The sequence below is a fragment of the Ambystoma mexicanum genome, chromosome 4p (assembly GCF_040938575.1).
Source record: "Ambystoma mexicanum isolate Mex_15411 chromosome 4p, UKY_AmexF1_1, whole genome shotgun sequence".
NCBI classification, from domain to species: domain Eukaryota; kingdom Metazoa; phylum Chordata; class Amphibia; order Caudata; family Ambystomatidae; genus Ambystoma; species Ambystoma mexicanum.
In genome coordinates this window covers 1,205,021,880-1,205,310,237 of record NC_090927.1, presented here as the reverse complement: position 1 = coordinate 1,205,310,237, position 288,358 = coordinate 1,205,021,880, and the positions used below count along the sequence as shown (strand labels likewise).

The 288,358-nt window shown below is 47.1% G+C and overlaps 1 protein-coding gene across 2 annotated transcripts; it reads right to left on the bottom strand.

Annotated features, from left to right (window-relative positions):
• Positions 1-50,629: 50,629 nt before the first annotated feature.
• On the bottom strand, positions 50,630-176,689 carry LOC138453733 (geranylgeranyl pyrophosphate synthase-like). Of its 2 annotated transcripts, none has more exons than XM_069606854.1 (3): positions 176,611-176,689; positions 81,800-81,870; positions 50,630-52,134 (listed from the first exon to the last, which is right to left on the bottom strand). In XM_069606854.1, exons 1-3 carry the CDS (start codon positions 176,678-176,680, stop codon positions 51,349-51,351), a joined length of 927 nt encoding a protein of 308 aa, XP_069462955.1. In that variant the 5' UTR covers positions 176,681-176,689; the 3' UTR covers positions 50,630-51,348. The 2 variants fall into 2 exon arrangements, with proteins under 2 accessions (XP_069462955.1, XP_069462956.1); XM_069606855.1 differs by lacking the exon at positions 176,611-176,689 and adding an exon at positions 90,151-90,207.
• Positions 176,690-288,358: the final 111,669 nt, after the last annotated feature.

Here is a 288,358-nt window from a genome sequence, read left to right as displayed (position 1 = left end):
ACCATGGGGGTCCCCGATGGTGGTGACCCGGAAACCCAAACAACCGGGGAAGGTCTGCATTTGTATAGATATGCGCCTCCCGAATACCGCCAACAAGAGGGAGCGCCATATTACACCAACCCTTGACGAGATCGTGGCTGATCTCACGGGATCCAGAGTCTTCTCAAAAGTTGACCTGAAGGCAGGATACCACCAGCTGTAGCTACACAAAGACTCTCTGTACATAACAACTTTTTCCACACACTTGGGTCTGCGAAGATACAAGCGCCTAGGTTTCGGCATATCGTCAGCAGCTGAAGTCTTCCAACAGACCATACAGGAAGTCATCCGGGACATCCCAGGTGTCCTCAATGTCAGTGATGACATCCTGATCCACGCCCAGGACAAAGAAGAACACTCGAGGAGGTTGGAGATGCTGTTGGACCGGTTGGAGGCGGCGGGCCTAACCATCCACAAGGAAAAATGCGAGTTCTCCAAAACAGACATATCCTTTTTCGGCTACAAGTTCAGCAGTTCTGGCATCTTGCCGGACCCCCAGAAGGTCGCTGACATACAGGCCGCAAGTCCACCCAAGACGGCCACTGACATCCGCAGTTTTTTGGGGATGACCACGTACTGTGGAAGATTCATTCGAAACTTGGCCACACTGTCGGAACCCCTCCGTGAACACACGAAGCTCAACGCGAAGTGGGAGTGGGGAAAAGCTTGCCAAGATGCTTTCGAGAGCATAAAAGAGTCGCTGTCCGCAGAGACGAGAATAGCGTACTACAACACTGCCCTTCCAACGGAACTCTACGTGGACGCCAGCCCTGTCCGTCTGGGGGCCATGCTCATGCAGGTTACCAACGAAGGCGAGAAGAGGCCCATCGCCTATGCGTCGCGTGCCCTCACAGCGACGGAGCAGAGGTACTCGACATCGAGAAAGAGGCAATCGCCGTATTATGGGGGTGCCGCCATTTCCACCTGTACCTGTATGGCCGCAAGTTCACAGCCATTACGGACCACAAGCCCCTCCTCCCCATCTTCATGGGCACTTCTTCACACCCACCGGCCAGAATAGCCAAATGGCTGCTACACCTTCAGCAGTACAACTTTGAGCTCCTATATCAACCGGGATGTGGCAACCCGGCAGACTTCCTCTCCAGGCACCCGAGAGAGGCAACGCCACAGGAAGTCCAGGTGGCCGAAGAGACCGAAGAGCACATCTGCCAGGTGGTGCGGGCAATGAGGTCGAAGGCGGTCAGCATTGAGGACATCGCGGAGGAGACGTGCAACAAACCCTGCTGCGATCTGGTGAAAGATGCCATCATTTCGGGCGACTGGAGGTCATTTATGAGCAACCCGCACAACAGGACGGAGGAGGCAAAAGCGTTCCTCTAAGGAATGTTCAGCGTCCGCCAAGATTTGTCGATAACAGACCAGGGGCTATTGCTCCGCGGAGATCGCATCGTCATTCCGCCAGGCCTGCACGACCGGATAGTGGCACTCACCCATGAAGGCCACCATGGGATGGCTCGAACGAAGGCGCGCATTCGACACCGAGTGTGGTTCCCTCGCATTGACGAAAAAGTGGAAACTCTGGTCAACACCTGCCTGCCGTGCCTCATAACCGGAGCCCCACCAGATCCGGAACCCATCTTATCGGCGGAAAGGGGCTCTGGCAGGTGGGACGCAATAAGCATTGAGGTGGCAATCGGGAGGGCCTGTACCTCCTGGTGGCAATCGATGACCACTCCCGATACCCCGAGGTTGAGGTGGTCGAGACCACAGCAGCGAAAGTGGTCATCCCGGCCATTGAGAAGATGTTCGCGACACATGGACTACCAATAACGATCATAAGTGACAATGAAGCCCCATTCCAAGGGGTGGAGTTCAAACAGTACTTGCAAGATCTAAACATCCGGTACCACCACATCATGCCCAGATGGCCACATGCCAACGGCGACGTGGAACGCTTCATGAGAACACTCAATAAAGTGCTGAGGCTGTCCAAGGCAAATGCCAGCCCGTGGAAGGTTGACCTCTATCGATTCCTGAGGAACTACCGGGTCACCCCGCACTGCACAACAGGCGTCCCCCCAGCGGATCTCATGTTCGGCACCGTCATCAGGTCGTCCATCCCACACCACCCCAGCAGGGGACTGGACGAGCTGGACGGGGTGCGCACTGACCGAAAATGCAGGGACACCAACGCCAACATGAGCACCAAGAGGAGGTCGCGACCATCCGACCACCAGGTGGGCGATCAGGTGGTCATGTTACGGAACCCGACGAAGTCCAAAATGGATTCCCGTTACGAGACTCTCCCATGGACTGTTCGTGAGACACGAGGGACCATGATTACTGCACAAAGGGGACATCGCCAGGTGACGCGCAATGCGTCATGGTTCAAGGCGGTGCCGCGCAACCTGTGGACTGATGGGGATTGTCCCCAAGAAGATGAGGAGTCACCGAGGGTCGAGGACGAACCCGAAGATCCCCAAGGCAAAGGACACTCAGATGACAGAACGTGGGAGCAGGGGAGCGAACCGGACCTGGGTGAGCCTGAGGGGGAAGGTGAGAGATCCCATGAGACTGTGGCAACCACCCCACGGGGTGGACGGTATGGCCTGAGGGCTGCCATCCAGCCACCACCTCGGCTCAAGGACTATGTGTGGTAGGGTGGACTCTGAACGTTTAAAAATGGGAGTGTGAATTTGCAGTTCTGTTATGATTAGGAGTAGAAGCGTTTGCATTGGTGTGTTGTATTGGTGTGTTTTATTTATAATAAAGGAGGAATGTTATATCCGCCCTTCGCCCCGCTATGCGGTCACGTAGGGCGTCTGAATAAAAGCCCCGCCCCCGCGCGAGGGAGGCAGTTCCGGGCACAGACCCTAACAGCGTGTGTCGTGTCTTTCTTCTCGCTCCGGCTGGAGCTGCGTCATTGAGGCCTACATCTGCGGCCTACCCCGCTCTGCCACCACGCGGGGTTTGGAACATAACAATTGCCTCCCCTGATGCCTTGTTCCTTAAGTGTCACCCTTCGTTCCTTCCCAGGGTTGCTTCTAAGTGGTACGTCTTGCAGGAGATTGTTCTTCCTTCCTTTTGCCCCTCACCCTCCTCCCCAGAGGAGGTCCGCTGGTCTGCATTAGATGTCTGGAGGGCTGTCCTAGATTCTTTGAAATGCAGTAAGGTCTTTGGTTCCACTGGGGGGGGGGGGGGGAGCGTCTGTTCTCACCATCAGTCGGTGTCTACAGAATGCTATCTCCCTGGCTTATTCTTCTGTGGGTTCTCCCCTCCCATCAGGGGTGCAGGGTAGGTGCACACGGGGGATGGGCTCCTCTTGGGCAGAGGCACGTGGGGTTCCTATCCAGGACATTTTCTGCGCCGCCACCTGCTCTATACCCAACACATTTATTTGTCACTACCTGTTAAACCTCCACAGTAAGGAGGCTGGCACTTTTGGCACTGGGGTCTTGTGTGTGGCACTTCTGTGTTGTTTTTTTGTTGCTGCTGTCTTGGACTGTGTTCTTCAATAAAATGCTGTTGGTCGAGTTGCATACCCAGTCTGTTCTGTGGTGTTTTGTGCTCGTCCTAGGCAGGGGGCTGTCTAAAGAAAATAAAAATGGAGAAGGGGTTCTTTTGGGAGGTGGGTCACCTCATGACTTAGTACTGGGACGAGGAAGAGTAGGACCCGGAGTAATAAAGATTACCCATAAGTAATCCAGGCATTGGACAGTCACTAGGAGCTACCATTAAAGAACAAGGAGATATTTCACAGGATTCCACAAATCTAGCTTCCACACAGCATGCAAACATATTGTCAATTTTTATGACTAGATTGTCCCAAACGCAGAGTTAAAATACAGATTTTCAATACATTCATAATAGAAAGTCATAATTCTATTAAATACACGGAGGTCGAAGGATTATGCTCATCTCAATGCTTTACATCTTGAGCAGCCAAACACCAATTAACATAATTTTCAAAATAAACTGTTAACCCCTTAAGTGTCAGGCTATTATGCAGGTCTATGCAAAAAGGACGAGCATACTCGTCCTTGGCACTTAATTAAAGAACTAACTTCCATGAAAAACAAGTGTTTTTTAAGTTTGCATATAATTGGTTCAACTTTACACCTGATCCTAAACTGTCCAATCACTTCTCATAGTCCAGTATAACAGCCTCTGTCCTCTTTCCTTCTTCCTCTTTCTTTAGCTGATCGATAACCGAAACTTGCGCCCAACCGGTAAACGCTTGAACTCTCCATTGCACATTTGACTATTCTTCATGTTGCCAATGCCTTGGGTTCTGCACCTGTCAAGACATAGACTGCACTAGTTAACAAATCACTCTAAATTGGATGGGTAATCACAAATAGAAACCTATCAGATATGAAATAAAACTTTTACATAATCATATCCCTTTCAGACATATTCTATTTTCGCCATTGAAAGGGTGGGATAATCCTTGCCTCCATGTCTTTAATAGAGTCATGACTTTCTATTACATGTATTGCAAATGTGTATTCTATGTCAAAACAGGAAAGCTCGGATTATGCTCGTTTTAAAGCTCGCTCACCACCAACATAGACACCTGTTCAACTGGTCAAAAAAGTCTTAAGTCAACCAGTCTACCGCCTTCAAAATGTCCTCTAGGTGTGCCCCCATCTGGAATGCTGTGGATGCCATGGCACCCCTAATCGTATGTGCTCCAAAATATCCTACATCAATGCCTGCTTGGCTCATGCACCATTTCACCCATCTTGCCACAGTAGCTGACGGTACTGCCCTAAAAGGCTTCCTTACCGCAATTTAATAAATGAGATTCTCCTACAGGCCTAAATTGTGGTGTGATACTTTCATAAACCTTCAGACATCTGACCGGACATAATATGGGTTGGTTGGGGAAGGCTGCATACTCCACTGTTGTGATCCATGTCTTAGTTCTTTTCGCTTTATGAAACGGCACACCATTGGGCGAAAAAGACTTCCTTTCCACTGCTAAAGCCTTGACTTCTGAGACCCTCTTGCATGAAATTAAGCATAGCAAGGTAGCCAGTTCTACCCATAGGGCCTTCCTGGATAGCTCCTTGTTATCAGGCCATGACTCAAACATTCTCAGCACTATGTTCACGTCTGAAAGACGCGAATATCTCAGAGCCGGTTTTCTCATGCTCCTTATTTCTCTCAATAACCTGCATATCAGTGGATGTTCGCCAACTGGTCCACCTTCGACATATTTGTGACCAGCTGAAATAGCTGATTGATAACTGTTGATGGTTTGGTATGCTTTGCCCTGGCCCACCTGGTTAGCCTGAAAGTTCACAACATGGACTACATCCGTTCAAGTTGGATGTACCTCCCTCTCAATGCACCATTTATGCCATGCATATGGAACCTCCTGGAGCCCAGGATTCTGTGATCAATTCCTTAGCCTCTCCCAAAAGTCCTGGCTTGGTCCAGACCCTGATTCCCTGTCTGAACAAGTGGGTGGAACTCCCCTGCTGGTCCTAACATGATAGCATCTCATTGAGGCAGCAAAATTGAAATGTCTTTCGACATCTTCAGAAGGTCCGAAAACCAAGCCTGGCCTCTCCCGGGAGTCAGGGGTATCACTCTTGCTCCCTGTCTCCTGACCTGAGCCAATGTTTGCAAAATCATGGCGAATGGACGGAACGCGTATTCTGTAGCTTGTCCCCCAGACCTGGAGAAAGGCATCTATCTCGACTCTTTCGGAAACGGTCTCCAACTGAAAAATAGTGACAGCTTCCTGTTCAATCTCGAGGTGAACGGATCCATCTGACTCATGATTTCCTGGAAGACTGACTCTTCCAGCTGCCAATCGCTGGAGTCCCTCAGGGATATCTTGAATTCCTTTCTGCGGCCTGGTCCTGGTCACCTGGCAGATGTTCTGCTATCTCACTGACTCCCCTGTGCAGGCATAAATGCCAAAAGTTCTTCGCTAGATCTTCTGGCATCTTGGATCTTGTCCCACCCAGGTGGTTGATGTACCTGACCGTGGACACATTGTCCATTTTGAAGAATGGAACACCTTGCCCCTTCCTGTGTCCAGCATTTCAATGCGAAAGATCCTGCTAGCAATTGGAGGCAGTTGATGTGGTGGGCTAGCTCCTCTGACTACCTCTCACTGGTCGTCAAATCGCCACATCGGGCTCCCCAGCGGCTGGTGTCTGACTCTATAATCAGGTCCGGGTAGGAACCAAATATCGCCCTGCCATTCCAGGCCTCTGTGTGGTGGTACCACCGGGTCCATGTGTTTATAATGAATACATTAGTACCCCCAAACCCTGTGTCCCTAGCTTTATTAGCCCACCTCAACTTCCCTACCTATTTTTATCCCTTATCCCACTCCCCGCATACACTTTTAAACCAAAATTCAAAATGTTTTAATTATTTGTTTTTGTTATTTCTTATTTGTCATCACGGTATACTGGTAACACCACTCTAGAGTGGCCTTACCTCCTGTGAAATAGGGAATCTCTGCTCGTACGGCAAGCCCTGTCTGATATGACTTATCTTTAGTCGCTTTTAAGCCCTATAATGAAGAGGGTCTGAAAAAATGGCCTGAATCAAAGATGACAGATCGCCTACTAGTCTGGCCAGTCCCTTCAAAGATATCGCCTCTTTCAACATCATGGTCTTTATCTCCTTCTTAATATAATTTAACTTCTCCAGGGATAGCTTTAGGGTTCCCTGTATTATGTCTAGAACGAAACCTGGAAATGTCATTGACTGGGTTGGGGTCAGAAGGGATTTCTGTAATGCTTACCTCTGGTGCCCTGCAGGAGTGCCTGGTCCGGACTGTTCCGAAAAAACATTGCCCCCACTGCATAACTCTGCTATGGTGAATGCCCAAGCCACTCCTCCCCCCCCACCCGTGGTCCGCTGAAGAACCAAAGCCCAGGGAACAGTGAGGTTGGGAGGGACCCGGTAGAACTCAGAACCTCTGGTAAAATGTGCGAGGGGGGGTCTGGGTGAAGACCTATGGAGAAGTGCAGATATTCAATATGTGTCTCCCAGCTTTCTCCCCACCTCCCTCTTGTGTCCCCCTTAGGCTGGCTGGCGTGCTTGGATGAAGAAGGCAGGCTGGAGATGTCAGTTAAGCATCCGACTCTAGTTGCTTCACTGTGTGTAGTGGTCCAGACCAGCTGTGACACATTGGATGCTGAAGGTATGGAGGCAAGTCTTTGTACAACGCTGCCTTGTCTTCCTGGAGGCTTTAGCAGCTTGTGGAGCACAACTTGTTTTGTCCCGTTCGTTCTTGTTGGGTGGCACAGTGCCCTTTTAACAAGTCTTGTTCTCTTCCTTTCCAGAGGTGTGGGCTCGCTGCACGAAGAATGAGAAGCATCTGATTGCTTGTTCAGGTAAGTTTGTTCTAAATGGGGAAACCCGGGTGGGGATTGACAGTTAACTGCAGTCTCTTACTATAGTTTTCTCGTTTTCAGGATCTGCGATTGCTGCTGACCTCGATCGGCTATGGTTCCAAGTGAGTATCAGGACGGAGGCTGAAGCGGAACTCTTACGATGAAGTCTTTCAGTAAGTATGGCTGCAGGTGAGCCCGGGCGTGCACCGGTAAGCTACAGTCTCTGTGCACGTAGAAACATGAGCGGTAAGCATTACACTGCTCTGGTAGGTAGCAAAAGAAATGCTAAGCAAAGGGTGTGGCACAGGGCGGAATGTTTTATAGCCTCAGGCTGCACCCTATTAACACTAGACCACCAGGGATGTTAGATCTTCGGATTTGCCGGGGCCATCTTGAGTTTCATAATAGGTTCTGTCTTGGCGGCCATGTTGGTGTGGATCAAGGCAGCTCCCACTAAACTCCTGTGCCAGCAAGCCACACAGCCTGTCCAGCTTCTCCCTACACTGTCATAGGAGGGTGTGCCTTGTGTCCTAGTGCATATGCTTTGTGTCTTTACTGGGATCGTGAGAATTTCTCCCAGTTGATCAGAAACCCCAGTTGCTGCAACAAGTTGGTTGTGACCTTCACCTGCTCCGAGAGCAGATCCCTTTCCTGGCATATTATGCATGTATCATTCAGGTATATAATTAATCTGAAACCCTGCTTCTCTTTGAGGTGACCGACTACGGGCTTCATCAACTTGGTAAAGCACCACCGCGCTGATGCGAGCCCAAACGGGAGACTAATAAACTCCCATCTCTGACCTCTATGGAGAAAATGCAGCAGCTGCCGTTGACTCTGGTGTATGGGGTACCGCCAGATAAGCATCCCTGAGGTCTATTTGTGCCAGCCAGTCTCCTCTGAAGAATGGCCCTCAGCAGATGGATTCCCTCCATCTTGAAGTGCCTGTATACTAGAAAAGTAGTTGGTGCTCTGAGGTTGATCACTGGCCTGACCTTGTGTCTGCCCTTTACCAAGAACGTGCTGCTTAAGAAGGTTCCTTGTTCTCTGACCGTTGGTCTGATGGCCTTCTTTAGCTGTAACTTCTCTGTCTAGCAAAATGTTGTCTTCTCTGCTGACCCTGCTCGGTCTCGATGGGTACACCTGCACCGGGTCTTGAAGAAATTCTAAGAGGAACCCCTCTACCATCTGCAAAACCCAGGCGTCTGACAATTTCTCTCTCCACCTGTGTATATGCTGCACCACTCTTCCCCTCCCCCGCAACCCCTCCTAGCGGGATGTCTGCATTCAGCATACAAACTTGTGGTATGGATTTTCTTACCTGAGTTGCTTTGCTGTTGCTTGTCACTGCCCCTTCCTCTGGATGGAAAGAAGGGGTTGGCTTGCCAGTCATCCTGCTCCCTCCAATGTGTTCTGTTCCCAGAGGGCCTATAATATGTATACCGGCTGGCCAAGCGGCCCCTGCCTCTGCCAGCCCTGTTGAAAATCTTCCTCCCCAAGATCTTCAGGGAGGCCTGAGCTTTATTCCGCATAGCATGGGTGTTAGCAAACTTTGCCATGTCTTTGCTGAACAGATCACCAAACAATTTTGCCTTGGCAGCCGATGCCACTGCTTCTGATTAGGCTAGCTCCCCCAACTTAGAGTACATTTTCATTAGGATGGAGTACCTTCTTTCTGTTGCAATGGAACTATTGGCACTGCCCAATAAAAATATTGCCCTCTGTGCCCAGCCTGAAAGCACCTCCAGGGTCAATAGCTTCCTTTTTTCTGCTTGGCCTCCTCCACCAGTTGCCACATCTTTGTGATTGGCCCAACCGCATCAGGAAGCTTGTCCTGGCAAGTCATCCAGGACTGGTCTATGCCTTTTTTAATGTCTTTGCCGTACCTTTCCATGAAGGTCAGCATGCGTTAATCCATCTCAGGGGTCTCAGCTAACCCCTCTGGCACTCTGGGCCTGGTGCACTCTGCCCTCATCTTATTCCTGGCCTCTTTACTCAAAGGTTCCATCAGCATTTTCTTCAAATAAACTGTGTTGTTCTCGGTGGATCCCACTCTGATGACCTGGGGGGAATTAATGCATTTGGGTTGAATTCACCATGTTGAGCCCTGTCGCCCTAAAGGCTTACTCTTTTTTTGACTCCGTGCCTTCAGCACCACTAGATGACAAGTCCTCAGACTCCTGAGAGCTCCTGTCTTCTGAGTCCTCGCTGCTTGGGCAGCTTACCCCCTTGGAGTTATCCTGGCCATATTTGGCCCATGACCTTGCCTTCCTCTTGCCACCATGTTTTATGGCGTACCCATGGGGGGGGTCTCGGTGCTATGTGCCATGCAGGTCTTTTGTCCTTCCCCATTTGCCTCTGCCTGCCTCTCTCTGGAACTCTGCCATACTCTTGGAGAAGGCTACGAAGTCTTCCATAATGCCCCTGCTCTCATGCAGTGGGCCCTCACCGATTCTCATTGCCCCTTGTACAGCCTGGCCCATCCAGATGCCATTGACATGGGAGCCACCAGAGTCCTCATCTGAGTACTCTACTCATGTTGTATGGCAGTGCCACACTTACTATTTAGCAGTTTACTTTGGATGCCCCGTCAACCATACTTTACTTTGTAGCTAGGCAGGTCAGATAGCCTGTTAGTTATAGCTTGCCTTGGGACTGTGCCTGTCAAAAATGCACCGCTTTGTGCAGAGTCTTGTCGAACAAGCCTGCGGTGTGCTTCTGTCATGAGCAGGTGGCGTTCGATGATCAGGGTCTCGGAGTTCTGAGAATCTGATTCAGTGCCCCTCGTAGTGTCTTACTCTGCCATTTTATGTGTATATATTGCTTAGAAGTCTATTGCTGAGCCGACTTTGCTGTACAGCCCCTCACGGAGGTATGCTCCAGCGCTGGAATCTCTCAGGGTCCCATTGCGCTGGGCGCGACTTTCTGTGCCGCACTGTCTCCTACTGAACGCCAGAGCTCGCAGAGCCCTGTTGTGTTCCTTTCACTAATTTCGTGGATGTGCTCCGCAATGCTGCTGCGTGTGTTCCGCTCGCCGTCTAAGCAATGCGTTCACCCCGCTTTTCAATCTCGCTTAACACCAAAATAAAAGTCAAGATTTTCTTATCTGAACTGCATGAGCAGCAAAGAAAGAGGAAGAAGGAAAAAGGACAGAGGCTGTTATACTGAACTATGAGTAGTGATTGAACAGTTTTGGATCACGTGGAAAGTTGAACCAATTATATGTAAACTTCAAAAGCCCTTGTTTTTCATGGAAGTTGTAGTTCTTTAACAGTTTATTTTGAAAGTTATGTTAATTGGTTTTGGCTGCTGGAGGTAAAGAGTTGAGAGAAGAGTGTTGAGGAAAATAACACCTACCCCTAATAATTGTGTAAATATACTTTAACTTTATCGCCCCCCCCCCCCAAAACATACCCCTTCTTTTTATGAAGAGATGTCAAATTGTCTGGCAGAGATGGATAAGCCTTTTAGTTCCATTATTGTATTGGGAGATTTTAATAGATGTTTGGGAAATCTCTTGGGCCATGAAGCTACTAGTCTAGAACAATTGTGGAAAGACTTTGGTTAACAGTCAATGGTAAATGGCCCTACACACTGCAAGGGGAACACCTTGGATTGGGTGATGACGAGGAATATACCAGTCATACTGTCTGAAGTTACACCATGCTTATAGTCAGATCATTTTTTGGTTAAACTTGAATGTTCGCTACCATTGGTATTTACACAGAAGCAAAACATACAAAAGAATGTTACGACCAGGAATCTCAAGAAAATTAGGATAATGATTTGGAATCTTGTATGGAGACACTTGTGTTATCTACATTTAATGATGAGACACCTGAATCCCTAGCATTCAAATATAATATAGTCCTGACTGAGCTACTAGATCGCACCGCTCCATTAAAGCTGGAACCGGTTAGGGAATATACGAGTAACCAAAAATGGTTCTCACCAACTCTCTTGGCAAATAAACAAGAAAAGCGAAAAGCAGAGAGAAATTGGAAGAAAAAAAACTACTATAGAAAACAGAAAATCTTGGATAAGTTGTACGGAAAAGAAATCAGTGAGGCTAAACGAAATTACTGACACCCAGATAGTACATTCAAATAACAGCACAAAAAACCTGGACTGGAAAAGCAAAAGGTCCAACTTAATCCATTTGTTCCTACCAAAGAAGACTGCACTGCAGTCCAAAAAGCCTTTGCTGCTAAAATACACCTGGCACAAGCAAACATTGCAGATAGTTGTTTAAAAACCTGAAGCGACACAAAAGTACTTAGGAAGAAGAAAAAGGAAATTTTCATTGGATCTGATTTTGGTTTTCGAGAAGTGGATATACCTGGTATGATTCGCACCTTGAAGACCATGAGACCTACAACGTGTTCAGGGGACGCTTTTCCAGGAAAGATCATATTGGAAAAAGCTGCGATTTTCTTTTTTTCTTATTTTCTTTAGCCCTTTTTGGTACGCTTCACAAATGCAACTTTTAAACACAGCGAAGTTCCTGACTGACCAAAAAGGTGGTGGTTACTCCATTGTTAAAGAAATTAGGGCAAGAACTATAATAAATTGAGACCCATTACTAATGTGCCATTTTTGTTAAAAATTGACCAAACGGCAGCCATGCAGTTTCAGGAATACCTGGAGACCAATAATGTTGTTTCACCAAAAACATTTGGATTTCAGAGCCTACCACTGCACTGAAAGTGCCCTGATAGACCTCCAGACAGGGATGCTAATTATAGTGGATGACAGCAGATAGGGGCTGCTGATGCTTTTGGAATTATCAGCAGCCTTTGATTTGGTGACCCATGACCTTTTAATAAAAAGGCTTAGAGAGGTAAGGCACTGTTCAGAAACAGTAATGGGTGGACTCATTTCTTAGTTTATTCAGATGTCTAAAATCTACTGGGGAATGGAAAGTTCAGAACTAGAACACATCGACTGGGCAGTTCCACAGGGGGCCTGTTTTGGCTCCATCACTATTTAATATGCTATGTCGGCCCTTGTGTGACCTACTAGACGAGCTGGGTATCCACTTTACCAACTATGCGGATGATGCCCAGCTCATCATGGAATTGAGTGGGGACTATAGCAAGGACTCAGAGGAGGTTTCATATGTTTATGAATCTATCAAGCTCACAACACACTCCTGGGAGACCAGAGGTAATGTTTAACTCGACCTCTTGTGAACAGCCCTCTACAAAAACACTTAACAATATAATATGTTCACAGGGTCACTTGCTTCCCCAAGACCATTCGGGTTTTCCCTTATGTATATGATTAGTGCTCATTAAATTCTCACATACCACTCAAATTTATATAAAAAAATAGTTATTTATTTTGTATATCAAATCTTTAGTAAAACATTTTTTTTTTGCATCTACAATATTAGAGTTTTTAAACAATTTCTAAAAAACAGACATTTCACAATAGTATTCAATTCGACTGTGCACATTCAATATTATGTAGTACTCCAATCAATTAACAATTTATAAAAGTAGTTTCTCAATAAGGATCTGTTATTTGCTATCTGCTCTCATAGAGAAGAACAACCCCCAGTCCATACAACGTTTGACTCTGTGTTCATATCACCCATTCTTTCTTTCATACCACATTCATACCATACCCGACATGTTTCATTCCTTACACCTTTTCACACTTATAGCTAGGAAATGCTTCAGGGGTTTATTGTACCACATTCATTTGAAATGTACATTTGTGTTTGTCTTCTATCGGATTATTTCGGGAGATTGGCTTCAAATGGCCTCCCGTTAATCCCTTCTTTCCGGTCAAACCACCAAACGGATATCTGTAGGAAGCAAGTGTAGGATATTTCAATTTTAGTACTCGAGTAACATCCCGGTTGTAATTATTATTATTATATACAACCTGCTGTAGTGAATATTAAAGCAGAAGGGAATCATTAACTTAACTAGCTCCTTCTATTCATCTGTTTAGACATCATTACTCTTTCGAGCTTGGTACAGGTTTAACATGGTAGGTTCATTTGTGATTGGTTTTGTATCACTCTTAATTGTGTTTGTCATAATCTTGTAGTGCCCGCTATAGTTTCATCATGCATTAGTAAATCTCTAGGCTTTATCCTATCATTTCACTTTTGTAACAATCACCTCGTTCCTTTTAGTCCTGGCTTCGGCCCAATTTATGTTATGCCCACACCTCCTGATTCATGTATTAGGGTAATGAGCTTTGCAACATCTATTAAACCACTGAGGCACACCCCTGTGTGAGAGACATAGAATGTACATAATGAGTTTTTTTTCTTTTTATCTTTCACTATTACAGAATGGATTGCTTTGTACACGACATATTGACCTGATGATCTTAATTGTCTCAGGTGTCAGGATATCTTTTCAGCCGATTAATTAAATAATTCTGCTGTATCCCTCCATTATGCCACCACTTCCTTGATTTCTCCTCTGTGTGGTTTATCTTGGGTCTCTGTGTTCCTAGCTGTAGAATACACAACATGGTGTCAGTCTTTCAAAGTATCTACCACATTACTAATCTTCCACAGGTCTCTAACTCCATATTTTCTGCCTAGCTTCTAATTGGATATATATTTAAATTAAGAAGGCATGCACTTTTGTACTTATTAGTCTTACCCCATAGGTCGAATTTTAGCTGGGGTAGTCCTGGGTTTTTGTTAGAGTAAGTTGGCTTCAATTGGCAATTCTCAGCGGATCATTCTGTATGTCTTGGGTTGGTAGTGCGGGGTCCTGTATGGCTGTGTTATTGGATAAAATCAACGTTGTCTCTAGGCAAGGCAACACGGTGGGAAAAGAAGGCTGGATCATTCTTTTACTGTTACACTGCCCTGTCAATTGTTATGTCATATTGCTAGGGCTTTCTGCTTTAACTCTGTCAAGCCAGTCTCACCTGGGGTTTCTTTTGTTGTCCTGCCCCTTCTGGAGTTCAGATTGTTCCTCGCCCCGCTCCTGTCTGGGTAATTTACCGTCTTCTCCATCCGCTTGGTCCTCCTCTGCTGCTGCCGTTTGCCTGCTTTCCATTTTTATGTCAAGACAAGCTTTTTATTTGTTAAGCTAACTCATGTGACTGCCTTGTCACGTGATCGGTGTGGTGTATCTAGGTGTTGCTTACATTGCTATTTTAGCATGTCTTGCTGTCTCCTGCCTTCAGCCCCCCATTCGCACAGCCCCAAGGCTCCCGCGTTCGCCGGATCACAACATGGATGTCAGAACAGATTATGTATAAACCGATCCAAGACAGAGTTCCTTATATTTGGATCCTCTCAATCAAGAGCTAAACTGAATGTTGAATACGTAGGTTTCTTTATTGAACATCATATGATTCACACCTCTACCGAAGTCAAATCTCTGGGCATAATAATTGAATCTTCACTGGGTGCAGAAGCCCATACCAGTAATATTGTTAATAAAGCACAATACCATCTTAGGCTATCAAGCCTTACCTTTCTCAAGCTAACTGCACCACGTCAACAAGGGCAGTACTTATGCCAAGATTGGACTACTGTAATGCCATCTTGGCCGGGGAAAGCAAAAGGTGTATTCACAGGATGCAGGTGCTGCAAAATGATGCCGTCCATATTGTTAAAAGTATCTCAAGAGGGGCTCCTGTTAATAATCAAACACACATCTTAATACAAATCTACCAACTCAAGCCACGTTGTTCACCCCAGATGATAACACCCTCTATAGAGTGGATCGCACACATGGCAGGGGAGGAGGGGTTGCACTTATGTGCAAATCAAGCCTCACCTGCCATGTCTTGCCTCTTACTTCACCCGATGGATACGAATCTCGATGGGTCACTATTAAAACCACCCCTCAGACATCCTTAAACGTGCTCGCCACCTAAGGATATGCCTCTTTTCGAGGAACAACTACTCGACTTGATAACATATATTTCCAAATCAAGAAGCCCTCTTATCATAATGGGTGATTTCAATCTTTGGGCAGACAATCAGTCTGAAAAAATTGGTACCAGGTTATTAGACACCATCGGTTCTATAGGTTTAAAACAATAGGTCAACCCACCCACACAGAAAAGCGGTCACATACTTGACTGGGTAATTTCACAAAATGCAGACATCTTCCAACTGACAGCGTTCCCATGTATTTGGTCTGACCATTCTTTGATCCAGACTAATCCCCCTCTAAAACTCTATTCTTGCCCACGTATTCATCAACTGACAAGGAATTTAAAAAACGTTACCGTCTCCAAATTCTATAGTATGTTATCATCCAACCTACAGCCTTTGGCTACTTTTACCAACTACTCTACACTAATTGACCACCTCACTCGCGCATTAAGCAAGTAATTAATGATTTAGCACCACTGAGAATGAAGGATATCAAACCTGAAGCCATCAAAAACGCATGGTTCTCAGAAGAAATTATTTTAGCTAGACAATCTAAAAGGGCCCTGGAAAGAGCCTGGTGGAAAAACCCCAATGCAGATACTCTTTCTGCCTACAAAAAATCTATACAAGAGTTTAAAGCACTCATTATCTCCGCTAAAGCAACTTACTTCAACAAAAGAATTATAAATGTCCAGTCCAATGTAGGTGAACTGTTTAAAATCCTGGCAGAATTCCAAGATCGGCCTACGCCTTCTAACAATCTCATCAAGGACTCAGCATGGTGCCAAGATAGCCATAATGGGTTTCTAACAAAAATCTCAGTTCACAAGGAAAACATCAATAGTTCCCTCAAAAAACTTGGCCCTTTGCTCTTGCCTCATATCGCAAAGTCTCCCATCAATCATCCAGATAATATCCCACAATTCTCATTCTCCCACTACTCAGAGAAACAGGTGCTCAAAGTCATTCAGGATCTTAAAACCACATCCTGCCCTGGGGACGACTGTCCCACCAGCATATTCAAAGAATCAACCGATCTTCTCATTCCATGGCTTACCAAGCTGATCAATCTATCTTTTGATGAGGGCATGGTTCCAGATGTCTTGAAATCATCATGGATAACTCCCTTGCTGAAAAAAGAAAACCTTGACCCCAATAATAAAGACAGTTATCGACCCATCACTAATGTTCAGTTTATTCTGAAAATCTTAGATAAGCTAGTTTACAATCAACTTCAAGATCATGTTGAAAAGCACAACATCTTGGGCACTCGTCAATCTGGCTATAGGGCCCATCATGGCACTGAAACTGCCATGCTTGACCTGAAGTCCACATTAGCTGGCATAGCAGACAAAAAACAAGCCGCTTTGTTGATGCTAGTAGACCTCTCTGCAGCCTTTGATCTTGTTGATCAAACCCTATTAGTGACGAGGCTCGGAGAGGTCGCAAACTGTTCCACACTGGCATCCAAATGGATTGCATCCTTCGTGGGACCATGTGTGGGCAACAACCACTACACTCCTATCTCTCAGACTTGCAGCATTCCACCATTACTCTTCAATCTGTATGTCCGACCACTACTAGATCTTCTGAACAGCATGGGTGTCCAGTACACAAACAACGTAGACATCATTCAGCTCAGTGGCCAATACAAGAAGGACATTAATACCCTCAACAACATCTACATTGTTTTCCAGAACTGGATGGCCTGTAACTCCTTGGCCCTCAACAATAATAAAACCGAATTGATGATTGTCACTACCAAGAACACTCAGAGTAAGCTGACCTCAGATTACTCCAACTTCCTGATTGCAGACAACGTCATAACTGTCCTAAAGAAAGAAAAAACTCTGGGTGTCATTCTGGATGACAAACTCTCCATGAAGCCTTATGTTTCCAATATCCGGTCATGCTGCGGACTTATCAACAAACAAATACAATATATTCGACCTTTCTTCACAACTGACAACTGTGCTCTCCTGTCTACAGCATTGATAAACTCCAGACTAGACTATTGTTGACAGGCACCATCTCTAGACCATCTCTACAAATAGACAGGCTCTTCAGGTCACACAAAATAATGGTGTACATACTATTTTCAAACAATCACGTCACACCCATATTTCCTCTTTCAGGAAAAAGCTACACTGGCTTCCAGTAAAATGGAGAATAAAGCACAAAATGCTCACACTAGCGCATAAATGCGTAGCTCTTACAAGTCCCACACATCTATCAGAGCGCATTAAAATCAAGCCTAAGAATAGAAATCTCTTCTCTACTGCAGCTACTGTGCTCCACAAGCCAAGATCCAAATTTACCAGGTTTAGAGGCTCTAGTTTTGACTCTCAGGCCCCTATGCTCTGGACCTTACTACGAGCAGCCATTAGTCAAATCCAAATCTACCCTCTCTCTTCAAAAAGGCTGTAAAAACCCATCTTTTCAACCTTGACTAAGCTCCTTTAATTCTCACCCTCTCTGCTGTTCCATGTCTAGTGTGTCCTGCCTCTTGTTCGGTGTGCGCTTTGAGGCATGCAGGCAAGTTGGCACGTTATAAAAAATAAAATAAATATAAATAGATCATAGAAGAGAGCTTCATTGGCTGGCCGTTGACGAGAGGATTGAGTTTAAAATGAATACCATCATTCATAAATGTTTATAGGGTCCAGCCCCTATATATCTTTGGGACAGTATTCAACTGAAACAATCTAAGAGGACCACTAGGTCAAGTGATACTATGCTTCTCTATTGCCCCTGTACTAAAAGAGCCAGAGGTAGTGGCCACTCTTTCCCAGCACTGGCAGCTGCTGCTGCGTGGAATACGCTGCCTGAGAAATTGAGGAAGACTCCAGACCTTCATACGTTCAGTAAAACGACTATTTAAATACGATTGTCTTTAAAGTAAATTCTACCTATCCTTTGGTCTGTTTGCCTTGGCAAATCTTTTGGCACCCTGATGTCTGCAGGCTCCGGCGCACTATAAAAAGATTAAATAAATAATCTGAGCCTGAGTATTGACAGAATCACATGAGCATGTTTGTGTGACATCAATTTGCTTGTGGAGCCAAAAGTAGCTCTTAGAAGATGTTGGTATCAAGCTCACCAGGCTCTTCTAGGGGAAAAAAGCAAGAGGTAAATGGCTTCCAGCTCCTCCATTTCGAACCCTGCGGATAGGGATATAATACTGAAATGATGCACCATATGTATAGGGCATTTGCGTATACCGACATGAAATGCAATGTCCTCCCACCATGATAAACATAGGATTTCTCAAGTCCAAATGCATTCACGAATACAGCAACAGGCACTCCTACGTACCAACAAATACAATATCAGACTAGCACAAATGTACGCAAACACAATTACTTTTACAAAAACATATACTCACACAGAGGAACACATGCAATGAATCAGCTCTTATGCCGCCCTCCTCCAATTGAATGATTTAGCAGTGCAGAGTCTTGTCCCGATAGTGACGTATTAAGCCCTGAGAAATTCTTACTGTGGTCTCTAGAGCAAATGAAGGCATAGAAAGGAGGATAGGTAAAACAGAAGCAGGATAGATTTGCAATTAATCCTAAACGCCCATGCAGGACTGCAGTGTCCCAAGACATTAGCTGCACATGCCTGACGGCTGTACAGTTGGTGAGGGACTGGTGCAGATGAATAACTATTCAGCATCTGGGTCATCCCCTGCCTTGCATGTGAGGAAAGGCGCAGAAAACATGTTCTATTCCATTTGTATTTACAATTCAGGTAAATATCTTGCACGTTTCATTTTTTGAAAAAAGATCTTGCTAATTTTGTTAATGCACTAAATTAGCTATGCAAAAGTGAACAACAGTGCCGAAAAAATATAGCCAAAATCGGAGTCCGATATTATAACCTGCCTCTTCCACAGGAATACATAGGTTTGTCCTATCATGCCCCCACTTGAGTTACGCACAAGGGGATATTGGCTGAAATATCAAAGCTAGCTCGGCAGGTCTAAGCACGCGGGTTTCGATAACTCTCCAGAGCTGCAAGAGGCAACTGGCCTAACATCGATGACCCAGAGCAAGATGAAACCAGGGGACGGTTTGTCCCAACAAGGTGGACCTTTGAGCAGATGACCAACAATCTCACAGCATGTGATTGTAGTCGGTACAGAACAAATGTAAATTGTAATCTTAAAATAAAACAAATGGTTTGTGTGTAAACTTGTGCTTGCAGCGAGAACTGTGTGGTAGCACTGGACGCTTCTAGGGCAAGGAGGGTCAGATGGGACTGTTTGGGCGCAGGAAGGGGCTTCATGTCACAAGTCCACTGGAACGAGGTGGGCATGGGCTTCATGTCACAATGTCCACTGGCATGCAGGGTGGGTGCTGATGATGCCAAACGCCCATGTACTGTCAACACTAGACTAGGTACAACATGGATCGAAATATAATTGTTGAGCAGTAACTAAAAGCAACTGTAGCATTAGAATGGAGAATAAGCAGATATTACAGTGTTCCACCAGTCTAACTTCCACATCAGATACAAACAACGTTTTGTCCACCAGATATGACCCATTATGGTTTGCATGCCTTCTAAACATCTCCTAATGCACATTCTTAGACAGCCCCAAAATCACAGTTAACATCACATAGGTATGAGTGTATGGCACCAGGTTCCAGTGGGGAGTTAAATGTAATTCCTGGTAGCAGTTGAGAAACAGCTGACCAGACTTCCAGACTTGCCTATGCTGCAAACAGGGGAGGGGCTACATAGTTCCAGCATTTTCAAATACCAGAGTACCATTAATATATATCAGATGTTGACATCAAATGATTAGGTAGTTCCATGACATGTATGGATACTTAGGGTACGGCCATGATGTCCCTAAGAACGCCAATTATTGACCTTAGGGGCAGGGTGGTACTGTAGCCCCCCCCCCGCCCCCCATTGGTACATGTAAATATACTGGTTCTTCCACATTACTTTATTGATACCTCAGGGCAGGCTTGGCGGATTTGTTCAACAAAGGGGCACCCTGACTTATATGGAATACCAGTTCTTTGCAGGTGGTAATTGATTACGACATGGACCACTACATGAAAGAAAAAAAGTTATTCCTAATACAATGTAGGATTCTGAGTAGGCAGCATAAAGATGCATAAACCTGAATCTGTGCAAAATTTAAGCCGGACGTAAGGCACTAATCACAGCGATTTTTTAAATAAGGAAAAATCAATATTTCACAGCACAACTATTAGATCTTTTGGCATTAACAACACGTTCCAAGGGCTGGAACGGGTGGTAGGGGCCCGGCATCCCGAGTTGCAGGCCCGAGCGAAGCAAGGACATTTAATGAGGGCACCGGGATGTTACCAACTGTTCGAGCCCTTGGAACGGGTTGTTAACGCCGTTACCATCCGTACCAAGGGCTGGGACATGGCTAATACACAGTATTTTCTTTCCATGAATGGGTTGCTTCGCGGCGTCCCTTTCACAGAAGGAATATACTGTTCAAAGATAGCCACCATGGAATGGTGAGGGGTGCCGTATGGAGCCCCTTTTCCCTTTCCATGGTGGCCAGCTGGAGCAGAGCTGAAGAAGTGGCAGCAGCTGTGGCGGCGGACAGTGCGTCTGCCACAATGAGGTAAGTGGGGAGGGGGGAAAGTTTAAAAACAAAAAAAAAAGGGAATGGATGGGGAGAGATGGCAGGTGAACCAGCAATCAGGCGGCTTGGAACGTGGGCTGAGATCATACATGCCAACATTCCAAAGCACCTGGGAGGGAGATTCGCATAGGTTTGAATTGGGGCTAGAATTATTTTAGGCGGGAGAACATGAAAAATAGCTATATTTATCATGCAAAAATCAGGAGTCTCCCGCCTAAATCGGGAGGTTTAGCATGTATGTGAGATTACCAGTTTCAGCCGGTGTTCCTTGCCTCCTGATTGACCGGTTCCCCCCGCAAACGGTGCTAAACTAAGAATAGAATGATCTGCAATTATGTAGTAGAACAATATTGTTATTAACAAACCTCTGCCCCAATCTAACCTTGTAGGACATCCGAGGTGTACAAATGGCTACATTTGCATATTGAACTATTGTTAATGCAGTACAAGAAAATTCATGCAATTTTTAAAAATAGTTAAAAGGGATTATGAAAGTAGCAGTGGCATGAAACTATTAACAAAGCAAGTGTTAGACGACTAACGTCTCATGAAACCTACAGTGATGGCAATTTAGTTATGCCGTCCTAGAGGCATCGAAGAGAGTTAGTCAAACCTGACTACCTGACTTACAATAAAATTAAAACTGATGTGAAGATATGTCACTGGTTTCTTGTATATTATTCCCAAGAAGCCTTACACAGATCTTTATACACAGATCTTTATGAAGTAAGGGCATTGAGCCAAGAGAGGTGGATTACTTTCCAAAATGTTAGTGGATCTACATGCTCGACAGGGTCTTAGGTCTTCAGGCAATCCTTGCCAAGAGAGTGTAATGGGGGTGGAGGGGAGGCTAGGACGTTAAACCAAAATAACATCCGGAATCTACGTATGTTGGCGTGCATACATTCTTATATATTTCTGTGGGACAGCCACTGAAATAGACTGCTTTGTTTAATCCGTTTGTTTTTCGCCAGACTAAAAATCAAGATTGGAACACCAGTCTCAGTCCCAGACCTTTTCTTTTAGTTGAGAGCAAAGTAAATGCAAGTCTGAGTTGAAGCTGGGGTCCCAATCAATTGTTGCATGAAAATCGGTACATGAATTAATGAACTCTTTTATAACCTGGTTTGTACCACTTCTTAGAAGCTCCCCTAACATACCCTGTAGAGAGTTTCCATAGGATTTGAATAAAGCTATATATATATATATCACACTCCTTTTAAATGGAGCCAAAGCTGTCAAGGATAAACGTTCCAGCTTAAGAAGATCCGCCTCTATAGGGACAGATTGTGGAAGCCCTAAAATAGGGTGCCAGAACCATCCCTCCAATCTATGGAGCCAGTCTAGCTTGCAGGCCTTGTGAGTTTCTTGAGCATATAGGCTGCTAGACACAATAGCAGTTTCACGTATGTTTAAACAGCCTTCCAAAGAGAAGCTGCTTCTGTGATGGGTGAAAGATTTAATGCAGGAAAATGAAGTAATAATGTTAGTGTTTATGCTCTCCCACATATAGCATCATTTTCTGTATTATGCAAACCAAGACCTAGATATTTAAACATCGGACACCTGTTGGCTCCTAGCACTACTGATATTCCAGCAGATTTAGGGAGTTGTTGTCCTTTTGTCACATGAAAGTATTTTAGCCTTTTTATAATTTATTCCAAGAAAGTCAGTCAGTCCTTGGATAGATCTTTTTATGTATGATCAAATAAGACTACACCATCCAGCATACCCCATCTATATGCAACGAGCCAATCTTAGGTGGGAAATTATTTATTCTGGTAAATATTTCCAGCACTTCAGCGATATAAACTAAAACAAGGGTGCAAGAACGCACCCTTGTTTGAGTCCATCAGTGGCACAGTAAGATTGTGCCTAGTTCCCTGTGTTTGCCAGTCTAACCTTGAGGCTGGTGCCACAGTACAATTGTTTGATATTCAACAGGTCAAATGGTATCACCCATCATATCAAATTAGACCAGAGAAGACCATAGTCTACGCTACTGCACGCAGCAGTGAAATCTACAAATACTGTGTACAAAGGTGGGGATTCGGCTATTTGAGCCCTTGGTATTATTAGATATTGTAATAGCAAAATATTGTAAGTGATGCTATTGCCAGGTCAAAAACCAGTTTGCTGAGAATGGAACCAGTGTCTTTCTTCAACCCAATAGGCTAAATCTCTTAAAAGAATAGTCGCATAGATTTTACTCATGGAGTTCAACATAGCTAGTCTGCCGGATTGGTTCTGGCTCCTTTTTTTTAAATACAGGAATTCGGGGGGAAACACCTTTTCTGGAAAGGTCAATGAAGATAGCTTGTAAAAATCAAGTCCAAGTTATAGGGTCTTTCTTGAAGACAATGTTGGGGATGATGTCGGGGCCTGGTGTGTGAGATGGTTTCATTTTTTTTGATAATATCAATAATTTCCTCTTCAGTTTTTTTAACTTGTATGGTAGAATTCCAACATCTGGGACATTGTGCCCCACTTTATTTATTGTACACATTTTTAATATGATGAGCCCATTTGGCCTCAGTGATAGGGATCTCATTGCCCATATAGCCATCCCTATGCCTTTTAACAATCTCTCAAAATGATAATGTGTTATTTATATAGCAACTTTATCCAAAGCGCTTTACAGAGCACATATTTACATACAATATCACCCAACCAAAATTGGTACTCATTCAACTCGGAAGGATGAAAGGCTGAGTTGGCCTTGTCAGGACTTGAACCTGTGACCTGCAGATCACGTTCAGATCGCAGCAACGAGCGCTCAACCTGCTGAGCTATCTTAGTGGCTAAATGCCTTCTTGTCTCTTTGGGCCAAGAGATTGAGCATAAACTGCCAGGATCTTTTCCAATTTTGTACGCAGTTTTGGCTTTGCCAATTAGTGGTCTGGTGTTCACTTTATATGTATGTCGCAGACCACTAAAGTGAGAGATCAAACGTTGAAAGATTCTCTTACATATAACATAACTATTTTATTGTGATGCAGTGTTTTATACTTCGATTGTTTCAAATTCTCTCACCATGTCAATAGTTTTTTCCTCTGCCAAAATAGTTAGACTTTGCATCCAGGCAATCAGTTTAATGGCGTTTGTGTGCCATTGCTCCATGGAGAAGAAGGACTTTCTTGGCAAGAGCTAAAGTAATTGCACCATGTTACGTTTATGTCAAATAATGCATGTACCTGTGTAATGAGTTTCAATGTGGCCCTGGTTTAATGACGGCATCGGATCATAGGAATAATCAAACATTAATGTCCAGTAGGCATGGTCACTAAGAGTTGAAGGTTCATGAAATCATGTTCATTACCAAATCTACAATGCAATATACTGGTCTTGTTTCCTTGTGCTATGTGTTGGATATATTTTGGGGTTATACCTATTACTTCATGGTATTTTTGTATTTTGGTGGCATTTTTAGAATTCTTGGTAATATATTGTGGTAACTCGGGGTATTTTAATAGTGGTGAGACTAATTCCAGAATATTGCCTAATAGTTTTTTTTACCAGGGTCACTAACAACAAACAAAATACTGGACTTGATACACTCTGGATGAATGGTTCATGCCCCCTCAGGGTATCTTATGTACAATACCACACTACGCCCTTTTGGCTGAGTTTCAACAATTGTAAAGCATGCAAATAAAATACTGCACATTCATTCAATCTCTCTAGCTAAACTGCTCACGGCAGTTGCTTTATTTTTAGATATCTCTTACCACACCTGTATTTTTATACATGTCAAATAAAAGGTACTAAATGCAGAATAAATGTAATGAGACTAAAAGCTGCTTTGAAATCTTTTTTTTTTACTCGCATATTTGTAACAGTTATGCCCATGTTGTATTTCACAGAGCAAATACATTCTAATAGCTTTTAGTATTTTATCTGAGTCAAGTCTTTGCAACTGTCCTTGGCAATGTGGAACTTGGCAAGAGAAATACACTTTTGGAAAAAAGAAAACAAAATATACATGCAAGGTTACATGCACGTTTAAAAATAGACAGTACCTAATATAAAGTGACCTGCTTAACCTTGACTAACTGACTTCATTCAAAACAGCAGCCCCTCACTTAAACTCATATTTACCTCGATATGTTGGCGATATTTCTGACTCCGTTTGGCATGGAGATCTTCCCCAATCTTTCTGCTTGCCTTGCCCAGGGTCACTCAGATAAGGACCGCTTCAGCATCAGACAGTCTGCCAGCACAGGATTCCGTTTCTAGCCAGCTCTCTGTTACTTCGTCTCCAAGTGCCCGAAGATGAATGAATTGCTCCCTCTTAAATCTCTTTTTATTAAATTCCCCCTGTCACTCAAGGGGAAACACCTCCCCTTGAGTAGATCACTCCACTGCAATGGCATGTATCTTTTGCTCTCCAGCAATGAAATCACATCTCTCCTTGAGCTTCCTGCCCTAATACAATGCCCTATTTTCAGTGGAACGGATCTTCACATTTTCTATCACCCAGCGCAAATTCAGCCTGCACGTTTAATTTCTCATATAAAAAGCATCATGCATTTTCCCAATCTGCCTTGAGCCTATTTCACCATGGCCTAATTTGCACTAAATGTTATTAAGGGATTCAGTTACATGTTAACTGGGGTTGGGTTAGATTAATATGTTAATTTATATTAGTATTATGTTTAATGCAGCTCAGTCCATTGAAATAGCATCCTGAAGCAGCGTGCAATTTCAAGCATGTACTCTGTGTATTGGCATCTATTTAATTCTGCCTGAGACTCACACTCTTGAGTCCAGAAATGAATTTCATCCCCTGGGCCCCTATTGCAGTTTAAACCCACGCTAACATATGCATGCTAAAATGATGAACCTAACCATGGGCATGTAGAGTCTTCGACGCTAAAATTCAGAGCCCCCATGCCTCCATATCTATGGCCAGGAATATCGACAAATGTTCTGCCGTTTAACAATACTAGATCAAGGCTGCCTGGAAAGTGGACTATCAGTGTCCTTGCATGTTCATTCTATCATCGAACATGATCATGGGTTTTATTCCCATTTTCCTATTAGGACTAGGCTATTGTGAAGTTGTCTATATTACCACAATGAGCATTAAGATCAACACTCAATCACTGAAGAGCCCCTATTCATGCCAGAATTGTAGTGCATTGAGAATATACATTGTAATTCCCTCAGTGTGAACACCGCCACGAGGGTCACAAACATTAATAATCCGCAAAGCAAAATTTAGTTAATGTCTCCTAATGGATATTCCACCAATAAGAACATGTTCTAGTAATCTTTAATTTTCTCAGCCCAAGCACATTATTTACACTATTTTAACTCAAAATAATGAGAACTCCAAAAGACCTTTTTAAATTACCGGTCTGCAAAGCGCTATATTACGTGATATCCACCCAAGTGTAACGGTTTTTGTGGTCAAGTCTCTTGTAGGATGAGTAAATCATGCTCCAATATGTTCTTATAGCCTTGCTGAATATATATCCACACTTTGATTCTGCTGTGATGAACACCAAGGCCATTCAGCCTCCCTGCGTAGCTCCAGAGTGTGAGCTCCCATCTAACATGGCCGCTGCCATCGAGGTCTGCTCATTTGATCGAGAGCCTGGAGCCTCCCTGCAGGACAATCCATCCCACAACATAGGAAAGTCTATGCCCCTGACCCTGCATTGGCCCATGGCTGTCTCAAATCACAGCCAGGAAGCGTGCCTGCAGGCGAAACCGGTCATAGCCCACCCACAAGGCCCACAAGTAAGACCCCTTTCTTACAGGTCCTGTTGGGACTTGGGGGAGGGCGTTCGCCCAGAATTCCCACAGACTTGCACATCACTACAGAAGTTCCCATTGATGGGCCGTCGGCTACCATCCCACCACTACCTCTGCCAGCTATAGGTAAGGACCACCTCTGTGTACCTCAACAAAGTACTTTGAAACAAAACAACTTGTTTTATTATTTGCCTTGTGAAAGCGCCTTCTGAAATGCGTATATGACTCCTGCTAATATGGCACCCACTGCCCCCCGCACTGCCACTGCTGCACCAATGTACTCCAATGTCTTAATGCTGCCAATTTGAATGCTGCATTACCCATACCCCTTGCCTGCTCAGCTCACACCTCCTCCAACACCTTTCCTACCCCCTCATACAGGAGATACCGACCACCATTCTAAACCACATCAGGCTGGGCCCCCAAGTGCAAGTGCAATGTTGCCTCAGTCCTCATGCACCTGCAGGTCCAACCAACACCACTCAGAGCACGTGCTGCGGCTGCTCTCACAGAACCTACCACTGAACCGCATACCAGGCTTCATTCCCTGCCCTTCAACACTTCAGCCTTCGAACCTAAAACAGACTCCTCTTTACACACCACCAAATCGATCTCCCAACCTACCACGATCTACCTTTCCACCGGTAGGCACCCTCGGCACCCACACAGCACCAGTACACCCCACTCTCGCACAATATCCATCTTTAATAATGCTGCACATACCATGGACCTCACACCTAGGCCCATCCCTTTCCTTTCAGCACTCTATAGATCAGCATGGCAACATGCAAAGGCCACTGGTCTGAAGCAGCCAAAACAGGCCTTCAACCCAGTATAACTCCTGCATCCTATCCCTGATGCCACCCTTGGGGCTTCTTACAACGCCCCCTACCTAGCGTGCCAAAAAGCACAGTCAGGCCTAGTTACGCCACTACCCAGGCGAACACGAACGTACACCATGTGTTCAGTACCCTCACAATCTCCCCAGCCACAGCGAGCCTACAGCTGTGCCTCACTCAATCGCTACCCGCAATTACCATATCAGAGCCAGAACATTAGGACCTTTTCACCCTAAGACACCTACTCAAAATGACTACCTGTGTCACAATACACAGATCCACAACACACACCAAAAGAGGTCACAGGCACCCAAAGCCATCCCTCCCAAGGCACTCACAAGAAATGCATCCTTGCATATTCACACTCAGACCATCCTCACACAACAAAGGTTGTTGCCAACAACCAAACCCACCCCAGAGCAAAGGGCTCCGACACCACCCCTGCTTCTGAACTGCACCCAGATTAATGCAAGGCTAGTTGTCACCAACGCACTTAGACATCCATGATCTCATCATCACCAATAAAACTGACATCCTCTCCCAACACAGAAACCCGGCAGAACCATTCCACAGGACCAGCACTATCCATTGCAGTTCCACCTGGCTACAACATTCTCAGGGAAGATAGGACCTCTAGCAAAGGAGGCAGTGTTGCCTTCATCTACAAGGACACCCTCCCACTTTACAGATGTAACACCCTGCCCATCCCACAGTGTGAAGACTTATCCATACAATTAGCATCTCTCCACACACCTCCATAACACTACTCATGCTATATCACCCCTAGGACTTCCCAACAAGATAATTTGACCCAGAATACCACTGCCATCCTCAAACCCACCATTCAGCTCTTAGTCCTAGGCTTCAATGACACCTTAGACACTGACATGTTAGCCGCTGGCAATGCCACCACAGCCCGCGGCTGCACCCAACGTATACTCAATCCTACCCACTCACACCCGTATAGTAGACTGGCTACTAGATCACAAATGCAACATATCAGTTGCCATCAACACTCCTTGCCCATGGACTGACCACCACAGTGTCTCCTTCACCATCTCCCACCCAAGAAATATCAGAGGATTCCTTTGCTCGTGCCACCAACACTAGCACACAGAACCTGCAACTTAACAAGTGACCACCTACTCCGAATGCGCAACACAAACATCCCAACTAACCATAAAATCCACACCCTAGTAGATCACTGCAATCCCCTACTAGCCACTGTTGTCAACTCCCTAGCAACTGTTAAACTCCGCAAAGCTAAGAACTCCAACCACGACATGTGGTTTACAACCCACCCCACTTCCATACCCTGAGAGCAGAGAAACAAGCTGCAGAAGCCAACTGGCTGAAGGAACCCAATACCACTAACAAGGCTCTTTTAACTGTCCAAGCCACCAAATACAAATATGCCATCCTGAAGATTAAAGCAGGCTCTTACAACAGTAGAATCTCAGAAGCATCCTCTAGTTTGAGAGCTATTCAGTATCCTCCGAGAATTGGCATCGCCTATGCCCCCTCACCCCCATCGACCAGCACCAAAGACAACACCTGATGTAGCGGAATCCACTGCACCCACTGGAAAAATCAACCAACTAAGTTGTAAAATCAAAGCCAAATCAGACAGCATTGCTAACACTGCTTCACAACACTATCCCATGACACCACCCACTCATTCCTAACTCTTTCATTTCAACCCCATATCAAAACATGAACTGGCCTCCACAGTTAATGGGCCCAAACCGTCATATGATGCAAAGAGGTTGTCTGCCCCACCACATTGATCAAACAATGCATAGCTCCTCTTGCTCCACTCATCACTGCCATAGTCAATTCCTCCTTCGCAGCCAACACTCTCCCTCAAAGAATCACTCCCTGAAAGACTCTTCTCCCCTCTGACATTGTTTTTGGTCTTCTTTTCAGGAAGGGGTTAACTAACTTTGCATTGGTGGGTGGAGGGGGTGTTGAAACGTACTTACCTTCTTCAGAATATTTGTGTGATCTCTTGTTATGTTCCGATAACCTTTTTCTTTGACATACTCTTAAGTCTGGTTCTAAATGCAAAGAGTGGTATATTAATGTCCACAGTGTCCTAGTGACTAAAGGCCTGATGGTGTAAGAACTGTCTGTGTGCCATCCCAAAAGGGTACTTACTGATTTAGAAATATTAAGTGTATTTTGGAGTGTATTTTTGTGTTACTGTTATATTGCCCCCTTCTGAAGAAGGCTTACTCAAACTGACTGTTAAATAAATTAATAATTGTTTAATCAAGAAACCTTGTGTGTAATTGAGTACTTGTCACTGTGAATCTCTGTGTAACTCCCATACAGCTTACATTCGCCTCTCTTGAGATAAGCCTGGCTGCTCAACACGCTAACAACCTGTGTAGTGCAGATTTATACCAAAGGTTGGGTTCCTATTGCCAGTAGTTCATGGTTGTTGTAGAGCACCCAAAGGGTACTGCATACAATCTTGCCTTACATTGGTGGCAGGCGTTGAGGATCTATTGTAGAGTTGTTACACTAAGAATTTGCTTTGCTTTTGTTCAACAATAAACCTTCACAAGGCTAAGCTCCACTAGAAAAGCAATTGTAACATGCCAAATATGGATAACCTCAGTCAGGAAACCCTGATCATTTTGACAGCAGAGCAACTGAAAGAAATGTGTAAAGTCAGGAATCTCCCTGTAAAAGGAAAGAAAAATTAACTAATTTCAAGATTGTTGTATCATCAAAGTCTGGGAAGTAGGCCTGTCACACCTACTAACCCAGGAAGTGTGGAAAATGAGGATGATAACTCAGAGTAACTCAAAGACTGATGGTACCCCTTGGGCTACCTGGGTGTGTGAATGTTTGAAAAACTTAGATGTTTGGTTTAAGGGTTAAAGAGTGAACTTCTTTGAAGGAATGAGAAATCTATTTGTGATGCCTGCTCTCCTGAGCTGTGACAGCACTTGGCTGACTCAAAAGAGATTGATGCCAAGAAGCTAGCAAAAGCTGCTGACTTGTGGGTTGCCAACAGGGCCACTCAAAAGGATTCTGGGGCCACTCTCAAAAAGGATGAGGGGAAGCAGCACAAGAAAGATGACAGAGAAATCCTCTCATCCAAAAGAGGGCTACAAACATAAGAAGGGTAAGCCATATGGGAAACCTCTGGTGTCAAACCAGAGGGAGGTCAGCAGAAGCCCCCATTTGTCAAAACAATGTAACAATGGTAAATGTTATGCTTGTGGGTCAACTGACCACGTGAAAGGGTATCCCAGATGCAAGGGTAAACCTTGAGGGGTCCACACTGCCTACTTAGACTTCATCCCTGAGGAGAAGTTCATATGGCAAGTGCAAACTTTCATCTATTGGCTGAAGACCCCATTGGAGTCTTAGCCAGTGTTTGTTTAGTGTCCCTGGGTCTGTGGGAACAGCAGAATTTAGATGTGTATAACTCTATACCAGATCACACAAAAGAATATTACAAGGACAGTGTACTTGTGAATGGTCTGGAGACCCCTGCCATTAGAGACACTGGGGCCAGCATTACAGTGGTGGATGAATCCTTTTTCAAACCTGAGGATGTTGCTAAGGGACCCAAAGGCCCCACTAAGCTTGCAGGGAGGCCCTCTTCAGATGGTTCCAATACTACTAGCTCTCATCCAGTGCAACACTATGACTCTAAGAATACCTGTCAGTGTACAAAGTGAGGTGCCTGGGAGACTTCTGTTAAGGAATGACTTAAAAACTCTTGGAGTTGTATCACACACTCCCAGACCTCCCAGTAAAAGGACTAGGAAGGCCAGAGAGCTCACTTTAGATTACTCAGTGGGTTGTTACAGAAGAACCTATCACACCCAGTCCACAGGAAGAGCAAACTTCTACTTCCAGGAAGAAAGAGACAAAGGGGAAACCGGAGGTCTCAGGAAACAATAAAAGTAGCACCCCTGTGCAAAGAACAAGGGCATCCACGAGAGGACAGTCCAAGGTACCATCTGTGACCCCTCCACCAGCTGAGGCTGAGTTTGAGAACCAACCAGATGATGGTGAAACAGCGACTGATGAAACACAGCTGGAGGAAGACCTTCCCCCTGTTGTAGATTTGGATCCGAAAGACCATCCTGAGCTGCAGACTTTACTTGCAGAAGGTGGCCCCTGTAAGGCAGACTTCAGCACAGGTCGAAGAGTGTCCTACTCTTGAAGGACTCCAACAGGCAGCTTCCAAGCAAGTAGGGCAAGAGCCAGGGAAGCGCAGGCTGGACTGTGAGGATGCCCTGTCTACAGTGAGCCTAGTGAGTCTACCCCAGGGGACTACAGAAGACTTGTAGTGCCTCAGGAGGCGAGACCCCAGTTTCTACAGTTAGCCCATAAAATTCCTTTAGCTGGTCACTTAAGTTTTAAGAAGACCAAGGAAAGGATTTCTCTTTATTTTTACTGACCCAAGATGGGGTCTGATGTAGATAAATGCTGTAGAAGCTGTCACACTTGTCAGACTTCTGGCAAGAGTGGAGCCAAGAATGTGGCACCTTTGATGCCTCTGCCAGTGGTGGGAATCCCTTTTGGAGGGTAGTAATTGACATTGTTGGTCCCTTAGATTCTCCCACATCTTCAGGCAACCAATTTTATATTGGTTGTGGTAGACCATGCTACCAGATATCCTGAAGCAATACCTATGAGGACTGTTACTGCTCAGGTAGTGGCTAAGGCTCGCCTTGGTCTTTTTTTAACAGGGTAGGTTTTCCTAAGGAGGTTATCTCAGACAGGGAGACCAATTGTATGTCTCATTACATGCAAGCCATGTGGAAGAATTGTGGAGTGACCTACAAGTTCTCCACAGCCTACCATCCCCTGACCAATGGATTGGTGGAGAGGTTTAATAGAACTATGAAGAGCATTATGGGTGCTTTAGCAGAACCCCTTAGCAGAAAGTGGGACCTTCTACTGCCATGCCTTCTCTTTGCTTAGAGAAGTCCCTCAAGAAGGGGTTGGCTTCAGCCCCTTTGAGCTCCTTTATGGTCCTCCGGTTAGAGGTCCATTGGCCCTAATCAAGGAGGGATTGCAGAGTGCTCCTTCACACAAGCCAGTGGGAGTCACTGACTATGTGTTAGGTCTCCAAAGGAGAATGACACACATGATGACAGAAGCTTCTGATAACTTGAAAGCAGGTCAGGCTCTGGTTAAATATTGGCATGACCAGAAGGCCAACATGGTGGTTTTCTCAAGACCAGCTAGTTCTAGTTATGATACTTACAAGGCAGAGGGCCTTACAGGACAAATGGATTGGACCCTTCCAGGTTGTGGGCAAACTTGGAGAGGTTAATTATTTGGCGGACTTAGGCAACCCTAAGGAGGCCCCCAGGGTCTTTCACACCAACCGCCTTAAAGCCTATGTCTCTAGACCAGAAATGGGAGCTTTGCTTCTAGCCTCTGCTCAGGAGGAGGTGGAGAGTGAGCCTCTACCTGACCTCCTCAGGGGGACAACCTTTAGATGGGAGTTAATCTTTCTTCTGTTCTGGCACTGGAACAACAGGAGGAGTGCAAAACTCTGTTGAATCAGTTAAAACGGAGGGGCAAACTATCACCAGGATTGATCCCTTGGGGCCAGCATGAGATTCTCACTGGTTACTGTCTAGCTGTCAAAGAAGGGGTTACAGAATGCCAGACCATGTAAGAACCCACATAAAGGAAGGGGTCAAGAATATGCTTGATCTTGGGGTAACAGAGCCATCTAAAAGTCCATGGGCTAGTCCAGTTGTACTAGTGCCAAAGGCAGGATCCAAGGAGTTGACATTCTGTGTAGACTATAGAGCTCTTAATGCAGTCACCACGACTGATGCCCATCCTTTACCTAGGACAGATGAGCTGGTGGACAAACATGGTTCAGCCAAGTACCTCAGTACATTTGACCTAACATCAGGCTATTGGCAAATAGCTCTGACAGACCATGCCAAGGAGAACACTGCATTTTCAACCCCAGGAGGCCTCTACCAGTTTAAGTGTATACCATTTGGGCTAAAGAATGCACCTGCTACATTACAAAGGATGGTAAATCATGTTCTGAATGGGATGGAGGACTTCTGCATGGCATACTTGGATGGCATTACAGTGTTCATCCCTACTTGGATCATATTGACCACATAGGAAATGTATTGCAGGCTCTGGAGCAGGCCAATCTGACCATAAAGGCAAGTAAATGTCAAATTGGTCAGAGTAAAGTGGTCTACCTTGGACGTGAGGTATGAGGTGAAATAAGGCCATTGCCTAGCAAAGTACAAGCTGTACAAAACTGGGACACCCCTACTACTCAAACCCAAGTGAGAGCCTTTCTAGGTCTCACAGGTTACTATAGGAACTTCATTGAGAACTATGGACCATAGCTTCTCCCTTGAATGTGATCTCCTCGCCCAAATTACCCAAGAAGGTCGGGTGGAATGAGGAGTGCACTAAGGCATTTGAAGGACTTAAGAAAGCCCTTTGTCAAGCTCCAGTCTTAAGAGCTCCTGACTACAACCAATCCTTTATTGTACAACCTGATTCTTCCAATACAGGTATAGGTGCAGTTCTGATTCAGCTGGATGAGAAAGGTAGGGAATACCCAATCTGCTTCATCAGTGGAAATCTGAAGGACACTGAAGGAAAACAAGGTGGATAACCATAGAACGTGAATGTTTTGCCATTGTTCGTTCTTTGAAGAAGTTTAGACCATACTTGTATGGATCTACATTTGTAATTTTCAAACAGACCACCAACCCTTGAGATGGTTAATGCAGATGAAGGGGGAAAATCCTAAATTGTTAATACGTTTTATTTTACCATAGAACACAGGTCCGGTTGTAATCATCAAAATGCTGATGGTCTCTCCAGAAAGTATGACCGACTGGAGTAAGTAGATTCATCCAGGGGTGGATTAAATCCTCCTGTCCCTTAGTCTGGCGGGGTGGGGGTAGAGGGGAGACAAGTGTTAGAGAGAATTCTCATAAATGTGCAAATTCCTCTCTACCTTAGAGATCCCCAGCAACTTTGCTGGATTTTGAGGACTTGAATTTTGAACCTGGAGAGAGTGAGACCCTTTTTTCCACTCTCTCATGTATTTTTAATGTGATTTGAACACTGTTTCTTTTGGTTGTGGAGTCTGACAAACTCCATAGGCATCATATTTTAAATTGTGTCACACAGCACTTTCAGTGCAGTGACACAGGGAAATCTTTTTAGATTTCCCAAGGCTTAAATACGTTCTCTTGGATAAACTACTGTTTCCAAAAGCAGTGAAATGAAATTATCTTTACTTACACTTTTAACTTTCTAGACCCAGCACACACTATCTTACAATATGGTGCTGTCGGTTACTTAGTATCCCCTTTGTCTAGCTTCTCATGTAACAATTTTATGTTATAATTTCCTCGATGAATGGCTGGTGGCAGTTGTTTACTTTTAACTACTATGGTGTGCTTTTAGCACGGGCTGCGTTTGCAGCTGCAGTAAAGCACCCAAGGGTGCCATTTATGTCAAAATGGCCCAGTCTTCTTTTTTCACTATTTCTTTATGGAAAGGTCCTTCTTCAGATTTACTCTGCCCGCCAAACCAGGTTTGGTCCCTTTGTTTATTTTGTCTTTGGCGGGATTCACAAGTGAAGCCCACCTCTGGCTGCAGGATCTCTAGTCTCCTAGGAGACAGGAATGCACTCCTAGGTGATTGGCTGGCTGGCTGTCTGGCTGTCCTGCAAGGACATCCACCCTGCTGGGTGATTGACAGTGAGGCTGGAATGAATGGAAAAAACCTGCATAAAAGGCAAGGCTTTTTGGTTTGGAAGGCAGAGTCAACCGCTGGACGAAGGAATCCAAAGAAGAAAGAAGAACTTGGAAGAGACGCCTGCTGCAACTCCTGGACCGTTGGTTTGCCCGGTGAAGCCCTGCTGCTGTGCTGAAGCTCCGAATTCACCTCAACTAGAGAAGCCCTGCAAGGACGACTTCCCCCCTTGAGTTGGTGGGACCACTCAACTCCAAAGTAAGCCAACTGGACATCCTCTCGAAGCTGGTTGAAATTCCACTGCAGTTGCTGCTGGAACCGAATAGCCAGGGAGAGGAACACCAGATTGTGTGCGTTGCTTTTAAGTTGGCCAAGAGCTCCAGAAAGATCCTCCGGACTCCCAGGAAGCAGGACTGACCGAGCCTGAGCCACCCAACAGAATGCTGGACCCCAGATGCAAGTAAAGCCCATCTCGACAGCCAAGAGTCTGCAGTGTTGCTATTTGCTTAGATGCGAGGAGCTGAAACTGCAAAGTGCCACTGAATAGAAGTTGGTCCTTTTCTTTTGCCGAGAGTCCCATGGCAGTGCAGGAGTCCTCCAGACGTCCTCTCTTATCCCCACGACTGTGGCCCAGGAACACAGGATCTGCAGAGCTGCCCAGGAAGAGAAGCCAGCCAAAGCCCTTTTCTTCTAACCAAAGGTACTGTAAAATCTAAGAACCTACCGCTTGTTGTGTAACCTCACTTGTTCTCAGTTGAGACTTGTTGTGGTTGCTTCTGTAGAGTTGCTAACAGCCTCATTACCTCACACGCCTAATCAGCTTGTGGCCCTGCTTTGATTTCTTCTTTTCTACAAAGACTTCTAAAACATTATGCAAAACTTTTACCTACCTGCATGAAGTGCTTCAGCTCACCTAGACTTTTGCCCAATTGCCTTTGGCCTAGCCTGGCTCCCTGAATGACTCTTCTTCCCTCTGACATTGTGTTTGGCCTTCCTTTCAGGAAGGGGTTAACTAACTTTGCATTGGTGGTGGGGGGGTTCAAAAGTATTTTCCTGCTTCAGAATATTTGTGTGAGCTCTTGCTTTGTTCTAATAACCTTTTTCTTTGACTTACTCTAAAGTCTGGTTCTAATGCTAACAGTGGTATATTTAATGTCCACAGTATCCTAGTTACTAAAGTCACCTGAGGGTATAGGAAGTGTCTGTGTGCCATCCCAAAAGGGTACTTACTGATTTTGAAATATTAAGATTGTGTATTTTGGAGTGTATTTGTATTTGTGTGTTACTATTATATTTCCACCTTCTGAAGAAGTCTTACTCAAACTGACGGTTAAATAAATTAATAATTGTTTAATCAAGAAACCTTGTGTGTAAGAGTTTATTTGAATACTTGTCACTGTGAATCTCTGTGTAACTCCCCTACAGCTCACATTGACCCCTCTTGAGATAAGCCTGGCTGCTCAACACACTACCAACCTGTGTAGTACAGACTTATACCAAAGGTTGGGTTCCTATTGCCAGGTCAGGTTGTTGTAGAGCACCCAATCTTGGCTAACAGTAAGCATGTAAAAACTGATGGGGTGCATCAATTGCAGGTGGACTTGGGGTATCCTATAGCGGGGTAGCGCCCACCCACCTATATCCTCTATGTATGCCCTCAAAAACACGTGGCCACGCGGGAAAATAACCCCTCCAGTCTCCAGGATTGCAACATCTCTTGCCACATTGTGGGCAAATATTCATGATTCACTTGCTCTCTTATTCTTTCCCCTCTTACCCCCATGTTTGGCTTTGAACAGTTCTCTGTTTTACAAAGATGACTTGGAAAAGTACACAAACCATAATAAAGTACTCACACAAATCTATAAATCCTTATAGAAGTATACCATGCAAAAAGTGTACATTTTTGGCATTATTCCCACCACCTTGAACGGAGGACTACAAATACCAGAATGCATTTCAGCAGAGCAGATGGCAAAAAATGGCCTGTGGATTTTGAAAATGTACTCTCAAGACTTTGGTGCTCATTACAAGTCAGCTGGAAAATTCTGGTAGTACTGTTACCGGCACCCTGATTGCCGGAATTACCAGCATATTCCAGGTGTTCGGGTTCCATTGGATGCCTCTTTGGATAATCATAGATTGAGCTCGCACAAGAACAAACTGTCTAGAAGCCCCAGTGGAGCAAACAGTCTTCGTTCCAAATCGAGGTTGTCTGTAAAGCCTCGAAGCCGTGGTGTGTCATTTCTTGCGCGTCCTTTCACAGAACGCAATGGGTTGCCATGGAAACACTGCGGCCGTTGTATTCGCGTAGGTACTCAGGGCTACGGTGCCATCATGTGCGTGCGGTCAGCTGACCTGTAAATAAGCCTCACCCCCGCGCACGGCGGTGCTTCTGAATTTGTCATTTTTCATAGCTACGAACCTCGTACCTTGTCTTATTGGCTCATTGAACCCCCGGCCTGCCTTGTGACTTTCCTTGCTTCCTTCTTGTCATTGCCTTAGACTTTACATTACCTGACCCGGAACGTCCACGGCCTGCTTTCGTCTCATCCCTCAAAGTCTTACCTGCTCATACCAGACCCGGAACGCCCTCGGACTGCATTCGCCTAATCCCTTAAGTCTTACCTGCTCATATCAGACCCGGAACGGCCACGGACTGCATTCGTCTTATCCCTCAAGTCTTACCTGCTCATTGTCGAACTTGGAACGTCCACGGACTGCATCCTTCTCATTCCTCAAGTCTTAGCCGTTGGGTCATTGTCCAATCCGGAACTCCCACGGACTGCATGCACCTCATTCCTCAAGTCTTACCTGTGTCATATCTTCACTCTGGAACTTTTCAAGGACACTACTGCACATAGGACGCTCGCGCATCAGCGCAAGGATCAAAAGACATTGGCGCATCAGCACAAGGATCAAAGGACATCAGCACAACGGCACCTGGATCAATAACTCCTTAGGCGTCCTCGTGCCGGCGGGTATAGGAAAACAAGACATTGGGCCTCATTACACGGACGGCGGTAACTATGGCGCTATTAGCGCCATGGTTGCCGCCGGTATTTTACCGAGTCCGCCATGGTGAATGGCGGAATTACCGCCCTATTCCAAGGTGTGTGGGGGCGGTAATTCCCCATTCACCATGGCCCTTCCCCATTCCCATTTTTGCCCCCATAGGGCTCAATGGGAATGGGGTAGGCAGTAATTACAGTACCGCAAATTGCGGTACCGTAATTACCTCCAAGGTCCCTTTGCGGGTCCCGTCCTTAACGGCTGGTAAAACCAGCCGTTAAGGTAGGGTCCCACAAAGGGACCTCGTAGTAAGACGGTAAGGGTTAACCGGCACTGGTACCCTTACTGGTACCGGTAAACCCCTACAGCCACCCGTGTAATGAGGCCCATTGTGTTTCCAGGACTGCCACTCCATTCTCACCTCTTCTGCAGCATCCATCCAGGTCACTCATTTGGTAAGCACAAAACTATTTGGTTCTTACTTTCTTCTTGCTGTTTCGTACTCCTGGTAAATGTTACTTTTCTTGTTTTCAGGGTATGGTACTCACCAATCTAACTTGGAACTATTCAGTCCCAGTCTGATTTTCTTGCTTGTGAGTATCAGTTCAGCATTTTGCTTTGGGGAATCCATTGCCTTAAACCACCTGTTAATATCTGGTTTAATTTTTCTTGCAGCCAGCTGTTGGAGTACCAGGGTGTACCATATTTTCGGGCAGTACTCACCTCAATCTGTCCTTTTGAACTCTTGAGGGGTATATTGTCAGAAAGACTAAATTGCATCACGACGTGTCAAGCCACCACTACTGGAGTTAGCCCTTGTGTCCTAACACCAAGGCCGGGGGCAGGCGCCTACCCCTTTGCCAGAAACAGTACTACCGCCAGGCCAGAATTACTGGAAAATACCAAAAATTGCTTATTTGTCCAGCAGAAATGTGCTGGAAACCTGTACCGGAAATGTCACCGGGATACAGACTGCCAGAATCACCATTGCTGGTAATTCCAAAGGTGGCATTTCCAGCGACTGAATTACTGGCACTGGAAATTGTGTCATCACAGGAACGGGAAGCTCTCTGGCGGCCATCTTGAAAAACACAATCACCTAAAATCGACCACTTCCTGCTGCCATCTACCACTGCAGACATGTCTGGGAGGTCAACATCCAGGGTGCCAGAGGTTCGGGTAGCAAGCCGAGTTTTAATGAGCCAGAACTAACAGTACTCACTGACAATGTGTTGACAAAAGCTGATGCTTTTTTTGGGGCATGAAACTATACAGCAGGAGGTGGCGGTCAAGGTAAATGCAGTGGGGCCTGTCCCACGCACCCCCCATGACTGCCACAGGCAGTGGGACGACTTGCGGCTGCGGGTCCGCAACATTCTGGACTCCCATCAGCAGGAATCATCAGCCACAGTAGGTGGGACGTTCGAACCCCTGACCCTGATCCTAGGAGAAGATGTGCAGCTCCATCTTGAACATGGAGGTCATCAAGTGAGTCGGGGCAGCAGAGGCCGGCGCTGGGACCCTAGGCGATGGTGGTAAATACAACAAACCCCATGTAAATTGCAATTTTGAGCCGAAATAAATGCATCCCCAGGCAGGGAAACAGAGAAAAGGTCCAACACACGTCAGTCTAAGCAAAAGGGCCAATCACACACATGCCAGGGCTTGCAACCAGACGTAGACCTACACAAGCACTGTAATCAAGATGCATTGCCCCACACATGGACACATGATGAGCACCTACGTGCGCCAAGGGAGACCAGACATAATACATATGCCCATGGCCAGGGGTCTGACGTGCCCTCAACTGTGACCACCCCAGGGAGCTTGAAGCAGGGCAGCCCAAGTCGCCGATCCCAGTGGCTAAGAGCCACACCTGGACCACTAAAGGGCCCCATGGCCAAGAAGCCTAAAAAGTGACACTTTTGTGTTTGACACTGGGACACTTGAGTGTTTGGGGAATGTGGGAGGGGTAGGGTGTGTGTGGGGAGGGGGGTTTGGGGTCACAGTGTGTGGGGAGTGGGAGTGGGTGTGTAGGGACAGGGCATGTGATAAGTGGGATGTGGGAAAGAGGGGCACATGGTGTTGTAGTTTGAATTTTTTGATCAGTACATACTAAATTTCACTTGAAGCAATGAGTGAACATTCCTTATTTTTGTGCAAGTATTAATTGTGTGTGTGCATCATATGCAAGGGAAGTGCAGAGTAAAAGGGGTACTGGGAAAAAGTTACCAGTTAGTTCTTTGCGGGCTATGCACCCATCCCTGGCTTCCATGCGCACACGCGCCTGGGCCTGGCTGGGGCTGCATCGTCATCATCCTCTGGCAGAGAAATGTCCAAATCTGGGACAGAGGTATGTTGCGTCTGATGCAGATGTTATGCAACATTGCACAGGCCAGGACTATCTACCCCACCTTCTCATGCCTGTACATGAGTGAACCCCCAGACTGGTGTAGGCATCTGAACTGTGCCTTCAAACCGTGAAGGTCCATTCAATGGTCTCCTTGGTCCTTTCCTGCGTACTGTTGTATGCCATTCACTCCTGTGTCCGGTGGTCATCAGCCACGGAAGCAGCAGGTGTCCCAAGTCACCTGCAAGGGGTAAGGACACAAGGTTAGCCTTATCTTGCATGTGGCGAAACTGTGTAAATTTGCATTTCCTACACTTAGCCTGTCTGTGTCGGTTTGCCACATCATGCATCTTGTCTAATGCTATAGCTGAGCCTAATTCTACCTGCTGTTCCTGTGTCATGCTGGGTTCTGCTCCCTGAGACCGATTACTGGGGGTAGGAAATGTATTGTCACTAACTGACCATACTGATGATTCACCAGTCTGCATACGCACCCTCATAGTCTAAACTGAACACAGCCATGCCTCTACCACACCACTGACAACATGCACTTCACAATACCGGCAAATAAGGACAAACCATTTGAACGTTTCCATTTTAAGGAATGCAAAGGGGCATTTTTATTTTGAAAGCACACACAAAGCACCAGTTAGCTGTCTAAATCTACTGATAGACTTGCTTTCGAGGGGTGGCAGTTTTGCATTTTGGTACCTGCATTGCATTGGATTTGGATGTCCTTTTGGGTTTGTAATGGCCTGGTCAGTGACTGCTACTTTGCCAGTCATATGCCACTCCTGTGTGGTGTGGCTTGTAAATTGAGGCATGCACTGGTTGGTCTTGCATGTGCAGGGTGCTTTCCGGACATGCATTTGTGGAATCCCCCCACCTTTGCCTGTGACCGATGCTGCAATGTTGGTGTGAATGTACATGCACCTGCCCAACATCCAGGTCCATTGTCCTCTGTGAAGTGCCATGTAAGCCGGCAGCGTGCTGTTCGGCAGGACTATGACGTTGTGGATTGACCCTGGGAACCGGGCATAGCAGTGCTTGATGGTCAGGTTGATTTCACAGGTCACCTGGATATTGAGGGAATGATACTGCTTCCGATTCCTGTAGATCTCCTCTGAGTGAGGCGTGGGGGGGACTCTAGCTCTACGTGCGTGCAGTTCAATTCTACCAACACATTGGGCATGCCTGCAATTGCATAAACGTGGGCCTTGGTGGTGTTTACCTGTGGTGGTTGGGAGGGCAATGTACTGGCCCACATGGTGCAAGAGGGCCTCAAGTACCTGCACCAGCATTCCGGAGAAGGCAGGCTGTGAAATGCCATGCAGCTTGCTCACCAAGTGCTGGAACGTGCCAGTTCTCAGGAAGTGTAGGACTGATACCAGTTTCAACAGTGGTGGTATCGCTGTCCTGATGCCTATCCTGCTCCCAGTGTCATTGTGAATAAGGGTCAGTAGGACAGTATTGGTCTCCCTGTCTAGGCGGTACAGGGTGTGTATCTGTCAGTCTGTAAGGGCCAAGTGTGTGGCCCTTGTGTAAGGGATCAGGGCATGATTCCGCCTCGCCACCTGTATCCCTATCCACCTCCTCCTCTATCCCTGGCCTCCTGTCACCAACACTGCTGCTGCTCCAGCACCATCAGCTGCACATCCGCATGCAGCGCCTCCAGGTCCATATCAGTGACAATGAGTGGCAGGATGTCTGTGGTGTTGCATGGTGCTTTTGGGGTGGGTGTGGGCCTTTAGTACTGTTTCTCTGTGGATTGGGTGCACCTGTGGCATTGTTTCCTCCACTTCGGTCCATTTACCGGCAGCTCTGAGGTGGTGGTGTATCCGGCATGGATTTGCTGGTAATACTGGCAAATATCTGCCTGTATTAACAGCAAGTCCATGCTCATAATGTGCTAGTGATACCCTTTTGCTGGGATTACCGGCGCATGGTTACGGCATTACTTGTGTTACCAGCGCCAGTAATTCCATGAGTGGTGTTACTGGCTCCGGTAATTCGGGCAAATGGGTTCTGTGTTACACATACTATGCCGGTCCTGTGAAAGTGCTGGTACATGGTATTACCAGCACTTTTAAAGGATACCGGTATACTTGTAATGAGTCCCTTAGACTCATGAAAAAAGTTAATGTTTGTGTTTCAATGTTTGACAAAGGCATGCTTCATAAATGATGTGAGGACGATCTACCTAAAATAAACGGATTTTGGTGTGTTAAATATTATCATGTGAAAATAAGGCAGATAGTTTAAAACTGTTTCGTGCGATAGATGTAATTGTCCTGGAGGAGGGTGTAGATTTAGACAGCTAGCTGGTGCTTTGTGTGTGCCTTCAAGCACTTGTCAAATCTTAAAATAAAGGTTTAAAAAAAATGTCCCTTTGCATTTCTTAAAAGAGAAACGTTAAGAACGCCTTGTCCAAAGTCTCTTAAATGGGCCATCACTTGTAAATCGCCCGGCTTTGAATGCTCTGCTTGAAGAAAGAATGTGATGAGCAGTACTTGCGGTGCCGCTGTGTCTGATGGTCCTCTGGGGGGGAGGGGGGCCTTTGTCTCTAGAGCATCGTAGGAGGTTGAGAGGCGATACGCTGCCTCACTAGGGCAAACAAAAAAGAGCCTTGTACATGGCAATAGCACAGCCCCTCCTGAAAACAATATTACTTTATATGCTGGAGGCAAGCAACTGGTGCCTGCAGGGCCCCTATGATCGCAAGGACCTGGCCAGCTGCACAGACTGCCCATGCCAGCCCTGATAAGAACTGATGACCACATTTGCTTCTAAATGCCCATATAATGCTCTAGGTAGTTACCCAAATCTGTATTTTCTTTAGAGAAAATTAAAGTACTGAGTTGTTGGGGGAGGCGTTCCATGGGCAGAGGGGAAGTCCCCATCAGTGCTGGGGGCACCCAGCACGCGTTTCAGTAACTCTTGTTGTGGGCTGGCTCACGAGCACACGGGCCAGTCCGATGGGTGCTGGGAGCACCCAGCAGACACTTACCGTTTCCGTGATCACACGGCTGACTGCAGTTGCCCGGGCTTCCAGACTCGCAACTGGGCTGTGATCACACAGCATGACAGTGGCCTGCGGGCTCCCAGGTTACATGTACTGATCTGGGGGCACCAAGATCAGTGGTGGCTGCAGTACCGTCGTCATACTGCGTCAGCCTGCAGGCCAGGTAGCAGGGCGGTGATCAAATGGTGTCAGCCTGCAGCCCCAATAAATGAGACCAAGGCAGAAGTGCCATTCACGGAGTCTGCGCCGTTCTGGCGCACGTGCCGGCTGAGGCTCCTTTTATTGACGGGCAGTCATGACACATATTTTTAAAGGGGCAACACCACATGAGGGGCATTTTGTCTCGCGTGATCTATTTGTTGCTTGTGGCACTTGTGCATTGGCTTCACATCATATATAATAACTTGCAATCCATTCTTTTATTTTTTTATGCTGAGTATCTATATGCTTTAACATCTATTAATCCTCTAAAGAAGCATTCTCCCATATTTCATCCATGTTAGTCGAGAGATAGCAGGAGCACCAATCCCACCCCTTTCACCTTTCTGATCTCACGGCTCCTAGAGTCAGAGGCTGCTGAAGGCATGTGCCTCATCACTATTATTATGCTAACCCTCTGTGCAAATTGCCATTAAGCCTTTATTTTCACAGCTTTGCATTTCCAATTATCACCTAATTTATACTTCACTTAACACTTCATTGTCTGTCTAGCAAAACCACCCTATCGCACTTGGGATGTAATCCCTATGAAGCGAGGAGTGGCATGCACCAGAGGGAGCAGAACTCTCACTTTCTGGTATGCCCCATCCTGGTGGTGCAAAAGCTCCTGTTGGGAAGATGCACCTGGATGAAGCCAGCAGTGTAAACTAGAGGTTTAGTTTACTATCAGAATGGATGGGGATTTACTTGACCACAATTCTCCTGACTAAAACGAATGCTGGTTGTCTCAGGACACTTTTTAAATGAAAAGGGTGCAATGCCCTGGCTATTAATCTGGTGCACATTCTTAGGGTGTGTCTTCTTTCAGTGTGGCTCATTAGCCGCAGTTGACCTTTTGGAGCGCTCTGTTGGTCGCACTCAGCAGGGCGCAGGGACCTATCGGCGCCGTATGGTTCCTTAAATATAGTGTCATCTGAAACACCAATAAATGTTGTGGGTAGGAAAACAGTGTATTTAAGGAATAAACGCAGGGACGTTATTAAGTGGGTCGCCAGAGGTCGCAACTGCGACCTCTGTGGTCTCCCATGCGACCTCTAAAAATACTTTTTTCTTTTTTTTTCTTTTGGTAATGCAAGCTCCTGGGCTTTGACCAGCAGCATCTGGCTCGTGGCTGGCTTTCTTGTTTAGGCCCCTTAAAAAAAGAAGACAAATAAGAACAGGAGTGCCACAAGTTTAACACTTTCAGCACTGACCCTAAATAAGAAAGAATAGGAATACCAAATAATGTGTCTTTCTGGAATTCTATACAATAATTGCTAGACTCATTAAAGGTTTATTTCAGGCACACTTCAGGGGGTGAGTCACTGATTTAGTCTGTTCTTAAATGCCTCAACTCAACCTTTCATCCTTCTGAAGTCGATAAATAAGTACCAGCAAAGGTTGGGTTATATTGGGTGTATATTTTTTCTATATAAAGTGCTTAAGCGTAAGTGCTTTATAATAACACATCATTATCATTTGGTCATGGACGTCTGCTTGCAGTCACAGTAATTTGGTAATATGGGCCTATACACACTGATCTTAATGATACATATGGTGATCCATTCTTGTATGAAATGTACATCACATTATGGTGATATCATAACCATATTTTTCATAGTGTACAATGCTCTGTGATGCCACTTCCTGTTTTGTCAACGGGTGAAAGGTCGTGTTCCATCGCTTCCCGCGATATCACTTCAGGGTGGGGTCAAATGACATCCGTTCCTGTGATGTCATCAGGGGGTCAAGGGTCGTGTGATGTCACTTCGCTACCCCTGGCATTTTGGTGAAATGACATCCCTGAATACATGGTGCTCACTGAAAAAAGAAAATTCTCTAACATGTAGATTGCTGTGTACCGCATGTCATGTATGTTGCATACATACAATCTGTGACACAAACACCTATGTGTTAAAGTAGACACTTTAATGAGACTTGGCATTGATCTGATTAATTTATGCTAGTAAAGCCTGTGCAACAGTGTGAAACAAAAACATATGGAGAACCCTATGTTACTTCCTGTTACTGTATGGTCACAAAACTGGAGGGATCAAGCCTGCTGGTACCTGAGATGGAAGGCAAGGCTGTCCTATTAAAAACAAAAATGTATGCTTTCAGATGCAGATTCAGTGCCCTGAAAGAGAAGGAAAGTGGACATAGATAGGCGTAGAATAGGTATAGAATTGCCACATGCATCAGTGTTCTTTTTGTCAACCAGTGGCCTACTTTACTACTTATAATGCGCCAACCAACATACCCAAATGCTTCAGGTTGCACTGTGAAGGCATCATGAAGCAAGATACAGATGGTAGATTTAAAGTTAAAAATAAAATGGTTTATAAATCAAATGTCAGGATGGTAGGAGTCCTAACTTTCCCTATGCTAAGGTGGGATGGCCCTACCTGAGCGAAAGTAAGGAAAGTCTGAGTCAAAGAGTTCAACTTAAAAGTCTGTCTGTGTCCAAAACCTATCATTGCCCTCACAGCAAAAGCTAAACAATGTGTAGGGACGTCAATAATTAAATAAATGGTGATGAACACTGTTCTGAGCTTCTTCCAGGCTTTTAGCTTCCTCTTCAGCTCCCCTTCCCCAAATTCAAGAAAGTTCAACGAAAGTCTCTCGATTACCTTTCCCAAGTACAGGGAAATACAGTTCCACACAATCCTCAGGGTTCTTCCCCATGTTCAAAATAACACTGTTCAAAAAGAAAAGGGGGCTTGAGGCTCCATCCTCAAGACAGCATTTGCAGTTCATCAAGTCTCAGGGTTCCCTTCCCCAAGACTTCAACATAGCAACTGATACTTGTCACAGTCTTTCAATGTTTAACACATCTCCAGGCCAACTTGACCCTCCTTCTGGTTTGCATTACCAGATCCCTTACAGGGCTCCTTCTTGGTTTATTTCACAATGTTTTGGCTTTCAAAATTCAGGGCTCCCTGGTCTCAGCGCAGCTGTCAGACCACACAGGCCACCCATTACAAGTCACACAACAACCAGGAACTCTGGGCTTTTCAGCCCACACAGGTTCTTCTGTATTTGCCACTGTGTCCAAATTCACATTCACTTGGCTTCTCTTTGTTGGCCTTGTGGCTTTATATGCAGGTTCTGGAGTGTTTCCCGTGTGGAGGCTCTTTTCCCTCTCTGAACTTGTGCCTGCTTTCCCTGTTTGCTAGAAGGAGGAGCTTACTTGTGAAGATCTACACTCTGGGCACGAAGCATTGCAGAGTGTCTGTAGTGTTTTCGATGTTCCCTGGGAGCCCAGGGGAAACCAAAGAGCCTGATACCTGTGACAACCCCAAGAGCCCATTAAGTGTGCCCTCTTTGTTGTGTGCTGTTGGAATACTAGCAAGTGGGCTGACTGCTGTCTGACACATTTTCTGCTTCTCCACTACGGTGGTCTGCAAAAAGAATATGCCACATGAAATAACATCATCATCACTGAGAACACAGTGACAATTTTGCTCCCTCGAGAAAGGGAGGCACATTTTTAATAAAAGGACTGCTGAGCCGGCAACAGTGCAATGTATGGTGGCATCGGAACAGCTTATGCTCCCAGTAGAGCTAATGCTGCAGGTTGTCGAGGTAACTGGTTTGAAAGATGCAAAATCTTGGACCGGGGACTTAACAATGGGCCTGGAGTGCGCAGGGGATTAAATGGGGGTGGAGGGAAATGTGCGAGCGTGGTTGCTGCTCTGCTCTTGTGTAAAATCATTGTGGGTCCCCTGTCCAAATGAACTCTGGGCCCCTGAAAACACACATAAAATTGGACTATAAGATGAAACACTATGATATCACAGAGGCAGATATTTTGGAGATTAATCCATCATCCGTGCAGTACCAGTCTTTTCAAAGGAGCTGCAACAAACCTGCTGCCCACAACCCAAAACCTATTAGCGGTCTGATTTTGAAATCACCAACAACGTTTAGTTGGGCTGCATCTCCGGCTATTCAAGCCCCTTCTGTCAAAAGGCTGCTTTTGACCAGTAAGGGTGGGTTTGCCCCCACTACCTGCATCTCAGACAGGTGCTGTGCCTGGGGAGGATGTGTGGGAGAGGGGATCACCCTGGATGCTTGCGGCATGATTAGCAAAGGATATTGCGTTGATTAAAAAAAGGGCTGGATGAGAAGGCCAAGGCTCACAACACAGATTTGATTAAAGAAGCAACCCATGAGATATATTTACATTTTGAGGATACTGCTCTGTGAAATTGTGAATTTGGTCCTCAAAATGTTGTAGAGACATCTCCTAAGAAATCAATTGGCGGCTTGGAGGGGATCCTACAAAATCAAGTACCGTTGATCTCTTTTAGTGCTGACGTCCCTCTCCACTGTGTGACTAAAAATCAAGGATCTGCAGTTCTGAATCTTCATTAGAGGATGACTTATTTTCACCTAGAACACTTGGTGGACCAGCACATTCCACAAGCTTTATGATTTAAAATAATAAAGCAAATGTTATGTCAGCAGTAGCGACTGTCTTCATTCAATACATACAACTGTACGAAACAATGAATGAATCATTCAAGGATCAACCCACCTTACTGGCCATGATATACTCGAAACTGATATATTTGTAATCATTCATATCTTCATTACAATCTAGGGTAGATAATGAAGTGGCAACCTGATCTTATCGTCAAAGAAATCTCTGAGAGGCATTGGTCAATGAGGGTGCTGACAAGCAAAACCTATTGGGATCCCTTTTTGAAATCCTCAAGCACAAACTCCCGCCTAGAAATAGTGCTCCCTCGCGTAATGGGCTGACTTAATGATGTCGAATGTAATCCGCTCTTGATGATGGTTTATGGGAAGCTGGATCTCTTTAGTCTGCAGGCTTATGGGCCCTGAAGAGAGGGGTCTTCCGTTAATTGCTTCCACCGGCTGCATGGTGTTTCGTGTCCCGTACGGAATAGGATGACTAACAACCCAGTCTTGATCAATGAAAATTCCCATAGCTCTGCAGTCCACCAAGGCCAGAATGGGATAGGTCTTGTCTTTGGAGGGCGACAGGAAGGCCTGTAGTATCACCAAACTGTTTTGTCCAGGAGAGTTCAAGGATGGAATTGATGTGGAGCAAACATCTCGCTCACGAATCTCTGCTCCATTTAAGATCGGGAGCCGGCGTTTCCCGAACGCCAAGGAGGTGCCAGAGGACATTCCCTGACCAAATGTTTGTCTGAAGCACAATACATACACAAACCCGTATGGATCCTTCTCAATCTTTCTTGAGGTGACATGGGTCCACGAAAGGCTCCAATTTTCATGGGTTCAGTTTCTGGGGCTCAACTTGGGTTTGCGTCCGTCTGGCTGTGCTCTCAAAAGACGTCTTGGGTGGGTTTCCCTTGGATTTCTTCCTTTCAGCCTTCCTTTCCTGTATGCGAAAGTCTATTTGCAAGGCCAGGTCCATTAGTGCTTGGAATGAATTTGGTCTGGCCACCCTGGCCAGTTCATCCTTGATCTCATCGTTCAGGCCTCTCCTGAACAGGGTAAAACTAGCCTCAGAGGACCAGTCTGCTTCCTTAGCCAATTGTTTAAATCTGGTCACATAAGTGAGCATATCTTGGGAGCCTTGTTGAAAGTCCAGCAAGCGTTCTTGGGCAGTATAGACCTGCTCTGGACGGTCAAACATGCCTTTAAGGGCCTGTATGAACCCATCATAGTCGTCTAGGAGGGCATCGCCGGAGTTAACAAGGGGTGTTGCCCAAGTTAAGGCGTTGCCGGAAAGGTGGGATATGATGAAACCCACCTTAGCCCTAGGAGTTGAGAAATAATAGGGCTTAAAGGTAAAGTGGACCAGGCATGAATCCAGGAATCCGCGAAGTGTTTTTGCCAAACCATCATACTTGTCAACAATACCGCCCAAAAGGGCACCCTCCTTTGTAGCAGAATCCCGGGATAAGACCAATTGTTTGAGCGCAGCGTTTTCCGCCTTAAGATTTTGAACCTCGGTTGATAATTCTTGCATGCGTCGCATTAAGTCCTGCACGGCGGCTTCCATCTTGTTTATACGTTCGATCGGGTGGCGTCTCAAACTGTCAAGGAGCTCCCCCCTTCTCACATGGGTCCGGAGTTTGCCGGTGTCTTCGATCACTGCCTTCTTGCGAACGCTCCTGGTCTTGAACAGCGCTGCTCGAGTCTCGTCTGGTTCCAGGTTGCATTTAGTTCCGGGAGCGCAGAGTCCACGAATCCGGGAGTCTGGGAAAGGCTAGAAATGCTCGGAACCAGGAAGGGGGAAAGGGTCAGGAGCGGGTAATAGCACTGGGACAAAGGAAACAATACCTCAAGCTATGAACACACGTCTGGGGCTACTCTGCAATAGCATTGAGACGCGCAGAGCCGCGGAAGGCGTGGTCTATAAATAGATCACGCCGCGTTCAGCGCATGGAGCGAGCAAGGGCTTCAGCTCTGGACGGCCATGTTGGAAGTAGTACGGAATGTAAGCCCCGCTGAGACAAGGACCAGGAGGTCCAAAAGGGGCGTGATCTGAAGTTCATGACAGCAACATGTTGAATGCCAATGACGGGCTAAATACCAGCCAGGGTGCAACAAATCCCAACTATTAAGGTAAGAGTCTACCAATAAAACTTTCTTTAGTTAGTCTATTAACATTAATATTTTCCTTAGATATGCACATTTTTTAAATCTAGTTTCAGAAGTCGTTTTTAAGGTACCCATACAGAAAATGTCTCTATGTATTCCCGTGGAACACATGAATGTCTTCAGTCAACCCAACCAGATTTTATACTAATTCATTCAGTAGACACAGGAGGAACATTATGTAAGAATGCAAGGTTTAGATTCTGCAGAGTTTAATAGACAAAATAAGTGGACAATGCTAAGTGCATAAATGCAGTTTAATTTTTTCTCTGTATACATTTGTAGAGAATAAAACAATGCTGTAACATTACGATGGAAACTCACCAACATGAGAATATAAACATACATGTAAAATAGTTCACAATGTCAAAGATGTTGGATTGACAGAAGCACCTATTTGGACATAATATTGTATTCCAAATAAATGTTGGTTAACTTTGATCATTTTGGATATTGTATGTGCATTCCTCATTGTTGTTGCATCAAATAAAGCTTAGAATCAGGTGTCATTTCCTTCTTCATCTAATCATCAAAACATTTGTGTTGCATAGATTTTATAAGTCTTATTGTCTTCTTGTAATCATCAGCAAAGTGTGTAAGCTCCATTCATAAACCGCTACACTTGCTTCACCACTTATCACAAGTAGCTCATCAGGAGGGTTTGTTTAAGATGGGCTGGGCTGTTAGAAAGAACATTATTTTTACAAATAGCTCCCAATAGGTTCAACTGTATTTTAACTACATAAAGGAATAGTCATAGAAAATACTAGTGTGTATGCTTACCAAACTTGTTCTGTACCAAACAGAACTGATTGTTTATTTTTTACCGGTGAGGCGATGTAGATGCATAAAATCAAAATAACCCAATTCAGTTTCATGTTTCACACAGCTGCAAAATTGGAATAGTTTGATGTTGAACATCATATTAAGGCCTATTCCATCAGTTGAAATATTTACATCAAATGCTGGCAATTGTTTGTAGACTAGTGTTGCTATCTTTGTATGTTTTACTTAGCTTTTGGACTAATCGTACAAGTTCAGGGTTTCCCTCAAGTTTTTCAATTTCTCTGTATAGTTCAGATTCAAGCTCTTGCAAGGTTTGTCTGGTGTATTCAAAGGAACCCACGTTTTCTAGATATTGCACGCAATATTTTTTTACAGCTATATTTTCTGACCGCTGGCGCAAGATGTTTTGCACCTCTGTGCTTTCTGGTCTTGATCGTATTGCATGTATAGCAAGAAACGAAAATTTTCCCTCTGTTAAATCTTCACAAAAGATGTTGTTGTCACTACATTTTTTAGAATTTAAATTTGCATAATCATTTATTATTTGGAAAAACAGAGAAAGTTTATTAAGAAGTGGCTTTAAATCATGCTTACAACCTGAGAATAATTGCATGAGGCCTACAATTAATTCCAAAAGTCCTCCTGTCTTCTTCATAACCATTTCCTTATATTGAGCTTCTGTTGGACAGGTGTAGGTGTCTCTCCAGTAGATGTCCAAGCCTTGTCCTAGGTGGAGATCTAATAGCTTCTCTGTAAATATCTTGACAGCATCTGGGTGACATAGCATTTGAACCTTTCCAAGAATCAGGAAATATACATAATTTACTGAATTTATTACAGCTGGAGTGCCATATATGATGTGCGCTGCTGGAAAACCGTGTCTTATCTTTGAGTTATCTTCAACGTCATCTATCAACAGGCTGGCACCGTGCAGCATTTCTGTCACTTCGATTATTATCTGAAAAAGAAATAATATATACGTTATAGTCATCAACATTGTCATAAAGCAATAAACAATGACTAAGAACTGTTTTATAAGCATGAAACTGTACATACATATACCAAATATTTAATTTTCATTATGTTATGATCCGTTTTGAAGAACAGAGAAACAGATGATGAAAAAAGTTTTAAAAATATTCAGTTATTTCACTAGTCAACCAAAAAATTGTTCAATTAAAACATTATAGTTATAATATTTTTCTGTGGGGTAGTACAGACATACTAATGTTTGTAATGCTAAGAGGCGTAATCTGGTTTAATAGACAAACCCCTTCTACCATGCATTATTGTTCCTAATCTCTCTCTCACCACTATACAAGGCAACCCCAGTGGTCCTCTATATCCCAGGTTGTGTAGTCTACCTTATCTGATAATCAAAAGCAATGTTCCCCAATACCTAAATATATTTAGACACCTTCCACTAATTCAGACTATGGGCCTCATTACGACCCTGGCGCTAATGGGTTAACAGCACCGTAAAAGGCTGCGGCGCCGTTAACCCATTAGCGCCTGATTACGAGGTCGCTTTGCGGGACCCGACCTTAACAGCTGGTCTACACCAGCCGTTAAATTAGGGACCCGCAAAGGGACCTTGGTGCTAGGTACGGTACCGCAATTTGCGGTACCGTACTTAGCGCCTTCCCCCTTCCCGTAGAGCCCTATGGGGCGAAAATGGGAATGGGGAAGGGCCATGGTTCAATGGGGAATTATCGCCCCGCCAACCTTGGAATGGGGTGGTAATTCCCCATTGACCCATGGCGGACCTGTTACAACACCGGCACCAACCATGGTGCTAATAGCGCCATGGTTTAGCGCCAGTGTTGTAATGAGGGCATATGTCCTTTTTCACAGTAACAATATAATAATTCAAAACAACAGTGAAAGTGCCCAATCCTGCATGGACAAACTAGCCTTCTATTAGAAGATACTGTGGTAGGCCCAGCTTTGGTATACAAGGCACAGGTATGGCCTTTTCAAATCTGAATGACCTTTATTAATTATATTTCTTAGGTAGGGGTTTGATAAATGTATACAGGTTCTATGACAAAAGCTTTCTTATAGTTAATAAGGATTACTCAATGGCAAATAGTGTGTAGTTTAGCTCAACCAAGTGTGGTTTCCTTCAGATATCTGGCATTTTAGGTGCTTCTATTTTCAAATTATAGAGTTTGTGCCCTATAATTATAAGTCTCAGTGTCCTGCTGAGAGACACTGCTCTACAAAAAATGCTTTCAGAAATAAATGGCCAACTTAAAGTTCCCAATACATATTCTTAATAAGTCCTTTGACGACAGGCTACCCTAGACCTAACCAACAGAAACATCTCAAGGATTGGCACAGCGCAAACGTTCACAAACTGATGCTTTATACGTCCAGCCCTTCTCTAATGCAACCAAAACAGTGGTCTTCTGGCTCGGATCTTGAAGCAGTCTGGCATTGGCTTTCTTCTTTCACTTTGCTCTTCAAAAATGGTCCTGACCTCACAGTTTTCTCTTTTCCCCACTTTTCCTCGATTGTATCTGTACCGCTGGTGAACCTCTTATGCCATTGAGATCTCTATTTTATCTGAGGCACCTCAAACCCCCTGGGCGTTTGACAGGTATTCTTATTCAGTCTCCCATTAACCTTGCTTTAATTTAGGATTCTTACTAGATCTCTTTGTCTTCTGTTAAGTCCCTTCTTGACCTTGGTTCAGTTCATGTTTTTCTAAATTCTCCTTCTGCTCCTTTGTTCACTTCAGGTCATCACTGGGTCTCTCCCGGACTTTGGTTCCATTCAGGATTCTCAACATGCCCCACACGGACCGTGCATCTGCTCAGGAGTCTTGGCAAGTCCCTTCTGGAACTTGGTTCTGTTCAGGAGTCTCAACAGGTCTGTCCTGGACCTTGGTTCTGCTCATCGTCTCAGGAACCTCAACACGTCCCTTATGGACTCCAAGTTGTTCACCTTCATATTCACTTGAATGGCTTTGTTTCTCATCCTAATTAGGGTCCTTGTCAGGAAGTCAATCTAACTGTTGCTTTGTTATTAGCATAAAGTATAGTTAGAGCATTAAACAAAACTATCGGTATATTGAGATCACTCAAAATGTCCCAAAGCTTCACACGGGTAATTGCATCAAAAGCAGTTTTCAAATCAATAAATGCGACATGTACATTTAATTTCTTTGATAGAAAATACTTCTGTATTCAGAGGGAAAAGCCTGAAACTTTGAACATTTGTACTTAATCCAGGATGGAATCCAGCCTGCAAGTGGCACATGTTGTTATTCTCCTCTATCCAGGTTTTCAGGTGGCCTAACAATACCCTTGCATAAATCTTGCCAGCTGTGCCCAAAAAGCGAAATCGGATGATAATTCGATAGCACTTCACGCCAGTTGTTTTTATAATTAGAGGCTATTTCAGTCTTAGTCCAAGACTTTGGTCATAGTGATATGGCTGTAATTGCTTTGAAAAGAATGGGTTCCAAATTGTTGTTTTTTCTTTAAAAATGTCTACTGGATTCTAATCAGGACAAGGCGCTTTATTACTTTGTTGTGTCTTAACTTCTACAGAGACCTCCTCTGAGTTGCAACAGTATTATAGTAACACCCTCATTATTAGTTTGTGGGTATCCTGGTGGTAATGCCGCCAGGATACCGGCAAATGGGAATACTGTTACCCGCCGCCTGATCTACCAGAATTACCGGAAGATTACAGTTGTTGGCAGTGGTAGGTTAATCCCCATTCCATTGGAGGATTGCCGGTATTACCAGCACTGGTAATAATGGTGCCGGTAATACCAGCTGTTTTTTGCCCAACGGGTGTTTCAATTACCTCCAGCTCTTGGTTGGACCCAAATCAGGCCACCCCACCAGCAAACTTCTAGTCTGCCAATCCAGAAGCGTGCCGGTGAATGGAATTACTGGTACGTTAAAGGCATGGTCTAGTAAAAATTTTTATTGTCCCTACGGGTTGGCCATGTTTTTTAAGCCTAAGTGGCTCGATTTTAGAAAACTTTCCTATGGCCCTTACCCGAGTTTTCGTCCATTACACGCACGCGAAAACAGGCACCAGGGAGCTTCCATTTTGTGATAATCCTATCATTTCCTCCATCGCCCTGGCTGACCTGCTTTTGCGGCACTAAATCATATCCCCCGCCCCTGAGCCTGTCATCGGCAGACTCGTACCGCCCATTTCCCAACGCCAAAGCACGTCTTGTGTCAACATTCGCTGCGCTTCAGCTAATGACGTGTCGCCATGGAAATGGCAGGACGCCTCTTTCCTCAATAAGTATAAACAGACCGTTTCACAACACACAGCAGCAGATTTTCGATTCCATTCCTCTCTCTGTGTTACTTAGAGTATTTTGTGACTCGTTTCTGTGCTCTGGTCAGCTACCTTCGCCGCTTGTAGCCCGTGTGAACACCTATACCATCTCGGTAAATTATTTTACTTTGTTTACCACACAATGGCTACAATAATGCCCTACATGTACGACCCCGAGTATACCGAGGAGGAACTACTGGAAAGGGAAGCACGCGAAAACGATGGGGATTCGGACGGCAGTTGGCAGGACGAATCAACAGATGAAGAGCCTGGGCCTAGTCGCATGGATGGCGTCTCCACCTGGTGCACATGCAATCGGTGCAAGCTAATGCCAACCGAGGAGGAGAACTGCTGCTGCCGAGAAAACTCGGGATGCCTGGCCTACATTTCGGAAGGCGAGCCACGACCGCAATGCATCACCGAACTGCCAGACTTCAGGGCAGCCTGCCTCACACGGGCCGTGTTGAGGATAATGATGGTGCTTATGCACGAACTTCGCGCAACTGTTCGTCCTCGTAATCCGAGTAACAAGTAAGAATACTCTGCTTGTCATGCCACTCCTATTTCATGTTCTTCTACTATATCCAAAATTACATCTACATATCATTGTAACGCATGTAAGTCGTTCAATAGTGTGCATTGTCTAGATAGCATTTGTCCGTGCAGAATGCCATTAGTTGCAAGAATTGTCATTGACAACAAACGTTTATTAAACTTATATTGGTCATTTAAAAACAGTTTGTTTCATTCCTTTTCACAGGTGGTACAGGCTGGTGGCCTATCGTTCCTTTACATGGTGGCTCCACGGGAGGCTTGGACACCGCGTTCGAAGAGTTATACCCGCCTGTGCCGTTCGTGCCATTAGAGAAACGTTCCCGAGTGACAGCGGTCAGTACAGGGGATTTTCTCTCGCTGTGCTGCAACCTGACCTGTATAATCTTTAAAGTCTTGTATTTTTGTGTCATGAAAATAAGATACAAAATAAAACACCACATATATTTTAACAACGGTTGTTTCGATTTTTTAAATGAATCAAGTGTGTCTCCATTCAAGGATGGACGTCAGACATCTGTGCTCCGAATGGGTGAAGGTCTGGTCGCTGTGAAGCAGGGTGGTCACTATCTATCTAAGCTAACATAACATATTCTCGATAATGCATGCACTAAATAACACTTGTTCAAAGTCTTTCAGTAGGTTATGTCTCTATAAAAGTCACAAATATATCTATACTAACAATTACCATTGGATTATACAGGCCTTAGGGTCTTGACCACTATAATACACCAGTTGAAGTGTAGGTCTGTGCTCACAAGAATCTCCGGTATGTGGCATTTGTTATTGATAAGCAACGATATACTATCAAAGGCGGTTCGCGCCAGTGGATGAGCGCTGGCATGGGAGCTGTCAGGGGCGCGAAAGGCCAAGGTGCCAAACTGCATGTACACTTCAAAAGGTATCCCACGCCAAGGGGCCATCGGTCACATGGCCTCCTCAGACCCCGTGTCTCCAGCCAGGCCTCCCCTTGAAGCAGGCCGCCCCCCTGCAATCCACATAAGTGTGTCTCCATTCAGCAGTCTTCCTGTGCCTTATATGCACGCCCCAGGCCCATCCATCCCACCCCCTCTATCAAAGGCGGTTCGCACCCGGGGATGCGCGCTGTCAGGGGCGCGAAAGGCCAAGGTGCCAAACTGCATGTACACTTCAAAAGGTATCCCATGCCAAGGGGCCATCGGTCACATGGCCTCCTCAGACCCCGTGTCTCCAGCCAGGCCTCCCCTTGAAGCAGGCCGCCCCCCTGCAATCCACATAAGTGTGTCTCCATTCAGCAGTCTTCCTGTGCCTTATCTGCACGCGCCAGGCCCATCCATCCCACCCCCTCTATCAAAGGCGGTTCGCCCCCGGGGATGCGCGCTGTCAGGGGCGCGAAAGGCCAAGGTGCCAAACTGCATGTACACTTCAAAAGGTATCCCATGCCAAGGGGCCATTTCTCACATGGCCTCCTCAGACCCCGTGTCTCCAGCCAGGCCTCCCCTTGAAGCAGGCCGCCCCCCTGCAATCCACATAAGTGTGTCTGCATTCAGCAGTCTTCCTGTGCCTTATCTGCATGCCCCAGGCCCATCCATCCCACCCCCTCTATCAAAGGCGGTTCGCACCCGGGGATGCGCGCTGTCAGGGGCGCGAAAGGCCAAGGTGCCAAACTGCATGTACACTTCAAAAGGTATCCCATGCCAAGGGGCCATCGGTCACATGGCCTCCTCAGACCCCGTGTCTCCAGCCAGGCCTCCCCTTGAAGCAGGCCGCCCCCCTGCAATCCACATAAGTGTGTCTCCATTCAGCAGTCTTCCTGTGCCTTATCTGCACGCGCCAGGCCCATCCATCCCACCCCCTCTATCAAAGGCGGTTCGCCCCCGGGGATGCGCGCTGTCAGGGGCGCGAAAGGCCAAGGTGCCAAACTGCATGTACACTTCAAAAGGTATCCCATGCCAAGGGGCCATTTCTCACATGGCCTCCTCAGACCCCGTGTCTCCAGCCAGGCCTCCCCTTGAAGCAGGCCGCCCCCCTGCAATCCACATAAGTGTGTCTGCATTCAGCAGTCTTCCTGTGCCTTATCTGCATGCCCCAGGCCCATCCATCCCACCCCCTCTATCAAAGGCGGTTCGCACCCGGGGATGCGCGCTGTCATGGGCGCGAAAGGCCCAGGTGCCAAACTACATGTACACTTCAAAAGGTATCCCACACCAAGGGGCCATCGGTCACATGGCCTCCTCAGACCCTGTGTCTCCAGCCAGGCCCCCCCTTCAAACAGGCTGCCCCCCTAAAACCACAACATACATACGTCATTCATTCACAAACGCACCTCTGTTTCTAATACTTTATAAACCACTTGATATGTCTCATGAGAACATCTTTGTGCTTTGCAAGTCAACTCCTGAACGTGCTACCTGGCAACCACTGAGATCTACGCTAATCTGCTCATTGTCGTGCTATCTGTGAACTTCTGTGACCGCTTAGAGCAGACCCATCAGGGTGCTACCTGCGGCCACCCACCTATTCTCCTGCAACATACTGCTCTGCTTGCTGAATCCAACTGTTTGTTAGTCAAGGTAAGGCCATGTATCCTAGTCATATTTCGCAGATTTTTAAATTTCTATCTATTTGCGAGTAGAGTACACAATAGTGCTATGTTCATTGGTCTCATTGCTATTGACTTGAGTTTCCATTGCTATGCTATCAATAGATCTATTTATTTTCATCTGTGTCTATTGTCATCGAATTGCATCCTTCGGGGGTCCAGTCTATAATGTAAGCATGTTTCCTTCTCGTGCAAGACAGAACATCCAAGGGACGAGTCACATGTTCAGATTTTAGTCACATCATTTATACATTTCTGCAACTTATGCAAATACTAAGCTGCACATAATGAACTGGTATAGTTCCTGCGACCAAAACAAACCTTGCATTGATCATTGTATGATTCATTTACTTTTGTATCAAATCTTTATTCTTGAAGATTGTATAATAATGTCTATATTTACTTTTCAGATTTATCAACAATGCCTGCCTGTTCGATTAGCGGTTGCCCTTCGAAAACCCATGCGAAATCTGAAGGCACTACAATGCATGTATTCCCGAAAACTGTTGATCGAATAAGAGAATGGGTCAGACATTGTGGATATCCACTGGATGAGCTGGAAAGTAGAGTCCAACAAGTCTTACAGGACAAGAGGGGTGATCGATATCGCATCTGCAGCCGGAACTTTTCCTTGGACATGTACACAACATCTTGGGTAACAAAGAAGAATAAACGGCGAATGACACGGAAATTGCTCGAAAACGCTATTCCCACTGTATTCGTCCACATTCCGCCACCGGTGAGTCAAGTGTCCGGATTTAGCTTTATGCCTTGCGGTAGTGTGTAGGTAGCCGAATGGATTAATTGATATTGTAGGTGGTCTATCCCTTGTAATAATTTCGATATTGATATGAGTGTATAGTTTTTTGAATAATGACATTTATCAATATATTCTTTTTCGATTTCATAACCCACAAACGCAATGTATATATATATGGTGACAGGGAACTGTGCTGTATTGAGCATTTTTCAAGTATTCTGTCGCCTTACATGGCTATTTTTAATATTGGCATTTCATTATCAATCATTAATTTACCTTTACAACTTCTTGACTATCCCTTGAATCTGAAGCAAGAACATTCTACATCCTTGACGTGGTCGCAGTTATCAACCACTTCTAGCGCGTATCAGGTAATCTTACTAGGCTAATCCGCTACATACTTGTTTTATGCATGTCAAGTAATAGTTTTATTCTATCGTGTAATTATTTTACCGAATGTTTGGTTAGTGCTTTCCAATTGATATACACCTTAGTTTTCGTCCACTGGTGTTTGTTTTCAGTTATAATTAGTGTTATCCATACTAATGCAAGTACTGTTTTTCAGGGAGATGCTGAAGCGTCTGCCACATCTACAACATTTCTAGATGTTCTTCACCAGCAGGAGGTATGGATACTGACAGCTCCATCGAGCGTCATCATCAGAGCTGGAATTCTTATCGTTTGATTGTTCTACACAATGTTTCATTCGTGGTTAGCCATTGATATGTACCTGTGCTGTCGACCCCAGGTGTGTTTTATGTTTTCACTATTGTAATCCTCACTAATGCAAGTACTATGTTTCAGGCAGTTGATGGAGCGTCAACCCCTGCACTTGAAGCAGAGCCTGACATTTAAGTAATTCAAGGGGAAGTCGAAGCGGGACCATTCGTATACGAATCGGCGCAACAGCTTTCGGAAGTGCGCACTACATTTGCAACATCCATAGATATTCTTCAGCAGCACGAGGTATGGATACTGTCAGCTCCATCATGCGTGATCATATAACGTGATTCCATTTGCTATACTTTCTTCCCTATTAACGCAAGTGCTGTGTTTCAGGGAGACGACGAAGCTTCCACTACAATCACAACATCCAATTTAGATATTTACATTTTCCTTGATTCTTTTAGACAATGCATAATTTGTGGTTATCTCTTTATATGTACCTGTGCGTTCGACCCCAAGTGTGTGTTATGTTTCCTATATTGAAAACCATAATAATGCAAGTACTGTGTTTCAGGGAGACGACGGAGCTTCCACTACAATCACAACATCCCATTTTGATGATGCAGATGTAAAGGAATCGGAGAAATAAGTCGATGAAATCTGCATACTTATATTTTCCTTGATTGTTTTAGACAATGCATCATTTGTGGTTATCTCTTTATATGTACCTGTGCCGTCGACCCCAAGTGTGCGTTATGTTTCCAATATTGAAAACCATACTAATGCAAGTACTGTGTTTCAGGGAGATGCTGATGCCTCCTCTTCAATACAACCATTCATGGCAGTCCATGCAGAGCCAGAGGTGTGGATACTGACAGCTCCATCGAAATAGATCATCACTGGTCGAATACTTGTCGTTTGATTGTTGCACGCAATGTTTAAATCGTGTTTGGCTATTGAGATGTACCCGTGTGTTCGTCCTCACGTGTGTTTTATGCTAACAATATTTTGATACATAGTAATGAAAGTACTATGTTTCAGGGAGACGATGGAGCCTCATTCCGTGCTGTTGTCGTAAATCTCCCCCGTCTCACCTGTGATCGGGATCTCCCTTGTTCGGCCGCAGGACTCTTCCTGTGGATGGTTCGGGTCTTGAATAGGCTCGCCCGAGCCTCGTCAGGTTGCTGGACGCGTTCAGAGTTCCGGGAAGTTCGTGGTTCCAGGGTATCCAGGATTAGCGAAGAACGAGTAAGTAGGAGGGGAAATCCAGGAACAGGATAAAGGCAAGGAAGGAAGTAACAGGATCAAGGGAAATCAATGTAGAGAGTAAGCACATGTCGGTTCACTACCGAAGATAGCGTTGAGACGCGCGGACCCGCAGGGGCGTGACCAATTTATAGTACGTGCCACGACGTGAAAGCTAGTGCGTAGCACGGAGCTTGGTACGGCCATGTTGGGAGGAAGAAGGAGTACAAGCCCTTTGTGACAATGACCATGAGGTCCAGAAGGGGCAATTTCGCCGGGTCATGACAGCATGCCCCCTCCGAAGACTGGTTCCTCCAGGCTTGCCTGGGTGAATAAGATGGAATCTTCTGAGCAAACGAGGGGTCTTTAAATTAGAAACTGGGGAACAGGGAAGTATGGAAGACTGGATGTATCTTTTTCCAGGAATCTGGGAGCTTAAGTCAGAAGGAGACAGGATTGATGATCTCCTTTATAGAAAATGGACCATAATAGCGAGGAGCTAATTTGTTTGGTCGTAGATGTCGAGGTAACATTTTCGAGGCTAACCAGACTTGATCGCCAACTGAATAGGAAGGTGATGGTCTTCTCTTAGAGTCCGCATATCTTTAGGTTCGAGTTTGGGCCTGTTCTAACTGATCCTTTGCCTCTCTTTGTAAGTCGATCAGCATCTGAATCCAAGAGTCAAGGGTAGGTACCGGAGTAGATTCGGGAAGAACTGATGGTAAAACAGACGGTGATAACCTTGACTGCAATAGAAAGGGCTGATCTTGAGAGCTGAATGATCTGAGTTATTGTAGGAGAATTCGGCTAAAGGTATAAGGAGAGACCAATCGTCTTGAACCTTGGTGGCAAAACAACGAAGATATTGTTCCAGGGTTTGATTTACTCGTTCCGTTGCCCCATTGGTTTGTGGATGATAGCCTGAAGAAAGGGCACGTTGGATTCCTAGAACACGACAGAGATGTTTCCAGAATTGTGAAATATACTGAGGTCCCCGATCTGAAATAATCTTGGAAGGAAGGCCATGAAGACGAAAAATATGTTCCAGGAAAATTCCAGCAAGTTCTGAGGAAGATGGTAGTTTATACAATGGTGTAAAATGAGCTAGATGAGTGAACAAGTCAATGGTTACCATGATGGTTGTATATCCTCGGGAAGGTGGTAATTCAACAATAAAGTCAGTGGCAATAACTTCCCAGGGTCGGGTTGGCAACGTAGGTTGTAGAAGCAGACCCGCCGGCCTCTGATTATCGTATTTGTTCTGACTACAAATAGCACATGTCTTGATGTATTGAACTACACTGGACTTCATCCCTGGCCACCAGAACTGTCTTTGTATAAGACGGAAGGTGTTGGTTACTCCTCGATGGCCGGAGTGAAGAGTATCATGGCATAGATTCATTACCTTCTGTTGAAGTTCTTTTGTCGGAATGACCACTGCATTGTTCTTGAATAAATATCCTTCCTTGATTGTCAGACGCCAGGGATTTTTCTTCGATATGTCCTTCCAGAGTTCAGATAATTGAGTCTGTGCTCTGATTTCTTCCAGGAGATTGATCGCTTGAGCTACAAAGATTGTGGGTGGAAACATTCTTGGATAGATCTTATCCTCCAAGGGAACGTAGTCGGGACGCTGAGAAAGGGCATCGGCAATCAAGTTTTGCGATCCAGGAACATGTGAAATTTGAAATTGATATTGAGCAAAGAATTAGGCCCATCGAGCTTATCTACTGTTCCTGCACTCCATGGATTGTAGGCCCTGAAGATTTCAGTGATCAGTACGGACTTGAACTGGATATTTAGCACCCAAGAGTAAATGTCTCCATTCAGTGAAGGCATGACGAATAGCCAATAACTCCTTCTCCAGAACTGAGTAGTGAGTCTCGCTGGTGGTCAGGGTCTGTGAGAGATGAGCAATGGGATGTTCCAACTTATCATCGGATTCTTGTTTTAAAACTGCTCCTATGGCGTAATTGGAGGCATCAGTTTCCACTAGAAAAGGACGATTTATGTCAGGTTGGGCCAGGATGGGGGCCTGGGTGAATGCTTCTTTCAAGCGTTAGAATGCCTTGTCTTGTGGTATAGACCAGTTAAATGGAACGTCTTTCTTCAGGAGATTAACAATGGGTTGAACAATCTCGGAAAAGGTGGGAATACATTTCCGGTAGAAGTTGGCAAGCCCCAGGAAGGATTGTATTTGCTTAACAGATGTTGGGGCGGGCCAAGCCAGTATGGCTTTCACCTTTGAAGGGTCCATACTAATTCCTTCTGAACTGAGGACAAATCCCAGATAGTGAACTGATGTAACATGAAACAAACATTTTTCTGGTTTGGCTAAGAGTTGATTTTCACGGAGACGTTGAAGTACTGCTTTTACATGTTCTTCATGTTTCAAGGAGTCCTTGGAGAAGATCAATATGTCATCCAAGTAGACGATAACATTGAGAAATAACATGTCAGAGAACACCCTATCCATAAAACGCTGGAAGACTGTGGGAGCATTGGTCAGACCAAAGGGCATGACTAGGTATTCAAAGTGACCAAAGGGTGTTCTAAAGGCTGTTTTCCATTCTTCTCCTTCCCGGATACGGATCAAATGGTAAGCACCTCGGAGATCCAGTTTCGTGAATATCACTGCACCTCTCACAGCTTCAAGGATATCCGAGATCAGGGGTAGAGGGTCTCTGTCTTTCAGGGTGTATTGATTTAGGCCCTGATAGTCCAGGCAAGGTCTGAGCTCTTTAGTATCCTTTTTTGGAACGAAGAACAATGAAGCACCAGCTGGTGATTTTGAAGGTCTTATGGTGCCGTTCTCAAGATTAGTGTCTAGGTATTCCCGGAGGGCTCTCTTTTCGGGTTCTGAAAGGATAAACATCCTGCCAAAGGGAATCACTGCTGAGGGTTCAGTATCTATGGCACAGTCTTCAGGTCTATGTGGAGGTAAGGCTTGAATAATGGCAGTAGAGAATACATCAGCATACCCTTGATAGATCTCTGGAACTTGTACAATATTGGAAACCATGAGTGGTGTCTCTGGACACCTTGGTAGACTTATAGGAGCTGTGACTGAGGTATCCAGGTTTAAACAATGGTTCATACAGAACTCCGAGCCCAGGAATAAGGATCCGGCCGTCCAGTTAATATATGGATTGTGCCTTTGTAACCAGGGCATGCCCAGAACCAAGGGGTAATGGGCTGATTTCATAATGTCAAACACAATCATTTCTTGATGATGATTTATGGAAAGATGGATCTCTCTTGTTTGCAGACTTATGGGTCCTGAGGAAAGAGGTCTTCCGTCAATTGCTTCCACTGGCTGTGAAAAACTTCTTGCTTCATATGGAATGTTATGACTTCTGACCCAATCTTGATCAATGAAGACTCCCATTGCTCCGCAATCCACCAAGGCCAGTATGGGGTATACCTTGTCCTTGGATGGCGATAAAAAGGCCTGTAATATCACCAATTTGTTTTGTCCAGGAGAGTTCAAGGATGGAATTGATGTGGAGCAAACATCGCTCTCCCGAAACCTTGCTCCATTTAGGATCGGGAGCTGGCGTTTCCCGAGCGTCGGGGAGGAGCCAGAGGACACTCTTTAACTAGATGTTTATCTGAGACACAATACATACATAAGCCTGTGTGTATCCTTCTTAACCTTTCCTGCAGGGAAATTGGTCCACAAAAGGCTCCAAGTTGCATGGGTTCAGAATCAGTGCTCGGATTCTTGGCAGATTCGGTCCTTGTAGTATTCTCTGGGGATTTTCTTTGAATTGAGACTTTATTCTTTTTCTTTTCGGCCTTTCTTTCTTGGATTCTGAAGTCTATTTGCATAGACAAGTCTAGGAGGGCCTGGAATGAACTAGGACGTCCCACTCTGGCTAATTCGTCCTTAATCTCTTCATTTAGACCTCTGCGAAACAAGGTAAAACTGGCTTCCTGGGGCCAGTCCGCCTCTTTAGCCAGCTGTTTGAATCTGGTAACATAGGTCAACATGTCTTGGGATCCTTGTTGGAAGTCGAGTAACTTCTCTTGAGCACCGTGGACCAGCTCTGGACGTTCGAACATGGTCTTGAGTTCCGCGATGAAGCCTTCATAATCATCCAGGAGAGCATCCCCTGAATTGAGTAAAGGAGTGGCCCATGTAAGGGCATTACAGGAAAGATGCGATATTATGAAGCCCACCTTAGCCCTAGGAGTTGAGAAATAGAAGGGCTTGAAAGTAAAATGTACCAAACAAGAATCCAGGAATCCACGTAAGGTCTTTGTTGAACCGTCGTATTTATCAACCACTCCTCCCAATAATACGCTGTCCTTGTTCACGGAGTCAGGTGACAAGACAAGCTGTTTTAGCGCCGCATTCTCGGCTTTTAAATTCTGCATCTCTGTGGAAAGTTCTTGCATTCCGCGCATCAGGTCCTGAATAGCATTCTCCCTGGTAGAATCCGTATTGATTGTTTGGCGTCTCAAACTGTCGTAAATCTCCCCCCGTCTCACCTGTGATCGGGATCTCCCTTGTTCGGCCGCAGGACTCTTCCTGTGGATGGTTCGGGTCTTGAATAGGCTCGCCCGAGCCTCGTCATGTTGCAGGACGCTTTCAGAGTTCCGGGAAGTTCGTGGTTCCAGGGTATCCAGGATTAGCGAAGAACGAGTAAGTAGGGGGGAAATCCAGGAACAGGATAAAGGCAAGGAAGGAAGTAAGAGGATCAAAGGAAATCAATGTAGAGAGTAAGCACATGTCGGTTCACTACCGAAGATACCGTTGAGACGCGCGGACCCGCAGGGGCGTGACCAATTTATAGTACGTGCCACGACGTGAAAGCTAGTGCGTAGCACGGAGCTTGGTACGGCCATGTTGGGAGGAAGAAGGAGTACAAGCCCTTCGTGACAATGACCATGAGGTCCAGAAGGGGCAATTTCGCCGGGTCATGACAGCTGTCTCTGCGGATACAGAAAATATAGTCGTTGCAGCGCAAGAGGAAGGGAGGACATGCGGAAACGAATCGCAGCTACAGTGTGCAGATGTTGAAGGTCGAGTTAAAAAAGTTGCAAAGAAAAAAAAACAAAAAAGGTTAGTTACAAACAGTTCATAACTTTAAAAAAATGTTTGTGCTGGGGACTATTTTATGTTTTTTTCCAGTCAATTGGACTAGACTTTATCTTGTGTTTAAACTGAACATCCCTTTTCCAATCTCTCCTCCAGTTACCCGTCGGTGTCAGAACTATACATACACAGACAGTGAAGCGAATGAGAGATGTTGCTTGCCAGACCATGTGCACTATGGAGGAACTATTAATTGAGGCGAGGCGTGTTCAGGCTCGAGATGCTCATGTCCAATGGCCAGAACATGAATTAACTGTGTTTGGAAACTACAGCAAAGTTGCATTGGACCATTGCTACTGTGCGACCACACCACCACCAGAAGATGTTATTGAATGTATTGAAGACAGCTCTGAAGTAGTTGCAGATCAATTCACACAATCTACACCCGCCAAAAATTTGCCACCCAAAAACCTGTCGACATTGTTGTGTTCTCCCATCAATGTTGAAGTAATAGATGTCGAAATGACAGAGAACGAACCAGCCGCAGCATCCATAGACGCATCAGAACTTGATTTCAGCGATATTACTTTCCAATGTGTTGAAATCTCCACAACGTCACAGGCCAAAACAACGTTGACGCAGGATGACAGTCTAATGAAAGAGAGCAAATACATTGTATTCAACAGTTGTTTGATAGAAATTATAAGTATGATGAAATGTGGGCATTCAGTTAGAGGGAAAGTATGTGGGAAGCCATTGATTAATGTAACTCGTCAAATAAAAGGCAATAACGTCAAAATAAATGCCGCCTGTCGATTAAATCATAGGTTCTCATGGTCTGCACAAACGATGCTGGGGAAAATGCCAGCAGGCAATCTACTGTGTGCTGTTGCATCACTTTTTAGTGGCTCCAGTTTTAGAAAGTTAGAGGCTTTCTTTCAGTTTGTGGGACTCCATTTCATTTCTAAATCGCTGTACTACATATACCAACGTGATTATCTGTTTCCGGCCATTAGTGATGCTTGGAAAATTGAACAATTGTCTCTAGCAAGTACATTCGAAGGGAAACGTTTCAGGCTAGCCGGCGATGGACAGTGCGACAGCCCTGGATTTTCTGCCGAGTACTGCACCTACCACTTTCAGGACATGGATAGTAAGAAAATTGTGATTTCGGTGGTCGTGCAGGTAACACAATGTACATCGTCAGTGGCCATGGAGAAACTAGGATTTATAAAATCAGTGGAATATCTTCAATCAAGGGGAATGCACATCGACCTCATAGCCACTGACAGACATGTTTCAATTGCCAAGACAATGAGAGAGCAGTTCCCACATATTAATCATCAATTTGACGTATGGCATCTTGCTAAATCAATCAGTAAGAAAATCTCGGCTGCAGGAAAAAAAAAAGTTTTTGAAAGTATTTTGCAGTGGTCCCATTCTATCACCAACCATCTTTGGTGGAGCTCAAAAACTTGCGAAGGGTCAGTGGAAATACTACTTGAAAAATGGCGGTCACTGATGCACCACTGTACCAACGTTCACCGCTGGACAGCAAATCAACATTTCCACCAATGTGAACATGGCCCTTTGTCCCCAGAGGAGGAACGGAAGAAGAAGTGGTTGATTCCATCTTCACCGACACACAAAGCCATTGAGAAGATTGTTTTTGACAAAACTCTATCAAGAGATTTGAGAGGACTGACAGAATTCTGTCACACAGGAGATTCGGAGGTGTTCCACAATATGTGCCTAAAGTACAGGCCAAAGCGCTTGCATTTTAGCTTTCGGGGCATGAAACATCGCACTCTACTAGCGGTCTTGGCCCATAACAGCAATGTCGGACGTGAACAATCTAGGACTAGGGGTAAAGCAAGGATGCCTCGCTACACTAAGGTGTTTTCAAAACAAAGTAAGCAATGGGTGATCAAACCAGTCTATGATGAAATGCAGTTCGACTTTGTGAAAGGCCTTATTGTTGCTGTGTTAGAGAAGCACAGATATGGAATTTTGGACGTTTCTGTGCAGAGCAGTGATCCATTGCCACCGAACATTGCGACTGTGCCATGTCCACCAGAAGCACAGCTGGTTGTGAAGTACAAATCCCGGTTTAAATAATTGCAATACGATTGTCTTTCTGTAAATAAATGTTATTGTACAGTGTACCTGTAACCCTAACCCCTACCTTCACCATCATGGGTGGCGAACAAGCTGGGTGTCATCTTTGAATTCTCTATATTCACCTCATATATGTGTATGTATATATTTTTCTCATGTCTCATCTCATGTAAACGTAAATGCTGCGCACTGTTGCGCACTGTTAATGGAGGGGAGGCTTGCGTATTGCAAATAATAAAACAAACAAACAATAAATCTCACTTTTAACTCAACTCCTGTGGTACTTTATACTTTCCCTGACCATCCGCCAAAAATTAAATGTCTCAATTTGGGCTGCAAAGCTCGCAGACAACGGGGACAAAATTGGGGCACTTAGAACGCGCCAAGCGGGCCGTGGCATTTGGGAGAGAAGCCAGTTCGCATTTGCACATAGAGGCGCACTACATAGAGGGATTCTAAACTTCAAGTTCTCACAGATGCCTATACTACGTGATGTTGCAAATAAAGAATGCGAAGGACAGCGGCTTTGATTTTCAGCTCGCGCCCAGATGAGGCCCACAAGTCGGACTGGAAGTATAAGGCTCCATTGTTTTTTGACCTTGAGACAGGGACCATGCCGAAAGAACTACATTTGAAGGGGGTGCGCAATAACGTAAGAGAAGATAAGGCAGAAAATTCAGAAACTAGACCGAGTTTCATTTTAGTTCAGTATACGAAAAATCGTTGTCAAGAGCACGGTCCGTTTTACGACTGCATTACGAAGAGACACAATGGAAATTTCAAATATAATGTAAGTAAATCTTTACACACTTTTATACCAGAATGAGAATTTAATGAATGGATGCATGAATAAATGAATGAATAAAGAGCTAGGAAAAGCAAGGAGAACGTGTTCGTAGTGGGCACATGGGCATGCAGGTCCACTGGTCTCACCGATCTCGGTCCTTGGCCCAGCCACTTTTCCCTGCACTGCCTACCTGCACTACAGGACTGTCTCTGTATCCTTCAGCCCCTTCTCCCAGCATTTACCTTGCACTTGCCACGAGCTGGCCCTATTATTTAATTTGTATTGAACTAACCATGTACAGCACTTTTACCCCTCCTCCCCCCTTCCCCATGCGCGATCAGAAAGACACCTGGCCTAGTAGGATCATTGTCTGTCTGCCCTTGTTCCCCACCTGCCTCGTCGCGCCTTGAAACACTTGAGTATAGGCGCGTTACAAATGCCATATCATATATCATATCATTCCTCACGCATGTAGACTAACTGTCGTTTATCATTGTGTGTTGGCCTCGATTTATTTTGTTACTTTTCGCATTGATTTTAGAGCCGAACATACTCCATTGAACTATCCCTGCAAGCAAATAGTTTCTGATCGGCTGTAATAAATAAAATGAGTAATATTAATGAAGATCGGCTGGCGAGACTAATTATAATTTTTTTGTTTTCATAACAGGTATTTGCTCCCCTTCTACTACTGCCATCGGTTTGAGACATCAGCAGATGGCTTTTACAGTAGACACCTGCAGCTTCGTGTGAACAACTGGAGCACACTGACAATTTTATGGGACGATCGCCAAGGGCCCACATGCCCTTACGCTGTACTAGTGGCTAGAAGCAACATATCAACCTTTACGATGGACTAGTGCCTAGTTGATGGAACAGCCTTGCGGTTCACCGTGCTTCCAAAGTGCTTCTTTTAACGAAAAGCAACACCCTGTGTACCATGGCGGATACAGATAAAAGAAAATAAATAGCTTTCGGAGTTCATATGGCAATTGCTGAATATTCTCTAAACATTTAATGTCAAATAAATGTACTTTACCAAATGTACCGTATTGCTGTTTGATTTTAAAGTACAGTTTCATATTCTGAATTGTGGCGCGCTGTGTTGTGAGATGGTCTGTGTTGGTTTCTGGGTTCTGTATGAAGTCGCGTAGAAGACGACTGGGCGCGTTTGCCTACGCAGCACAGTAACGTCACGGAGAGAGGCGGGGAATATGAATGTTTGGATAATGTCAGGCTCATGGCGGGGGAATTGATTTAGTGCCGCAAAAGCAGGTCAGCCAGGGCGATGCGGCAAGTGATAGAATTATCACAAAATGGCGGCTCCCTGGTGCCTGTTTTCGCGTGCGTTTAATGGACGAAAACTCGGGTAAGGTCCATAGGAAAGTTTTCTAAAATCAAGCCACTTAGGCTTAAAAAAACATGGCCGACCCGTAGGGACAATAAAATGTTTTACTAGACCATGCCTTTAATTCCCAACTGATAAACTTCTAATAAGGGCCTTTTAAAATCTTTTAGTTTCCTTATATAAGTCCTTAAAATCATTATACCATCAGTAATTTTACGATTTAGAAGGGCGTTATTTTCTGTAAATCCATTTGAACCGAATTTCCAAAACCTAGAAATAATATAATCATGTGTAGCTTCAAGGAGCATTTTCCATTTCGCAACTGCATGTTAGTTTTTTGTTTAAATCTTTTTTTTTATAATTGTTTTTCAGCAGTAAAATACGATCCTTATCATAACTATTCATATATTTCACACAATTCAAGAGTTGTTGCTTAGCTGACCAACACACTCATCAAACAGTTTACGTCTTTTATTGTGGTTTATTTTACCAAGCAGCTCGGTTTTCTAATCAGGGGGTAGATTATGTTAACAAACATTCTCATATGCCCCTAACATATCTTTATTCGTGGCTCGTGGCTCCAAACACTTTTTTTAGAGAAGATAGGATAACACTGTAAATTCAGGATGATATTATTCAGATATCTGAAAAATTCTCATCATTAATCTTTACTGAGGTAATATGTAGGTGTCATATATCAATAGTGAAGGACAGGAATTGATTAGCTAGTTCCAGCACTAGTGGGCAATGGTCGCTTTCAGATAGATCAATTACTGTAAATGTCTTCACTAATTATCACACCAATAGGTCAATGAGACTATATTTGGGTAGACGTTGTCCACTGGAAAAAGCAGCTGTTGCAGGTCAGTCACCAATACGCTCCCATTGCAGGCTCTGAGACCTAGATTAAGCCATATAAATTCCACTTTAAAGTCATACTTAAGTTGTCTTTTGGGGTAATCCACCAGTAAATCAGCAATGTTCCATGACAAAACATCATTGTCAATTATCAAACTGAAGGTTCAGATCACCTAAAAGGAAAACATAAGATCGTACGATAGAAGTGTTCCTTCTGGCTTCTTTACTTTTTCTGTGTACATATTTACCAAGAGTATATTAACACCATCCCTAAGGATTTTCCCCTTATAACAGAATTTAGAAAAACCTCATCTGTTACATAAGGGCCCGGCAAGGGGAAAGGTCTATCTTCTATGTTGGATCCTACTGGCACATACACTCTATGTTCAAGTGAGTGCAAACGTCTGACAACAAATATGATTAAGTTCGAGGCTTATATAATATTTAGAAGGATCACTCAGTGCCTGATGGTGAGAACACCCCAACAATATCGTCGCAAATTACTGTGCAACACCAGCATCGATGCCTTATGGAAATTAATATAATTATTCACCAATGAGTCTCCAGATTCTCTAGCACCCCTGTTTTTATTTTTCACATTAACCAAGTAAATGGTTCCAGACATCTCTGAGCTTGGCTTTGAGGACTATCAAATTATCTTCTGGTTCTTCTAGAATCATAATTTCATTTTGACAGTTTTATTCCAATATGGGTTTTAAACACAAAGGGAATATCTTCATAACTTGCATTTGTTACAGCCTTTTCAACACTCTTCCACATAGGGTGACCTATCGGCAACATGCCTAATTCAGAGAACATCAACATTGATTTGGACCTCATTATAAGTATGGCGGTCCGGACATAAGTGTGCTGGTAGCAGCCTACCAGCACCCTTCCCGGGCCGCTATATAACAATACCGGTAGGGGTCAACAGTGCTTGTGCTTCAGTGTCCCCATTCCTGTGGAGTCCTAATGGACTTCACGGGAATGAGAATTTACTGTTTCCACCACCTGCCGTAATATCCCAGTGGCACTGGGAAGTCAGGCGGCGGAAACAGTGTTATGGGGTTGTCAGTAATCCGCTGTCTACCAGCAAGTTTTCTGCCAATCCGTTAATGAGGTTCTGATTACTTTTATTTAGTTGTTCCACATTTGGTACGGGCATAAGAGGGTTTTTGCTTTTTAAAATTAATTATATGTCCCCTTTTCTAGCTTGATTTTCACAACTACTGGCAGCAAAGCCACGGCAAGCCGATACATCTTTCCTAATATCTTTCACTTGCCCGTGCATGCTTCCAACCACACTTTTTAACATTTTCCTTCAGTAGCCCCCCACAATTAAGGCAATTTAAAGCATGTACAACAGACGATGTGTGGGAGCAAGGGGTTGTTTAGGCCCCCTCACACATTTAGCACGATGTGGACCACTTGCTCGTACAATAGCTGGGGAGCCTCCATTGTCTGCATGCTAACAGTAGCATAAGCGGGGCTGTTGTGAGGGACAATTGGCTTCCATTTTGTGTGCCCTCGACTCCATCTTTGGACTAGGCCTCACTGCGATAATACGAAAAGGCTTCTCTCCCCTCTGCAGCGCCGCGCACACCGCTCTCATGGACCCCACCTTTTCTCACTCTGTCTGAAAGCTTCACAGCTCCATTGCTCACGGATGCGCTGGGGACAACTGAAACAAATATACTAATGTAACATCTCACTCTTCCTCTGAGATCACTGTCCTGTGTGTGAACGGGCCCGAACCATGTCTTGTAGCTCATCCATCTCCACAAACCTGCATGTGCCCTCTTACCCCTGCTGTTGGAAAATTACTGCCACTATAACCCTGTGCCTCTTAAGGTATTCCCTTGATGTACCAGAAGTGTGACCCTGCTGTGAAGCCTACCCCAGTGTGCCCCCTACTAAAACCAGACCTCTGCCACAGTATATTGCACCCTATAACTAACAAATGTCAGCGTGCCCCATAGTTGCTTTGATGCACACAGGCCCACCCCATGATTGATGTTATCACACTGACCAAGACCCCTAAGTCTGGTACTCCATATAAGTCCCAATGAGTGATGTTCTGATTATATGCATGCACTTTATAGGTTTACAAGGATTTACTTAAGAATATACTAATCATTGTTTATTACATGTCTAATGGTAGTTTTTCATGCTAGCTTAGTTAGTGTCTGCCCTACCCCACCACAACCTAACCCTCAGCCCTCCTGGACACTGGCAGCCGGACCACGTGACGCTCACCCTCCCGCCAACGGAGCAACCAATCCGGATGAAGCAGCGCATACAGTTCCATATGTATCCATGTCATTCATCCAATCCCAAGCAATTGTAGTCCTGTATAGAGCGATGTCATTGATGATGCTTTGTCCCTTGATAAGTTCATGATTTTGTAATGTTTTGCCAGAGCGCTCTCGAGGCAGCAGAGTTCTCTGGATGCCAACTTTTTATAAAATAAACTAATTCTTGCAACCTGTTCTCTTAGTCTCATTCCCCATTGGGGTGTTTCATATTTATTTGGATTTGCATGTGTAAGACGGGGAGTGAGCCTTTACACGATGTTACGCATGTCGCTTTATCAACCATGATATTTAAGGAGAATAGTATCAACATCCCAGAAAGTTTCTTGTGACACAGATCTGTTAGGCAGAATCACATGCATTACCCTTGGGGAACACTACATGCAATTAAGACTACAAGTGTCAGTACAATTTCACCTTTGGTACAAGCCTGTACTACACAGTTATGTGGCAGCAGTGGCTGAGCAGCCAGACTTATCCCAAGAGTTGAGTGAGCAGTAGAACAAGTTACACATATGACCAACAAATACAGTGATTCAAACAAACACTTACTCAAGGTTTCTTGGTAAAAGAACATACATGATTTACACAATCAGTTTGAAAACATTACACTAGCAATAGCAGCTCAATATCATATACTAATATACTGTTCTAGAGGAGAGGAATTCACTGGCGGGCCCATAGGTCAGCACTCATCCTCAAGAACTTGTAAGACAAGATAGCTGCACCATGTGACGGATGGGGGCGCAGGATTCACTTACTCCGACACGACTCAATAATGAGGACTCAGTAGTTTGGCAAAGGGAAGACTGTTTAATGACAAGTACATCAAACAGGGAAACAAATGGGAATCAGCTGTAGTGCGATCAACTGCCTCACTCCGACTTCCTCGAACTTCAGTTGAACAGTAATTCTTATAGGCAATATTCGTCATCATTGACGTCTAGCTCTACAAAACTCGACATGCAAAATAATTGGTTAGGAAAGGTAACTTAAGTATAGGTACTATATCTGTATATGATAATAGGGCATGCAAATTGGATAACTCTTATCTGGTGGGCGTCTACGCCCATCCCACTACATCACACGTGACTGATGTCATCACAAGTACGACGTCTCATTGGTTCTACTATCTATAGGACTCCAGATAACTTGGTCCATTGTGATTGGTCAGGTTACACCCCTAGACATAAATCCCCATTTTAATTAGCAGCATGCAGAATGGACACCCAGGTGCCTAGTGTCCCACGTTTCATCCTGCCTCCCTTCCAACAATCAGTATTTTAGGGCTGTGTCAATTAGTTGGTTGGGCATGGCCTCGGATCTGCAGCCTCTTATCAGGAAAAGTTATGGCATCCTCGGGTTCTGGATGACATCAGGCGATGGTACCTCTTCACGTCAGGCTGGTCACGTGTCTGTTCAGCATGGATCTGCTTCAATTTCCGGCTTTTATTGTATTTATTTCTGCTTCGGCCCTACCACCTTCCTGGGCCTCTCTTATCTTGACCTTCCCGGGCGAGCTGGTATGCTCTGAAGTTTGGTTCTTGCGAGTTGACGCTCTCCTCCCTTCTCTCGGTGACCTTGATTTCCCAAGCATGAGCCGCTATCTGTTGAGTTTCGATTCCGCTCTTCCTCTCTGTTCTGGCGGAGTTGTGAAACTTGGCCTGCCAGGCCTCTGGCAGCCTGGACCCATTTCTGCTTTACAAAATGGAGTTGTACTCGCATAACGTGCCTCTTGAGGTAGCTATATAGTTGGCGCATGCCGCTTCTAATGTTCTACAAAGCATTGCAAGCAGTATTGTTTTCTTAGCTTCTTGCGTTCCAAGCTTATTTACACACATTTGACAGGTCGGTTGTTCTCATCCTGTCTATTAACACGTTTCCTTATTTTTTAGCATCGTCTCCTGTGTTCGTTACATAGGTTTGCATAAAAGCTTGTTCTAACGTGTCTTACTCACGTTCTGGTTCGGGCCATTGTCATTTCCATTGGCTCTCCATTAAGGCTCCTGGGGTTTCTTCGTGGACTCTATGTAGGTCCTCCTCATTTCGTATCATCGGCTGGTATGGCTGTCTGATAGGGTACCGTGCCGCCCAGGGTTGTCTGGTTATGGGCGCTTCAACAGGTACGGATCTTCTAATGTACACTGGGCAGAGCCCCATTGCAACTCTCTGTTGGTTCATTTGCTCTTCATACGTCACGTACCTTGGCGAGTACCTTCCTGGTACCTTGAAAGGAGGGGCAGGGGTGCAGGTCACGTCTGGGACCTCCTTTACAATACTACAAACACACAACCAATAAGTTACTGAACAAGTTCAGCTCCCCTGAAGTGGGAGCAAAATGGCACTTCAGATGCTTTTAAAAGGGGTATAAAGACAAGGTTATAAGAATCAATAGCACAGATACTTTCATACGCAGGGCAAAGGGATTCAGTAAACTACAACCAGCAATTCAGTTCACAGGCCTGGGCCAAAGTCAATGGTTCAGAGTCTTTGTATAGGATAGCACAGTTCTGATAGTAAACAGTTAAGTCTTTGTCACAGATTTCAGAAGAATTTGGGTAGGCGAAAAAGTTAGACAAATGTTTAGGGAAGGACAAGCCTTCGAAGTTAGGAAAGTTTCACAAACTTTCACCATGGCCAAAAAGATTTCTGGACCGCGTTTGCACAGTACCTTTAAAGTGAAGAAGAGCTGTAGGTGAGGCGGTTGTTCCTGGCAGCTCAAGCAGATCTCGCTGTTCCTGAGCTTCAGTCGTGGGGACAAGAATGAGGATGTCGGGAGGTTCCTGCACTGGCCAGGGATGAGGCCACAAGCTTGGCAAAACGTCGGTTTAAGGTGTGAGTGCCTTAAAGACCACAAACTGGTATCCTTCCCACTGCCTATCCGGTTTTCCACAGCACTCTGCAGAAAATTCGACCAGGAGGGGAAGGTGTCCAGGCGGCTTACGAGTTGGTTATTGCCACCAAACTCAAGGGAAGAAGTTAACCTTGAAGGGCTTCTCTGTCGATGTAGTTTCAGGCAATTCGGACCTGCAGCAGGGCTTCACCGGTCGTCCAGTAGTTGCAGCAGTCCTCTTCCTTCAGCTCGTCTTTGGTTATTTTGTTCCAGTGGTCGACTCTGCTTTCCAAGTCCCAGAGACCTGCTTTTAAAGAGTTTTCCTCATTCATTCCAGCCTGGCTGTCACTCACAAAGCAGGGTGGCTGTCCTTCTCGGACAGCCAGCCGGCCAATCACGTCAGAGTGCATTCAGGTCTCCTAGGAGACTAAGCACAGGGAGTTTCGGGCACCTCCCTTACATCCTGTCAACCCCAGACACCCTGCGCCAAAGGAGGGCTTCAGCACTGAAGCCCGCCAAAAGCCAACGAACAAAGGGACCAAACATTGTTTGGTGCGCAGATACAAACACAAGAAGGACCTTTACTAAAAGAAATGGCGAAAAAGGTCGACCGGTGTCTGTTTTTACAGAAAGGTCTTGGGCGCCATATTGAAAAACATGGCTGACTGGATTTTTAGCTACCTTTGTTCGCGGTCAGGAAAAATCATGGTAGTTTGATCTAAACCACTGCCACCAGCCTTTTAAAGTAGGAAAGGGTAACATTTGACTGTTACATGAGTGTTTTCACTTGGGGGGATGCTAGGCAACCCATCCAGCACTCCATAGGAAGATAGTGTGTGCTGGGTTTGTAAATTTAAAGAGACTAGTAAAGTCAATTTAACTTTACATGCTCTGGGAGACAGTAGTCAGTCCCAGAGAAGGTATTTAAACCTTGGGAAGTCTGAAAGACATCCCTGTGCCACTGCACTGAAGGTGCTGTGTGACACACAGAAAAAGATGATGCCTATGGAGTGGTTTTAAAAGGTGTCCAGTCAATTGGTCGACAGCAAACTGGTCGACTGCAATTTGGTCGACACCATTTGGTCGAATGCCAAATGGTCGAATTTTTTTTTTTTTTTATATATGTGTTTTGTGGGTTTTCGTGTGGGGAAAAAAAAAAAGAAAAAAAAGGGGGTTGGGGGGGACCCCCCCAAAAAAACCCAAAAAAGGGGTAAAAAAAACAAAACAAATTCGACCATTTGGCATTCGACCAAATGGTGTCGACCAGTTGTCCTGTTGACCAAATGTTTTCGACCAATTGACTGGTAACCGTTTTAAAACTCCATAACCAAAGAACACAAAAGTAAAACACACATCAAGATACATGGAAGAGTGAGAAAAAAGGCACAAACTCTTCCCAGGTAAAAAATCAAATCCTAGAAATCCAGTAAAGTTGCTGGGGGTCTCAAAAGGTAAGGGAAATTAGCACATTCTTGAGAATTCTCCCTAACAAGATCTAATAGGCGATGTGGTGGGGTCCCTAGACTGTGTGTTTGGGGCTATTACATCCTTAACAATGTCCTCCCGTTGCTTATGTGGCCTAACGCTAAGATTAGCCTCAAGAGGGTGCTTCCCCATGTGTACTGCTTCTGTATCATTGTGCCTATCAATACAAGCTAAAATCTCAGGCTATTTGGAACAGGGATGTTTGATTGATAGATCAAATCTTCACAAGTACCACAAGCACCGCCCTCATATAAGTTATCTTGATTCCTTGATTTTTCATTATTTGGGCTCCATACACCTGTTATCATATGTATCTCTACTGGAATATTATCATTTTTGCCACATTCCTTCGTTACTTTTCTAGGAATTTCATAAGATGTCAAACTGTCACCCAAGGCTGCAATTGTAAAATCGGAAAAGGATTAGTGCTGATAATGAACAGTTATTCCTGTCCTGCGTTGCCCATAATTGGTATGCTAATTACAGTATGTAACTGCCTTGTCAAATCCCTTAGTTATGTTCAGATCAATGTAATTAATTTGAAAAACATCAGAATTGTCAATTTTAACGCAATTTGAAATACATGATCTATGTATCCTGACCTATCTTGGATCTCATTAATTGAAGCATTTGTCTTTGATTGGTTTACTAATTACAACCGATGGTTTAGCAGACTTAAAAAGAGATAAATATGTGTGCTTTCCTTTTCAACCGCTTATACAATTAAGTATGATAATAAAATAATAAAATAATACAACTATATAGCATACATCAATTTAAACTCAGTTTATTAGCACAATATTAAATTAATTTTGAAAGTTTTATAAGCATTACATGTATTAACATGTATCATACAAATGAATGTGTATAAACAAAAGTACACGTCACAACACAATATTCGATAATACATTTCAGGCAATAGCCAATTTCACATTTTACAGATCAGAAGCACAAGCTATACCCCAAGTCATATTTAAACTCATCAAATTATATCACATGCCCAGGAGCAGAGTCCAAAAGTACTAATAATCCAACAAGCCGGTGTGGGGCACATCCCACAGCTCAAGTGGCTGCCAAAGTCCGAACTCTCATCTCACTGCACCCTGCAAATTTAAATTCCACACTCTTTTCACCGTTTTAACTTGTTCCCAGCCTGTTGCATAAGGCATAGGTTCGTGTAATAGAGAAAGAACACAATTTTGTGGGCTGGAATCAATTAGATGAGAACCCGGCAGCCTGATTCTGTAGCCAAATACAGTTGTCTAGAATAGCTGAACAAAGCGCCAATTTTAGCAGCAATATTCAGCACAGACATCCAGCTCCTGTATAATATAAAGGGGAGCACTATCACAGTGCAGTAAACTAACCACTTTAAAAAAACAGTGGGACGAGGCAAGGCAGTTATTTGTATATCAATGGAACAATGATGGCAACAGAGCAGCGGGTTTCAACAACGAGAGACAGGAATACTATTCCTGTTGGGTCTTGCTTCCAAGTTCCTGCCACCTCTGTGGTGTCGCCAGTCTCATTGTGTTTGGAGGACGAGTCCTCTGTCTGTTGCCATTGATTAGTGGGCTGTGACTCACGGGAAATTAAGGGGCAGGGTTACCGCCCAACGGGTAGTTGGAGATACGCAGATGATGAATAAAGACGTGTTGCACCCCAGCTCTGTGTCGGCTCATCTTTAGTGATATGTTGCATGAGTGACACGACAGCGTGAGGCGGTCCACGTAGCAGAACATCACAACCTCCAGCCCCAAACAGATGAAAACTGCATGAATGCCCTTAGCATGTGCTTCTCCCTATAATCATAGTGTACCACGACTCCCTCACCAGCCAAAATAGTGTGTGAGCCCTTAGTTTGTGCAGGTTTCACTCTGTGAGCTTTTGAAGTACTGCTTTTGGGTGTTGTCCTCCCAATCAGTGCTGATCAACACCGCTGGGTCCTAATGCACAACGGCTCCCACGCCAGCCGAAAACAGTGTGTTGGACCTTAGCCCAGGCTTAGTTCTGTGATCTTTTAAAGCGCTGTTTTCCGGTGTCATACTCCCAAACAGGGCTGCTCCACACTTCTGGGTGCTAGTGCACCATATCTCTCCCACAAGCCAAAAACCGCGTGAATATGCTTTGCCCTGCAAGCTTTTTACCTATGCTCACGAAGTTCGCCTGAACTTCTCGTTTGCCCGCTTCCTTTTCTACACTTAATTGATCTGGAATATTCTAAGTTTTAAAATTATCACAGCGTCTTCCTGCTCTCTCTTCTGCTTTTCCTCTGCCCTATAAATAATAAATCATTAAAGCCACCCGATCAGTGGTAGTTGCCACATTTACCTACAACAGCCTCCTCAGGATGTGGATTCACTCAAGTAGTCAGACATTTCAGTCACGTTCAAAACTATTTCTAGCTCACTTTGACTCTGGAAATTCGATTCAGGTCAGGGCCATATACAAGCACATCCATGTTGAACACCCACTGTCCATAGGGCAAATGTCCAGCTGCAAAACCACACTACTGGAATTGTGCAAGCAACCATTGTAGGTGAATTGCCAAGGGTCAGCTTTCCTGTACTTCCTGACATGCTACATCTGAAACCAACCAGAGTGAACTCAACATACCAAGACTGATTAGGCGACTCACCAGGGCAAATGCTGTCCATGGTACAGCCCCTGCTATCAGAGACCTAGGTTTCAGATGGGCATACATCAGGGATTGAATCCTGGTTATATGATATGGCATTTGTAACGCGCCTATACACAAGTGTTTCAAGGCGCGACGAAGCAAGGGAGGGGGAATAGATGGAAGACAGAGACAACGATATTACTAGGCCAGGTGACATTGAGGTTGCGCAAGTGCAGGGAGGGGGAAGGGAAAAGTGCAGGGGGACAAGGGAGGCGGCAGTGCAGTACATAGGATAACAGTAAAATAAATAAGGACAATATATAAAGTGCGGCCAGCTGGTGGCAAGTGCAAGGGTAAGTGCAGACATCAGGTGTCAAGTGCTGGTAGGGGGCTGTAGGGATACAGAACAGTCCCTGAGTGCAAGAGTTGCCAGGGGGCAGTGCAGGTTTGCAGGTTATTAAATTGTATAGCTTACAAGTACTCAGGTAAATAGAAAAAAGCAGAACAATGCAGACTGGGATGCAGCAGGTCTGAAGCTTAGGACATCTGACTTAATAGCACTGATAGATAACAAGGCTGATGCGGTCCTTTCCTTCCTCTTATCATTTTCTTTACTTCACTCTTCTATCTTTTAATTACTTACTGCAATTGTGGTCGATTAGTTAGTATTTGTTTTTTACCTACGATGCCGAATCGCATTTCTAATATTCATCAATGAAGAATGTAAGTGGGCTAGATGAAAAATAGACAGACATTCTACAAAGAAATATAGCTGTGGAGGCTGATATCAAAGCGTTGAGTGTCATCGCATTGAGTAGCTGGACCCAAAGTAGGTGAACTATCAGAAGGAGGACGATGAGGCAGTGGTTGAGCACCTAGAAATCTAGCAGCCCTTGAATTATTAGCCCTTTGTTTCTGGGTCTTTCTCAATGTTAATAAACATATAACAAATGTGTCTGAACAAAAAGTGGGAACACCAAGGCAGATAGGCGAAACATGCACCTTGTCATGTTCTATGTTGAAACCACCCCATACAAGATCTTCACAAATAAAGTGTAGTGTCATAACACGAAGCAGCAAAACAACTATACACAAATATAGAATACCTGTGTTTTGTCTTCCGGAACATTCAGCCAATGGTTTAAGGCTTGTGAAAGTTTGGTCATTACTTTTTCCCCTGTAATACATCAGAATTACATCATTTACAGGCTTTGTTGACATACTTAATTTCAATTAAATGCTATAAATAATGCCTTTCTTTCAAGAAGTTAACAACGCACATTATTAAAAATCAAATCTCAGGTACACTTTACTTTCTGTATCAATAATGCAATGCAGGTATCTACTTTTACCACACCTTGCACCCACCCATGAACCTTATGCCACTTTCCAGTAAACCTTATCTTAAAGTTCATTCACAAAATGATGTACCACTCTCAATCGATCACAATGATCAATATCCAAACAAGCAAAGTAGCTGCTTCTGTCCCAGGAGGACACCCCAGAGTCATAGAGTGCTATCGTTCCCCACCTTTCTCCAGCTAAAATGTTCCAATGATCCTCTACTGCCATCATCACATGATTGCATATCTGTATAACAAAAAAGAGGGGATTTGTTAATCACTAAGAATTCCAAGATGAGGAATCCCGGAATTCATGGGTGCAGAGTTCATAAATAAAATGGAAGGGAAAGATAAAAAGGGTAAAGTTATTAGGTTCATAACCTTGTTTAATAACAAGACTAAGGGCATTAGAAAGATTTTGAACAGATATTGGCGTCTTTTGACACAAGGTGTTAAACTGAACCCATAATTGATGATGATATTTCTCCTCTCTGCGGACAATGGTGGCTCCAAGCTTTTTTGAAGAAAGGTTGAAATATGTGGACTCAGGTTGGCTGACTGCTTAGCAAGAATAATTTATTGTATGTCATAAATGTAAATGTCAATTTGGAGTCAATACTAAGACATATATTAACCCACGAACAGGATGCCTGGTAGAAAAGAAATAAGGAAACTCATTATCTGTGAAAGTAAATATCTTGTATATGTTCTGACACGTGATTGCGTAAGTGGTGTATTGGTAGCACGATTCATGAGCTAAAGGTCTGTAGCAGCACAATAACAACAATAAAAAAAATAGATTTTACCCTCTGGCCAAACACTTTAAAGACAGACATGGTGGGCATTTCTCCGCACTGACATGTATTGCTATTGATTGTGCCCCTGAGAATCTTCGTGGTGGCAATAGAGAAGATGTCTGGGACAGAGAGAGGCTAGATATATTATTGATTGTGACGGAAAACTCAAAGAGGACACAACAGAGATGAGGAATTTTATGTGTTTTGGGGCAGGAAATGTTCTGTCGCTCTGCAATATTGAATAGCTAGACCTTTTTGAAGTCGGTTTCTGGTATTTATTCTGATGTTTGATTATGTTTAGGCAGTATGGCCGGAGGAGAGGGGCCATTACCGGTTGGGTAATGCCTGGGCCATAGTTAGAAGCCTCCAACAGATAGGTGGAAGGGGGTGGGACTTCTTGCAGAGGCATTCAGCTGCTCCTCGACAGCGGGTTGGGCGATGGCAGACTGGGTGGGGGAGGTGTGTAATGCTTCGGAGTTAGGGCTTCTCCCCTGATTTTCAGAGTTCAACGTCACCACTGTACTCAATGGTATGACCCTCAGGTAAATGCGTTAGAGTTCATTGAACATCCCATTCCTCTTATATACTCCTAAACAAGTGAATTCCCGGAAGATGGGTTACTGTGCAAATACACATGCACTGTTGGGGAAATGTGCATGTGAGGCCATGCAACCATGGGAAGCACCCATGTGTGCCGTGAACGTCCAAGTGGCAAAGTGTACCCTTCCGCTCCATCACATGTACAAGCTTGCATGAGCCGTTCTCATTGATCTGTAACCAAACCTGCCCATCAGACAAAATGTGTGAAGGAAAGGACGTCCATTCATCATGTTGCATGAGTGTCTTTCTAGCCCATGTATAAGTATGCATAACTGACAGCATGTCATTGTCCATCCAACAGGCTCTCAGTTGACTCTGTCTGATGAGGAGGAGCTCACTTCTTTGCAGGGGACTTCCACTGGTGGCAGCACATCAATCTCAGGCCCTTGCACAGGCCAGCCATGGGAAAAGCAGAAGGAAGAGCAAGAGCCATGCACCAGGGCCAGAGCACAGCAGCACCATGGTAGCCATGCCAAGTGGTGAGACCGACACAGTCCCCACAAGTCTGGCCAGTGACCCTCTCCACTACCAGTGCACATGGCACAGCACCTGATGGAGGCAAACCACATTCAGCTGCAGGTCCAACACCCCTAGGAGCTGCAACTGTCACACCACAGCCAGCCCCTATGATGCTCCTTGAGGAGCAACAGCCAGACACTGGCACAATGGCTCAACACCTGCACCCACCCGCCCCCTGACTACACATCATCAACTGAGGCAGACACCCATTCTCAATGACACGGTGATCTGGATACAGGTAGTGATGGCAGTGGAACACATGATGCAGAGGGCACTGGGTTCAAGTCCTCCTGCATCAGTCCCGGCCCTCTCCATAGCTCACAGGGTGTGACCCAGCATTCACTAGATGCCACCTGGAGGAGGCTGGACGCCATGGAGCACCACCAGATGAACATCGAAAACATGGCAGAGATACAGAGGCAGCATCTGCAGGCCATAAGTGACTTTGTGTAGGGCTCCTCACGGAGAATAGCCAGATCATTGGCAGACCGGTGCTGCCAATTTTCTATGGCATCTGATGCAAACACAGCTGTGGGAGGGTGAGGGAGCTCACAGAGGGCCATTTGGCATTTGCAGAATCTATGCACACAAGAATGCTCCTCACCCTGCAAAAACCACGCCCAGGAGTCTGAGGCTGCCACCTCTTTCACCCCCGTGGAGGGGTCATTGGCTGGGAGCCCATCGCGCCAATCCTTGCGCAATGAGACCTTTACACTGCCCGAGCGGGCAGGCAAGGGCAAGTGGCCATGAAAATGACTTGAATAATCTTGAAACTATTTCACTGGGCACTAAGTAGTTGCGTGGGTATGGGTATTGGGTATTGGGGATGGGGGATGTGGGTGGCTATGGTTTTTGGAGATGGATGCTTTGCACAATTCACAATAAAATGCAAGTTCACTTAAACAAATGCATGGACAATTATTTGTAGGTGAAGGTGATATATTCAAAACGTGGCTGCATACAAAAATGAGAAGCAGATGAAAGGTAATGTGTCTAGAAATAATTGTCAATTATCTACTGCCACACCAGACAACTGTCCCTGCCTTACACCTGCTTACCGTGTGGCAGCACTTCACCTACAGAAAGTGAGTCGTTGTCCTCTGGGGGAGGCATCTCATCATCAGGGGGTGGGGGACACTTTGCATTAGGCAGAGGTTGTGCCACGTGGCACAGACGACAAAGATTTCCCGAACCTTGTCTGGCCTGTACATTAGGGCCCCCACCCGATCCGGTGGAGACACCACAAAAGTCCCTCCAGTACGCCAGAAGTCTGACCGATGCACAGCCTGGTCCTGATGTATTCCTCATTGTAGACCACCTCCTGTGGAGTATGTGGAATGCACACAGGTCTCATTAGCCAAGGGTGCTGGGGGTATCCAAAGTCACCTGCTAGGGCAAAGGTGGCAGTCGCAGTTCATTGAGGATTTGTGGCATTTTTCAAGGCATGTTGATGGACACTCTCTTGATGCATTTATTGTGCATTGTTGTGCAACATGGTTTTTCATACCAGCAGCTGAATGAAGTGTTATATACTTTGGGTGTACATATGCATTGTCACTTTGGGATACACTGTTGCCACAGGTCACAACCACCAGTCTTCTCATATCCTGTGATCAGATCTGCAATGTGTATATTGTCTGTGATGGGGCGATGTGTTGCTATTATGCATATGTCCTGATGGGTGTTTGGTTGTTCTTGTGAATTTTTGAGGTTTCTGCGTTCCTGCTGTTATGGCTTCACATACATGGTTTGCAGATTACATGCAATTAATGTCTGCCATTGTTGCATCGTCATTGGCTGTGTAGGTATGTGTTCCCAAAGCGTTGTGGTTCCTGTAGCCCTCTCTTTGTGTATTATTTACTTGTTGGGGCAATATGCATTAATGACATGCTAATACATTGTCCTGCAGGGCCTAGTCATGTGGGTTGGTGGATGTCATGTTTGGGGTGAGATGACAGGTCCTGCATGTACAGGACCTTGACAGGGCATACGTTAATCAGTAGTGGTAATCTTCCCCTCTGTTACATAGCATTGCACTTGTACTGTGAGAATTGTTTCTTGTGATTGCACTTGTACTCACTGTAGTGAGTCAGAAGGAAGAAACAGACTCTGAATTGCAATTCATAGAGGTTTTTATTTAACAAGAAGTGGCAAACTCCTATCTTTCCCTAGGCTATGGATGTTCCCTACCTAACAAACTAAGGTGCTCGTCTGTTGTCGGTGCAAGTCCCTAATCAGTTCGCTGTCCAAAACTACTCTATCCTGACCCTACCATTATAATAACAAACAGCATGCAGGAGAATGACTCCCCTCTCCTGTTGTCTTCCTCAAGTTCAATTCAATACAGCACACGGAGATACCTTTGTGTCGCCACTGTCATTAATCTATACAGTTCATCTGCTGGACTCTCACAGTTTTCAGGATGATTCTCTGCTTGGCTCTTCTTCTTTAGCTCTTACTTTTCCGTTCCATCAATTATCCTTTTCCTCTCATAGGATCTTTCAATATCTTTTATTTTACTCTTAAAACAGTATTTTGTCTTTTACTCTTGTAAAATGCAAACTATAGTGTTCTAACACTCTTTTTCATTTTTCTTGTATTCTTCCTTCTATACTGGGGTCAGTATGAATGTTCATGCAACCTTTATCAATTTTTATTGGTAATTTCTCTGTTTCGTCTTGACTGATGAGTAGGAAGGTTCCAATAATGATTGTCACCCCTTCTCTGTATTTTTAAAGCTTGCCATGGACTGAGACGAGTATGCGTGTCCCAGTGATTCGTATTATTCTCTTTCTGTATCTTTAACCCTTCTAGTTTACTAAGACAAGAAGGTGTGTTCCAGTAATGCTTATTATTCTCTCTCAGTATCTCTAGCACTTCTGGTTTACTGAGATGGGTGGGAGTGTCCAAATAATACTTATTATTCTCTCTTGTTCCCCTCCCGAGTCTCCTCACATCTGGTTTGCTGGGATAACTTCACTAGGGTCCTGCGAGAACTGGGGATTCTTTCCCCTCGTGTCGGGATTCCTTCTCGATCTGGTAACCGGCCAGCTCATTGCTCGACTACTCCTTCCTTCGGTTCCTTCTCGGTCCACCTCACTTCTGTACTATTGGCATTGTTGAGGGACCAACGGGTCCACCACATCTCTTCAGCAGTCATGCCACCACTTTTCCAATGCTGCACGTTTCTAACCTGCTTCAGTTCACTCGGTTTCTTTGCACGCTCGATTTCCACTTCAGTCTACAGAGCTTTGGAATTCTATCTGGATTCCCTTCTCTGAGTTCAACGCTGCGCATCCAGGGCCATCAAGGGCCTCATAAGCTGGGCAGCTCGAACTTTGTTGTAGCTCTTCATTCAAAGTAGAAGGTGGGCTTATCAAGACCCTCTGTGTCTCTGAAGGATGTTCAATGTGACTTGCCCCTGACGACCATCGTGATGGCCTGAAGTAAATTATGGAGACCTCCCATTATACTGAAACCACTGTCACTCCGTAACTGCATATCTGTACAGGAGAAGTGATACACACTCACCAGTCACAGACCGCTGCTGCTTGTGTCTGTTTTAAAGTTTTTAAGTTACATGCTAAATTTTGTGCCTGTTGTAGAAAATGATATGCCAGTATAATCTAGACTAGCACGAATAGGATGATGTATAATCCATAGAAGACTTAGTACTAATAAATATACTATGTAGGTAGAGAAAATATAACGGCAAACCAACATATTGCTGCAATGAGTAGAATGGGCATAGTTGATGTGTTAATAGACTGCCTTGCTTAGAGAGTGTATTACCATGTATTCTGCACTGGTCCTCGTTTCATACATATTTCCTTTTGGCTTCAGTAAGCACGGATTATTTTTTCATAATATTCATGCTTGCTTGTTCCATGGCAATTTGTATGAAGGTTTCTCAAATGCAGTCGAAACCAGATAAGGGTGGCCTGCTCCAATTATAGCTGTTTGCAAATGCGATACTGCGTGAACCCTCCACACCCAGGAGTTGGAGAGTTGACAATTTTATGAATGCCTCTTTGAAGTATGACCAGACAGGCAGCGAATAGTGTAGCCACCCACATGTGATAAATTAAGCTCGCCCTCTCAAAAGTAGCTAATGAGAAGGAAAGCTATAAGAATCAAGGTTGTGTGGGGAGGGTGCATGCATGTGTTTTGGATCCGGTCTGCAATACTGTCCTGTGATGTCTGCTTTGCTCTGTTTGCTATTCGTCCCCCATCTGGTGGTTGGTCTGGAGTATTACAAATTGTTTACTAAATTGAAAAGTAAAACATTGATCAGGGTGGTCTATGTATGCGTCAGCTGCCTAACCCTGTCAGAGTCATCCTGGGACCCTTCCTGACCTATGACGGCAGGAGGGGGCTACTTGGGCATAAGCCAGAGGCAGCCCTGTCCCAGAGGCAGGGACAGATAGAGTTTGTGGAGGCTCAGAACTTAACAACCCCTCCTGTGCCATGTGTGCCACCCTCTCTCGGTACCTCCCAGTACTGTTTATAGCCAGTGTTTTCTCTTTTCTTTTTCAGAACGTTACTCTGAGAGTACCAGGGAGCAATCAAAGAAAAGACATTCGAGAACTAAATGAAGTGGGAAACAAAAGCAATGCAATTTATATGGGCTATGAGCTTTTACTACAACCAAACAACGTCCAGCTCCTCAGAAAACCAAAGACTCCCCACAATAACAGAAATCAAAATTTCAGCACACCAGAGAAACAGCAGGGAAACCATCAGAGACTGGCAACAAAACTGTGCTACAAAAGGGGGTGCTTAGACCAGTTTTTGAAGGTGTTCTCCTGTGTAACTCAGCCTCTGAGTAAAAGACAGGCATATATTGACCCCAAAGTCAGGTGAGCACTGGAACCAGTGTAGGGGTTGGGGGTGTGGGAGGTTGAAACCAGGAAAATAACAGTATATAAGGGGAGTGAATGGAGGACAGATTGTCAGGTGTTTGGGTGCGGTCAAGAGACAAGAAGTAGGACTGAGAGACCAAAGGTAGAAAGAATGTGGGAGGAGAATGCTGAGGAGTTGGTAGCAGAGTTGGTACAGAGTGCAGGTGAGGTATGATATGATTTGGCATTTATAAGGCGCCTATACACACGTGTTTCAAGGCACGGTATTGGTAGTGCGATAGAGTGCTACCAGTTTGTGAGAGTAAAGAACTGAGTGACCGAGGTGAAGGTAGTAGTTTAGACGTGAGGGCAGTAGGTAGAGTGAGAGGGAGTGGCTGTTAAGAAAGAATAGTAGAGAGAGGTGTCGGGACAGGTGACAAAGCGAGTGGCTGAGGAAGAGACTCCAAGGAGAAGCATGTCGTTTTTGGTTCAATTAACTTTTAAGACATGGGAAAGACCTTTTGCTGAGTAAGGGTCCCCCTATGAAGTCCCAGAAGCAGGAAGACAGATGGGGCTGCTTCCTGTAGCCCCTCACCTTAGTCACATTCCTAGATAGCTGCGACGCGTGTGCTAGGGGGGGTGGAAGCAGGGCTCCCAAAATCTCCTTGCCCACTCACAAAGTGGCGAGATTTTATTAAGGAGAACTACTAGTTGAAGGGTTCTCAGGAGCTCTGGAGGATAGCTCAGCGGCAACGTGCTCGCCTTGAAAGCAAGACGATATGGAGCAACGCAGGTTTCACATCCTCGCTGGCGAGTAAGGGGAGGGAGCCCTTTTGTTTCCCTGGGAGGGAGCATTGCGCCAAAAATGAAGTACTTGGCCACCGCCAGAACAGCTCAGCAAGCTTTTTGCAGCCTCTGAAGTGGCTCGTTTGTGCAGATCCCATGTCCGCGCGCCTTGTAAACCGCTGCCAGAAGGGCGCAGGGAACTTTGGCACATATACGTTTTGGCGCAAAAACTAAAAATAAAATGACAAACGTTTTAGGCACAGAGAACATTAATGCAAAAGGAATTTTTGTCTGAATTAACTACTTTACACTGTGATTAAAATATGTTTGTTTAAGTTTTGGGATTACCTATTCTCATTCGCTCTGCTGTGATAACTGAACAAACTCACACTTTCTGGCATCATCAGGGTTTATTTCCTGCAACTCTGAGATAGACAGTTTGAAAACAAAACCTTACAGTCGTCATCTCGCGGAACTAAGATAGACAGGAAAGCAGAAAGCGCGAGTTCGCCTACTCTCTCTCCCCTCCCCTACCCCCACAGAGCCTTGCCCTCACCAGGGATGCACTTACCTTTTCTGCAGTGGCTTTGTGAAAGAAAGGTGAAAGAACATACACGCGCTGGCATGCCAAAACAGCAAAACAGGAAATGGCAAACTGAAACGTTCCTTTTGTGTACAGTTAAAAAAGCGGAAGTCAGAACGCAACACACTCTTTAAAAACCTTAACACGGTCAGGTAGCAGCTATGCAAAATATGCTGATAGAAAAATACTAAGGGCCAGATTCATGGGATATTTGCACTGCTCAAAGTGACTTTGCACTGTTCCATGAGTCAGGGTTTGTATTGACAGTGCAAAGTCACTTTGAACCATGCAAATATTCCACGAATCGGGACCTAAGATTTCAGAGGGATGCTGAACAGTGTGCGTGGGAGCAGGGCGACGTAGAAGATATTTTACCCACTCTGGAGAGTTGATGACGTGGATCTGTTGTTTTAACTATTTAAACAACAACATACATTTACAGTAACAATTGGAATTTTGATCATAGATTCTTAATAAATAGGGTCCCTTCAGCACTAGTATGTTTCAGCACATCATTGCTCGTAACACTACACTTGTGTGCGTTTCCGCACAACATGATTGCACCAAATACGAATTAACTTCTTGGGATCAATGTAATGGAAAATGGCCTATGCAGACGTTCTGGTGTGAAAACTTCGATAGGCGGTCAGGTCAGATTCCTTTCTCTGGAAAAAAGGCCAAATTTAACTTTGAACAGTAATCTTTTTCAGAGGACATGGTGCATACACAGGTCGGGTACCGCCATCTTGTGCTAATCTTATCCGTTGATCCATCGCCCTAAGTTCAAGTGCCCAGCCGGCACTAATTCAGATCACCCGCCCCAACGCGGACATCACAACAAGCTCACAATGAGCTCCACCTATTTTAATGATATTAGTGGCCGCATTGCCAAACATACCCTGTCATCACCAACGTCATAACATTATCTAACGCAGAACCAGGAATATGAACACACACATCCACAACAGAGACAAAACCTTTCTTTCTTTTCACAAAAGTGTTAAAAACAGTTTCTTTTGAAAAAACAGCAATAGTCGGGAGCATAACAAACACTTTGACATAACGCTGAAAAGAGGTCATTAAGTCCACGAAAACATGGGTCACTTTTTCCAATAGAGGTTATAGATAGCGAACATCGCATGGTTCGCATTTTTTGTTTAACTGTGAATGGTGATCTTATAATGCTAAATTCATTAATCGATTGATTAATCGGTATTTGCATTCTTCACAGAAAGATATTATCTTCCATCATGGATTGCAGATCGACGCACATGGCGTTCCATTATAAAGAAGAAATGAGTGGTTTAAATTTTAAATGCAACACTTTCACATCCGCACGTTTTCAGAACCTATAGGTGCCATGTTGCTCCTTATCACTGCAACCCCAAAAGGACAGATTGGTGTCTGGCGATTGTCACAGATAATGGTTATCACAGATGCGTTGTTGATTATTGTCCAATTATGGTTGAAGAAGCCGTTGACGGGTAAACTGTACCCATGACAGGCGCACATCAGTATAATTGTTGGTGTGGCAGGCATGGGCCGGAGGGAGCAGGTGTTCAGTCGGAGCACGTGAGGAACATTTTCATGCAGAACCAGGGTCCGGAGGTGATTTCATGAGACTCGGGTCTGGCAGTGAAACGCTGCAAGGCTATCCGGCTTCCCCCTGGGAGCAGAGCAGAGCAGAGCACGGGAGGAGTCTGTACAACGTGGTGATTCACTGCCTAGGGAAGTGCTGGTGAGCCCCCCCAGCCCACTGTTAAGAGCTGTTTTGAATGTGTGTGGTGTTTGATGCTGACTCTCTTGTGGGGAGTGTTGTCACCCTATAAGAGAACTCTTACAATGAACTAACGCACAACTGTGCCGATTTACGTGCATTTAGGAAGACGCACATGGGTTACATTCTCAGCAATATGCACGCGTGTTAGGATAACGCGGGTGTTCGCAGAACTGTTAAAGACACTTGTTAGGGTGAAGGCAGCAGTCTATGCATATCGTGAAGTAACGCTATCTTTGTGTGTGGCTGCTCATTGTTTCATATGCATGTTGTGCCCATTCATCATGTTTCAAGTCATGTTCTGTGTCAACACGATGTTTAGATGCTGCCGTAGGAGCCGGAAGACACACGTTGGAGGGCATTACTAAATAAGAAGTACTTTCCTCCAGATAGGCTTCATGGTACAGGAGTGTATAAGTGTTATGTTGCATTTCATCCATGTTTCATGTGCTTACGTTTGTCACTATCTCAGGAAACCTACACAAAAGGCAGGGTGAAGAGTTGGTATTCTAATTAAGAACGGTACTGACATTAGGAGCAAGGAAGTGAGACAAGTATGCTACATGTTCTTATTATGTTATCCAATTCCCCTTTTCCGGTTACCCTAAACACCCCTTCCCTATCCACAACCTCTCCCTAACCCACTTCCCCTCTAAGGCTGTCTCGAGGTGCCTGGGTTTGTAACAATCAGGAGCCTATGCCACCAAGGTGGGAGGGGTCACAATATTTCCGTGGCTAGGAAGGAGTTGTGCATACTCCAGGGGTGTGACAGCCTGGTGCACTGTGGAGTTCAGAAGGGACCAGGAAGCCATTCAATGCGACAGAGGGGGCATTAGCAGGGTGGAATTAAGAAGAGAAAAGTTTGGTCTTCAGAATCTTCTGTAACTTAACTCGTTGTGTTAGGGAGGCCATTACAGAGGGATGCTCCTGCTGAGGAAAGAGATGTAACCCACACTCTGCTTGAAATAGCGTCTCATCTGCAGAGAATTGCAGCTAGATTCCTCAAAGGTCTCTTAGAACCACGTATTTAGGGAAAGGGTTGGATGTAGTGGGGTCCCTGGCCCCCCAAAGCCTTGTGGATGATGCAGAGGGTCTTGAACTTGATCCTTGCAGCCACCGGGAGCCAGTGGAAATATTTTTTGTCTTGAGAGAGGCGGTCCGTGGGATTGAGGCCAAGGATAAGTCTTGCAGTCTTATTCTGGATTAGCTGAAGGGGTGGAGGGAGGATTTAAGATTGAGATTGAGGAAGAGGCTGTTGCAGTCTGGAGAGGACCTGAGCTCTGGAGACATTGAGTTTCTGTATGTCTGCTGCTCCAATTTTCTGCTTAGATTCTTCAACTATTGTGAGTTCATTACAAACAGGGCTTGGAATTAGGATTGGATAAGCAGGATTTACAAGCAGTGCCTGGGTATCCAGCAGTAACCGGTCACCAGGAGCTACCACTAAGGAACAAGGAGCTAGTTTATAGTGTTACATTAGTTGGCCTGGGGAGCCAATAGCTCCTGGTAACTGTTGGTTTAAATTCTCTCTACATTTGATTTGATTTGAGTCACATACTTGAAATATTCAGACTGACATTTGTTGTTGTAATGTAAATCAACCAACATCAAAGAAAAATAGAAATACTAATGCCTATGTAGTGACATTACTTTACAAACAGTAATTAATTAAAAATAAATCATTTAACAATTACATCTCAAACGACATATTATTCCATTTGTTATACACTAAAAAAGAGTTTCCAAACACTGTGCAAAAGCTTGAAACTGTCTTTGCCCCACAGCATTTGAATATTGAAGTCAACCTTTCATCAAGTTCAAGTTTGGGAAGGGCAAACCTCTTTTGCAATGGTCTGTGGCATAGACTTGGCCCTGGAAACAAATTCTGGATCAATTCCATGCATTTGCATGGCCAGCACATTCAATGTCAGATCTTTCACAAATTCAAAATCCTTGTGCTTGAAGTTTGGCTTTGCCACGCACTGTTTATTCTTTTGCTAAACAAGGAGGCATCCCGAAAATTCCTGCAGTTTTTTTCCCTTCCAATGTTCTCGTTGTGTGCGAGTACAGCAGGTCTTGTTCTGGCCTCCAAACCATCCATGCCAAAATGTGACCTTTTAGGCCTGTACTTTAGGCACATATTATGGAACACCTCCAAATCTCCAGTGTGGCAGAACTCAGACAGCCCCCTCATGTCTCTTGAATGCGTTTTGTCATACACAATCTTCTCAAGTACTGTGTGAAAAGGGGAGCCTGGAACCAACCACCTTTTCTTACGCTCCTGCTCCTTGCTCAATGGTCCATGTGCACATTCGTGGAAATGTTTGTTTTCTTTCCAAGGGTGTGCATTAGAACAATGGTGCATCAATGAATACCTTTTTTCAAGCAGAATATCTACAATTTCAACACGTTTTTGAATGCCATCAAAAATGGGATGATTGCTGATAGACTGTGACCAATTTAAAATGCTTTCTATAGCCTTTTTTTCCAGCAACTGTTTTTTTATTGATTTTGCAATGTTCCATGCAAAATATTGATGCTTTATGTCTGCAAACTGCTCTTGCATGGCCTTGGCTATTGAAACATGCCTGTTAGTGGCTATCAGGTCTATTTGCATTCCTCTGGATTGCAGAAGTTAAATGGATTTAATAAAACCATGTTTTTCCATGTCAACAGAAGATGTACATTCAGATACTTGCACGATGACTGAACTCACTATTAGTTTGGTTTCCATGTCTTGGAAGTGGTAAGTGCAGTATTTAGTAGAACACCTGGACTGCCACATTGTCCATCACCCGCAAGCCAGAGCCTTTTGCCAGCAAGAGCATTGTCCATTGACATCTGTTCAAGTGTCCATGCCTGGTTAATAGCGGGGAAAAAGAAATCCTTCTGATATTTGTAGTAATGGGTTATGAAAGTTAGAAAAACTTGAAATGGTACTGCATGTTGATCCGCTAAACAACAAAGTATGTTTCCAGCAGGCACGTTTCCAAGTATAGGTTGATCAGGCCATGAAAATTAGTTGCAGCGGTGTGCACAGCTACCTTTGATCTTCATGTTGGTGCCTTTGACTACACAAGTACATTTCACCAATGACTCCCCATAAATCCTCCTATGCAATTTATGATCACATTTAATAATTTTCATAACCTCGATCAGGCAGAAGTCAAATACAATGTATTTTGGTTCCTTTAATAGCCAATCATCCAGAAGTATACTGGTTTGTGATTTCATGGTGGTCGATACGTTCTCAACACTTTGAAGAGTGAAGTCCACATCACGAGTACAATTGTCAATCAGTAGCGAAGATGCTTCAGTTATTTCTGTGTGTGATATTTCCAATGTGCCCACATGTACTGGGGAAACAGGGAACATTGTCTGTTTCTTAGATAGCATTATTTTTTTGAGACGGAGTGTATTGTGTGAGTGGTTCTGCAAGTAATTCTGAAACATCTTCTTTATTGTTTGTTTCTTCTGGGTGACATTGTGTGCTGTAAAAATGATCCAGGATTACTTTGCATGGGTCAGTGCTGACATTCAATTTAAATTCTGGCCAGTGGACATCTGCATCACGACACTGAATCTTGTGAGGACAATGCTGAGCTTCAATATGTAGCTGCTCCCAAATGTCAATGGTTTGGCAAGTGACATAATTCGTTTGTGTAGATGTCTGAGTCTTTATGGTCCTCTTCTTCCTAGGCCTCTAACTGAAGAGAAAAGATTAAGCTTAATTTATAGCACACATACAGAATATATGAATTACAACATGAAAATGTAATATCATAACTGATAATCAACTTTCTTTTTTAAACCTTTCTGTTATGTACCCTTTTTTCCAAATTTTCCTTGAAACAGTCAAATTGGATTAGCCGACCACCAAACCAAGCTGAAAAACAGCATTATGAAATTGAGTAAACCCTGAAATGTGCTCTTCCACTTAAAGAATCAATGTATACATATATACATATTTAACAAAATGCCACTATGGAAAACATTAAAACATTAAGGGGCCGATTCATGGAACAAACGTGCGCCGAAAATCTTGGCGCAAGCATGCGCAAGCATGCGCAAGCGGAAAAAAACAGGCGCACGCGCACGCCTGCGATTCATGGAAGTCCCTGCGCGTGTTCACCGCGGGATGTGCGCCAAACCCGTGCATGGCGCACAAGTCACTGCAACATCGCGAAAGGCGTGCGCGACGCGCACAGTGAAAGCGCACAACCTCAGCGCACACACCAGAAAGTGGGCGGGACACGGGGCGTAACGCGCGGAATGGGGAACAACACGCGAAAATAAGGGCGTAACTGGGGATGTACTGCAGGGAAGCAGACGGAACGCCCACAAGCACTCGAACCACACGTATTCATGGAATCGAATAGGGCAAAGCCACGCACAGCCAAAGACACGCACAAGCTGAAACACGTCCGCCACACGAAGGCAGGTGGTAGAGTCCCAGCGCATCAAAAAAGTGGCGCGCGGGAAGTTACACACGCGATTGAGCGGGGTACGTGTATTTCGTGGGTGCGCGGGAAGTTACACACGCGATTGAGCGGGGTACGTGTATTTCGGGGGTGCGCGGGAAGTTACACACGCGATTGAGCGGGGTACGTGTATTTCGGGGGTGCGTGGGAAGTAAAATACGCGATTGAGCGGGGTACGTGTATTTCGGGGGTGCGCGGGAAGTTACACACGCGATGGAGCGGGGTACGTGTATTTCGGGGGTGCGCGGGAAGTTATACACACGATTGAGCGGGGTACGTGCATTTCGGGGGTGCGCGGGAAGTTAAATACGCGATTGAGCGGGGTACGTGTATTTCGGGGGTGCGCGGGAAGTTACACACACGATGGAGCGGGGTACGTGTATTTTGGGGGTGCGCGGGAAGTTACACACGCGATTGAGCGGGGTACGTGTATTTCGGGGGTGCGCGGGAAGTTAAATACGCGATTGAGCGGGGTACGTGTATTTCGGGGGTGTGCGGGAAGTTAAATACGCGATTGAGCGGGGTACGTGTATTTCGGGGGTGCGCGGGAAGTTACACACGCGATTGAGCGGGGTACGTGTATTTCGGGGGTGCACGGGAAGTCACACACGCGATTGAGCGAGGTACGTGTATTTCGGGGGTGCGCGGGAAGTTACACACGCGATATCATCAGGGTACGTGTATTACAGGGGTGCGCGGGGAGCAGCACACGTGAATTGCACGTGTGGGTCCTCCCAGGTGTACCCTCTACACCCTCCACGGCCCCTGCAGGTGGCTCAAATCACAGGGGCCTACCCAGCACATGTCCTGCAGGCACCCCATCCACCATGGCCATGCCCACCAGCCAACCCACATATCAACTAGCACTACTGCCCACCAACGCATGTCCCCCTGCACCCCCAGCCACCAGGGGCAGCCTCCACCAGGCCCCCACCCATGTCTCCCACCACCCCCACCCCCCAGTCACCAGGGGCAGCCTCCACCAGGCCCCCACCCATGTCTCCCACCCCCCCAGCCACCAGGGGCAGCCTCCACCAGGCCCCCACCCATGTCTCCCACCACCCCCACCCCCCAGCACTGCGGGGCACCTGCCAGCAGGCCCCCACCCATGTCCAACTCATGTCTCCCACCACCCCCACCCCCCAGCACTGTGGGGCACCTGCCAGCAGGCCCTCACCCATGTCCAACTCATGTTCCCCACCACCCCCACCCCCCAGCAGTGCAGGGGCACCCTCCACCAGGCCCCCAACCATGTCTCCCACCACCCCCACCCCCCAGCACTGAAGGGGCACCTGCCAGCAGGCCCCCACCCATGTCCAACTCATGTCTCCTACCGCCCCCACCCCCCAGCACTGTGGGGCACCTGCCAGCAGGCCCCCACCCATGTCTCCCACCACCCCCACCCCCCCAGTCACCAGGGGCAGCCTCCACCAGGCCCCCACCCATGTCCAACTCATGTTCCCCACCACCCCCACCCCCCAGCACTGTGGGGCACCTGCCAGCAGGCCCCCACCCATGTCCAACTCATGTTCCCCACCACCCCCACCCCCCAGCAGTGCAGGGGCAGCCTCCACCAGGCCTCCACCCATGTCTCCCACCACCCCCAACCCCAGCACTGTGGGGCACCTGCCAGCAGGCCCCCAACCATGTCCAACTCATGTTCCCCACCACCCCCACCCCCCAGCAGTGCAGGGGCACCCTCCACCAGGCCCCCACCCATGTCTCCCACCACCCCACCCCCCAGCACTGTGGGGCACCTGCCAGCAGGCCCCCACCCATGTCCAACTCATGTTCCCCACCACCCCCACCCCCCAGCACTGTGGGGCACCTGCCAGCAGGCCCCCACCCATGTCCAACTCATGTTCCCCACCACCCCCACCCCCCAGCAGTGCAAGGGCACCCTCCACCAGGCCCCCACCCATGTCTCCCACCACCCACACCCCCCCAGTCACCTGGGGCAGCCTCCACCAGGCCCCCACCCATGTCCAACTCATGTCTCCCACCACCCCCACCCCCCAGCACTGTGGGGCACCTGCCAGCAGGCCCCCACCCATGTCCAACTCATGTTCCCCACCACCCCCACCCCCCAGCACTGTGGGGCACCTGCCAGCAGGCCAGCACCCATGTCCAACTCATGTTCCCCACCACCCCCACCCCCCAGCAGTGCAGGGGCAGCCTCCACCAGGCCCCCACCCATGTCTCCCACCACCCCCACCCCCCAGTCACCAGGGGCAGCCTCCACCAGGCCCCCACCCATGTCTCCCACCCCCCCAGCCACCAGGGGCAGCCTCCACCAGGCCAGTCCAGCAGGCAATGTGCCCACCTTGCATGAGCCGTTCTCATTGATCTGTAACCAAACCTGCCCATCAGACAAAATGTGTGAAGGAAAGGACGTCCATTCATCATGTTGCATGAGTATCTTTCTAGCCCATGTATAAGTATGCATAACTGACAGCATGTCATTGTCCATCCAACAGGCTCTCAGTTGACTCCGTCTGATGAGGCGGAGCTCACTACTTTGCAGGGGACTTCCACTGGTGGCAGCACATCAATCTCAGGCCCTTGCACAGGCCAGCCATGGGAAAAGCAGAAGGAAGAGCAAGAGCCATGCACCAGGGCCAAAGCACAGCAGCACCATGGTAGCCATGCCAAGTGGTGAGACCGACACAGTCCCCACAAGTCTGGCCAGTGACCCTCTCCACCACCAGTGCACATGGCACAGCACCTGATGGAGGCAAACCACATTCAGCTGCAGGTCCAACACCCCTAGGAGCTGCAACTGTCACACCACAGCCAGCCCCTATGATGCTCCTTGAGGAGCAACAGCCAGCCACTGGCACAATGGCTCAACACCTGCACCCACCCGCCCCCTGACTACACATCATCAACTGAGGCAGACAGCCATTGTCAATGACAGGGTGATCTGGATACAGGTAGTGATGGCAGTGGAACACATGATGCAGAGGGCACTGGGTTCAAGTCCTCCTGCATCAGTCCCGGCCCTCTCCATAGCCCACAGGGTGTGACCCAGCATTCACTAGGTGCCACCTGGAGGAGGCTGGACACCATGGAGCACCACCAGATGAACATCGAAAACATGGCAGAGATACAGGGGCAGCATCGGCAGGCCATAAGTGACTTTGTGTAGGGCTCCTCACAGAGAATAGCCAGATCATTGGAAGACCGGTGCTGCCAATTTTCTATGTGGTCTGATGCAAACACAGCTGTGGGAGGGTGAGGGAGCTCACAGAGGGCCATTTGGCATTTGCAGAATCTATGCACACCAGCATGGTCCTCACCCTGCAAAAACCACGCCCAGGAGTCTGAGGGTGCCACCTCTTTCACCCCCATGGAGGGGTCATTGGCTGGGAGCCCATCGCGCCACTCCTTGCACAATGAGACCTTTACACTGTCCGAGCGGGCAGGCAAGGGCAGGTGGACATGAAAATGACTTGAATAATCTTGAAACTATTTCACTGGGCACAAAGTAGTTGCGTGGGTATGAGTATTGGGTATTGGGGACGGGGGATGTGGGTGGCTATGGTTTGTGTAGATGGATATTTTGCACAATTCACAATAAAATGCAAGTTCACTTAAACAAATGCATGGACAATTATTTGTAGGTGAAGGTGATATATTCAAAACGTGGCTGCATACAAAAATGAGAAGCAGATGAAAGGTAATGTGTCTAGAAATAATTGTCAATTATCTACTGCCACACCAGACAACTGTCCCTGCCTTACACCTGCTTACCGTGTGGCAGCACTTCACCTGCAGAAAGTGAGTCGTTGTCCTCTGGGGGAGGCATCTCATCATCAGGGGGTGGGGGACACTTTGCATTAGGCAGAGGTTGTGCCACGTGGCACAGACGACAAAGATTTCCCGAACCTTGTCTGGCCTGTACATTAGGGACCCCACCCGATCCGGTGGAGACACCACAAAAGTCCCTCCAGTACGCCAGAAGTCTGACCGATGCACAGCCTGGTCCTGATGTATTCCTCATTGTAGACCACCTCCTGTGGAGTATGTGGAATGCACACAGGTCTCATTAGCCAAGGGTGCTGGGGGTATCAAAGTCACCTGCTAGGGCAAAGGTGGCAGTCGCAGTTCATTGAGGATTTGTGGCATTTTTCAAGGCATGTTGATGGACACTCTCTTGATGCATTTATTGTGCATTGTTGTGCAACATGGTTTTTCATACCAGCAGCTGAATGAAGTGTTATATACTTTGGGTGTACATATGCATTGTCACTTTGGGATACACTGTTGCCACAGGTCACAACCACCAGTCTTCTCATATCCTGTGATCAGATCTGCAATGTGTATATTGTCTGTGATGGGGCGATGTGTTGCTATTATGCATATGTCCTGATGGGTGTTTGGTTGTTCTTGTGAATTTTTGAGGTTTCTGCGTTCCTGCTGTTATGGCTTCACATACATGGTTTGCAGATTACATGCAATTAATGTCTGCCATTGTTGCATCGTCATTGGCTGTGTAGGTATGTGTTCCCAAAGCGTTGTGGTTCCTGGAGCCCTCTCTTTGTGTATTATTTACTTGTTGGGGCAATATGCATTAATGACATGCTAATACATTGTCCTGCAGGGCCTAGTCATGTGGGTTGGTGGATGTCATGTTTGGGGTGAGATGACAGGTCCTGCATGTACAGGACCTTGACAGGGCATACGTTAATCAGTAGTGGTAATCTTCCCCTCTGTTACATAGCATTGCACTTGTACTGTGAGAATTGTTTCTTGTGATTGCACTTGTACTCACTGTAGTGAGTCAGAAGGAAGAAACAGACTCTGAATTGCAATTCATAGAGGTTTTTATTTAACAAGAAGTGGCAAACTCCTATCTTTCCCTAGGCTATGGATGTTCCCTACCTAACAAACTAAGGTGCTCGTCTGTTGTCGGTGCAAGTCCCTAATCAGTTCGCTGTCCAAAACTACTCTATCCTGACCCTACCATTATAATAACAAACAGCATGCAGGAGAATGACTCCCCTCTCCTGTTGTCTTCCTCAAGTTCAATTCAATACAGCACACGGAGATACCTTTGTGTCGCCACTGTCATTAATCTATACAGTTCATCTGCTGGACTCTCACAGTTTTCAGGATGATTCTCTGCTTGGCTATTCTTCTTTAGCTCTTACTTTTCCGTTCCATCAATTATCCTTTTCCTCTCATAGGATCTTTCAATATCTTTTATTTTACTCTTAAAACAGTATTTTGTCTTTTACTCTTGTAAAATGCAAACTATAGTGTTCTAACACTCTTTTTCATTTTTCTTGTATTCTTCCTTCTATACTGGGGTCAGTATGAATGTTCATGCAACCTTTATCAATTTTTATTGGTAATTTCTCTGTTTCGTCTTGACTGATGAGTAGGAAGGTTCCAATAATGATTGTCACCCCTTCTCTGTATTTTTAAAGCTTGCCATGGACTGAGACGAGTATGTGTGTCCCAGTAATTCGTATTATTCTCTTTCTGTATCTTTAACCCTTCTAGTTTACTAAGACAAGAAGGTGTGTTCCAGTAATGCTTATTATTCTCTCTCGGTATCTCTAGCACTTCTGGTTTACTGAGATGGGTGGGAGTGTCCAAATAATACTTATTATTCTCTCTTGTTCCCCTCCCGAGTCTCCTCACATCTGGTTTGCTGGGATAACTTCACTAGGGTCCTGCGAGAACTGGGGATTCTTTCCCCTCGTTTCGGGATTCCTTCTCGATCTGGTAACCGGCCAGCTCATTGCTCGACTACTCCTTCCTTCGGTTTCTTCTCGGTCCACTTCACTTCTGTACTATTGGCATTGTTGAGGGACCAACGGGTCCACCACATCTCTTCAGCAGTCATGCCACCACTTTTCCAATGCTGCACGTTTCTAACCTGCTTCAGTTCACTCGGTTTCTTTGCACGCTCGATTTCCACTTCAGTCTACAGAGCTTTGGAATTCTATCTGGATTCCCTTCTCTGAGTTCAACGCTGCGCATCCAGGGCCATCAAGGGCCTCATAAGCTGGGCAGCTCGAACTTTGTTGTAGCTCTTCATTCAAAGTAGAAGGTGGGCTTATCAAGACCCTCTGTGTCTCTGAAGGATGTTCAATGTGACTTGCCCCTGACGACCATCGTGATGGCCTGAAGTAAATTATGGAGACCTCCCATTATACTGAAACCACTGTCACTGCGTAACTGCATATCTGTACAGGAGAAGTGATACACACTCACCAGTCAAAGACCGCTGCTGCTTGTGTCTGTTTTAAAGTTTTTAAGTTACATGCTAAATTTTGTGCCTGTTGTAGAAAATGATATGCCAGTATAATCTAGACTAGCACGAATAGGATGATGTATAATCCATAGAAGACTTAGTACTAATAAATATACTATGTAGGTAGAGAAAATATAACGGCAAACCAACATATTGCTGCAATGAGTAGAATGGGCATAGTTGATGTGTTAATAGACTGCCTTGCTTAGAGAGTGTATTACCATGTATTCTGCACTGGTCCTCGTTTCATACATATTTCCTTTTGGCTTCAGTAAGCACGGATTATTTTTTCATAATATGCATGCTTGCTTGTTCCATGGCAATTTGTATGAAGGTTTCTCAAATGCAGTCGAAACCAGATAAGGGTGGCCTGCTCCAATTATAGCTGTTTGCAAATGCGATACTGCGTGAACCCTCCACACCCAGGAGTTGGAGAGTTGACAATTTTATGAATGCCTCTTTGAAGTATGACCAGACAGGCAGCGAATAGTGTAGCCACCCACATGTGATAAATTAAGCTCGCCCTCTCAAACGTAGCTAATGAGAAGGAAAGCTATAAGAATCAAGGTTGTGTGGGGAGGGTGCATGCATGTGTTTTGGATCCGGTCTGCAATACTGTCCTGTGATGTCTGCTTTGCTCTGTTTGCTATTCGTCCCCCATCTGGTGGTTGGTCTGGAGTATTACAAATTGTTTACTAAATTGAAAAGTAAAACATTGATCAGGGTGGTCTATGTATGCGTCAGCTGCCTAACCCTGTCAGAGTCATCCTGGGACCCTTCCTGACCTATGACGGCAGGAGGGGGCTACTTGGGCATAAGCCAGAGGCAGCCCTGTCCCAGAGGCAGGGACAGATAGAGTTTGTGGAGGCTCAGAACTTAACCACCCCTCCTGTGCCATGTGTGCCACCCTCTCTCGGTACCTCCCAGTACTGTTTATAGCCAGTGTTTTCTCTTTTCTTTTTCAGAACGTTACTCTGAGAGTACCAGGGAGCAATCAAAGAAAAGACATTCGAGAACTAAATGAAGTGGGAAACAAAAGCAATGCAATTTATATGGGCTATGAGCTTTTACTACAACCAAACAACATCCAGCTCCTCAGAAAACCAAAGACTCCCCACAATAACAGAAATCAAAATTTCAGCGCACCAGAGAAACAGCAGGGAAACCATCAGAGACTGGCAACACAATTGTGCTACAAAAGGGGGTGCTTAGACCGGTTTTTGAAGGTGTTCTCCTGTGTAACTCAGCCCCTGAGTAAAAGACAGGCATATATTGACCCCAGAGTCAGGTGAGCACTGGAACCAGTGTAGGGGTTGCGGGTGTGGGGTTTGAAACCAGGAAAATAACAGTATATAAGGGGAGTGAATGGAGGACAGATTGGCAGGTGTTTGGGTGCGGTCAAGAGACAAGAAGTAGGACTGAGAGACCAAAGGTAGAAAGAATGTGGGAGGAGAATGCTGAGGAGTTGGTAGCAGAGTTGGTACAGAGTGCAGGTGAGGTATGATATGATTTGGCATTTATAAGGCGCCTATACACACGTGTTTCAAGGCACGGTATTGGTAGTGCGATAGAGTGCTACCAGTTTGTGAGAGTAAAGAACTGAGTGACCGAGGTGAAGGTAGTAGTTTAGACGTGAGGGCAGTAGGTAGAGTGAGAGGGAGTGGCTGTTCAGAAAGAATAGTAGAGAGAGGTGTCGGGACAGGTGACAAAGCGAGTGGCTGAGGAAGAGACTCCAAGGAGAAGCATGTCGTTTTTGGTTCAATTAACTTTTAAGACATGGGAAAGACCTTTTGCTGAGTAAGGGTCCCCCTATGAAGTCCCAGAAGCAGGAAGACAGATGGGGCTGCTTCCTGTAGCCTCTCACCTTAGTCACATTCCTAGATAGCTGCGACGCGTGTGCTAGGGGGTGTGGAAGCAGGGCTCCCAAAATCTCCTTGCCCACTCACAAAGTGGCGAGATTTTACTAAGGAGAACAACTAGTTGAAGGGTTCTCAGGAGCTCTGGAGGATAGCTCAGCGGCAACGTGCTCGCCTTGAAAGCAAGACGATATGGAGCAACGCAGGTTTCACATCCTCGCTGGCGAGTAAGGGGAGGGAGCCCTTTTGTTTCCCTGGGAGGGAGCATTGCGCCAAAAATGAAGTACTTGGCCACCGCCAGAACAGCTCAGCAAGCTTTTTGCAGCCTCTGAAGTGGCTCGTTTGTGCAGATCCCATGTCCGCGCGCCTTGTAAACCGCTGCCAGAAGGGCGCAGGGAACTTTGGCACATATACGTTTTGGCGCAAAAACTAAAAATAAAACGACAAACGTTTTAGGCACAGAGAACATTAATGCAAAAGGAATTTTTGTCTGAATTAACTACTTTACACTGTGATTAAAATATGTTTGTTTAAGTTTTGGGATTACCTATTCTCATTCGCTCTGCTGTGATAACTGAACAAACTCACACTTTCTGGCATCATCAGGGTTTATTTCCTGCACCTCTGAGATAGACAGTTTGAAAATAAAACCTTACAGTCGTCATCTCGCGGAACTAAGATAGACAGGAAAGCAGAAAGCGCGAGTTCGCCTACTCTCTCTCCCCCCCCACCCCCACAGAGCCTTGCCCTCACCAGGGATGCACTTACCTTTTCTGCAGTGGCTTTGTGAAAGAAAGGTGAAAGAACATACACGCGCTGGCATGCCAAAACAGCAAAACAGAAAATGGCAAACTGAAACGTTCCTTTTGTGTACAGTTAAAAAAAGCGGAAGTCAGAACGCAACACACTCTTTAAAAACCTTAACACGGTCAGGTAGCAGCTATGCAAAATATGCTGATAGAAAAATACTAAGGGCCAGATTCATGGGATATTTGCACTGCTCAAAGTGACTTTGCACTGTTCCATGAGTCAGGGTTTGTATTGACAGTGCAAAGTCACTTTGAACCATGCAAATATTCCACGAATCGGGACCTAAGATTTCAGAGGGATGCTGAACAGTGTGCGTGGGAGCAGGGCGACGTAGAAGATATTTTACCCACTCTGGAGAGTTGATGACGTGGATCTGTTGTTTTAACTATTTAAACAACAACATACATTTACAGTAACAATTGGAATTTTGATCATAGATTCTTAATAAATAGGGTCCCTTCAGCACTAGTATGTTTCAGCACATCATTGCTCGTAACACTACACTTGTGTGCGTTTCCGCACAACATGTTTGCACCAAATACGAATTAACTTCTTGGGATCAATGTAATGGAAAATGGCCTATGCAGACGTTCTGGTGTGAAAACTTCGATAGGCGGTCAGGTCAGATTCCTTTCTCTGGAAAAAAGGCCAAATTTAACTTTGAACAGTGATCTTTTTCAGAGGACATGGTGCATACACAGGTCGGGTACCGCCATCTTGTGCTAATCTTATCCGTTGATCCATCGCCCTAAGTTCAAGTGCCCAGCCGGCACTAATTCAGATCACCCGCCCCAACGCGGACATCATAACAAGCTCACAATGAGCTCCACCTATTTTAATGATATTAGTGGCCGCATTGCCAAACATCCCCTGTCATCACCAACGTCATAACATTATCTAACGCAGAACCAGGAATATGAACACACACATCCACAACAGAGACAAAACCTTTCTTTCTTTTCACAAAAGTGTTAAAAACAGTTTCTTTTGAAAAAACAGCAATAGTCGGGAGCATAACAAACACTTTGACATAACGCTGAAAAGAGGTCATTAAGTCCACGAAAACATGGGTCACTTTTTCCAATAGAGGTTATAGATAGCGAACATCGCATGGTTCGCATTTTTTGTTTAACTGTGAATGGTGATCTTATAATGCTAAATTCATTAATCGATTGATTAATCGGTATTTGCATTCTTCACAGAAAGTTATTATCTTCCATCATGGATTGCTGATCGACGCACATGGCGTTCCATTATAAAGAAGAAATGAGTGGTTTAAATTTTAAATGCAACACTTTCACATCCGCACGTTCTCAGAACCTATAGGTGCCATGTTGCTCCTTATCACTGCAACCCCAAAAGGACAGATTGGTGTCTGGCGATTGTCACAGATAATGGTTATCACAGATGCGTTGTTGATTATTGTCCAATTATGGTTGAAGAAGCCGTTGACGGGTAAACTGTACCCATGACAGGCGCACATCAGTATAATTGTTGGTGTGGCAGGCATGGGCCGGAGGGAGCAGGTGTTCAGTCGGAGCACGTGAGGAACATTTTCATGCAGAACCAGGGTCCGGAGGTGATTTCATGAGACTCGGGTCAGGCAGTGAAACGCTGCAAGGCTATCCGGCTTCCCCCTGGGAGCAGAGCAGAGCAGAGCACGGGAGGAGTCTGTACAACGTGGTGATTCACTGCCTGGGGAAGTGCTGGTGAGCCCCCCCAGCCCTCAGTTAAGAGCTGTTATGAATGTGTGTGGTGTTTGATGCTGACTCTCTTGTGGGGAGTGTTGTCACCCTATAAGAGAACTCTTACAATGAACTAACGCACAACTGTGCCGATTTACGTGCATTTAGGAAGACGCACATGGGTTACATTCTCAGCAATATGCACGCGTGTTAGGATAACGCGGGTGTTCGCAGAACTGTTAAAGACACTTGTTAGGGTGAAGGCAGCAGTCTATGCATATCGTGAAGTAACGCTATCTTTGTGTGTGGCTGCTCATTGTTTCATATGCATGTTGTGCCCATTCATCATGTTTCAAGTCATGTTCTGTGTCAACACGATGTTTAGATGCTGCCGTAGGAGCCGGAAGACACACGTTGGAGGGCATTACTAAATAAGAAGTACTTTCCTCCAGATAGGCTTCATGGTACAGGAGTGTATAAGTGTTATGTTGCATTTCATCCATGTTTCATGTGCTTACGTTTGTCACTATCTCAGGAAACCTACACAAAAGGCAGGGTGAAGAGTTGGTATTCTAATTAAGAACGGTACTGACATTAGGAGCAAGGAAGTGAGACAAGTATGCTACATGTTCTTATTATGTTATCCAATTCCCCTTTTCCGGTTACCCTAAACACCCCTTCCCTATCCACAACCTCTCCCTAACCCACTTCCCCTCTAAGGCTGTCTCGAGGTGCCTGGGTTTGTAACAATCAGGAGCCTATGCCACCAAGGTGGGAGGGGTCACAATATTTCCGTGGCTAGGAAGGAGTTGTGCATATTCCAGGGGTGTGACAGCCTGGTGCACTGTGGAGTTCAGAAGGGACCAGGAAGCCATTCAATGCGACAGAGGGGGCATTAGCAGGGTGGAATTAAGAAGAGAAAAGTTTGGTCTTCAGAATCTTCTGTAACTTAACTCGTTGTGTTAGGGAGGCCATTACAGAGGGATGCTCCTGCTGAGGAAAGAGATGTAACCCACACTCTGCTTGAAATAGCGTCTCATCTGCAGAGAATTGCAGCTAGATTCCTCAAAGGTCTCTTAGAACCACGTATTTAGGGAAAGGGTTGGATGTAGTGGGGTCCCTGGCCCCCGAAAGCCTTGTGGATGATGCAGAGGGTCTTGAACTTGATCCTTGCAGCCACCGGGAGCCAGTGGAAATATTTTTTGTCTTGAGAGAGGCGGTCCGTGGGATTGAGGCCAAGGATAAGTCTTGCAGTCTTATTCTGGATTAGCTGAAGGGGCGGAAGGGAGGATTTAAGATTGAGATTGAGGAAGAGGCTGTTGCAGTCTGGAGAGGACCTGAGCTCTGGAGACATTGAGTTTCTGTATGTCTGCTGCTCCAATTTTCTGCTTAGATTCTTCAACTATTGTGAGTTCATTACAAACAGGGCTTGGAATTAGGATTGGATAAGCAGGATTTACAAGCAGTGCCTGGGTATCCAGCAGTAACCGGTCACCAGGAGCTACCACTAAGGAACAAGGAGCTAGTTTATAGTGTTACATTAGTTGGCCTGGGGAGCCAATAGCTCCTGGTAACTGTTGGTTTAAAGTCTCTCTACATTTGATTTGATTTGAGTCACATACTTGAAATATTCAGACTGACATTTGTTGTTGTAATGTAAATCAACCAACATCAAAGAAAAATAGAAATACTAATGCCTATGTAGTGACATTACTTTACAAACAGTAATTAAGTAAAAATAAATCATTTAACAATTACATCTCAAACGACATATTATTCCATTTGTTATACACTAAAAAAGAGTTTCCAAACACTGTGCAAAAGCTTGAAACTGTCTTTGCCCCACAGCATTTGAATATTGAAGTCAACCTTTCATCAAGTTCAAGTTTGGGAAGGGCAAACCTCTTTTGCAATGGTCTGTGGCATAGACTTGGCCCTGGAAACAAATTCTGGATCAATTCCATGCATTTGCATGGCCAGCACATTCAATGTCAGATCTTTCACAAATTCAAAATCCTTGTGCTTGAAGTTTGGCTTTGCCACGCACTGTTTATTCTTTTGCTAAACAAGGAGGCATCCCGAAAATTCCTGCAGTTTTTTTTCCCTTCCAATGTTCTCGTTGTGTGCGAGTACAGCAGGTCTTGTTCTGGCCTCCAAACCATCCATGCCAAAATGTGACCTTTTAGGCCTGTACTTTAGGCACATATTATGGAACACCTCCAAATCTCCAGTGTGGCAGAACTCAGACAGCCCCCTCATGTCTCTTGAATGCGTTTTGTCATACACAATCTTCTCAAGTACTGTGTGAAAAGGGGAGCCTGGGACCAACCACCTTTTCTTACGCTCCTGCTCCTTGCTCAATGGTCCATGTGCACATTCGTGGAAATGTTTGTTTTCTTTCCAAGGGTGTGCATTAGAACAATGGTGCATCAATGAATACCTTTTTTCAAGCAGAATATCTACAAATTATCACACGTTTTTGAATGCCATCAAAAATGGGATGGTTGCTGATAGACTGTGACCAATTTAAAATGCTTTCTATAGCCTTTTTTTCCAGCAACTGTTTTTTTATTGATTTTGCAATGTTCCATGCAAAATATTGATGCTTTATGTCTGCAAACTGCTCTTGCATGGCCTTGGCTATTGAAACATGCCTGTTAGTGACTATCAGGTCTATTTGCATTCCTCTGGATTGCAGAAGTTAAATGGATTTAATGAAACCATGTTTTTCCATGTCAACAGAAGATGTACATTCAGATACTTGCACGATGACTGAACTCACTATTAGTTTGGTTTCCATGTCTTGGAAGTGGTAAGTGCAGTATTTAGTAGAACACCTGGACTGCCACATTGTCCATCACCCGCAAGCCAGAGCCTTTTGCCAGCAAGAGCATTGTCCATTGACATCTGTTCAAGTGTCCATGCCTGGTTAATAGCGGGGAAAAAGAAATCCTTCTGATATTTGTAGTAATGGGTTATGAAAGTTAGAAAAACTTGAAATGGTACTGCATGCTGATCCGCTAAACAACAAAGTATGTTTCCAGCAGGCACTTTTCCAAGTATAGGTTGATCAGGCCATGAAAATTAGTTACAGCGGTGTGCACAGCTACCTTTGATCTTCAGGTTGGTGCCTTTGACTACACAAGTACATTTCACCAATGACTCCCCATAAATCCTCCTATGCAATTTATGATCACATTTAATAATTTTCATAACCTCGATCAGGCAGAAGTCAAATACAATGTATTTTGGTTCCTTTAATAGCCAATCATCCAGAAGTATACTGGTTTGTGATTTCATGGTGGTCGATACGTTCTCAACACTTTGAAGAGTGAAGTCCACATCACGAGTACAATTGTCAATCAGTAGCGAAGATGCTTCAGTTATTTCTGTGTGTGATATTTCCAATGTGCCCACATGTACTGGGGAAACAGGGAACATTGTCTGTTTCTTAGATAGCATTATTTTTTTGAGACGGAGTGTATTGTGTGAGTGGTTCTGCAAGTAATTCTGAAACATCTTCTTTATTGTTTGTTTCTTCTGGGTGACATTGTGTGCTGTAAAAATGATCCAGGATTACTTTGCATGGGTCAGTGCTGACATTCAATTTAAATTATGGCCAGTGGACATCTGCATCACGACACTGAATCTTGTGAGGACAATGCTGAGCCTCAATATGTAGCTGCTCCCAAATGTCAATGGTTTGGCAAGTGACATAATTCCTTTGTGTAGATGTCTGAGTCTTTATGGTCCTCTTCTTCCTAGGCCTCTAACTGAAGAGAAAAGATTAAGCTTAATTTATAGCACACATACAGAATATATGAATTACAACATGAAAATGTAATATCATAACTGATAATCAACTTTCTTTTTTAAACCTTTCTGTTATGTACCCTTTTTTCCAAATTTTCCTTGAAACAGTCAAATTGGATTAGCCGACCACCAAACCAAGCTGAAAAACAGCATTATGAAATTGAGTAAACCCTGAAATGTGCTCTTTCACTTAAAGAATCAATGTATACATATATACATATTTAACAAAATGCCACTATGGAAAACATTAAAACATTAAGGGGCCGATTCATGGAACAAACGTGCGCCGAAAATCTTGGCGCAAGCATGCGCAAGCGGAAAAAAACAGGCGCACGCGCACGCCTGCGATTCATGGAAGTCCCTGCGCGTGTTCACCGCGGGATGTGCGCCAAACCCGTGCATGGCGCACAAGTCACTGCAACATCGCGAAAGGCGTGCGCGACGCGCACAGTGAAAGCGCACAACCTCAGCGCACACACCAGAAAGTGGGCGGGACACGGGGCGTAACGCGCGGAATGGGGAACAACACGCGAAAATAAGGGCGTAACTGGGGATGTACTGCAGGGAAGCAGACGGAACGCCCACACGCACTCGAACCACACGTATTCATGGAATCGAATAGGGCAAAGCCACGCACAGCCAAAGACACGCACAAGCTGAAACACGTCCGCCACACGAAGGCAGGTGGTAGAGTCCCAGCGCATCAAAAAAGTGGCGTGCGGGAAGTTACACACGCGATTGAGCGGGGTACGTGTATTTCGTGGGTGCGCGGGAAGTTACACACGCGATTGAGCGGGGTACGTGTATTTCGGGGGTGCGCGGGAAGTTACACACGCGATTGAGCGGGGTACGTGTATTTCGGGGGTGCGCGGGAAGTAAAATACGCGATTGAGCGGGGTACGTGTATTTCGGGGGTGCGCGGGAAGTTACACACGCGATGGAGCGGGGTACGTGTATTTCGGGGGTGCGCGGGAAGTTACACACGCGATTGAGCGGGGTACTTGCATTTCGGGGGTGCGCGGAAAGTTAAATACGCGATTGAGCGGGGTACATGTATTTCGGGGGTGCGCGGGAAGTTACACACGCGATGGAGCGGGGTACGTGTATTTTGGGGGTGCGCGGGAAGTTACACACGCGATTGAGCGGGGTACGTGTATTTCGGGGGTGCGCGGGAAGTTAAATACGCGATTGAGCGGGGTACGTGTATTTCGGGGGTGTGCGGGAAGTTAAATACGCGATTGAGCGGGGTACGTGTATTTCAGGGGTGCGCGGGAAGTTACACACGCGATTGAGCGGGGTACGTGTATTTCGGGGGTGCACGGGAAGTCACACACGCGATTGAGCGAGGTACGTGTATTTCGGGGGTGCGCGGGAAGTTACACACGGGATATCATCAGGGTACGTGTATTACAGGGGTGCGCGGGGAGCAGCACACGTGAATTGCACGTGTGGGTCCTCCCAGGTGTACCCTCTACACCCTCCACGGCCCCTGCAGGTGGCTCACACCACAGGGGCCTACCCAGCACATGTCCTGCAGGCACCCCATCCACCATGGCCATGCCCACCAGCCAACCCACATATCAACTAGCACTACTGCCCACCAACGCATGTCCCCCTGCACCCCCAGCCACCAGGGGCAGCCTCCACCAGGCCCCCACCCATGTCTCCCACCACCCCCACCCCCCAGTCACCAGGGGCAGCCTCCACCAGTCCCCCACCCATGTCTCCCACCCCCCCAGCCACCAGGGGCAGCCTCCACCAGGCCCCCACCCATGTCTCCCACCACCCCCACCCCCCAGCACTGCGGGGCACCTGCCAGCAGGCCCCCACCCATGTCCAACTCATGTCTCCCACCACCCCCACCCCCCAGCACTGTGGGGCACCTGCCAGCAGGCCCTTACCCATGTCCAACTCATGTTCCCCACCACCCCCACCCCCCAGCAGTGCAGGGGCACCCTCCACCAGGCCCCCAACCATGTCTCCCAGCACCCCCACCCCCCAGCACTGTGGGGCACCTGCCAGCAGGCCCCCACCCATGTCCAACTCATGTCTCCCACCACCCCCACCCCCCAGCACTGTGGGGCACCTGCCAGCAGGCCCCCACCCATGTCTCCCACCACCCCCACCCCCCCAGTCACCAGGGGCAGCCTCCACCAGGCCCCCACCCATGTCCAACTCATGTTCCCCACCACCCCCACCCCCCAGAACTGTGGGGCACCTGCCAGCAGGCCCCCACCCATGTCCAACTCATGTTCCCCACCACCCCCACCCCCCAGCAGTGCAGGGGCAGCCTCCACCAGGCCTCCACCCGTGTCTCCCACCACCCCCACCCCCCAGCACTGTGGGGCACCTGCCAGCAGGCCCCCAACCATGTCCAACTCATATTCCCCACCACCCCCACCCCCCAGCAGTGCAGGGGCACCCTCCACCAGGCCCCCACCCATGTCTCCCACCACCCCCACCCCCCAGCACTGTGGGGCACCTGCCAGCAGGCCCCCACCCATGTCCAACTCATGTTCCCCACCACCCCCACCCCCCAGCACTGTGGGGCACCTGCCAGCAGGCCCCCACCCATGTCCACCTCATGTTCCCCACCACCCCCACCCCCCAGCAGTGCAGGGGCACCCTCCACCAGGCCCCCACCCATGTCTCCCACCACCCACACCCCCCCAGTCACCTGGGGCAGCCTCCACCAGGCCCCCACCCATGTCCAACTCATGTCTCCCACCACCCCCACCCCCCAGCACTGTGGGGCACCTGCCAGCAGGCCCCCACCCATGTCCAACTCATGTTCCCCACCACCCCCACCCCCCAGCACTGTGGGGCACCTGCCAGCAGGCCAGCACCCATGTCCAACTCATGTTCCCCACCACCCCCACCCCCCAGCAGTGCAGGGGCAGCCTCCACCAGGCCCACACCCATGTCTCCCACCACCCCCACCCCCCAGTCACCAGGGGCAGCCTCCACCAGGCCCCCACCCATGTCTCCCACCCACCCAGCCACCAGGGGCAGCCTCCACCAGGCCCCCACCCATGTCTCCCACCACCCCCACCCCCCAGCACTGCGGGGCACCTGCCAGCAGGCCCCCACCCATGTCCAACTCATGTCTCCCACCACCCCCACCCCCCAGCACTGTGGGGCACCTGCCAGCAGGCCCTCACCCATGTCCAACTCATGTTCCCCACCACCCCCACCCCCCAGCAGTGCAGGGGCACCCTCCACCAGGCCCCCAACCATGTCTCCCACCACCCCCACCCCCCAGCACTGTGGGGCACCTGCCAGCAGGCCCCCACCCATGTCCAACTCATGTCTCCCACCACCCCCACCCCCCAGCACTGTGGGGCACCTGCCAGCAGGCCCCCACCCATGTCTCCCACCACCCCCACCCCCCCAGTCACCAGGGGCACCTGCCAGCAGGCCCCCACCCATGTCCAACTCATGTTCCCCACCACCCCCACCCCCCAGCACTGTGGGGCACCTGCCAGCAGGCCCCCACCCATGTCCAACTCATGTTCCCCACCACCCCCACCCCCCAGCAGTGCAGGGGCACCCTCCACCAGGCCCCCACCCATGTCTCCCACCACCCACACCCCCCCAGTCACCTGGGGCAGCCTCCACCAGGCCCCCACCCATGTCCAACTCATGTCTCCCACCACCCCCACCCCCCAGCACTGTGGGGCACCTGCCAGCAGGCCCCCACCCATGTCCAACTCATGTTCCCCACCACCCCCACCCCCCAGCACTGTGGGGCACCTGCCAGCAGGCCAGCACCCATGTCCAACTCGTGTTCCCCACCACCCCCACCCCCCAGCAGTGCAGGGGCAGCCTCCACCAGGCCCCCACCCATGTCTCCCACCACCCCCACCCCCCAGCACTGTGGGGCACCTGCCAGCAGGCCCCCACCCATGTCCAACTCATGTTCCCCACCCCCCCACCCCCCAGCACTGTGGGGCACCTGCCAGCAGGCCCACACCCATGCCTCCCACCACCCCCACCCCCCCAATCACCAGGGGCAGCCTCCACCAGGCCCCCACCCATGTCCAACTCATGTTCCCCACCACCCCCACCCCCAAGCACTGTGGGGCACCTGCCAGCAGGCCCCCACCCATGTCCAACTCATTTCCCCCACCACCCCCACCCCCCAGCAGTGCAGGGGCAGCCTCCACCAGGCCCCCACCCATGTCTCCCACCACCCCCACCCCCCAGCACTGTGGGGCACCTGCCAGCAGGCCCCCACCCATGTCCAACTCATGTTCCCTACCACCCCCACCCCCCAGCACTGTGGGGCACCTGCCAGCAGGCCCCCACCCATGTCCAACTCATGTCTCCCACCACCCCCACCCCCCAGCACTATGGGGCACCTGCCAGCAGGCCCCCACCCATGTCTCCCACCACCCCCACCCCCCCAGTCACCAGGGGCAGCCTCCACCAGGCCCCCACCCATGTCCAACTCATGTTCCCCACCACCCCCACCCCCCAGCAGTGCAGGGGCAGCCTCCACCAGGCCCCCACCCATGTCTCCCACCACCCCCACCCCCCAGCACTGTGGGGCACCTGCCAGCAGGCCCCCACCCATGTCCAACTCATGTTCCCCACCACCCCCACCCCCCAGCACTGTGGGGCACCTGCCAGCAGGCCCCCACCCATGTCCAACTCATGTTCCCTACCACCCCCACCCCCCAGCACTGTGGGGCACCTGCCAGCAGGCCCCCACCCATGTCTCCCACCACCCCCACCCCCCCCCAGTCACCAGGGGCAGCCTCCACCAGGCCCCCACCCATGTCCAACTCATGTTCCCCACCACCCCCACCCCCCAGCACTGTGGGGCACCTGCCAGCAGGCCCCCACCCATGTCCAACTCATGTTCCCCACCACCCCCACCCCCCAGCAGTGCAGGGGCAGCCTCCACCAGGCCCCCACCCATGTCTCCCACCACCCCCACCCCCCCAGTCACCAGGGGCAGCCTCCACCAGGCCCCCACCCATGTCCAACTCATGTTCCCCACCCCCCACCCCCCAGCACTGTGGGGCACCTGCCAGCAGGCCCCCACCCATGTCCAACTCATGTTCCCCATCACCCCCACCCCCCAGCAGTGCAGGGGCAGCCTCCACCAGGCCCCCACCCATGTCTCCCACCACCCCCACCCCCCCAGTCACCAGGGGCAGCCTCCACCAGGCCCCCACCCATGTCCAACTCATGTCTCCCACCACCCCCACCCCCCAGCACTGTGGGGCACCTGCCAGCAGGCCCCCACCCATGTCTCCCACCACCCCCACCCCCCCAGTCACCAGGTGCAGCCTCCACCAGGCCCCCACCCATGTCCAACTCATGTTCCCCACCACCCCCACCCCCCAGCACTGTGGGGCACCTGCCAGCAGGCCCCCACCCATGTCCAACTCATGTTCCCCACCACCCCCACCCCCCAGCAGTGCAGGGGCAGCCTCCACCAGGCCCCCACCCATGTCTCCCACCACCCCCACCCCCCAGCACTGTGGGGCACCTGCCAGCAGGCCCCCACCCATGTCCAACTCATGTTCCCCACCACCCCCACCCCCCAGCACTGTGGGGCACCTGCCAGCAGGCCCCCAACCATGTCCAACTCATGTCTCCCACCACCCCTACCCCCCAGCACTTTGGGGCACCTGCCAGCAGGCCCCTACCCATGTCTCCCACCACCCCCACCCCCCCAGTCACCAGGGGCAGCCTCCACCAGGCCCCCACCCATGTCTAACTCATGTTCCCCACCAGCCCCACCCCCCAGCACTGTTGGGCACCTGCCAGCAGGCCCCCACCCATGTCCAACTCATGTTCCCCACCACCCCCACCCCCCAGCAGTGCAGGGGCAGCCTCCACCAGGCCCCCACCCATGTCTCCCACCACCCCCACCCCCCCAGTCACCAGGGGCAGTCTCCACCAGGCCCCTACCCATGTCCGACTCATGTTCCCCACCACCCCCACCCCCCAGCACTGTGGGGCACCTGCCAGCAGGCCCCCACCCATGTCCAACACATGTTCCCCACCACCCCCACCCCCCAGCACTGTTGGGCACCTGCCAGCAGGCCCCCACCCATGTCCAACTCATGTCTCCCACCACCCCCACCCCCCAGCACTGTGGGGCACCTGCCAGCAGGCCCCCACCCATGTCTCCCACCACCCCCACCCCCCCAGTCACCAGGGGCAGCCTCCACCAGGCCCCCACCCATGTCCAACTCATGTTCCCCACCACCCACACCCCCCAGCACTGTGGGGCACCTGCCAGCAGGCCCCCACCCATGTCCAACTCATGTTCCCCACCACCCCCACCCCCCAGCAGTGCAGGGGCAGCCTCCACCAGGCCCCCACCCATGTCTCCCACCACCCCCACCCCCCAGCACTGTGGGGCACCTGCCAGCAGGCCCCCACCCATGTCCAACTCATGTTCCCCACCACCCCCACCCCCCAGCAGTGCAGGGGCACCCTCCACCAGGCCCCCACCCATGTCTCCCACCACCCCCACCCCCCCAGTCACCAGGGGCAGCCTCCACCAGGCCCCCACCCATGTCCAACTCATGTTCCCCACCACCCCCACCCCCCAGCACTGTGGGGCACCTGCCAGCAGGCCCCCACCCATGTCCAACTCATGTTCCCCACCCCCCACCCCCCAGCACTGTGGGGCACCTGCCAGCAGGCCCCCACCCATGTCCAACTCATGTTCCCCATCACCCCCACCCCCCAGCAGTGCAGGGGCAGCCTCCACCAGGCCCCCACCCATGTCTCCCACCACCCCCACCCCCCCAGTCACCAGGGGCAGCCTCCACCAGGCCCCCACCCATGTCCAACTCATGTCTCCCACCACCCCCACCCCCCAGCACTGTGGGGCACCTGCCAGCAGGCCCCCACCCATGTCTCCCACCACCCCCACCCCCCCAGTCACCAGGGGCAGCCTCCACCAGGCCCCCACACATGTCCAACTCATGTTCCCCACCACCCCCACCCCCCAGCACTGTGGGGCACCTGCCAGCAGGCCCCCACCCATGTCCAACTCATGTTCCCCACCACCCCCACCCCCCAGCAGTGCAGGGGCAGCCTCCACCAGGCCCCCACCCATGTCTCCCACCACCCCCACCCCCCAGCACTGTGGGGCACCTGCCAGCAGGCCCCCACCCATGTCCAACTCATGTTCCCCACCACCCCCACCCCCCAGCACTGTGGGGCACCTGCCAGCAGGCCCCCAACCATGTCCAACTCATGTCTCCCACCACCCCCACCCCCCAGCACTGTGGGGCACCTGCCAGCAGGCCCCGACCCATGTCTCCCACCACCCCCACCCCCCCCAGTCACCAGGGGCAGCCTCCACCAGGCGCCCACCCATGTCCAACTCATGTTCCCCACCACCCCCACCCCCCAGCACTGTTGGGCACCTGCCAGCAGGCCCCCACCCATGTCCAACTCATGTTCCCCACCACCCCCACCCCCCAGCAGTGCAGGGGCAGCCTCCACCAGGCCCCCACCCATGTCTCCCACCACCCCCACCCCCCCAGTCACCAGGGGCAGTCTCCACCAGGCCCCTACCCATGTCCGACTCATGTTCCCCACCACCCCCACCCCCCAGCACTGTGGGGCACCTGCCAGCAGGCCCCCACCCATGTCCAACTCATTTTCCCCACCCCCCCCACCCCCCAGCAGTGCAGGGGCACCCTCCACCAGGCCCCCACCCATGTCTCCCACCATCCCCACCCCCCCCAGTCACCAGGGGCAGCCTCCACCAGGCCCCCACCCATGTCCAACTCATGTCTCCCACCACCCCCACCCCCCAGCACTGTTGGGCACCTGCCAGCAGGCCCCCACCCATGTCTCCCACCACCCCCACCCCCCAGCACTGTGGGGCACCTGCCAGCAGACCCCCACCCATGTCTCCCACCACCCCCACCCCCCCAGTCACCAGGGGCAGCCTCCACCAGGCCCCCACCCATGTCTCCCACCACCCCCACCCCCCAGCAGTGCAGGGGCAGCCTCCACCAGGCCCCCACCCATGTCCAACTCATGTTCCCCAGCCAACAGTCATCACAATCTAGATCCCTGGTCCCTATGGTCAGCCTCCAAATGCAAAACACCCACCCGAGTATTGCATCCACCCACTCATAATTAGCAATTACATCACAGAACACCAATTGCAAGTTCCGAAACAAACACATGTCCCTCACATACACCCAATGGGTGTCAGTGAATCTCAAAACACATATCATGAAATGCATGAAACCAATGAGATACCACACATTGAAGTTCACCAAAAAAAATATGTATTAAAGGAAACATAAATATAATAAAAAATGAAGAAACAGAAATGTGAATGTACAAAAATGAAAATAAGCATGTCTGTTAAAAAAAAGAAAAACCAAAAATAAAAATCCAAAGTAATGTTGTCCAAAGTCAATGTCCACAAAACAAAATCCAATGGGAAAAAAAAGAAGAAAGCCATTGCTCCATGGTGAAAAAGTGAAAAAATAATACAATCCAACTGTGAACAATGTACATGGCAACAAGCCAGGGTCCATTATCCCAACAAAATAAAGGAAACCTATCTAACTACACTAACTAATGAAAAAAACTATATACAAAAATGTGGCCAATGTCCGAAAGGTCCAAATGAAATAAAAACGAAAATGAAACCTAACACTACCTACATAACTATGTACAAGGGCAGCGGGCTAGTTTCACGGCTCACTTGTGGATGTCCCGGGCCAGGGCATCATCGAACTCCTCCTCAATGTCCCGGAGGCGGTCCTCCTCCATGGCCCCGAGGGTCCGCAGGGCCGTCGACGTGTCCACCTCCAAACCCCTGCGGATTGCCTCTAGGCACTCGGCCCGCCTCAGGGCCCTCCGCATGGAGTTCTCCGCCCTGACCATTGTGAGCCGTGCCTCTTCCGCCCGCTGCCGATCCGCATCTATGGCATGGCCCAACCGCTGCCACACGGAAGACACTCTCTGTCCTGGGTCCTCCTGCCCTCCGGCCGATGCCTGCCCCTCCGATGTTGAAGGCCCCGAGCCTTCATGGCTCCCACCACGTTGCTGCTGCTGCTGTGCCTCTGCCCCTGCACTGCCTCCTGCTGCCTGCACATCCTCCACCGGCTGGGGTGCAGTCGTTGACGTGGCCACCCCTGCTGGACGTCCGACTCCCGACTGTGGCAGGGATGCCTCCTCCACCAGCCTGGCCGCACCGTCAGAGGCAGCTCCACAGGGCACCCAGGTGACTGATGGGTGGGAAGATGGCACAGAGGACGACTGGCACGTAGGGGGTCCAGTTGAGGAGGGGGTCGTAGCAAGACCCATCAGACGGAGGAATCCGGCCTGGGTGACCTCTCCCAGCAGGCTGACGTGGTCAACGAGCCATTCGAGATGACGTGCAGTCTCTTCATGAAAAGACTGCAGGTCACCTCGCATGGCCCGTTGACGCAACGCCACACCAGCCAGGACAGGCTCAACCCGGACCTGGATAGCCACGTCCGCAGGCAGAGGAGGGCCAGTTGACATCAGCTCATCCCCTGCCTGAAAACGGGTCTGGACGTCGGCATCCCTGCTGGTGCAGGATGATGCAGAGACAGGATCAGGGACAGGATTGCACACAGGCACCTCCGTGGCGGCCTGTGCTGCCTCCTGTCCCTGGTCCTGCACTGCACCACTAGCACCAGTGGGATCCCCACCTCCAGACCCCGTCTCTGGTGCTTGCACGGCCTCCTCCTCCACCAAACCCCCCACCAACCTGGATGACTCAGTGCCATCTTCCCCTGTTGGGCCCTGTGGGGTACCAGCTGCCCCTTCTGCTGCCGAGGAGTCCAACTCCAACCTCCGCCTCTTGGACCTCCCCCCGGCAGCTGCGGCCTGGGACGCGGCACCGGACTCCTCACTCCCCGACGAGATGACAACATGGGAGGGGAGCCGGGCCTTGCGCCTCCGGCAGGCGGTGGGATCCCCGCCGCTGTGCTCCACAGCACCTTCTCCGCCCTCTTCATCAGTTGACGCTGCAGACAGGGAGAAACAAAACACAGGCATCAGGGCACTGTACAATGGACACATACACACATGACAATTGTACATGAGTGGCATTGCCAAACCCCAGACATGTCATCACAATCCCCAACACACATGTCATTACAACTCGCACACATGAGCCATACCACAGTCATATCGCAACTGCCACCACCATCCATACACATACAACAGCATGAGCAGCCAAAGGTGAGCCAGACATCACATGCAACACAGGAAGTGCACCACACATGTACACACACCACCACACTTGCATGCATGTGTACACCTCTGCCAAGTGTCGCAGTGTTCAGACGGGCATCCATGTCACATCTGCCCATCAGGCTTCCACATACCGCTGTCACATGCATCCATGTTGCATCACTGTTGCACCCTTGTCAAATACACACACATGCACATGTACACAGCGCTGATACATGCAGCAGAAAACAACAAACATGCGTGACATCACGGACATGTCTACTCACATACACATTCATCCAAACATGTCTGCCCACACAACTGCATTTGGCATGCAAGCCCACACACACAAGCACCATCCATGTCTCACACATTACAGCCCTCGCATGTGTCAGCCCCACGGCCCTGTAGACCCCACCCATACTCGACCCCATACAAACAGATGTGCAACCTGCACACTACTGAACAATCACCACACGCACTGCTCACACTCACCGCTCGACTCCAGACGGGTCTGCTTCTCCAGGACCTGGACGTGGAGCGCTGGGGATATGCGTTCCAGGACCCTCATCTGTTCTTCCGACAAGTGGCCCCGGCGCCCCTTGGCATCCGCTGCCTTCAAGAGGCGCCGGGCCTTGTTCAGGGTCCTGGACCTGAAGTCCTCCCAGCGCTTCTTGACATGTTGTAAGTCGCGGACTGCCACCCCCTCCGCGTAGATGGCAGTCACGATGTCAGTCCAGATCCGAGTCCGTCCTTCCTTGTCGGCGCGGGAACTTCCGAAGAGGGCATCATACTGCCCCAGGACTTGCTCCACCAGGACACCAACTTCGGTGGCACTGAAGCTGGTGCCCCTCTGCCTCTCTGGCCGGGGGTTGTCAGTGGTCACAGATGGTGTTTGCCCCGACATGACAACCCCAGAGGCAGGAGTGGGTGGGCAACTGGGTCCTGGGGCTGGGCTGTGGAGCGATGGAATCCCAGTCGGGAGTCTTCAGTTCCAGCAGGGGTGGTCACACCAACAGCACCCCTGGCTGATGTGCAGGCAGCAAATGGCAGAGCATGTGGGCAGCAGGCAGTCAGGCAGCAGCAGATGGCAGGTGGGAGCGTGCTCGGGGCTCTGGGGGGCAGTAGTTCGGCCTTCTGGGCAGGAGCGTGGTCTTCCGTGTGCTTACGCGTGGCCAGCTTGATACGGAGTGATTTGGCACATGAAAAATCAGCGTGTAATTCGAGGAAAGGCCCTTAGCGCGTAAGCGCGTCTGCACGCATATGCGATTTCATTGGACCAAAGGCCCTCAGCGCGTGAGCGCGTCTGTGACGTGACGTGAGAGGGTGTATCCCTCATTGCACGTGATGACAGAACACACGTGGATTTCAACCAATCGCGTGTGAAAGTTCCCGGCACCCCGGAACACACGTACCCAGGCTAATCACGTGTGGAACTACCCGCGCACCCCGAAACACACGTACCCAGGCTAATCACGTGTGGAACTACCCGCGCACCCCGAAACACACGTACCCAGGCCAATCGCGTGTACGCTCACTCCCCTCCGATCACACGCGATGACACCCGAATACGGGAAACCCACGCACGGCAAAAGACGTGCACAGGCGTCAACGAGTCCGCCCACACGGAGGCGTCCCGCGCACAGCATAAAAGTGCGCGCAAACAACAAACGCGTATATACAGCTACGATGAATGCCCCATTTGTTGCTGCACTGATCGTGGGACACCGCAGGAGGAGGAGAATAGCCAGGGCACGCATTTTTGCACCACGGACAAGCCTTTTTGGGATGCCTAACGACCAGGTCTACGGCAGGTATAGGTTTGCACCCCATATCATCCTAGACCTGGTCAGGGAGTGGGAAGATGACCTCACATCCCCCACCCTTTGCTCCCAAGCATTGAGCCCCTTGGAGAAGCTGCTCAATGTCCTGCATTTTTTGGCCACTGGGTCGCTTCAGCGGACCACTGCCATAGTGGGGGGGGTCTCACAGGCCACACAGTCACGCTGCCTACACCAGGTACTGGCAATCATGACAGCGCGCCCCTCAGTCCGCAGGCACATATACATGCCCAGAACACCCGCAGAAAGGCAGGCCGTTGTCCTGGATTTTTTCAGGGTGGCACACTTCCCCAAAGTGCTCGGTGCCATAGATTGCACCCATGTGGCCCTACGTCCACCTAGGGCCACTGAGCACATCTACCGAAACCGCAAGCACTGGCATTCCATCAATGTACAGGTGGTATGCGAAGCAAAGGGAATCATCACCTCTGTCTATGCAAACTACCCTGGCTCCACCCATGACAGTTTCATATACAGAATGTCCGCCCTGAGCCGGGCCCTGGAAGCTGGGCAGCATGGCGACACATGGCTCCTAGGTCAGTACAAATGCCCTTGCACATGCATGCAAGTCACACACAGACAAATATACAAACCCTAATATTCTCAACTGTTATCACCTCCCCAGGGGACAGTGCCTACCCTCTGAGCAACCACATGATGACGCCAATCCGGAACCCCACCACACCACCCCAGGTAAGATACAACGCCGCCCATATTGCAACCAGGGGCATAGTGGAGCGCACATTCGGAGTGCTCAAGTCACGTTTCCGCTCCCTTGACCGCTCTGGTGGGCAACTACTCTATGCACCACCAGTAGTGTGCAGGATCATTGTGGCAGCATGTGTCCTGCACAATGTTGCAACACGGCAGGGCAGCCCGGTGGACATGGTGGTGCCCCCACATCCCCAACCACAGGCACAGGCGCTGCCCATGGGAGGGGACAGGGCACGTGGCGAGGAAGCCCGGACCCAGCTTGTGGCCACATTTTTCACCTAAACTCCCACCCCTGCGGAGTGCACACAGGCCTGGCACATACCAGGTGACAATCGATGATGACAAAGAGACAGTCAACTGTCACAACCCTACCACCCTGAGATAGTTGCCATGGAAGTGCCACATTGTCTGCATCCCTAGCTACTTAAACACAAGCTATCCTGTGTGACCAAAAGGCACACATATGACATGACATGATATGGCCTATACACAAGTATTTCAAGGTGCGATGAGGCAGGGAGGGGGGAACAAGGGAAGACAGACAATGATACTACTAGGCCAGGTGTCATTTAGATTGTGCAAGTGCAGGGGTAGGGGGAAGGGAAACGTGCAATGTGAAGGGGATGGTTGGGAGTGCAGTACAGGGTAAGTAGACTAAAAAACAAATACATAGGCCAGCTGGTGGCAACTGCAAAGGTAAGTGCAGACAAGTGCTGGGAAGGGAGGGCTGTAGGGATAGAGAGACAGTACTGCAGTGCAGGGGTTGCCAGGGTGGCAGTGCAAGTGGAGAGTGGCTGGGCCAGGGACCGAGGCTGGTGAGAGTGTCCCAGTTGCAGCTCCTGTGCACTTCCAGTGAAGAATTCTGCAAGGGAGAGGCAGAGAGTAAGCAGAAGCAAAGAGGAAGGTCTTGGGGTGCTTCCAGAACTGGAGATGGTTCCCCTCAAGTTCAAGTCGGGCAGGAAGTCTGTTCCAGGGGGAGGGCCCTGCTGCGGAGAGAAACCTACCCCCAGCTAGTTGCTCTGAGAAGCGGATGACCCGGACATGCAAGGTGTGCATCACACACACCTGCAAAACAGGCCATGGCCATCACTGTCATGTCAGTCAAACCCTCCCAAACATCAACATGACATGGCAAGCAATACCCATACACCAACGCAGTAACGATAAGGTACACATTGCCATGTCCTAAATGTACAGTGGCATCGGACAATGATGCCTGACCCGGAATCAGATGAAATGACAGACCAACAAAATGTCCCACCCAAAATAAGTCGTTTCCAAATGCATTACAACAGTCGTAGACGTAACATCACAATGAATGCCTGTCTACATGCACATTATGCATTGCAAAATCAACACTGCAGCTCATGTGTGCAGTGTCCTACTCCTGCATCACACTGCTCAGCGCACAGCACAGTGAACAGCCATTGTGTGCGATGCACACCCTGCGCATCACATCTAAGTGACAGACCACATCAAACATCAAATTAGGCATGTACCGGAACCATAATCGGTCACAGAACATGTGCTGCCGGGACACAGTGGGCACCAGAAGGCAAACAGTGTACACGTGGATATGCAAGGGTGGGAGTACATGGAGTGCATCCGAGTGCAAGTGTGTGGTTCTGCAAGGACATGCACTCCACATATGCATGTGCACTCAAGTGACCATCAGTGTTCCCTACACATCACATGTGAACATCCACCATGTGTACACCCCAGCATGTCAAACCACAACTATCCCCTTGCACCTGAAAGGAAAACACAACACATGAACAGGCATTGATCAGCAGAACACAACATGTACATAGGATAACAACATTACTATGTCAGAGTTCCCATCACACTGCAGGGCCACGCAACTATCAACAACAACCCCCCCCCCCTCACAAATGACCATGACCCACTGAACAACTGCACCTGGGTCATGGAGCCTCCAACCCTCATTTCCACCTGGCCACAGGATCACCTTTACCCTTCGTGGCCATCTCCCACCTTGTGTGTAAAAAGATGCCTGAACCCTCAGAATCCACACTCATTTCCAAATTCACAAAATCCAAGGCATGAAAACGAACCCAACACCCTCCAGTAGATGACTTGATGTAGCAGTACCTCACAAACGCCAAGTACTACCACAATGATGCAACAACCAAGGTAGCACAGCAAAACAATGTCACGACAGGATGTGAGACATGTGTGGTACATGACATAGGATGATGCACCATGAATGGATGTGTACTGTCACAGGACCCCTGTACAGGTGCGGGAGTGTCATGAAACAACCACCCACACCATGTCCCGGGTGCCTGCAAGGTCAAACTCACACAGGCCCCTGAGATCCTGGTGGGGAATGAGGTTCAGGGATATGCAGTCGGGACAGGTGTAGACACACTGGATGACTGGAATGAGTGGCAGGAGAGGGGAGGAGGAATGACACATGAAAGTAGGGAATGCACGAAAATGTACAACCTGCATGAACACATACACAATCCAAACAAACTTGGACCTCATTGTCATGGCCTTCTGTAGTCCAGGCTCAGGAGTGGTACGAACCAACCACCCCCTCTAGGGTTTTGGCGCCTGCAAGTTCGGGGCTTACACAGGCATCCGCAACCCCAGTGGGGAAAGAGGGTCAGGGAACGTTGCTTGGATAGGCACGGGAAGCAGGAACACCGGGTAGAGGGTACAGGTTTCAAAATTGCATAGGATCACGGGTGATTAGGGAAAAAAAACATACCACATAGAACCACACATACATCCATGCATCAGTACACTCCCCAGCAAGCCTATGCAGAGCAGTTTGAAAGAAAAACAACAAGACACTTAGCTCTGGTTTTGAGTGCTGGCCTCCTGCCTGCGCACTCTCAGGTCCGGTTACAGGAGCACTGCAATGCTGCAAAGAGAGCCACAGTCAACAACCTGTACGTGCCAATTACACAAAAACACAACACCAAACATGCCCCATAGCAACAAACTACTCTACAAACACACAATCTGTGCTCGATGCTTCGTACCCATATATAACATCACCCCTGTGACGGGTCATACATAGTCAATGCAGTAAGTCAGCCGCTGGTGGGTGCGTGGCAAATGGAACACCAATGTGTCACAATTCACACAACATGCAATGTTCCCTGGGTAAGCAGACAGACCCATATAGCAAGCCATGACTACAGAGCAAGTTGCGTACCACCATGACCAAAACAAAGTTGGCAGTGCATTTATCATGAAGTACGTGGAAAAGACATGCACTGCACCCGAGTATCTCCCTTGCTGTATATCCCTGTGAGCTGCCCCTTTCCATGTCTCGGAAGGCTACATGGTTGATACAAGTGCCTCAATGAACCTTGGTGTACCGCAGGGTATGTGCCACTGCCCCTGCATGTGTCCCAGACAACCCTACTATCAACAGCCATCAGTCCACAAACACATCTGAGCTGCATTGTGTGCTTCAACACCAATATTCGTCTACGCTCACCCTCAGTGCTGTGACTAAGCCTGCATGTGCAACTCGCCTGGTGCAAGCTTTGCTGTGTCGTGGCCCCCCTGTGATGCTCACCTTGCCTGGAGTTCCTTGGAACATGTCAGCAGTTCTAGGATGTGGGTCTGCAATCACTGTGCCTCTGCTTGTGCACACATGTGCATGTGGGCACCAACAAACGGGTCAGGAATTCCGTCGTCCAATGGGCCATGTCTGCTGGCAAAGGTGCTCTGGAGGCTCATCCCCCTGCAGAAAGGGCATGAAACACATGATTAATGCTTCAAAGTCATCTGTGTGTGTCTCATCAGGCATATCATTACTTGACCATGTCAGAGAGTCACATCACAAATCACACCATCAGTCCGTCTTTCACCTCCAAAGTGGGGAACACTATCTACAGCATGAATTGCAACAAGCACGTGTACAGGAAAGATATGAAACATAATACACAATGCATAGCAATCAATGTCCACATTAATCATGACACACCCCATCTAGCAAAAGCTGAACAGTGGACAATGACACCTAAATCATCCCCACTAGGGGTGTCAACACAAGTCACACAGCACCAGACATGCCACAGATATGACAGTCCAAAGCCCTTGTGTAAAATTCTGTAACACCGAACCATCCTTGCGAGCCCATGGATAAGGGAGGCAGGAGTGGCATATGTGAGTCAAGGAACCCAAGCAGCAAACACATACACAAGACAACCATGAAGGGCCCAGCTGGAACAGACAGTGGATGCCTTCAAAAACCACAAGGCACCGCACCGTCACATGAAAGCACAATAGACTAGCAATTTTAAACTAACTCAACTATTAACTAATTACACTAACTATGGAAAACCTACATTACCTATTTAAACTAACTATCAAACAGAAACTTAACTAACTAAACTAAAAGAAAAATCAAAAATGGCCACATACGACCCGGGGGGGAGGGGAGGCACCCAGGAGGGGGGAGGTACAGGGTGTTGCTCAACATCCACATGCGATGATGCTGAGCCAAAAAAAAAACCTCCATGGGCTTAACGCCTGCACAGCACGACCTATGTGGGAGATAGATGGTCTTCCGAGTCTGGCTCATCCTGTAAAGGAGGACGTGGCACAGTAGCCTGGCCACGCCTAGCCGCAGCTTGCCCCTCGTCGGCAGCAAGTCTGCCGGACGGGTGAGCCTGGCTCTGTGTGGCGATGTTACATAGGTCTGCATGCAGAACCTCACGTGATACACGTGCTTCATCTTGCAAGGTAGCATGTGTAACACGGAGTTCCTCCTGCAAGGCCTGGCTGGACAACCGCTGCACCTCCCGGCAAGCCTGTAGCTCAGCCGAGATGGTGCGCTCAAGCTGTGCAAACCTCTCCTCTGCCTGCTGCCTCTGGGACATCATAAGGACACCCAGAGTGGATCTGAGGGAGGCATACTCCTCCCTCAGGGCATCCATGTGCGCCTCTGCGTGAGCAGCAATTGCTTGACGCAGAGACGACATTTCAGCCTGGCGTGCCCTGTCTGAGGCCGCCATGCCCAGCCTGAGCGAGCGGGCCGTGGACCGTGCCGCCTGCTGCTGGAGAAGCACCTGCCTAGCAGGGGGGAGCACAGATCGGGCCACACGCTCCATGCTGTCAGCGATGTTCTCCATTGCTGCCCCCTGCCGTCCTCTGCATCCATTGCATCATCACCTGAAAAATAGAGAGGAAAAGGTCAGTACACATGTCAGAAGCACACGACACACACACACACCGACAGCAAAGGCATCCGGCAGACATGTGACACACAACATATGACCTGGCATGCATGCTGGGTCTACTTTGAATAGCTTCTGTGATCAGACCTGTTGAAAGGTGGCAGTTTCCATGGAAGTGGGTATATGCAGTGCAGAAAATGTGTACGCCACTCACTACCTACATGTACTAGCACTCCATGGTGTGTGCCAGGAAATGTGAAGGCAGTGCAATGTCAAATTCAGACATCACGTGCATTGTGCATTCAATGTGTACCATGTCTAGAAGCCAAGCACCCCTCCACCCCAATACCAAAGCAGGGATGCCTAGCATGGTATCAAAAGGCTGACCATACACCTGTGTATTGACAGGCAGTGTTGACTGGCATCAACAGCTTAATGTGATTGAAATTACAACACTGCAAATGATGCTGGGACAGTGGGCAGGACACATGATGGAAGATCCGGAGGCGGGCCACGTGTGAAGAAGACACGACAAGAGTTGGACAGAGTCATTGGCCATTGAACAGGCAGAGGCATGTGAGCCACACAGATTGTCAGAGCCTAAACATGTGTGCAACGCAGGACTGAGCCACAGTTGACATGGGGATGCCGATAATATGGTAGGCAATGTATGTAACCAAGGACTCATATTACAGTGATCATCCAGTCAAGGACACATAGGGGCATGCGTGCAATGCACATGGAGCAGGAATGGGCACTCATGTCCCTGCGGGACATCTGACCCATGAACAGTACAAGTAGGATACCCTGCATCGAGTACTAAGGCTGTACCACACGGCATATGTCTGGCAGTTTCTACGCTGGAAGTTAGCATCTACACAGGACACATGGACAAGAAACTACACATTGGCAAGAATGAAGCAGACCAGTGCAAAGGTGGAACTGGGGTGCAGAGTGGCGGAGGAGGGGCAAGGGAGCATGCCCACATGGAGTCCCGCATGCAGGCAGAGGAAACATGCATGACGGTAGCATTGCATTACTTACACATCAGAACCATGTACACGTCACATGTAGCAGCAATCATGCACAACACATCCCACAAGTGAAACACACACGTCCTCAACAAATACGCATCAACACTCACTGGACTGGGCATCAAAGTCCAGCATCTCTCCCACTCCTTCGACCAATTCTGGTGGTATGAACTCCGCAACGAGAGCCTCATGCGGAGTGAGTTCTTCCTCCTCTGGTGCAGGCCCACCGCCAGTCACCAGAGTCAAGTTGTAATTTGAGGCACGCTTAGCCTTAGTGCTGCGCTTGATGTCATTCCAGCGCTTTTTGCACTCCTGCGCCGTGCGCACCTCATGGCCGAATGAACTGACATGTTCCGCAACATGCTTCCAGTGGGTGTCACGTTGGGCAGCCGTAGTCTGACTATTGGCACCCACTAGCATGTCACGGCTGTGGCCCCGCACGTAGTCCACGAGGAAGTCCAGTTCCTGCTTACAGAAAGGCTTCTTCCTCGACGTGCAGGAGGTCGTGGCTGTGTGTGGGGTCCCAGCCTGTGCTGCAGGTGCAACCTTCCTCCTCTTGGACTGTGGCGCAGACCCTGGCTGGCTAATGCCGCCCTGACCAGTATGGCCAGTGGATTTGGTGGATTGAGCCGAGGGAGTGGCAGGTGGAGGGATGACCAAAGGCCTGACTTGTGTCAGTGGCAGCTGGGTGCCCACTAATGGACCCTGCGCAGCAACATCAGCTGTGGCAGGGTCATTGACCGCAACGGTCCTGGTTGGCAGGCTCACAACCGGGGTGCTGTTGGGTGCATCTGCCCCTGCACTTGCCAACACCCGGCTGTTCGGGGCAGCAGATGACATGACTGCCCCAGGGACACGTGTCTTGGTCTGAGCAGCCCGGCCTGCCCCAATGGTTTCCCCCCTGGCCTGTTGGAGATCTACCAAGGGCTCTTCAAGTGCCAACGCAGCCTGCGCTGGCAGACCCTGAGCCTGGGTGGCGGTGTCCACAGCTGCACCTGCAGCTACCGCTACCCTTGGGCCCGTGGCAGTCGATGGAACGGACTGCCGGGTCATACGGGTGCCAGTGCCAGATGCAGGAGCTGCATCCCCCGGAACCACAGGGGGTGGTGGCATGGCTGCACCGACACATGGCACAACATTGTGCTCAAGTGGCGCACCCCTGCCTCTTCCCCCTCTGTGGCTGCCCTGGACACCCTGGAGTCCCCCTACTCCCTGGTCACCACGGCCACGTCCCCGACCACGCCCGCCATGAGGAGTACGCCCAGCTGAGGCGCCCCTCACCTTTGGTGGCCTCCCAACCATGGCACAGATGTAATAGTGCTGGCACAGATGGAGTGGTGCCAATGGGAGGTGTACAGCACAATTGACCTGGGCAATTGGGGTGAAGGGGGTGGGAAGCAAGATGTTAACAGCCCCCCTGCCCCTGCAAGGCTGTATGTGACCCCGGTGATGTGGTGACGGGTCACGCAACGCTCAGGCACCCCAAAACTGCAGTAAAACCGTGCACGCAACCCTGCAGCCTACGTGCGTGGATTAAACCTCCCGCAGTGCGCGGTGGCACCCAGTAACACGAATAACGCGTACGCGTGGGACACGCAGGCTACGATGACATCGAAAATGGGTTCGATACACAGCGGCACCCGCAGTGGGAAAAGGAGCGTTTGCGACTCACCGTCTGACTAGCGCGATGCAGAAAAACACGCGTAGCCAATACCCCCGCCAAAAGAAGAGATACGTCCTTGAGAGCTGTGAAGTTGTGATGGCGCGCGAAACAACAGGAAGCAGCAACACACGTCGGTCTCCACGAAAGGCACGTACAGCGAACTGCTGGGCCCGCTCACCTTTAACCCGTGCTGAGGGAAACGCACGCGCGCGTCACATCACATGCGGATGTGCACTTTTTCACATGCGATTACGCGCATTACACGCGGACGTGCAGTTTTTCACGTGCTCTTACGCATGGGCCCTTTCCTCGTATTACACGCGGACGTGCATTTTTTCACGCGCGCTTACGCATGGGCCCTTTCCTCGTATTACACGCGGACGTGCATTTTTTCACGCGCGCTTACGCATGGGCCCTTTCCTCGTATTACACGCGGATGTGCATTTTTTCACGCGCGCTGTAATGCCCATGCACGTCTGTACGCGTCACTGCGCTTGAGGGGCCTTCTGTCCAATGAAAATGCGTATGCGTGCAGACGCGCTTACGCGCTAAGGGCCTTTCCTCGAATTACACGCTGACGTGCAGATTTTTCACGTGCCAAATCACTCCGTATCAAGCTGGCCACGCGTAAGCACACGGAAGACCATTCTCCTGCCCAGAAGGCCGAACTACTGCCCCCCAGAGCCCCGAGCACGCTCCCACCTGCCATCTGCTGCTGCCTGACTGCCTGCTGCCCACGTGCCCTGCCATTTGCTGCCTGCACATCAGCCAGGGGTGCTGTTGGTGTGACCACCCCTGCTGGAACTGAAGACTCCCGACTGGGATTCCATCGCTCCACAGCCCAGCCCCAGGACCCAGTTGCCCACCCACTCCTGCCTCTGGGGTTGTCATGTCGGGGCAAACACCATCTGTGACCACTGACAACCCCCGGCCAGAGAGGCAGAGGGGCACCAGCTTCAGTGCCACCGAAGTTGGTGTCCTGGTGGAGCAAGTCCTGGGGCAGTATGATGCCCTCTTCGGAAGTTCCCGCACCGACAAGGAAGGACGGACTCGGATCTGGACTGACATCGTGACTGCCATCAACGCGGAGGGGGTGGCAGTCTGCGACTTACAACATGTCAGGAAGCGCTGGGAGGACTTCAGGTCCAGGACCCTGAACAAAGCCCGGCGCCTCTTGAAGGCAGCGGATGCCAAGGGGCGCCGGGGCCACTTGTCGGAAGAACAGATGAGGGTCCTGGAACGCATATCCCCAGCGCTCCACGTCCAGGTCCTTGAGAAACAGACCTGTCTGGAGTCGAGCGGTGAGTGTACATGCATCCTGATTGTGAGCAGTGCGTGTGGTGATTGTTCAGTAGTGTGCAGCTTGCACATCTGTTTGTATGGGGTCGAGTATGGGTGGGGGTGTACAGGGCCGTGGGGCTGACACATGCGAGGGCTGTAATGTGTGAGACATGGATGGTGCTTGTGTGTGTGGGCTTGCATGCCAAATGCAGTTGTGTGTGCACACATGTTTGGATGAATGTGTATGTGAGTAGACATGTCCGTGATGTCACGCATGTATGTTGTTTCTGGCTGCATGTATCAGCGCTGTGTACATGTGCATGTGTGTGTATTTGACAAGGGTGCAACAGTGATGCAACATGGATGCATGTGACAGCGGTATGTGGAAGCCTGATGGGCAGATGTGACATGGATGCCCGTCTGAACACTGCGACACTTGGCAGAGGTGTACACATGCATGCAAGTGTGGTGGTGTGTGTACATGTGTGGTGCACTTCCTGTGTTGCATGTGATGTCTGGCTCACCTTTGGCTGCTCATGCTGTTGTATGTGTATGGATTGTGGTGGCAGTTGCGATATGGCTGTGGTATGGCTCATGTGTGCGAGTTGTAATGACATGTGTGTTGGGGATTGTGATGACATGTCTGAGGTTTGGCAATGCCACTCATGTACAACTGTCATGTGTGTATGTGTCCATTGTACAGTGCCCTGATGCCTGTGTTTTGTTTCTCCCTGTCTGCAGCGTCAACTGATGAAGAGGGCGGAGAAGGTGCTGTGGAGCACAGCGGCGGGGATCCCACCGCCAGCCGGAGACGCAAGGCCCGCTCCCCTCCCATGTTGTCATCTCGTCGGGGAGTGAGGAGTCCGGTGCCGCGTCCCAGGCCGCAGCTGCCGGGGGGAGGTCCAAGAGGCGGAGGTTGGAGTTGGACTCCTCGGCAGCAGAAGGGGCAGCTGGGACCCCACAGGGCCCAACAGGGGAAGATGGCACGGAGTCATCCAGGTTGGTGGGGGGTTTGGTGGAGGAGGAGGCCGTGCAAGCACCAGAGACGGGGTCTGGCGGTGGGGATCCCACTGGTGCTAATGGTGCAGTGTAGGACCAGGGACAGGAGGCAGCACAGGCCGCCGCGGAGGTGCCTGTGTGCAATTCTGTCCCTGATCCTGTCCCTGCATCATCTTGCACCAGCAGGGATGCCTACGTCCAGACCCGTTTTCAGGCAGGGGATGAGCTGACGTCAACTGGCCTTCCTCTGCCTGCGGACGTGGCTATCCAGGTCCGGGTTGAGCCTGTCCTGGCTGGTGACCTGCAGTCTTTTCATGAAGAGACTGCACGTCATCTCGAATGGCTCGTTGACCACGTCAGCCTGCTGGGACAGGTCACCCAGGCCGGATTGCTCCGTCTGATGGGGCTTGGTACGACCCCCTCCTCAGCTGGACCCCCTACGCGCCAGTCGTCCTCTGTGCCATCTTCCCACCCATCAGTCACCTGGGTGCCCTGTGGAGCTGCCTCTGACGGTGCGGCCAGGCTGGTGGAGGAGGCATCCCTGCCAAAGTCGGGAGTCGGACGTCCAGCAGGGGTGGCCACATCTACAACTGCACCCCAGCAGGCGAAGGATGTGCAGGCAGCAGGAGGCAGTGCAGGGGCAGAGGCACAGCAGCAGCAGCAACGTGGTGGGAGCCATGAAGGCTCAGGGCCTTCAACATCGGAGGGGCAGGCATCGGCCGGAGGGCAGGAGGACCCAGGACAGAGAGTGTCTTCCGTGTGGCAGCGGTTGGGCCACGCCATAGATGCGGAGCGGCAGCGGGCGGAAGAGGCATGGCTCACAAAGGTCAGGGCGGAGAACTCCATGCGGAGGGCCCTGAGGCGGGCCGAGTGCCTCGAGGCAATCCGCAGGGGTTTGGAGGTGGACACGTCGACGGCCCTGCGGACCCTCTGGGCCATGGAGGAGGACCACCTCCGAGACATTGAGGAGGCGTTCGATGATGCCCTGGCCCGGGATATCCACAAGTGAGCCGTGTAACTAGCCCGCTGCCCTTGTACATAGTTATGTAGGTAGTGTTAGGTTTCATTTTTGTTTTTATTTCATTTGGACCTTTCGGACATTGGCCACATTTTTGTATATAGTTTTTTTCATTAGTTAGTGTAGTTAGATAGGTTTCCTTTATTTTGTTGGGATAATGGACCCTGGCTTGTTGCCATGTACATAGTTCACAGTTGGTTTTTTTTTTTGTTCACTTTTTCACCATGGAGCAATGGCTTTCTTCTTTTTTTTCCCATTGGATTTTGTTTTGTGGACATTGACATTGGACAACATTACTTTGGATTTTAATTTTTGGTTTTGCTTTTTTGAACGGACATGCTTATTTTCATTTTTGTACATTCACATTTCTGTTTCTTCATTTTTGATTCAATTTATGTTTCCTTTAATACATTTTTTTTGGTGAACTTCAATGTTTGGCATCTAATTGGTTTCATGCATTTCATGATATGTGTTTTGAGATTCACTGATACCCATTGGGTGTATGTGAGGGAAATGTGTTTGTTTCGGACCTTGCAATTGGTGTTCTGTGATGTAATTGCATATTATGAGTGGGTGGATGCAATACTCGGGTGGGTGTTTTGCATTTGGAGGCTGACCATAGGGACCAGGGATCTAGATTGTGATGACATGTTGGCTGGGGAACATGAGTTGGACAAGGTTGGGGGCCTGCTGGCAGGTGCCCCACAGTGCTGGGGGGTGGGGGTGCTGGGAGACATGGGTGGGGGCCTGGTGGAGGCTGCCCCTGCACTGCTGGGGGGGTGGGGGTGGTGGGGAACATGGGTGGGGGCCTGGTGGTGGGTGCCCCTGCACTGCTGGGGGGTGGGGGTGGTGGGAGACATGGGTGGGGGCCTGGTGGTGGGTGCCCCTGCACTGCTGGGGGGGTGGGGGTGCTGGGGGACATGGGTGGGGGCCTGGTGGAGGCTGCCCCTGGTGGCTGGGGGGTGGGGGTGGTGGGAGACATGGGTGGGGGCCTGGTGGTGGGTGCCCCTGCACTGCTGGGGGGTGGGGGTGCTGGGAGACATGGGTGGGGGCCTGGTGGTGGGTGCCCCTGCACTGCTGGGGGGTGGGGGTGCTGGGAGACATGGGTGGGGGCCTGGTGGAGGCTGCCCCTGCACTGCTGGGGGGTGGGGGTGCTGGGGGACATGGGTGGGGGTCTGGTGGAGGCTGCCCCTGGTGGCTGGGGGGTGGGGGTGGTGGGAGACATGGGTGGGGGCCTGGTGGAGGCTGCCCCTGCACTGCTGGGGGGTGGGGGTGCTGGGAGACATGGGTGGGGGCCTGGTGGTGGGTGCCCCTGCACTGCTGGGGGGGTCGGGGTGCTGGGGGACATGGGTGGGGGCCTGGTGGTGGGTGCCCCTGCACTGCTGGGGGGTGGGGGTGCTGGGGGACATGGGTGGGGGCCTGGTGGAGGCTGCCCCTGGTGGCTGGGGGGTGGGGGTGGTGGGAGACATGGGTGGGGGCCTGGTGGTGGGTGCCCCTGCACTGCTGGGGGGTGGGGGTGGTGGGGAACATGAGTTGGACATGGGTGGGGGCCTGCTGGCGGGTGCCCCACAGTGCTGGGGGGTGGGGGTGGTGGGAGACATGAGTTGGACATGGGTGGGGGCCTGCTGGCAGGTGCCCCACAGTGCTGGGGGGTGGGGGTGGTGGGAGACATGAGTTGGACATGGGTGGGGGCCTGCTGGCGGGTGCCCCACAGTGCTGGGGGGTGGGGGTGCTGGGAGACATGGGTGGGGGCCTGTTGGAGGCTGCCCCTGCACTGCTGGGGGGTGGGGGTGCTGGGGGACATGGGTGGGGGCCTGGTGGAGGCTGCCCCTGGTGGCTGGGGGTTGGGGGTGGTGGGAGACATGGGTGGGGGCCTGGTGGTGGGTGCCCCTGCACTGCTGGGGGGTGGGGGTGGTGGGAGACATGGGTGGGGGCCTGGTGGTGGGTGCCCCTGCACTGCTCGGGGGTGGGGGTGGTGGGAGACATGAGTTGGACATGGGTGGGGGCCTGCTGGCAGGTGCCCCACAGAGCTGGGGGGTGGGGGTGGTGGGAGACATGAGTTGGACATGGGTGGGGGCCTGCTGGCGGGTGCCCCACAGTGCTGGGGGGTGGGGGTGGTGGGAGACATGAGTTGGACATGGGTGGGGGCCTGCTGGCAGGTGCCCCACAGTGCTGGGGGGTGGGGGTGGTGGGAGACATGAGTTTGACATGGGTGGGGGCCTGCTGGAAGGTGCCCCACAGTGCTGGGGGGTGGGGATGGTGGGAGACATGAGTTGGACATGGGTGGGGGCCTGGTGGTGGGTGCCCCTGCACTGCTGGGGGGTGGGGGTGGTGGGAGACATGGGTGGGGGCCGGGTGGTGGGTGCCCCTGCACTGCTGGGGGGGTGGGGGTGCTGGGGGACATGGGTGGGGGCCTGGTGGAGGCTGCCCCTGGTGGCTGGGGGGTGGGGGTGCTGGGAGACATGGGTGGGGGCCTGGTGGTGGGTGCCCCTGCACTGCTGGGGGGTGGGGGTGGTGGGAGACATGGGTGGGGGCCTGGTGGTGGGTGCCCCTGCACTGCTGGGGGGTGGGGGTGCTGGGAGACATGGGTGGGGGCCTGGTGGTGGGTGCCCCTGCACTGCTGGGGGGTGGGGGTGCTGGGGGACATGGGTGGGGGCCTGGTGGAGGCTGCCCCTGGTGGCTGAGGGGTGGGGGTGGTGGGAGACATGGGTGGGGGCCTGGTGGTGGGTGCCCCTGCACTGCTGGGGGGTGGGGGTGCTGGGAGACATGGGTGGGGGCCTGGTGGTGGGTGTCCCTGCACTGCTGGGGGGGTGGGGGTGCTGGGGGACATGGGTGGGGGCCTGGTGGAGGCTGCCCCTGGTGGCTGGGGGGTGGGGGTGGTGGGAGACATGGGTCGGGGCCTGGTGGTGGGTGCCCCTGCACTGCTGGGGGGGTGGGGGTGCTGGGGGACATGGGTGGGGGCCTGGTGGAGGCTGCCCCTGGTGGCTTGGGGGTGGGGGTGGTGGGAGACATGGGTGGGGGCCTGGTGGAGGGTGCCCTTGGTGGCTGGGGGTGCAGGGGGACGTGCGTTGGTGGGCAGTAGTGCAAGTTGACATGTGGGTTGGCTGGGGGTCATGGCCATGGTGGATGGTGTGCCTGCAGGACATGTGCAGGGTAGGCCCCTGTGGTGTGAGCCACCTGCAGGGGCCGTGGAGGGTGTAGAGGGAACACCTGGGAGGACCCACACGTGCAATTCACGTGTGGTGCTCCCCGCGCACCCCTGTAATACACGTACCCTGCTGAAATCGCGTGTGGCACTTCCCGCGCACCCCTGAGATACGCGTACCCCCAATCGCGTGTGGAAATTCCCGCGCACCCGTGAAATACACGTACCCTGCTGAAATCGCGTGTGGCACTTCCCACGCACCCCTGAGATACGCATACCCCCAATCGCGTGTGGAAATTCCTGCGCACCCGTGAAATACACGTACCCTGCTGAAATCGCGTGTGGCACTTCCCGCGCACCCCTGAGATACGCGTACCCCCAATCGCGTGTGGAAATTCCCGCGCACCCGTGAAATACACGTACCCTGCTGAAATCGCGTGTGGCACTTCCCGCGCACCTCTGAGATACGCGTACCCCCAATCGCGTGTGGAAATTCCCGTGCACCCGTGAAATACATGTACCCTGCTGAAATCACGTGTGGCACTTCCCGCGCACCCCTGAGATACGCGTACCCCCAATCGCGTGTGGAAATTCCCGCGCACCCGTGAAATACACGTACCCTGCTGAAATCGCATGTGGCACTTCCCGCGCACCCCTGAGATACGCGTACCCCCAATCGCGTGTGGAAATTCCCGCGCACCCCTGAAATACACGTTCCCTGCTGAAATCGCGTGTGGCACTTCCCGCGCACCCCTGAGATACGCGTACCCCCAATCGCGTGTGGAAATTCCCGCGCATCCCTGAAATACACGTACCCTGCTGAAATCGCGTGTGGCACTTCCTGCGCACCCCTGAGATACGCCTACCCTGCTCGCACGGGCCCTATCGCGTGTGGAAATTCCTGCGCACCCCTGAGATACACGTACCCTGCTGGAATCGCGTGTGGCACTTCCCGCGCACCCCTGAAATACGCGTACCCTGCTCGCACGGGGCCAATCGCGTGAGGTACTTCCCGTGCACCCCAGTGATACACGTAGCCCGCTTGCCGTGCTGGTACAGGGTTAGCGCAGCCCTTTGCGCTGGATTGGGTATATTGATGGCTTTTCCCTGCGCGAGAGGCGTTCTTGGGGGCGTAACTGGCGCTGCTGCAGGGTCGCTGCGCCACTGTGCGCCACGGCTGGTTTTGGTGGCTGGAATCCATGAATACGCTGTGCGCGGAAATGGATTTTAGTGCACGCGGCTGGCGCAGGGATTCGCACGCGCACACTGTGCGCCAGCCGCGTGCGCCACTTGTGCGCTGAATTCTATGAATTACCCCCTTAATATTACATCACAGTTAAAATGTATAACTGTTATTTTACAATATCTTATGTATACCTCTTGTCCATGTGTCTCTTCATTTCAACCGCTTCATTCCTTGTACATAACAAATTCAAAGAACATTGATTAAATTGTTAAAGAATTTAATGTTAAAATCTTTCATCTCACAAAGTACATCTTGAGAAAGTTGATTTAATGATTGTCGGCCTTACACTATCAGTTAATCTATTTAAAAAGATACAGTTGATCATCTGATTCAAATTTTAGAATTTTTAAATTAGTATTCACATAAAGTCAAACATTGTGTACATGTAACATTTTAAAAAGACAGATTTCAAAACTGTTACTCTTGCAGGGAGTTGGTGTAAGATCCTCCTGCAAAACATATTGATGAAATTGTGGCCCCCTGAATTTGTTGTACTGTTATTTTGCTTCACCGATTCCATTTTTCACCAAGCAGCAAAGGTTTATAAACAAAAACATACACCATTCATATAGTGAAAGGGTCAATGTTGTTCAGTGACAAAATACAATTTTCTGAAGGTTTACTTTCATTGTTGCATGTGTTTCTGTGATAAATATATCAAGGTTGTTGATCTAATGCCTTGCAATTTGCTGACAGTATTGCAAATGATCAAAAAAATAAGTCATCTTAAATGTAAAAAGGATATTGTTAATCAATAACTATTAGTACAAATCAATAAATTATCACTTCTGATAGCTCATCCTACAGACCGATTGCATTAGAAGAATAGTATGTTGTTGAAGTTCCAGGCTCTTTCTTATATAAAAGTAATTGTAATAATAAAGATGTAACATTTTTTTTTTAAATTGCATGTAAAAGATGGTCGATATTGACAAAGAAGCCTACAAGCCAGTTTGTATCAAAAGTTAATATTATTTATGAGTCCAGTGGTAGCCATGCCGTTAAATATGGGCACGGCTGCCGCCAGAATCATTTTTTTCCGGCGCCCGGCAATGGAGACTTACCGGGGCACTACAGCCCCCAGCAGTCCCGGGAAGTCCCTATTGCCGGGTGGCAGAAAAAAATTACTCCCCATTCCCATTCAAGTCCCATTGGACTCAATGGGAATGGGGAGGACGGATGCACCAGCAACATTCTAGGTCTGCCGTTAAAGGCACACACTTGTGCTGACCTCGGAGTATGCCGGTACAGTAACAACGGTTGTCACCCGACCGGCACACTCGTAATGAGGCCTAATGTGTTTTAAGGTGAATTTGAACAAATACATATTTTGTATAGTCACATCTGAAGGAATATTCTAAAAAAATACTTGAAAGGTGATTGAGGTTGCTGTTGACTCCCGAATAGTGGTCGATGTAGCATCACGGTCCTTTAATCGATGTATATATTCACACCATTGTTCAATAGAAAATGGACATTAGTGTTATAATTTAGACCACATCAAAAAAAGTTTGTGTGCAAGTTGCTTGGCCTCACCATTAGGATGTTGGACGTGTCTGTGGTTTCCTCCATGGTAGCGGTCTGTACGTCTATCAGTGCGCTCTACATAAAGACAAAGTAATTTTTAAAAAATGACCTATTTTTAGAGGATGCAATGTGAGAGCGTGTTTGGAAAGGCTCCCATTCTCTTAAGTAGGGATGCACAAAGTAATCTAAAGTTCAAAATGTACAAACCACAGTGCATCGTGTCATGAGGGAAACTTGTGCAATAAAATATCAATGGAAATATACCCCAAAAACTGAAAAACGTTCTTTATGTTACCTGTTCATATATTGAGTGGTCATTTATAAGACATATTAAACAAGCACATTTCGAAAATGGTTAAATACATTTAAAAATACATTTTAAAATGACCCAGGTGAGTAGGCACTACTCACCTGGGTCAGCGTGCGCTGAAATTCAATTTGAACTGGATTGGGAAGTAACTTGTGAGCGAGTCGGGGGGGCGATACTTTTGAGTGTACTGTGATTGTTCAGACATATCTTTGGAGAAGTGCATGCTACATACACGGAATCGATTGGCCCTCACGTCATCCAAGACATCCTTGGCTCTGCTTTCAATTTCGGACACTGGAAATCCACAGCTCAAGAGCCATTTTCTTATTAAATTTAAATCCTTTGGACATACATGTAGGACTGTACTCTGACTTTTAGCATGGCTGTTATAAGTGCAAGGTTCAAGCACGACCTCCGTGCAAATCTGGCGGACAGATTTGCACAGTGGTCGTGCTTGAACCAAAGAGGCTGGGATTGAGCCCATGACATTTTTTTGAGCCGCTGAAAAGCTACGTTCCGAAATATAAACCAAAACTATTAGCCCTGATTTGAAAAAGACGGCTGAGTCCGTTGAAACACGTGTCATCCAAAAGGGCACTTGCTTATTATAAATATATAGTCTTAAAAAACTAGACTTTGACTAAGTGTAGTCTTTACATTCTTTTTTGGCGCATGAATGATAAAATGTAACTACCTTTTCACAAAAACGATACAAGAAGGCACTGTTGGATTGTCCCTATGATCTGTTAAAGAAACATATATAAATATTATTATTAAAATAGTATCACAGTGAGTAAATCAAATATCATATTCCTATGATAATAAAAATTTACTTTATAAAAAAATGTCACCTAAAGCAGACATGCATTCAAAACATGCACTACGAAAGATTACATTTGGAAACAATACTCTGTAATGTTATGTGCTAATTACAGAGGTATAAATACATAGGACATTGATAATGATGTATACATTTTGAGTAAAATAAAATAAGAATAGGGTGTAAATTGAATGTAATGCAATAGAAAGTGGCCTAGCAGAAAAAATTGACACTGCAGAAAATAATAGTAAAAGTTCACTAAGCGTTACTTAGAAGAACAGATGAGCCGACTCTGCAAGCAAGGTAAAAAGTGGAGAGCTGGCGATATCCGTTGTCGATCTCACAGATGTTTTCTTCTTAACTCCCATAGTGTTTATAAAGGACTAGAGTAGTGGGTGTGTATGTGAATGTCAGACGTGTTCGTTCACAACCACCAGGCCTCTATGACAATGTTTGACCTCCTCAATTCCACCAGTGCAGTCCCCTTGCCATTGCACGTCCACAGGTGCAAACTTTCATTGATAGCGGAGGGGGATGGATGTGGATGAGTGCAATAGCCCCGGAACACAGTCAAAGGATACAGACATAGGTTGATTGCAGGGGCAGGGTATTCAAAGGAGAATCTGGAGACACTGGGCTTAGGGTGGCCATGTGAATAAGGGTGCCCAGGCGAAAGAACCCTTTGTGGTGTACATGGTATTTCGCACCTTGAGAGTCCCCGTCCTCCCAGCCCCCTTGCAAGCGCATGCCCATGGGTGCAAACTGTCATTGATAGTGGAGGGGGGTGGATGTGGATGAGACCAGCGCAATAGGCCCGGAACACTTTTCAAAGGACACAGACATGGGTTGATTGCAGGGACAGGGTCTTCAAAGGGAGTCTGTAGACACCGGGCCTGGGGTGGCCATGTGGATAAGGGTGCCCATGTTTGGACGTGTTGTATACTTACAAAAAATGTCTAACTGTTTAGATTAACTCATTTTTTATTTACAAATTATACTGCATGCGGTCGAGGTACTGTCTGTATAAATCCACAGTATTGTCTGTGGTCACCAGGGAATTCATCACAAATGACTCAAACCACACTGGTAGGTATACTTGTTGAACAAGAAATCCCAGTCTTCCATGAACCCACCATGCAAAGGCTTGATATGCCACAAGTCTGTACCACCTGTGCACCATCTGTGTAAGAGATACAGAAATAGTTTACTTGAATGAACCCAATAATAGATTTGTTTTTATTTGCACTACCTTGTCAAATGTAAGGCATTGTTATGCTTTAAACAGTACGTTTTCATGCAAAGTACTGACAGTACTTGTGATTTCAAGTAGGGATCAATTAAAAATGTGAACGCACATTCCAGCAAAACAGTTTGGGAGATACTTCCAAGTGAATGAAACGTAATTATTCGGACGATAAATCTAAAGATGAACACTTTGGTTTCAGATTACAATGAGTAATTTATTCAATTTACAGAAACATTCTTTCATCAGTGATACATCGAAGTTATGTTAATGTAGGGGAACAACACATTATGTTAGTTGTCTCGGTCACCAAACACACAACATATAAAGAGTGAACTTACTTGTTACTTGGATTATCAGGGCAAAATGTAGCTCGAAGTTTGTGCATAAGGACAATCATCATTCGCAACACAAATCTTGTAAGGCAGACAGCCCTAAAGTCATTCAGCTTGGTAACGCATAGCAGTAGTGTGTCTTCTTCTGCAATGTAGGCAAAGCAGCTTCTGAAATTTGGTGCAAACACTAGATGTGTTCTAAACCATCACTTTAGCCTTGTGTTAAGGCTACAAAAGGCTCCTCCACTGGCAAAACCTATAACACGCTGACTCTACTGATGCATATGATTACTATCAGAAAACGGACCCTGAATATAAGGCGACTAAGGGTACACTCATAGATAGGTTCAAAAAGGGGGTGCACTAGTCAAAGTAGAATCACATTTAAATCCCAAATATTTGCTGATATGAAACCCGGAGGAGGTAGTTGTTTAGCCCCCCCATTAAAGCAATAACTACTGGAACCTCCTACCACTTGATCTTGGATTGTCATGTGGGTATGATTCAAGGCTTACAAATAGACCATTAGTAAATTCAATGATAATTGACTTCCTACTAGATGTTGTAGGTATTTAATGATATCGTATTCTGTATATGTCTACGTGTTGCTTTGAGCAGCAGAAAACATACCCATTCCATTGGTTGAAGTAAGACAAACTTGTGGCTGGTTTACAAGCTTTCCTTAGTATGTCCATGCTTCACTATGGCATATTTAAGTTTCCAAACTCTGTGATCACAGGAGACTAGCTGCTAATTTCATAGTAACTGTATCGAGAGGTGTGACCCGCTAACTCTCGTGAGTGAGTAGGTTGTCATGTGGATGCATTCTCAGAGGAAGAGCTATTGTTATTCTGAGCAGATGCTAATACCATATCTGATGAATCTGGGAGTGGACATCTTGTGTTGCGCCTTATAATGTAAGCTCACTCATTTCTCTCAAAGGTATATGTTGGTATCCCTCCATTGCACTTATGCAAGTGGCCATCGAAACACAAAGTGGTTACATGAAAGTATCCTCGATGTCGCATTTAGTAGATCCCTGTTGGTGGCGTTTATGGAACCTTGAAGATATTTAGTAAGACTATAAAGGTAACCTGGCTATTACGTTTAGAGAATCCATTTATCCTAGATACTATGGTAGCCTGGCTATCTTGCCTAGAAGATGTTCTAGGATGCTTAGTAGACTAGAGGGTAACCTGGCCATAGTGCCTAGAAGAGTGTACAAGGATAGCTGTTTTTTTTCTTCCCCAAAGATAATCGTATGACACAGAGACATCAATGATAATCTCCATCTGATTTTAAGGTATGTATACACGCCCCCCTTTGGTGGACATCTGCCACAGGTATGGCTATCCATCCACACACATTAGAATGCAGCTACGACTATGACACATTTGCTCTAGCTCTAAAGATAACCACCGCTTCAACCTTACATTAGACGTGCCTCAACACCTCTGCCATTAGAATACAGCAACACCCTATGACAATTTTCTGTCTAGTTGGCAACATATCGAATCTTCTGCACTAGCGCCCAGTCGTGACCTCCCTCAGCACCCATCCTCATGCCTGACCACAAAGGTTGCTTACTGGATCCTAGCCAGCCCACCTAATTCCTAACCTGGACCAAATGAACACATACACTTTAAGCCTTTTCTGAAAATGTTCCCATGACTGCAATTCTGCCCCTGAGGGCGTTCCTACCACAAATCGCACTGATGCCATACTAATGAGAAAAGGCATTATATAAACGACAACTACAATACAAAATCTCTCAATGGGTGAAATGAGTATCATTGTTTTGTGTGCTCTCTGTATATCTGTACCACTCTTTAAATGAGTGGTGTTGGTGGAAAACGACATACGCATATCCCTGACCAACTGATCCATTGTGCATTGTACTGAGACCCTTGCTGTGGATCTGAATGATAAGGCTTGGCAGCTAACCTATTCTTGTGTGGTGAACTGATACATTCATGGGGTAATCACAAGTTTGACATGAGGGTTGTGCTTATAAGTTATCTCTGTTAAAGTAATTCTGCAGTAAGCAGCTGAAAGAAGGAAAAGCGAAAAACAAAATAAAGAAAACACAATTCAAAAGCGACAGTTGCCTCCTTGTCAGACAGTTATAAGATTTCTTTAGTCCCACTAAGCTCCCTTTCCCAGCCCAAGACTCTCATCCCTCTACCTCTTTGGGGGTCAATCAGCCTTTCATTCTTGGAGTGCTCCTCCCAGGTATTTGGGAAACAGATAATCTTTTTCTCACAAGTCTCTCCTCAGGGCATGGTATTCTTCTCCAAAAATCTCTTTGATATAAACAATTTTTTTTCCTCAACAGAAACAGTATTTTAAGTCTCTCCCTAGCCTCATGCACAGTCTCGAGTTCTACTGATGGCGAAGAGGTAATTTGCTCCTTGAAGTTTCACTGTTGATCCTTTTGGGCTATTTGTCTTGACCTCTTAGAATTTAGAAAGAGTCCTGGTTAGCTCAGTCTCAGATTGCCATGTAGCGTGGAATCAGTGTTGGGATGTGGTCTGAGATACTACCAGGCCTTAGACCTGGCAAGGTGTCTGGAAGGACATCTGTCCTCCAGTTTGGCAAGGACGGCTGCTAGATGGAAAGGGTTCTGGTCTACCTCTTATTCTCTTGCAAACCTCCCCCTCTGAGGAGTCTACTGTGGTAGCCTTTCTACCTCTTAGCCCTCCTCCTCACTGCCTCAAAGTGAGCTCTTGCTAATGGGGTCTCTTGCTTTCACCCCTCTGTGGGATAGACTTGCCACTGACTCCTCAAGTACCCCTTCAATGATTCTCCACATGTTCATACCTCTTCCCTCTGCTCTGACACACCATTTAGGTTTAAGGAGAATGTATCCCTCTCTTTTCTGGTCTCTCCTCCAGCTTCCACTGAGCTCCTCCTCAAATATCTCCCCCTCTTTAGAACCCCCTCCTTCCACTGACTCCTCTGCCCCTCCTTTCATTACCTCTGTCTTAGATCTTACACCCTTCTCCAACCACTCCACCCCTCCTTTCACCATCTCCTCTTTAAATCCTACACCCTCATCAAACTCCCCTGATCCTCCTTTCACCATCTCTGCTCCTTATCTCACCACCTTCTCCTTCCTCCAAGCATTGCCTAAATTGCTCCTCTGCCTACTCCAAACTCCGACTACTATGTGCTTGCCGGGTCCCCTTCATAAACCTGTATACCTCCTCTAGCACCAGGCACTGGTGAGGGCTGCACATCTTCTAATTAATTTTCTGTCTCAGGTGCTGTCATGATGCCTACCCCCGGGGAACCAGACCAGGTCCAGCAGCCCCGGGAGCAGGCATCACATTCCCGGGGAAGGGCCCAGCGACCCCTGTTAGGGGCCATCTGGACACAGTCCTGGCGCCTTTGGCGCCAGGCTCATATGAGACTTTAGTCGAGGCGCCAGGCTCATAAGGGGAAAACCTACCAGGACTTACCTGATGCAGTCCATGCTGCAAGGGATCCAAGCCCTCAAGAGGCCTAGAAGGGACTACTTTACCTAGGGACTCTTTTGCCACTCAGGTGTGGCAGTGGAGGAATACTTACCTGGAACTACTTTGGAGGCTATTTAAACCACGCCCGAAGAGCAGCACACGCTTCGCGTTATTCTGCATCCAGCAGCGTAACGCTCACCGTGCCTGCAGCAGCATCCAGACTTCAGCCACGCCTGCCTCGAGCCCGGAGCACTTAGAAACAAAGGAAAGAAGGAGAAAGGTTAGAACTAGGACATTTACCAGCTTCTTACCTGATTCCAGAGCCATCGCATCGTCGAACCAAAGGAAAGACTTCATTTTTAAACGCGTCGCATCGCCAGCAGCAGCGCGCCGCGCTGCACTCACCGTTCCTCGCAGCATCTTCACGTTTCACCGCACTCTCCTGCATGTTCCCGCTGCATTCCGGCACCTGGGGGAAGATAAAGACAATAAGGTGAGCCAAGGGAACATATAGAGGAATACTGGTTACCACCCTAAGACTTACCTGATTTACCACCGGGGGAACCATTCCTCACCTCGGGTCGGCGCAGCTCCCACTGCACCATCGCCGTACCCCAGCCCCTAAGGGGAAACAAAAGCACAACAGGGTGAATCAAAAGGACAATCAAGGGGAGCCACCTCCCGCCATAGACTTACCTGATTTTACCGCTGGAGGTATAACTCCTCGACTCTGGTTTTCTCTCAGCACCTGAATAAAGGAAAAGACCACAGATTACGGGATTGAATAGGAGTGATGGTCAGGCATTTGAACTCTTACGAACTGCATACTTAGGGCGTCTTGCCGGGAGAGTCAATATAGCCCTGGAACTCACCAATTCCTTTGACCAGTGGAGCAACTGGTCCATCACGCGCCCCTGCGCTCGAAGCAGGATGGAGAGCTCACCCTTTCAAAACATAAGTTGAGACTTTGGAGGGGCCATCGGAGGTGGTCAGTGGGGAGAACAACGGGGGTGGGGGAAATTACGCTCAACTCCACGGGTGGTTAATTCCCCTTTCTCCATTCACAGAAGAGTACTCCTACAGGCCAGACAAACGACACACCTCGGCCCTACGCATTACACTGGAAGAGGCCCCAGCAGCCCAGATCAGACCGGCGCCTCTGTGGGAGTCAGGTGAGCGTAACAGGTGCGCACACTTTACTCATGCAGATCTCTTGTGTTTTTTTTGGATCAAGCCTATATAAAGCTAATCTACATTTTTAGATCTTTTGCAACTCTCAGGCATGTTCATGAGAGTGGGTGTTCCGCATTCAGCAAGTAGAGCCAATGCGGCTCCAGTAGCAACCTCGCGTAGACCGCTCCCTCTGTCCTTGTGTGAGTGAGCATTTTCACTGATATTTCTGCATGTCAATTTCCAACTCTTAAGAGTACACAGTGTTTCATGACAGCAGGACTTGTCTCATTGGTCCTGCAGATCCTAGAGGTCACGCACAACCTGCAATATTTTGTACACCTTTCTTTAAAGGCTCAGATGACCTTGTGATGTCAATGTGGCATGCCCTGTACCTAGAAAAAGGTGCTGGGACGGTGACTAGGGGATGCTCTCCACACCCCATGCTCTGCATCAAGGATCGTGTGGCGGTACTCTGCCACTATGGTCACTTTCCTACACACATTTGGGGGAAGGCCGGGGACATTGGGCCTCATAACGAATTGACTGGTATATGGTTAAAGTGCTGGTAATACCATTTATTGGCACTTTTACCAGATCAGCCAAGTACAAGTTGGCCAGAACACTGATGCCGGAATTACCAGTGCCGGTATCAACTCATCTGGAATTACCTGCGCTGGTAATACTGGCAACGAAAATACTAAATGGTCCTGAAACCTGCGCTGCTAATAGCGGCACAATGGTATCACTGGCATATCACAAGATTGGATTTGCTGGTCATACTGGCAGATATTTGCCATTAATACCGTCAACATCAAGGCTGAGATAACTACACTTGAAAACAGGCGGAAAATGCATTCATATGTGGGAAATAAGGACACAGGTGCACCCAATGCACCCAGGTGCACCCAATTCACCACGGAAGAGTACAAAAGGGCCACACCTTGCCCAAACACACTTCCCTACACCGCCATGGTGACAGTGCAGCTGCTCCAGGCCAACATGGAGCTGGAGGACCACCAGAGGGAACAAGAGGCAGAGAGAGGAGGAAGATTGTGAGCAGGAGACGCCACACAAGGCATGTGCCCACAATCCATGGGCCCTCACTGACATGCAAATCCTTACCCTGTCCCGCCTCGATAGGGAGAGCATTGCAGTCCTCCTCAACCTGATCCCGGAAGATATAGGGAGCTGAATGGGCTTTCAGGACAGCTATACCACAGCTGGTAAAGCTGGTGCTGGACCTGTACTTTCTTAGCACAGGCACTTTCCAACACACAGTAAGCCAGCTGCATGTCAATTTGCAGCCTGAATACCCCAGAGTGTGGGATGAGGATCTGGTTGCACTCCTGCACCATGAGGGACAGCACACTGCACTCCCCACCACCCTGGCACAGGTGAATGCCATAAAGGCAAGGTTTATTGTCATTTCCCACATGCCCAATGTGGTGGCATTCCTGGATTGTATGCATGTAGAACTGGTGGAACCCCAGGCACCCCAGGACTCGGAGGAAATCTACAGGTACCGAAAGCAGTCCCATTCACTAAATATCTAGGTCACCTTTGATTCCAACCTCACGATCACCCACTGTTGTGCCCGGTTCCCAGAATCAACCCATGATGTCATGGGCCTGCAGAACAGCACACTGCACGATACCAGCATTCCTAGAGGGGCATAGAGACCAACAGACCTGGATAATGGGTGAGTGCATGTACCATCACACTAACCTTGCTATACAGGTGACATTCAAATGGGGGCGAGGGGCACATACTTAGAGATGGCATTCCCTAACAATGCCCCATCCATGCAGGACCCAAACGCACACCCAACACATGATGGGCAGCAAACCACAGGGGTAGGGCATGACCCACACTTCATCAGTGAATGGCCAAGACATGGTTCACAACAGGCCAGACCCACACAATTGACTACCGGTACCACAATGCAACATCACACATCCCACTACATTCATGGACTGTCAATTGAGATGCTGCTGTTACAGGCAATGCTTACACAGATCACCATGATGTACACCTATGTCTATTCCCCCTGCAGGTGACTATGGATTCCCACAGCTTCTGTGGCTTATGACTCCTCAGCGGACTCCCCTGACAGCATAGGAGGTTGCATATAACCGGGCCCATATCCACCCTAGGACATAAACTGAGTGCACCTTTGGCCTGTTGAAGGCCTTCTTCCAATGTCTACACCAAACTGGCGGTGAGTTCATGAACAGGCCGGACAAGGTGGGCCAGAAAGTGCTGGCATGTGCTATGTTGCACAACATGTGCATACGGTCTAACATTCCCCTTCCCCTGGATGTGGACATATCATCTGCTGAGGAGGATGACGCAGTGGCTGCGGGTGCCACACATGCGCGCACTGAGCATGTAAAGGCAAGGCTTGGGCGACTGGCTCGCCAGGAACTTATTGACAACTTCTTCAGATGAAGCCACCAAATTGCACTCGCCTTAAACCTTTGTAAAGTAAATTGTTTTCTGTGCACATTATATACTTGCACTCAATAAGGAATATCCTGTCATTTAAGTGAATATTTTTTTAATCCTGCAACATGCAACTAACTTCCCCACAAATGCATTGCCCCTCCCCAAAACACACACCCTCCCCAAAACACCCTCCCTTAGTACTCCCCTGCAGTGTCCAAATGTCACTTCCTGGCCCTCTTAGCCTTGAGGTCAGCTCCTACTCCTTGGGGGCGAGGTGGCACAGAGAATGGGGCTTTGGGGTGCTTGTTAGGGAGTCCCTTGTAGGGGTAACGGAAGTGGATGACTCAGACCCTGGCCCCGGATGTACTGTAGGGTTAGCTGAATGGGGTTGTTACCTTGGCTGCAGTTGCATGGCCAAGTGAGCGGGCAATCACACGGGTGGACCACTGCAGGCAGTCCCGCATTGCCTGCATTTCTTGCCGCTGCTGGTCCGCACATGAGTGGTTGTCTGCCTGCTGCCTCTTGATGCCATCCAGCCTTGCACGTTTTGTGCACATGTTGTTGTCAGACAGTGGTGATGGGCTGTGTGGGCTTTGTGGGTGGTCTTGGCTGAAGCATGGTGTGTTATCACCCTCATACTCCTGATCCTCCTCCTACTCTTCAACTTCCTCTTCAGTGGTAGGGACATGGGCTCTGCCACGATATGCCAGGGCTGCACACCATGCAATGGGGATGATGGTGTGCTTGCTTTCTGGGGTCTGTATACCACTGCTGTGATGTTCACAGTATATGCCACTACAGATGGTGGCTGTGGCAAGGCACTGAGAGCTGTAGTGACAGCTGTGTCACTTGCCTGGCTGTTGGGGGGGGCACTGACCGCTGGCATGGGGATTGTGTACTCCTCAGGGCTTGACGTCATGTTCACAGCGGTGGTAGGTGGTGGTGGAGATGGTGGTGGTGTCAGTGCTGGCGGTTGGTGGTGTTGGTGGTGGAAGTGGCGGTAGAGCTGGGCCGGTGGTGTTTGCCCAGTAGCCCTACCCTGATGCTTGGTCCTGCTGGCGAGCAGTTTGGCCTGTGCAGGGGTGGGGGCAGTTGATGTGGCTGCGGTTGAGGGTCCAGCCTCTTCACTGTCTGTGGACTGTGTTCCTGTTGGAAATGTAATGACATGGTGTTATTCATCTAGCAGACATGTATGTGGCCTTACATTACACTCAGGCAAAATTGTGTGTCCCCCAATGTGGATTGCTTGGGTGCTATTTCTCTGATGGGTGCTCTGGCATGTGTGTGGTGGTGGTGCCTACTGAGTGTGTTCACAGTGCATGCATGTGCACATTGCCTGTTGGCCTGCCAAGGTGGGTTTTTGTCATGGGTGTGGTGGGGGATCACTTTCTGATCTTGCCACACATTGGTGATTCTTATGTGTCCATGTGCATCCAGGCATGTTTCAACAACATTGCATCTGCACTGGTATGTTTACTCACATCCCCTGGAATGTGTGTGTGTGCTCACTGGCCATTATCTGTGCCTGACATGTGTCAAACTGTTTCTCATGCCCATTCTGTTTTTCTATGCTGGTAGATGCATGCAATTGGGAAGTACAGGCACATGTACATGCAGTTGTACTTAACACCATCAATGTGTCCCTTCTCCAGCCTCTGCCCGCCCTATCCCCTCAAGGCCATCCCTGTGCAGAATGCTGCTAGCCACCTCCTCCCAGGGCATGCGGTGGAGGGAGTCCACCATGCCTCTTCTGGTTGTGGGGCATCCCTTCCTGTGCTTCACAATGAGGCTACAGACCCTTGCCTTCAGGTAGTCCCACCTTTTACGCCAATCCCTGGTACTGCAGGGACAGTACCCACAGCTTTCACCCTTGCCTAGACTTCTGCTCATATGGCACTCTTCCTCTAGAGACTGGTCTTCCTGTGCTTACTCCCAAACAGTTCATCAGAATGCTGTACCACAGCATCTGACAATGTGATGAGCTCCGCGTCTGAAAATGTAGGCTTGCAGAGCCAGAGATCTCGTGCCTTGGAATCTTCTGCTTGTTCATGTTTTGGCAGTCCTTCTGGGACTGAATGGCTGCAGGAACTGGGGGATTCAAGGTGGATTGTGTTTTAAAATGGCTGCCGCCGGCCTCCTCATCCCGGGGGTACTGACATTTCTGGCAACAGTAATACCGCAGCTATTATTACTGCCAGTTTGGACTTTGGTATTTGTATTACTGGCACTAATCTGCCGTTAATATCAGCAGATTGCTGTTGTCGCCGGTAATATCAGTGTGCCAGTATTACCGTTTCCAGCGGGGATGTGCACGTGCCTGTGGACTCGTAATCCGCTGGTAATTCCGGTGATCCTCCCGCCAGTAACGGTAATACCAGCATGTCGGTATTACTGCCATTTCACTGGTGTACTCGTAATGAGCCCTAATATGGCCTGATGTTGTGGCCTTTCATTCTCTGGCAACATCTCGATAAGTGGTATATTGTCGACCCATTTTTAAAACATAGTGTGTGCGAAAATTGTTGTTGGTTTTGCTATGTCTATGCCATTTACCGCAGAAGTAGGCGTCTTTCGCACCGTAGTGTGAATGGCCCTTGCGTGACAGGGTCAGTAGTTTGTTCCTGTCAAGAGGGGATGGGGACTCCTCTCAGCCTGGGTGAAAACCAGAGCCAGTCCTAACTCAGAGCAGAAAGGTTGCAGTTGGGAGGGCCTCAGTACCTATGAATTTATTATGTGAGCTTGACAATAGTATCACTCTTAATCATCCCAGTAACTCTGGACAGTTTCTCTCTCTCTTTTTTCTAGAAAACTACATGTTCAGGAGCTCGAGCAATGGAACTAAGAGAAACCAGACAACAAATGCCTCCAGAGGGGTACCAAGTACCAGCACAGCTCATCAAGAAGCCCAAAAACAGGAAACCGCTGCTCGACACTGAAGAACCAACCAATAACACCAAGTGTCTGTGGGTGTATGGAACACAATGCCATCCACTCTTTACAGCAACCGGGCTCACCTGCAAGAGTCACAGAGCAGTACTTTGACACAAACAGTAATTTACACCAGACAAAGCAACCCCTTACCTTTAGCAGAACCATGAAAAGGCTCCTTAACAAACACTGATGTCACAGACAGTTCAAGAATCACTCCAAATCTGAAATCTCAATGGGCTCTATGGCCATCCCTCTCTTTCTCATCTCAAAGCACCTCCTCCCTAGCCCAGACATCTCCTGGTTAGGATACAGTGTCTTGTTTCTCCCTCATTATAATAATCACTAATTGAACTGAGATTGTAACCTAAAGGCCGTTAGTCTTATCTCACTAGACTTCCTCAGAAACACCCTAACTTTCCATACTCTAGTCAGTGGTTACTGTTCTATTCTATTCTCTTCACTCTTCTCCACCCACTTCTGTTCTCTCCTCCCTCCACTCTTTTGTCCCTCTGTTGTTTCTCACTGTGTGCTGGTCTTGCCTCCACTAATTGCTCCCTGCTCCAAACTGCTACTCTCTCCTCTACACTACTGCTCCCTCCTCCACAATTCTACTCCCTCCATTTGGTACATACCATTCACTTCACAGTCACGCCTTATACTAGACCTGCAAGAGCCATGGAATTCATGGGTAGAGGCGAGCCTAGGCTTCTGGCCTGGCTCTCGGAGCTAACCGCGGGATGAGTCAAGAGCATGGCCATATATATCCTGGAATGGAGTATTTGTAAGCTTTACCAAACACAATTTAAATTGTGCTAAAAGGATGTAAAATAGTATTGCATTTTTTAGAATGTGTGTTTAGCGCTGGATCTACCCAGAGGGTCAATGTAAACATGGGGGCACTGGGGTGGGTTAGAACACTGTGTACATAATCCCTAAGTACTTTCCCACTTAAACATGTAGATGTACAGGTGTAGGGCAACTGTTAATATTCTGTCAACTATCGATGAGCTCTATTTTACCCTCCAACTAGACTAAGTGTACCCTCCGAATAGTACCTAGCCGCCAGTGGTGTGCCGCCTATCTAGGGTGAGGGGACAGACAGGGTCGGACCCTATTTCTCAACTGCTATAAAAACCAAACAAGAACCACATGGAGTCAAAACACGAATCACAATGTCTTTAATTTCCCTTTTCAGTTGAACTCAAATTAAAACATTCTCTAAAAAATGTGGACCAGGAGAGTGCACATATTGTCAAACGTGTGGTGTCCCATAATTATTGGGACATCCCTTGATAAAATTGGTCTGTCCCCTCTACCCAGAGGGCCTCAGAGCGTGTTACAAAGTTCAAAGGTTAAACAGCTGGGAAGTGAAACAGAAATTACAAAATGCTTTCAGGATGGGATAGAAAAATTGGGATAGGCAAGTGGCAGCAGTAGAGCTGGAGGGGCGCGGATATGAATATGAATAGAAAAAAACATGCAAAAGCTCTTCCAAAAAAACACTTTCTTTTTGCACATTTAGGTTTTCATTTGTTGGTACGGTAGACATTTTATTCAATTGCTAAACATTTTTCAGAGATACTGGGTATAGTTCACTTTAATGATTGCCAGCATGTCCACATGTACAGACTTCAGGCTGCAGCAAGCCAGTCTATTGCTGACAATTTCACCAGTTTTACTGACAATGCGTTCACTAGGAACATACGTTGCAGTGCCACAGATATATTTAAATTCCAATTTAAAAAAGATCAGGATGTTCTGGCACACTCGTAACCCACCATAAAAGACATCCGTCAATTAAGCTTTAATGTCTTCGCATAGATATGTGTTTAAATTGGGGATTTTGTTTTTTGCTTTGTCAGCATTCTCTTTCTTTTTTTAAGTCAGCATACAGAAATCAGTGTTGCTTTTCTTTTGTTGGCAGCCCGCACTTTGAATCTTCTCTGCCAGATACTATATTACCCATAAGCGGTTAAGTTCTGATTCAAGATGCTTTATATGCAAGGGGTTCTTTAGAACCATAGTTCTCGGGAGGATAGCTCAGCAGCAACGTGCTTGCCTTGGACAGCAAGGTGACTCAGAGCGAAACAGGTTCGATCCCCGGCTCCGCGCTCAGAAACCTCTGGGTATAAAGCGTGTTATAAGAACCTATCACATCACATCATAACCAAAGTTTTTGCACCTCAGGTCCATATTTGTTGCACTGCCCAAAACACTGTGGTGTTCAATGCGCACAAATGCAAGATCTTTTACAGTTCTGCAATTAACAGAATAATGGCTTTCTGAGTTACCCCTCGAGGAGAACACACGACATCAAGTTCACCTGAGTTCACAACCTTAGGGTAATTTTCAAAGCCAACTTCTCTGACAGTCAATTATAGCACTCAGGGCTGCTTGCATTTTGGCTGTGATTGCCGCATGGCATAACCATGGGCGTGCGACAAATGCCTGCCCTGACAACTTTTCAGTGACAGTTAAAAAAGGCTCCAAACTCTCTAAGATGTCTTTTAAGATATATGCCACATATTTGGTGACTGCCTGTGGAATACTACATTTCTCATCTTGTACCTGCTCGTGCAGCAGCAGTAGGTGCTGCATTAACAGCCAGATCCCGCTCTAACACCTTCTTGCCCATGTGATAAATGCTGTTCCACCTAGCAACCACATCAATGTTCACCTTTGTTTCAGTCAGGTTATGTCTCACTTGCATTTCCCTCAACAAGGTGGTAGATACAGGACTACTTCTGAAAAATCGCCTAATATAGAAGGACATTTAAAAAATATTGTCCATAGATCTTACATCTTTGTTTGCTTTGGTTACAATGGGGTGAAAACAGTGTCCCTTAGAACAGATAAGCCCTCTGAGTGGCCAAGGAGATGGATGGCTTGCACAAAGTTAGAGCCATTGGGCCTCATTCCGAGTAGGGCGGTAAGGCATACCGGGCACCGGTAAGGAGACCGGTGCCGGTAATCCCTTTCCGCCCTACTACGAGGTCCCTTAGCGGGTCCCTCCTTTAACGCCTGGTCTGACAAGGCGTTATGGACGGGACCCGTCAAGCGACTTCAGAGTAATAACGGTACCGCAATTTGCGGTACAGTTATTAGCACCTTCCCCATTCCCATTAAGCCGTATAGGGTCTCAATGGGAATGGGGAATGGCTTTTTCAATGGAGACTTACCGGTCCCGCAAAGGTTGGACTACACCGGTAAGTCCCCATTGCACTAGACCGGTGCCGGTACCGTTATTGGAGGCAGTCATCGGGAAAGTAGTGCCATGAATACCTCCAATCTCGTAATGAGCACCATTGTCTTAAGGGAACAGATTCGCTATAGGTGAATGCTAAATTCCTGAAGAATTAAAGACAGCTTCTCCCCTATGTTTTCAGTAGTATGTTTCTCTGGGTAAAACCTCACTCCCAAACATTGGTCTTTTTCCTTCCACTCGGGGGCCACTGAATGGCATGCCCAGTCAAGGATAAATATGCATCATCAGCAGGTGACGTCCACCTATCAAACATCTTTGCAACATTATCTGCCTCATCCACTCCAAAAGCATGTCAGGTTTCAAACCTTTTTCTTTTTTCACAGAATACTTTGTCGGAGCCCTCCTTGAAAGAATATCATAATTACAATGCACCTTCCCCAGAAAGTATAGAAAGCCTGCATTTTCCACAATACATAATGGTGTCTACAGCAACCGTCAGTGCAAGTCCATTATCCAGGCCTTCCTTCTTTTTTAGTTTCATATTTTTGACATTCACAAATACAAACATTCAGCTTCGTTATATGTTTGGTTGTATCCCGCTGGTAAATCCGGCGGGATACCACCAAACGGAATTACCATTACCAGCACTCGGTCTGGCGGAATTACCAGTAAGGGCAGTGACTCCCCGACTCCATGGGGGGAGTTGGTGGTATTACTGGTGCAGGCAATACCAGCAATTCTTGATGATGGGGTGCCGGAATTACCTCCAGCTCTGAGCTGGAGGTAATTCTGCCACCCCACCATCAAACTCTGAGTTGGCCGGTGCAGTAGCATGTCAGTCAACTGAATTATCGGCACGCTAACACCACACGACCAACTCATATTGAAGCCCATTGACTTTTGTTTGGGCTCAGGTACACTCTACGAATGCTTTGCTGCAAGCTTAGCTTCCTGGTAAGCTTTATGCTCCTTCTGTAAAAGGACATTGCTATCTGGTTGCACATGTTCAATGCGCCTCAGAAGGTTGACTGTGATGGAGCCACACACTTTAAAAACGGTCCTCCTAAGCATGCACCACTTGCATTTTAAGTCAACATAGATCATGCGAGAGGCACTGTCATCAGAAATACATTTCTCGTAATGTTCATAATTTGGATGCTGCATGCACTCATTTCTGCAAGCACTTGTGTCTGGGGCTCTTCTTTGGGAGTTTGGGACCGCAACTGCATTGAGGATGGCTCGCTCAGATCCTGGGAAACAGTTACGGTGACTGTGACAATTCCATGTTTGCTCTAATCTTTTGCGTACTGGCTACTCCCACGCTTAGGGCAACATCCCCTCGACTTCAGAAAGATGCTCGTGTGGACACTTTTCTCCAAAAAGCTGTGTTGATATAGAAAGATTGGGAAAAAAACTAGCTATGAGATGGGTGCCTCACGTCTTTAGGCCAATTAAGTTGGCTGCTCACCAGCTGAAAAAACATGCAGCATAAAAAGGGGGAAAGTCAAAGACCAGCAGATAGGGGAGTTTCAATGATTGCAATATCTTTAAATTGACATGGGAATATTACAACATGCTAGAAAGCCGGACCTTTTCTGGCTCAAACTTTCAAATCCATTTAAAATCACAAGCTCACAATTACACTTAGCAACCCAAGCACATGTTTTTCCCACACAATCTGCACTACTAATGCTTTAAAGCCCCCTTGCAAAGTAAATGCCAGCAAGAGGCCAATTCTAGGCCTTAGTGCTTTCTTTACGTGACCCAACTAATGCAGCATTGCCTGTAGCATCAATGGTACCGCATTATTTTGTGTAGCTGATGCTAACTGTCTTAAAATGAAGTCTCACTGTTTACAACTTCTTCGGCCACTGACTTTGATTCCCTCTAGTTTATATAACTAGACTATATTTCTAAAATAAAAGACATAAATTTATAAGGAACAAAAACAGCCTACATAAGGAACAGATATGCATGCATGTGATCAAGTTGTACGCTTGAACCCCTGAATAGAGATCATTAATACAATTCACAGTGGGCTTGGTGCTCATTTCACTCAGAGTGGAGCGGTGGTGGTGGCAATGCAGCAGAGGTAAAATGGGAAAGGCACTGGACATTAGGGGTGTAACGGTATAACAGTATACCATTATAGATACCGTGAACAGCTTAATTGAACTATAATAACCGTCACATTGTTTATACCGGTATACCGTTTTAGGGCCTACAGCTATTAAGTGAGCTTTTCAATCTGATTTGGAAAGGCTGCAGTAAGCAAGTGCTGCACATTCTGGATCTTGCACTGTGGGATGTGGCATTTGGCAGACAAGCGTATAGGAAAAGTGAGGCCACATTAGTAAATGCAGCTTTGATGCTGTGACCGCTCTTTCTCTGTGATCAGTAGTCGGGTTAAAGATCAGCCGATTTGTAGTTTTCCCACCAATGTGAAAGATGGGGAACTACACATCACAGAATTCAAAGCAGGGAATAAACTTGATGCCCTTCTGATGCATGCCCACAAAAAATGTTAGCTCTGTAAAAGGTATGAACACTGGGCTCATCAGTGCGTTGTGCTAGTATATAAACTGCCCCCCCCCACTGTCCTCCATGTAGATTTACACATTGGCACTAGAGGTGTTGCTTCGCTTGATCCTTCACATGCCTTCTGCATATGGCACTGGACTCAAGCAAGCAGGACAGATTCTACATTCGATTTGAAGTATCCAGAGCAAAGGGGGTGAGATATTTCTCAGGTCTATCCTCAATTTGTGACAACACCCATGAAAGCATTCCTCCATCTCAACTCACATGACAAGGGTCCTAATGCACTCAGACCTGGGGAAAATGGTAATGACGGGGCTGTGGTGATGTGGTGGTCTAGGCCATATTTGTGCCAATATGTATTTTAACTTTGTCATTTTCAAAGAGTTTTTGTGCCACTATCTTTAAGAAGTTAAATGTATTGCAAGAATCAAGAAAGAAATCAACAGCGCCCACTGAACGCTGTCCTGTTAGGATTACATGGTCAGTGGTGACTCCAACATCAGACCTTCATAATACACCAGGCAGACGGTAAACAAGCTATAGTCATTTGATCAATATGCAACCTTTTGGTGAGTGGATGTTGGCTATGGCATTTTGACAAAAGAAACACAATGACATGGGCTTTCAGACCTCACATGAGTGACTTTTCTCCCTTTAATGGTATAAAGCGTTATCTAAACAAATATTTATGACTGATCGGAGCGAGGGGTCATGATGCCAATGCCATGTGGTTCTAAAATAATGCAGGTCGAGGCCGATTTTCAAAGCAATGACCTGTGAATGAGCAGCGAGCTCATTGCTCAAAATGTGCATTTTAACACTTCCAATAGTCACTCTTTCATTCAAGGCGATCAACGAGTGAGCGCCGTGAAAGACCACATCTGCAGCCGCCTTAGGTTCCTGGAGGATCTGCTAAGAATGTGCATAGACAAGTTTCAAAATGCTCACAATTTATGACCTTTAAGAAAATATTTGTTAAGATTAGTTAACTCCGCCTGCTATACCGCGATAACCATGGTATATCGTCATTTGGCAAGACGGTTATCATAACGCCATAAAACCATTACCGTGACACCCCTACGACAGTGTAGTGGAGGGGCGGGCGCGTGCGACAAGATGCATGATGGTATTAATAAAATTAAGCAGTGTTGAGATGAGTACTGGCGGCAGCATGGTCGGGAGGGCATGGTGGGGGAGAATCGTCTCCATTTGAACTTGTTTATGGACAAAATCCCAGTGACGTACTGGATATCATGCGACAGACCAGCAACCATCCAATGGTACAAAACATGAAGTAAGTGGGATGAAGAAGGTGGGAGTTAGAAAATATTTCTCTAGAATCAACTTTTTCTCCAATTTCTATGGACCCCCAAACATTTTACATTTGTTTCGATGTCCTAACCTGACTTTTCACAGTGGAGCACAGCCTTCAGCTGCACGCCACTGGGCTTTAGCTCATTGTTATGGGGAAAATGACACCTTCTTAAGGATATCAGTACTGAGAAACTTTGTTGCCACTTGTTGGTAACTTTTTATCATTGTGCAAAGTACGTTAAAGTACTGCACACTGGGGAAATTGTGTTTAATTGCCCTAGAGACCCTCTCGGGATTTTTTGGTGATTGTACAATGTGCCTTGGAACAGACTGGTTGCAGCAGTAGCTTTTTCTTGTATTTTAGAAACCTTTAACCAAGCCCTACCATGTTTACCGCATTTGGCTCATGGCTGTGGCTAGTGTCTAGACTGGCCATACCACAAGGTCTTTTGTCTGTTCCTTTGGCCGTTTTGTCCCATCGCCTTCCCCCTGCACTTCCAGGCCTGGGACTTCCTTATTTGGGCATGTACCTGCCACAAAATCTGCCTCTTTCACTGGTCCCTGCAGGGCACATGTGTAGGCACCCAGGAAGTGGTATGGGACTGTCTGGCCCCATTGCACACTAGTGGTGCAAGGGTGTCTGCTGTGCATGAGAACCCCAGTGGTCCCCATTGGACCACTGCTGGTGTTCATGCATGGAGCAGATCTTGCCATTGGCGGCCGGGTGTGATCAGTCACCTGAATGTGGATAAGAGGAGGGGTCCTGCATTAATTCCAGCAGATCAGCAACAGATCAGAACTGATCTGAAGAAGGAGACAAGTATCTTGAGGAGCCGAATAGAACAAAGAACGATCATGAGATGCACTTGAAGAGGGCTGGTAACCAACTCCCGCTATTGTCCCTGTTGAGCCCTACTTTGCACCTGATATCAGAAGACCTGTGAAGGTGCTTCCAACCCGTAGAGCAGTGAGACCATTCACTCTTAACGTGTCCTGATAACCCTGCAAGTATGCCTGTTTGGAAGTGTTCCTAGGACATCCATTGGGCTGGCCAGATGAATCTTTGATTGTTGTGCAGGAGTGTTGCCGTTTCGAATTTTCGACCCAAGACTTTGGTGAATCCCAGCTTATCCAACAAAACACCCTTCTGCTGAATTTCGTCATCCCATGGCCTTTGGGCTAAGAGGTAGGAGGCTGCGTTATTCCGCATGAGTTGGGTTCGCCTGCGTCACAATGCGACAGTGATGATCGCTGAAGGTGGTTTTCCCATGTTCCTTCCATGCCAGACCTGTGTTCGCACCCGCCGCACCTGGAAATTGAACAGAGGGCAAGAAATTGTATCTCAGACGAACACTTTGACACCTGCCAAGTCTGCACCAAAACTGAGCTAAGGGCAGTGAGTAGGGAAGTCACTTACCAGTGGCCCTTTGTGCATCCAAACGCATTAACCCATTGAAGGTTCTTTTTTACCTTCCTGTTGGCTTGGGTAGTATTCACTTGATAAAGCCCTCCGAAAGTCGGGAACAGCTTTGTTCAACGTAGCAGATCCTCTCCTAATTTTTGGAAACCATTTCAACCCTTCAGAATTCTTCCCCTAACTTTTCCCTGCTCTCTAAGAATAACTTTGTGAACTTTACACATAATTGTGTGCTTTTACGCATGCATTGAACATTGCGCACAAGGCCCCATTCATCCTTGGGCCGAACGTATAAAGTAAGGGTTGCCATCTCTGAAGATTCTCAGTGCCACTAACGTTATTCACACTTTTCCTTTGCAGGTATTGGTCAGTGGTCGAAGTGTACGAAAAGAAGTAGTGGAACTATGTTCCCTGCTGGCCTGTCCCCAATCCCCACAAATCCTATCCCCATGTCCCCTCCACACACAATACAAACCCCCAAACACTTGCACCTTTTGTTTAAGGGAACGTTCAGTGCATAGCACTGAAAGTGCAAGTTTCAACTTCTTCCTACACTTTCATTTTAAAACGAAACCATTCCGGAACGGTTTCTTTTTAAAAGAAAAGTATAGGAGCTGTAAAACGTAATTTAAAAAAGTAGAGGAGCACCGCTCCCGACCGCTCCCGCTCACTTCGACCACTGGTATTGGTAGAGTTATTAACTTTCTCGCACTGACTCCAGTGACTATACAAATGTTACATAGTGTGTTTGTGTGGTGTTTTACTAGTGCATTTCATGATTCATTTGTGCTGTTTTTGAGTCTATAATAAATAGTATATTTTTGTATACTACTGTCTAATTGTAGTTCTTGGGGTTTCACTGTGTGTTCTGATTGGAGACCCCTGATTACTCTCACTCCTCTGGGGATTTAGCCTTGACTGCTCTCCAAGCTACCGTGAATTGGTCTGGCTATCTTTCCAGAAGTGTCCCCTATTCATCTAACAAGGGTGGCCTCCAAAACATCTGTCCACCAGGGTAGTGTTTAGAAATCCATTCTAACAGTAGGAAACCTCATCAAGACCCATCTTCAAGACGCACAGGGAAGAGAAGGCCTATAATAAAAACGTCATGTTGCACAATTTCCAAGTTGGAGTCAAGGTGATGGTCTTACTCCCTATAACTCAAAACAAGTTAATGGTCAGATGGCATGGACCTTACGTGGTCACTGAGGACATATGATTCCTTATCTACAAAGTTCAGCAGGCCAATAGATGGAATCCATCACACCTTTACGTGGGGATATAATTTGTCGCAAGGGCCACTGGTCTCTCTGCAACCCTGCAACATTGTAGATCGATACTAGTAGAGTTGGTCTTAAAAGGGGCTCGTAGACGTGGCTTTCCAATTGTAGAACTAACCTGTATATCTTCAATATGTATCCTACCCAAAGTGACCAATGTAAATGTGTGATAGGTTTCTGGGATGGAACCTGGATTTGTGATGTCACATCGGGATAAAACTGGGCGGCATATGCTAAGAAGATGAGCGCTCCGGAGGATATTTGTTTTTCTGGTGTGATCTGTCATTTTCGTTGTTAAATAGAAGACAGTGGGCCTCATTATAAGTTTGCCGGTTCCGGTAGTACCGGCGCCGGTAAGCTAACGGGGCTGTTACTACCGGACTGGCAAACTAGGAGTTCTGCTCGTGGGTGCCTTTCTGCCCGAAAGGTCTGACCTGGCGGGCGTATCAGCACCCACGAGCAGAGCATGTGAATCGTGCCGGTGCGTCTGGCTTCCCCATTATCATTGAGCCCTATGGGGCTCAATGGGAATGGGGAAGAATATTTTACGGCGCCCACGAATGGGCAATTACCGGGTCCAGCAAGGCCGTAATGACCCGGTAATTGCCCATTTGTGGGCCCTGGAAAAAAAAAAACGGTACGTCTACTGCAAGTATCATAATGAGGCCCGCCTCATGGCTGAGTCTTCCGTTCTTGTGGTGGGGAGTCTTTGATGGGCCCAAGGTTCTGTGCTGATAATTGGTGTGACTGCTAGAGAGCCCCGGCCATGCCTATACAAAGTGGTAGCAGAGGAGGGTCGCTAGGATATTTCGGCGATAAGCCATCTCGTCCCACCGCATGCCCGAAGGGCTGTGTGGCGACCTGTGGAAATTGTTCCATAAAATCACGTGTGTATGAAGAGAAGGTCGACAGGAGACTCCTTTGGAGGAAAATTCCTGCCCGCTTCGCGTGGGGCGCCTATCAGACTGGACAGCACAGTGGCAGGTTGTGGGAGAGTCTGTGATCCATGAATGTCTCCCTTCCCACAGATTCGGGTGTCTCCTATCTTTTACTATGTGTGCTGGCCAATAGCAGGATAATAAAGTCCCGGAAGGTCAGTACAATTGCATAGCACAAATAAAGAAACAAGTAATTTTGTGGGGTGGAGTGGGAAGAAAATGTGGCAACAAGGGGAGGTGATGGACAGAGGGTATAAAATGGTCTGCTACAATCATTGTTGATTAACATATGCTTAGCTATAGGGGACTGATATAGCCCACCAATAAGCCTTGTAGGATGTCTAATATTATGCAACCTTAATTGCGACTGTTTCTCGCTATCCAAATAACCTCTAAATGTATAAAATGTCTGACCGAAGCGGGCAGTGTTGTCAGCTCCTATCAACCAATTCTGTTCCACTGTGCTGTTTGATTTGTGCTTACCCAGCAGCATTACTTCTTGCCTGGTGTACGCTTCTTTTTGGACTACTTCTGATATCTTATTGACTACATGCTCGTCGAAGACCCCTGATACATTTTGGAGGCCTCAGCAAGCTCCTCAGTTCCCTCGTCCAACTGAGGTTATTCCAGCCACCCTTTCTGGGGGGGGCGGGGCCGGCAACCGCAGACCAGTTCTATGCGCACCACCAAGGAGGTTCTGCAGATGCTGTGTTGCCTGATCTCGAGTGCTGACTGCACTCAGGAGGATGAGCGAGCCAGCAAGGAAGGCTTGGAGCCGAGAGGGCTTGAAGATATCTAGGACACCTGAGTGTACCCGTGCATGAATGTGCTGTGTCATGATTGCATGCCCATGAGGGGGAGGGATTCTCTTTTATGGTGTTTAGGATGCATCCTCAAGGAGGGAGGATGATTGGCCCTAGTAGTCATAGATTTTAGTACAATCCACCCCATAGGGAGTGGATGTGTGGCAAGCACGTCTGCGTTAGAGCAGAAAGCTGCGTAGAAAGTAACAGACCCCGTTAGACAGGTGTTGCATGTAGTGCAGGCCATTTTTTTAGTTGCATCATTAAGGCAGAAAGGGGTTATTTTCATTTCTTTGTTGGATTGGCGAAGGAAGCGCGTTATAGAATAGTATATAACAGAACCTTTATGGTGATCAATTGTCAGTGGTTATACGTGCATGAGAGGTGAATGGGGGGGTGAAAGAGAGCAAAGGGAACAAGGGAGAATGGAGAGAGGGGAAGGGGCCATAGGGACTGTTAAGACGGATTTCTGAACTCTGTCCTGGTGGCGCAGAAGTTCAGAAGGCCAACCTAATTACTTGGAACAGGGTAACCTCTGGACGTGCCAGACCAATCAAGGTAGCGATCGCGGCGGTCAAGACTAGGTCTCAAGAGGGGTGAGGGTGACTGAAAGCCCGCAATGAGCACACAAAGCAAGATCACTTACAAACTACTCCAAACAGTTGTTATATTAAAAATCTATACACATTTATTTCAAGGCCTTTAAAACAATGACCGTAGCGAGAAAATCACAATATAACAATAGTAAACCAACACATACCATACCAATACAATACATATACAAATACAACAAGTCTCAAGCGTTATATGCACGAAATATGTAGTCCACCTAAAAGGGAAGGAAAACAGGCAGTGCGAAATAATGCTTAGACCCAGTTCGCCTTCAGAGGCACCTCACTAGATGGAAGTCCGAGCCCTGCGAAGAGTGGAGCCTTATGCTCAAAAGTACCTGCACACGCTGGTGCCAACGGGCAAAAGGGGAGTCTCTTCTAAGGAGATCAGGCAGTTCAGTTCAGTGCACAAATGAAGGAGAACAAGTTCCGCGACTCAAGCGCAGCCTCCACAGTGGGCAGAAGCAGAGCGCGAGTACGGAAAAGGGTGCTGTTTAACACAGCGGGGAAAAGCAATGGGCTCATGCAGGAGGGCGACCAGATCCTAGCTATGCTACTCACCGGTCCCCGATGCAAGCAGACCCATGCTTCTCCGCGTCAGTTTCAGCAGCTGGCAGGTTCCGAAGAGCAGGGAAAGCCTCGTCGTCGTGTTGAGTAAAAAGACGTCCCAATCGAAGAAACCTGCACAGTTTGTTACCACAGCAGGGCAACGGAGCGGCCGTGTGTATCTGAGCCAAATGTACACTACTCACTTCAGACCTGGGAACGCCAAGTCTACGAAGCGTGTGAGAGTGACAAGGACTCGAAATACTACACAACCTGGCGGCGGTTACAGAGCAAGACTCCCGTGTAAGCTGGTCAGTCAGCTGGATGGCCCAGAGACGCTTCCGAAGGCTTACTGGCAGGAGATGATGAAGATGCCGAGAATAGCTGTTCCCGCTATTCCAAGGGTCGAAGTACCAGTACAAGCCTTCTGGTTCGATCAAAGGTGAAAAGGGTTTCACAAGACGACAGCAGTGCAGAGGAGAAGTCCTTCAGCGGGTCACCAGCGATTCCTCGGTTCAGCCTCTTGGTTGCAGGATACTTGGCTCCTGTATTCCTTCGTTCGTGAGAACTCAGGAGATCGACATGGTAGTGGTGTTTCCAGCCCCCTCTTATCCACAGTTCCCTTCGCGCCAAAACGGAGGGGACCCAATGGGAGATCCGCTCATTAACACTCACACCATTCGTGGACCAATCAAGGACCACGGTGGTCCCAGGCATTCACACCACACTAGACTCTCTGGCACCCAGGATGTGTATTGGGACCAGACATCCCAGCCCACACCCTGGACGCACACACAAGACATGTAGAAGCCCGCGAAAGCATCTGTGTTTTGCGGGAAAGTACATGCCCAAATAAGGAAGGCCCCGGGTTGGCTCGACCTGGGGAAGGTGAAGGGAGCAAGACGGTCAGCGGACAGGACAAAGGAGCCTCGTGGTCTGGCCATTTTGGGAGCCAGGCCACCATTTTGGGTTAAGCGCAGAAAACGCGCTTAGAACGCCAAAAGGAGCTCAAAATACAAAGAAACGATCGCTGCCACCATTCCCGTCCCTGAATCACTTGCACCGATCAGATACAATCCTAAATGAGTATCTAGGGCCTGTAGAAGGCTAGAGACCCAAGAGAGCTGTAACTTAGCTTACAGTGCCCTCTTGTGTCATGTTGCACGAAAGCCGCAACATGATAAAAGAAACTACGGGAAACAGCGTTCCCCGGTACTGACTGTCTTAAGGGCATGTCAGTTTCCCCATAAGAAAGGAGCGAAAGCCCAGAGGAGTGCGGCAGAAGGCTGCACTTCTCTGGCAAAGTCAAGAACAAGGTGAAAAACAACAGCAAAAAGTTTAGGGGTTGCCACATGGAAGGAAAATTACCTACAATTACGAAATCTTTCCTAACACTCGCCCTTCCCAGACTATGGACAGGGGGAACTAATCCACCCCTAGATGAATCTCTTGTTCAGGTCGGTTAAACATTCTGGACAACCCATCAGCATTGCTATGTTGGACACCTGGCCTATGCTCAATAGTGAAGTCGAAGCCTTGTAGACTTATGGACCACCTAAGCAACTTTGGATTCTCCCCCTTCATGTTCATTAGCCACTTTAACGGCTTATGGTCAGTTTGTACAGTGAAGTGGGTCCTATAGAGGTAGGGCCTCAGCTTCCTTAGGGCCCACACAACAGAGAAACATTCTTTCTCTACCGTGGACCATCTGAGCTCTCTGTCCTTAAGCTGGCGACTAATAAAACCAATAGGGTGTTCCTTACCCTTCTCATCTACTTGCGATAGTACAGCTCCTATCCCAGTGTCAGAGGCGTCCGTATGCATGATAAAAGGTCTTTGATAACCAGGGGCCCTGAGGACAGGGGCCTGGCACAAGGAGTCTTTTAAGCCATTGAAGGCCTTCTCACACTCGTCGGTCCAAGTTACCTTCTTGGGTTTCTTCGGAGTTGTGAGGGCAGTCAGAGGGGCAGCTATGGTGCCATAGTCTGCCACAAAATTGTGGTAATACCCCGTGAGTCCTAAGAAGGCTCTCACTTGGGTCTGCGTAGTGGGGGTAGGCCAGTCTTGTACTGTTTGTACTTTACTGGGTAGAGGCTGTATCCTCCCTCCACCTACTTCATGTCCAAGGTAAACCACTGAGCCTTGTCCAATCTGTCATTTACTAGCCTTTATGGTCAAGTGTGCTTTCTGAAGAGCCTGGAGAACAATCCCGAGGTGTTTCACATGGTCTTCCCAGGTGGCACTGAAAACTGCTATATCGTCCAGATATGCAAGACAGAATTCGTCCAACCCATTCAAAACATGATTCACAAGCCTCTGGAAAGTGGCAGGTGCATTCTTCAACCCGGACGGCATTACCCAGAATTGGTAAAGGCTGTCTGGAGTAGAAAATGCTGTCTTCTCCTTGGCATGTTCTGCTAAAGCTATTTGCCAATAGCCAGCAGTGAGGTCAAACGTTCTGAGGTATTTGGAGGCACCCAAAGTATCCACCAGCTCATCTGTTCGAGGCAAGGGATGTGCATCTGTCTTGGTGACAGCATTCAGAGCCCTGTAATCCACGCAAAACCTCAATTCAGAAGTGCCTGCCTTTGGAACCAAAACCACAGGGCTGGACCAAGGACTACTAGAGGGTTCAATCACCCCAAGGTCTAACATCTTGTTGACCTCGGTCTTAATATAAGACCGTACTTTGTCTGACATCCTGTATCCCCTACTTTTGGTAGGTACACTGTCTCCTGTGTCAATGTTATGTTTGCACCAAGGTGTCAAACCAGGCGACTGTGAAAACAGGGGGAAAAACTGCCTAAGCAAACTTTTCACCTCAGCCTGCTTATCAGAAGTCAGGTGAGGGGCCACTCGGACACCCTCAAAGGAGCTATCTGAAGGACCGCTTTGGAACAGGTCGGGGAGAGGTTCAGACTCCTCTTCCTCAACGTCTGAAGCCAGTAGCAGTGCTGCGATTTCGACTCTTGGGACGAAAGCCTTCAGCCTATTCACATGAAACACTTTTGGAGCCTGTCCAGGCCTTCCAAGGTCCACTAAATAGTTAACCTTACCCAGGGGCTCCACCACTGTGTAAGGGCCTGACCATTTGTCCTGTAAAGCTCGAGGCCTTATGGGATTCATGATCAGGACTTGCTGACCAGGTGTAAAGTTGATGAGGGAAGCTTTCTGGTCGTACCAATGTTTCACCAGCGCTTGTCCTGCCTTCAATTTATCACTAGCCAAGCCCATCAGAAGTACCATCCGTTTTCTGAGCCCTAGCACATAATCAACTACGTTGGTAGTTACAGGGGGAGTGGGCATCTCCCATCCCTCTTTGACGATGGCTAAGGGTCCCCGTACGGGATGACCAAACAGAAGTTCGAAGGGGCTGAAGCCAACACCCTCCTGTGGTACCTCTCGGTAGGCAAACAGTAAGCATGGTAAAAGAAGATCCCATTTTCTTCTCTGAGGTTCCTCCAGAGCCCCAATCATGCTCTTTAACGTTCTGTTGAAACGTTCCACCAGACCATTGGTCTGGGGGTGGTATGCAGAAGAGAACTTGTAGGTGACCCCACATTCTTTCCACATAGCCTGCATTTACTTCGACATAAAGTTGCTGCCACGATCCGACACAACTTCTTTAGGGAAGCCAACCCTAGTAAATATGCCAAGTAAAGCTTTTGCAACTGACTTGGCAGTTACAGTTTTCAATGGGATGGCCTCAGGATACCTGGTTGCATGGTCGACCAGCACCAGGATAAACCTATTGCCCGAGGATGTTTGCGGGTCAAGGGGACCAACGATGTCGATCCCAACCCTTTCAAATGGTACCCCCACAACTGGGAGCGGTACCAACGGAGCTTGGATTGTCGCGCCAACCTTACCAGACAACTGACAGGAGGCACAACTCCTGCAGTGACTTTCTACTTGCACCCCCATCTTGGGCCAGTAGAAGTGCATGGATAACCTTTGCTTGGTCCTCTTCATACCAAGGTGACCAGCAAGGGGAACTTCATGCGCCAACTGCAGGAGGAAGGGCCTAACAGCAAGGGGAACCACCAACCTCCTATGGTCTCCTTCTGTAGACTCTGTGGGCTCACTATACAGGAGTCCACCTTCCCAATAAATCCTATGCGTCCCAGGAGGTTCACCCTCAAGCTGGGAGCAGGCCTGTCTCCTTAGGCCTTCCAGAGATGGGCACTCACGTTGGCCTTTACTGAATTCGTCCCTATCAGGACCTCCTTCAACTAACAAGTCTTTTAGTTCAGGATGATCGTTGGGGTCAAATACTTCAGGCATCGCCACCTCCTCGTCAGGCCCGGGCGATTGACCAACTTCCTCCACCGCAGTGGTAGGCGAGCTCGGGGGAATATTCTCTTTCCCTCGTCTTGACTTGTCGACTCCTTTCGCCTTGGGTTTCCCCTTCGGCTGGGGCGGCGTATTGGTCTTGGCCAATGCTGCCCGTGCTTGAGACCGTGTGTAGGGTCTTTCGGCAGTGTCTCCTATGAGCCCTAAAGCTCTGAGATCATTACCTAACAAGACCTTTCCTGGGACGTTTCTCTGAATGCTCACTGGAATCCTGACTGCTGTACCATTTAAAGTAAGATTTACAGGTATTACTGGAAACATACGGAGGGGGCCGTCAGCCAACTTAGTGGGCATCAGAGTAGCTCTGGCAACTTCCTCTGAGTCTACCAAGGTAGAATCCACTACAGTGCGACTGCACCCACTATCCCTAAGAGCTGGAGTATCTACTCCATTGATCAGCACACTGTCTTTAAAGTAGTGCTTGGTATTATCCGGAATCCTAGCATAAGCCTCTGCGACTTTAGGCTCCCAGGAACCCAGGGAAACTAAAACTACCTCAGCCTCTATCCCGCTGGGAAATGAGTCTGAGGAGAAGGATGCTCCTGTAATCTCTTCTTCCTCGTAGGAGGAGAAGGCCAGATTAGCGGAGTGGACCCCCAAAGGTCTAACCTTACACCGGGGATCCCCCTTCACGTGGTCAGTTGCTCCACAAGCAAAACAAGATCCATTGGGTCTGTTTACATAGGGAGGCTTATTATAACCAGAGTTCTGTTTCGGAGGCTGACCTCCACTACCCTGTAAGTTCTCTTGTGTCTTACCCTTATTTTTCTTTTTGTGGCCCTTATGAAAAGAAGATTTATCAGATTCTCCACCCTCCATATCTTTGGACTTTTTCCCTTCCTCCTGCTTACCAGGATGAGTTTTGTCCTTATGGGACACTCGATGTGACACCCATAAGTCTGCTGCAATGGCCAGCTTCTTAGGATCTATCTCCTTTGAATCGGCCAAATGCTGCTTAAGCTCCGGGGAAGAAGATGCAAAAATGTGTTCCAGCATGACAAGATTTATCATGCCTTCGAAGGTAGAAACCTTATAACCTTCGACCCAGCCAGTTAAGTTTTTCAAGGATTCAGTGACATAAGATACCCAAGTACCACCTTCCTTTTTCTTATACTCTCTGAAATGTTTCAAATATTGGGCTGGAGTCTTCCCAAACTTTAAAATGAGAGTTTGCTTTAACATTGCGAAATCAGCTCGCTCAGCCTTCGACATTTCCATAATGGCACTACAGCCAGAATGGGGCAGTCTGCTGAGTAACCAGGCAATCTTATCAGCATTGTCAACTTGTTGAACTTCGCATGCATACTCAAACGCATTCAGCCAGTCCATAATGTCATTCCTTTCTTCACACACACTGAGCAGATCTTTCGGAAACCGTGGATGAGAGGAGGCCCCAGACCCATGTCCAGGACCTTTGGACCCATATGCAACCTGAAGATTGGCCAATTCCAACTGGTGATCCCTGTCTTTTTGTTTTTCTGCCTGTTCAAGTTTTAGTTTGGCTATGCTGAATTCAAGCTCCTGCTGCCTAAACCGCAGCTCTTGCTTCTTGAATTCAAGCATAGCATCCCCACACTGGCAGAGGAAACATTAGACATCTCGTCCTCCCTGTCCTCGTGGTCGCGATGGATCAGTGCAGCGGCAGAACCGTCGGTTCTACCAGTGAGAGCAGCCCCACCACCTTCCGCACTGTCCTCAAAAGTTATAGCGTCAAGCTGCGCTTCTTGCCACGCCACAATTCTTTGGATCATTTCCAATTTCGTGCCTTGAGAGGAAACTCCTCTCTCCGCACACATCTTTTTCAATGTTTCTGATTTGGAAGCATTTAAAGTTAACAAGGTATTTGTTTCCATACTGTTAGATAGGACTATGGCCTTTTTAAAGTTATACTACAACAATTCACTACGTGTCCTGGTTGGAATAACCTGAAATGCCTTAGTTCGTGCGCAACACTGGATACCTTCAGTCGTATCCCACCGCTGTACACCAATTTGTTAAGACGGATTTCTGAACTCTGTCCTGGTGGCGCAGAAGTTCAGAAGGCCAACCTAATTACTTGGAACAGGGTAACCTCTGGACCAGCCAGACCAATCAAGGTAGCGATCGCGGCGGTCAAGACTAGGTCTCAAGAGGGGTGAGGGTGACTGAAAGCCCGCAATGAGCACACAAAGCAAGATCACTTACAAACTACTCCAAACAGTTGTTATATTAAAAATCTATACACATTTATTTCAAGGCCTTTAAAACAATGACCGTAGCGAGAAAATCACAATATAACAATAGTAAACCAACACATACCATACCAATACAATACATATACAAATACAACAAGTCTCAAGCGTTATATGCACGAAATATGTAGTCCACCTAAAAGGGAAGGAAAACAGGCACTGCGAAATAATGCTTAGACCCAGTTCGCCTTCAGAGGCACCTCACTAGATGGAAGTCCGAGCCCTGTGAAGAGTGGAGCCTTATGCTCAAAAGTACCTGCACACGCTGGTGCCAACGGGCAAAAGGGGAGTCTCTTCTAAGGAGATCAGGCAGTTCAGTTCAGTGCACAAATGAAGGAGAACAAGTTCCGCGACTCAAGCGCAGCCTCCACAGTGGGCAGAAGCAGAGCGCGAGTACGGAAAAGGGTGCTGTTTAACACAGCGGGGAAAAGCAATGGGCTCCTGCAGGAGGGCGACCAGATCCTAGCTATGCTACTCACCGGTCCCCGATGCAAGCAGACCCAGGCTTCTCTGCGTCAGTTTCAGCAGCTGGCAGGTTCCGAAGAGCAGGGAAAGCCTCGTCGTCGTGTTGAGTAAAAAGACGTCCCAATCGAAGAAACCTGCACAGTTTGTTACCACAGCAGGGCAACGGAGCGGCCGTGTGTATCTGAGCCAAATGTACACTACTCACTTCAGACCTGGGAACGCCAAGTGTACGAAGCGTGTGAGAGTGACAAGGACTCGAAATACTACACAACCTGGCGGCGGTTACAGAGCAAGACTCCTGTGTAAGCTGGTCAGTCAGCTGGATGGCCCAGAGACGCTTCCGAAGGCTTACTGGCAGGAGATGATGAAGATGCCGAGAATAGCTGTTCCCGCTATTCCAAGGGTCGAAGTACCAGTACAGGCCTTCTGGTTCGATCAAAGGTGAAAAGGGTTTCACAAGACGACAGCAGTGCAGAGGAGAAGTCCTTCAGTGGGTCACCAGCGATTCCTCGGTTCAGCCTCTTGGTTGCAGGATACTTGGCTCCTGTATTCCTTCGTTCGTGAGAACTCAGGAGATCGACATGGTAGTGGTGTTTCCAGACCCCTCTTATCCACAGTTCCCTTCGCGCCAAAACGGAGGGGACCCAATGGGAGATCCGCTCATTAACACTCACACCATTCGTGGACCAATCACGGACCACGGTGGTCCCAGGCATTCACACCACCCTAGACTCTCTGGCACCCAGGATGTGTATTGGGACCAGACATCCCAGACCACACCCTGGAGGCACACACAAGAGATGTAGAAGCCCGCGAAAGCATCTGTGTTTCGCGGGAAAGTACATGCCCAAATAAGGAAGGCCCCGGGTCGGCTCGACCTGGGGAAGGTGAAGGGAGCAAGACGGTCAGCGGACAGGACAAAGGAGCCTCGTGGTCTGGTCGTTTTGGGAGCCAGGCCACCATTTTGGGTTAAGCGCAGAAAACGTGCTTAGAACGCCAAAAGGAGCTCAAAATACAAAGAAACGACCGATGCCACCCCTCCCGTCCCTGAATCACTTGCACCGATCAGATACAATCCTAAACGAGTATCTAGGGCCTGTAGAAGGCTAGAGACCCAAGAGAGCTGTAACTTAGCTTACAGTGCCCTCTTGTGTCATGTTGCATGAAAGCCGCAACATGATAAAAGAAACTACGGGAAACAGCGTTCCCCGGTACTGACTGTCTTAAGGGCATGTCAGTTTCCCCATATGAAAGGAGCGAAAGCCCAGAGGAGTGCGGCAGAAGGCTGCACTTCTCTGGCAAAGTCGAGAACAAGGTGAAAAACAACAGCAAAAAGTTTAGGGGTTGCCACATGGAAGGAAAATTACCTACAATTACGAAATCTTTCCTAACAGGGACACAACAGGGAGGGGAGGAGAGAGGGTAACAATAGTGGCCTATCGGGATAGCCCCCTCAACCACCCTAAATATCGTGATAACATTCTAAAATATAATTTTCAATGGGTTCAGGACACTGAAGGACAATGTTTCCATGCATGGCCAGGGGAGGGATGGTTTCACAGCGAAATAATAGAACACATGTTCTCATAACTATTAACAAAGTACAAAGGTCCTAAGCTTACGAGTAGACAGAATATTCTAGGGTTGTGGAAGCTCTATGAAGAGAAAAGGGAAAAGCCCACAAAACCGGGTAGTAAGACAGGTGCAGGGGCAGAACAGCCAGTGCCCGCCCTCCACCGTATGGAGCATACCCAGCATTAAGGCCTGTAGCAGGATATACAAATCTGCAACGGGTCTCCCCACAAAAAGGAGAAGGGGAAAAGGGGAAGAAGAATAGCAGGGAGACAAAACGAGGGGACAAGCATGACAGGAGAGACAAGAAATACTTGGCAGACATAGAAAGGAGCACACAACAGCAGGTGGACGCTTTGTTCAATTAAGCGGACAGAGTAATAGAGAAGAAAGTGCCAAGAAAGGAAAGAGAAAGGGGGGGCACGAAGGAGGGACACGGGTGGACATCCGTGAGGATAAAGTTTCAACTAGATAATGAGCACGACTGAGGGGGAGGAGGAGACAGAAATATTGGACAAGGACATTATTGTATCCGATGAGGATGAAGCGGAAGAGGAGAGCAGCGAGGATGAGGAAGACAAACAGTGGACACCAGATAAAGAGAGGGGAAGGGGGCAAAATCTACAGGAGGAAGAGGGCATCAGCTGGAAAGAATATTGTGGGTAGCACTTGATGCCAGAAATACTAATGTGTGGAGGCCATTGACTGGAAGGAACACTGTGGGTAGAGCATGTGCACTAACATGTGAAATGTCCTGGCCAAAGCCCAACTTTACTATTCAGTAAACAAGTTCTAAAACTCCAGACAAATCACTTGATGGTGGCCTAATTTTAGCAGGTGAATCAGAAATGGATTCACAAGCTGGAACTACTGGTAAATACTATTATTAAAAAAGAACCAGTTCATGTCTGCCCTTGTTTTTGCCACCAGCTCCTTCCCTGCTACCATCGAGGCACATGTTTTAATGGCTACAACATGACTATATGAGCCCCCCAGCAATTGGACTTCTCTAGCTGTTCATATGCCATTTGTGCACCCCTTCTAGTTGAAACACATTTACTTCTCAAGAGATAAATACAAATGAACACAAATACTTAATTAAACCATTTTAGTAATAGACAGGACTCAATGATGTTTTTGTTTTTAGAGGTATTAAATGATATACATCTTGTGAGACTCCTTAACTGGAAATGGCTATCCGTAGGCCTCCATAACCTGTTCATTTTGGAAAGTCTCAAGGGCATTAGAGATTGTGGGGTTCTGTACAATCTGGACCTCTTCACTTATGTGGAAATTCTGCGAACATGCTTGGAAAATACTTCAGCGTTTCCACTATAGTGAGGACAACATTTGCTGAAACAGTCCAGTCATAGGCTCACGATTTGTTCTCGGAAACCCTCCATTATAATGTTTTCTATGATTTTCTGGATGAATCAGAATGGTAAAAACAAATAACAGTGGGACAGAGGCCTACCATGTCTATGTCCCGGGTAACATAGATGGCTCATGGTACTGTTTTGTTGACAAAGTCTTGACTATCTTACACTTAGCTTCTGCTTGTGTCACAACTCTGGCATACAATCCCTTGGTCTTGATAGAGGAATGATGGAGAGAGGGAATGGTTTTTTGGTGCATAGATGGACACAGGCTATTCCCCTTTTTTTGACTGAGCAATCAGTTGACCATTTTTACCCATTGAATATATGACATAACATTGATATTGCATGTAAATTCTTTCAGACTAATGACTCATTAGTCTGAAATAATTTACAATAATGTTTTTTAGACATTTTCGCTGGTTCATTTGAGATCATCATGTACGGATGTAATTCAATTTTAGTGCACTAAGTACTGAATTTTGTGCAAATGAATGCATTGTACAATAATATTAAATATACATTTGTGGTTACTTCCAAAAAGAGACATCCTACCTGGCAATTGAAGAAAATACTTGAAGGGTTCCATTGTTACCCTTTCGGATATTTCTTGCATGTCTTGCATTATAAGGAACCACCTGTGAAAAGAGCAGTGCACATTTTCTTGATCCAATTGAAGGTATGAAGCAGGTTTCTCTTTTTTTAAAATTTGAAAGGGATGTAGTTGCCATTAGTAACAAATGCATTGTTAACTGTAAATACGTTGCATGACAAAATGCCACACTCTTCAAAAATCTTAAAAATGTTACTTTAACTGGTATATACAAAATTATGACAAACGGGTTGTGGGCACTCTTTTAAATAGGCTATCTTTGTTAGTTTGACTCGTATTTTGCATCCTCCTTTCATGATTACGTGCTGCTGGTTTTCTTTAAACAACTTAACTGAGAGCAGGAGAACTTAAACCAGCGTTATTCGAACTGTGGCTTTATGGCCAGGGAGACCAGTGACCAGCATCCACGTTCTCAATAAGTGAAAAACAAAATGTGTCAAAAGGGCTCGGCCCAATTCAACATGGCCCCCGCCGCACATACTGAGTGCACTGCAGGCTCGTCCTCAGGAGGAAGGGCTAAAGGGCTGGAACAGAAAATTAATACAGCCTGGAAGGTGCTCATGTTTTCCTCTTTTTCGAGAACAAAGACCTTCCAAGCTGCATGTTTCCTCCTCATGTATAATGCAAGTGGACTTGCCTCCTTCCACTTCCCCCACCCACTGAAAGCCTGGCTGCATCACTACCAGCCTCCTCAGTGCCTCCAACCTTCTGTTGGGGGATATTCAGATCCTGCTCTAGACCCTAGCACACATGCTCCCCCTCAACTCCCACCCACTCACCCTCCTTGGTTGAGTGGGTGGGAGTGGAGGGCGAGTGCAGATGTTAGGGGTCAGACCTATTTTTCGAGGCTGGTTCAGGCTTCTTGACCACTCAGCTTGCATACACACCCCTCCAATTGCACTGTTACGCGCATTCTGCTCCCACTCCAAGCCTGCAACAACCATGCTCACCCATCCACTCACCCTGGATTCATTAGGTGGGAGAGGAGGGGGACTGCTACAGGCTTCTTGACCACCTAGCCTGTTGACACAAGCACCCCTCCCCAATTCCACTCTTGGAGCATTCGGCCCTGCTCCAGATCCCTAATACCTACACTCTCGCACCCCTCGTACTCGCTCGGGGGTTGGTGGGAGAAGAGGGAAAGCATGGGTTTTAGGGGTCTGGTCTTATCCAGGCCGCTACAGGCCCCTTTACTCTCCTGCCCAACACCCCAATCCAATTATAGAGGCGGGAATTCCTCTTTCACCACCAGCCGAATTTAATACAAAATTAACTTTTGAGGGGCTGGCATCCCTGTTGAAGGCCCTTGCCTCCAATTAAAGAAATGTATTTTTGGGGGTCAGCTGAAACCACTAAAGGCCACTCCCCCCATTGGTATACAAACACATTACTGGGGGCATGTGGCCGCTGCTGAAGGCCGCTGCCTCCAATATAAGAACATATTTTTTATCAGAGGACAGTTTGTCTTCTGAAAGCCCTTGCCCCAATGTTTAAAAAATGTATTTGTGGAGCCAGGCAGCCACTCCCGAAGGCCCTTGGCCCCAATGTTAAAACAATGTATTTGTGGAGGGCTGTTGTTCTTTCTAAAGGCCTCTGGCTCCAATGTCCATAACATTTATTTGTGTAAGCAGGCAACTACTGCTGAAGCCCCATGCCACTGATGTTAAAAAATGTATATGTGGGAGGCTGCTGGCCTCTGCTAAATGCCCCTGCCTCCTATGTTCAAAGAAATATATGTGTGGGGGTTGGTGACTCTCCGTGATGGTCCCTGGCCCCATGTTATTATCTACAGAGTGTGGGGCATGGCAGAGTGTGGAGGGAGTGTTCTTGAGTGTTCAGCATGACTAAAGAGCGATCAGAGGCTGCTGCATTACAGCACTACAGCGGTCTTTCTACCATCCCAATTGATCTTAACTTAACATGTACTCGCCCCAAAGCAGACCATGGAAGAGTGTGGAGGGAGTGTTGTGTGTTGAGATTGAATACAGAGCGATTAGAGGCTGCTGCATTACAGCGCTACAGCGGTCTTTCTACCATCTCAATTGATCTTGACTTAACGTATACCACCCCCCCCCCCACTGCAGAGCATGGTGAAGTTTGGAGGGAGTGTTCTTTTGGCTCAGAGGAGCAGAGGAACCGAGAGGGCTTGAGCTCCTGTTTCACACACATATTCTCTGAATGCGTGTTCATTGTATTTCCCATAATGGTCACTGGCTGGCAATAATCCTGGACCTGTCAGGAGTGGAAGAAGGCCAACGGTTTTCCCCCAGCTGATAAACGGAAAAGCAAAGTAAGTGTGTGATAACTAATACAGTGTGTTTCTGACTACGTGCCGATTGCTGATTGATCATTGATTTTTCTCTGGAGTGACTTATTACGGAACGACCGATTTCCGCAAGTGCCGCTTGGCCTTGGGCAGTAGTGATTGTGCGATAGATCGCGGCTCACTGCTGCTGATTTTCACTTGCTGCTGGTGTGCAGAGGTGCAACGGGACACTGGGGGCAGACTGGATTTCTTGCTGACAACCCCCTTTGCCGCGTGTGAGTGGCGTAGCTTGGTGTTGTTTGGCCTGATGTTCCCAATGGTCCTGGTGCCCCCTGTGCTTTAGTGCACAGCTATGCACGTTTGGTCTTGTACCACGCTATAATCTGGATCATGGCTCTAGATTGAATGTAAACAGTGGTTGAGTCATAGCTCCCAACCTTTTTTGTCACCAAGGTGGGTGAAAACACCAGAATTTCTTTTTGGCGGGAGAGAGCCCATAAAAGTGAATGGACGTATGAGGTACTTGGTGGGTGATTCAGCTGCTTGCAAGGTGGGTGACATCCGCCAAAAGCGTATGAGTTGAGAGCTATGGCTGAGTAAATAACAGACCTCACAATTGGCAAATATAATACAACCACAGATAAATCAAATAACCAAAAAGGAAACAAGGAGATAAGTGAGGAAAAACACCCCCAAGTATGATAAGTCGAACAAAAGCTTTCCTATTTGAGTAAGCTATCTTGAAGGGAGCCTTTGAACCCTTCCATCTGGATTGCTCGTTTTGGAGGGTGACTGCAGGCTTTGAGCCCTTCCACTTGGTTTGCTTATTTTGGAGGGTGACTGTAGGCTTTGAGCCTTTGAGCCCTTTCACTTGATTTGCTTATTTTGGAGGGTGACTGCAGGCTTTGAGCCTTTGAGCCCTTCCACTTGGTTTTCTTATTTTGGAGGGTGACTGCGGGCTTTGAGTCTTTGAGCCCTTCCACTTGATTTGCTTATTTTGGAGGGTGACTGCGGGTTTTGAGCCTTTGAGCCCTTCGACTTGATTTGCTTATTTTGGAGGGTGACTGCAGGCTTTTAGCCTTTGAGCCCTTCCACTTGGTTTGCTTATTTTGGAGGGTGACTGCGGGCTGGAAGCCTTTGAGCCCTCTTACTGGTCTCATTTAAGACCTTTAGAGATTTCTCCGGCAATCACTGTCTAAAGCTCACAACTAACAGGTGACCGAAGGCAGTGGAGCCTCGAGTTTATTAAGTCAAGTTAATTACATTTTCCCATTGGCTTGCAGTGAGCATTGACTAATCTTATGCATTGCAAAATAGAATGTGTTTTGTCAACAATAAATGAATCCCTGGCAACAGGGATGTTTGTCCCAAACATTGTGGAAGTGCTGGTTGGGGAAAAAGCAAACTTGCCTCAGTGTCCTAGTGTCCTGTTAATTCCATCAGACAATCTGTTACATTCTAATGGTATAGAAGTTAGTGTAAGCAGAGATTGGGCTACTTTGCCTTTACCTTTGAAACTACTATTGCACTTAACACCCATAAAAGCTAGCACCGAACTAGTGGGTGATGGGGGTACGTCCACAGCCACTTATATGTATGTCCAAACCGTTACAGGCCAATTGTCTACTAGAGTTAAATGAACCCCATTAAAGTCCATTGCACTAAATGGGAAGACAAATATTTTAGCAAGTACGCCCAGGCCAAAGTTCTGTGGAAAAGACACGGCCTGTCTTAGGTCTCTCATTATCCCTGTTTCAACAAAATGAATCAGAGCTGGGTGGATGTAGTGTTCTGAATCGGAGCGAGCCTATGAGTCTGAATATAGTGTCACCAGAGGTTGGGCTAATGCCTGGGAAAATATCTTTCAACATAGCGGGTGCTCAGTGTACGGCCTCTTCAGATCTAATAAATAATTTGCTAATACAGATGACTTTTGGGTCTGGAAGGCCAATTAGTGAATAGTGATCCCTGCCCAAATGTGATCCGTCCTACAGTAGGTACAGTAGAAACAGATAGGACCCATAGTTGTGTCAAAGAGGCCATAACTCCTAAGGTCATGTTCGATGCAGAAGGATCAAACCATCAAACTAAGAAGCGTGACCTTATCATTCTAGGCCAGTAAAGCTGTGGGGTGAGAAACCAGGAAACACCACAAAAAGGATAATGTGCCATACACCATTTGAAAAGAGGCATGGGTATTAAAAAAACATTGCAGATTATTTTAAGAAATCGAGCCCAATGACGAGAACTGGTGTAATAAAATCTACACTTGAATGTCTGGGTAAACTTCCTATCTCAACAAATTCAGTTTCGATTAGTTATGTCAGTCTCTTAGAGTTAGCACCCCAAGTAGACATGTGTAAGGGAGGTTATTAAGGTGACTGCCATTTTAGGGTTGTTACACTCTTCAGGTTTCCAGGGAAGAGGGATTTCGTGGGATGTAAGTCTAATTGAGGTTTACCATTTTTGTCCTGACTAGGTTATATAGTATCTAGAGACAGAGTCTTTCTTTGCCTCCAATTGCAAGTTATAAACATTTTCTGGGTCCCTTTTCTGGACTGGTTGGGACAGAGTTTCACAAGGGGTTTTATAAACTAGGAGACCCACCAGTTCACCTCTGTCAATCTGTATTGAGTCGTAAATTAGATTCAACAGGGCTAATTTTAATTCTTATCCATTTGACAAGAGGGGCAACACCCTTAACTTCCTCCTCCGCCTTGTTTCACATGGGGGTATAAGGTACATGACAGAGTGGGTTGGTACTTCTGCGTTGACCTCTAGGGAAACAATTACTGTATCCCTACCAGGTATCTGACAAGCATAAGGGAAACAAAGCTGATAGGTATTGATTTCCACAGTTCTCCTTATGGGAAGGATGGGTTGTTTGGTTAAAGGAAAAAACGGAATTCCTACTTTTTGGCCTGCAGTGGTTGTGGAGGGCTCTCATTTGAGAGTCACCCCATTGACTGAAGAAGTGGCTGGAGTATATTGTTTGTCGTAGTCAACTGGGCGGTGTTTATCATTAAGAGAGCTGTTATTCATTTGCTCTCTTTCTAAGAGATTGGGATTTAAGGACAATCTCTCCTCATAAGACTGGTGTACCCAACTTGTTTCAGTTGAGCCACAACCCACTCCTGACAATATATGTAACGGACAGGGTCGGACTGGGACAAGAAATAGGCCCGGTCACCCAAAGAAAAGTGGCCCACCCCTCGCCTCAAAAAAGTGGCCTGCCCCTCGCCTCACGACCCTTGGCCTCTGGTGACATCACCGGAAGTGATGTCTTTTGACCCCACCACAAAGTGACATCCCGGGAAGCGATGAAACACAACCTTTCACCCCTTGACAAAACAGGAAGTGGCATCAAATGGCATTGTTCCTAAGTACACTATGAAAAATATGGTTATGATTTCACTAATGTGACATACATTTCATGCAAGAATGGATCACCATATGTATCATTAATATCTGTGTGTATAGATCTATATTGTCAAATTACTGTGAATCCAAGTAGACGTCCAAGGCCAAATGATATTTTGTTATTGTTTAGCACTTACGCTTAAGCTCTTTTTTATGGAACAAATATGCATACAATATCACCCAACCTGTGTTGGTACTCATTTATCGACCTAAGAAGGATGAAAGGATTTTTGAAAAGAAAAATAAAATTGAATTTTTTATTTTTTTTTCAATTATTTTTTTTCAAAACCTGGCCCCCACTTCCCAGGGTCGATTTCAGCCTGGCCACGGGCCGAAAGAACGAGGGGCCAGTCTGACCCTGTTAAGGGAGGAATGGTATCACAAATAGACGCTGACGTAGACGCTGACGCACAAGCTGCAAGTTTCAAAACCTTTATTGGTGGTTTAAAAGGGGTTGGAAAACTCCTATTTTGCCCGATAGCTAAGATGGGAATATTCTCAACCATGAAACAAAAAGAAAATACAGTCCTAGTAAGTCCTTAGTCCAAATCTCTGGAAGTGGAAGACTTCTCGTTTCTAACTGATCATCAGACCAGCGTTCAGGACATGGAACGAGAGTACCAAGATTACAATTCAGATCTGCCTCAGTAGGTACTGCATCACACTTTAAAAGAACTTGACAACCATATTAGACTAGCCCCACCTGCGATTTTAGCATTGAATATGATGCTGAGTTCTTTGTCAATGCTATATGATAGTATACGTCTGCAATTAAAAACACATACGCTACAGCTAAGTGATATAAAGATAAATCTGGAAATGCTGCATGACTCTCAAATCTATTACTGGAACAGCTAATGGACCCAGTTATTTGGAAAATGCAGTCCAAGATTTTCCAGGGTTAAATAAGGAGCACGTTCTAGTCCAAATGGTACTAGAGCAACAGAGTACAAAACAACTGAGATCAAAACAAAAAGTAGGGAAAAGGGGGAGAAAACCAGACAAACGGACTGAAGAAAATGTTAAAGAAATGTAACTAATTTTGAAGAATCAACAATAGTGACGAGAGCAGTGAGTCCGGCCAGAAACCAAAGGTCTGACACACTGGGTCAGGAATTACTGAATAACTCCATTGCATTACCTGTTGGTGAATAAAGATACACATCAGTTGTAATTGAGGAAGTAATTGACTGTTCTATTGTGGTTTTGAATGAGGATATTGACAGAAATACAGTCAGCAAACAAATGGGAGTTGGAGAGAAAGTGGTTAACGTTGCTGTTGTGAATTAAGAAAGAGACAACCTCTTACCTACTGATGATCTAATAAGCTGTCCACATTTATCTGAGACCTTGAACATTGCAGGATCTTCTGCCTGTTAATGATTGGAAAGTAGAAAGGACATGTTTTTCCCTATTTTTCAGTTACTTCTTCAACAGTGTGTCCCAAAATCAAATACTGTTGTATTAACTGTGGGAAATGGGGTAGGGTAAATGGAAGAACTACTGGCCATGAAAATGTGCATATTGGGGCTGGTGTGGTTGAACTAGACCAGGGCTTGCAGGATATTAAAACAGGTCCCTGATCCAATCATGAGAATGATGTAGTCAGTGTGACATCTAATGATAAGAGGGCAGGTTTGGGTCTCCTGTCTGCTCCATTGAAAGTAAGCTATTTTACGCCATGTAAAATTAGTGATACAGGGATAACCCATTCCAGTGTGCCCAATCTGGCTCTATTGATGAAGCATTTCAGTAACCCCTCAATTTCTTCTTCTAAGTCTACATGCAAGTTAACGACCACAGGCACAGATATTCACATGTCATTGAATCGCCTAAGTAAGAGGGTCATGCTTTTGAGTTGCCAGATAATGGGATTTGTAAGGCCCTGAACTTAACCTTGTGCACTGTTCAGGAAAGGCACACTACCTCATTGGCATCGATTCATATTCCCCCTAAAGAAAATAGAGTCAATATTGTGTCTGCTTGCATCCATAGAAAGAATGCTAATGCTCAAAAGCAGGTCTATGATGTGAAAATGGTGGTGTTTGCAAACCAACAAATTATACCAGTGAAATGGACAGATAAAATAAATCATGGGAATTACCACTGCACATAGCAAATAGTAGGGAAATACAAAGTCCTTTGGGAGTTAACAGAATGAGACCCTGTGCGAGTAGGCCTTTTTTGCCAGTTCAGTCTCCTCAAATGTGGGACAGGAGTACTAAAGCCTACAATCCAATCATAGATAAAGCTACTAAAAATCAAAAAGAGGAAGGATGTAAAGTATTGACTCCCCCACTCAGATTTCTATTGGAAAGCATTGTAAAAGGCCCATATGAAGATACACTGAACAGGTCAAGCGTAATAAGATTACTCCACAAGATTCCACAATTAAGACTATTAGAGTCCAGAGATATAGATATAGATTACTGACATTGATTATGAAAAAATAGATAGTGTGTTATTGGAGTTCAAGTCCAACATAGTTATTCAAATGATCCTGAATGAAATTGACATCCTAAGAGCTCTTGGTTATGACCTAAGGAGCTCTGAAGAGGTTTCGGTTTCAGTGAATGAGAGCACGGAGGAGACGGGCATGGGTACTTTTAATCTAGGGTCTCGTCCCTCCTTTAAGATTATATCTAAGACAGATGATGTGAACGTGAGGAAGGTTGAATTTGTGCAACTAGTTATGACCAAAGCCAACAAGGATTCACAAGATTGGCTGTGGTTGTCCCAGACTCTTGCTAAACCATTCAGGAAACTTGGGTCCTCGGGCTGGACTCTAGCCCTTAACGCGGTGTCAGCTGCTATCCCGATCCTGAATTGGAATACCCAGGGTTTTATTAGTTTCCTGTGTAATGAGGTCAGACAGGAAATCTTCCAAGAAAATCACATCATGTTCTTGAAGGAGATGTGGCTGACGAACCCATTAATCGTTGATGGCTTTTCTACTCATCAGCAACTGACATTAAAGGGACAGGGTGGGAGACCCTCGGGAGGTCTCAGGATCCTGCTACATAACTCTATTTTGGTTGAATCGCAGGTAATATCAGATTCTAAATATGGCCTGTGGGTGATTAGGGTCATCTTAAATGGTGTAAAGCAACAAAGACCTCCCTTGCTAGTTAACATTTTTAGCAATAGGGAATAGTCAGCTTTGTTGGACTCTTTTGTGTTGACCTCAGAGTTGTTTGGTTCATGCATAAATATACAGGTATAGGGGACAAGTCCTAGTGACCACTCACAATTAAGACTGGAATTAAAAGGTACTGTCTTTAAGACTTCTTACCCTGGGTTTGCTAATCTATTTATAAACCAGGGTGGAAACAGAATCTCCAGGAATATCCGTAATCATAAGAACTATAATAGGATGATTCTGGATTTCATACATGGCACATCATTATGGCCATTATTGCTCCAGGGAATTTCCAGCCATTTTTGGATGGCTTTGATACAAAGATTGGCAGCGGAAGGATATCAGAACGACTATCGACCCACACCTATGATGCCCTGCTTAAAACCAAAAAGAAAGAACTGAGAAGGGAGATAAGAGCACTGGGAGTCCATATTGGTGATGGGAGTCTCTATTTTTTTCAAAGCTAGAGGCTTGAAGCAGACATTTAAAAATTGTCTGAAAGGATTTAGGTATGAGTGGGGCCACAAGGAGGGCCTTAAAATTCTGGCTATTGTAACCAAACATGACTTTGGACTAGGAATTTTTGGAAGGGATCACCTCGATTAATAGATTCCAGAGTTTCATGCAGAGTAATCCTATTCAGGAAAAAGAGTGGGTGGCACACTTCAGTAAAATATGTAAGAAATCTATGCGACCAATTCTGTTTCATTCTCTGGATATTCCATGGAACCTGTCTATTTCAGTTGAATACATTGTGAGACCTATAAAGGGTATCAGTTAATAACATCCCCAACAAAAATATCGTCGTAAATATGGCCGTTTGGTTTGCCATAGGCGATATTTTTATTGGGGATATTATGTGGGAGCGGGGTTTGCGGGGGTGTCCCCCGCACATTAAAAAGTGAATTTTGCCGCAAAAATATGGCGATATTTTTGTATGGCGATATTTTTGCGGTGAAAATATCACATGGAACCTTATAAAGAAAACTTCCAATTCAAGGGCAGCTGGACCTAATGGGCTGTTTTACGCCATCCTATAGCTGATCCTAATATGTGGTCTTCCATATTTATATCCTTTTCTGATGAATTCTACCACACAAACCACACCCGTTTCATGGAACTGTGCCGTTATTATCCCGATTTATAAGAAGGGATATAGGGCAGATGCAAATAATCATCGCCCTATCTCCCTATTGAACAGTGAAAGTAAAATCTTTGCCTCTTTTGTGCTTAGTGATTTGGTTGATTGGGCTACAAGCGTGGGCAAACTACAAAGATACCAGACTGGCTTTAGGAGGGGTTTGGGAACTGAGCTGAACGGGCAGATGATTAACTTGCTAAAGGAGGATTCTGAAGTAGTGGGAACATTGCCACTACATGTGTTGACTGTAGATTTTAGCCAGGCCTTTGACAGCGTTAATCGGCACTTGTTGTGGACCAAGCTGCAGAATTGGAAGATCCCAGAATCAATCTTATCAATTCTGGTTCATATTCATCACCAAACTTTGCTACAGGTGAGATTGATTGTGCAGGGTGCCCTGATAGAGTCCTTTTGGGGCGAAAGATGACTCTGTTAGGGCTGAATTTTGGCTCCCTGCCTCTTCAATCTATACCTAGCTGATCTAGGTGATTTTCTCTCTGGCTTTGTGTTTGCCCCTCCCTGTATTGCCACAACGATGGTGCCATATCTGACATACGCAGATTGTGTCATCCGGTTAGACGGAACGCCATTGGGCCTACAGAAACTTCTGAATGCCATATTTCAATATGCAGTGCTAAACAATCTAATCATTAACAGCAAGAAATCGAATGTTATCAGATTCAATAGTAGATCAACAATGGGTTATACATGGAGGGTTGACAAGCATCAATTAGAGCCATTCCACTCTCTTATGTATCTTGGTTTTAAACTCTACACAAAGAATACTGCTGGCACTCTAATGGTGAGACTTGTTACTAAGGCTATACAGGGAGGCATTGAGATGAAAAAAAATCAGAGTATGACATTGCAGGTTTTCTATCTTCCCTGTGATAGCTTACTATAGGATGAAGGTAGTACTTTGTTTACTGTACGGCATAGAGATTCGTCATGCTCACATATGACTGGGTGGAATCACCCATCTGGAAGAGGACATTAGGGTTGCCCGAATGTGTACCGATAGCCACACTTAGATCTGATTTAGGGCTGACATTACTGAGTTTCTGGTAGACCTTAAAATACTTTTAATCTACAGAATAGTGTTGGTCCCCCTAAAGTATTCTCTTTATGAGGACCTAGCTGAAGTACTGTGGAGAGCAAGATCACCTGAAATGACTCATTTGAGGAAAAGGGCTGATTGGATACTGGCCGTAGCAGAATTATCTATTCAATACCTAGTTGAACAGCCTGGGCGGATTAAAAATATCTTGATCAGGTTGGACTGGATCAACACTTTGGGAAAAATGAGTGGATACAGACTGTGAAATAGCCTGTCTACCCTGGACAAACCTCTGGGAGTAATTCTCAGATACCTTAGGAAATTTCCCAATGGGTTATGGGCTGGCCAGTTTCTTCGGTATAGGCTCAACCTTCTTTCAACGGGGGACATCCGTAACCTAAGATCAACAAACAAAGATTATATAAGAGGGTGTTGCCTGTGTGAAAATGTTACAATCACAAATAAATAAAATAATAATAATATTCTTGTGAGGGCCCTCACTGGAATCCGCTTCCCTCAATGTTAAAGAAAATGTATTTGCAATCTGATTGGCTCTGATACATATGCATTGGGGGGCATCAATGTAGTGATGATACTCTTTTGTTGGTTTTACCCACAACAAACCAACCATGAAATATTATGGGGCGATATTTGCTGGATGCAATGCTTGCTGGTTAGACATTTTTAACACAATGTGAATGAGAGAGACCCCATATTTATTTTTTTCGACGAGGGGGGATACTCAGCATAAACAAAGTTACAAGACCTCTGACTAAAACAGATAATAGGCAATGTGGTTCAACAAAAAGAAGCTTCTGTCTTTTAAATATAATTTTTTTCAATGTTACCAGCTTTTTATCAGAATCTGGCAGGAAAAGGGCGCATGGAGATAAAGTAAGATGCACAAGAGCACACAATTTTGCTCAAGTGGTGATGCCAAGAATACTCCTCACATCTTCTGATTCAACAGTTGGCAACTTAGGCCACTAAAGCCTCCATGAATACTTAGGAAACGCTGATAAGCCGAGTATGATAATAATTACATTCTGGTTTAACAATAGTGCTAAGGTTATTTTTCTAAATAACTCAGACTTGAGGATGCAAAATTATTTTTCAATGTTATCAGAAGGACACATCCAAAGCAACATCAGGAACAGCAAAGTGCAATGGTTAGGGGTGTGACCACTGCCAGGCTGCCTAATTTTCAAAAACAATACATGGGCTTTTTTTAATTTTCTGATCCCTAATGAGCCGAAGGCATAATAATGACATCTTATACTAGTAGAAATATGTATGCAGATTCAAGTTGGTTTTTCTGCAGATTTTGGACCTTGCTTGAATCAAATAGTTTATTTCAGAATGCACTTAGTGCCTGTCACAAAGTGAGTGGGCTCCACAAAAGACTCAAATCTAATCTTAAATTCAAATAATTTAGATAAATAGGCTATGTGGTGTGCAGGGGAGTTGCTAGATCTGGAAAAGAACCGGGGCTAAGCTGATGTCGGAACTGTTGGGACTGGGGGCTAGCTAGTCTTTTGGCTGTAGCTCCTGAGATTCTATCCGGGGCTACAACCAAAAGTTCAGGGGCTATAGCCCCCTTAGCCCACCCCTAGCAACGCCCCTGGTGGTGTGCCACCTCTCCTGGGAGAATGGTCCCTCCCAGGGCTCGTGCCAAGGTCACATGGTGTGACCATTTGACTAAAGAAGAATAAAGGAGATGGGCCATTTCCGTCTCGTCATGGGATCTAAATGGAGCCCTGCCTGCTTTGTGTGCTTGTACAGCAGCGCAATGATGGCGCTGCAAAGCAGGCGAAGGGCCTGCTGCCTCAGGACCCTGCACTCGGATAGTGCTCCTGCCGGGCAACGCTATCTATGGTGCCCCCCATATCCGCAAAGCCCCTGATAGGCAACTCTGCATACAAATGGTCACAGAGTCCCTACTGTGATAATGAGCCTGCAGGCTCTGCGGGCGCGACTGACACGGAGCGGGGCTCTCGCTCCGTGATCGTAACGCTGTCGCGGGGCGCGGGAGCTGCGCAGCAATAAATACACGGACCACCAGGTATCGATGCCTAAACCCGGACTGGCGTTCCGACGCCAGTTCCGGTGATGCCTTTATTTCCGCATCCGCCTGTAGTGTCACGTGACCCTGCTATATCGGGACACGTGACACCACATTCCTCCCCAAATTGGAGGTGAGACTCCCAAGAGTTAACATAACATTTTACATAGAGTCTTACTTCTGGGTGAGTGAATGTCTCTGCCTCGGCTGTCGTCTTCCTTGGTATATTCCGTCTACTACATATCCTTGAAGGCGGGAAGATGGTTTGGGCCTTTCTCTCAGACTGTATCGGGTGCCTCTCTCTCGTGGCGCGCTTTCCGTGGCGGCCTCCACTTCACTACTTCCTCCTTCCGGCACTTCGAGGGTCTGCTGTGGTGTGGGTGTTTGAGGTGGGTGTACTACTTCCTCCCTCTGGGGTGACCGTTGTTCTTCCCACATTTCTGGGGGCACTTTCCTGAAATGGGAGACGTTCCTGGTTACTGTCTCTTTTCCACGGGTTGCCGTAATCATGCTGTGGTTAGTGGTCGCAACGGTCCACGGGCGCGCTTCGAAGTTGAGGGACATTTTCTTCGGTGGTGCCCGGTTCTTGACGAGGACTGTGTCCCCCGGGTTTATGTCTCTGTGGTGTGCTCGTCGAGCAAGGCTTTCTCGCTCATTGTGTCTTTCCCGTCTTTCTTCCATCCCGATGATGTCTGGGTCTGGCGCTGTCCAGTCTGGGTGTATCGGTAACTCTGCCTGGATGGGAACTCCGAACATGAGGGCCGCCGGGCTGACTCCTGTGGCTGTGTGTGGGGTTTGTCGGTGTGTCCTCAGAAACCGATATACAGCCTTCAACCAGGGGTGCCCTTGTTCCTTTGCGATCCTGATGATCTTGTTCAGGGATCCCATGAAACGCTCTGCGTCACCGTTTGCCTGAGGCCATCTTGGGGTGATGCGTTGATGTTTGACGTTGACCTCTTTGAAAAATTCCCTTAGTTCTTGACTGACAAACGATGGGCCATTGTCACTCTTCATTTTCTTGGGAATGCCATGAGTGGCGAATATTTTCTCCAGTGTGAGGATGGTGGTTTCTGCGTTCGTCGAGGCGACATGCTCTACTTCCGGGTATCTGCTAAATTCATCTATCACCACTAGCAGGTATCCTTCTCCAGCGATGGTGCAGTGGTCCATGCTGACGGCCTCCCATCGTCTTCGGCTTCGGGGGGCGCAGCTGAGTGGTTCTGGGTTTGCTGGTCTCCGTGAGGCTTGGCATGCCGTGCAGGATTCTACGAGTTCTGTAATTCTCTGGTGCATGTTTGGCATCCACATTCGGGACTTTAGGTAGGCAGTCGACTCGACAATTCCTTGGTGTCCACTGTGGGCCAGCTTGAGCGCTCTGTCCTCAAGGGATTCTGGTAATATGATCCTGTGTCCTTTCAGTATTACTCCCTCAGGGGCCACAGATAGTTCATGTCTGATGCCGAACAGGGCTCTGAGTTTGGCTTGGGCAGTGTTTGTTCGGTGAGACATTGACATGAGGTACGTTTTCCAGTTGCCTGACTGTATGGCTGCGGCCGTATGTTTTAAGACGGTGTCCTCCGCTGTTTCTTGTACCACTTCTTGCAGTGTCAAAGCTCGTGGTCGGGCGCATGCTATCACGTGACAGACGTGTTCGTCCGTTTCTGTTGCGTGGCGCTGTTCTTTGTCGGTGGCTGGCCGCGGGTGGCGGGACAGGTAGTCCGCCGGATTATCCGAACCTGGGCGGTATTCTACTTCAATGTTGTAGGGTTGAAGCTGCAACATCCACTTCTCAATGCGGGCGGGCGGATGCGGGGCGGAGCCTCAGAATATCGGGACAAGGGGTTTGTGGTCGGTGAATACTTTCGCCTGTTTTCCTAACAGGTATACCTTAAAGTGGCGACATCCCCACAGAATGGCTAGGGCTTCCTTCTCGATGTGGGCATAATTTAGTTCAGGTTTGGTGAGGGCTCTGCTGGCAAACGCGATTGGAAATATTGTGCCATCTTTATCTGTTTGGGTCAGAACGGCTCCTAGGCCAACTGGGCTGGCGTCAACAAGAAGTTCGGTCTGTCGGTCTACGTTGAAAAACGCCATGGTGGTGGAGGCGGACAGGGAGTCTTTTATTTGTTGAAAAGCCTGTTGGTGAATCTCCGTCCACTCCCACTTTTGATCTTTCTTGGTTAGCTCTCTGAGTGGGCTGGCGATGCTTGCAAGATCAGGGATAAATCGGGCACAGTATGTGGCCATTCCCATAAAGCTCCTCACCTCTGAGGCTGATTGTGGTGGTTCGAATTCTTTTATGTCCTGTACCTTTGATGGGTCTGGGGACACTCCTGCCGCACTGAAGATGTATCCGAAGAAACAGAGTTCCTTTTTGTTGAATTCACATTTGTCTGCGTTGAGGGTCAGACCGGCCTCTTCGAGTCTCTTTAGGACCGCTGCTAAGCGTTGGTGGTGGTCGTTTTTGTTTAACGCATATACGAGGATGTCGTCACTGATGTTAGTTGCTCCTTCGAGGCCTGTGATGACTTTCCGGATCTCATGCTGGAATACTTCCGCCGCCGAAGATATCCCGAAATTGAGTCTCTTGTATCGCATCAGGCCAAGATGGGACGAAAATGTTGCGATGTATCTGGACTCTTTTGATAGTTTTAGCTGATGATAGCCGGACCGGAGGTCGAGCTTGCTGAAGACCGTCGCCCCCGTGAGATCTACAATGAGCTCGTCGATGGTGGGAGTGACATGGCGCTCACGACCGATAGCTATGTTGGGGAGCCGCATGTCGATGCAAATCCTTACTGCACCTGGTTGTTTTGGTTTCTGGGCTACTACCATCGGCGAAACCCACGGGGTCGGTCCAGACGTCTTCTCAATGATCCCTGCATTTTCGAGCTTGAGTAGTTCCTTTTCCACGGCTTCTCTCAGGTGGAATGGGATTCGCCTGTGCCGTACCGCTTTGGGTTCGATGGTGGGATCTATATGCAGCTTGACCGTTCTCCCTTTTAGGCGTCCGATGCCTTGGAACAGCTTTTTATGTCGCCCTAGGAGGTCGTGTAGTTCATCGTGCTGTGCACTGAAGGCGAAGTGTATCAGCTCCAGCTTTTCTGCTGTTTTACAGTTTAGGAGGGTTTCGCACCCGGCGTCCACCACGTAGATTCGGGCCCGGCAGCTGGCATTACTGTGAGCGAAATTGGATTTGAATGATCCTCGCACAGGTAGGGGTTTCTTTGATCCATAGGCGTATAGCCTGACTTTCCTCTTCAAGAGTTCTGGTCTGGGGTTGAGACTGTTGAATGCAGTCACGGGCATGACATTTACTGTGGCACCGGTGTCGATGATAACTTTCAGTGGGTCTCCGTTGGAGAGGATGGTGCATGTTGGTCTCCTCTTCTGTCGTGATTTTCGTGTGTCCACTGCTGATATTAGGTGCACTCGGTGTATTCGCCTCTTCCCTTTCTTTCTCCTTTCTTTGTCTTGCCTTTCGGGGGATGAGTCGCTGTTACTTTCGTCGCTTTCGCTTGTGGTTTGTGATCTGTGTGATTCGTCGACTGCCCTGGCTTTCCCTCTCCGCGTTGGTTGGCGGGGTTCTTTGGGCGCGAATCTCCTGCGTGGTTCTTGCGGTGGCCGCGAGTCTGCGTCCCGGTCGTTCTTGTTCGGTGGATTTAGGCAGACTGCGGCGTAATGGTTCAGGCGGTTGCATTTTCTGCATGTTGACCCCCACGCTGGGCAGGAATCCCCTTTATGCCATGGGCCTCCGCACCACTTGCACGATTGGTCGCGCCGTTGCAGTGGTTGTATTTTTGTGTTTTGTTTCGGGCGGGTGCCCTGGTGTCGGGAAATGGCCGCTACATCTTCCGTTGGTCCAGGGTTGTCAAGCGGTAGCCTCTGAATGGCTGCTTCCATTACTGCTACTTGGTCCTCTGTTTGCTCGCGGAGTCTTGCCATCTCGAGGATGCGTGATAGCCTAACATTCTTCTCTGACAGTATCGCCCTCCTCAGCTTCTCGGACGAGATGCCGTTGATGATCTGGAGGCGGATGGCGAATTCCTCGTCTGGAAATTCGCAGCGTACAGCCATTTCGCGAAGGCGAGCGTGAAACTTGTCCACTGTCTCTTTTTCCCGTTGCCTCGTCATGCAGAAGTGAAACCTCTCGTAGTCGGGGTTGAGGTCTGGTTTGAACATGTTGGAGAGGGCAGCTTTGGCTGCAGCGTAGTTGGCATCCGTACCTCTGTTTGGTGTGGCGTTAAATAGGCGCAGGGCGGCAGATCCTATGTTGAGGAGGAGAAAAGTGCGCATCTTTTTGGGCGTAGTGATATCTCTCGCGTCGAGGTGCATCTCGAACTGTTGTAACCATATCTCCCATCTGATGGCTGCTCCATTGGTAAACGGGTCGAAAGGCGGCATGAACGTGGTTAGTGAGGGGTCAGTGCGTTCCTCGGTGAGGCTCCTTCTTGACGTGGACCTGGCGCTGGTATCTGATGGGCTGGACGTCGGGTCTGACATGGTGTGTTGTGCGGCGTTACGGCGCTGTGTTGCTGCTTACCGTGTGTTGGCAGTTGGCCTGGTGAGCGTGCAGCGCGTGGTCCCACGTGCGGCGTCCTGGCAGGGTAGGCCGTGGGTTTTTCCAGCGTTGATTGCCTTTTTGTTTTTTTTTTTTTGTCATGGGGTGGTGGTTTCTGTTGGATGCAGCTGCCAGGGCTGGGGGCTGCTGCCAGGGGTGTTACCAAAATGCTGAATTTTTTTTTTCTGGGCCCTGGGCGCTGGGCCTTTTCTTTCTCTTGTTGGGGCCCTGGGCACTGGGCCTGCTCTCCGCTGCCACAGGAAGTTGAACGTGATGGTGGGCGGGGCCGGCGTTGCTGTTGTGCCGGCTCCGCGATCGTGCAAACGCGGGTCCGTGGGTGCGATGGCGTCTGTTGTTGTCGGGGCTCGCAACCCACTCACCGCCTCGTCGCCAGTGTGATAATGAGCCTGCAGGCTCTGCGGGCGCGACTGACACGGAGCGGGGCTCTCGCTCCGTGATCGTAACGCTGTCGCGGGGCGCGGGAGCGGGAGCTGCGCAGCAATAAATACACGGACCACCAGGTATCGATGCCTAAACCCGGACTGGCGTTCCGACGCCAGTTCCGGTGATGCCTTTATTTCCGCATCCGCCTGTAGTGTCACGTGACCCTGCTATATCGGGACACGTGACACCACACCTACCAAGCAACCCTGCAATAAGGTGCCGGTACCCCTGCTGGGCAACTCCGTTGCTGTCATTGGTGTTCACCTGTGTGCCCCCAGGCCATGGAAGAGACTGTGTGCTCACAGTCTGACAGGGTGCCCCCTGTCCAGAGATGTCGGCTGGGTGCTCCCAGCATGTTGGCTGGGTGTTCCCAGCATTGATCTGCCTTGCTTGCGTGACTGCAAGCCAGGACACAACATTGGCGACGAGGGACTTGGACCCCACAGTGCTGCGGCAGCTGCCCTGTGTCTGCACTTTGTGATCGGGGCAATGAGAGGTGCTCTGTGACCAGAGTGAAAGGAGGGAAGTAGCCTCTGCCGCGCTGGGGAAATGGGAACGCAGTGCGGGCATGACTCGAGTGTCCCCGGGCTCGCTGATAGAGATGGCAGTACAGGTCTGCACGCTGCCGTCCTGCCGAAGCACCAGGCTGATCCTGGGTCAGGCAGGCGGCAGAGGATGAAAAGGCTTCACATCGGAGCTGTTAAAAGAGTAAAAGAAAATGCAGTACTCATGGTTGGAGCAAAGAAGGAAAGCTCCCGGGCCCGGCCCGCGGTCAATAATGCGTTGCTCCGACATGCTTGAGGGAAAAGAAAAGAGCTCCTCCTGCAGTGGTTCCGGGCCGAGTGGGGTGAAAAATGCAAATGCTCCATGTCGGAGCTCAGAGAAGAGCATATTGATCCTGGGCCAACTGGCAGTATGGATCCGCTGACTCCTGGATCACCCTCTTCCTTTGGGCAGAAGGTAGCGAACTTTAGTGAACAAGCGAAGGAATGGATGCAGTCCTTTTTAGGGACGAGAACCATGCAGGTTTGTAGTAAGCAAGCCAAAGCGGACCACATTAGTTAACTATGGTGTCCCACAAGGGGCATCACTCCCCCCTGTCCTATACAATTTGTTTACAGTTCCCTTCTTCCACATGATAGAAGAAAAGAAAATCTGTTTTTGAAATTATTCTGACGATTTACAGTGCCTTATCCCCCTGATGGCTGATTACGAGAATGATGCCATAGCAGTGTCAGAGGTATACAATCTTATACAAGAGTGGATGGACAGGAGTAGGATGCCGTTGAACCATGGCAAGACTGAGCTTATGATCATTGGCTCTAGACCTAGACTTGCCAAACTCACTTCAGAGTATGAATCCTTCCGTATAGTGGGTCATGTCATACCAATGAAAGAAAAATAAACATTTTAGGGGTCACATTTTATCAGACCTTGGGTATATCTGCCCATGTCAATATCTTGGTAGCAGCTTCTGCCTACTACATCACACTGCTTTTGCAGAATCGCTTGTTTCTATCCCAAAAGGGTTTTGAAACTATCGCCCGAGCCATTACCTCCTCAGTGACTCCCTTCTTATAGGGGTAGGAAAAGCAGATATTGCTAAACTTCAAGAGGTGCAGAACAACACCATTAGAGTGATTAGGGCATTACGAAAGTTACGAAAGTTCGCACATGTGTCGGTGGTGAGGAGAAAACTGCATTGGTTACCCATTGCAGAGAGGATTGAGTTCAGGCTGCTTACTATTACTTATAAGGCTCTTAATGGATCCCTCCCAGCTTATATTTCAAATAGACTGATGAATAAACCTGATGCGCGTACTCTTCGCTCAAATGGTTAAAAAAATCTGCAAATCCCAAAAACCAAATTGGAAATGGTCATGAGAATTTGCCCGACATCAGATGTTTTTAAGAAGAAACTCAAAACATACCTGTTTAAATAAAGAGGGGCTGACTCAACCTTGGTTTTTGTAATCGGACCAGTTGGCACAGATTATCTTCGGTGCCCGTATGCCTGTGGGACACTTTGGTTGCGCCTAATAAATAATTTAATGTAATGTAATAATCGGAGCTCTGGAAAAAAAAAATATGAATGTGCGCGTCAGTGCGTGCACCCTTATTGTGGTTCCCGGGCCAATCAGCTTTGGGGAAAGTTTGCTTGGATTTTGGAACTTTGAGAATGGAGGCCCGCGGCTGGGGTGTGGTACTGCCTGTACATCCTGGGCCACCAGCGGTGAAGGTAATAGACTGCTGCACGGAAGCGCAATACACAGAACATGTAGGTGGCCCTTGAAGATCCCAGACTCATTGGCGGTGGAGTATGCAGCAGCTCCATGTCGAGCATGGTAAATAATGTAAATGGGGCCCCTCTAGGGCCTACCGGCGGTGTGGTGTGTACAGTGAGAGCAACAAAGATCTCTGTGTCACATGAAAACTACCCTCTAAAGAACCCTGGGCCCAAGTAGTGGTGAATGGAAAAATAAAATGGACAGTGGTTAATGGGCATATGAGGGTTACAGCTCTCATGAGTGCTTGTGCACCCTCCCTTGCTAACGAAACACTGCTGCCTGGGGGAAGAAATGAGGTAGTGTGGCCACCCCGCTCATTTGACAACATGCAGCCCAACCACACCAGTGGAACATGGGGGATCTATGCAAGAAGGGAAATGGCAAACAAAGGTTGCGGCTCTGATGAGTGCCTGTAGGCCTTTGCACCAACAGTTCCTGCTGGAAGGTGGAGTGATATGCGTGACCTGTCACCCGGCCACTAGTGTTGCTGCCTGCCCCACCATCAGTGGACCAAGCCGATGTGGCCCAAGCCAATGTGGACCCTGGTGCCCCCAGGTGCGGCTTTGCCGGCCCATGAACTGGAAACTCAATGGTCCTGAACAGACACTTGGACCAAGCCTATGTGGCCCTGGTGCCCCCAGGTGTGGCTTTGCCCCCCACCCCCCGAACCATGAACTGAACTGTCGTGAAGCTGTGATCCTGTGTGTTGTGGACGTTCTTTGGAGAACGGTCCCTCCCTGGGCTTGTGCCAAGGTCCCACCCGGCTTGTCAGTCGATGTAAATTGAGCCCTGCCTGCTCCTTGTGTTTGTACTGCAGCGTGATGATGGCGCTGCCGCAGGACCCTCCACTTGGATAGTGCCATTTCTGGGCAACGCTATCTATGGTGCCCCCATATTCGCAGAGCCGCTGATGGGCAACTCTGCAACAAGGTGCCGGTGCCCCTACTGGGCAACTCCATCGCCGTCCTTGGTGTTCGCCTGGGTGCCCCAAGGCCGTGGAAGAGACTGTGTGTTCACGGTCTGACAGGGTGCCCCCTGTCCAGAAATGTGTCTGGGTACCCCCAGCATTGGTCTGCCTGGCCTGCGTGACCGCAAGCATGACACAACAGGCTAGACAAATAGATCTTCTCACAGTGATCTTTGATCCGTACTACACATATATTATTTTAAATGGAAACGTGGTGACTCATCGCTGCCTTGTCGTCATGATATATTGTTTGTCTTTAGATTTTTACATTTTTAAATCCAGCATTTATTTCTTCCTATCTTGATTAATTTCTTAGTTACTTTGCTTCTTTTCCATTCTTGATTTTGTGCTTATCCTCTTTCCTTCCTTCTACTTTCTTCTTTCTATTTCCCTCGTTCCTTCATTTCTTCTGTTCTTTATTTGTTTCCTTCTTTTATTGCTTTCTTTTCCTCACATTTCCACCATCTCTTCTTCAAACTCCCTCACTACTACGCTGCTGGGTGCTCTTTATATGCATCTCTTGCAGCCTTGCCCCTCCTTCAAGGTTGTGCTTTGGGTGTGGGTTTGCCGGTCTCCGTATTTTCCATTGTCAGTGCAGGGATAGGTTACATTTGCAAAGACCTAATACAAGGAGCACAGGACTTGCGCTTCCACACTCGGCCGATTGAAGAAGCCGGTCCGCCATCTTGAATCCACTTCCTATCTGTCGCATGTGCTGGGGTGGCTATGCTCCACGCTGACTGCTAAAGTCATTAACACTTGCTAACACAAAGCTTTAACATGTTTATACAGGCAAACTAGTCCAGAAAATACGCACATAAAATCAACCTATTAAATCAATTTGATCACAAAAGATAGACACAAAGATGCCTAAATACAAGCCCTCAGTGGCTGAAAAATAATCGCTCACAAAAATGCATATAACTTTGAGGGTGTCACAAATTCTAGCAGGCGTTAGGAATAATACTACAGCCAATAAATAAGTTGTTGATTTTAAGACTCTCTCCCTCCTTGCGTCAGCATTAATTAACTGACTTGAAGGGCCCCTGGCAGTCAGTTGACCAATCGCTAATAACAGATATAGAAAGGATGGCTGGGGTCTGATACTGATCACAATTATGGGTTCTTAAAGGAAAAAGAAATGCATTCTGTGTAGAGACATGTGGATGAAATGGAGCACAAACAATATAATGTTAAGGAGTTGCAAGGAATAGAGACAGGTTATTACATTGTAACGCGATGATTAACAAACTGTTAGTATGTACCCTTCGAATCTTCCAGCAGCAATCTGATCCCAACCCTAGAATCCCATTTTCTATATGCTACAAAACAATGACGAGAAAAAACCTTATTGCTAACAGTGATGTCAAATGGTCTTGACTGGCCCGAGGAAGGCACCTTGGTCCGCTTCAGAGTCCCACTAAGTTCTTATCCATTTCTCCATTAGTTCATCATCATTCTTCTATGCATAAACAATGCCAATCACGTCATTCAGAACCTACCAAAACCACCCTCCCCTGTAACCGTCTGTGCACTTGCGCGATCCGAATGCACCATGCCTGAAGATCGTCTGTCTGTTCCCCCATTTCTCCACACCAATTTGTTCAAAGCCAAATTGAAAGCCTACCTCCTTGCCTTCAAGTTCTTCTCTTAATCTACCTCTTATTTGCCTTTGGGCTACTGATTTTCCCTCGCCTCTAACCTGCCTCTGCCTCTCACTTTCTCTACCTCCACTCTAACACTTCACCCATCATGGTCACATCCCCAACATAGCTCGCTGTATCTCCTATTTGCACTTAAAAAATGTCTAATGTAAATCTACGTAAATCCACCCATGCATTGTCCCCGGTGACTATTCTAGTTACTCCCCACTACAATTGGGTCAGAATGTCACTCTCACTCCCCCCATTGAAAGAAGCTCAATGCATCTCATCTAATAGCTTATCCATTGTATGTTCTTTTGCAATCAAAAGAGCAATGTTCTTCCTTGGATATAAATAAAATACAAAAATATTATTTTCTCCTTTGTTTCATTATTGCCTTAGCTCCACAGTCAACAATGAGTACATGTAACAGCTCCCTCTTTAGTACCATGCAGTTTATCATCAAACAAACGTTGCTTAGTTATTTTCCCCTTGCCCGCCCATTCTCTAGACAACATTGCTTTAGCCTAATTTGTTATACCAGAAAACAATTGTAGCATTCTAACAACTAGTCTGTTCAAGAATTATACACCAAATTACAGACAATGGGGCTCATTGGGAGATTGTGGTAAATTGCTGGTAAAACCTTCATGCTGGTATTACTGTTACCGACGGGGCAACTGCCGGAAATGCTGGCGTATCACGAGTCCTTGGGTGCGTACATACCCCCCCCCCGCTTGAAATGGTAAGACCAGCACAATGGTATTACCGACATCAGCAGCCATCCGCCAGTATGACCGCCAGATTTGTGCCAGTAATAATGATACCGGCACCCAACTACCTCACCGCCAGACTTCTGCTTGAGAAAACCCAAATTTAAGAGGCAGAGTTGACTGCACAAGTGCATCAGTGGTGCAGCACTCTGAGGCACTCTTGGGGCCAACCACAGGAAAACTAGGCAGCAGAGGTGATGACATGGGTCACAGTCATGAGGACTCTCCCCTCCACTATCAGGGACTGCCGGAAGTGGTTGGACAATCTGAGGCTGAGAGTACAGAGCCTCATATCTCACCACAGGAGAGAACGCTGCCCTAGGAGGAGACTTGTAGGACCATCCTGCACATGAAAGGCATTGAGGGATTTGGGCCGGCAGAAGCTGCAGCATGGACCCAAGGTGTAGAGGAGCAGCTGATTCCTCTGCAGGAAGTCCCACCCCCATTCTTCCTATATGTTGGAAACTGGAAAAAGCGACATGCACAACACCAGTGATGGTGCCAATTCCAGAGAGTCTTTGAGAAAAGATATCCATTGAGAAGAACCTATATTATGTATCCCTGCAGAGATGACAATCTCTTGGAGGAGATCCCCAAAGGAATATGAAGATGAGAGAAAAGGAGGCTGGTCACGTCAAAACAATGAGTGCGATGCACTGAGAGGAGTGGTGGAAGAAGAAGATACATAGACCTTCTGGAATATGATATGATGACGAAGTAAAGAATCGAGTAAACTTTCAAATGCGGAATGAAGATTGCACGTGTGGAGAGCACTGCAGAAAATGCAAGCCATTTTATAATTATACAGATGCAGTAGCGCAAGTAGACTAAGTAATCAAAAAGGCTGGCTATGCGTACTGAATAGACTGCAGGCGGTGCCGCAATTATATAGAATCTGGACATCAGTGTCACACATTTAGTAAGCTCAGACCTGTGAAGAAAGTAGGATCCGAAAGACGTGTCACACTAAGAAAGCATCTGAAGATCGAGGAAAGGCCTGAAATAGCTGTCTGGCCTGATGTCAAAGGATGGAGAGGCCAAGAACCGGTTATCTATCCTTGAAGAACAGTGAATATGAGAAACTGAATCAGCCCTTGTTAAGGTGTTCCTCAATGATAGTAAAAATCTGCACTCCCCGTCTGTTAAAAGCAGTCTGTACTTTCATTAGCACCTCTATGAAGGAGGGGCAAGGTCCCAGATGACTTGAAACAAACAATGGTCACTCCCATACTTAAGAAACCAGGGTTTCCTAGGGACAATCCCATGAACTACCACCCTATATCCAATACTCCATTCTTACTGAAAATATTGGATAGGGTCGCCTATAGTCAGATTGCAGAGCATCTTGATCAGTTTCCTATTTTAAACTCCCATCAATCGGGATTCAGGCAAACATTTGGAAGAGAGACATCCCTCCTTGGGCTGAAGTCAAGACTACTTGATCAGGTCGACAAGGGCGCTCTTTCTCTTTTGATATCTTTGGACCAATCTGCCACGTTTGACCTGAAAGAACACACTATTCTGACTGCTAGACTGGAGGAGGTTGCCAATTTTTCGTCTACGGCTGTTGCCTGGATCGCCTCTTTCTTTGAGCACAGATGTAGTAGAGTCTGCTCGGACGTTGCTGAGGCCTCTCCCATTCCTGTAATCTTTGGTGTACCACAGGGGGCTAGTACATCCCCTTGATTCTACAGTTTATTCATGGCTCCCTTCTTTTGTATGTTAGAGGAGGAGGGAGTTATGCTTTCAAACTACGTGGACGACACACCTTAGGTGTTATCCTCGATCAGACTCTTTCTAGGAGTGTTCATGTAGCCAGCGTATTCTCAGTATCAGTCTACTATGTCAAGTTGCTCTCGCATCTTATGCCCCTTATTACTCAGGCAAGTACTGAAACAATTGCCAGAGCTATAATATGGGCCAAGATAGATTATTGCTGTAGCCTTTTGTCTGGCATTAGCAAGTGGGACGTACACAGCTCCAGACAGTGCAGAATTGGGCAGTCAAGAGTCATGTTAGGCCTGTCCCGCAGCGATCATGTCTCGGAGGCTAGGCGCTCCCTCCATTGGTTGCCAATAGAGGCCAGGGTCAAATTCAGGGTACTTGTCATAACTTTTAAATGCAGATTACACCAGATGCCACCCTATCTGCAGACATATATTAATGACATAGTTAATGGTAGCGCGTTGAGGTCCTGCACTCAGAATTACTTACTTCTACCCAGGTGCAGAACATCGAAAGCCGAGAATGGCGCTTTCTTCTTGATAGCGCCTAAACTCTGGTATTAGTTATCGGGAACAATGAGAAGCCAAATCTCTCTACAAGTCTTTAAGAGAGACTTGAAAACACTGCTATTTTCTTGACCTTTGTGGTAGGTTTTCCATCCTTGGCTTCTCAACTTCTGGCTGCAAGGCTCAGTAGTCACTCTCCTTTCATGTTTTCACAGTGTTATTAGTCCAAATTGTCTGCGCCTTTATGCCTCAGGGTCCATAGTGTGCATTACAAAGCTTGTAATGTAATGTAAGAGCAGAACACTGTGAGTGCCAAGTTTATTAATTCAAGACAATTAAATGCTGCAAAACAGGCCAAAGTATGGTCTCCTGTCACGTGAGTCCAGGATGGAAATAGGAGTTGGGCATACAGACCTGAACTGCGATAGGAGTGTGCCTATACTGCCTTTTATTCTCAGGAGCAGTGATACTTTGTAAGGACAAGTTCAAAGACAATCTGAATAGCAGACAGCATGAGCAATGAGAGATGTTGGGCTAATTGGGTGGGGAGACACGGTCACGTCCCCCCACTGGCACCTTGGGTACCAGCTTACGTGCTGCTAGTGAGACGAAAGTTCCAGAAGGGTACAAGTATGCCAACCAATAGTAGAGGGCCATATAATGAAGGGACCTATAGTTTGATAGCCAATGGAGTACCGTATGGTGTTTTTGCGCTTAGTGTGCCCCTTATTTCCTAGTCGCTGTGTGTGATTGGTGCTTAGACTCTTATATTGTACATTTTGGTGGTACGGTAAGGTGCCACCGTGGTACAGAACAGTGATATGGCAAGAAAGTGGTGTGAGGTTTGTGTTGTAAAGAACTGACCTGTGTCACTCGATCGTAGCGTTTAAAGCTGGCTGCAGGCATCCACTGTCTGTGGGTAAATGTGTTTGATTAGAAATCAATTGCTCGCTTATTACTGGATCTTAGTGTGTGTGTGGCCACACAGAATATCTCCTTACCTCTAATACTGTGGTGTAGATGTATCATGCAGCGGCAGTGCAGCGGTTGTGTAACCATCTGCAGCGGTAGGCCCTCATTGCTTAAATGTGTTTCTTTGGGCACCATGATGCATAATGCCTGACAAGATGGCCTTTGGTGGGGCACACAGTCATCCATCTTTAGCCAGGGTGCCTAATGCGGCTAAAACTTCCAAGGACTTATGCCGAGTGTGGTTAGAACTGATATGTTATTTTTCAAAACATAAACTTGTCAATTGTTGAAATATTGTGCTTGGGCTTCCCCAATATTTGGCAATCGTCAATGTCGTGCATTGCGAATTTGTGTCGTAAATTCTTGGGTATGGTGGCTCCTGAATGTGAGTTACGATCATGCTTGGGGATGGTGTAATACACTTATCACTGGGTGTAACATTCGTGTGATGGTCTTTGAGATGTTGTCAGGTCATTAGGTCCCCTCTATCTCACTGATTACTGATCAGGATCAAATCTGTGTGTATAACGTACACTTATTAGCATAATTAAATGCCACATTGGATGCTGATAAAATAGATTCAAATGACAAGTTCAAAAAGAGCACTATTGGATCTTTAGTGCATTTTTAAATTCGCAAAGCGTTTATGTTGGTGACTCACTACTATATTGGACGCTAACTGTTTCTGGAATTTCTCAAAATGATTAAACGATAGTGTACTCAAACTGTTTTGTTAGAAGACATAGGTTGGATACAGGTCACTCAAATTACATTTTTACAGAAAGCAATTAAGATCCCACTCTTCGTTCATGCCATTGGATACCAGAGTGTTTAAGCGGTCTATCCAATATGTTTCACGTTGTCCTCTAGCTTCTTCATATCTTGTCTATGGTTACCTCCTTGTATCACCTCTAATACCAAAAATTTTAGTTGTGCCAGCAAATTGTCTTGCCACTGCTGATGTCATGTTCTTGTTTCTAATGCATGACTTATGCTCATTAATTAGTATTCTGATTTTTTTCCTCGTCTCTCCAACATAATAAGGGCCACATGAGCATCTTATGCAGTACACAGTATTTTCAGTGTTACATGTGGTGAAGGCTCCTTTGATGATTTTATTACAGTGTCCACAGTTTAAACAGGGGAAATTCCCTTGTCGCTTTCTTCTCGTTTTTGTTATTCCTTCTCTGGTGTTGACCAAAAGATCTCTCAGGTTATTGCTCCTTTGGTAAGCGAAAACTGGCAGTTCAGGGAACAATTCAGTTGTTCTGATATCACTTGTTAATATGTTCCAATGCTTTGAAATACATCTTTTTATCTGTGTGCTCTGAGTGGAGTATTTGGAAACAAACACAACTGATGGTGCTTCCTGTTTAGGTTTAGTTTGTAATAAGCTCTCTGTTGTCCTTGTTATCATCTTGTTGGTGGCTGCAGTTAAGTCTAAATTTGGATACCCCCTATCCTGAAGTTTCTTCTGTAATTTCTTTATTTCAGTCTCACATTCATCTGGATCGCTGATTATTCTTTTATCCTCAACATCTTTTCAAAGAATGGGCTAACTAATAATGATTATCATTATGTTTATGTTTTCTCTTTATGTTTTTCTCATATATATCTGTGCGTTCAATGTACTTTTACGTCATGGCCATTTAATACTTGGCAATATGTTGATGTTATCACGTGTCTAATAACTTGGTCTGAAATTCTTTCTTTCTGTAAGTAGACATGTTATTGATTGTTTTATGGAATTATTTCGGGATGGTATACATGTCATTGATTGTTTCATTGAATTTCTTTTGTTTGGTCATACCACCATTGTTTTAAATTGATTGCTCGATCAGGCGAGCAAAAAGAGACCCTGAAGAAGGAAGACTAGTCCGAAATGCATAGGCCAAGGCTTGCATTTGCAACCAAACCTATATCTACAAAATGAAACACAAAGAAACCTTATAACTTGGAGTAACTGTTTATTGTAAAGAAACACAAGAATAAACAGAACATAGTACGACTTTCAAACTTAAACTATGCAAACCTCCAGTGGAAATGATGGTGTGTGGCCCAAACCGAAGGCTGATTAGCCTAGGTCTCTTTTCATTTAATACTTTTTGTGCCTGACAGAGTGGCACTAACCAGTGTGCTGCACCCCACACACACAACGTTAAACGAATACCAGCGCTCCCAGAAAACAGTATTTTGAGAGAAAAAAATCAAGTTAGCTGTGCCCGCTCACCATTCTGATATTTTTTCAACAACCAAACCACTGATGACCCAGAAAAGCTGGTAAGGTTGGCAGGATAAAGAATGCATGAGTAATAGGGATAGTCAGAATCAGGAGATGGATACTTTGTCATATTTGTGAGGATTATTTGTTGTTTCAAATTTCCAAATCCTGCTCTGTCCCTGATATGCAGAGCCCTACCCTAGAAAAAAGTCTGAAGGGTGCTTGTCAGGATGTCCTACGAAGAAAAATATGTCTGTCGCCCAGAAAATATATTCTAGTGTTGATTTTGTCCTTAATATTTTGAACATAAGAGAAGTTTAACATGAACAAAAAAAGGTTCCTTCCCCAACCGAGAAACGTTGACCGACTTCTGACCCCCACCCTCGTGGTCTTTCCTAGTTATGAGTTGAGCAGGCTCTTGGCCCTTTTCCAGTCACTAATAGAAGTCTCTTGTTTCTGTCTCACCCTCCTAATCTCTGATTATTCTCTTCTGTGTCACAGTTAATCAGAAAGTGTGTGTCAGTCTCTGGTTCATGAAGCAGTCTGGGTTGTTGTCCCAATCACTACCCAATGGCAAGTATTTTCCATGCGGTCCCCAGCCAGGAGTCTTGTTCAACTTCAACTCTCTCCAGTGTGGGTTACCCTTCTTCTGGGTCATCAAGTTGCTCAGACTAGCATGGCTTTGACTTCTTGAATCCTGTCTTGGGACTGGGTTGCTCTCTCCCTTTCTTGCTGTTTGGTTTCTTGGACCTGGCTGTGGGGTTCGCTTTTTTTTTCCCCACCCTGGGGTGTTGCCGTCCTCTCTTAGGACGGGTATCTGGTATCCCATTTTAGGACCTGTTTTTTTTGTAACCTGTCTTGGGCTATATCTTCTCTCACCTCACTTTGTGGTATATCTTTTCTCACCCCTCCTTGGGATATGGGATTTGGTGTCTGGATCCCCGCCTTGAGCTATAACTTATCTCATCCAGTCTTGTTGTATACGCTTTCTCGCCCCTCCTTGGGGTTTTGTTGTCTGGCACCCCACCTTGGAGTATGGTTTTCTGCCAGTCTGCATTGGGCTATGGCTTATCTTGCCCCGCATTCTTCTACCTCCACTTTGGGGTATGTTTTCTGGCGTACCCTATTGCATTATGGTTTCTGGTAGCCCTCACTGGGTAATGGCATATATCACCCGCCTTTGGGTATTCTCCTTGTCACCCTACTTTGGGGTATGGTTATTAGTAGCCCACGATGGGGTGTGTTTGGTTTTCCCTCCCACATCTCCCGGGAACACAGAGTATTTTGTTATTTTTGGTGGTCCTACTCGTGCATACAGGGAGCTTTGTGGTCGGCGTCATTGGCTCCTCAGCAGCTCCTCTCATCTATGCCAAAGACAGTGTCAGGACCTTTATCTCTTGGTACCCTCAGTGTTCGGTGGTTCTTCTGCTTTGTTCCACTGTCGGTTGTGAGTCTCTGGGTGTCCCAGGTCTCTCCCTCAGTTGGAATCTGTGTTCTGCAGGCCTCTGCCACTCCACAGGTGAGGCGCTCTCTCTTCTTCAGCATCAAGCACACCTTTTTATTTCCCTTCAGGCATTGACAGTGTCTGAAAGGGATCAGAAGGCCGGTCAAACACTCTTGTTTGCAATTGTGAGTCAGTGCACCATTTAATTCCAATATAACCCACAAAGGTCTTACCTTTATGGAATAAGGCAGGATCAGAAATATCCCTATTTTTGGATGACCTATTCTCCAACGGGGGGTCACCCCCAGTGAGATCCTGCTTGCCCTGTCATCTAGGGGGTGTTAAGTTTAGCAGGCTTAACTCGCTAGTCCTTGGGAGAGGGGACAAATTCCCTGGATTAATCACGATTGTTTGCAGCCCTAAAATCTAGCGATTAACCCAAAACACATATCCCAAAAATCTTTTAAGCATCGCAAAAGGGACCTTGTTGAAGTAGCATGGGATGAATTGATAAAGGCTGCAACTGTTAAGATTTTAGGGTGTTTTATAGTATTCAACTCACTGAGGTAACATCTTCATATTCAAGTGTGGCCCGATTCCATTGCGGCACTGTAAATAAGAGTTATGGAGGTGAGGGGGGCTTCGTAATCTCATTTCCACATCCACGCGTTTCCAGCAATGGGGGATTTTTTACCTTTGTTACACGCTTTATAATTGCTCCTACTTTTGTTCATGTTTCACTACGGTTCCCACAACACGGCCCGTTAAGCTGTCCGATCAGTCAGCAGTTACTATAACAACCCTTAACCACAATCTGAACTGCTCATGTCATCACGCAGCTTGCACCCGGATGCACAATGTAGACAGGTACTTTCCCTTTTGCATTTGTTACTCGTTTCCATGGCTCCCCTGACAATCTCGTTGTTCACTATAGCCCGCTGCATAAATAATTCATTTGTCCGTTCGCCAACCCTTGAAACAACATCTCAATATCGCGGAGGCAGTCTGCTAACTACTCTCCACCTTAACCCTTACGATCCAGGAACATTTAAATACCCTAGTTCGCTGACAGCGCATTCTGAATGGCAACAGCCTTCGCATTCGAATGTTGTCTCGAAAGGTCAGAGCCTATATTTTATTTAAGGTATGGCTCTGCTGTGTTTCCGTACGCCATAGGTAATCAGGTAATATATTGGCCAGGAATTGGAGTGCGCACCTCGCCCCTGCTTTTTGAACATTTAACTTGTGGAGATCCGGACTCCAGAGTTTGCAGCACCAGGGTTATTTTGCCCTATACTGGAGAGCCATAATCATGGTTTTCCCCTCTCCCGTGCTAAGGGTATGATGCGTGTGTTGGAGGGGAGTCTTTCACTGGTCACCTGAATTGTTTAAATGGGTTCACTACATTGACCATAATTCCTAGAGACTGCAACTGCCTTTATATTGGTTTCACTTGAATTGAATGGCAACTCAGCCTCCCTGATGAGTATTGCAGATACGAAAGCGCTTGGAGGAGTACAACAGTGCAAGAAGGGAATCAACCCTGTTAACTATTGGGCAGCAAATTGGGATTTAACCCTGTGAATTTTTTGGACACTTGGAGGAGCACAACAATGCAAAAAGGGAATCAACCCTGTGATTGAGATTTAACCCTGTGATTGTTTTTGGACACTTGTTCAGGTAATATATTGGCCAGGAATTGGAGTGTGTGCCTCACCCCTGCTTTTTTGAACATTTAACTTGTGAAGATCTGGACTCCAGAGGCTGCAGCACTAGGGTTATTTTGCCCTACACTGCAGAGCCATAATAATGGTTTCCCCCCTCCCCCTGCTAAGGGTATGATGTGTGTGTTGGAGGGGAGTCTTTCGCTGGTCACCTGAATTGCTTAAATGGGTTCACTACATTAACCATAATTCCTAGAGACTGCAACTGCATTTATATTGGTTTCACCTGAATTGAATGGCAACTCAGCCTCCCTGATGAGTATTGCAGATAAGAAAGCGCTTGGAGGAGTACAACAGTGCAAGAAGGGAATCAACCCTGTGAACTATTGAGGGGCAAATTGGGATTCAACCCTATGAATTTTTTTGGACACTTGGAGGAGCACAACAGTGCAAAAAGGGAATCAAGCATGTGATTGGGATTTAACCCTGTGATTGTTTTTGGACACTTGTTCAGGTAATATATTGGCCAGGAATTGCAGTGCGAACCATTGCCCCAGCTTTTCCGTACTCCATAGATGATCAAACATTCTCTAGTACCCCATTCTCAACATAACACTGCATGTCTTTCAGAGTTGACAACCAGTATGTGAGACAAGGAACGTTGAGATCAAGTACCTTCGTGCACACAGCTACTTGCCACAAGTGGTCACATTGTGGTAAGCCTCACGCCACCTATTGTTCTACCTCCCCCTTTTGGCCATTATCTTTCTTTCAACGTGCACTCTTGACATTGCTGTCTTATAACTTATTTCCTGTTCTGTTTTATTTCACCCACTTCCAATAGATCTGCTTTGCATAACTCCATAAGGTACTGTAGACTCAGACACATACTTCTTTTTTGTAGGTTGATTATCACAAACTCTTCACATAAATTAGCCTAAGGATCAGAAGCTTCTTTGAATCTCTGTCAGCCAAAAGGGATTAAGGCACCACTATGCCTTTTATCAGTCAAAATTAACATTATGTGCAAATGTTTGTAAGAAGCAGACTCACACGTACTATAAGAAATGTATCATATTTGTTTTGTAGAGTTCGCCCTGATGAAGGACTGAGGTCCGAAATGCATCTGCGACGTTGGCCTCTGTGCTATGATTAAAGGAAAAAGAAGATTAACAAAAGATTTATATTTAGCATTTTGTTTTGTTGAAGATCATTGTTCTATCGTTAATGTGTATCAAATGAAAAATATAATGAATTACCAATAGTAGTGTTTTCTCCCCCCCTTAGCATCAACAAGTCTTGTGAATGTTTCATCAGACAACTCTTTTGCTTCAGGGGCTGGGGAGTGACCATCCCTCTGGCCTGGATCCTGGGTAGCTGAGACTAAACAGCCTAAGCAGGTAACAGATGAGTGGAGAGTGTGTCTGACCGGGGACTTGGTCGGTTGGAGGTTGATTGCAGCAGACGTGAGCCTCGATGGACTTTAATCACCAGGTTCTCACGGTGGCCTGTGACAAGGTGTGACCTCCGCTGGTGCACCGCTGCCTTGGACCATGCTGAGGAGCAGTGCAGAATGTTAGTGGTGCAAGGCCTGACTGGCCAGGTCGGTTCAGCGACTGCTGCCGCCAGTGATGCCAGTGTGGTCTTTCAGCGGCTCCTCCCCGACTGGAGCCATAGTGCCTCATTGTGGTAGTGGCTCAGTCGGCTTGACGTGGGGTGTGGTGGAGAGAGATCCTGGTTGGCCGCCCGCTGTCAGCTCCGTTGGCATACACTGAGTGGGGGAAAAGTATGGTGGTTTGGCTGCTGCTTTGGCCTGTAGCTGTGGGTCTCTCCATATGGGTCACTCCAACAGCGGTAGGGGCAGCTCCCGGAACTTTGGAGTGTGTGGGTATCGAACAAAACCTGAAAGAGAAGATACAGCTGCAATATTGCGATGTGAGGCATAGACATGCAGGCTGACGCAGAGGCCCAAATACAGAGTTCTGCTGCCCTTATAAGTTTAGGGTGTGCGGGGCGCAGACCAAATCCGCCCTCTCTGAGCTGCAGACATATCTGCTGAGGGCGCAGAAGTGCTGGACTGTCACAATATTTCTTAGTCCTCCACCAATGTGGCAGAAATGACCAAAGGAGAAGTGGGAGCCAGAAAACAGTGTAGCATTGACTCATTCACCAAACAAGCCCTGAATAATTAAAAAGGAGTGGTGAACAACACAGCAAGTGCAGAAACCCACCAAGTTGAGCAGGAGGCCCCAGATATGCACCAGTTGATGACCAGCATGCAGGCTACGTTCAATAATATGAATAGGAAACTGGATGACGTCATGGCTAATGTAAGCTCCCTGAGAACCAAACTGGACATAGAAAGTGCAGAAATAGCAAAGACAAAGTCCAGAGTCAGCATGGTGGAGGGCAAACTGGCGGGACTCAAAACACTAACAGCTAAAATCATAGAAGACTTAAAACAAGCCCTGCAGAAATGTAATGACCTCAAATCACGCTCCGTGGAAACCAACAACATGATACGACCCTGGCTCCCGGATTCGCTGCCACACCTTCCACGGCCCTCCCTTCCTGCTTTAAATGGAGGGGAGGCGTGCTGGGATGCACGCTAGGAGGCGAAGCGGCGGAGAGAAGGCCAGGAGAAAAGGCCTCAACCCCTCTTTGCAGCTCCGCTGCAAGGGGTTGATCAGCTGTTCTTGTCTGCAGCTGCAGAATCATTGTTACAGGCACTGCAGTGCCAGAAGACACTACGCATCTCCATTCACAATTATGAGGCGACTTCCATTGCAAAGATGGCTGCCGCTGAGGTTTCCGCGGAAAACAACAACATGATACGACCCAAGGCGCCTGGATTCGCTGCAACACCTCACTCGGCCCTCCCATCCTGCTTTAGATCGAGGGAAGGCACACCGGGAGATAAAAACATTAAGATAGACAAGACCATGAGGGGAATGAGAAAATGCAGTGAGCCCAGGGCATTGGACTAGGTCGGAAGCATGGAATCGGTAGATCCCAATTATATTGTGAGCCAAATTATCCAACAGATGTATCAATTTATTTCACTGTGGTGCAACCGTTTGGTAAAGGATTAAAAAGATCTTATGGTATTCCAGACCCGGTGATTCTTGCCGCAAAGAGGAATCTAAGGCAACAACAAGATCGATGCATAAGAAAGGCATCAATAAGGGAGAATGTGTTTGTCATATAAGAAAACTTAAAAATCGGCACCCCAATTGGATTAAGAGACACCATTGCTTAGTAAAGAACGATGCATTGCAGAGAATGCTTATCATATTGCGTGACTCAAATATAAAAAAATGTGAACATTATTTAACAGAGGTAGGGGAGTTGGCCAACTGGTAAATCCCATTAAAAAGGAGAGATGGGAGTTGAAAACGACCCCATTAATGTGAAAAGCGTGTGGCATATGGGCCATATTAATATTGAACTTAAAATGACTCGAGAAGCTATTTAACATGTATTGGCAAGCTAAAGGTCTCGCGGGCGCCGGCCTGGTCGGCTTTCAAACATTGGGGCTCATTACGAGTTGGGCGATGCAGTAAGTATGCGGCAGTAATGCTGTTACCGCTGCATTACCTTACCACCCAACTATGAGTTTGGCAGAAAGTTGAAGGATTCACCGCCAGCCATGAGCTGTAGGTAAATCTGCCAACTTTCCAACAAATTTTGGAAGAATTACTGCTGGCAGAATTACCAGACGTCTTGCACGTGACATGGGAGTTGTACCTGAAACCTTTTGAATGGGGGCCATCTTGCACTGATATATATGGACACACATACTTTCAGCGTTCCTGCTACAGATTACTATGGTAAGTAGGCTCAGTGCAAACTTCTGTACTTCGGGACCCTAGTCACATTATGGCACGATCATTCACAATTCCCTTTATTTTATTACAGCTTTTTGATCTGATTACACTCTGCTGTTCATTGGCAGTGACATTGTAGACCCTTTACTGTTCATACCGTTCAGGTACTGTGCGCAGTGAGTTCTTATAACTTTTTTGGGCAAGCGTTTTTCACTTCTTAACTTTTTTATTTTGGCTTATTATTAGGGGGTGGGGCGGTGGTGTACTGCGTTCTTCTCTTAATATATTCAACTTTGAGAGATTTTCTCTGTTGGTTTGTATGTTTACATATTGGTTGTCCTAGGTTGTAGGAGGTGTGTAGGCACTTAATGTACACAGTGGTGGCTTGGTAAAATTAGGTGATGGCTATTGGTTATCCAGTAACTTACATTTTGGTTTTACTGATGCAGCATGCTCTGTTCTTCATTGGAAAACTAGGCAATTACTGTTGATTGTGTTTATGGTTGGATTTTAACTTTCATTCGGTTTCACCACTTTCTTTATCACCTTCTCCTTTGAGGCTTATAGTCTGGTAATGCTCTGTCTGAAATTGGTAAAAATTCATGCATATTTTCCCTTAAATCTAATTGACATCTATGCTGCAAGTATATGTGGAATTATATTTGAATGTAACTCTGACTGAATGTCTCTTCTACATTGTTCTGCAGATTTATTGTGGAATAATTGCTCTTGAGAAAGGATATATCCCAAAACGCAAAGAGCTCATTTCTGATGATTAAAAAATGTTCTGTTTGATGACCAATTTCTGTTCTTTTACTTATGTTGCACTTATCACATATATTGTACATTTCTGACTGTATTTAGAATATATTGGTGTGCTTGGGACTGGAGTGTCTACATCTAGGACACTTTATATGTGTTCATTATTTATTTTCAACCTCAGTGCCAGGGTTGTGCTTTCTCCCAGGCACCGTACAATTCTTTAGTGCCTTCATACATGTGGTTTGTATTGATATCCATTAAGCAAGGGTGTGCATCCATGCAATTCTAGTTTTGGATAATTGTTAATTGGTCTAAAGGTTTTGATATAGATGGTGTTTAGTTCAAATAGTATGAATTACTATGATTTCTTGATAATATCTTATTAATGTATATGTAATTATAACAGCATTGTTGTTTTACTTGTTGTTTATGTATAGTGTCAAATGTTAAACTTAACTATAACACACTTTACCAAAAAATAAAGATACTTGCAGCAGTATCACGCAAAGCGGGAGACTTTTCCCTGTGTGTGGACACACAGTCCACAGATGTCCATGTATTCCTGGGAACTGGGGCCCCTCAAAGGTCCCGGTACCATTCCCACTCAGAGTTAGGGAACTTCTGCCCACTCCCTGGGCCTGTGGGACTATGTTAAGATGTCCACACTGACTATGGCCTCCTCTTCCAGGAGCCCAATAGTCATCAGTGTCTGCTTGGGACTCCTCTTGCAGTCCAGCTCTCCCTTTGCATGTGCCATCTCCCCACACAAAAATCAATCTTTATGTGTTGCAGGTGTGGGCGCCTCAGTGTTAGAGAGGCCCTCAGTCTTCTTTTCTGTGGGGAATTACCAACCATGGGACTGTGATTTCCCTTCAGGGTTTTTGAGGACTTTTCTTGTATGATATGTTATAATATGGCATTTGTAACGCGCCTATACACAAGTGTTTCAAGGCGCGACGAGGCGGGGGGGGACAAGGGGAGACAGACAACGATCCTACTAGGCCAGGTGTCATTCAGATCGCACAAGTGCATGGGTAGAGGGGAAGGGAAAAGTGCAAGGGGGAAGGGAGAGGGGAAAGTGCAGTACAGGGTAATTAGCATACAGGATAAATAACAAGGGCCAGCTGATGGCAAGTGCGAGGTAAGTGCAGACAAGTGCTCGGAAGGGGGGCTGTAGGGATGCAGTCACAGTCCCGCAGTGCAGGGTTGGCCAGGGAGGCAGTGCAGGGGAGAGTGGCTGGGTGAGGACAGAGAACGGTGGGGGGCCCAGTTGCAGATTCAGTGCAGTTTGAGTAATTTTAGCAGGGGAGAGGGGGAGAGAAAGTGGAGGCAAAGAGGAAGGTTTTGAGGTGCTTCCGGAACCGGAGATGGTTCTCCTCAAGGTTAAAGAGACGTACCCAGTCTCTAGGGCCCAAAATGGATCAACATGGCAGTTAGCAGGAAATAATATCTTTGCAGTGTATTGGGAATCGACAATGTTGAAGCAAGCTTCTCGGGGGTTGTCAGTAGTTCAATTTGGTTTGAAAGTGCGTCAGCCAGGCTAGCCCACTGGCAAGCAGCTTTCGAGGCTGTATTGAAGTGAAGAAGGCTGCGGTTCGAAGAGATGCTTGAGCAATGTGTATCGTGGGTATAACCAGGTTTGGTTCGATGGTCAAGGTATGAAGGCGGAGGGGCTGCTTACGGGATGCACATGCAAGTCGGTTCAATGCTGGGCGCGAAGGATGCAGTTTGGAGGGAACACTGGGGGCAGTTCAATCATCTACTGAATTAGCTAGGAAGAGACTGTTGGGTCAAACTGTGGTTCGAGCAATGTAGGAGCAGCAATGGTTCTTGGTTCTTTGTTCGAGCCGGGGCAACAATACACTTCAGCTGGCAGGGTGCATTGAATCGTTTTGAAGGGCGGTACTGCAGTTTGAAGGTCGGTGAGTGCCAAAGGCAGATATGGAGGGTCATGCTAGTTCAAATGGTGATGAATACACTCGAATCACAGCTTGCACCAGTTCAACAGTGAATGTGCAGTAATCCTGACTGAATTGGCTTCCAGGAGCCGTGAGTTCCACTACAGGGTGTCAGGGGCAAGATTAGTCTTGTTCTTGGCCCACCAAACACAAGGGAGCCTAGCACACCTGCAGGGATCTTTCGGCATGGTGAGGTCCTGGGTACCAGTGTGGCTGGCAGAGAGGTAGGTATTGCTCCAACAACAGTCCACTCCCCATGTGCTCTGAGGATGGTTAGGCATCAGAGGTGGCCTCTGCCTTGGACTACCTTTCTTCAGTCCACAACTGGTTGACTTTGGAAAGGACTGTTCTCCCAACTGGGTTCAAACAAAATATTCTACAAGGGTTGAAGTCTATAGATGATTCAAAGATAGAGTGGGAGACCGCTTCTTTTAAAGGCAAATGTGTCAGGTCTGCACCAAGAAATGTTGGGTCTCCTACCAGAAAGGCCAGGTCTCTGTCCAGTAATAAGAACAATGCTCAAGGTGGGTTGCTTGTGTTAAAAAAGGAGAACGATAGTGTGTTGAGGTTAGGTGGTTGTGTCAGAGTATGTTTGAAGGTGAGAGAATGAAAGTCCTTTGGTTTAAATTCCTCAATTCTAGCTCTTTAGGATTATGGAATCATCCCATTCCAAGATGGAGAGGATTGAACTCAACAGTGATTGGTTATGGGACAACCTGTGATTATTTGGAACCTTCAGCAGGGCTCTAACTGCCTTTCACCCTGAAGGTCACAGCTACAGGAGCTCCAGAGAAAGATTTTTCAGAATTCAGACAAAGAACAGGACCAGAGCTAAGTGATAAAGAATTGAAAACAATAGCAATTGAACCGTATATTTGAAGAGGTTTTTGATAGCTGCAGTGAAAACAGAATGAACTGTATCGTATATATTTTTAAATACTTTCGCTAAGCACTGTTGCAGCATTTCTTTTTAGAACACAAACTCTGATTTGTAGATCAAAATAACCGTCTGCGTCTCGCAACGAGTGCAGGCACACTCGACACGTCTTCAGCGCAGCTGTATAAACTAAAGAAGTAATTGTGAGCGTAAGCTGGCATTTAAGTAAAGGACCCGGTTTCATGGCTGAGCATGTGATGTAATTGTAGGGAAGACTCTTTGTGTCACTAGCAATGGCACAGAGCGAAATAATGAAGCCTGGGCTGCACGGTGAAGAGAAACAAGAATACAAGCACGGTTTGTAGGAAGGTCGAATTAAAGCATGGGGAGAGCGGGGGCAAGGGATTGAAGATCGCGGGAGCACATTGCCAGTTGGTGAAGTCAACAAGGTGCTGCACATGTGCGGTTTCACCAGAGTGCATGGTTTAATAGCGCAGTGAATTACAAGAGGAAAAAAGACTATTTACTAAGTTCAAGCGCAAATAGAGTTCTGACAGGACAGTGCTTAAAAATTCTCTAATAAACAATAACTTGTGAAAGGAAGGCAGTAAAGTGGTCTGGATACCTGAAAGGACATTTTCAGATGAGAGTCGGTAGGAACCTTCAATCAGCCTTCAAGCAATAAGTGAAGGCAGCCAGGCAAAGGGAGGTTTGGAAAGGAATAGGGCACAGTTCAAGGACAGCAAGTCAAATTCTAAAGGTGTGTTTGTGCTTTCCCAGATTCAGCAGACTCATGGTGAAGATTCCATCAGGGAACTGTAACCGTGGGTAGAGCTGAACGTTTTTTTTTTTTTTGCCCAATTCTCCTTTCCCCTCAGGGGTGTACAGTCAAAAGTTGATTTCTAAATCCTCATTCTGTACAGTCCAGAAGGGGTTAGAGGGTACATCTTCAATCTCTGCAGGCCAGGCAAATGTCTACAAGCAGTGGAGTAACTTTGCTGAAAATGTTGGGGGGGGACATGACATCTAAAGGAAAGGGACCCCCTGCCAATTGAGGGGGAAGAAATGGTGTGCCACGAAAGTTGGGGGACAACACCCTTGAACACCCACCAAATAAATGACGGCCATGTGTAGGGGAATGAGGCAAGTGCCCCCAGGAGTGCTTGATTATACAGCTCTCTGCCTGCTCCAATTCCCTCTGACTGCCTGAACACAGCTTACTGCTTGCTTACAGGTGGTTGTGTTTCTCCTAGTTTCTTGGCACTGCTCACATATCCCAATGCACCAACCTAGGAATAACTTTGAAGGCCTTCCAAAATGTGACTGAATATTAAAACCCCAGTGAAACACAGCATTGATGTTTGTGTCTGCGTATCAGGCATATGCCTCCATATGGCAGTAAAGTCGGTGCACGAAATACATCAAAGACTACACTAAAGGGGACACCAGCAAACACCAACCAACAGTACTTGCTGAGTAGAAATAGGACAGCAGGCATTAATCACAGAGACGCACATAGAAACCAAATCACGCCCACTTTGTTTTAAATAACAGGTGTTCACTGTTATGAACTCAGTGGTTCTTACTCTTTTATTGACTTTGGTCAACCCAACTAATGAGACAGCATGAGGCTGGCTGGGTGCCCCAATGCCGCAATGCAGACACCCCACCATGCCCTGCCCCTGCCAAATGATGGGGGGACAAAAAGGCATGCCACAAAAGTTGGGGGGACTTCTCCCCTCCGTCCCCCCCTATAATTACACCCATGTCGACAGGTGATTGGACAAAAGAAAGCCTGCCTTGGGGGTCCAGTCCCTGTTCTGGGAACAAGTAGACTTCACACTCAAACTGATTTGTGTTAAAAGAAGTGGCGGGGACATGACGTAAGAGAGAAAAAGAGAGATAACAAAATGGTGGTAGCGTCCTCCAGCTGGTCTGAGCTCCCTCTGTCTACACTAACTCTGTCCCCTTCCCTTGTCAATAGCATCAAAGTATTTTATGCACTACCCTGTTGTTTTGCTAGACATTTTGTGAAAGTTGTGCCCTTTGATTCCTGTATCCAGGACAGCTTCCTGTGGAGGGTTGTCTCACTGAAGTGGGGGTTACCTACCTTCACACATGATCACATAGAGGGCACCCACAGGGTTAAAGTCTTGTTGGGAGCCTCAGAGATAACTTGGCTGGAGGAATACACATAACCCGCCACAGCTGAGCTGGACTCCGAGCTATGACACGTGTGATATCAATTTGATGTGGCTTGGGTTATTATGAGAGATGGTAACCACCAAACCTCAACTCAGGTTTGTCTTATATTTACAGTTAATACCAGTAAGATCAGCCCTACAGATAAGGGCTGTATCACCACTTTTACTCCCTAAAAATGAGCAAATATTCCCAAACAATAAAAATAGTGAGTACAAATACTCCCATCAAAAAATAAGAAAAAGACGTAGAATCTTGCATCCATGCTTTCACCCTCACAGCTCCATGGATATGTTTGGAACAGTAGTGCATGTAGTCCCACAGGAAGAAACTACTATTTTAACTGCCTCATTGTAAGAAGTAAACATGAATCTTTTAATGTGCATGAACAACTAGGTGCAAAGAAATAGATATTACAAAAACATTTATGTTTTTCAGTTAAAACATATTTTTACTCACTTATAAAATACTCTCATTGGGAATTGTACTTACATTCTATCCCCTAAAACATAATTTTACTCCCAACTTTAAAAAATAGGTAGTAAAATACTCCCACTCCCAAATCTTCTCTGGAGCACTGAGTAAGATTGTTTATGCAATCATATGCCCATGTAATCTTTCATACATTGGCATGACGAGGAAAGCAAAGATATTTATAAGTGTACCTAAAAGCTGTATAAAAAATAAACTCACTACAGTGCCTCTTGTCAAACACTTCACTTTGTTGAATCACAAGGAGGCAGATTGCAAGTGGACCAACCTTGTGCCTCATCTGAAGGGCAGACATGTTGATAGAAGACTGTTTGAGTTAGAACAGAGATTCATTTTCACAACACAATCCCATATCAAAGGGCTGAATGAGGATCTAACATTCATGTGACAACTTCCTGTGGGACATGGGTTGGGTTTGCCAATGGTATGAGAATAATTTATTGAAATTGTAAGACTGCTCAAATATACCATCTGCTTTATTACTATTCAGTGCTGCTATGGATCTTTGTGTTAAGTAATTCATTTTAGACATAAAGTTCTACAGATAGTTGTATGTGTCTTGTTTACATCTACATGTCATTTTGGACATAGGCAATAGTTGGTTAACTGACAATCTTTTTGTTGCACTAGATTGTACATGATAATATGGCCATAACAATGGGTCTCTGTACAGATCTGTTTAGTTCACAGACGACTATGTGGACTTAGATACTACTGAGGCATAATCAACATTATATTTATATAACTGTGGAATAATTGTGGAGGATTTTGTCTGATCCCAAGTAATAACGTACTTACACAAGAAGTAGTATGTCCAATGACTTTCTAGCTACCATGATTTGTTTGAGTATATCGGTCCATTTTTATAAAAAAAAGTATCCACACTAAGGACCAATATGGCAAAAACACACACGGGTGTCTACCCTTTGACTTCCTCCAACATGGCGACTGACATACACCACATGGTGCATGGGAATGTGCCAGTTATTTTTATACCCAACTGGTCATAAATGCGCCCATTTCGCAAACAAGGTGCTCTGTAATGGAGTCAATTGTTTGGTAATTGCTGCCGGTACTACATAGTCGCAGGACACGCAATCTGACGAATTATTGAAGTAAGCGAGAACCAGTCTGTTTAGTTTTACTGCATGCCATTTTCCACTACCAATTTGAAGCGTGTGTATGTAGGCACATAATCACGCTGACAAGAGCCTTCTTTGGATTTTATCCACAGAATCCACATTTGTGGATATACATTGCCCTCATAATGTTACATCATCTGCTCCAGATTACAGAAGAGTGAGTAGTCGTTTGACTCCTGTGGTCCTTGATAAATGCATATATACATTCATCATGAGTGGACCTTTTATAGTTATAATTGTTTTCCTTTAGGAATGGTCCCGTTCTAACAAAGCGGCGAGCGGTATAGAATTTTGGAAAAAAACCTCTCCTTCAACATTATGTACTATTAAACAGTACGGTTCAGCCGCTGTGGTACAGAGTAAGGTAAGACTCACATGTTATGGTCTTGTCCTACATTTAGAAAACTGTACAGCTTTACGCAGAGAAACAATTCCCTTTCCTAATCCTCAGGCACCTTACACCATATAAACGTTCTTCAGCCTCTGAAGAAAATCAGCCCCCACTTCCCATGATGGATTGAAACATGTAGGGCATGTCTGCAAGGTCTTAATTTAGCACGACAAGAATTCACAGGAATTCCTGAGGCCTAAGATATATTATCCAACAAGTCTCATATCATAGGCAATGCTTATTATGCATTAAATGGTGCTGTAGGCGATTTAGAAAATAATAAACTTCATGTGTTCATGTTGCACAATCATTTTATAAATTGATTACTGGTAGCTATCTAGTTTAAGATTTCACTATGTGTCGTGATAATGATTGTGTTTGTTAAATGAGTTTCTAATATTTTGCAATAAACGTAATTGTGTTTTTTATGAGATGTCGAACCTTGACACTGTGAGGAAGAGTTGTTCGCTGTGTCTGATTTGTGTTGATCAATTTTATAATATTATATTTGCAGTTTAACATGCCACTAGGATAGCATTGTCATAGTTATGTAGTTTTTGGAACAGAGGTGCATATCTTAAATGCAACCGCTGAGTTCCAGAGACTTGACTGTCACTGCAGCTCTCAAGAGGGAACCTGTAACCCCTTCCTAGGTTTGGGTATGTTTGAAAGCGTTTGGGATAACTGGCAAAGCATTGTGCAAAGTCCCCGCCAAATGCCAGGAGCATGATTGGGCGGGTAAGGAAAAGCTCTCAACACCACCCATGGATCCAACATTGCCTAGCAAGCAGTGGCACTTGGCCACATTAGCCTCTCCACCTTCTACCCAAGGGCCAAGCAATCTCTTCCTCACAGTTGGCAGAGCGTCGAGGGAGAAGGGGGCACTGCTGGGGTGACAGCCAAAGATTATGATAAAGCAGTTCAAGGAGCATTGCCTTTCAAATTATAAGTTGAAGGGGTAAAAGGCCTGGAAGGATCGGGGTGAAGGCACAACTAATTCCTCACCTGGTTCTTCATAGAAAATACAGTGTGTATCAAAAGAGTACTCATGCCGACACTCCTTGGGCCGTATTTTCGTTGAACTGCACCATTCATTGTGTAAAAGTCATGCATAAGACTTGAATACATTCAATTAACGGTGCAGGTCATTTCATCAATTTCCCTGGTGATGAGGAGGGACGGATCGTAACTTAGGATTCCGCCTCGCTGTTCCTCTCCACCATGAAAATACTCCAGCATTTGCGCCAGCCTGCATTTTCATGCTGGCGCAAATGCCGAGGATTCCTATGGAATCCTTTGTAAACGCTGCCTGCCATGCATACATGGCAGTTAGCGTTTACTTATGTTACATGGATGAGTGAAAAAAGGGTGGCATGCAAGTGAGTACGCCAACATTTTTCTGTGTGCTTTTTCACTCCACTATGCAAACGTGTAAAAATAACATGTCCTCTCTGCGTAATTTATGCAAACCTCGAACATGAGCCCCGCTGTGTTTCTCCCTGCTGTTTAATCTTGATAGACCGCTTCCCATGTCCCTTCTCCTCAATCTTTTAGCTTGCACAGTGTCTCTTATGTAGTGCAAATGTTTCAATGCTACTTCTAGCATTAATTGATTATCTTCTGCTTATCTTCTGCATCGGGAACGTAGGGGCAGGGCAGCCTTGTAGGCTACAGGCTCATTTGCGAGCACCCAGAAGCCACTATTCTGTCTTAGAAGCACTCTGTCGCTCAATGAATGTGTCCTCCTATACTCTATGCACCATCATTAAGTTTGTGGGTAGGATTTTCTTACTGTCCCCTGCTCTTTATTCCAGTCCATGGTGTCTCCAGAGGCGTAGCGTGCAATGCCGCCAGAACGTTTGTGGGATTAGTGACCAGCACTGATGGTGACAGTTGAGGTGCTACGCTAAAGAAAACAAATGTACAGCAGGTTAATTTCATACATAAAGTATTACAGTTTGCACAATACACAGAGTAAGACAAAAGGGATTTTGGGGGATCCCACGTTAGGCAAACAATTCTGTGTTTATGTCCCAGCACCGGCCAATTGACCCACTTGGTTGTGGAATCTAAAGTTGAACCTCTTGGCCGGCATGTTGTGATTAGTGCCATGAACAGATGGGCCCTTGACAGTTAATTAATTATCCAATGCATCGAGGAACATAGGGGCAGGGCAGCCTTGTAGGTTACAGGCTCATCCTGACAAATACTGTGTTCAGACTTGAACCTGCCATTTTCAGTGTTACAAAGGCCAATGGGCATCATTACGACCCTGGCGGTAGCGTGTTAACGGCGCCGGTAGAGCTGCCGGTGCCGTTAATCCCCTACCACCTCATTACGAGGTCTGATCGTGGGTTCCGCTAAGGACGCCTGGTAAAACCAGGCGTCCTTAGAGGGTCCCGCGAGCAGACCAGGATGCTAACAATGGGCCTGTCATTAACGGGCCCGTTGTTAGCATCCTCCCCATTCCCATTGAGCCCTATGGGGGCTCAAATGTTAATGTTAATGTTAATGTTAAAGGTCATTTGTACCGCGCACTATCACCACCGGAGTGGTCCCCTGGCGCTCTTTCGGCTCTGAAAGAGGGAGGGAGGGGTGGGTTAGTGGGTGGAGGCTGGAAAAGTGCAAGATTGCAGTGATGTGCTGTTGGCAGCCTCAGCCCGGTGGTTCCGTCGGCTGGGCCTGGGGTGTATGCGGCTGGTAGTCGTTGTGTGCTGATGTGCGAGTCTATGTGTGTTTTTTGTTTTGTTGTTGCAGTGTGGTGAAGTTTGTGCGGTTTGCTGCGCTAGAGGTTTGTGGTTGTGTTTGGTTTGGAGTTTGAGAGGTGTATGCAGAGAAGGAGATTGTTAGTGGTATTGGTTAGTTTGTATCTCTATCCTGGAGTGGACCGGTTGGGCTCGTGTCATCTTACACGACGGGATGCTTGTACACCCTGAGTCTCAGGAAGTACGTGCCCGTTTTTGCATTCAAGGCCGTTTGAGGATTTAGCTGTCCCCTCCGCCCGCTCCCTTAATAACCTTGCATGCTCCTCACCCCCTCCACATGACTAGCGCAGCTGCTAGTGTCCATACTTCCGATTGATCCATACTTACAATTCTATCTAAGTGTGGACATGCTAGTATTCACAATTCTATCTAGGTGTGGACATGCTAACATTCACAATTCTATCTAGGTGTGGACATGCTAACATTTACAATTCTATCTAAGTGTGGACATGCTAGTATTCACAATTCTATCTAGATGCGACTCGAATGGGAATGGGGATGTACTGGGTCCGGGTTCCCTGAATGGGGAAATACCGCGCCCTCCAAGGTTGGAATGGCCCAGTATTTCCCCATTCAAGGAACCCGGACCCGGTACCATAGCCGTAATGTGGCCCATTGTCTTGCCAGCAAATAAAGCAAAAATTCTATTGCGCAAATTATTTACTTTTTTTATTTATAAATTCCTGGCATGCTATGACGGTGGGGATTTAATCTTGAGGGGCATGGATCCACAACCTGCACGGAAGGCATTCCTGACTACTTGGGATACAGCAGAGGCACAAAGTACCCTTTCATGACCATAAAACTGCAGAAACCCACCCATTTCTGGATAGTGCTTGTGGTGTTTATGGGAGTAGGGATCCTGGAGGTGAACAGTGATATTATGCAAGACACTCATCAGGAAAGACCAGGGTATGGGTGTGTTCACTGCCAAGGCCTGGATTAACACCTTCCAGGGCATCTATTTCTGTCTTCTTAGGTTGTAACACAAGCACATTTTACCCTTGATAGTTTCTGTGGGAAAGGGGTACAAGACCAACAGCTGGACACCGCTGGCTGATGGCCAGAAGAGCCGGTGCTGGTGGTAAAGAGAGAAATGAAGTAAAGTATTTGGGAGAGTTACTAAAGGGGAAAAAATCTCTATCACCGTAAAGTCTGATTCATGCCAACCTGCCCCATGCACTAAGAACTAAATGTAATGATAGTGGTGAGGCAAAGCAAAAGCACGAGAAAGAAACACTGGGCATCAGAGGGGTAAAATAGGAAATGCTGTGTCCATTTTGACCTATGGAGGAGCCAGTTGGGCCTTTGTAGAGACATCAATGCCTGAGGTTTGCCCGTATGAGCAATGGTCACATAAGAGTGTTTAAACTGGATACTGGATACAAGTTTAGGCCTCCCCTATTTACCACAACTGCCAACCCTCTGTCTGAATTTGCACATCTGTTATTAAGAACCTACTGTATAGTGTTCTTACTAAAAATAAAAATGCATTCACTTTTGAGGCCTTCTTTTAAATCTCTTAAAATGACTGAGCTATAATAAACATTTCTATTATGCAAATGATTTGCTTTTGGTATGGTGACAGCCTGCTATGGGTGTTTCCTTGGAAAACTACGGTACAAAAAATTATTGGGAGCATACTGGAAAAGCGATAAAAGAATTAGAGGATTGATGAAGTGTACAGAAGCCAAGATATGCCACATGCCCCATACACAAGGACTTATTATTATGAATAACTAGCTGGGGTACCCAGTGTTGCCCGTGTCCTGATCGAGTGGTGTCTGATGTGCCCTAGAGGATGTTGCTCTTGTCCTCTTGTGGGCAAGTCTTGCTTCAGTGTGCTCTGGTGCCTCATGTCCCCTGGAGGAAGTTGCTATTGTCCTCATGTCAGCAAGTCTTGCTTCAGTTTTCTTTGGTATGTCATTTGTCCTGGAGAAGGTTGCTCTTGTCCTCTGGTTGGCAAGTCGTGCTGCTGTTTGTTGTTGTGTTTCAGAAGCTCTTGATACTGATTTTCACTTTGCATCAGATGGAGCTTTTTCCAAGTGAGGTTTGTTTTTTGTGTGGCATGTTTCAGTCACTCAATGGGTTCAGCACATTTGAGAAAATGTCCAAGAAAGATTGATTGATTGTGCTCTCTTCTTGTGAATGAACTTAAGTAAATTGTAACCTTGCCATTTCCCATTTTTAGAGTGCAGTGATAAGACATTTTTTATTTTATTTTAATTCCCTTTAAAAATGCTTTAATAAACACTTTCGAACAGTATACAGTAGTAATAAATTTCAAAGGAATAACCAACACATGGCACATTTTGCTTCAGATACTTTTTCTAAATGTTGCCTCCTTCTAGTTAGGGTCCCCAATCTTGTGTGCGCCATGAGCAAAATGTGCAGATCAAATGAAATGGTGAGCAACAGCCATTCTTCAACGGAACATTGGCACTCAATTGGTGTACAAATGATTGCAACACAAACTAGAAATGTAATGCATTTAAGACTGCTTATACAACATTTTAATTTGCAATGCTTTATCGGTATCTAGACCATGTGCATTTATAGTAAAGTAAATTTGCAAGGCCTTTAACTTCATTTGACATTACAGAAAATGTTGAGGAAATTGAGTGGTCAGTAGTACATTTTTAGACAAATAGGACCAGAAATATAGTAGGACTAAATAAACAGTGCAAGGGGTTTCAGGTTCTCAAGCAAAATATTTTTAAAGAAATGTAGTGCAAATGTGTGGACAGTAAAATTGGGCACAAAGGGAGCACTGATTTTCAGGTGTACTTTGGGATTCTGCCTGGGGATTTTCTGGGATCCTTAATGGCAAATTGTGCACTCCTAAGCATAAATAATCAGCAATATTGTTGCACAGTCATTGATTACTGTATTGTGGATTGTTTTTTCTTCAGGAATGCTATGAAAATGTGCATTTCTGATTGACTAAAGAGTGCACACTATTCTCTCAAGATAATTTTCCAATGGCCAGGGTAGGCACCACAAAGAAGATGTTTGACCGCCAGAGGGGCTGGTTGGCGATGCCTAAGCTCGACAAGGAGGCATTGGAAAGAATGACTAAATCACAAGAAATTAAGATATTGGGCCTCATTAGAAGTTTGGCGGTAGCCTTGCTGGTAAAACCGCCCTGCCGGACCCAGTAATTACACATTTGCGGGCGCCGGAAACAAATGCTCCCCATTCCCAATGAGTCCCATAGGGCTCAATGGGAATGGGAAAGTCGGACGCACCAGCACCATTCAGAATGGTGCTGGTCATCCGACTTTCTCTGCTCACGGGTGCCGGTACGCTCACCATGTCAGTCCTGGTGGGCGGGAAGACACCCGCGAGCAGAACTCGTAGTTTGCCGGTCCAGTAACAACCTTACCGGCAAGCTTACCGGTACCGTTGTTACCAGACCGGCAAACTTAGAATGAGGTCCATTCTCTTAAAACTGTGATTGGAGCAATGGAGGCCACAAAGGAACATGTTCATTTGTTTGAGCCTTTGGTTGAAACTATCTGGGACAGAGATATTGGCAAACAGCATCCCCAACTTCAGAAGGTCCAGGTTATAGAAAGGGAATCCCCCATGGTTCAATGCAGAATCTTTGAAAGAAAATTGAACCATGATTTCATAAGTGATGTGCACGTGACTGGTCAGAATTGTAGTTTACAAATGGCATATAGAAATTGCCAAAAGACAAACAAAAAAAATAATTTCTTGAGAAACAATGGGTGTTTTTTCGCAGGACACCAAATTGTTGTAAGTTTAATGCCATCTCCTTGGACAAGTAATCCTTGGACCACCAGCACCCCCACAGTTATAGGCCAATTTCATCATTGGATATTAGCAGTAAGATATTCTCCAAATGTTTGTTGTTCAGACTGGAGGAGGGGGGCTCAAAGTAATATCTTGAAGCCCTCCCAAACAGGTTTCAGGGGAGGACTTAGTACAGTGCCATTGCTTCACTCTGAGCATCATGATGAAGAAATACAGTAAGGTTAAGGGAGGGAAGGAGGGAGAGTTTGATTTGATTAATAGAAACATAGTGTGGTGTAATTTACATTTTATTGGGGTCCCGAATGTGTATCCAACTGTGATATGCAGACATCTCAGTGTCTGTCCGATATACAAGATCAGGGAATTATACATTGTTTTCCCCCACCAATAAAGGTGAAAAGCAGGGATGTCAGTTGGCCCTAATGTATTCCTTTCAATGTTGATTCTGGTACTTCTCTTAGGAAAGTAAATTCACCCTCTCTGAAGGGTGCATTTTATGGCATGCTTATTAATGCCAAGGACACAGCTATTTTGGACTTAACCCTGACAGCTCTCCAACAGAGCCTGCTAAACACATGTAATTATAGTTTGAAATTAAATATGATAAAAACAAAACTGATTGTGTTTGTGAAAAGGGTGAAACCTTGTGGCTAGTTTTTAAATGAGAGATGAGGGGGCAGTCTAATTTTCATTTGAGCCTACTCTTCTCAAAGAGCAGTGATTGGGTCAATCGTTTAAAGAAGACAGCTGAAAGGGCATCATTAAGGATTAACTGGATTTTTACAATTTGATTTCAAGTTTGGGGCATTCTGATTGGAGGAATATAGGGCAAAAGCCTGTTCCATGATTTTTATGGAAGTGAAATCTAGGGTGATTCAAACTGTTATGTCCTGTAGGGGTTGCAAAATAAATGAATGTGCTAAATAGCAGGTTTCCCTGCCGATACACCAAGTAGCGCCTTATGAGCTGAATTGGAGATGATCAGTTTGAAAGTGTGGAGCCAGTTAAGATTTTGCACTTACTTTTTAAAAGCACATCTGGGATTTTCTGCTAATTATAAAGACAAAGTGAATTTCAGTTTAAGTTCTATTGCAGCCTCCCCAGGTAAAGAAAAATACGTGTGGTACGGTGGGTTGTAAGGCACTGTCCATTTGGATAGGGGGTGAGATTCAACTACATTTGGCACATTTAGTCAACTAAAACCAATAGCTTTTCCGATGGGCAGAGAGGCAGATGTCCAAAATATACATAGGCTAACCTCTTTAGCTTTGTATACAGACTTACGTACAGATACAAGATGGCAAGGAGAAATCTGTGAAATAAGATCCCCTGAATGGAGCAGGCTGATAGTAACGGTACGTGTTCATTTACCCACCCCTCAATAAATTAACAAGATGTGCAGGAGGAAGCACAAAGTGTGACTGCAACATAGCAGTTGAGGAAGATTTGGTTGATTTTCTTTTAATTTGTCGTTGTTTCTCTGTTTTGCATAAGCGTGGACATGCATTGGAGCCATTTCATATAATTAATTATAAGGATCAGGATTTTATATATAGCTTGTTTGAATATGTTAAAGCTGTTTTTTTCATTTTGAGCTTGTTGTATGTGAATTTTATAAAGTTTGATTTAAGGCTTCCGGTTTTCATTTTTTGCTGGTTTTTACACATAAATGCAGACGAAAGTCAAACTGCTTTCTGTCTGTAGTTATTCATTAAATGGAAAAAAACTGAAAAACAGGTCTTTCTGTCTGGTTCTCTATGATGCATTGCAAGCCAATTGCATTGCAGATTGGCAGCTTAGAGAGTGAAAATGTTGTATAAAAATAGTATTGGTTTTTCAAATTGCGGATGGCTTATATCTTAAGGCAGCAGTAGTCACAGGAGCAATCATTTGTAGTTATGGAAAAAATGAGCTAGCATTTCTTTCCTATATGTCTGCATGTGTGCTTTAATAAATGTATTTTTAATTAGAATAAATGCAGAATAATACTTGTTATGTATTATCTTTTTATAGAACAAAAAATAAATGTGGATAAAACAGAAAAAAACAGAAAAAAAGGCGCAAAAATAAATGTGGATAAATACAGACGGAAATGGCAGTAAATAAATACCATACATCGAGAAGCCTTAAATATGATATATGTTTTTAAATGTTGTTAACTTAATGGAGGAATACGTTTAAATAAACATTGATTGAGTAATACTGGTCATAACATGGTAAGCTTTAACGATCTCTTCACTGGGGCTTCCTAACACTTATTTTGGCATGTAATGGCAAAAAGCGCATTTTAAGCCTGTTACATTGGTGAAAAAGTGGTTAGGAATAACAATAATATTTTCCTGATGCATTTGAAGCCTCTTTTCTCTACTCAAGGTGGATTTTACACAATACTTGGTGGCAAACATTGGTCAAAACTTTGAGCATTTGATGACCACTTCATAGAGGGGTGTGGTGTAGTTAAGTACGTGGATTAATTAATTTACATGTATTAACAGTAATTTAATTGGATTTGAATATAGGGCAAATTAACAATGAAAAATGTGGCATGCATTTACCTTATCTGCCTATTATCACCTGCCAGATGGGCAGAGTATCAAACAATGACCACTTTTCCAGTAGGACACTATGTAATAATAAATATAGGTGACACTAAAATACATTTTTAGATAAATATAATGCATGGTGGCATCAAACACAAACCTCACTCTTACAAAAAGCAACACATGCAAATTATTCAATAATGGAAAATTGAGTATGCATGCCATTTATTTGTCCCTTATGCTCCTTCTATCTGTACAAAGGAACAGAATATGGCAATTTTCTGCAGGACACAAACATGGTTCAATTATTTCACTCATTAATACCTTTGTCAGCTTGGCAAAGTATTTGGATATGACAGGGTTTTAACAGCAGAAAAACAAAATAGGCGATAGCTGGGAGGTTTTGAAAGAATCCTAACCTCTGACATTGCTTTGGGCAACCCGCCAGACCATCGTTCTTCACCTGCTAAGGCATTTCAAAAAAGGAAAGACCATATGCAAATCAGGCATGGTCCAACCCCAAAAGGGGCAGTCCAGCCCAAACTGCTTGGTCACATCCCTTCTGCACAAAACCACAAGCATCCCCACACATGTTTTTGGCTTAACAATGACACTGCTATAATAAATAGAGACATTTACCGAAATATTATTATCATGGTGGCAACAAACACAAATCTTGCATGTATCAAAATAACCCAGCTGGAACCACAGCAGGCTCATTGGCCAACATTCTTGTGATGTACTGGTTATATTGCTACCGAGGGCTCATCCCCTCAGCACCCCCTTCCAGGCCTCCACACCATGGCCCAGAATAACTGCCGAGCAACAATTTAGGGTGCAGTGGGGATCACTGTTCTAGTCAAAGGCGTAGCCAGGATTGTCGTACAAGTGGGGCTTGAAGCTAACATAGTGGGGCCCACCGCAGTCACATTAACATTTGTAAATGCCCATACAGTGCTGCTGAGTGGGCCTTTATATATTTTGGGTGGGCCTTGCCCCTCAGGCACTAGCCTATCTACGCCTATGGTTCTAGTAACTACTGTAGTGAATCAGGGTGAGCATCAGTAAATGAGAGTGTCTACTGAGTGAATTTTTTGCATCCAAACATAGACTATGATCTTGCCCCAGATAAATGAGGAACCATGCAAAATGTGGTATCAATGGGTCCAAATGTGTGGATTTGTATAGCCGGACAAACATACACACACACACACATCCAAAACATTTTTTCCATATAAGCGCGGAGTTCGATGGCGAATTCCCAGTCTGTCCCAGTCTCACTGTGATTTTCCCAGAGGAGCTGCACGACGTGTTTCTGACTTGAGTCCTGCGTTTGTGTTCACTACTTAAGTTGGCTGTCGGCGCGGAGCGTGGCGCGGAGTTCGACGGCGAGTTCCCAGTCTGCCCCAGTCTCACTGTGATTTTCCCAGAGAAGCTGCACAACGTGTTTCTGACTTGAGTCCTGAGTTTGTGTTCAGTACTTAAGTTAGCTGTGGGCGCGGAGCGCGGAGCGCGGAGTGGAGTTCGACGGCGAGTTCCCAGTCTGCCCCAGTTCGCTCCATGCCGGACGCCGCGAAAGCTACGAGCAAGAAGTCAGGACCTCAGACTCGCTATAAAACCCTTCAGCAACGGCGCATGTTAAACCCTTGGACAGTTTTGAGCAAGGACACGCTTCATGACGGTAAGGCAAGCAAACAAACTGTTATCTTGCAGACACCTGTTTCTATGGGGGAAATGGGAGACTTGCCGGAATCGTGTAGTGAGTCTGCCGTTGGCGTTGCAATTTCTGAAAATTTAAACTTTACCTCCTCTGCTGGTTTAAATGGGGACTTAACTACAACTGCTACGTCCCATCTAACTCCTCAAAAAGGTCCAACAGCCTGCGCTGAACAAGCAGATGCCTTACATAATAATAATGATGCCCTGCCCCGTCTAGACTGCGGCGAAGCTCCTATCTCGTCGGAGATGGTGGTGGTCCAGCAAGAGACGCAACCTGTGATTGTATCTGTGACCACACCTGTGACAACATCCCCAAAAATTGCTCTGCTAACATTAAATATCTTAAAACCCATACCACAGTCGTTATGTGAGCCACATGAGAAAAATTGCATCCCCACTTCGCCAGAGGAATTCTACTCACCATTTGAGCTAACAGATGCCGACTTGATGGCAGTCGCACATGTTGCCTCTGCTGCAAATAGCTGCACAAAAGCAACTCCGGATCACACGCTACTGTACATCTCTCAGGAAGGCATAACTAGTGATCAGCATCAGCATGTGGTGCTCGAGCTTTTAGAGCTTGAGTATTCGGAGCCATCTCAATCTTTAGTTGGCAAACAAAATGAGAGTCAAATTATCGACCTAGAAAATGATAACCAGCCAAGCTTTCAGCCAGTTATCAATAATAGTAATAACAATCTAGAGGCGAGAGAGGCTAGAGAGGTGATAAGCGGCCAAATTGGAAGTGTACAAGACATCCCTCGAGACTCAGCAAATGCTGCTTCGAGCAATTTGCATCAGATACAATTTCATGCAACCCATGGGGGGTCGGCACCATCTGGAGGCAAAGTGATACGATTTCATCCTATGCCAATTGGAAAGCGGCCTGATAAAGTCTCAAATCAAACCTTTATCTTTCCATCTTTACTCTCAAAAGAAAAAAGTGTTTCAAGTATGCAGTCTAAGCAGGGCAACATATTACAAGAAAAAAATATACAGCGCTCTTTGTTGCCCACTGCAAGCACTTTGCCTCTGTCGTTTGCAAATTGCGTACGGAGAGAGTACGGCAATTCGCAAGTCTGCGATACGCTGCTTTATCTGCCCTCATCTTCTGTGAAAGACACCTATCGAAATCTGAAGCCGCAAAATACAGTCTCGACAGCACAGAGAGCATCAATGTCGAGGCAAAGATAATGACACAAACACACAAACCACAATAAGAAACACTTCAAAATGAGTAATGTCGGACTTAATTTTTGAGTCAATTAAACCAATCACAAGTTCTCCTTTGGCGCCTACAAGGAAAGGTAAAAACATCAAAGATTTTCATACGCTGCGAAAAGCTGATTTAACATCTGAAACGCGTGTGCAAGCTAAGGACGCATCGTGCCTTTCAGCCAGCGGTGCAGAGACCACCGGACAAACTCCAGCAAAAGCCAGCAATGCAAATACATAATAATGTTTTGGCGGCATCCTCCTTGGCAATGATTCCTTTTGTTAAACTTTACGAAGCCTTAAGTGAACGGCTGCAGGACCAAGGTGCCCTGCTATCGAACTTAATCCAGAAAATGGAAGTAATAGAAAAATCCAACACATATTTGAAAGATAAAATCCAGGCAGAGGCTGAACGAACAGCAGCATGGCAACGAGGGCAATATGACTTGGTTATTCGCAACAGCTCCCAACAGGAGAAATTAGTCGATGGGCTGTTCGATGCCCTGAATGTAATGCAAAAATGTCATTGCCATGTGATGCGTGAGGATGATAGCTCAAATTCTAGGCCGATGTGCACAAAAATCTCCACCACTACACATGGTGAAAATTCTGTAAAAAACTGTCCAGTTACACTGGAGGTGGAGTGTGTGATGCAATCTGATGTAAAGGAGTGTCAACAAAAAAGTACCAATACAACAACGTCAGAAGAAATTAAGTCTCAGGATACTTGTCTGGACGCTGTGACTATTACTGGAAAAGTAAATTGTAATAGTGCTCATGGAAGTGAATTAGAGGATAATAATACAAATTATGTCATCATCGTACCGCACCAGGACGACAGACAAGTGAAAGTAGCTTTGCCGTGATGTCACTTTTCTTCATTCGGAATCTTCTCTGGCTCTGCAAAAACAACTTCAACTATCTCAACTGATGATGCAATCAAATCACTTGACAAAAAAGCAAGTGGAATAACAAGAAACGCCGTAAAAAATCCCAAAAGAGCCAGTTCTTCTAAGACAAAAGCGTGTATAAGAAACCTATCAACACCGCCACGGTTGAGTCTATTTAAACGCAAAAACAGTCAGAGCAAGAAGAAACCTGATTTAATGTCAAATAGAGCTACTCATGTGCCTTCAATTCAAGAAACTCATAAACCAACGGGGAAACGAAGAAGAATCATGTCTGACTCCGAGACCAGTTCTACCACAACTGCATCCATCTCAACTGACTTATGTGATCTGTCCACATATTCGATTGGCGAGGAGCAGACTGCTGAAAGCAGTCTACCGTGTAATGCAGCGTCTCCGATACAGACTTTTGCACAGGCCGTAAATAAACGGCTTGTTAAAGAAGTGAAATCTGTGGCGCAAGTTAAGCAATCAAGTACTGTGGGCTCTGACAATATCACCCAGGTTCGTATGGTGGAACAACAGCTGAATCCAAAATTCACATTTAAACAACGAAATCAACGTGTTCACTTTAAAAGTAAGGTACACGAAAAAACATACACTGAAATCCCACCCGGATGTCGCAAACTATGCCTGCAAAATATACAAAGCGATGACGATGAGGTAAACCTTAATAGGACAAACATTATGAAACTCTTCAAATGTGTGCCGTCGCTACGCACAATTGTCTCTGATGACATACGCATTGTTGAGTATGCGACTGAAAAAACCTCGGATCAGGTTTTATTACACATTAATTCAGCAAGCATTCGCAGCACACTTTTAAAGGCTGGTGATGAATTGCTGTTCTTTGGTTTTGAAATCTTGCCTGAACCGGACCAAGACGAGTCTATTCGAGCTGAAAGAGCAAATGGGGGAAAAAATCCACAATCGAAACCAATTGACTCAGATGCACTAAGACAGTCAATGAGCATCAATGTGTCTTTAAGCCCCGCTCAGCCCATACAAAAAAATGTTACATCAAAAAAATATAATCAAAACCAAACTAGGAAACAGCATTAGCCATGACTAGCTGAAAGTGGAAAGCCGACGGTACTTCTATCCTGGAACATACGTGGCCATAAACATCTATTTAACGATTTTGAAAAACCATTTGAAAATGTCTTCATCATCTGTCTGCAAGAAACATGGCTATGCACACCGCCCATTTGTGATGGATTTATTGTTTTATTAAATACAGCAGTTAAAAACGTCAAAGGTCGCCCGAGTTCGAGCCTTATAATATTGGTAAGAATAACTCAATCTTGGTCATCTCCGACACCAATAAATACAAATCCATACGTGCAAGGGACCATCATGCACACAATGGAAAAAAATACTAAAGAGAAATGCCACCTATTGATTATAAACATCTATTGGAACCCATTGAAGATCAGTACAGATGGGCTTATTTCTGCAATCTCACATCTAATTGATGACGCCATGTTAGCCTATAATAACTTAACTGTCATCTGCTGTGGTGACATGAATTGTACATGGTTCCAATATAATCAATCCTCGAAAAATTACCAGCAACTCAAAAATGAAGTGCTTGAGGAAAGAGCGAAAAGCTGGCAACTTGCCATGGGTGTGCGCGATCCTGTAATGCTAAATGGAAATGTAAAAGGTGACGTGCCCGCCAAACCAACTTGGTATCGAGATGCAACACATAGCATTCTCGACTATATATGGATCTCGAGCAACCTGGTGCATAAACTAGTGGATCTGCAAATAAAGAAAATGAACTACAGTGATCATAACCTTCTTCAACTATGCTTTATGATGGACATGAACCTGCCAACGAATTTACCTAAGGTTACCTTAGAAACAAATTGTCGTGGAAATCGTATGCTAATGAACAAACCAGCCAACCAAGGGCCTGCTTATACTCCATTGTTGACAGACTTTACCATCCCTGGAAAAACCTCACTAATTCACGGTCAGACTCATCGTCATATATATTGCAAGGTTCTACATGATGCTAAAAAGGCCTTGCGGAAAGATCTGTGAGTTATAAGGAAGTGCATTTTTACGATGGACGTTCAAAAAGCGATAAAGGCAAGGCGTATGATCTATCGAAATTGGGCAAAGTCACATGCAGTCATAATTGAGCAAGATCGTGCTGAGTCCATGCTACACCTAATTCTGACTAAAAATACACACGACATCTGGAAGATCCTGAATATGGAACTTTCAAATTGCACCCCAACCTCAATAAACACCATAACAGGTGACGTTTGGAGCAGGCACTTCTCTTTGGTCTTTAAAAAACCTGAATCCGAGGTTCCGGCACCAGTGAGTTCTGTTGACACCCAGTGGGATGTGCAGATGGAACATGATGAAATTGTTCGTGCAATCAACGCTCTCAAGATCGCACGTGCTGCCGGACCTGACTTGATCTCAAATATCGATTTAAAAAAACATCCAAGTGAATGGGCCGACTTTATTGGCAATCTATTCATAAAAATCAGTCGGTCTAAAGTATTGCCTGAAACTTGGACGACCGCGATCGTGTTACCAATCCATAAGCGAGGCAGTTGGGACGATCCGAACAACTATCACCCAATTGCCTTGCTCGACACGATTGGAAAAATCTTTCGGTCGAATTTGCGCCTCAAACTTGCCAAATGGGCTGAAATGTCACAGATCAATGACATACGGCAAACTGGATTCACGAAAGGGACCGGAGTGGACGTAAATCTGCTTATCTTGACAATTCTAAAACTGGAAACCCTAAATAAGAATAGCAAGTTACATCTTGCTTTCATCGACATGAAACAAGCGTTCGATGGTGTGAATCGAAGCTTATTATGGAAAAAACTGTCACAATGGCAATGTCCGGCATCCGTTTTAGAACCTATCATTGCTCTTCATGCGCACACTTCAATCATAGTGTGGCTAAACAACAGCGCAGTGTTATCCAAAGCAATAGCGACCCACAAGGGTGTTAAGCAAGGATGCCCCTTAGCTGCAGAACTATTCAAACTATTTCTAGCAGATCTCCCGAACTACCTGAATAAAGTCCCATGCTTCTCACCAAAAATAAATCAAATGCCAATTAATTGTATAGTCTATGCGGATGATTTGGTTCTGATGGACAGAACCCAAATTGGATTACAGCGTCTCCTATTTGGCCTAAAATCTTACATGGACCTAAACCAATTGTAAATAAACACTCAGAAAACGAAGATTATGTCCATTGGAAACATCAGAAGCAAAAAAGATAAAGGCTTCAGGTGGAAAATTGCTGAAATCAACTTAACAGCTGTTGATTCAATAAAATATCTGGGGATACAATTTAACAACTCCATTTGTGAACATCAATGGGTTGCAGAATTAACATCCAAAATGACGAAGTTAGCATTTCAAGCTGTAAAAATCAACAAAAAATTTGGAGAATTCTCGTTGGAACCCATACTCAAATTTTACTTACAAAAAGTAACCCCAATAATAATCTTTGGGGCGGAAAGTTCTGCGGCTGCCACAGGCAACGCCGATAACCACTTTGCGACACGAACTAGCGATTAACTCTATTTATATGAGAGTGGTTTAGAATTCAATCGCAACAACGCGAAAAATGGCCCTAGTATCATCGGCTCCGGCATATAAAATCTTTGCCAACAACAGTATTCCAAACAATTGTGACCTTCTCAGTCTATGGTTTCGCAAACTGTCGGCTTTCCTTACGGCAGCAAAAATAAGCAATCAAGAGCTGCTAAATCACCCACAGCTTGCAAAAAAGAAGTTCGATACCTGGGCATGGATTGTCACCAATGAAATGAAGTCAAAATTAAAATCGGCAGAAGAAATGGGAGGTGTTCACAGGAAATTAAATGAACCAGCGCGGTATCTTTTGCACTGTCCATCTCGTCATCACCGAGACCAATTTTTAAGGTTTCGAGTCAACGCTTTAAAAACCAAAGAAATTCTTTGGCAAAGAAAGGACAAAACCATTGATGAAAATCTTTGCAGATTTTGCAGACAATCGACTGAAACAGCCAAACACCTGCTAATCGAATGTACTCAAACTGTTACTCAACTCTCATTACATCTGGGAAACTTTGCACCTCTAGATGAAGATATGGAGACTTGGTGGGGTCGGATTATTTCAGGATGCAATACAAGACTTGTATGTGCAACCGTGAATTACTTCGACTCGATCCTGAAAGCGGACATTCAAAAATAGAAACATCAGTGGGAGATTGCTTCAGAAGACTGGTGGAGACTGTTTTTGTATGCCACATTGCTTTTTCTGTTTTTTCTTTTGTTTGGTTGTTTATTTATCTTGTGATTTACCTTTTGTATTCGAAACAAAAGTTTGTCTCTTGAAGTCAAACTGTAGCTTTTCAATAAAAAAAAAAAAAAGATTTTTGCATCCAGACATAAACTACGATCTTGCCCCAGACAGAAGAGGAATCCATGCAAAAGTTAGTAGACGTGGGTTCAACGGTGTGAATTTGTATAGCTGGAAAAACATACACACATACATATATTTAGATTTATATATAAAGATGGGTAGCAGGGCAGAGTTTCACACAATCAAAGGAAAAAAGCGTTGGCAAAGTCAACAGTTTTAGTATTTGCTGCAGGCTGCCTTCCCAATTCTGGGTACACGTGTTAGAGACATTTGTGTTCAGGGTTGTTGGGAGTGTCTTGCTTACTTTGGTACTAGGAGTTCCTTCAATGGTCACTAGGCATTCTACATAACAGTGTGGCAGAGCAGCCCAGGCTTAACTGTCAGGCAGTGAGCAGGGTGGTTGGCAGGTACAGCATACACATTTCACAAATACTCAATGAGAGAATGGCTGCAAACTATATTCTTATAAAACACATTATATTTATATAAAGAAAAAGGTAAGAGCAAAATCTCTAATCCTACTGCCAACTAAATGTGATCAAATAAAGGCAACATTGTAACAGATGAGTTGAAATTGTTTGTTCAATAGCGAATATTTCTTAGAAGGGAAAATGCAATCCGAGGTAAATGAAACACTTTTCCTAACAAGGCCAGAGAGAGGAGATATTAGGGCAGGCTTTTGCAAAAAGGTCCAATGGAACCGTTTTTGGAGTATAAGTCACAGAACTCCCTTGCTGACAAAGAATGGACACAGAAATTAAGATTGAAGCAAACAAAGGATTACCCCTCCCCCACCCCAGGGACAGAGGGTCGGACGATCAATACCCACAATCAAAAAAAGAGTTTGGCAGCAAGTGGTTTCTCAGTTTGCAGAGGCAGTCATTGAGGACATTGTTAGGCGAGGATGCTAGATTTCAGCAATGATATGCCAGTGCAGTAGGGACCCCAAACTAGAGATTTGTTGGTTCTGATTTTCTATTGGCAAAGAGTTCATGTGGGATGAATAAAATAAGGGAGCTAATTACAGAAGATAAGTGGGCATGATAGAAGGCTGCTGCAGTCTGCCGCAGAGCGCACTTTGTTTGGTGACCACTGTTAGGAAACATTTCTCTAAGGCAACTTTCGCTCTATATTTGTGGACCCCCGAAACGTTTTGCTTTTGTTTCAACATCCTGGCCTGACTTTTGCAAGTGCAGCACAGCCCTCCGCTGTGCTCCCTTGGGCTTTCACTCATTGTTATAGGGAATCTAAACATACTTAAGGCTGAGAAACTAGGTTTCTCTTAGTCTTACGACTTTGTTGCTACTTTTGGTAAAATGTTATCATTGTGCAAAGTACTTTGCTGTACCGCGCAATGGGGTCCTTGTGTTTTTGGCCCCAGGTCATCCACTAAGGATGTTTTTGTGACTTGACCATGTGCCTAGGAATGGACTGGTGCCAGCAGAAGCTTTTTCGTGCATTTTTATAACTTTTTACCGTGCTTACTGCACTTGACTAATGGCTGCGGCTAGTTTTTCATTTTGGCCATGCCATGAGGTCTTTTGTTTATTCCTTTGTACATTTTGTGCTATGGCCTTCTCTCTGGTCTTCATGACCCAGGACTTCCTTATTTGGGCATGCAGTTGCCCACGAAAGCTGCTTCTTTCACAGGCTACTGCAGGTCATGTGTATGGGAGCAGCAAGTGGGTTGAGACTGTCTGGTCCCAATCCACACTACTGATGCCAGGATGTCTGGTATGCACGAGGACATGAGAGCCGCAGTGGTCCCTGATTGGACCACTGCTGGTGTGCATGAGTGGGGCAGATATTCTAATTGGCTGGCAGGTTGCGAGCACTCGCCCGACTTGTGCATATCAGGAGGTGTCCTGAATGCAGATCAGCAACAGGTCCAAATCGACTTGCGAATGGAGCCAAGTATCTGGAGCAGAACAAAGAACTATCCATAGACACGCAGAAGAAGATTGGCACACTGAGCCTGCTGTTGTCCCGGTAGAACCCTGCTTTGCACTCAATCTCAGAAGACCTGCAAAGGTGCTTTGAAACTTTGGAGTGGTAGCAATAATCACTCTCAATGTCTCCAGGTTGTCCTGCAAAAGAGCTTGTTCGGAAGAGTTCCTGTCCAGCTTCAATGTTGTCATCCGTTCAGGAGCATCATTGCATCACTTTGGGAAATCGTAGCTTGCACTGAAAAGGACCTTTTCACTGAAGTTTGTCTACCCAGCTGCTTTGGGCCGCAAGAGAGAAGGTTGAATCAGATAGCAAGAGTTGGGTGCCCCTGCGTCACTCTGTGACAGTAACAGGCCCAGTTTTCCTGCGTTCCTTCTTGTATTACCCGAGAGCATCTGTGTCAGTGTTTTCTTTATTCTTCAACCAAGTCAAGAGACACAGCTCCTGTTGCAAACCAGACCTGCATCTTCAACCGCAGCACCTGTGTGCTTTGAAGCCGAACCAGGGGTGGGAAATCAAACCTCTGACAACCCTCTCCAGATCTGCTAAGTTTTGATCAAAAACGAGTTAAGGCCGCTGAGTACTGAAACCGCTTACCGGTGGCCCTTTGCTTCATCCATTGCATTTTAGGCACAGAGCATCCCTTGTGGTCCTCATTGTGGCTAAGTGGCCCGTGCTTCCTAAAAACCCTCCGCAAATTGGGAATAACTTTGTTCATTGCAACAGATCCTCCCTTATCTCTTACAAACCTGTTTTCACCCTTCAGAATCCTGTCCCTAACTTTGCCAGCTCCTTAGAATGGTGCTTTGTGATTTTTATCCACGATCGGGCACTTTTACACGTGCATCGAACATTGAGCACAAGGCTCCATTCATCGTAGGGTAGGACTTATAAAGTTAGGGTTTTCCATTTCTGAAGATTTTCTAATCTTTAAAGAGTGTCTTCCCTTTTACCTTACAGGTATTGGTGGAGTTTAGAACTTTATCACATTGACTCCAGTGACTGTATATATTTTACCTAGTGTGTTGCTCGAGTGGTGTTTTTACTATTGCTTTGCATTATTCAATTGTGTTATTCTTGGGCCTAATAAATTGTATATTTTCGTATACTAGTGTGGAATGGTAATATTTGGGGTTTCACTGCGTGTGCTCATCAAAGAATGCTGATCCGCCTCCCTGCTCCTGAGACTTAGCCTTGACTGCTCTCCGAACTACTGTGAATTGTTTTGGTTATCTTCCCAGAAGTGTCCCCTCTTTCACTAACAAGGATGGCCTCCTAAACTTCAGTTCACCAGAGCAAAGTTTAGAAATCCATTCTAACAACCACTTTAAGTTCCAGCAACGATACACTGGTGCAGGAGAGCCCAAGACCCTTGGGAAGTGTGATTAGTGATGATTCAGTTGTTCCTGGGTCTGAGCAAAAGGAGCTGAATGGAGAAGAAGCTGCTGTTGGAGGTAATCAGCTATGCAGGCTTCCTCCATCGTCCTCAGCAAAGGATTTGGCATTATGAGGCACGGATCTGCATGAGAAAACCCGAAGGAGGTATGATTATTGAAGATTTGCTTGAGGACACAGCCACGGAAGAATGACCTTGGAGGCGGGGTCAGTTGTACAATTGCAGGACAGGGTGCCACAAGCCCCTGGAGCTTTCCATATGGGGTAGATGAAAGCAGGGCATGTGCCTGATGTCCCGGGATGATGAAACTCAGGCCCAGGTGGCAAGTAGAGTCTTCAGTATCACGACATCAAAGGAGTTCTCACATCTTTTTAAACGATTGGAAATGTTTATTGAACGGTGTGATTGTGTGAGTTGTTCGTGAGTCAGGTGACTATATACAGTGAGGTAATAGATTGTAGGAGAATGGATCTATGTGTGTGTGTGTGTGTGTGTGTGTGTGTGTGTGTGTTTGTATTGAGTGGATTGGTGGAGGAATGGAGGAATGGGTGCATGCATACATAAGTGACGGGATGAATGAATGGCTGGGCAGTTGGGGGATTGGATGCATAGGTAGAGGACGTAAGACTGAAAGGGGGGCTGATGGATTTAATGTATTAGTGAATGGGTCAGTAGGTGGCAAGGTGGCAAGTTGAGTTTTTGCAGACTAGAGCTAAGCACAAATCTAAATCCATGCTTGTTTAGGATTATGCCGCCTACTACAAAAGCAATGGGGTGGCAGAGGATAGCAGGTGAGAGTTGCTTATGGGCAGTGGTGAAGGTTGATTTCTTTTTTAAAAATAAGTTATTTAACAATAGGCAGACATTTTTTTTGCGCACAGCATTCTTAGTATTGTACACATGAGCTTGGCATGGTTAACTGATCTAAGTGGCCTGTACACACGAGAACCGCAATAGATGTCCACATCATCACCACTCCATGCTCCATTGTTTGTCTGTGGGAGATAGTCTCCATCTATCGTTTGGCCTGCATCTTGCTACAACCATTGCAGAATATCCCTGCTCCCTTACATTAATGTATGTTAGTGCCGTAAGCCATTCTGCCCCTGTAGGAGCTACCTCGGATTTCCAATATTTTAATATACATTTTTTAACAATTATACAGCTCAGATTGAAGAATCTTCGTACCAGCACAGAGACCTTTCCAATGTCGTCCAGGAGGTACTTGGGAGGAGAAAGCACCAGAGTTATCTGCACTATGTCGTTACAAAAAATTGTCCACTTCTTGCCAAAACTTTGTAACCAGTGACAGCCCAATACATGTGAAACAAGTCTGCCTACAATATTGATCTGATATTCCGCTCCAGATACCGGATATATAGTAGGGTATTGTTAGCATACTGTGTTCTGATTTGTGGCGTACCTGCTATTTGGATCCCTCTATGACTATGGCGTTTGCTTATCAGCCGTGCAAGGGGCTCTATTGTTAATGCGAATAACAATGGGGAAAGTGGACACCGCTGTTGTGCTCCATGCCCCAGTTGGAAGGCCGTTTACAGTCTGCCTTTAGTGCGAACCTTAGCTTCAGGGTCAGTATGCAGAAGCTGCATACAGCCAATAAAGTATTCACCCAACTCCATGTGCCGCAGGACCCCAAACAAATATTTCAATGACACAGAGATAAAGGCCTTTTCCGAATCCAGGGAGACAGCAACTGCCCGGCCCCCGGGTTCATCTGTGATAAAATGCCCAAAGGATTTAGCGTGGTTGAGCGATTTGGAATAAATCCCAACTGGTCCGGATGAACTAGCGTTGGCATGTGCGGTAGCAGCCAGGTGGGCAAAACATTCGCAAAATATCTTTGCATCTGTGTTGATCAATGACAATGGCCTATATAAGCCATGTCTTGTAGTGGTCTGTTTGAATTCAACAGCACTGTTATGACAGCCTCTGACATGGTTCACGGAAGCATGCCGGATTCCATCGATTCCTCCCATAGCTTCAACAGTCTTGGTGTAAATTCTATATACAGTTCACTGCCCAGGCCATCGGAACCCGGCGCCTTCCCAGAGACTAGTGCCGTTATTGTGTCTGCCACTTCCTCCACTGTAACTGGTGAATCTAGGGCAGCATGTGCCTCCACAGATAGACTGGGGAGAGCAATGTCCTCAATATAGCAATGAATTTCATCCTACAAACCCCTGTCCATGTTAGTATATAGGGTCTCATAGTAGTCTCGGAATTCTTCATTAATACCCTCGTCCATAGTCGGCACATTCCCCGACCTTCTCTTAATCTCAGTGATATGCTGTATTCCCTTCTCACCCTGTACTACAACGGCCAGGAAACATCCTGGCCTGTCTGCTTCTCCGTATCTGTGTGCCTGAGAAGGTCTCGCCATGCATCAGACCTCCTTATCTGCCAGATCCCGGAACTTCAGCAAGTATACCTTGATCAGACCCAACAGTGCCCTATCATTTGACGTACCATACTCATTCTATGTCTCCAGTTGCCTTAAACTTACTTCAACCTCATGCATGTCATGGCGAACCTCCCTTAATACCCTGGTGGTCAGGGACGTCATTTCTCCCCTCATCCCATACCTCACAGTCCGCCCACACCCTGGCATAGTGGAGTACAGATCCTTCATTCCTCCAAAAGAAACCCTCAGTTTTGTCCTGCAATGAAAGCCTCAGTTTGTTGTCCTGCATTATTGAAGGGGCCATCCTCCACTTTCGTCGAAGCGCTCCAGACCCCTCCCACATTAACGTAATCTCAACTGGTGAATGATCAGAAAGGGTCCTTGGGTGGATCACACAATCCCGCACCTCTGTCGCCCATGTACTGGATAATAACCAATAGTCTATCCTGGACTGCGCATCATGGAATGTCAAAGTAATAAGTGTACTCAGCCACCTATGCATTATGGTCTCTCCAGACATCTCTTGTGTCTGAGTCATAAACTGGTTGACCATGCGCGCTGCCCCAGTCAGACTTCGCTGTGTGGTTCTGGATCGGTCCAATACGCTGTCCAAATCTATGTTGAAGTCCCCTCCCCATATTATCGAGGTGGCTATCCCTATCAAAAGTATCTCGGTAAGGTCCCCATAGAATCCGGGGTCATCTATATTTGTCCCATATGTGTTAACCAATACCCCCATTATGCCCAGGATCTTCCCCCACACAATCACACAGCAACCCTGCTGGTCAATGCTCCTTCTTCCTCCTGAAAGCACAGTGCCTGGTGTATTAAAGTGAGCACCCACCTGGCTTGTGTCAAATATTCCAAGTAGCATCGTTGGTCTCACCATTTGGGTGCAAACTCCCTGTTCAATGGCCCTCTGACATGCCAGGTAGTTCTGGTCATAGTCTATGACTGGTCCCCAAATATCAGTGAATCGGTGGAGCAGTCCCGCTTTGGCTGCTGTGACCCTCTCGGCTATCAGGATATCCCAAAGTTTAACCCACCAGAGGGCCATCAGGGGTCCTTCCGCAGACTTCCAGGTGCGGGCCACTGTGATTTTGGCTGCCAGCAAGAGTTGGGATTTCAGCGTTGCCCTCCTCCCTGTTCTCGGGTAAGAGTCCGGGAGCGGGATCCCCAGTAGGACTTGCTCGGGCGTTAGCGGGATTTCCACTTGGGTGATGTCCTTTATGGTAGCTAAGCATTGGTTCCAGAATTCCCTTATTTTCGAGCAGGTCAACCACGTATGGAAGTAGGAGCCTGGGCGGCCGCAGAGACAGCAGCATTGGGGGTCCAGAGCCTGCTGGAAGTGACAGAGACGCATGGGATGGTAGTACCAGTGCAAAAGCAGTTTGTGGCCGCATTCCCGGTTAGTGATGCAACGAGATGCTGTGCGCGTTCTGGTCCAGATGTCCACCCACGTGTGATCTTCGATAGCATGACCAAGGTCCGCCTCCCATTGGGACATGTAGGAGAGCCTAGATTGGAGGGGATCTTCCTGCAATAGTTTATAAAGGGTCGAGATCTTTCCCCGGGCAGGCAGGTCGTTCACTGTAAGCTCCAGTGGTGCAAGGGGACGTGTAGCCTCCGCTCGGGTCTTGGGGGCGGGAGCACAAGTGTCTCAATTGGGCATAAGTGAATCTGTCTGTCTCCGCTAGCTGGAAAATCATTTTACAGCGTTCGAAAGTGAGGGGGACGTCCCCTTCAAATAGCTGCCCCAAGGTTTCGATGCCTCCTGCCACCCAGTTCCTAAAGTTCGTTGGGTGAGTTCCCGGGGAAAAGGCTGGGTTGAGGAAGACTGGAGAGGATGTGCTCAGGCCAGGCCTTGTGGGATACCTCTAAGTCTGCGGGCCCACTCCCATGCCTTTATCGACTACTTTGTGGCTGTCAGCACTCCTGGCCACCTCCGGCGTAGTGCAGTTGGGATAAACGGCACAAAGCGAAGGGGGAGAGGGAGGCGGGATTGTTCGATCTCTACCCATTTTGGGCGCCCAGTGGTGAGCCCCCATGCTTGAAGGTGAGCCAGTTGCGATGCTGTTCGATATTTCCAGAGGTCCGGCACCCCCATTCCTTCTAGTCTTGTGCTGGCCATCATCGTTCTCCAGGGGATTCTCGCTTTCTTGCCGTTCCAGATAAAGTCGATAATTTTCCTTTGGAGCCGCTCTAACGGGGGAGAGGGATTGAGGTTGGGAGGGAAGCACAGGCGTAGAAGAAGCAGGGGAGAAGGTTCATTTTGTATGTCGTTATTCGTCCAAGCAGCAAGATCTCCTGTGTCCGCCAATGGGCAAGGTCCCTTTGCAATTCCTCGAAGAGAGGGGGGAAGTTGGCCTGGTAAACTTTCGCTGGGTGAGCAGGGATCTGAACCCCCAGGTATGGGATCGCTTGGGTACTCCATTAGAGGGGGCATTGCTTCTCTAAGCCCTCCCTCTCACCTGGGCTCAGGCCCACTCCGAACGCTGTTGATTTTTGCAAGTTGATTGCAAATCCAGATACCCTTCCGAAGCCCTGGATTTCGGTTAGGGCAGCCCTCATGGAAGTTTTGATGTTTGTGTTGGTTAGCAGCACATCGTCCGCATAGAGGCGGGCCGATCCTCGGGCCACTGATCAGGGGGCTCAGGCGAACTCACTGGGCTAACGGTTCCATGGCCAAGGCGAAGAGCAGGGGAGATAGTGGGCATCCCTGTCGCGTTCCGCATGTGAGAGGGATTGGATCTGACAGGTGGCCATTAACTCTGAGCCGGGTCTTAGGATCTTGGAAGTTCGCTAGGATTATCCTCCTGAAGGTTAAGCCAAAGCCGAAGGCTTTCAGGGTGAGGCACAGATATGGCCAGTCCACCTTGTCGAAGCCTTTGGTTGCATCCAGTGCCAGCAGGCGACCTCTATTAGATCCAGAGCCCTGTGAATGATCCGGGTCGATGGTGCTCGGAAGTATAGGCGCGAGGCGATTGGCCAGGATCTTGGAATATATGTTGGCGTCCATGTCACGGTCCATACCTCCAAACATCAGGTACAGACCAACCTGCCCAAGGCGTTGGGTCCCAAGGGGGCCTTAATGGCCCCAAAGGATCTCGCAGGGGCTTCCTGGACTCGGTTGGGCGCCGTTGGCGCCAGGCTCATACTGCCATCACCAACATGGCATGTTTCAAACCCAATGAAGCACGTGTAAACTAATCTGAAGCAGGCTGAAGGGATTACTTGCCGTGGGGACTATTTGCTTGGGTGTGGTTGCTGGAACTACTTTACCTGGGGACTACTTTCAGAAGACTGTATAAGCCACACCCTTGATACAGAACACGCTTCGCGTTATTCTGCACTCCTGCAGCGTAACACTCACCGTGTCTGCAGCTCCAGGTCAGCCATCAGCCACGCCCGTCCAGTTGTCTCGAACTACCTGCAAGGAATAGAGAGAAAAGAGAGCAGAAGAAGATACTTACCTGACTCTTCATCGCGGCCGCTCTGGAGTCTCCACTTCTTCAGAGCTGAAAAGGAAAAGACACCAGATTAGCCTTGCAGACCACGCGATCTTCATCGCAGATCAGCGCCACGCTAATACTTACGAGCGAACCATCGGGGCATCATCACACGATTGCCGCTCCATCATCCGATCGCCGCTCCGGAGCTGCCACATCTGTAGAACACAAAAGAAGACATCAGGTTAGCGGTGAAGTGGGGAAGGCCTCATTTAGACTTATAATCTTGTGCAAGGCCGCTCTCACCTGAAGGCAGCAAATCCTCACGGACTAGCAATACTTCATCACACAACCTTTGTCCAGGAGGTTCCGCCCTGCAGAATATAAAAGCAGCAGGTTAGTTGTGCAGAAAACTATACCGTGTGGAGAAACTTTCGCATAGCACTGACGCAAATCTTACCTTGGGAAGCCAACTATCAAAGGACCTTGCTCCATCTAAGGCACAAAGAAGAAACCTGTAAGGAAGGGTACAGAGTGAACATTTACAACTTGAACTCTTAAGCTATCCATACCGTTGGAATAAGACTTACCATTGAGTCACAGTTGTCTGGAACTTAATAGGATCAGTGAAGTAACTAGATCCTTGAACTACTATGCACCCCTGCGAACCGTGGCAGGACCGAGAGTCCACTATTCATAACACAAAGGTGAGATATAGCAGTGGGGATGCAAGAGGAAGCCATGGGAGGCGGGAGTTGCCCTCATCCATATGGTTGGGTAACCTGTGATTTAACTTTCTAGGCAAGCCTGCTTTCGTTCGGTGGCCCTGTGGAGATCAGGTGAGCATAACAGTCCAAGTTTAAAAAAGCGATGGGTCTGTATGAACTATTCTCCTGGGGGTCCTTTCCAGGCTTGAGTATGAGGACTGTGATGGACTCCTGCATTGATGGGGTAACCGTTCCAGTGGCTGCAAACGAGTTGAAGAGGCGGGTCAGGGGGGCCACTAATTGGATCCGGAAGAGTTTATAAAATCGTGTGGAGAATCTGTCTGGGCCTGGGGCCCTAGGCTTCAGGCTTTTAATGGCTTCCTCCACTTCCTCATTGTAATAGGCGTTTCAAGATCTTCTCTTGCCTCTGGGGTGAGGAGCGGGAGCGCCGCCTCTTGGATATAGGAGCGCTGCTCGGCTAGGTCCCGCGGGACTGCCGTCATTATTTCCGACTGGTGGCTGACTGCTACACGAAGATTCTTGCGATCCGCATTGTCGACCTTCCCCTGTGTATCGCGGAGACCCAGGATGGTATTTCTGTTCTTTTCCTTAGCCAATTTACTGACCAGCAGCTTGTTAGCCTTGTTGTTATGGACGTAGTACCATTGTTTGGTTCTGGTTAGCAGGTTTTCTGTGGAATCTGCGTAGTGTGCCTCGAGCCTCTTCCTTGCCATTTGTACACCCTATAGGATTTTGGGGACCAGCCTTTTCGTTTATGAGTGGCCTCGGCCTCACGGACCTCAGCCTCCAGGATAGCGCTGGCCGCTTGCTTCTGTTTGTGGAACGCGGCGCCTTGGGCGATTTATTCTCCTCTAAGCATGGCTTTCATGGCGCCCCAGGTGTTAGCCGGGGAGGTGTCCTCGTCGTGGTTTTCAGCGAAAAAGTTTTTAAGTGTTCTGGCAATGGACATGGAGGTGAGAGACGCATCTCTCACTGCCATGTCCACCAGGATGGAGTCATACAGGCTCCACTGGCAGTGGGGAGAAGGATCTGAGTCATGGGACCACAGGGTGAGCGAGACCAGGGCATGATCCGAGAGGATCCGGGGGCCAATCGTAACGTCATCCGTGAAGGTCAGGACCTGGGAGGAAGCTAGCAGTAGGTCAGTTCTAGAGAAGGTACGATGCATGTACGAATAGAAAGAGAAGTCTTTCTCTTCCGAGGATAGCACCCTCCAGGTGTCAACGATGTTCAGCGTGCGAAGTAAGTGGAGCAGGGCTGTTGCCAACGTCAGATCCCAGGATGTTGGGGGGTGAGACCTATCCTTAAGTGGGTCCGGGACCTCGTTGAAGTCTCCGCCAATGACTACTTGCCCCTCAATGAATGGAAAGAGGGAGTCCTCCAGATCCTGATAGAATCCTTCCTGGTGGTCGATCGGCGCGTAGGCTGAGACGAGGGTGTAGAGTTTGCCGAGGATGATGCATTTGACCGCTATAAAGCGACCCTCCTGGCAACTTGGCGAGTCTAGGATCTGGGGCCTCAAGGCTGGCGAGAGGAGCGCTGGTGGTGCGGCGCTGGACTCACTCAGCGCCTCCTGTGTTTATGGGGGCTGGGCCAGCCAGAGGCACAGGCAGCCCTTGTCTGGGGCAAAGTAGAGCTGGCGGGCGGGTGGGAGCAGGGGCCGTCAGCACCCCCCTAAAGCGTGCCAGACAGGCTCCGGTCTCCGATGTCTGCCGCGCGCCGGGGAGGACGAATTGGCAACGTGCAGAGGTGCAGGCTCAGGGGAGCGGCCGCCATCTTGGTTGTGGTGCCAGCCGCCGGAGGAACGTTTCTTTCGCCGCATTTACAGCGATCCTGGGGGTGTTAAGCTCCAAGGTTGCAGGCGATGGTGCTGGGGATGTTCCGCTGCATCAATCTAGCAGCGTTCATGGCGAGCATAGCAGGAACCAGGAGAAAATTGCTTTTAGCTGCGGACCCATGCGGAGGCCATTAGTGGAGCTGCCTCATAGCTGGCGCTCCAGACCACGCCCCGTCAGACAGACTTTTAAAAGAAAGTGTACGACCTCCGTGTAGTATCCGCAGTTTGGCTGGAAACATGAGGGCATATGGGACATGTCTGTGTCATGCACAACAAATCAGTTACACAACTACACAACACCCTGCTTGATACCCCGACACACACTGCTAGACTCCCCGGGTCACAGTCCACCTCCCAAGCCATCCCTTCACCTATGGTGTGAGGGAGTCGTCATCACCAGCGGATTCGGGCTGTGCGCAGAGGCCGGCCCGGTTTGTTGCCTCGTTTCCATTGGCAACTCCCGTAGCGAATGCGTTCGGGCTGGAGCACCCGATCGTGGTTACTTCCTGGTTCTGCGACGGCTTCCCGATCACGTGCTCAGGTTTCCGCTCACGTGACTGGGAGCCGGCGCACGTAAAAGCCGGGAAGTTCGAGTTGCTCACCGCTTCACAGCTGTTTCACGGCTCTGTTCGGCGCTTTCAGGATTCACATTGTTTGCTGCATCGGATTTGGACTCAGGCTTACGAACCACGGATTGGCTTTCTTAATCCACAGATACTGTCACTCGGAACTCTGCACGGATATTGGTACTTTGGACTCTTTTGCTACGCTCAACGGATTGCTTTCGGATTTCCCCTTCTGGCTTTCGACATTCTGACCATTGGCTCTACGTGATCAGTTTCAAGTTCCCTTCGGCTACGGAAGGGCTACAGGTGTCAGCCGGTACCGACCATCTGGGACACGGCTCCCCGGATCTTTGACGCTCCCTTCCATCTGACCCCAGGCACCCTAGCACCATCCCGCTAGACTTAGGCAAGAGAGTTTTGCACACTTCTTCATATCAAAGTACTGTGTTTGCCTGTGCTAACCCTAACTTCCTTTCAACAGCCTCTGGGGTCCTCGGCGTCATCGGATCCGGTGAACCACCAAACCACCTGTGGCCTCAAAGCTCGCACAGGGAGTTTCTTTACTCTCTCCCTGTGGGTGATTTGTGGACAGAGGCCCATTACTCTTCACTACGCGGCAAGTCACGACAGACTGTGAAGCCGTTGCGTTGTGATGAGTATCGAGCCTGCAGCTGAGGACCCCGTGGCTGCCTTGGTACAGGCACTCACATTGCTAAGGGCGGATATGGGTGCCGCCACTGGTGCGATACACCAGAGGCTAGACTTGATCCAAAGCACCCTTTGCACGCTGATGCTGAGTTCGGGGAGGCCACTGCCGCGGCACAACCCCCAGCTGTCCAGCCTATTGTTCCCCAGCCTCCCCTACAGCACCTCAGTTGCCAGTACTCATGCCCACGCCCTTTCCCTTGGACGCCCCAGAGAGGTTCCACGGGGACCCTAGAAAGTTTTGCACCTTTATGAACCAGTGCAAACTACAATTCCTCTGCAGACCTCAGGCTTTTCTCGACGCCACCACAAAAGCAGTGTTCACTTTGTCTCATTTGGCCGGCACCGCTGCAGCATGGGCCAACCCCTTGTTGGAAAACGACAACCCTGTTCTATACAACTTTGAGCTGCTGATCACAGAAATGTCTTGTGTGTTCGACACACGTCACAAGGCCCAGTCCCGGGACCTCGAGCTGTTAGACCTGACTCAAGAAAAGGGATCCCTCATAGAATACATTGCTCGTTTCAATCAGCTAGCTGCTGAAACGTCCTGGCCTGAACAAAAAAAGGCAGTTGACTTCTATAGAGGGCTCAACAACACCATGAAAGACGCTATGGTTGTCGCCCCTTCCTTTCCCACGACCCACAGTGGACCTCGTGTTACAAATTGACGCAAGGCGTTCCGAACGTCGGTTCGAAACAGGAGTCCCCAATACCACTTTGCCTTCCTCTTCCTCTGATACAGGCGTCGAGGCCATGCATATAGGTGGCGTTTGCAGCCCCATCACACAACCAGAGAGGGACCGCAGAAGAACCGACCACGCTTGTTTCTACTGCGGCCTGAATGGCCATTTTGTAAAGTCATGTCCCAGACGCCCTAAGCTCAAGAATCCGTTTTTTTCGGAATGCTCGACCCTAGACCCGGGGGCCGGCTCGAGCAGTACTTCCATTTCCCCAGACAGGTACCCCACCTTTGGCAGGATTAGGCCAGTGCTGGTACAGGCCACGTTAAAACCAACACCCGACATTGTTCACGCTGTCTCGATTTACATAGACTCAGGCGCCACGGGCAACTATATTGACATTAAACTGTCCGGGTCCTTAAATCTACCTCTGCTTACCAAGCAACATCCAGAGCCGGTACAGGCGGTGGATGGTACAGCACTGATTTCAGGCCCAATCAAGCAACAGACCGCCCCGGTCACCCTAACTATACAGAACACGCATCAGGAAGTTATCTCATTCGACCTGATTACAATGCCACAGTTTGGGATCATACTGGGTCTCCCTTGGTTGCATCAACACAACCCTTTGATTGACTGGAAGTCTGAGCAGGTTCATTTCGAATCAGAAACGTGTCAGAACTATTGTCTCACCGCACCTGACGACACTGAATCACCCCCACGAGCCCTAGGGGCCATAGCGCAACTCACACTGCACGAGGATGTTCCTATGGCCCTGGAGCCTCATGTGGTGGGGGCTGTTGCCATTGGTTTCCCTACAGAATACGAGGATTTCCATGAGGTCTTTGATAAGGGTTCCTCGTAGGTGCTCCCACCACATCGTTCCTACGACTGCCCCATCGACCTGCTCCCTGACTCCGTGATTCCCTCAGGCCGCATCTATTCCTTGTCTCCCTCGGAAGAACAAGCATTAAAGGAGTACATTCATGTAGCCTTGAAGGTCGGTCATATACGTCCCTCCACCTCACCGGTGGCTAGCCCTTATTTCTTTGTCCCCAAAAAGGAGGGCGATCTGCGTCCTTGTGTGGACTACCGCCGACTAAATTCTATCACCATCAAGAATCGATACCCGATTCCTCTGATTACCCCATTACTGGACAGGTTAAGCCACGCTACCATCTTCACAAAACTCGATCTCTGCGAGGCCTATAACCTGGTCAGAATCCGCTCAGGAGACGGGTGGAAGACGGCCTTCTGTACTCGCTACGGATTGTCTGAATATGTGGTCATGCCCTTCGGGCTTTGTAACGCCCCTGCTACCTTCCAACGTTTCATGAATGAGGTTTTTCACGACTTGTTGGATGTGTGCGTAGCAGTATACCTTGATGACATCTTGATATACTCACAGAACATGAAGGACCACATATCACACGTTCGCGAGGTACTGTCCCATCTACGCCAACACTCACTCTATGCCAAACCCGAGAAATGTCAGTTCCACACTGAAAGTGTGGAATTTCTGGGTTTCCATATTACCCCTAGGGGTTTGGCAATGAACCAGTCCAAGGTCCGTGCGGTTTTGGACTGGCCGAAGCCCTGTAACATTAAGGCCTTGCAATCACTCCTTGGGTTCTTGAATTTCTACAGGCGCTTCATCCAGGATTTCTCGTCCCTTGTAGCCCTCCTTACTGCCTGACCAGCCCTAAGTCGCCTTTTGTCTGGTTGGATGAACACCAAGCGGCTTTTGATGCCCTGAAGTCAGCCTTTACTACAGCCCCTTTCCTAAAGCACCCTGACCCAGAACTCCCATTCATTGTGGAGGCTGATTCTTCCTCCTTCGCCCTTGGTGCGGTCTTGTCCCAACGCTGCCCTTACTCGGGTCAGTTACACCCGGTAGCGTTTCATTCCCGGAAGGTCTCTGCTACGGAGTCGCACTACACCGTCACGGAGAAGGAGCTGTTAGCCATCAAGGATGGCTTCCAGGTCTGGCGGCATCACCTGTTGGGGGCAAGGCACGCTGTGACGGTGTTCACCGACCACCGTAACCTCCAGGACTTGGTCTCGCTAAAGTGTATTAACAGTCGGCAGGTGCAGTGGCACTTGTTCTTCGCGGCCTTTGACTTCCAGATCAAACATCGGTCCAGTTTGTCCCATGGGAAGGCGGACGCATTGTCTCGTTCTCCGGGTGGGGTATCCTTGCCTGTTTTCCCGGAAAATCTATTAGACCAACATGTCATTTGTATTTGCACCACTCCTCTGCCTTTGTTGGATTCCATTCGCAAATGGGTTTCACTACATCCTGATCAGGTTACCGAGTGGGAACTGGTGTTTCATGACGGGCTACCGTATATCCAAAACAGATTGTGGTTACCGACAACCGACGCTCGCCATCTCGCTCTGGAATGGTCCCACGATAGCGCCATCAATGGCCATCCCGGACAAAAACACACGTTGGACCTCCTCAGACGTTGGTGGCCCTCCATGAAACACGACGTAGAAGGATATGTTAACCCCTGTGCGATATGCGCCCAGTCTCAGCACCACAGAGGGCGTCCGGTGGGGCTCCTGCTTCCTTTACCCATACCCCCCAGACCCTGGCACACGGTATCCATGGATTTCGTAACAGACCTACCCCGAACCAAGGGATTCGATACCATTTCGGTGGTGGTCGACTCCTTTTCCAAAATGGCTCATTTCATTCCCTGTTCTGGCATCCCTTCAGCCCCGGCCTTGGCCAATCTTTTCTTTAAGTCGGTCTTTTGCCTCTTTGGGTTACCCACGGTTATCGTCTCGGATAGGGGACCCCAGTTCACTTCACGTTTCTGGCGGGCACTCACGGTTCTCCTAGGTATCGATTCCCGTTTTTCCTCCGCATACCATCCGGAGACGGACGGCCAGACTGAGAGGGTGAACCAAGCCATGGAGCAGTATTTGCGTTGTCTGGTGTTGCAACACCAGCAGTCCTGGCTGGGTTTGCTACACCTCACTGAGTTCTCCTACAACAATGCCACGCATTCCTCCACTGGCTCTTCTCCCTTTTATGTTTTGTATGGTCAACACCCTCGCACCTTGCCTGTCCCAGACCTTGCACCTTCTGATAATCCTGCTGCTGCTGCCTGTGCTCGCGACTTGTCGGCCGTTCAGGCCCAAACCTTTACTCACCTTTCGGGAGGCCCAGGAGTCTACGAAGGCTGCAGTGGACCGAAGGAGAGCAGTGGCACCTTCCTATGCTGTGGGGGACAGGGTTTGGCTCTCTTCTCGCCATCTCAGGCTTCCTGGTTGTCGCAAATTACTCCCTCGTTTTGTGGGCCCTTATAGGATTTCTGCTGTGATCAACCCTGTGGCCTATCGCCTCTCGGTTCCTGCCTCCTGGCGCATACACCCTGTTTTCCACACCTCTTTGTTGAAACCATGTCCGGCCCTACCCGTCTCCGGTCTACGCCTGGCCCTGTTTCATTGGGTGGCTCGGTGGAGTATGAGGTCTCGGGTATATTGGGTTCTCGTATGGTTCGGGGTGGTCTCCAGTATCTTGTGGACTGGGCGGGTTTTGGCCTCGAGGAGCGGTGTTGGGTCCCCGCGAGTGATGTCCATGCCCCGAGGCTTGTTTCACGTTTTCACTGGGAACACCCTTCTTGCCCACGTGGTCGTGGCCCATTGAGGGGGGGCTCTGTCATGCTCAACAAATCAGTTACACAACTACGCACCACCCTGCTTGATACCCCGACACACACTGCTAGACTCCCCGGGTCACAGTCCACCTCCCAAGCCATCCCTTCACCTATGGTGCGAGGGAGCAGTCATCACTGGCGGATTCGGGCCGTGCGCAGAGGCCGGCCCGGTTTGTTGCCTCGTTTCCATTGGCAACTCCCGTGGAGACTGCGTTCGGGCTGGAGCACCCGATCGCGGTTACTTCCTGGTTCCGCAACGGCTTCCCGATCACGTGCTCAGGTTTCTGCTCACGTGACTGGGAGCCGGCGCACATAAAGCCGGGAAGTTAGAGTTGCTCACCACTTCACAGCTGTTTCACGACTCTGTTCGGCGCTTTCAGGATTCACGCTGTTTGCTGCATCGGATTTGGACTCAGGCTTACGAACCACGGATTGGCTTTCTTACTCCACGGATACTGTCACTCGGAACTCTGCACGGATATTGGTACTTTGGACTCTTTTGCTACGCTCAACGGATTGCTTTCGGATTTCCCCTTCTGGCTTTCGACCTTTCGACCATTGGCTCTACGTGATCAGTTTCAAGTTCCCTTCGGCTACGGAAGGGGTACAGGTGTCAGCCGGTACCGACCATCTGGGACACGGCTGCCCGGATCTTTGACGCTCCCTCGCATCTGACCCCAGGCACCCTAGCACCATCCCGCTAGACTTAGATAAGAGAGTTTTGCACACTTCTTCATATCAAAGTACTGTGTTTGCCTGTGCTAACCCTAACTTCCTTTTAACAGCCTCTGGGGTCCTCGCGTCATCGGATCCGGAGAACCATCAAACCACCTGTGGCCTCAAAGCTCGCACAGGGAGTTTCTATACTCTCTCCCTGTGGGTGATTTGTGGGCAGAGGCCCATTACTCTTCACTACGCGGCAAGTCACGACAGTCTGACCCTTGGCATTCCCGTAACTGGGCCATATGATTTCCACTGCATCTGGACCTAGGCTGCAAAGTGTGAATAAATATGCACATTGATGGCCTCGTATAGAAGTGTGCCCTGTTCTCTGAATAGTTTCAGGACGAGGTCCCTGCCCCTGTAATTTAACAGTCTCCCGATAATTGTGCGCAGAGGAGCCCCTGGTCCCGAGACCGGGGCGAGTGTGCAGTGCGCACGTTCAACCAGAAAATGTGGGGAACATTTTTCAGCTCCAAACAAGGCGTGTAACAGACTTTCCACAAATGGCTCGATAGGTCCCTTACATGCTGCCTCTTGGTACTCCGACTATGCGCACATTATTGCTTCGTGAGTGCGACTCAAAGTCTTCGCATTTGCCCTGGATCTTTGACAATTCCAGCTACAGGGTCGTTATAGCTTGGTCATGCTGCCCCACCTTATCTTCCACCTCTCCGATTCTGAATTCTGCGCCGTTGATACAGCCACTTCTTTTTCCAGTTTGGATTCCAGAGAGCCAATGGTCGCCACTATGCCATCCAGTTTGATGTTGACAGACATAAAGCCATTCTGAATAGCCCCCATCAGTTGATCTTCATGGGTGTCTGGGGACATCACTCCTAGGTCACGGCTTTGCCCCGAATCCTCTGTCCTTGGGGTCCTTGCTGGATTGTTGGTGAAGGAATCCATGGTGCACCACTTCTTCCCCATTCCCTTTGTCATGTCTTCTCTCAGTGTTGATGTTCTCTTGTGTTGTACCGGTGCACCAGTCATGGGATGTGTCCAATTCAGCACAATCCATCTCTGCGCTCCGATGTATCCACGGGTGTATTGGATGACAGACCCCTTCTCAAGTGATCCCAGTTCTTAGCAGCTAATAAGGCTACTAAATATTTATTCAGCAGTACCACAGCACCATATCTTAAGGATGTATTTCTTGATGGTCTTGCATTGAAGAATCCACCTCCAATTGTCTCCAGAGAAATCAGAGAGAGAACTCTGAGGTCAGCCCTCCGGGTCACACTCGGATACGGAGCCACACTTACTGAGCCAGATGCCGGTCCGCGGGTCAGGATAGTTTGTCTGGTCCTGTCCTCCTAATTCCACACTCTTTATCCCGAGCCCCATAGTGTAATGAGATTCTGAACTGTATCCTCACTCGCTATGATGTTGCACTGTCACCATCCTGCTCATCAACTGTTTTCTGATCACTTGTTGGTTGTTATTCCAATATAACTCACCTTCTTCTCGCAGCCTCTAGTAATGTTGCTATGTTACAGTGCCAGCCATAAGTTGTCGCCCTATTCGCACCAGCATCACAGTTTTTCTAATATTCTCAACCCAGGGATATCAAACGCAATAGCAGGAGTGTCCCTTCAAAAGATTCAATGTACTGGCCTCAATATGGCCGGTGGCACCTCGCACTCCCCGCTCCAAGCATCAAGCCCCACTGCAACTCAGGGCCAGATCTACAGGCATCTAACGTCCATCTGTCTCTCACACTCCAGCGTGTCTCCGGGGCCCAAAACACTTCCTGGCCATGGACGCCACAAGGATATGTCAGCTGCAGTGCCAAGGGGAGGGCTGTCGCCTGCCAATGGCGAGGATACAGGGGGTGAGAGACAGATTTCCGGGCCTCTCGCAGGCCGTCCCGGCCTCAAATGCAGGTGCGCTTCACTCCCGCCGCCCTCCTGAACTGAGTTCAGTTGTCGGGCGGTCTGTCCCTCATAAATGGGGCCACGGCTTAGCCTCTCCACTGATGTCCGCTCCTTAGCAACACAGGACGCACAAGCCACATGCACCCCTCTGCTTGTCTCGCGGAACACAGCCACCAGTCTCCAGGATAATGCTACAGCAGGGAGAGCCCAGTCGAGGCTACAGTGGACTCCTGCCCTCTCCCAGTCGGCCTCCTCTGCACCGGGTGCAGTCAGCCCGGTGCCCTGAGCCTGGCACAGACGTCGGGCGGGTTCTCACAATCTCCCCGCCTGGCACAGACGTCGGGCGGGTTCTCACGATCTCCCCACTTCCTCTGTAACAGCTAAAGACTCCAACGTCTCACCACAAACCAAGTTGATTTTCGGTCGCTGTGTACCCAAGGTTATCTGCCAAAGCTGCCTTCACACCAATTACTATTAGGTGACTCACAGAAGGATATTAGCTGGTACAGGATGTTGCTGAGGCTGGAGCTCCAACTCAGGCTGCCATTTCTCTTGCTGCTCAGCAGCACCCCGCCCCCCTGTGAAGGTTGATTTTTTGATATTCATTGTTGTGGTCTGCAAACCAGGGAGAGATTTTTTCCAATTTTTCAGAATAGTGAAGGACAGAAGGGCCACTGCTGAAAGAGGGGGTAGTGTGTAATACACACCTTGGCAAAGGGTCAATGCTGAACATGGGAGTGGAGAAGGATATCTACCTCGTGACCTTATACATGATAATTAGTTTGCAGCATCCCTGCATGGCACTCAGATGCATTCAGCATAACCTTTGTGTGTCGCTGTCTCAGCCAAAGTTCCACTGCAGAATCAGAGGCCGGTGTGCAACCCGCATGTCACCAGTTTAAAGAATAAAGAACAAACCTTTTTTTGCGGAACATATACGTTTGGCCCTCAAGCAATTCTCCTGGACTACCAGCAGCTTCATATTTAATATCAGGGTGTTTAGTGACTCAATTAGAAAAGAAAATCAGGCATGCACATTTCTCATTGACAGTATGACTTGGGTCTTTTGGGTTTTCTTGGTCAATCATCTTGCGAAATGTGTTTGGGTCATACTGAAAAATCAATTGGTCGTTTACATTGCACACAAAGATTATATTTAATAATTGGGCAGGTGAATTAATAACATGAGATAATTGGTGGCCAGCATTGAACACACAGCTCCTGCAGAGGCTCCCTTCCCAGGCAAGGGCTCCATCTTCAGATTCACCAATGTTCTGACAAGGATCCCTACCAGAGTGCATATGAACCTACTTTCAACCCAAGATACCTGCCATCATTGTGGACAGAATATGCACGTACAGGCACCGTTGAGTGACAAGGAAACGCCTAGCAGAGAAAGAGGAGACACATAAACTGTGTAGCAGGGATATTTTACACCGTGCGGATTTTCTGAGGAAACAGCCATATCTGGTGAGAAAACAGAATGATCAGCATTCGCAACTTGCAATATTTCTAAGGGTAGAAAGCAACCACTCTTCATGAAACATCACAATTCATATTCACTTTTCTCGCCTAATCAAGATGAAGAGACAAGCTAACACCTCACAAGTGTCATGTAGAAATGCAATTAAACTGACACATGTTGTTGAGAGAAGCCAAGGTTATACAAAATGACACAGCTTATACAGGGAGAGCATAGACAATTTGACTACATGAGAAGATACTTTAGAACCCCATATGTGAAGTTCAGGGTTTTTGGTCCACGGTTGTGGAACGCCTTGAGCGCCACATCAACGTGGGACTGGCAACTACGGGCTCTCATGTTAACTCTCTATAGATAGGTGAGATGCCTTTTTAATAATTCTGGAGTTGTGGAAAAGGAGCAGCCTCTGCTCAATCTACAAAAAGTATAGTAAGTCGATTCCATCAAACTACCAGCTCACTGCTTTACTCAATGCCAAAGCTGAACTATTTGCAAAATGTCTCCTATCACTTTTTGGTGAGATCAGGGTAAATGGAAAATCTATAACCAAAAGAAAATATGGCATTGATCTTCTTGGTTTCAGAAGTACTTTGCCAATCGTTGGTTCTTGGATTTTAACTTTCACAGTGACAGGATAGTTCAAAAGAAATTCTGACAAGAGCAACAATGTGGATACAAAATTGAACTATGGTCTCCACTCAGGGATACTCTGAGACTTTGGTCAAAATACGAAGTAGCCCAAACGGGAACCGTTAATGAAAATGGTCAAAGGTCTGAATCAGACTAGTTGACACAACTATTGGTGTAAGATACTGCATAACTACTAGGTCAACTGACCTAATGTTTAATATTTAAAAAAACATGACATGTTACTCTTAAATTGCATGCCAGGCTTTTCAAGACCCAACTTCTAGTCTATATGGACTCTCGGGGGTAGAAACATTGCTCAAAATCAGACATAATAAATGGCAGCGCTTTTTACTTGAACTGAAAACTGGGAATAACATATTCTAACAATCTGTTTCTCGCAGAAATATACAGTGATTACTCCCGGATTTCAAAACTAACATTTTACAATGCCAGAGTTACACCCATGTTGTAGTGTGCTATTGTGGAGAATAGTAAATCATTGAAAAGCAGGCACAATATGACAGCTGCAATACAACTGACTGTTGCTACATTTACACAAGACGACAATGTAGGTGTCAAACTGATCAGTATCTATAATATAGGGATACAATGAGATTCCAAACCTTTGGCACATGTTACATGATACGTTTTTAAACATGCCTATCTGTTGTCACAAAGCAGGCATGGATCAATCAAAATGTCCAGACTAGATATATCTGTTCACAGTCTGCTTTTTAGGGGGTTTGTAAAAGTTTGACAAAATAAGAAATGTGGCATAAAGAAACTGTGAAGATGGCTTCTCTACGTTAACACACAAAAGTGACTCACTGTCTCTGGGTTAAAGCGTTCCCTCCAGTCTCTCTTGATCATTCTTTGATTCTACAGTTCCTTTGTCTATGTCTTTTTCAGCTAGTTGAAAGTGGGGAAGACCAGCGCTCCTTTGCCAAGATCCTGAAGACAAGGGCCAACTGGCCCTCTGAAGGCTCGCAGGTCTGAGCCAGCTTTTCACTGATGCTCAGACTCTTCCCACAGGCTGCAGGGAATGTAAAAGCTCTTGGGTCAGACAATGTGCGCCTTCTTCACTTTCCTGCCCTCAGGTGTTGACACTCCGGCCCAAAAATACACTGTCACTCTCCTCCTCGATGTTAAACTATATGCTTTTTCATGGGGGAGCTCTCCCTTTCCTTTTTCTGTACTGTCTTTAATTCTATGCTTTTACTGCACATTTTAAATATTTGCTCCAGGCACCCGTACCTCCATCAATTCTGGGCTCAACCCTTGTTGACTCAGGGTTTGCCTCTACACCTGTCTAATCTTTAGTCATTGGCCCTCATTACGACCCTTGCGGAAATCGAAAAACGATGGCGGAAATGCAATACCGCCATCGAATAGCGCTCGGTGCGACTATGACCCGTCACCGCAAAGTACGAAGCCATTAGCGACACCGTAGTGAACGCCAACGCTAACTGCACCAAGCACGCGCGCGCGCGCCATGCCAAACCGCAAACACCACCATGGCGCAAGGGTACGCCAATTCCGACCCTAGCGGACATGTACCTAACGCCATCAGGCATGGCGTAATGTACCATTCCGCCATGGCGAGAAGTACGGCATCGCGAATCAACCGTAAACGGCCCCACTGAGTGCCTGTACACCGCTCCCTGCCCACAAAGTACAACTCCCCGTAGGTGCAATGAAGTCACAATGCAACCATTGAAATGTACAAGTCACCCATGCATGGCAACGAACAAAAGAAACACAAGAGGGGCCAATGGGAGCTGCAGGGCACAGATGGCACGAATACAGAAGCCATCCCAATGGACATGACCACAGTCCCCCACCAAGAAACGCATGCTAACACAGGCACCTGAGACCAGCAATATCCCGAAAATCACATCATTCCACCAGTCCACCTGGCTGACCGGCATCTGTTACACAAAACCCAATCCCCCGCCCCTGAGCATGACAACATTCAAACAGTCATATTGGCAGCCCCCATCCCTGACCTCACTGGGCTTCGTAGGCAAACGCGCCCAGCACAGTACCACGCAACTAAACCCCGAAGTTGGAACCCAATGCAGATCTCCTCACAACACATCGCCCCCCAAATCGGCATATGCCACATCACTTGCAAAGAAAAACGCTACACGGGCCAAATCAGAATTGAAATTTAATGCACATCAAAGTCACCAAGCCCATACAGCCATCAGGCCATGAACTCCAAAACACTAATCACCATCGTGGGCTGCATCCGCAAGAAATGACCAGCCACTACCTGTGTGTCGCCCTGTTCCCCCATGGTACACAGAGCCACATTCACGTACGAAAAGGCAACATGGAAGCGCACAGAACCGCAGGGCCGTCCCAATGGGGAGGCACTAGTCCAGCTGAAAGGCCGATATGTTGCTCCGAGCCACCAGTACTGCGTAAGGGCATGTGGGCCATTGGCGATCGTCCCATAAGATCGTAATGCTGCTCCACTGATTAACACGAAGCAGCAGGTGCCGGGAGTAAACCCCATCTGCAGGAGTGGCATACAGATGGCAGTGGCAAAAGGGGAGGAGATACCTGTCAACCAAAAGAACAGAAAAAGAACAGAATGGCCATCAGAACTACATTCAAACAACTCACTTCAATGATCACACGAAATCCACAGCCATATGCATGCTAGCCCACTCAAAAGGATCATCACCACCCCAAAACCACTTGCGACTCATAACCATCTATATCGAGGTGCAAACACCATCACAAACGAGTGTACCTGTGCATGCGTCTGTCAAAACAGATTCCATCAGATGGGAATGTCAACGTGCATGGACACAAGTGTCTGAGTGCGCCTCGAGACAGGGAGGGCTCAACAAGGCCAGATAGACGATGGTCCCACTAAGGCAGCCCTGCATCACATAGCGTAGGGGAGGCGGAAAGATCCCAAGAAGCCCTGTACATGGCAAACTCTGTATCAAATCACCTGCCCATGCATCCATTCATCATTCCCCCATCCCGGGACCAAAACGCCTGATTATTTACTCACATGACATTAGAAACATCCATTGAGTCTGTGCGTTATGCAGCCTGCTAAATCCACAGTGCCCCAGGCCGTAATTCCAGTGTTGTGAAGTAACATGTATCTGGGAACGGCCGGCCTCATCGGCCACGTAGCTATTGCGCATCCCAAACTATTCATATCAATCATTGCTCCCTCGCCATGGGCCCTGTCTCAAGGACACTGAACAATAGAACGTTATATTTGCAGTCAGACCTGTGGGCATCTCCTCGCCGCTAGCTGGAAACCGAAAGCGCCGCCCTTCGAATTCCTCATTTGCAACATCACGTCGAAAAGGCATCTGTGGCCCTTTGAAATCACTAATTATTCAATCGAGTGCGGCTGTGTGTGAAAATGGCAACTGCCTTCACCCACAAATGGGACGCCCCGCCCGTCGTTGCAACTCGGTACAGTGATGCATGAGGGCCCACCGTTACTCGAGTACTACGTTCCACTGACCCTTCACAAGTCTGTTCGCGACTGCACAGATAGTATGGGAAACAATGGGACCACAGCAGAATGAACATATCAACCAATCTTACACGGCCATCGGGTACAAATACATGATTGCAATAGCAAGATACCATTCCCCGAGTTGCAGCGTTGTGCGCGGGACGTGCTCGGCCAAAGGGGAGAGCAGTTTGCACAGGTGGAATTAATCACCACAGGTGGAGGCCATACAGCCTGAATACACATAAATTGCACAGCCAGCCTCCTCCCACAACCACACCGAAATGCTAGCGGCAGGACTCGCGATGTTGGCCCTGGGGGACCTGATAGCACTGCAAGTGCTCCGACTCCAAGAAGAAGACGAACACCATCTACAACCAGCCGCACGGAGGAGACGCAGGAGGAGGAGGAGGCCAAGGCAGGGCCAGCAAGGGCCGCCAGCACAGCCACTACCACCACGCAGGCAGCCCGCAATCCCACGCCTACGAGCACATCCATTCAACCTCACTGATGAGCAGATCCACACCCTCTACCGTTTGGACCGGGACACCATAGCCGCCATTGTGGACATGACACAGGCTGACCTTGTCAGCATGATAGATAGCCCAACCGCCATCCCACCCCTACTGAAGGTGGTGTCTGTACTACACTTCCTGGCCACAGGCACCTACCAGCACACAGTCGGACAGTTGCATGGCATTTCTCAGCCACTGTTCTCACGGACACTATTGCAAGTGCTCGATGCCCTCCTGCAGCACGCAGACGACTACATCTCCCTACCACGCTCGGAGCAGGAAATTACTAACACGAAAGTGGGATTCCATGCACTTGCCGGCATACCGGGTTGCATTGGTGCCATCGACTGCACCCATGTTGAATTGGTCGTCCCACATGCCATGGAGGCCCAGTACCGCAACCGAAAACAATTTCATTCCCTGAATGTACAAATGGTGTGTGACTCCAACAGGATAATTACACATTGTTGTGCCCGATTCCCTGGATCAACCCATGATTCTATGGTCTTGAGGAACTCTACAATACCACGCTACATGGAGCGACACGCAGGGAACAGATCATGGCTACTCGGTGAGTCTCATTACATGCATGATGATGTGGGGTATGTGAATTGGCAATGACCTGGCAGGAAGGGGGGGGGGGTGTGCGTACGTATCAATGGCATTCCACATCATACGTTTCTCGTCCACATACAGGTGATGCTGGATATCCACTGAAGAGATGGCTCCTCACACCAGTCCGGAACCCACGGGACCAGCATGAGGAGGACTACAACCATGCCCACTCACGTACCCGTGTAGTCATAGAACAGGCATTCGGCCTACTGAAGACTCGTTTCCGCTGCCTCAGCAGGTCTGGCGGGGCACTCCTGTACCGCCATGAGAAGGTTGCAAAGATGGTGATGGTATGTGTCATGCTCCACAACATGTGCGTACGTAGAAATGTGCCCATGCCCCCTGACGCAGAACTGCAAGCACCTGATGATGGTCATGATGAGGGTGGGGATGTGGCAGCACCTCATGGAGTCTGCGAGGCACCGGAGGCCCGTGACATCCGTCAGCATCTCATTGATGTATGCTTCTAGCACTCACGCCTGGTGGCTGATACATGGACACGGGACTCGTGGCACTGCGTGTGTCTGGGACATGCACAATATGGACTGTACGCCTATGATGGCCTAGTACACAAAGATCAATGTCCACACATCTCATTGGTTAATCGTGCACTTTTTATGGCATATGTGATATCATGTTGAACACCCTATCGACCCGCCACCCAAGTGAGCCCAACACACCCCCTCCACCCTCCTACCTCCCCCCCGAACACCAGTGTCCAAAGATGCTCATTGTCAGTGGCCTGTCGCTATTGCAAGCCCCCTCTGCGGGTATCAGGGGCACCCCTGCCTGTGGAGCGCAGGTTCCTCCCTGATCTACGTTGGGGGCTGCCCTGGACGGAACTTGCAACGGATGATGTGTCTGCCTGCTCACGTCCATGCATGTCCCTAAGGGTTTGCGAGAGCTCAGTGAGCACACGGCGCACTGCGGCAAGTTCGGCACATACGTCTTTGGACGTCGCATGCAGTTCCCCCCTCAGGCTCTCGGTGCTTCTCTCCATTTGGACTCTCAGGCTCTCGGTGCTACTCTCCATTTGGACTCTCAGGCTCTCGGTGCTACTCTCAATTTGTGCCCTTAGCGTCTCTGTACCTCTCTCCATTTCTGCCCTAAGTGTCTCTGTTGATGTTTCTATGTCTGCCTTGGTGCCCCCACATTCATCGGCATGGTCCTTGAGGAGTGTGGCCATTTGCTGCTGTTGGACGATTAACTTGTCGAGGGACTGTTGCCTCTGCTGGGCCATGGCCATTTGCGGGGGTGTCACAGAGGGGCTGTTGTCCTCATGTTGCCTTGCCACAGGGCTTGTGGGGGATGGCCAGTCGTCGTCTTGTGGCTGCACCTGCGTGGTATCCTCATGTTGTACGGGATGGGACAGACAGGGGGATTGGGACAGGTCATGGATGGATCTGACCTCGACATCCCCGTCTTCTGTGTCCGAGCATGCTGCCATCAATGGGGTGTCACCTATGGTGCTGCTGCCACCAGAGGCAGTGCCTTCTGTGGCATCCATTGGGGGGACCTGTGGTGGTGGTGTTGTGGCCATGCTGGCTGCTGGGGTGCCTGTTGATGTTCCCTCCTCTGTGCTGCCACCTGATTTGTGCTGCTGCCGTGTCTTGATGCGTGCAGCTGAGGTGGAGGGTCTCTGGCCGTTGGTCTTGGCCCTCTTTGCAGGTGTGCTGGTAGGGGTGTCCTGTAGCTCGTCGTTTGGATCGGACCCTGTGGTGGAGTAAAGGAGGGCGAGGGTTATTGATGGGTCTGTGGGAATTGGAATGGCATTGTATCACATGCTTTGGGGTGGTACCTGAGGGTGATTTGGGTCGGGGCCTTGGAGGTGCTTTCATTTGTGTGTGGAGTGAGGGTGCAGTTGTTTGGCAGCCTGCAGTTTGGGTGTGCCTGCTGCACGTGTAGTGCGTGTATTAGGGGTTTTTAATTATTTATGTATTTATTGTGGGTTTTAACGTGCGCTATCAGGCCGATGTGTGTGGACGTTCTCCTGGACATGTGTTTCTGTTGCACTATGTGGACGCATGGTACTTCACATGGATGGACTGTGTGGATTTGGCATTGTTTTATCTGGGCCACCTACCTGAATCTTCGGATGTCTGAACTCCTTTCTCCATCCCTCCGACTCCCTCTATGCTCTCCATTCCGATGGTGGAGGCACAGATTTCTTCCCAGGGGGTCAACTTGATGGGTGATTCAGGACCTCCCCCGGTGGCTGTGGCAATGTTGCGGTTGGCAGACAGTATGCTGCGGACGCGTATCCGCAGGTCGTCCCATCGCTTGCGGCATTGCTGTGGGGTGCGGGGTGCGGTCCCCACCGCACTTACCCGCTGTGCCACAAGAGCCCATATGGTCTTCTTGTTTGCAAGTGCCGTTCTGGTCATTTGCGTGGAGAAGACGACGGCAGCATTCTCCTGGAGGGTCTCTGTTAGCACGGTGAGTTCCTCACGGGAGAAGTGGACCTGCCGCTTGCGGTCGCACGCTTTCTTCGCTACTTTTCCCATTTTTCTTGGTTTCGCTAGGGTGGGTGACGGGTTGGGGTGTGTTTCAGGGTAGTGATTTTAGTGGTTGTGTGGTTTTAGTGTTTTTATAGGTGTACGGCGGGGTGTTTCCCGTTCCGGGCCCATGTTTTAACTTCCGTTTCCGTATATTTCCGGTCACCGTACTTTCCGGTAGGCGCACACTGCGGTGACCGCTAAGAGGGGTGGCGGTATTGCACCTAGGGCGCCGTACGGCGGCGGTGTGGGCCGTTTTGGGGTCATTTCCGCCATCGCGGACTTTGCACTTCCGCCGTGGCGTGGTGCTCGTGCCCGATAGGTCGGAATGGGCCGCACTTTGCTCCTTCGAGCAATGGCGGAAACGCTATTTACGCTGTGGCGCTCCGGTCAGTCACTTTCCGCCAGGGTCGTAATGAGGGCCATTGTCAGGTTTAGACACAGGTGAACTAGGAAAATTTGGAGGATCTATGAGAAATGGATACTAGGATCTAAGAAACAATGGGAATCTGTAGGAAGCTATAGAGGCTTACTTAATTCCAAGATGGTGCCAGTGAATACAATTAGACACAGGAAGCTGGCAGTTTTTCCAGATCACAGCAGACCTCATGCATTCGTAAGCAGACAGTAATAGCAGAACCATATTTCATAATGCTCATCGTGTTACGGGCCTGTTTGAGCTTTTTCATGACCCTTCTCTTCTTGATTACTCAGTTCTTCCAGTTCCCTCCCTCTGCTGTGCACCCCCAATATGGTCTGTTCCTTTTCCCTCTTGCCTGCCACAACTCCCTGCATTCTCCGTAGCTCCCTTTCTGAGCAGCCTAGCAGACCCTGTCCTGCTGTCCACCACAGTGCCTGCCCGCAGACCCTTCTCCTCAGTACACCACAGTGTTTTCAATCCCCTCCTAGGAAGCGAGGCATTGGGGTTATCCCTTCCAACAGGTTTAAAGTTGCAACCTGTCTATTTCCCCTTTAGCTGAAGGGTTTTTTGGAAGCAGTTTCCAGTGTACTCACTGCTTCCTGGGCATTGAGTGACCCTCTGGAGCCACCCCGCCATCAATTCTACACTGGGTAAACGTACACACTTAGGTTTTGGGTAGGAGAAAGCAATACACCAGAGCAAGGCAGATTAGCATTTATTGGAGTCTGTTATATCGTTACAAGAAGCTGGGACCTGCCTACCCAGTGATTGTCTTGTCTTCCCCTAGGCAGTATTATCATTCCAAGATTCTGTTCAATGTGACAGTCACCTCATGTCAAGAAGGTCCAGAGCTACCATACTCCACAACCTCCTCCCATATCTAGCTTTTCTCTCTTTCGTTAGTGTCTCTTCACTTCTAACATTTCTAGTTTTCACTGTTTCTCCCTTTACCTCCTGATATTTGATACCAGCTCCTCTTCATGTTCTTGGCTGTCATTTCCTCTCCACCTGATGTTTTTAACTGCATAGGCCTCCCCATTAGGGCATCTTGCTCTCTTATTACTCTGAGGTACTTCCACCCAAGGCTTGGTGCAAATGGTCGGCTATCACGAGGGTGATTGATAGTTGCGGGGGGCACTTTATTGAGGTTAAGTTGGAAGCATACAAGAAATGCATCTGCCTGGGCATATTATGTGCATTAGAAGTACTTCCAGAGAAAGCAGTCGTCTGAGTGCAAAAGCTGGAGGCGATTTTATTGCGCTCGCTACTGGGTCTTCTGGGAGCGATTCCATTCGAAGTAATACGATTACAACTTGGGTTACAATCCTTTATGTTGCTCTGGAAAGTAGATAAATGCAAGTTTCTGTTAAAAGTTAACAACTAAAGATGCTGGCAATGACTCTTTACTGGGCTTAACCGTGGCCCATGCAAACCTGAAATCGATTAATATAATGTATAAGGAATTGGTAGCTACTGTAACAGCCCATCTAGATATGATTAAGTTACCCTTTCCCGCTGGACATGACTTGGCGCTGTTCCCTCAAAAATTAAAAAAAGAAAACTATCGAATGGAACCGCGCTCAATCACTCACGATACTGGCTAAAGAGAGAAGATATACCTTATACAACCATAAGGGCATGTTTTCTGAAACCCCATGAATTTACTTGACTAAATTGTATAGCCAGGCCTTAATACGATTCATAATGTACTTACGGATGGAAATTCTCCTAGTTTTAGAATAAGTGGGAGCCTGGATGGGTATTCCATTAGTCTATGCAGGCTTTGTAAACAGATCATCGAAAACTACCAGGCATATAATGACAGCCTGCCCCACGCTAACTCGGGAAAATTAGAAAGGTTATGCACATTTTCCCACTTACTGGACTGACCAGTTTTGGGCATCAATTTTTGGGGCAGAATCCCTAGTAATGACTTGATTCACTTTTTATTTCACTTGGATTTCTCTTAACGTTCTATATTGTTATTTAAAATAATGTAATTAATTCATTATACATTTTTAGGCTGAATTATTGTGTATTTTATTCCTTTTATTTGTGATGAAAATTGATGAATTTTGATTTTATTTTTCTTTTCTTTGTTTTCTCTATTTAAATATTGATGTATCATGAATTAAATTTTCAGATGTCAATGGGCCGCATTCCGAGTACGGTGCTAACCAATGGCGCTATTAACGCCTTGGTTGACGCCGTACCCGGACCGGCAGCGCCTTGGTGGATGGCGGAATTATCGCCCCATTCCAAGGTTGGCGGGGCGGTAATTCTCCATTCACCAAGGCTCTTCCCCATTCCCAAATGTGCCCCCATAGGGCTCAATGGGAATGGGGAAGATGCAAATAACGGTGACCGTTCATTACGGTCACCGTTATTGGCTTGGAGGCCCCTTTGCGCCCTAGACTTTAACACCTGCTCAAAGCAGGCGTTAAGGGCGAGGGCGCAAAGGGAACTCGGAGTATGGCGGTAAGGGATCACCGCCACTGGTCTCGTTACCGGTGGTCGCTATCCCTTACCGCCATACTCGGAATGAGGCCCAATGTATTATTAATTGTATATAGTGCAAAAGATAGTTTCACTATTTATAATGCACTTAATTAAAAGAAATGTTTTTACCACCTCCCTTGTACAATATTTCTGCTGCTCCACCACGCTCTCCCTTATTCGACTTCTTTACTTCCTCCACGTGAGACTCTCTCCTGAACCTTTCTTTTGTTCTTCAACTCCTGCTTCACCTACTTGTACCCCGTCTTTGTTCACCTCCTGTGGTTCACTATCTCCTTCTGATCTTCACTTACTCCTGAAACCTCTATGCTATTCTTCACCTCTACCTCCTAATACTCATTACTCTTCTCCAACTCTCTGTTGTTCTTTCCCTCCTCTTTCTTATATTCTACACCTTCCTTTTATCTTTGACCTTTCTCTTCCTCTTCACCACTAGCTTCTAATACGCTTCATCTCCTTTCACCTTCCTCTCTTTCCTGCCACCAGCTTCAGTCTAATCTGCTCCATTGCAACTCTCCAGCCTCCTTCAAAGTCTCTCATGCCCTGTCCATAAACAACTGCACCATCTCTCTGAATCACCATATATATATGTGGCTTGGTCACTCTACCGGGCAGTGATTGTCTTAAATGCATGCAACAGTCCTTGTTAATTGTTCCGGACCGGGAATGGTTGACTGTGGGGATATCAATGGCATCAGATGTTTGAGATGCAGGCCCACTGACCTTCAGTGATATGAGTCCATAAGAGGCGTGCTCGCCATATTTGTTTTGGAATGAGGCCTGGGCATGTGTCCACTGCTCCTGCTGCTGGCTAGCTCCCTGCTACTGGTATCATGCCACAACTGATAATACGGCGGGACAAACACATATCATAACTGAGCGTGTATTGGAATTTACGAGTTCACAGTTGACTGGAACTGATCCATCAGAACGACAGTAACACAATTTGTCATCCCTGCAAGTGCAGTGGCAGTGTCTCAGAAAGGGACAGCAGTGTAAAGAGGCACAATGTGCCAAGCTCCTGCTGTACTTACAGGGGATAGTGGGGCTGGGTAAGGAATCCTCCCAATGATGACCTTCCGGCCAACATATCTCTGTGGATTGGGGCACACAACCCCCTTGATTACCCCATCCATCAATCCAAAAGACAGCCAGGGGACTTTGCACACTGTCTGTACTGATACACTCATACTTAATACGAGATCCCAGACACTTTGGCCAAGTCAGAGGTGAGAAAAGCACACAGAAAGATTAAATGAAATCGTTTTTTTAAACAATCACTGAGTTTGCACTTCAGAAACCCACTAGACCTATGAACACCACACTAGCCCTCCAACATTCCTCCAAACCATTTCTGTAACCACTGCACGGCTGACTACTCAGGCTATTACATCTCAATATTGTCCTGCTCGCATGCATGCAACTAGCCCCTCAAATGTCCCTCATTGTTTCTGGATTTAACCTCGGCCCCCATCTTAACCTCTAAATATTAACCTATATACCCTTCAATGTACTCCTATTACCATTGGGTTTGTTAATTATTTAATTAATAGCCACAGACCACTCAATGCATAAACGTCCCGTAACACTGTCCCTTCTTTTGGATCCCATGTACTGTTTGTATGCTAGAATAATTATAGACTACACCAAGCTGCAATAATGGACTTGAGCACACATTAAAGATCTCAAGAAATGACAGAGACAAGATAAAAGCTTCACTTTAACACCATGCCTTATCTTTGCCCAAGTTCCCTTTCCTTATGCTCTATATCATTTTCCCTACCTCCCACTGTTTTGCATCCATTCGCATCCCCACCTTTGTCCCACTCCCTCTCTCATATCAAGGCAGGTCCTCAACTATGCTTTGTTGTCCCTAATCTTTTCCACACATCCCTCTATTTTCATTGATAATCCAAACAGCTCCTGTGTTCCCTCTTGTTTGACCCCATATTTTTAGATTATAATGAGGATCATTCCGAGTTTGGTAGTAATTTGGTGGTAATTCCGCCAAATGACTGCCAAAATTAGATGCTGTGACTGCCACTTGATCCCGTGGGTTTACCACAGGATTACAAATAATGGTAGGGCGGAGTTAGTCCACATTTATGGGGTCCATATGACTTCATTGGAGATTTTTGGAAGAATGACCACTGGCACAATTACCAAGTGGTAATTCCACTGGTGTTACTTCCACCAAAATGTGTCATTTGGTGGTGCAGGAAAAATGTAGGTAATTCCATTACTGGCCAAAAAAATGGTAGTAATGGAATTACTGCAATAATTTTTGTGTACAGTCGTATAACTACTTTTCACAGGTCCAAAAATACAATGTATGACTTTAAGAAATTAAAATACAACTTTTATGCACCGCCAAACTCAGAATGAGCCCCATTGCTTTCAACAATCTAAAAAATAATCTAGTCAATACAGATCAGGTAAATAACCTCCTCATACTTTTCATCTCCTCCGTACATTATGCGTAATATATACTTAAATTAGTCAAGATCGCAGTGTCATTGCACCAATAATGTGCCATATATTTTTATGAAAAAATATAATTCTCTGTTTTTTAGTTTGGGCTATTAGGTGAACGCTCTTGGGGGACAGAAGTCCAGGTATGGGAAAATGTGTTAGAGTTGTAGAATGCTTGCGTGTGTTTTGGCCAATATGAGGTAAGTAGGAGTGGCCAAGTCCCTGCTAGTCACCCATGTCAAACATAAGCATAAACAATTGCAAAAGAGTAAATATAGAGAGGAATGACATATGAGGAGTGACACACAGTATATAGGTTTTGTTTGGTTATGAGCCCACCCATTAACTGCCCATAGCCATGTTGATTTCTATGGCCATTCCCACACATTCGTGCCTCTCCCCACCTAAAACTCCTACTCATGGGAACTCTTTAATCACGCCTTACCATCAGACTTTGCACTCCAAGTGCCTGCCAGCGTTTTTTCAAAGCACTCTTCTGAGAGTTACTGACTTTTTCGGTGTTGTAAACACGCTGCTGGTTTAATAGAAAGGTCTTAGCAGGCCTGCCTTCAGCCACTCCGTTTATAAGCATGCTGCTTGTCCTTCACTGAAGTCTTGTTAAAAGCCCCAAACTAACCATGCTTGGACAAGCATCGGCTCTATGGGATGGAGGTTCCACAGGGATGCTAAGCCCCCATCGTCCCCACCACCATTCTTGGGGCCGTTCATATACGTTGTGCATGAGGGGAGGAGTGGGGCATTCGATAACTATGGCTGGGGGGCCTCTACCAACAGCTGTGAAAACCTGTCTGTAAAAGGAATTAAAACATAGTGTAGTCTTAGGAATTAAAACTTAAAAGGGCAGTTAGAAAATGGCAAACAAGTTTTTTGGGGCACAAGCAATTTCAGTTGGTGAGTTTAAAAAAATAAATCCCAGGAGCACATATCTGATCACAAAATCCATGTGTCATAAGGAATGGGAAGGGTGAATTCAATGCAACATCGGTAAAGGACTTTTGTTAGGAGGAGGCTGTGGGGTGCATAGATTATAATAGGAGAATGTGTTTCCTAATGCACATTGAATGAGTGATTTCCCTGGTTTTAGCTTTAAGGTTGGATAGCTTGATGAGTTCCAGAATATTAGATACCCCACTCTAAAGAGCTAAAAGAAGGGTGAAACATGTCTGTGATTATTGAACAATTTTTGGAAAGGTCTGTCTTTGGCCAACAGTGCACAATTAAATTGCACCAGCCTTCAATTTGTGGCGACTAATGTTTCTTTAGGGTATATGTGCCTACCTTCCACTCCACCCTGCGACCTTATCCTGTGGCACACCCTAGATGTAGCAAAAGAGAGGATATTAAAAGTGTAGATTATCTTTTTTTTATTAGTGATTTGGTTAAACTAGTAACCTTACACATGACTTATTCATGAAGCACCACAAACATAATAAATAGATACATTATTAACATTAAAGATCTAAACAATTAATGATCATAAAAATGTGCCGAAATTCATATTACATTCCCAATTTTAAATTAATCATATTAATCACAACCAAAAAACTTTAAAACAGCAATGGATAAATAATTTCCATTACCAATACCACTAGAGGCTCTAAACCAGAAATCATGCGTGAGCCACCAGTCACTATGTACATATTTCAGAAAATAAAAATTCTCTTTAAGTGCACAGTGCCGTACATTCCACCAGTAAATGTTCTAAAGATTGCATTACATTTTTGTTACATAGAATACAGAATGTTGGCGCTGCACTAGTCCTGTCTCTTGTATAACAGATCTACCCAGCAGGAATTATACTCAGTCTAAACCGCGTGAATAACCCTCTTAAAAACGAATTTGGAAATATTTGTAAATAGCGAGGGCGATCTCCTAAAGGTTTAGCTAAAGGTGATAAGCTTGAATGGATTTTGAACTGTCGCACCAGTGCAATGGTACCCACCCAGTCCTTTGGGACCAGACATTTCTTAACCTTAGTGTAACGCTCACCTGATTCCCACGGAGGCGCAGGTCTGGCTTCGAGTGCTGGTGCTTCTTCAAAGGTGAAGCGCAGGACTCTGAAGATGTACAGGAAGGGCCCTCTACTCTGGCTTCTCTGGCTCGCAGGATATTTTCCTGTGCGTGAAAAGGGAGTATTACCTACTGACTGAGTTATGCTCAAGCCTCCCACTCTCTTCCAACCCTCCACGATACCCTTCCACGATTCCCCGTGAAGTCTCACCTTAGGGTCTGAAAGGACGAGCTCTCCATCCTGCTTCTGACGCAGGGGCGCGTTGAACCCAGTTACTTCACTGGATTGAGGTTGGATGGGAGTTCAGGTAAGCTTGATTATACTGGTAAGGCGCTGTAAAAGTTCTGTTGCAAGTTCAAAAGTTCAAGCTTTAAATAATAATGTTCATTGTCTTTTTTTAGGTGATGAATGAAGATTCCTTTGGAGACTTCTTGCAACAAAGCGCGGATGTTGATGTCTTTTCCCCATAGGGGCCGGGGTTCGGAATGCCGGGGATATGGCGCTGACCCGAAGTGAAACATGCAGTTCCAGTAAAGATCTGGTAAGTCCTAGATGAGCGCTCAGGTAATGTTTTTGCATTCGCTCATCTAATGTCTTTGTCTTTTTTCCCCATAGGGGCCGGGGTCCTGCTTGGAAGCAGCAAGACCCGAAATGAAATGGGAATGACCCAACAAGTAAGTCTTAGGAGGAAACTGAGCTTTTCCTATTCCCTTCCTTCTCTCGCCTCTTATTCTTGTCTTTTTCTCTAGGCTCTGGGAAGTGTCTGTGTATCCGGATGATCGCTGCTGAAGATGGAAGAACCCAGGAAAGGTGAGTGAAATGCAGCGCTGCAGCGATCGTAACGAAATGCTTTTAAAAAATGATGTCTTCCCTTTCAGGATCGTCGGTGATGTCTCCGTAGTGCAGATTAGCTGGTAGGTCTCTTGTCTCCCTTTGCAGGTGACCCAGGATGCTGACAGGCGTGGCTGAAGTCCAGAAGCAGGAGCTGACACAGTGAGCGTCCAGCTGCGAGGAGCAGAACAACGCGAAGCGTGAGTTGCTGATCGGGTGTGGTTTAAATAGCTTTGGAAGAAGTTCCAAGTGTGTATCCTTCCTCCGATCAGGTATGTATCCTTCCCCGACCACACCCGGGTGGAAAGTAGTCCCACAGGTAAAGTAGTTCCTATTCAGGCCTCAAGAGGGCTTGGATGTGGCAGCATGGTCTGCATCAGGTAAGTGCACATTAAAACACTTGAACACATGTCTAGCTTTATGAGCCTGGCGCCTAAGGCCCCAGGACAGAGGTCCAACATGAGCCTGGCGCCTAAGGCGCCAGGACTGCGTCCAAAGGGCCCCAGCTTGAGCCCGCTGGCACTCTCCTAGGGGAAATGATGCCTGCCTCTGGGGTTGCTGGGTCGGACCTGGCTCCTTGGAGGGAGGCATCATGACAGTACCCCCCCTCAAGGCCCCTCCCAAGGTTCTTCCCTCCGGGGGTTTGGGCTTGTTCGGAAATCTCCGGTGAAACCTTTGTACTAATCGAGGTGCGTGGACATGGTTACTAGGCTCCCACGATCTCTCCTGAGGTCCATATCCCTTCCAGTCAACAAGATAGAAGAGTTTCGACTTTACCACCTTGGAGTCTAAAATGTCTTTAACTTCGAATTCTAATTCCCCTTCAATTTGAACTGGATTTGGAGGCTTGGACAGTCGGGTTCCTGGTTGTACTGGCTTCAAAAGTGATGCATGAAAAACTGGATGAATACGCATGTTGGACGGTAGATCCAGTTTAAAGGCCACTGGGTTGATTATAGCTTTGATGGGATAAGGTCCTATGAATCTGGGATTGAAGGTTCGCGGGCCCTTGAGGGGTAAATGTTTAGTTGCTAGCCATACCTGGTCTCCTACTTGGTAAGGAGGAGTTTTACTTCGGTGCAAATCTGCGTTTTCTTTATACTTTTTCTTGGCTTGCTGTAAATGAGTTGCAGCTTCTTTGAAGGCTCGGGTTATTGTGGAATGCAGATGATTTACTGCGGGCATTTCCAGGGTCAGAGGTGGATCTAGATCAGAGGTCCGAGGATGGTGACCATACAAAGTATAAAAGGGGGTTTGTCCGGTTCCAGAATGCACTGAATTGTTGTATGCATATTCTGCGATCCAAAGGATGTCTTTCCAATTTAACTCGGATTGGTGTAAAAAGCACCGAAGATATTGCTCGAGAGTCTGATTGGTTCTCTCGGTTTGTCCGTCAGTCTGGGGGTGGTGGCTGGTGGATAACCGCACATCTATTTGTGCTAGTTGGCAACACTTCTTCCAAAAATGTGAGATAAATTGACTTCCACGATCCGAGACTAAAATGGAAGGGAAACCATGTATGCGAACTATATTCTCCAGGAATTCCTTGGCCAAGGTGGAAGCTGAAGGCAAACCCTTTAAAGGGATAAAGTGGGCCATTTTGGAGAATAGGTCCACAATTACAAGGATTGTGTTGTAACCAGCACAAGGAGGCAGATCTGTTATAAAGTCCATTGACATGGTGTGCCATGGTGCCGGTGGAATATCCAAGGGTTGAAGTAGGCCGGCTGGCCTTTTCTTTTGAGCCTTGTTTTGGGCGCAAATTCCACAAGACAGTACAAAAGACTTTATGTCTTTTCTCCAAGAAGGCCACCAGAAATAGCGTTTGATTTTTTCCTCCGTTTTAGCGATACCAGGGTGTCCTTCCATTAAAGATTCATGATGATGGGCAATAACAAGTTCTTGCAATTCTTTACTTGGCAGAAACAACCGCTCCTGGAAGTAGGGTAAGTCATTCTTAACGGTGTAATGAGGACCCTTTTGACTCCATTCCAGTAAGGTTGAAGAGTCTAGAAGTTGTTTTACTTGCGTTTGGATATCCTCAATAGATTGCAATGAAGTTAAGCCTAAGATTCTTTGCTCAGGTATGATGGGCACAGGTTCTAAGCTCGAATTAGGTTCTTCCATGCCAATCCGGGATAAGGCGTCTGCTTTTCCATTCTTGCAGCCAGGGCGATAGATAATTACAAAATCAAATTCCGCAAAGAATAGAGCCCATCGGAGTTGTCGTGAAGATTGAGCTTTGGCCGTCTTTAAATACTGTAAGTTTCTGTGGTCTGTAATTACGGTGATGGTGTGTCTTGCCCCGAGAAGGTAGTGACGCCAAGCCTTGAAAGCAGATTTGATGGCCAGTAACTCTTTATCGGTAATTGCGTAGTTGATTTCAGGAGGAGAAAATTTTCTGGACCAAAAGGCCACTGGGTGCAGTTGGTTAGTTTTTGGGTCTCTTTGCGACAGGACAGCTCCCATGGCCGAACTGGAAGCATCGGTTTCCACTATGTACGGGAGATCTGGGTGCGGGTGCTTCAATACAGGTGCAGAGGTGAATTTGGTTTTCAGGTCCTGGAAGGCTTGTTCGGCCTCAGGAGTCCATTCGAAGCGTTTGTTTTTCTTTAGGAGAGCGGTGATGGGTTGGACTGTTCGGGAAAATTCCGGGATGAATCTTCGATAGAAATTGGCAAAGCCGAGCATGCTCTGAACTCCCTTCACCGAGCTTGGAGATGGCCATTTGAGGATGGCGTCCACCTTTCGCGAGTCCATTCGGACTCCTTGAGGTGTCAGGAAGAATCCGAGAAACTCAACTTCTGTGGTATGAAAAACGCATTTTTCGAGTTTTGCAAATAGTCTGTGCTGGCGCAGTTTCTCAAGAACTGCCCTAACATGTTTTCTGTGATCAGATTCTGAAGAAGAGTACACCAGGATGTCGTCAATGTAAACAATGACGCAGACATCGATAAGCTCCCGAAGAACATCATTCATAAAGTACTGAAAGGCGGCAGGTGCATTGCACAAACCGAAGGGCATCACCTGATATTCGAAAAGCCCAAATTTGGTGCGGAATGCAGTCTTCCATTCGTCGCCTTCTTTTATGCGCACCAGGTGATAAGCTCCTCGGAGATCTAACTTGGTGTACACACAAGCGTCTTTCACCTGGTCGATAAGCTCAGGGATCAAGGGCAGAGGATAACGATTCTTAATCGTTATTTGATTTAGGGCGCGATAGTCTATACACGTTCTAAGGTCGCCTTCTTTTTTTTGGCACGAAGAACAGAGCTGAAGAGACAGGAGACTTGGACGGGCGAATAAAACATGCAGTTCCAGTAAAGATCTGGTAAGTCCTAGATGAGCGCTCAGGTAATGTTTTTGCATTCACTCATCTAATGTCTTTGTCTTTTTTCCCCATAGGGGCCGGAGTCCTGCTTGGAAGCAGCAAGACCCGAAATGAAATGGGAATGACCCAACAGGTAAGTCTTAGAAGGAAACTGAGCTTTTCCTATTCCCTTCCTTCTCTCACCTCTTATTCTTGTCTTTTTCTCTAGGCTCTGGGAAGTGTCTGTGTATCCGGATGATCGCTGCTGAAGATGGAAGAACCCAGGAAAGGTGAGTGAAATGCAGCGCTGCAGCGATCGTAACAAAATGCTTTTAAAAAATGATGTCTTCCCTTTCAGGATCGTCGGTGATGTCTCTGTGGTGCAGATTAGCTGGTAGGTCTCTTGTCTCCCTTTGCAGGTGACCCAGGATGCTGACAGGCGTGGCTGAAGTCCAGATGCAGGAGCTGACACGGTGAGTGTCCAGCTGCGAGGAGCAGAACAACGCGAAGCGTGAGTTGCTGATCGGGTGTGGTTTAAATAGCTTTGGAAGAAGTTCCAAGTGTGTATCCTTCCTCCGATCAGGTATGTATCCTTCCCCGACCACACCCGGGTGGAACGTAGTCCCACAGGTAAAGTAGTTCCTATTCAGGCTTCAAGAGGGCTTGGATGTGGCAGCATGGTCTGCATCAGGTAAGTGCACATTAAAACACTTGAACACATGTCTAGCTTTATGAGCCTGGCGCCTAAGGCGCCAGGACAGAGGTCCAACATGAGCCTGGCGCCTAAGGCGCCAGGACTGCGTCCAAAGGGCCCCAGCTTGAGCCCGCTGGCACTCTCCTAGGGGAAATGATGCCTGCCTCTGGGGTTGCTGGGTCGGACCTGGCTCCTTGGAGGTAGGCATCATGACACTTAGAAGGATTTCCGCAAATTTCCTGTTTTGTCTGTTAAATGTTAGCTAGGATTTATTCAGCTCTACTTCCAAGGTTCCTAATAGGAATCACAGTATTATTTGACAATTTTTATTTTATATCCGTACATGGAGAGTTACTTGGTGGTACGAGTATGTTCCTATAGAAAGCCAAAACCTTCCACTAAAGCCATCCTTGCAAGGACATTAGTCCTCATTCATACCGCAAGGCAGCATGCATCATTGTTGAATTGGGAAGGTTCAAAACTTTCTTCCAGAGCAGAGATTCAATTGTATTCCATTTAATGTTAGATTAAGTGTTAAAAATGCCCTGTCTGTACAAAAGCGCATGAATAACTTTGCACTTATAGAAATTAATTAATGGAGTTACGGTCAAACAGCAATATCTAAAATTAAGCCTTTTCATCTGAGCAATAAAATTGCATGATTTCTCTTTTACTCTCAGACACCATAATTTAGTCGAATTAGTCATGTCCATATTAAATCCCAAGTAAGTTATCAATGTTGAAGGGACTATCCCTACATTATTGGCCTTCCAAAAATAGCTGTATGGCTTTCTTCTATTTAATGTTAAAACATGTTACAGTAGTCTTGACCAGATTCATCTTTATCTCATTAACCTTGACATCCTGATAGACTGCATCTATCAGATATTGTAAACCACGGGGAGTATGGTAAAAAAGGACCACATCTTCTGCATATAACATCCATATTATTGGAACTTTACCGATTTTTGGTCCGGCAAACACAGCTGGGCATAGATATTCTTCCAGATCAACAAGGAAAAGGTTAAAAAGGCTGGGAGCGGGTACGCAACCTTGCCGCAATCCTCTAAAAACTTAAAGTCTTTCTGTCAAAGTCCCTGGCATGTTCAGTCTAACTTGCAAATATGTTTTCCGAGCCGGTGGTTCAATATTGCCAACAAATAATTTGGAATATTCCAAGATTTCAGCTTCTTCCACATATGCGCCCGGTTAACCAACTCAAAGGCCTTGTAAAAATCGATGAATGCCATTTCAGGTAATCAGGATGGTTCTACTTTGTAAAATGTTGGCAAATGATATAAACAACATTTTAGCCGATAAGCATGGATCCGCCTGATGACAGAATTGCTCAGCCCATTCAGCCCTGGAGCTCTGGAATTAGTTTGTTTCATTATCCATTCTTCAATTTGAGGGAGCTCATTTTTTATAGGCCTTTCTATATCAATAACCCAAAACACACTCTATGCTTTTAGAAAACTGATAGATCGTTGAAAAGTGTGCTCTCCAAGTATCCTTTGTAATTGGGTGACATTGGACATTCAAATTGGTCTGAGTAAGGTTGTTAGTGAGATCCCAGAGGTAACAGGAATTTTTCTGTGTAATAACCTGCAACATGTGCTCGCTATCTTTTTGTCTTAAAAAGTAACGATAACCTCTGTGGTAGGTTTTGTAAGCCCTCTTCAGTTGCCAGGATTTCTTTCTCTTCTCATTCAGAGTAAGCAATTGCTTCTGCAGCTGCTTCAAGCTCCACCCCAAGAGTGCTTTCTTTTCTTGGACTGTATCATCACATCGATGAATGTTTTGCCGCCTAGGATTGAGACTCTTTGTCTTCATTTTTTGATGTTCAATTATATATTTCTCTAAGCCCTCTGGTGATAGTACCAGCAGTTTTTATCCCAGTTGATTTGCTCAAATATGTAAGATAATTTACTATTAAAGGCTTTTACATTCAGGACCCTCCTAGCAAGGCAGTTACCCCCCGGATTTACCACCAAGTTTGGTAAATCCAAGGACATCTTAGAAGTGAGAGTTAGGTTTAAACTTGCACTCAACATATTGTGGTTGCTAGCGTTCGTTTCTACAATTGAGAGACTATTACAAATATTGAAGAGATCCTGAGTTAATACTAGAAAGTCAGTGCATTGCACCTTAATGTCACCAGACACACACCCATTTGCCGCACGTAAAGGCCATTCCTCAAAACAGGCTCTCTAAGCCCTCCCATTTTTATCACCTCCGGATTTGTGAGTTACAGTACAATCTTTTCCATTAAGTTGTCGACAATCAGAGCTGAAATTGCCAATTATCAGCAGTTGGGTTGCATCATGCATTGCTGTGTATATAATAAGTATTTTTTAAAATTGAATCAAGAACTTATCTAATGGGCATACAGCAGAATTCCAATACAAAGTACATAATAAAATAGATGAAGATAAAATGTTCTCTTTCAACATAATTTTCAATGATAATGAATTTTGGAGTACATTTTGTAGTTTTGAGTCATATCTGACCTTGTGGCTGTAATTAGTCCTCCAGAGGGTATTTCCCCCCATTAGATGGCATAAGCACCTGCTGGATGATGATTTAACAACAACAACAAGTGCCTACTTCGACCAAGTTTCCTGAAGGTGTATAACAATATGGGAGTTAAATATTTTAGCTGCTTCTTCATTGTTTAAACAGCTAATAATAGCCTCCTGAATTCCATGAAAGCAGAGACAACTCACTGGTGACTTATGTGATGTTTAAGGCCCGTCCCCACTTCTCCCAGTCTGCTGAAACCTTTTGGCAAGGTTCCTGTTAGCCAACTCCAGTTATCCTGACTCGTTACCACCCGAGAGGTAGATTTGACCAATTCCACTTGTCGACCTGTTGCAAAATTTCTTGCAAGGATACTTTTTATGCCTCTCCCCTACAATGATTAATAGGGTCACATATCAACAAACTTTGATGGACCCTTTTTGTAAAGAAATATTTCTTATCGTACAGGGAGAGGTCATAGCCCATTTGTCGAATCATGTCTAATTCACTCATTAAAATAGACAAGACATTTTTTTATTTGAATGATTTGATTGAAAGTCTTACAATATCGGTTTGGATGTCATGGGGAAAATATACCTGAAAAATGTCATCAGAGGTCAATAAATGAAGGCAAGTAATTTCGTATAGTAAAGCTAACACATTTGTACGATTTAAAAACCAATTTCCCATTATTGTCCACCAAGAATTCCAGGACTAAATGCTGCATGTCATCATCCCTTACATTGTTGTTATACCTAGATTTAAGCAAATCCTGCCCCTTATTCTGACAATAATCCGTCCTGTAAATCTGATGCTGTTGTGTGCCTACATTAGGCCAGATTATATTGGCAGCAGGTTATGCATCAGTGGAGACAGTCAAAGGGACTGTCTGGGACCCTGCTTGATGTCTAGTACAGAGGTACCTATCGTCGGATGAAGTGGACAGCATCACAGCAATCAAAACTGTTCAACAGGACAATGTAAGCCTGCTCCAAGGCCCCCAAGTCACTCAGTACTGGGTCAGATGCGAGCAAACAATCAACTAAAACTGGCTTACTTCATAGATTATATATCGTATAGGGCGAGGTAGGTATTGATAATTAGAGATCTTACCCGGAAAAGGTGCCCCATCCGATGGTGCTGTATAACAAAAGCCCTCCTGACCTCGAACTACCTCTAACTGTGCTGCCACTCAGTACACTCCTGAAAATTATTACAATACAGGTGTACTGGCCTCTGCATAGCTAAACAAAGAAAGGCAGTAGCAGGGAAGCTATAAACTGTAAATGACTGCTTAAGAAGAACTCATAAGCTTTCTTGTCAAATTCGAATGGGGGGCCCACAAAGAATAGAGTCCCATGCTAACTGAAAGCTTGAAAGGCCATGACACCAAGCCTGATTCGGAATCACCTTATTATCCCATTTCATAATCTTGAAACTCTGATTTCCTTTCCTGCACTGAGCAACAGGAGGCCTGGCGCTGCGGATGTTCAGCACACAGAAACTCTGTTTGTTACAGATTCTAATGCAGTGAAATCTTTGCACATTGCATTAAATGCAGGTTGAAGTTTGAAATTCACACCACAATTTCTCCTGCCAGAAACCTTCCTCATTTCACATAAGTTTTAGCTTTCTTTCAGTAGCTAATGTGCTTTTTTTCGCAAGGGTACAGGTAAAGAGTACGATTTGTATATTTAGGGCAAGGAGACTGGATGCTCTGCTTCAAGAGCTTCTTATATATAAAAAAAACTTTAATGTTTTATCTTTCTATGTCCTATCATTTTGGGCATGAGAAAAATACTCAATTTTGATGCTAATGCGGTCCAGAGTTTCCCTAATGCTGTGAAAATGTTATGATATCACATGTTTATGTATAGAGCTTCATGCTTGAAACCTCCCACTTCTAAGTGCTGTAACGGCGGTGGAATTTCTGCCAAATGTAATGGTAATCAATTTATCAATCTCAGAAGAACGAAGGGCTGATTAGGCGCTGCCAAGATTTGAACTTGGAAAGGGCAGACAGGCACAGGAACATGTCACAGTTAAGCATTTAACTCACTGAGCTAGACACTTTGTGCAGATAAAAAGAAACATTCATCATATTTGCCATGCACCCTTTCCTCACCACTGTTCCCTCCACTCCTTTTTCAATACAAAATATAACATTAATATTCTCACATTAATAAGAAGTGTGTCATGACATATTTACTCTGCCTCTAAGCACTGTAATAAAAAGTGAAATAATAGGTGTATTAATAAGAAATGTAAAGATTCAAAACATTACCAAAAATTGTGTGTATGCACATTTAATGAGAAATGTCTAAATGTTAGCATTCATAAATCCATACAAAGGCTCAGAATTATGTCATAGGGCCTCATCAGGGGTTCGGCGGAGCAGCAGAAATGAGGCGGTAAAGTTTTTACCGCTGCATTACCTCTCCGCCCAATCCCGAGTTTGGGCGGAAAGTTGGAGGTTTACTGTTAGCTTTTTGCTAGAGGTAAAACTCTCCACTTACCACCCATTTGTGGAGCTATTACCATGGCACTAATACCGGCGGCGGTAAAATCACTATTACTGCCACATAGAGGCCTATCGATTCTCCAAAAAAGGGAGTAACAGCCTTAACACAACTTGGGATTCGACACTATTTGCGTTGGTGGTATCCTGGCAGACTTACCGCCGGGACACCGCCAAGGTTGTGATGAGGCTCATAGTCGTAAATCAGTGTTGTCGGTGTTGATTTAAATGTGACTGCTGTGATTCTTGCTACATTTCAAACCTACTCCTGCAAAATTCACATTCCCAGCAGTTTCTTTGCTTCCATGATATATGTACTAATCTAATTAGTTTAATAAGCTTAGAGTACAGATAGGGAGAGATGCATATTAGGAGGGACACAGTTTGTAGGTGTTGTTTGGTTATGTACCCACCCATTGACCTCCCATGGCCATGCTTATCCCTATTGCCATTCCCAACCAGTTCCTGCCCCTCCCCGCCCAAAAGAGCTCCTCATGGGAACTCTTTGTGCTTGCTTTAATGAAGCCTTGCATCAAACTTTTCACTTGAATTGCCAACCAGTGTTTTTCCAAAGCAGTTTACTGAGTGTTAATGACTTAAATGGGTCTGTAAATGTGCTACTGGTGTAATAAAAATGTCATAACCAGGTCTGCCATCAGGAACTCGATTTATAAGCGCACAGAGCCATTGAAATTAATGTGAATCAGATCAAAATAACTTATTTAATTAAAGTGCAGCATGCCATCAAAACCATAGGGAAAAAATAAAACATTCTGGTTAAACACAGCTAAGGCTTAATGTGGTCTCGTAACTAGGACTTAAATTGTCTTTGTGAATTATTTGTTTGATTTAATATGGTGCTTAGTATTAGGGAGCACTGTTGGATCAGAAGGAAGGAGTACAAAACACCTTGGCTGTGCGGAGATCGCACAGAAGGGCAGTCTGCTGAAGGAGCTGGCTGGACCAGATGAGATTGCTAAGACCTGTGAGTTATCTGACATTATTTAATTCATCACAGTGTACATCAATCGAACAGTAACTCGCTCTACTCTGTACATACCGTTGAAGCAATGTACGCCTTGCTCAGTGAGCGGGGTCAGACCTTCTGCACCAGAATGTACTACTGCTTCTACTACCTCCTTTACCCCCTTGGTCCATAGTCCAAATGTCTGATGATATAGTGACACTTAATCGGTCTATCTAGCTTTATTTGATACAATTCTAAGCTTAAGATCGTTGTCATCTAATAATATAGAGCAATTGGAACAAGACCTTGGAAAAACAGGGTTGTGACAGCCCGTGCAGCTCACCCACGGCTGGTATGTGCAGGTTGCTAGGATGTGCGGTACCGACACTACCTTAAGAAAGGGGGGGATTGCAGTCTGAATGTTTATCATGCTGCTGATGTCATCATTAATGAGGGTGACAAGCCGATAAAAGGTGTGGATTTGGATTTGGGTCAGGTTCTAGGATGAGGCCCAATTGGACTTTCTTAGTGTGATTGTCTATGTTTGCATGTGAAATCACGAATTGTAGTGGAAAGGTTGTCAGCAGCCACTCTCTTGTTCTGGGTTATGATATGTACGAATAACCTAAATATGACGCTTTTGATAATAAGGTCCGAGCTGGATTTTCTGCAAGAATCCACACAAAATTCAAAGGTTGGAGTTGCCTTTACAGATCGGCTGTGACCACACTTGTCCGCCTGGGTGTTCCAGATGGAGCCCACGTTCCTGCGCAAAGACGCAGACCCAACGGATTCGTCCGGGTTGGCTAAAGTGTTGAATCCGCCAATCTTTAAAGACCAGGGGTTAACGCATCACCTTTAGGCCACAACATATTAGACGATAGAGGCCATGTACTTTGTTACAAACAATTCACTTAGTTTTGATAACTATGACATATTGCTGTTACAGGAGACTTGGCTGGGAGATAATCCCCTTTTGACGGCTTTATTTTAATATCAAACCCAGCCTTAAAAGAGGCAAAGGGTAGACCTTATAGAGGCTTGGTGATTGGTGCCAGAAATGAAATGACTATTATATTGAAGAATTGGTTGTGTAGTAGTCCTTGCATTCAAGCGGCAGAGATAAGGTCAGATACTATCAGATATTGTAATATGAAGCATATGCTTCTTAATAACATCTATTTCCCAAGTAGTACTATTCAGTCACATGTTAGCCTTACTGTTCGAATGGACCGCAAACTACAATTCTAGTAGCATTATTATAGCGGAGGAATTAAATTGTCTTTGTAACGACCCTGCCCTAAGTCCTCATTACCACCGCTGGACTGGGGGGGCGGTCCACCCACGTGCGAGGCAGATGCCCAAGGGCCAGGAGCAGGACCCCTGGCTTTCTTGGAGCTCTGGCTGTGTCGTGTTACATCTTCTCCCTCTGGGGAGGGATGGGGAACTAGTCAAGGCTCCACATGACCACCAGTGGGCTGGCGGGTGGTCGACCCACGTGAGAGGCATACGCGCAAGGCCGGGGTCCGCACCCCCAACCATCATAGAGCTCTGTTTGGGCTGCATTACAGGTTATTCCTCTGGGGAGGGATTGGGACTCTGTCAGGGCTCACTGAGACCCTCACTGGAATTTAGGACAGTCGCCCCACATGGAAGACAGGTGTCCAAGGCTGGAGCAGCACCCCGGGCCGTTTAAGAGCTCTGATCAGGAGCGTTACAGCTTTTCCCTCTGGGAGGAACAGGGACAGCGCCAGGGAACCCCGGCACCACTGCTGGGATTGGGGACGGTTGACACTTTTTCTTTTCCGCTGAGGTAAGCGCACCCATACATGTGAGGTCTAGTTTTTATCGGGACATCTGTGTGAACGTCAGAAGATGGAACATGTGTTATTTTGTAAACTTTTCAGTCATTTCCCAGTGGAAAATGTGTGAAAATAGTGTATTTTTTGTCACATTTACAAATTTGCAGTCCATTCTGGGTAAGAGATTCTAGCAAGATTCATGCATGTGAGACCTCTTTGAATTCCCATGGCTGTCTTCTTTTCAGAAATGCATAGGGTTCCCTTTTTTGCTTGGTGGCTGCAACACCCCAGGCCCAATTCCGTGGGTTGTCCACAAGACCAAATCCACTATAGATTTTGTCCTAAGGCGTTTGGTGTACGAGTGATTTAGCATTTTCCCTTTGCGCCCAGATCATGGCACCCACACATGTGAGGTACTGTTTTCATCAGGACACCTGTGGGAATGTGGGAAGGTAGGACATGTGTTGTTGCTCACATGTTTCTGTGTTTTTTTTGTCGCACATATCTCAAAATTGAGTTTTTTTCCCTACATCTTGGACTTTGCTGGGTGTTCTGAGTAATACATTGTAGCGCGATTCACGCAAGTGAGACTTCTTTCGATTCCCTCGGGTATCTTCTTTTCAGAAATGCATATGTTTCCCTGTTTTCCTGGGTGGCTGCGCCACCCCAGGCCCAGATCTGTGGGATATCCACAGATCCAAATAGACTAGGCATTTGGTCTTCCCAGGGTGTTTGGTGTACCAGTGGTTTAGCCATTACCCTTTGCGTCCAGGTCGGTACACCCACGCATGTGAGGTACAGTTTTCATCGGGACACCTGTGGGAATGTGGGAAGGTAGGACGTGTTTTTGCCTGTGTGTTTCAGTGGTTTCCTTGCCACAAATATCTTAAAATTGTGGGTATTATTGCCTAGATTTTGCACATTGCTGGGCTTTCTGGGTACTAAATTGTAGCGTGATTCATACAAGTGAGACCTCTTTGGTTTCCCACTTGTGTCTTCTTTTTAGAAATGCGTGGGATTCCCTGTTTTCCTTGGCGGCTGCGACACTCCAGGCACAAATCTGTGGGTTGTTCAAAAGGCCAAATCCAGTCTTCCCAGGGAGTTTGGTGT

Excerpts from the sequence above, each read along its gene's own strand:
- LOC138453733 (XM_069606854.1), bottom strand. The coding sequence starts at position 176,680 with ATGCAAGACATGCAAGAAATATCCGAAAGGGTAACAATGGAACCCTTC. Across the intron at positions 81,871-176,610 it reads GTATTTTCTTCAATTGCCAG|GGGAAAAAGTAATGACCAAA; the intron begins GTAGGATGTCTC and ends GATGTATTACAG. Across the intron at positions 52,135-81,799 it reads TTCCGGAAGACAAAACACAG|ATAATAATCGAAGTGACAGA; the intron begins GTATTCTATATT and ends TTTCTTTTTCAG.